The following is a 260,217-nucleotide window of genomic DNA, read 5'->3' as shown; positions in this document are numbered from 1 at the left end:
CACACACAACGCCCCCAGAGGACTAAAGTCCCAGAAATTGGGTCTGGGAAAGAAGTGAGGGGGAGTCAGTCCGAAGACTTCATCCCCAGGACCGCTGTGGGCAAGGGGGAGGAAACTTGGCCCCCCTACTTCCTAAAGGGGGGCGGGTGCACGCCCGCAGGGACCAAAGGTCACACTCCCGCAGCGTGAGATGGGGTGGCGGAGGGGAGAAGGCAGTCCTGGTGGCTTCAGCAACACTTCAAAGACGTCGGGGCCGAGAACGCTTCCTGCGGGGGAGGGGCAGACGGAGAGGAGAGGGGGAAATCGGCAGGAGGACTGAGGGTGGAGGAGGCTGCCCCCGGTTCAGCGCAGGCCCCCCTGGCCGACTCTTCCGCCGGGACCGCCTCCTTTTCACCAGCACCTGTTCAACCGGAACATCAAGGGGCCGGGGCCCGCCATCACCCCTCCCTTCGCGTCTATTTAGTACTTTTCATCCGAGAAGGGGGGTGAATCCTCGCCCAGGAGTGGGGAGTAGGGCGGGGGAGAACTTGTCCTTGACCTGGTCTGTGGCGTCAGGGATTTAGTCCCTTAATCCCGACGAGGCTGGAGTTTGGGGAGGTCGGGGAAGCTGAGTTCTAGGCTGCAGTCCCCACCTCCCCTTGCTCCTGCAGGGACATAGGAATCCGGAGGGCTGCCAGGACGCAGAGGCTCTGTCTAAATGGGCGGGGAGGGGGGTTGGGGGAGGCCTGTCTCTGCCGCTTCCGTGTCTGGGGGAGGGGGCTAAGAATCAGGGTATTGTTGGGGACCGGTCCGAGGGTCGGGATCCCCGCGAGGACTGCTATGCGCCGATATCTTCATCTGCCTTGTGAACTTCGCTCATACGAAAAGTTAAGACACAGACAAGAAGTCTCACTTAGGAGTTTCTGACGAATTGCCTTTTCTGACAAGAGTAAAACATCAAGGAAATTAAAAGCAAAAATATCAGCCCAAGCCATGCGCCAGTTTTTGGAATATTTGAGTAATTGCTTTCGGAACCGATTTTGGCCGAGGTGGCCAAAACCGAGGTGGCCGACCGTAGTTTCGGGTTTCGCTGGACGAGGGTCACTAGAAGAACCGTCGGTCCCTGCGTCTAGGGATGGTCGACTTGGGGACTGGGGGACAAGCAACCTTTCTTTGTTCGGGTCCTCACCGCTTGCGGGTGCACCGCCCGAAGCTTGTGGGATGGACGGGTTGTACGTTTAGTTTAGAGTACTAGGAACATGGTTTCGTTTAAGTCACTCACAACCCTTTGGGGTGTTAATACTCTCCATTTTATTGATGGAGTAACTGAGGTTCGTCACAAATGAAGTGACTTGCCCAAAGTCACACTGTCTGAAAGCGGCAGAGCGGGGATTTGAACCCAGTCTGTTCTCTGCTAGAGCTGGGGCTCCACCACCGTGTGTTCCCCGAATGCCAGTGTCGAACTGGGATGCCCGCCCATCATAAATGTTCCCGTCTGAGGTCTGGGGAAACCCGGTGCCCCGCGGGCTGGGCGGGATTCGCAGGGGGTAATCCCAGGGCTGAGCTGTCAAGCTCCTGCTCCATCTTCCAACATCTTCAAGAGCACCTACTATGTGCCGATTCACGGAAAAATGAGCAAGAACAGTACTCGGCCAACAAGTGGTTCAAGTTCATTGCGCTCTCCTTGGCGTCACGGAGCACTGATCTGGGATGTCAGGCTAATCCTGGCTGTGCAGTTTTTGGCGTGTGACTTCACCTTTCAGAGGCTCAACTTATCCCTCTCAAAAGGGGCGTTAACCCCCTCTGGCAAGGATTGCAGTGAAGATCTAACGAAAATCCTTTTGTAAAGCGCTAGGGCACACAGTAGGCGATCAATCCTTGCTCTTCCCCCTCTCCACCCCTCTAAGGGTTCCAGGGCAGCGCGTTCCCGCTCTGGCTTCCCGCCTCCGGCACGCTCGCCCGCCTAGCGCGTCCCGCGGCTAAGGGACTGGGGCAGAGAGGACCAAACAGAAAATTATTTCCGCCCGCTCGGCCCGCCCCGCCCCGCCCCGCCCCGCCCGTCCCCGGAGCCAGAAGGGGATTGTGGGGCCGCCGCGGCCGCTGCCTGAGCGGAGCGGGGCGGAAGCGCGCATCGCGCTGCTGATCGGGCCCGACCGCGCCGGCCCCCGCACCTCCCGGCCCGGGACTGCGGGCTGTGGTCGGGGTGGTCCTGGGATCCGAGGCGGCTGCCGCCGACCGCATTTCCACGAAGCCTTGTTCGCTCGTTCCCGGAACCTAGCGGGGGAGGCTGAAGAGTGTTGAGGTTTCGCTTCTCCAAGCTGGCCGGGCGCTTGGTTTCGCCGGTCCCGGGGGCGCGCCCTCCCCACTAGAAAGCCCCGGGCTCCGGGAAGGGATTGCGCTGGCGCCCGCGGGTTTGCATTTTATTTGCGTCCCGTTTGCATATCATTTTATCCCCCGAAAGCAAAGCTTCTGACCTTGGGGGCGTTCAGAGAGGTTAGGTTACTTTTCCGAGATAACCCAGACAATAAGAGGCTTCAGGTGGTTTTCCTGCGGTCTGGGAGAGCCTGGCCTGGCCAAATAGAAAGATAGGACCCTAGAGTCGGAAAGACCTTGGTTTGGTACCCAGCTTAGTCGTTTACTGACTTTGACCATAGATTAGTCTGGGACCCTCAATTTCCCCATCTCAGAATGGGGACACAGTACCTCAGGGTTGATGTGAGCAGTGACAATATCAAGTGCCTGGCATAGGGAAGGGTGATTTCCCCGTCAAGGGTTATGACTGCCGCGGTCTCTACAGCAAGCTTGGTTGGGGTGCGAGGGTGGGTGAACAGGTTCTTTCCTAAGTTAGACATCCTGTGCAAGAGGAATAGAGGCTCGATTTAAAGAGGAACTGGTGGGAGTGAGGGGATTCCCCCAAGCATTAGGCGGCCAGTCGTCATGATTATTGTAATAAATAGTGACTCTACCCTGGTGGAATTTTTGGCTTTTCAGATCTTTCTACGGGAAGAACACAGTGCTTAGTGTCAAAGCCTACCTCTGCCATTAACTAGCAGTGTAACACAGATTCTCACTGCCTCTATCTGCCAATCTGGAAAATGGGGATAATTGGATCCTCTCCTCCAAAGTGCAGGGCTTTGACAACTCCAGCCAGCCAAGGTCTCCGCAGGTGTTTTAAGAGCTTTGAGCCCAGGAAGCTCCTTTGGTCACTTAAGGCACAGGGGACTTCCTTTAGGGAGTTAAAATGGGTAGGAAGGGAAGAGGTTCATGGAATAAGGTAGCCATCTGCCCAGACTTCCCAGAGGTACTTGGAACCTAGTCCAGCCCTGCCCCTAACCAGCTAGGTGACCTTGGGCAGAGCAGTTGCCCTCTCTATCATTTGATTGGGTGACTGGATCTTGAAAATCCCCTTGGAATTAACATTCTGTGGTTGATGAGTTTGCTCTTGGGGAAATTTCCAGGCTGAGGGGTGACAAATGAATAGCACATTTGCCCTCCTGTGTTCTTTTTCACCAGTTCCTCCTGAAATCTAATCATTCTTCCTGTTATAGTTGCCATCAGGACAGAAGTGGAAAAAGTTGTATTATTCTGTCTTTCGGCAAATTCTTCATTGAATCATCATGGGCAGGCCATAGGAGATACACAGTACCTGGGATGGTGGGAATGACAGATATAGACAAACAACTTCAGTTCAAGATGATAATGGCTGTGATAGTGCTAGAAACAGTGCTAACACCGGCAGGAAGGAAGGAACTGTATTTATGGGGTTAGGGAAAGCCTGAGCTAGGACTAAGTGAGTGAGGGAGGGTTTGCAGGCGGATAAGGGACAGAAGAACTTTCCAGGCAGGAGGGGAACAGCATGTTTAAAAGCACAGAGGTGGGAACCAGTACATTGGAGTTGTACATTGTGGATACCCCATGGTGGTATGTGCAGTAGAACAGGTGGGAGGGTTAGCGAGATGGCCAAAAACCAGATTAAGGGGACCTAGGTTATTTTGCTAAGGAGTTTGGACTTAATCCTGAGAGCAGTGGGGAGCCAGTAAGGGCTTTTAAGTAGAAGATGCTTAGCCTTGTTTGCACGCTGGTTGTCAAGTCTGGGATTGGTTAGGGTTGTGGGGAGGTTAGATGGATTAGGACAGCAATTCTCAACCTTGAGTTCACATGATTCCCCTGGGGGTCTTGTTAAAATGCAGAGTATGACTCAGTAGGTCTGAGGTGGGGGTTGAGACCCAATATTTTTAGCAAACTCCCAGGTGGTGCTACTCCAGAGAGCACAGTTGAATAGCACCTGGTAGGAGACTTCAAAGGATCCAGTTGAGAGATGAGGGTTTGACTCCGGCAGAAGCAGAGGGGATGAGCAAAGGGCAGCAGATGAGGATGTAAAGAAGTAGAATGTTAAGACTGTGACAGGAACTGTTTGGCAAGGCAAGACCAGGAGGATGACTCCCAGAGGTGCAATGTAGAGGACTTGCTGGTTGGAGCTCTCTGCACTCACTGTAGAATTCAGGAGTGGGGGTGGGGTGGTGGAGCTGACAAGGAACTGCTCTGGGCCTGCTGACATCAGGTGTCTGTGACACGTGGGGTGGTGATGCTTAGCAGGCAGTCGATTGTTTGGGTTTGGATCTGCAGTCTGGGTTGCAGAGACCCAGAGTGAGAGGCACAGAAGGCTATCCTGAGGGGCAGGGAGCTCACGTCATGGAAGTCAGAGAGGAACTTTAAGAAAGAGGAAGTGATGCCAAGTCACATGCCACTGAGAGGTCAAGGGAGGAAAGGCTTCTTTGTGGAGGAGAGGAGGGGGTGCCTCCTTGATGACTTCCGCCTGGAAAGTTCCAGGCACTAGCGGGGGTGGAGGCTGACCACAGTGGGTCAAACATAGATTGAAGGGTGAGAAGGAGGAAATAGTGGATAACAGTGCTAGGGGGAGGGACGGGTCAGGAGGCAGGAGTGGACAGCTGTGGTATAGTGATGGTGATGACGACATCACCGTGATAACAGCAGCAGCTCACTTTTGACAAGAGCCAATGTGCCAGGCACTGTGCTAAGCATCTAACAATCTTCTTGCAACGACACTGAGATAGATTTGATTCCTGTTCTCATTTTATAGGGAAGGAAACAAGCTCAGAGTGCACAGCCAGGAGGTGCAGAAGCAGGATTTGGACACTGCCTTTAACCATGTGGTCGGTCCAAATTATCAATAAGGGGGCTGCTCTGGGGACTAGCTAGCCCCTTCTCCCCAAGCCTCTCCCTGTCTGTCACCTCCTACTAAATCACTGTCATTTCTTTAATCCACTACCATTTGTTGACCCATACTATGTGCCAGGTAATGGACCAAGCAGTGGTGATGCAGAAAGGATCAAGGCAGGTTGCAGCCCTGAAGGTGCCCGGGCTGGAGGGGAAAGGCTGGCTGGTGGGTAGGCAAACATCACCGTGCAGTTCGATATGTGTTATGATGGGGAATGGACCTTTTATAGAGGGAGCCCAGGAGAAGAACTTCCAGTTTCTGTCTGGGGAGGTCAGGCAAAGCTCCTTGGAGGAGGCGGGCTGGGCTATGACTTGAAGGTAACCAGAAGTTTTCTGGATAGCCAGGGGAGGGAGAACATCACAGGCCAAGGATGAGCGGATGTACATACCCAGGTGCGTCCAAGGGGTACAAGTGTTTCATGAAAGGGGGGTGGGAGGGAAGGGGTCAAGACACTTTACCTGTGGCTCAGATTTGACCCCAGGAACATGAGGTCCCGTGGAAGATGCTGAGCAGATGTACATGTTGCAAAGTTCAGTAGCCACAACACAGTTGGTGGTCAGAGGGGTAAAGGTGGAAAACAGAGTGACTTCTGAAATTAATGCAAGTTCTAGAATGTAAGTTCCACAGTGCAGTGATTTTCTTCTATTCAAGTAAGTTGATTTCCAACATTGTGTTAGTTTCAGGTACACAGCAAAGTGATAAATATTCTTTTCATATTATTTTGTCCCTTATTACAAGTAATGAATATACTTACCTGTGTTATACAGTAAAGCCCTGTTGATTACATATTTTATGTATAGTAGTTTGTATCTGTTAATCCCATGCTCCTAATTTATCCTTCCCCACTCCTTTCCCATTTGGTAATTATAAGTTTGTTTTCTATGTCTGTGAGTCTGTGTCTGTTTTGTCAATAAGTTCATATGTGTCATATTTTATACTCCACTTATAAGTGATATCATAATATTTGTCTTCCCAGGTGGCGCTAGTGGTAAGGAACCCACCTGCCAATGCAGGAGATGTAAGAGATACGGGTTCAATCCCTGGGTTGGGAAGATTCCCCTGGAGGAGGACATGGCAACACACTCCAGTATTCTTGCCTGGAGAATCCCGTGGACAGAATCCACACCCTCTCCAGCATTTATTATTTGTAGACTTTTTGATGATAGTCTTCTGACTGGTGTGAGATGATACCTCATTGTGGTCTTTATTTTTTTAATAATTAAAAAATTATCTTTTGTTTATTTTTGGCTGTTTTTATTTATTATTTCATTGCTGCGTGGGTTTTTCTCTAGTTGTAGCACGCAGGGGCTACTCTTTGTTGTTGTACAGGAGCTTATCATTGCCGTGGCTTCTCTTGTTGTGGATCACGGGCTCCAGGCACATGGGCTTCAGTAGTTCTGGCTCCTGGGCTCTAGAACACAGGCTTAATAGGTATGGTGCACAGGCTTGGTTGCTCCATGGAATGTGGGATCTTCTCAGATCAGGGATTGAACTTGCACTGGCAAATTCTTACATTGGCAGGCAAGTTCTTTACCCCTGAGCCCCCAGAGAAGCCCCTCATTGTGGTTTTGATTTGCATTTCTCTAACAATTAGCGATGCTGAGCACTTGGTCACATGCCTGTTGGCACATCTGTATGTCTTCTTTGGAGAAATGTCTACTTGGGTCTATAGGGCAATGATTTTTACCTGTTGTGTTTACTGATGTGATCGAAACACCTGGATCAGTGTTGGGCACATAGTGGGTGCTCAGTTAATACTTGATGAATGAATGAATGGGTAAATGGATGAGTGCTGAAATATTTCTGGGAGTGAGGAAGAGGTCCTGGACTGGAGTGTTGGTGGGGATGGAGAGAGGGAATGTGTAGGGGGTGAAAATGAGAGAAGCTGGTTGTTGACAGTTGGCAGTCATGGAGTGGGAGGGTGACTCCCAGGTTTCTGCCTCAAACTACTGGACTCCTGAAGAAAGGAGGAGGAACAGAATTGGGAGAGAGTGATGGATTCAGGTTGGGCTTGCTGCATTTGAGGTTTAGTGGACCATCCCAAAAGAGGATTGGATTTGTGTATCACTTTAAAAATTATAAAATGCTTTTGAAGCATATGTAATATTTTGCCTACCTCTTCTGCCATATCCTTGATACTCTGAAAAGTATTCAGAGATATCTTTGAGCATTGTCAGCAGTAGATAGTAACTGAAGTCCTGGTGAGCGTAAGGTCAAGCTGGAAAGCTGTGCAGGTGCAGAGAGCAGAAAGCCAAGGCCAGAGGCTCAGGGAATGCTGGCATTTAAAGGGTGGGGGAGGAACCTCAAGGAGCATGAGAAGGAAACTCCAGAGATGGGGAGGGACCTCCAGAAAAAGTGGTGTCATGGAAACCAGGTAGGAGAGAAGGGGGAGGGAGTGGCCCACAGGGGTCTCAGAGAGGGGGCAACTGATCCAGCGTGGTGGGAGAGATGTCAGCAGATTGGGTGAGAAAGGAGAGAGAGTGTGAGGGGAGACATCCTTCCTAGGGGCTGGGATGGGAGAGATAGGAAGAGAGGACCGCAGGGGAGGAGGACGCAAGGTCAGGGAGGTATGGGGTGCCGTCTCCTGGACAGTCTCTAGTACAAGGGCTCAGGTGGACCAGAGGGGGCATGTTGCTTCTCCCAGGGAAGGTAGGACATGAAGGATGGGGACAGATGAGTGTGTGTCTGTGTTTGTGTGTGTGTAGGCTTTTTCTGCTTGATCAGCTCAGTTCAGTCGCTCAGTCATGTCCGACTCTTTGCGACCCCATGAACTGCAGCATGCCAGGCCTCCCTGTCCATCACCAACTCCCGGAGTCCACCCAAACCCATGTCCATCGATTCGATGATGCCATCCAACCATCTCATCCTCTGTCATCCCCTTCTCCTCCTGCCCTCAATCTTTCCCAGCATCAGGGTCTTTTCCAATGAGTCAGCTCTTCGCATCAGGTGGCCAAAGTATTGGAGTTTTAGCTTCAACATCAGTCCTTCCAATGAACACCCAGGACTGATCTCCTTTAGGATGGTCTGGTTGGATCTCCTTGCAGTCCAAGGGACTCTCAAGAGTCTTCTCCAAAAAAAAAAAAAGTCTTCTCCAACACCACAGTTCAAAAGCATCAATTCTTTGGCACTCAGCTTCCTTTATCATCCAACTCTCACATCCATACATGACCACTGGAAAAACCATAGCCTTGACTAGATGGACCTTTGTTGGAAAAGTAACGTCTCTGCTTTTTAATATACTGTCTAGGTTGGTCATAACTTTCCTTCCAAGGAGTAAGCGTCTTTTAATTTCATTGCTGCAATCACCATCTGCAGTGATTTTGGAGCCCAGAAAAATAAAGTCAGCCACTGTTTCCACTATTTCCCCATTTATCTGCCATGAAGTGATGGGACTGGATGCCATGATCTTAGTTTTCTGAATGTTCTGCTTGATAGCATGTATTTTTTCCTGAAAAAAATTTTTTTAGTTCTCTATTTTTTAATCAATGTTTTATGGTATAATTTACATATAGTAAAATGCACACATTTTATGTGTATAAGTGATGACCTTTGGCAAATGTACAGAGCCATGTAACCATTACCCCCATAAAAATATAGAACATTTCCATCTCCCCAGAAAGTTCCTTCATATCCCACAGCAGTCTTCCCCCCAGCTCCAGGCAACATGAATCCAGTTTCTATCACTAATAGATCTTGGTAGATTCAATTTGCTGGCTCTTCGTGCATGCGTGCTCAGTGTGCTGGCTGACTCTTTGAGACCCCATGGACTGTACCCTGCCAGGCTCCTCTGTCCATGGAATTTTCCAGGCAAGAATACTGGAGTGGGTTGCCATTTCCTATTCCAGGGGATCTTCCCGACCCAGGGATCGAACCCATGTCTTCTGTGTCTTCTGCATTGGTAGGCGGATTCTTTACCACTGAGCCACCTGGGAAGCCCTTGCTGGCTCTAGAACTTCATTAAAGTGGAATCTTAGATTCTTCTGTGTTCAGCTTCTCTCAGTCAACTCTGTATTTTCTTTCTGAAATAGGAAACAAAGCCATTGCTGAGCAGGGGGCTCAGGTGGAGAGCAGAAGAGGAGCCCCTTGGGGCAGGGGGATGGAAGGGTTGGGGGACAGCAAGTGGGCAGTGTCCCCCAGTTGTGGCAGAATCCGAGAAAGCAGCCACATGGATTTGGGTTCAGATATGAGGCTATGCTCAGGGTGCTAGGATTCTGGGGTGCAGCAGACCTTGGTCATAGCTGGGGTAGGGTGAGGCCTGGGGACTGGGGTAGGGTGAAGATGAATCCTGTCTCCTGGACTTGAGATAGGATGGTAGGAGTTGAGATTCAAAATCCCGGAGTCATACCTATCATTGCCTCACCGGCTGTTGGCCGACCACCTCTTCAGTGGAACTGTTTCCTGACCCTGGTCCAGGCCCTTAGCCCCTTGAGGTTGACCCTCTGCTCGTCCTCTTTTTTTAAAAAAAATTTGTCCATGTATTTATTTGACTGCTCTGGGTCTCAGTTGTATCACACTGGGTCCTCGCAGTATGAAGTAGATCACACTGGGATCTACTTCCATGAGCAGGGATCAAACCCTGGCCTCCTGCACTGGGAGAATGGAGTCTTAGCCACTGGACCACCAGGGAAATCTCTTTGCTTGCCCTTTTGTGGAGATTCTTTATCCCTACTTACAAGCTCTCCTTCACCTGCCTATTTCCCCTCAGCCTCCAAATGAGCTCAGGCCACCTCCAATCCAAAAGGCCACCCCCTTCGCCTTGTCTGTCAGCCCCCTCTGTCTTCCATCCCTACTCTGCGTGGTTAATCAGAAGCTGGACCAAGAACTTCATCTCCATGCACATGACTTACAGTGACTCTTTGGCTCCCCATATCCCTGCCAAAATTGCTCTGCCAAAGGTCACCAGTCACCACCAGTCTTGGATATTTTCTGGAGGTTATGGCTGCCCAGTGTCCCCCTGTTGATTTCAGGGGACGACCCTAGATCTCTCCGTATACCCCACCTAGGCCAACTGCTTTACTGCCAGCCTTCTCCATCTCAATTGATGACCACTCAACCTTTACAGTTCTTCAAGCCCACACTCTGGGATCAGTGCTGGTTCCTCTCCCACATCCACTGTCTCAGCAGATATTGCTGCTCTGCTTTCACAATATACACGGAATTCAATGACTTCCCACCCTGCTCACCGTTATTCTCTCCCCGGGATTATCCTGGTAGCTTCCTAACCAGTCTCCCTGCCTCCATCCTTGCCCCTACCATCTATTCCCTACACAGTGGCCAGAGTGATCCCCTTAAACTGTGTACTGGGTCACTCCTGGGTTCCAAGTTCTCCAGGAGTTCCCACTGTGCTTGGAGGGAGGGCCAAGTCCTTAAAGGGCTGACAGTGTTCTAAACGGTCTGCTGCCCCCGTCCCTCTGGCCTCATCTCCACTCTTTCCTTCCTTCTCGTGCCATGGCCACATCACTTCCTTGTTGTCCTGTGCACACCAGGTACATCCTGCCTCCTCAGTTTGACTCTCCATGCCCACCTTATTTAAACTGCAATCTGTACCCTCCCCAGCCTCTCCCAATCTTCCTTACCCATTTTTTTTTTTTTTTTTTTGTCCTTAATCTCTTATGCTTCCCTGGTGGCTCAGTCAGTAAAGCATGTGCCTTTAATGCAGGAGACCCAGGTTCGATCCCTGGGTGGGGAGGATCCCCTGGAGAAGGGAATGGCAACCCACTCCAGTATTCTTGCCTGGAGAATCCCATGCATGGAGGAGCCTGGTGGGCTCACATATTTATATCCGTTGTTTGTTGTCAGTCTTTCTTCTCTGATCTCCATGCCATGAAGACAAGGATCTTTGTGGATTTTGCTGCTGTTTCCAGGGGCCTAGAGCTGTGTCTGGCACAATGTTTACAGCAGGAACTGAAGGAAGGGATGCTGAGCCTCTGTCTTGGTGCCCTGGACACTGAGATGCAAGCACGTTATCCAGCCCTGCCAGTCTGAGGCCTTCATGCTCCACTCTGAGGAGCGAGTGACCAGGACAAAGGCTGCTGGGGGGCCAGGGGTGGTCCCCTCTTGATGGCTTTGCTCCTGGTGCCCAGTGGGTGACATGGCCTGTGTCCATTCCCATGGAGTGACAGCTCTGCTTTTTGCTTCTCAGGCTCCACCTCCAGGTGATCCCTTCCACTTCTCTGTTTTTGCTAAGAAGCTGAAATCAGTTTCGCAGACCCCTGATTGATTCATCTCAAAGTCACAAAGGCCAGTAGCTCTTCCCTTACTGCCCTATGAAACCTCTCCATGACATTTGCTCCCCATGACTGCCCTGCATGTCTCACTCTCTTGAGATTCTCAGCCACCTTTGCAGGGGTCCTTTCCCCTTCCCGTCCTGAGGCGGGGTTGGGGGGTCCTCTTCTGGATCCACAGGACCCTCCCTGGAAATGCTCACTCCTGCCAGGAGTTTCTCCCTTGGCCCATGGGCCTGTGACTTAGTCCTGACAGCCCTCCAGCCCCCGCTGGCCTTTTTCAGGTCTCCTTAGACCATACCCACTTAGATTTGGCTCTTGGTTCAGACCCAAACTGAACTTGACCTCTCCCCATCCCTTGACCCACCCTTCCTCTTGTAGGTCCCCTCTTAGTCAATAGCCTTGACCTTCTCTCCTGAGACAAAACCCCAAAGGTCCTTCTCAACTGTTTCTCTTCCTTTTTCTCTGAGTCAGCCCCAAGTCCCATAAAATCTACCTTGTCTACACCTCTTAAGTTGAAAAGTTTCCCTGTTTCCCCTCAACACAGCCCTTTTTCAGACCAGAGCCTTCCTGTAGCCAACCTTGGCAGCTGCCTCCACACTGGCCTCTCAGACCATCTTCCTCATCACTGTACCCTGCCCGTGGTTCCTGGAAGCTGCCTGGGGACCACGCTCCTGCTCTGCAGGTCCCAGGACCCCACCCTCAGGCAGCTACCCATCCGAGGCGGAATCCACACCACCAGGCTCCGGAGACAGACAGACTCTAGCCGAGAGAGCAGACAGCCCACACACCCTTGACATCGGTCTCTGACCCATTTGGGCTGAGCAAAAGAGACAGCTCAGCTCTGTGTTCACACTCACCCTGGAACACTCAGGGAAAACAGGCCTCAGCAGAAGGAATGTAAGAGTGTCCTTGCTTTGAATGAAACACCAGTGAGGGATAAGTTAAGCTAATCATCGAGTCGTGCCAGAAGCCAAATTACAGACATTGTCACGTTATAAACACCATTTCTCAAGAGAGCGGCTTGGAGACATCTGGGCAGCTGGAGCCTGGGCTCCTCATCTTCCCCTCCAACCTGCTCCATCCCCTCCTGCATTCCAGCTTAGAGCTGGGGCTCCCAGCTGCTCTCTTCCCCACAGCCAACTGGTTACCAGTGCTGCTGATTCTCTTTCAATACCTGTCCATGCTCATGGTTACTGCCTTCCTATTGGTGTTTACTAGCTCTTACTGTGACCTTGGGTGAGTGACTAAATGAGTCCTCTATTTTTTTCATCTGTAAAATAGACTTTTTCTTTTAAACACAGGGCAGGTTTCACTTATGGGCTTCCCTGGTGGCTCAGATGGTAAAGAATCTGACTACAGTGCTGGAGATACAGGTTCCATCTCTGCCTCGGGAAGATCTCCTGGAGGAGGTCATGGCAACCCACTCCAGTATTCTTGCCTGGAGAATCCCATGCACAGAGGAGCCTGGCAGGCTATAGTCCATAGGGTCACAGAGAGTCAGACATGACTAAATGACTCAGCACACACAAAAGGTTTCACATAGATCAAGTATGCACCTAGCATAGGGTCAGTTCAAGCTGAGCATTCAGGAAATACTAGTTCCCTGTTCCCTTCATGCCTCCCCATCCCTCCTGCTGATCGTGTGATTTCCTTTCCTTGAAAGTGGTCCACAATTCCCCATCCTACAGGATAAAGTCCAAATTTCTTATCAAGGCCTTCAGCTGTTTGAATTCTGGTTCCTGTTCTCACCTCTGTTAAGCCACACTGATCTACTGCATTTATTAAAAGCACAATCATTCTAAAGTGTTAACCCACAGATTACTTGCTGGCTTTAAAGGAAGAAAATGCAACTTCTCCCAGAGAGATGGGCTGTCCCCAGTGTGTCCTACCCATCAGCAGCGTCCTATCACTAAGAGCAGAGCTCAGGCACCGAGGACACTGCAATGTGTGCTCATGGCCCAGGAAGTGTTTTTGCCGGCGTAGTCAACCTGAATCTAATGGAGCCTGTAAATCTAATTTCCAGTTTACAGGAAATACAGGGTAAACACCACCACAAGGAAGCAATCAGAGAAATCTAGACGGTGGGACATGATGTCTGTAATTTACCTGAAATGCTTTAGCAATTCAACAACTCGATGGCATAAGGGGAAAAAAGATTATTCTAGATTTATGAGATGGAAGAGACATAACCAAATGCATTTGGTTATGTAGGCCTTTTTCAGATCCTAGCTGGGACAAACCAGAAAGCATTTTGGGGGGACAATTAAAGAAAACTGAATATGGGCTGGGTATTAGATGATACATGGAATTATTATTAATTTTGTAAGGGGTGATTATCATATTGTGCTAAGAAAACTTCCTAAAGTATTTAGGGGTAAACTATCATGCAAACTTGAAAGCACTTTAAAATATTTTGGAAAATACAATAAATATGTTAATAATTATAGCAGCCAGCCACTATTGGGAACAGCGAAAGTAGAGTTATCATATGATTCTGCAATTCCACTCTTAGGCATCTGTCTGGAGAAAACTCCAATTTGCAAAGATACATGCACCCCTATGTACACAGCAGCACTATTTACAATAGCCAGGGCATGGAAGCAACCTAAGTGTCCATCGACAGATGAATGGACAAAGAAGATGTAGTATAGATATTACTCAGCCAACAAAAAAAGAACACAATGATGCTACTTGCAGCAATATGGATGGATCTAGAGATTATCATGCTAGGGTTAAGGTTAGTGAGGTAAGTTAGATAGAGAAAGATAAATACCATATGGTGGCTCAGATGGTAAAGAATCCACCTGCAATGCAGGAGATCTGGGTTCGATCCCTGGGTTGGGAAGATCCCCTGGAGGAGGGCATGACAACCCACTCTACTATTCTTGCCTGGAGAATCCCCATGGGCAGAGGAGCCTGGTGGGCTACAGTCCATGGGGTTGCAAAGAGTCAGACATGACTGAGCGACTGAGCACATCACTTACATGTGGAATCTAAAAAAATGATACAAATGAACTTATTTACAAAGCAGAAATAGACTCACAGACAGAAAACGAACTTGTAGATACCAAAGGGGATAGTGGGAGGAAGGGGAGAGAGAAATTAGGAGTTTGGGATTAACATATACACAATGTTCTGTGCTGGGCTTCATTGCTCCGTCGTGTCCGACTCTTTGTGACCCCATGGACTGTAGCCCACCAGGCTCCTCTGTCCATGGGGATTCTCCAGGCCAGAATACTGGAGTGGGCTGCCATGCCCTCCTCCAGGGGATCTTCCCAACCCAGAGACTGAACCCAGGTCTCCTCCATTGTGGATGGATTCTTTACTGCCTGAATCACCAGGGAAGCCCAAAAACACTGAAGTGGGTAGCCTGTCCCTTCCCCAGGGGATCTTCCCAACCCAGGAATTGGACCAGGATCTCCTGCATTGCAGATAGATTCTTTACCAGCTGAGCTACCAGGGAAGCCCAGATACACACTGCTATATATAAAATAGGTAGATCACAAAGACCTACTGTATTGCATAGGGAACTATACTCAATATCTTGTAATAGCCTATAATAGAAAAGAATAATAACCAGAAAAGAATCTGGAAGAGGAATATATGTTATATATATTACATATATATTATAGATATATGTAACTGAATCACTTTGCTATACACTTAAAACTAACACAACATTGTAAATTAACCATACTTCAACTAAAAAAATTAATTACTAACATAAGTAGTCATTTAGGTAATGGGTAGATGGGAGTTCATTTTACTATTCTCTACTTCTCTTTAGGTTGAAATATGCATAATTAAGATTTTTAAAAATATATTTGAGTGCCAGTTATGTGGTAGTCATTGAGCTAAGGCAAAATCTAATGTGGCTCTTGAAACAGAGTGTGACACATTTCAAGGGAGAGGAGAATAGTATTAATAAATGAATAGATGACAAGCTTTGAAGGAAAGGTATACAGGTCTTGAGTGGGAAATGGTGATGAAAATTGACCTGGTCACGGTCTGGAGTGGTGGGGAGCAGCTTCCTCCCAGGAAGGGGTGAATGAATCAGTGGAGCTCTGACTAGAAGCAGGTGTGGGCCAGGCACAGGAGAAAAAAGGAGAGTAAAGCGTATGGTCAGAGGGAATCGTATGTGCTAAGAGAGCGGAGGGAGCTGGTTACTTGGGTGCTAAAGGGAGAGGGGTCTGAGTGGCTGAAAGGAGAGTGGACAGCACAGGGGAGCTAGAAGGTGAGGGAACCCGTCCCCCTGCCCCCTGCCCCCCAGGAGGCCCTGTGGGAGGGTTGTCAGGTTACTGCTGTACCCTACCTGTGAGCCAAGTTAATGGTTTCATTCTTCATCCCAAAAGCAATGGGAAGCCATCAGCGGGTTTTGAGCAGGGGGGTAGCACAATCCAGCTGGGTGGCTATGTACAGGATACGGCAGGGTGTGGGGGTGCTGCCAGGGTATGCCAGAATGGAGGTGGGGGTAAGCAGACCTGGGGTGTAGTGATCACCTGACGCCAGGGTGCCAGGCTGACACCCGGGTTTCTGACTGTGGAAGGGGGTGGAGGGAGGAGCCGTACATTGAAACAGGTGTGCCGGAAAGCGGAACATGTGGCAGATGGTTCGGGACAGGTTGGGTCTATGGAGCTTTTGAAATGCCAGAGGTGGAGGCCAAGCGGGCATGGCGTTTCTTGGTCAGTGCAGAAAGGCTGGATGGTACCTGCGCAGCGGACACAGAGAGAGAAGAGGGAAGTACTGGACAAGCTTTAAGGATCCCTGATGTTTGCTTGGGCCAAGGAGGGGAGAGGGAGCCTGGGCTGAAGACTGAGTGAGAGGGAGCAGCTAGTGAGGCAGGAAGACGCCAGGCAAGTGCCCAGAGGTGAGGGACTAGAAAATTCCTGGAAAGAGGAAGTGGCCAATCATGTGGGAGGTCAAGACGGGAGGGCTGAGGAGAGCCTGCCAGTTTTGATGAGATGGAGGCCACTGGAACCTCAGCAAGAGCTATTTTGGTGGCTGGTGGGAATGGAAGCAGATGGAAGCAGGTTGCGAAGGAAGTGGGAAGTGCAAAAAGGAAGACAGTGTGTAGACAGCTCTTGGGGGAAGTTTGACTGTGAGGGGGTGGAGAGATGGATGGGGTAGGGACTGTGGGGTCAAGGGGGAGATTTAGCTCCCTAATGGGAGAGACATGCTGATGGAGTTGGTAAGAAAAATAATACGGGGTGCCTCTCAGAGGGCATTTGGCACTGGACCAATGCCAGCCCTCCTTCAACTTAGCAGGAGGGACCATGTTGATGGCTGGTACTTGGCAGCACTCGGGCAGGCACTTGCTTGCCTCTGGTCCTTGCCCTCACTGCTTCCTCAGCTGGGATTCTCCCATGCCTCCTTTGAGTACTTTTGTTCATTCTTTAAGAGCCTAAGTGGAAGATTACTATCTTCTGTAAAAAGACTTCCCTCTTTTACCATCACCCTGCCTCTATCAGTCCAAGGACCATGGTTGTCCTTTGATTACTATTTCCCAGATTAGCCTAGAATGTCCATCTCTCCTTCCAGACCCTGTCTTTATTGCCTCTGTGTTCCTAGGATCTAGTACGGGGTTTGCTACAAGGGAGGTCCTCAAGGAATGTGGAGGTGAATAGATAAATGAACTAAGTACAGACATGCAGAGGAAGTCTAACAGGGGGAGGGCAAGCCCAGAGTAATGAGGTGGAGGGGGAAGGATGTGGAGCAGGGATGGAAAAGGGAAGAAACAGGAGAGGGGACAAGGCTAAGCTACTGCCAAGAGCCCTTGCATTTATCACTAAATATATGGGTTTCTCTTTTAATCCTCACAATAGCCCCAGAAGGAATGTTGTCTGGGGCATGTTACCTGACTCCTCCTAGTTAACTAGAATATATCCTCAAGGTGGAGTGGAGTCTGTCTTGCTCACGACTGTGCCTCCAACATAGGCACATAGATAAGGTGTCAGATGAAACATAGGATATCCAGTTAAACTGGAATTACAGAGAAATAGCGCTTGCTTCAGTAGCACATATACTAAAATTGAATTACAGAGAAATAATTTTGTTAATATGTGTTTTGTATTTTTGTGTGTGTGCTAAACTTGGCAATCCTGTACATAGTAGATGCTAGTAGATGCTTAATAAATATTGCTGAATAAACATTGCTTGATTAAATGACACCATGGGAATGCAATCAGTAAATTCCAGATGGTGGGAAATCTAGATGGCAGTAGGATATCTTCACTGAATGGGTAAGTTTCAGGGAGAATATAAAAAGAGAGAAAGGAGGAATTTATAGATTAAAAGAGAATTAAGAGACATATCAACCACGTGAAACCCTTCCTTGGATCCTAGTTCAAATAAACTAAATAAATTGTAGAGAAAAATATTTCAAGATATTAATAATTAGAAATTTAAACACTGGCTATTTGATGAAGTTAAAGGATGACTTAATTCTTTTTAGGTTTGATAATAGCATTGGGGTTTTTATTTTCAAGAGTCCTCATCTTGTAATAATATGTACTGAAATATTTTGGGATGAAATCATATGATATCTGGAATTTGCATCAAGATAATATAGAATTATATTCTCTATCTTACTTGTGGTGCTTATGGGTATATTCATTTGTGAAAAGTATTCATTCAAACTATACACCTAAAATGTGCATTTTATTATATGTAAACTGTAGCTCAGTGAAGAAGGAAATGGATGAGGATAAGGATGAAACAAGACTGACCATCAGTTGATTAGTTTTGAAGTTGAGTGTTGAGTACATGGAGGTTCACTGTATTCCTCTGTAACTTTTGTATGGGTTTGAAAGTTTCCATAATAAGTCATTTTTTAAATTGCATAAAGGAAGAGGCTACTTTGGGCTTCCCTTGTGGCTCAGTGGTAAAGAATCTGCCTGCAATGCTGGAGCCTCAGGAGATGGGGGTTCAATCCCTAGGTCAGGAAGATCCCCTGAGGGATGGCAACCCACTCCGGTATTCTTTCCTGGAGAATCCCATAGACAGAGGAGCCTGGCAGGCTACAGTCTATAGCGTTGCAAAGAGTTGGACTCAGCTGAAGCAAATTAGCACACATGCATTTCTATTTTATATACAAGGAACTAAAGCAGAAGCTGAGACTTCCCTGGTGGTCCAGTGGCTAAGACGCCACACTTTTAGTGCAGGGGGCTCAGGTTTGACCCCTGGTCAGGGAACTAGTTCCCACGTGCCACAACTAAGACCTGGTGCAGACAAATAAATAAATAAATAAAATACAAACAGAGGCTAAGTAACTTTCCCCCAATCACACCACTGGTAAAATGAGGAGTCTGGAATATGAAGAGACCCATTTGACTGCAGAACTTTAGCTATTAACCTCAGCAAGTTTCCAGAGCGAAGTGTAGATGTTGTCTAAGGGATGGTACAACCCTCTTAATTGGCACAGTCTGACTTAGGGAATTCTAGAAGCAAGATGGACAACAATGGCGGTGGCTGTTAAGTAATGGGATGAGAAACGGCTTCCCCCTTACATTCATCACCTTGAGGCAGATGAACCGTTATCAGCATCCACTTGGGACAAAGCTGACTCTGACATTAGTCAGCTGCATGAACTCGGCCAAGTCACTTAGAACCTCTGTCCCTCATTAATAGACATTTTGACAATTTCTTTAAAAGTTAAACATAAATTTACCCTAGGATGTTGCAAGCCCACTCTTTATTATCTACTCAAGAGACATGAAAACATGTCTGCACAAAGACGTGTACACCAGAGCCTTCCATACTCCCAATGCAGGGGGCCTGGGTTTGATCGCTGGTCAAGCAACTAGATCACATGCCACAACAGAGAGTCGGCATGCCGCAGCTAAGATCTGGCGCAGACAAATAAGTAATAAATATTTTTTAAAAAGACTTGTAAAAAAAAAAAAAAGACTTGTATGCCAAAATTCATAAAATTACTTATAATAATAAAAAGTAGAAACAAGCCAAATGTGTTTGGATCAACGAAATGGGGTATATCCATACTTCAGCAATAAAAAGGATACTTCAGCAATAAATAGGAACAGACTACTAAGACATGCTACAACACTGATAAACCTCAAAATGGTATCTTTTTGTAAAAGAAGTCAGATGCAAAAGACCACTTAGGACCACATTTCTCTGAAATGTCCAGAAAATGCATATCTATAGAGACAGAAAGTAGTTCCCTGGGGTGGGAACAGGGAGGTACTGCAAGAGGGGATGAGGGATCTCTTAGGAAATGTAAATTTTTTTATAAGGGAAAAGAAAAAAATATAAAATCATAGTGAGACATTAACATTTTTCTGAGAAAATTTTATCAAGTGCAGAAAAAAAGAATAGGAGCATCTTGAATGATATCATTAATAATTTAAATATAATAGATTTATATTTGTATTAATTTGTATTAATCATATTTAAAACCTTGCATCTCATACATTGTTATTAGATTTCCATAGGACATTTAGAAAAGCTGGAAAAAGATAAATATTACTAAATTTCAAAAAAGTAGAATTCTTTCTTTTTTGTGATTCAGTTATACATATTCACATATATTATTTTTGAAATTAGGGAATGTAAAACTGAATTGTTGTTATGGTTGTATAACTGTAAATTTACTGAAAATCATTGACTTAGACATTTAAAGTGGGTTCCGGATAGTATGTAAATTTTTTAAAATTAAAACTATCTACCTTATGTGTACGATCTCACACCAATCAGAATGGCCATCATTAAAAAGTCTACAAGTAACAAAAGCTGGAAAGGGTGTGGAGCAAAGGGAACCCTCTTACACTACTGGTGAGAATGTAAATTGGTACAGTCACTATGGAAAAAAGTAGGGAGATTCCTTAAAAACTAAAAATAGCATTGCCATATGGTTCAGCAATCCCATTCCTGGGCATATATCCAGAGAAAACTATAATTTGGAAAGATACTTGCACTCCAGTGTTCATAGCAGCACTATTTACAATAGCCAGAACATGGAAGCAACTTAAAAGTCCATCAGCAGATGAATGGATAAAGAAAGATGTGGTATATATACACAATGGAATACTACTCAGCCATAAAAAAGAACGAAATAATGCCATTTGCAGCAACATGGATGGACCTAGAAATCATCAAAGTGAAGCATGTCAGAAAGAGAAAGACAAATACCATATGATATCACGTATATGTGGAATCTAAAATATGTCACAAATGAACTTATTTACAAAACAGAAACAGATTTTAGACATAGAAAACAAACTTGTGGTTACCAAAGGGGAAAGGAGGTGGGGAGGGATGAATTAGGAGTATGGGATTAGCAGATACAAACTACTATATGAGAAGTAGATAAACAACAAGGTCCTACAGTATAGCACAGGGAACTATATTCAATATCCTATAACAAACCATCATGAAAAAGAGTCTGTACATGTATGTATAACTGAATCACTTTGCTATACACTAGAAACTAACACAACATTGTACATCAACTATTATTCAATGAAAAAAAGTTGTTCAGTCGATAAGTCATGTCCGACTCTTTCCGACCCTATAAACTGCAGCACGCCAGGCTTCCCTGTCCTTCACTATCTCCCGGAGTTTGCTCAAACTCATGTCCATTGAGTCCGTGATGCCATCCAACCATCTCATCCTCTGTTGCATCCATCTCCTCCTGCCCTCAATCTTTCCCAGCATCAGGGTCTTTTCCAATGAGTCAACTCTTCACATCAGGTGGCCAAAGTATTGTAACTACAGTACCTCATAGAATTATTACCGGGATTAACATAAAGTTCATAAAATTAACATAAAATTCTTAGGACAGAGATTGGAATGACATCAGTACTATAGAAATTACTATTCCCCACTGTACTTTCCTCTGGTGAAAGTGGACAGGTCCCTCGCTCCCAAATCCTTGAACACAGGCCTTTGGATGAGACTCAGATGAGCCACAGAAAGGGAAGCCTGGCATCCAGGTCTTGAGGGGCCCTTCCTATCCCTTATTCCTAAGGAGTCAAATGGGGTCCTGTATCCAGCCTCTGGGAAGGAGGACAGGTTTCTGAAGAAACCGGTCTTCTCACCCAGGCTGGGGACGGGGTCGAGTGTCCTCTACCGTAGGCAACAGGAATTGCAACAGCTGGGTCAGCCCACACATCATTTCCACCCTCCTGATAAGGTTTGTGAGGAAGTTACTGTTGTGTCTTTTCACTGATAGGGACACGTTGAGACAGAGTGCCCAGGTAACCCGCCCAGGGTCACACAGCTGGCACCCCTGGGCCAAGCCTTCTGACAATGGAGGTTCCACGACTCCAGGTTCTTTTAGCTGGAGAGTTACTCACTACCTCTGCTGTTTCACTGCTGGGCTGTATTCTGGGGTGTCTGATTCAAGGAAGGGGAAGAAGGGAAAGTGGAGGTGGAGGGAATTCCCCCTCCAGGGATGGCCTCAATGATCCCTAATAAAGTAATGATCCCAAATAAAGCTCCTAAATGCAGATTTGTGGGACTGGTGACTTTCAGAGTGGGAGAAAGGAGCCCACTGATCTATTGCGATATAAGATTTATTCATTTATTTATACTAAAATTTTTGTGTGTGTTCTCTCCTGTCAACACTGTACTAGGCACGATGATGCAAATATAAGTGAGGCTCTAGGCCATAAAAAGAGTTTCTCAGAGGTGGGAAACTCAAGCCCACTGGTGGGACCCAAGCCCACTCCCCTGGCATCTTAGCTTCAGAGTATAGAATAGGGTCAGATTGAAGCACATGCCCCCTCATCCATAAACAAAAGAAATCTGGTATTGCAGTCTCCAGGGTAAAAGTTTTCAGCACTGTCCACCAAAAGAGATAACTGTGAAGATCATCATCCTTCCAGAACTTTCCTCCAAACCTGGCAGGATCCCAGGATCCTCCCTCATGGCAACTTCCCTGCAGACTTCTGCAGAAGATGCTAAGCGGTGAGTGCTTTGAGCAAGTGAACATCACGGCTCCTTGTTCCTCAAATACTAGCCTTACCTTGGGGTCTTCACTTCCAGCTTCTGCAAAAGGGTTGTAAGGGAGGCAGAGCTTCCTGATCCCTTTCTGCCCAAATGTTACAGGATGACATGTCAGGGAAACAGTACTTCTGTTGTCATCACCAGAAGGACCAGGATACAAGCTGCCTTATTTGTTTCCTTACAGAAACCCTCTTACCCCTGCCGGGGAATAAGATATTTCTTTCTCTGACCACCCTTCAGTTCAGTTCAGTTCAGTCACTCAGTCGTGTACGACTCTTTGCGACCCCATGAACCGCAGCACGCCAGGCCTCCCTATCCATCACCAACTGCAGGAGTCTACCCAAACCCATGTCCATTGAGTCGGTGATGCCATCCAACCATCTCATCCTCTGTCATCCCCTTCTCCACCCCTACACAAACATACCCTTATTCCATGTCATTGTATCAGTCTCTCTGTATTTCTGGGGATGGGTAGCAGTCCAATGACCCTATTTTTATCAAGAGAGGAATATTTCAGGGATTCTTTCATTCACTTACAAATATTTATTGAGCACCTATTAAGTCTGGGCACTGTTCAAAGCACTGAGGTTGCAGAAGTGATCAAGACAAACTTCTCATCAGCTCACTTCCAGACTAATGGGAGAGACAGACAATAAAGAGAAATACATTCATAGATTTTCATATAATAGTGAGCTCTACGGAAACTAAACAAGGGTAGGAGGATGGGAATGTGCTGCGGGTACATGGTCCTCCCTTATCAGGGTTTTTAATGGAATTCACTTTTTCTTTGCTTTACTCTCCCTAGGGGAGATAAGAGTGAGGGTCTATGTATCTCCTCCTCTGGTCTCCTAAACCCATTTTGGCAGTTCAAGCCTCACAAAGCATAATCTTGGGATTTGAGGGGGTACGGCAGAGCCAGCCCCTCAGAATGTGCTCAAGGGGCCGGCCACAAGTTAAGTGAGAAATGGAAACAGGTACTGAGAAAGTCTATTTATCGTTTTTCATGGGTGTAATGATACTCCTCCTTTCCAAATTTAATTCTTCCTTTTTTCATCTTGCACACACACTCATTGAATTCCTAACTATTCATTCAACGTTTTTTGAGCCCACTTTGTACCAGGCACTGTTCTGGGCGACCGAAACAGAGAGGTAGGGAACATTCTCGGCCCGCAGGAGTCCTTGCTGTGCAAAGCCGCTAAACAACCTCTTTTCATCTTTTCTTTCAACTTCGCTTTGAGATTCACCTCTGTTTGACTCACGCAGCCCCAAGGGGGTAGATGTGAACGTTCCCATTTTACGGATGCGAAAACCATGACTGATGAGGGAAAAAATGACGGGCTTTGCGGCCACTAAACACTGGGACGCCACTGCGCCACGTGCAGCGGCGCATTTAGCCCGTCGGTATCCCACCCGCGCACGCACCCTCCTTTCCTCCCTCCCAGCCGCCGCAGCGCCGGGTCCACGTGTGTGTGTCTGTGTGCGGAATGGGGATGGGGGCGGTGCCGCGGGAGGGGTGGGGTCCCGGCTAACGTCACAAGCAGTGCCGCCCAATCAGCGGCGGGCTCGCGGCCCCGGCGCTGGTATTGGGGCAGCGAGGGGGCAGTTCTCTATAACGCGGTCTCCGGGAGCCAGCGGGGAAGAAAGAAGCCGAGCGGGCGGAAGGCGCCCTCCCCGCCGCCTGGGCCCCGGCACCGGGTGCCGGGCCCGGGGTCCTTCCCGCCTCCTGCGGCCGCCGGCCGCTTTGTTTCCCCAGCCTCTGCGCTCCGGGCAACTCAAGAGGGGCTCCCGCCGAGGCTGCACAGGGCTCGCGGCGGCAGGAAGGGCGGCCGACCGCGCCGGGACTCACGGGGACCCAGGAGTCCGGCCGCCGAGAGGGCCGCGTGACGAGATCGAAGAGGGACCCGGAGCTCCGTGGCCCACGGGTGCGGGCCGGGGGCGCTCGCGAGCAGAGACCTCCCCGTCGAGGGGGGGCGATGTTCCCCTCGCCCGTGGGCTCTTCGGGCACTCAGGGCATCCCGCCGCTGGGACCAGGGCCCCCTCAGTGGACACCCTCCCGGAAAGTTCCATGGAGACTCTGTGCCCCGCTCCCCGCCTCGCAGTGCCGGGGTCCCCGCGAGGGTCACCCTGCTCCCCCACACCCCGGAAGCCGCGTCGGGGGACCCAGGAGTTCTCTCCTCTGTGCCTGCGTGCCCTTGCCTTCTGCGCCCTTGCCAAACCCCGGGCGTCCTCTCTGGGCCTGGGGCCTGGGGAGCTGGCGCCGCGGGCTCCGGTGCTGCTGGGCCCTTGCGCCCCGCTGTGCACGGGCGGCAGGGCCCCGGATGGCCTGAAGCACCTCGCGGGACAGGCCGGGCGGTCCAGCGATCCCAACTCCCCGGCCCGCCAGGATGCCGACGCCGCAGTGTGCCGGGGCCGCGGCGAGGAGGAAGAGGGCGGAGGCAGTTTCCCGCACTTCAGCGCTCGCTTCGGCGTACCTCCCGGCCACTGCCCGGCGCCCCGGCGCCCTCGGGAATCTCCGACCAGCTCCGTCTCGGCTCCGCCTAGGCCAGCCCTGGCTCTCGACTCTCAGCCTGGCCCCGCCGCTAGCCCGCATCAGGAGCCAGGTTCTTGGTCTCCGCCGCCACCTGCGGGCCTCTCCTCTGAGCCCATGGGGCCTGGGGCCGCGCCGGAACCGCCCCCGCCGAACCAGACGGCCGCAGTCGATGGAAACCCTCCGAAGGTCGCCCCCGAGGCACCGGCCTCCAGCCCCTCGACGGCCAGCGAAGCTCCGGCCGCGCCCGGCGATCTCCGCCAGGAACATTTCAATCGTCTGATCCGCCGCTCGAAACTGTGGTGTTACGCGAAGGGTTTCGCCCTCGACACTCCGAGTTTGCGCCGGGGGCCCGAGCGGCCCCCAGCCAAAGGGCCCGCCCGAGGAGCCGCCAAGAAACGCCGGCGGCCGGCGCCCCCCCAACGCAGCGCGCAGCCCCGCCGACCTACCCCGACGCTCCCCACCACGAGCACCTTCAGTCTCCTCGACTGCTTCCCCTGCCCCCCGGCCCTGGTGGTGGGGGAGGACGGAGACTTAGGGCCGGCATCCTCGCTTCGCCTCCAGGGAGACGCTAAGCCCCCGCCTGCCCACCCGCTGTGGAGGTGGCAGATAGGGGGTCCCGCTGTCCCTGAGCCCCCCGGCCTCAAATTCTGGGGAATCAACTTGGAGCAGCCCTGAGCGTGAGACCTCTTCTGCCAAGGGGGGAAGAGTGGGGGCCACAGCCAGACTGCGGGCTCGAGAATAGAACGTCATTTCTCACCTTGCCTGTCCTCTTTAGGTTTTATGGGCTGTGGTCAGAAGGACCTCAAATGACAGTGATCTTCAAGCACCTAACTGGTTGCAGTGACACCCCCTCCCCCTCATCCTTTGGAGAAGAACCAAGGACTGGAGTCGGGAGAAGGCTTAACCGAAAAAGGCTTAAAGACGTAGATTCCAATCCCTCCCCTCTTCCATCTCGGATCTCTGGGGGCAGGGCCTTCACCCCAGGGGGAGTCGAGGAGGCTACAACTCAAAGAGGAGGAAAAAAAATAGAGGGAGAGAGACCTTGGTGATGGACAAACCGGTTGTTTCTGTGGGCGAGCCTGGGGATGGGGTGGGGGCTGTGGTGGGGGTGGGGAGGTGATTGGCAGCTCCCTGGGGGCATCCTCTACCCCCCACCAACCAGGCCTTTAACCCTTCACTCCCCTCAGGCCTTCCCTAGCCTCCAAGCACCACTGTAGCCTTCATGGGGACCGAAGCAGCTTAGGTAAGGGTAAGATCACCCTCTCCCGGTTCTTTTCCTAGGGTCCCCCAAGTCAAGTGACCCCTAGTTACTGAGGTCTTCATTCTCAGCCACCAGTCTTTCCCCTTTGTCCAGTTTGGGAGTTTCCGTCAGTATTCCATTTGCTTTCAGGTTATAAGATCTGATGGGTAAAAGAGGACACCCCCACAACCCCCACCCCACCCCCCACCCACCCCCACCCCTGCCATGAGTCTGCCACCTCCTCTAGTTTAATCCTGGTATTAGGAGGGGCAAGGCTGAGGAAACTCCTGCCCTTCAGAAGTACAAACTGCCAGGGGAAGGAGCCAGAGACCATCCCAGGGAAAGTAATGGAAGGTGGAAGAAATCAATAAAATCAGACCAAACAAGTTGCCCTTCCTTCCAGGTCCTCTCCACCGTTTAAGGATGGAGGGCGTGGAGGTAGAGGGCACGCCTAGGGCCATTCTTTGGACACCCAAACTCAGCCTCCTTCAAGGCTAGAAACAAGACAAGCTGCTCTTTGTGGAGGGGGTAGATGAAAGGGCTCTTGGCCTAACCACAAGGTCCAGTGGGGTGTTTGCAGGGACTCAGTTTGAGTCTGGATGGGAACTGGGTTGAGAAACCTTTAGCATTCTCCCCCCACCCAACTTCAGGCATTTCGGGAGTTGTCAGGGACCTGATGGATCCGAAAGAGGCAGGGCCGGGGATTAGTTTTGAGGTCAGAAGTTCTGTTTTCCTGGGGGAGGGGAGCGAGTCAGAGGGGAGTGGACTTACTTTCTCCACCCAGGTGAGGTCTGGGGAGTTTAGCTCTTAGGGAAATTCCAAGTTTAGGTTTGAGGGGAACCTGGGGGTTGCCGATCTGTCCAGTAGTGAGGGACCCGGTGACCCTTCTGTCCACACTAGTGAATATTGTTTTTTTCCCCTTTTCCCCCAAGAAGGGAGGAGGGAGGAACAATTCCCATATATGATACTGGGGAAGGACTTGTCTCCTTTTCTGTGAAAATGCTTTGTAAAAAGTTGTTAATGTTTGCATAGAGCAGATTCTTGGGGAAAAAAAAAAAACTGTTTTGGACCACAAAAGTTTTGTTTGTTTTAAAAGCTGTCTCTTTTAATTTTTCTTTTGCTGGGGGTGGGAGTGGGGGTGGGGTGGGTGGGTGTGGGTTGGGCAGTGCTCTTTCTCCTCAACATCTGGCCTTTATGAACCCTGCTGACCTCCCCTCCCCCTCCAGCTGTGTTGTGGGGAGGAGGGAGGAGGGTGGGGGAGTGCCTTCCATGCCTGTGCTTCAGGGGTATCCATCTTATCTTGCCCCCCAAGAATGGGGAAGACCGAGGAAGAAGGCAGATGTGAGGGGTGGGGAGAGAGTCGCTGTGAAGTGGGGGTGGGGGGGGCACGCACAAGGTTTGCAAGGAGAGATTGAGAAAGGCAGACTCCAGTTTTTAAAGAGCTCCTTGCTTTTCGTTGGGTCAGTTTGGGCCCTTTCGAGCAGCCTGGGTGGGATGCGTGAGCTCTGGGTGAAGGAGAGGAGCATTGGGTCATGAAATACTCTTTGGGGACATTTCCTTCTTCTCTGAGGAGTGGGCGAGGATGCTGTTCCTTTGGTTTTCCTCCTCCTCCAAGTCAAAATATTAATCTTCACCCTGGAAAAGGGCTGGGCAGTGAGTTAAAAAACACAACTTTGTCCAGACCTGGAACTCCTCTCCTTGCAGAATGGAGACTCTCAGAAGCACCCCTAGAATCTTTCTAGACAGTTTAGAGAGTAGGGCTTTTCCTTGGCTGCTGCAACAAACTGCCAAAACCTTGGGGGGCTTGAGACAACAGAATTGTATTCTCTCACAGTTTTGGAGGCCACAAGTCCAAAATCAAGGCGACTGCAGGCTGTGCTCCCCTCGGAGGCTCTAGGGGAGAACCCTTGGCCTCCTCCCGCTTTGGGTGGCTCCAGCCTCCAGGCATTCCTTGGCTTGTGGCTGCCTTCCTCCAATCTCCGCTTCCGTCTTCACACGGCCTTCCCCCTTCCCCTCTTCTGTTTCTTGTAAGAACACTTGTCGTTGGATTTAGGGCCCGCCTGGATAATCCAGATGATCTCTTCTTGACAACCTTAATTTAATTACCTCTGCACGGACCCTTTCTCCAAATAAGGTCACACTCACAGATTCTGGGGGCAGTGGGGTTCCGTCGGGGACTTAACTTTTCCAGTGCCACCATTCAGCCCACTACCAAAATTTAAGTCCCAGGATGGAGAAACTTGCTCAGACTTCCCGGGTAAAGGAAGCGTGTGCTGGGTTGGTGTGGGGCACAGCCCCGCTAGAGCTGGGGCCACGAGCCTCCCTGAACTGGAGCAGCCTGAGGAAAGGTAGAACTGGAGCCCTTGCTTTCCTCGGGTTGAACCAAGGATGCTGGGACTCTCCCTTCTCCTAACAGAGGCGGGGTGGGCGGAATCTCCCCAGGAAGGCCCCAGGGAAGCCTTCCCCCCTTCCCTGACTTCCTCCACTCTCACTGCCTGTCTCTGTCTCCAGCCCCTGCTCCCTCCCCTCTTTCCGTCCCTCCCCTGCCCCAGCTCTACCGCCAGCCACCCTTGTTTTTGCCTGGATGTGGAGGTTGAAGGGTCTTGACTTCTGCCTGGGTCTCTAAGTTCCCTTCCTGGGTTATCTCAGGTCCTTTAGTCCTAGAGGGTCTCTACCTCTCAACAGCTCTGGGACCCGGTGTCTGCCCCTGGGCCACCAGCATGACACTGAGAGGGGGTGCTTCTTTCAATTTTCTTTCCAAGGCACCTTGCCTGCCTTTAATACAGCTCTGCTCATCATCACCTCCCTCCTCCTGAGAGCCTCCCGCTGCCCCACACTCTCTGCCTCTTGCCTCTTAAATCTTTGCGGCTTGATTCCTGCCCCCGAAACTGCTCTTTCCAGGGTCACCCATGACAACCCCCAATCACACATCCAGTGGTTGCCTCTCAGCCGCCCTGGCCCCTGAATCACTCCGTGACCTGTGACGCTGCTGGACATGTGCCAGGGTCTCCTGACTTTCTCTCTCCAAAGTCCCTTCTGTCTTCCCGGCCGCCTCATCTTCCTCTGTCCCCAGGAAGCTTTAATACGAGGCAGACCTTTGACATGAGGTGACATCTGCCCTCTGTCCCCATGTCTCCCCACATGACTTTTTTTTGTCTTCTCCCAAGTCTTCCGCTGGCACAGGCATAAGTCAGTGACTCCCAGATGACTGTACCTGCCCCCTCCCTCCAGTCCAGCTGGAGGGCTCCAATTCTACCTTTCCTCAGGCTGCTCCAGTTCAGGGAGGCTCGTGGCCCCAGCTCTAGCGGGGCTGTGCCCCACACCAACCCAGCACTCCTCTCCTGAACTTTGGTGCCACGTCTCCGCATGGACGCTGGCAACTCCCACTCATGGAGCTCATTGTCTCCACTCCTGGCTCACATCAGTCCCCTGGGCAAGTCCACCATCTGGTTACAGCTCTCCTTATCATCTCAGCACCGTGACTTCTTCCCTGACTTCTCCCATTTGACCCACTTTTATAATTCCCAAGCCTCCCCCTGCTTCTAGCCTCGCCACAGAGCCTATCAAAAGGAGCTTTTAGTTGCACGGGAAAAGCAGGACACATAGTCCCCTCCTTAGGATGTGTATCTCTTATTGTCTCCCTCATGGTGCCGCTCCCACGAGTCTGGTCTGGACTCTTGCCTACCTAACTAGTTTCTGAATCTCTGGTTCTTCACTGATACCCTCGCATCATGTTACCTTCTTACTCAGTGGGTCCCCTGATTTTATTAAATGCAGCCTCCTTGGCCTGTCTATTCTGTCTGATTTGGCTCTAACTCTCCTGTCCAGCCCATCCCTGTTACTTCACTTTATCCACCATGTGGTCCATCACACCAGAATGCCCTTCCTTCCCCAACCACCCACTCTGTCTCTATTTTCATTTCCCATATAGGATGCCATCTCCTCCATGCAGTCTTCCTTGATTCCTCTAGTTGGATGTGATCTGGGCCACCGCTAGACCTTCTTCATTCTTTTATGTCTGGGGAGAGGTAGTGAAGTGTGGTGGAAGAATATGGGCTTCAGAGCCAAACACTCCTGCTTTTCCTCTCCGCGGAGAGCCGGAAGCTAGTCGGGCTACCCTAAGGGAATCACCTTTCCTTTCATTGCTTTGACCTTCACTGAGAGTCATTGACATGAAATGGCGGCCACTTGGAAACCACTCCTGCGAGTAAAAACTTCCCAAGAAGACACTGTTCAGTATGCCAAATCCCCCTACGAATTTTAAGATAGAAAATTAGGGTATTGATAAGGTTCTAATTGTGATTTTTCTTGCACCCTCTACAGTTATCCTGTGTATCTCGCTTCATTTTATTTAGGTCCTGTACACGGCAGCACCTAACGCATACTTGTCCAATGCAAAGTGCATATTACAAAAGGGTTATCAAACGGACTGCACCCAGCTTGGCCAGTGGAAGTTGGGGAGCCTGCAGTTCCAGAAATATCCACTAGATGCTGCTGTCTGCTAGCGTGAGAAGGAGGAGGGACGCAGGAGAAGGCTGGGTGGGGAAGGGCTCATTCTTCCAAGCAATTGAACGCCTCCCGGTGCTGGGGCTTGGGGAGAGAGATGTTGAAGACTTGGCCTCTGCACACAGGAACTTAGCCAGGGGATTTGCAGGCATTATTTTGCTTTTATAACAATAGGTAGATATTATTATCTCTGATTAATAGACAAGGAAATGGAGGCTCAGGAAGATTAATCAACTTGCCTGAGGTGGCGCAGCGAGTGCAGCAGCAGAGTTTCACTCTGAACTGTCTGCCTGGGTTTTTCTGCACGGAGGTTATCACAGCAAACACGTACATGGCTTGAGCCAGGTACTGTTCTAAGGGTTTTATACTTAGTCACTCATCTAATCCTCAGAACACGATGGGGTAGGTACCATTATATCCCCATTTTGCAGATGAAGAAACTGAGGTACAGAGGGATTAAGCCCACACAGCTACAGAATTGTGCCCTTAGACTTTGTGCTCTTTTAAAAATTTATTTATTTATTTGGCTGTGCCGGGTCTTAGCTGTAGCACATGGGATCTTCAGTCTTCCTTGAGGCATGCGAGATCTTGAGAATGTGAAATCTTTTTAGTTGTGGCATGTGAACTCTTTAGTTGCAACATGTGAGATCTAGTTCCCTGACCAGGGATCGAACCTGGGCCCCCTGCATTGGGAGAAGGGTGTCTTAGCCACTGGACCACCAGGGAAGTCCCTAGAGTTGGTGCTCTTAATGACCACCCTGCTGCCATGTTTCAACACCCCAGTAGCAACCGGTTACAGACTCGGGGTAGTTCCCCCACCATTTGGAGACTGTTGAGCTCTGTTCCAGAAACACAAAGGCACCCCATGGAGCTTTTAGTTGCATGGGAAAAACAGGACACATAGTCCCCTCTTTAGGATGTGGGCTCTCCACAGACGTGCTGGGCGACTCTACCTGAGTGGATTACACTCTCTGGGCTTCAATTAGAATCAGAAGAAACTGTAGCAGGAAGTGACTGTCAGACACAGGAGGGCTGTTTTTCATAATTTTTTTGCAAAATGATAGTACTTAAAAAATAGAGGTAAAGTTATCTACTTTTTAAATTTTTAAAAATTTTCTGGCTGTGCTGGGTCTTCATTGCTGCTGGGTCTTCATTGCTACTCTCTAGTTGCTCAGGTTTCTCATTGTAGTGGCTCTAGAGCGTGTGGACTTCCGTAGTTGTGGCACATGGGTTGCACATGTGGGATCTTCCTGAACCAGGGATTGAACCCATTTCCCCTGCACCGGCAAGCGGATTCTCAACCACTGCCCCACCAGGGAAGTCCCCAAGGTATCTACTTCAAAGTGCATAAAAAGTCCAGCTTGATTGATATTTACACATGGATATACCTGTATGATCACCACCCAGGTGTAGGTGAGTAACATTTTCCAGCCCTCTAGGAAGCTCTGCCAGTCAATAATCACCGGAGATAATCACCATGCTGCTTCTATTAACCAGAGACTTATTTTGCCTGTTTTTGATCTCCATAGAAATGGAAGGTACTTTCTGGGTCTGGCTTCTTTTGTTCAACCTTATGCATGTGAGCTTCATCATGCTGTTGTGTGTGGCAGTGGTTTATTCTTTTCATTGCCGTACAGCAGGGTTTCATTGTATGAATATTCTACAATTGATGTATTCTGTTGATAGATGTTTGGGTCATTTCCAGTTTTTAGCTTCATGCATCAAGCTGTGCAGTGCAGTTTTAAATGAATTGGGAGAGACAGTGAAGAGAGCTAACATTTACTCAGGCATTAACTGTCCTGGACAATGGGCTATGAACTAGAGATAAGAAATGACAAAATGCCCATATTTTTCTCCCCAAAGCTCACAGCTTAGGAAGGGAGAGAGAAGAGTGCGCAAACAGTCATAGGATAGCGTGACCAGCATGGAGATGGAGACCCATGTGGCTGAGGGGACAATGGAGCGAGTCAGGGAGGACTTGCCGGAGGAGGAGGTTATGTGAGTGAAGGCATGAAGGGTAGGGAGGAATTCATAGCTTGAGTGAGATCTCTTGAACAGATCCTATTGCCTGGAACACAGGGCTTATATGACAAGCGATGAGGGCAGTGGTGAGCAGAATGGTAGGATCCTGACCTATTAGTGTGTGTGTGTGTGTGTGTGTGTGTGTGTAAAAGAGACCAATCATCAATAATCATGCAGCTGAGACAAGTGTGAAGGGGATTAGTATAAGAGGCTGTGCCAGGAGGGCTTGCCCTGGTCAGGGAGACAGAAGAGGCTTCTCTGGGGGAAATGAAGCTTGAGATGAGCTTGGAATGATGGCTAGAAGTTAACAACAAGGAGAAGGAAGGAAGAGTGCTCCAGGAAGAGGGAACAGAATGGATAATTGTCCTGAGGCTGGAGCAGGGAGCAAGGCACATCAAAGAGCCAAGTATAGCCAGGGCCGAGGCAGGGGAGAGGCTGGGCAGAGGCAGGTATGGTCTTGGAGGCCAAGGTAAGGATCCTGGCCTGTTCCACCAACACCAAGAAGATAGAGATGAGTTTTAAGTAGGGCTGTGGCAATCAGATTTATGGTGTTTGGAGAGGATCACTGTGGCATTGGTGTGGACAAGGGGGACAAAAGCAGGTGTAGGAAGGCTGGTGAGGAGGCCACTGTCAGAGTCCAGGCAAGAGATAATGGTGGCCAGCCTTGGGAGGACGGATGTGGGGGGATGTAGATGTGGAGCGAAGTGGATGCAGGTACAACTGACTGGATGTAGTGAGGGTTAGACCCAGGGGATGAGGGAGAGGGAGGTGACGAGAGCAAGTCCTGAGACTGTGGCTTTAGACGCTGGGTTGGCAAGGAGACAGGAAACACTGTGCTGGGTGTGAGCAGAGGGAAGCCTCCTGAGCTCAGGTTTGGGCACGTAGAGTCCAAGTGGCTAGGTGGGTCTGACGGTCAGAGAAGCGGGCAGGGCCAGAGATGCACTCATGTGAGTCACTTGGGTGTCCTTGGGAATGGAGGTTGGGAGGCTGGATGGGGGCTCCGGGAAAGACTAATAAGTGGGGAGAGAAGAGGGCTCAGGGCTGGGAGCCTCACGTGGCACTGGAGAATGGTGTGAAGTGGGCAGAGGCAGGGAGATGAGTTTGGAGCCTGTGAGAGAAAACGAGGGAGTTTGTGGGGAGAAGGAGAGGAGAGGCGTTTATAAAGCAGAATTGTAGGCCTTGGTGATGGGTGAAGCGTGGGGTGAAGGCAGGAGGAGTCTAGCTTGAATCTCAACTTTTGGCCCTGGTGCCCAGGTGGGTCTGCTGTTCAAGAGAGAGGTTTGGGCTGGGGAAAGAAGTGGTTGGAGTCATCAGTGTATGGTGCTGTACAAGAATGATCAGGGAATGTGTGTCTCCTAGGAAAAATCCAAGAATAGAACCCCGAGGGACATTAACTCAGATGACAGAAAGGATGGGGAGGGGCGCCACGGAAGCTTTGGCGACCCCTGCTGGTCTTCCACCTAAGTCTGCACCCGGAGGCTGCTCAGGTGGACTTGCTTCCCAGTTCCCCCCTGCCAAGCCTGGCTGTGGGATTTCACCCCACCAGTGGGAGGCCAAGGGAGGCGGTGTGAGCCCTTCCCTGCCTGGGCTGTAAGCCTCTAGGTATATCCTCCCTACATTCCCTTTCTCCTTCCTGAGGCTGGAGCCCCACAGGGCGGTCACCCAGCTTTGGTCTTGAGTCACTGATAAGCCCTAGGGGGCAGTGTAGCAACACCACAGACAGAACTTGGGTCTCTAAATGACTATGTGAGGAAAGTTCCTCACTGACCTGGAATATTCACTCAGAATATGAGCGAGCCTAACAATTTTTATTAGGCTAACTAGTTACATTAGCTGGGTTAGGCTAAATTGTATTAGCCTATTTAAGTTGTATTAGTTAGGTTAAAGAGACCTAATAATAATATAATAAAGAGACCCTATAATAAAGAGACCCAAAAAAGACAGCAGCTCAAAGAATATAAGGTTTCTTTCTTTCTCTGGTGGCTCAGCCAGTAAAGAATCCGCCTGCCAATGCAGGAGACTCCGGTCCGATCCCGAGGACAGGAATGTCCCCTGGAGAAGAGAATGGCTACCCACTCCAGTATTCTTGCCTGGAGAATTCCATGGACAGAGGAGCCCGATGGGCTACAGTCCACGGAGTTGCAAAGAGTCAGACACTGAGTGACTAAAGTTTTCACCTTTTCTTTTCTCACTTTTCAACCTAACTAGTACAATAGAAAAATAGAAAGCCAAACGAATACAATATAGCTTATCCTATCTAATAAGAGAACCAAGAGGAAAGTGCATCAAGAAAGAGAATGTGGGAAACCATGTTGAATGCTGCATATGCGTGTGCGTGCTCAGTTGTTTCAGTCATGTCCAACTCTGCCTCTACCACTTTGTGACCAGCCTACTAAGTTCCTCTGTCCATGCTTCTCCAGACAAGAATACTGGAGTGGGTTGCCATGTCCTCCTCCAGGGGATCTTCTTGACCCAGGGATTGAACTTGCATCTCCTGTGGCTCCTGCATTGCAGGCAGATTCTTTAGTGCTGACCCACAGGGGAAGCCACGCAAGGATTAGCTCAAATAAGGGATGAAGAACATCCACCAGCTTTGGCAACCAGGAAGTGACTGATGACTCTAGTGGCCCCTTCCAGGGCACCACTGGGGGGCAGGCTGGGGGATGGATGGATGAAACAGGCAGTAAAGAAGTAGATTCAGCAAGTTTAGACATCTCTTTGGAGGAAGCTGGATGTGAAGGAAAGAGATGGGGAAGGATCTAAAAGGGGACTCAGGATCAAGCATGATTACAATGGAGCTGGGGGAGAGGGTAGGGTTAAAGATGCTGGAAAAATGATGAGTGAGGGAGTGGGGCCTCTGCTGATGAGGAGGAGCTGGGACCCAGAACTTGGTGACAGGGCAGGAAATGTGTCTTCTCAAACACGTGTGTGTGTGTGTGTGTGTGTGTGTGTGTGTGTGTACATGCACATACATGTGTACATTCAAGGCACGTTGGCAGCTGTGGGAGAGGGAGGGAGTACTTTCTGGAGAGTTTCCATTTTCTCTGAGAAGCGGGACTAAGTTAAAGAGTAGAGTGTGGGGCGGGGAAGAGCTGGGTGGAGGATTGAGGGGATCAGGAAAGGTAAAGTTGAGAGACAGGATCTGCTAACAATACAGAGACAGTTGGAAACTGGGAATTGGTGGAGATACCAAACTTCTCAGATGTGGGTGCTTTTTCTCCAGCTGAGCTTGGGCTCTGGGGCTGGGGTCCAGGATTGCAGCTGGCAGGTGGGTGGGCCCAGCGCAGAGGAAGTGCAGGACCAGAACAATGCCTTCAGGGGATGGATGGGACAAGGTTGAAGGCCAAGTAGGGGCAAGATCTCAGTAGAAGTGTGAGAGGGTGAGGGTGCCCAGAGAGCACAGGGCAGCTATGGAGGGAGCAGGGCGTGAGGGCTGGAAGGAGGGGAGGGTGGCCAGAGGAGGCTGCCTACTTTGGGGTTCTCAGGGCTGCCCAGGAAGACAGCAAGACTTGAATTGGAGAGGCATTCTGGGAGTTAAGAGCCAGAGTCTTTGAAATTTGAGGGATATGGGCAAGGTGGCTGATGGCCTGAGCCTTCCCTTGGCCCACCACACAGACATTACATCAGCAGGCAGAGTAAACAGTGACTTCTTGCATTTGTGTCATGGAGCCTAACCATTTACGGAGGCTTTCATTTTCCTACCTGTGTGATTTGGCATTTAACAGAGGAACAGCTGAGAGGGATTAAGATTCTAAAGGCCCCACAGTGCGGCTGCCTTACCCACTTCCTGTGATCGCCACAGACCCAGGTCACAGGACCATGTCTATTGCCATGAAAACAGATAGGAAGTGTTCGCCACCTTTGGTTCTTTCCATGGAGGTACAGGGTCTTGTGGGAAAATAAGGTATTACTGCCTACAGTTCTAAAAGGTGGACTCCCTGGAGAAAGGAGGGGAGACTGGAGAGAGGAGGATAAATTCCCAGGTTGGGAGTGATCTGGATCTCATGGCCTGAGAAGCCATGAGCCTCCTTTGGTGTTATTTTGTCTAAGAGGGTGGGGACTCAGAAGCAGGAGCTGGAGGCAGTGGGGCTGTGGGGAGGCCCCTTGGTGCCCCTGTGGGGAATTGTCTGCAGTTTATGGGGACCTGTATGCCTGTCTGCAGGTCTGTTAGTCCTGTGTGTGTCCGTGAGCGGGTCCCTCGCAAGTTCCTGAGTTGTGGAGGTGTCTCTGGACGTGCGTGTGGGTACGCATTGAATCTCAGCATGTTTGAAGGAACAAGTAAATTCCTGCGTCAGGCTATCCTGAATGCATGGAGCATGCATTTCTCGGCCAAGCACAGCTCTATGTGTAAGGATGTGTCCCTTCTGCACTGAGGCAGAAACTAGGTCAGCGTGCGGCGAAGTGGAGCTGGGAATCGATTCTCCAGTAGTAACAGGCTAAGTGGGGAACGGAGGCAGGGTGGAGGAAGGGGAGAGGGCAGAGAAAGGTACCTTTGGAATCTGGGAGCCTCCTAGCCTCTTTGGAATACCTGCCCTTGGGGGAGGGCACCAAAGAAGGGAGTGTGAGCTGTGGAGGACCCAACCACTCAGGGACCAGGACTGGGGGTTGGGAGGCAGGCCCAGAGGCAGAGATGTTGAGGGTCTCTTGGCCTGGGGCTGGTGGGATTGGGGGGTGCAGATATTGCATGGAATAGCCAGCTGTCTGGGGGCTTGGTTAAGAAAAATGTCTTTTTCCCTGGTGTTCCTCCTGCCTGTCACCACCAGGTCTGCTGTAGCAAGAACCCATAGCAACACACCTCCCTCCATCCCTTCCTCCTCTGCCTCCCCTGGGCATAAAGGGAAGCTGCAGGTGGACCTGGAATAGCCCCTCACCTGGGTGGGGAAGAGGGCTGAGGGTCGTCTGATCAGTGGGAGAGTGAGGGTTAGATTTGGTTAAGAAAAAGATGGTCAGCATCTGCCTCCAGATATTATTGGGGGGCCTTGGGGGACCTGGGGAGGTGGAAGTTCCATTTTTCCCCTGGGGAAGGGCACAACAGTGTAGGGCACCCTGCCCGGGGCCTGGTTGCATGGGAAGGGTCTCTTACCCCAGGGAGAGAGCATCTTTACTCCTCTGGGACCTGAGTCCCCACCAACCAAAGGAGATGCTCTTTTGTTGGCTCCCCTAGTGCTAGACACCCCTTGATCTGGGATCCCTAAGCCCATGACTCCCCACATCCTTGTGTATAATGGGATCAGGGAGTGTGAATACCAGGGCCCTGGAGAGGTCAGTGGGCCCTTTGAATGCCAGGCCTTTCTAGGGAGGATGTGCTCGCCCGTGTCAGGGCCCCGTGCCTACCCTGCCTCCAGCTTCCCACTTCCTCCTCTGTCTGAGCTGTTGCAGCTCAGCAGCAGCACCTTCTCTCTCAACACCTTCCAACCCGGGGCCCAGCCAAGTACCACCCAGCCCACGGCAAGCAGGCACACAGCAGCCCCAGAGCTGGCACGCTCCTTGGCTCCTGCCCCTCCCCTCTGCAGGCTCTTCCATCCCCTCCCTTCCTCCTTTCTGCCTCTTGGAGCGGCTGTGAAGAGCCCCCTGCTCTGTCAGGGCCCCACTTCAGGTCTCTTTCGAGCTGGGGCTTTGTTTCCAGGGCCATGCCAGCCCTTGTGAGCTCCATGTCAATCTGGGCACCAGTGTGGCATCACCTTCATCCTTTATGGTCCCAAGTCAGTGCAGACCCCTGTGACTACTGTGGCTCCATCTCACTCTGGGCCAAAGCAGGCTCCACTTGGATCTACTTCCTTGTGGGCTCCATGATATTCTGAAACAACATAGGCCCTGTATTAGTTTGTTCAAGACCACCCCCCCATCAATGCACACCCCCCCCCAGCTCCATATCACTCCAGGTCCCGTGGGTGCCTTAGGGTGGACTGCTGTGGGCCCCTTGACATTCTGGACTAGGAGTTCAATGTTAGCTTGGGCCCAGGCAGGTGCCATATTGTTCTAATTCCTTGATCCACTGGCCACCATGGATAAGCACTATCTTTATCAGCACCCTGGGCCTCTCAGGACTACTGTGGGTTGTTTGTCCGTTGAGCCAAAGTGAGCTCCGTGTCCTTCCTTGCAGATCATGGTTGCTCAGTTTGACTAGTAGCACTGGCATCACCTAAGACTTGCTGCAAATGCAGACTCTCAGGCCCCCACCCAGACCATCTGAATCAGAACCTGCATTGTTAACAAGACCTTTGATGCATGTGCACATTAAAATTTGAGCAGCACAGTTGTCAAGTTCACGTCAATCTGGATCAAAGTGGAATCACACTGACCCAATGCTATGTGAGCTCCATGACCCCCCAGGCCAATGTGGGCGCCATATTAAAGAGCCCCCAGTGCCACATGGGAGTTAAGGTGTTCTCCTTGTGGTTCCCCAGGCCTCTGCTTCCTCCGTCTCTCACCTTTCTTTACTTCCTCCTTGAGACCTCATCTCTAACCAACATCCTTCTTCAAAACCAAATGCTCGTTCCTCTGTCCTGAGTCTCTGGCCCCCTCCGCACAGAACCCAAGCACAGAAGGCTTTTGTCATCCTCCTCTCTGAGCTGGGCTTTGGGGATCCTCCTGATCCTCCCTCCCCACCAGCCTCCAGCCGACCTCAGGCCACCCGAGCTGGAGGCTCCTACTGTAGTTTTCCATCCCTGCTGTTCTCTGCCTTATACACACGTTGCACGGATAGATCCAAAGTCTATATCTATATATACTTCTCACCCCCCCACCCCCGGACGGCGTGCGTCTCCTTTGCCAGGCTGTGGTCGTGCAGTCTGTCGCTCGTTAAGGCACTGTCTCAGATTTGCATCTTTAATATTTTATCCAGGAAGCGCTCCTGGCTGGGGCCCTGGGAGCTGGTGTGAAGCCGACAGAATGTCAGGCCCCGGAATGGTTGCTCACGGGTGGCGGCGGTGGGACGAGCGTCTGGGGGACAGGAGAATGGTGACGCCAGTTCTTGGCTGCCGCTCTAGACGTCAGCATTAAGGTGGGGGTGGGGAGAACACATCAGGGATAAGCAGCTCCAGCCTGCACAGAGAGCCCCCTTCCTGGGGCAGAGCCATCGACCTCTGATGTGAACTTGCTGTTTAGGTTCAGTGACTCCTCCAGGTCTTGGTCAATTTCAGCGTCTGGGGATTTTCCAGAGGGGAGAAGCCCTTACTCCATGGGAAGCCACAAAAAACTCATCCTCTTCTCTGGCTTCCCCCAGACCCAGGGTAAACCACGGAGGGCAGAGGATGACAGAGTGGGAGGGAGGAGCCGGGCAGGAGAATAGCAGGTCTGGCTGGTGCTGTGTGACCTTGAGGTGTCATTGAGCTGGCTGGTTTCTGTGAGTGACAGGGAACAATCATCGGCATCTTCCTCCCCTCCCTGGCATGTTGGAGATCTGAGTTAGTAGCAAGCAGTGCAGAATATTGACAGCGATCCCTTCTGTTCCCAGATATTTGTAAAGAATTTAGCTGGCAGGAAGGGGAGAGGAGGAAGAAAGATGAGGCTCTGGCCCTAGGGCAGATGGAAAAATCTGAAGATGGAAGAGGGGGAGGGGAGAGCAGACAGACACAGGCCTTTCATTCTGACCCTTACAAGGCATGAAATGCCTGATTGTGCCTGTGTCCTGAGGGTTCAGGGGGGCCTGGAGGTCGGGAGGTGGGGGGCAGGGGAAGGAGAGCCTGCTCCATCCCCTAAGCCTCTGGGGAACAAGATCCCCACTCTTTCTGCTGCAGTCTGGCAAGGCTACGCTAGACAGGGCTTCTCAGAGAAGGAGGATGGGGCGTGGTCCCAGGCCCTGCCCCCCCACCTCTTGCCAAGTCTCCAGGCCTGGAGGTTTGTCTGTGTGGGACTCAGCCCTGGTTGGGGGCAGGGGCCAGTGTGTGTGAGAAGGTGTGTGTGATTATCCCTCAGCCTGCAGCTGGGACACCCCTCTGCCCCAGAGCTGGCTGCTCCACCCCCAGGGGCTGCATGGGAAAGTTCTTCCTGGTGTCTTGCCTCAGTTCTTTGTGCTGCCACGTCAGAACAATTACTCTCTATTTTGCTCTCTGGGGGGATTAGAGCCCTCAATTCCTGAGGTTTATTCTGCCTCCTCTACCCAGGGAGAGGCATCATGATCTAATAGGGAAGCCTGAAGGCCTGGTCTGCTTCTCTGGTCCATACCTACATACCTAGAGGGCTTGACCTCTCTGTAAAGTGATATCCTCCAGTGAGCATCCCCAGCATCCATTCACTAATAAGGAGCTGGGAGGGAAGCTTAAATGGCCTCAAACACCCACGAAGGACAGCACCAAGCTGCACACCAGAGCACAGACATTTTACACGTTAGGGAGCCCTCCACTTTCACAGTGCCCCCTATCTCCATCAACAGTTTGCAAACGCCTTTTACCTTGGGATTTTCGGTCCAAAGGATATCACATAAAAGCAGAGAGAAACTAAACCGAGAAAAGTACAGCTGCTATGGTAGAAGTCAGGGGTGGTGGGCCAGGGAGACCTGCCTGCCCTGCTCCTTGGAAACATTTCCAACCACTCCCACCATCCCCTAGGGGCTCCTGAGAGGCCCTGCAGGACTCCCAGCGCTTGGCAGAGTACAGTTAGAAAAACACTGATCTGCAAATCTAGTTTCTTAACTCTTGGAAGCTGCCAATCAAAGGGAATGGGGGCCAGCAGAGATAGGAGTGTATGTGACAGTCCCACAGGTGACAACTGGATGACAAAGGAAAAAGAGGTAGAATGATGCTAAAAAGCAGACATGCAAAGCCTGAAGGGCTCAAGGCTGGGGCCATTTAGTTTTGGGGCAATCTTGATTGCTCCCCAAGAATCTCCGGGGCCTGGACTCATGCTCAAGAGTAGGGGCCTGGTACATCTGGGAGTCTGCATGCTTGGTGGAAAGGAATTAGATGAGAAATTTGAGAAATTGCTCTCCACAATGGTTAAAATATAAAAATATGGAACAATGTGGATCCTTGAAGGTGAGCCCTGAGCTCATTGAGTATGTTGACTCATTCAAAGAGCTCACGACAGTGGTTCTCAGCTGGGGTGATTTGGGTCCCCCACCCCAGCCCAGGAGACATTTGGCACTGTCTGCAGACAGTTTTGGGTTTTCACAACTGGGACGAGGGTGCTACTGGCATCTCAGGGATAGAGAGAAACCAGGGATGCTGCTAAACAGCCCATAATGCACAGGACAGTCCCCTCAATAAAGAATTGCCCAGGACATCAATAGTGCTGAGGGTGAGAAACCTTGGTCTAGACTCAAGATGATACCAGAGTCTTTACTGTATCTATTTATCCCCCCACCAGAGTATGTTCCCAGAAGCTGGAAATAATGCCTTCTCTTTGTCTAGTGCATCGGCCTCTGGACTTTATGCAGAGTAGGTGTGCTGTGCTGTGCTCAGTTGCCCAGTCGTGTCTGACTCTTTGCGACCCCATGGACTGCAGCCCACCAGGCTCCTCTGTCCATGGGGATTCTCCCGGCAAGAATACTGGAGTGGGTTGCCATGCCCTCCTCCGGGGGATCTTCCCAACTCAGGGATCGAACCCAGCTCTCCCGCACTGCAGGTGGATTCTTTACCGTCTAAGCCACCAAGGAAGCCCAAGAATACTGGAGTGGGTAGCCTATCCTTTCTTTAGGGGATCTTCCTGACCCAGGAATCGAACCGGGGTCTCATGTATTGCAGGCGGATTCTTTACCAGCTGAGCTACCAGGGAAGCCCCAGGCATAGTAGGTGCTTTACAAGTATTTATTAGGTGAATGTGCGAATAAATGACCTACATGGTGAGCAGTCCTCTTCTTCCAATCCAGAGCCCAGTTTGCCTTGGAGAAGACATATGCTACTTCTTCAGTTTAGTTGATAGATCTTGCAGGGGATCTTGACCCTGGGCAACCCGGGGAGAAAGCTGGGGAGGGCTCACCCAAAAGTGCCTGAGCTGTTGACTCAAAAAGAACAGATGCTCATTCGCAATGCAATTTACATATCATTTGCATGTTGCTTTGAATATAATTTACATGCTGCTCCTTTAAAGTCAAAAGGCACAGATCTGGCCTGGGCCTTCCTTTTCCACCTCTGTCCCTCCACTCTTTTTTGCTCACTCTCTGGGGAAACATTCACCTGTTGGGCCCATATTTGCTTAGATTCCCCAGGGCCTGACACAAAATACTTAGGAAACCCATTCATGGTGATATGCAAAAAAAAGAAAAAAACCAGCAGACCCCTTGCATTTTGCCCATTTCTTGTGGTCCAGATTCTGGCCTTTGGTGTCCCACATGTTTGAGTTTCAACTCAGCCTGTGCTGCTCCACATACTGCATGATTTTGAGCAAATTACTTAACCTCGGCCCCTCAATTCCCTCACCTGTGAAATGGGAATAATGATGGAGTTAATGGGATGATTCAACGAGAGAATCTATTAAAGTACCAAGCATCTGGTAGGCACACAAGAAATTGTGACTGTTATACTCACTATTAAGCCTGAGTTCTTTGAAGCAGCTGTCGCCAGGAGAAGCTGCTTTTCTGAACTTCTTGCTCTGCTGCTGGTCCCTTAGCTGATCTCTTTTTCCTTTTTGAAACTCTCCCTGCTCTTGGCTTTGTATTCTGGATTTCCTTCCACCTTGTTGGCCACTCTTATTCTGAGTCCTTCTTCCCTGTCTACCTCTAAGGTTTGGAGGGTCCTACGGCCCCTCACCTTTTCTCCTTGGGCGTCCCTGGCTTCAACCACTGGCCCCATGGCAGGAACTCTCAATTATTTTTCCAGCCTGGAGACTTATAATCCACACCTACATGGCATCTCCACTTGATGTCTGAAAGGCATCTTAAAATCAACATTGTGATTTCTAATCCTTTTCCTTTCGCAGGCATCTCTACTTTGGAAAATGATACTGTCATCTCCCCAGTTGCTCAAGCCCAGAAGCCCAGAATAAGTCTTTGATTCCTCTCTCCCTCATCCCCTGTTTTAGTTATCTCTTGCTATGGAACACATTATTCCCAAATTCAGTGTCTTAAAGTAATAAGCATTTACTATCTCAAATAATACATGCTTCTTTGAGTCAGGGATCCAGAAATAACTTAGCTGGGTTCAAGGTCTCTCATGAGGTTGCACTCAAGGTGTTAAGTGAAGGGGACTTCTCTGGTGGTCCAGTGGTTGAGAGTCTGCCTGCCAATGCAAGGCACATGGATTTAGCTCAGCTGGTAAAGAATCCGCCTGCAATACAGGAGACCCCAGTTCACTTCCTGGGTCGGGAAGATCTGCTGGAGAAGTCGTAGGCTACCCACTTCAGTATTCTTGGGCTTCCCTTGTGACTCAGCTGGTAAAGAATTCACCTGCAGTTCGGAAGACCTGGGCTTGATCCCTGGGTTGGGAAGATCCCCTGGAGAAGGGAATGGCTACCCACTACAGAATTCTGGCCTGGAGAATTCGCAAAAAGTTGGACCCAGCTGAGCGACTTTCATTTCACTTCACTTCTGAGAAGATTTCACATGCTGTGGAGCAACTAAGCCTGTGCACCGCAACGACTGAAGCCCGTGTGCTCTGGAGCCCGTGCTCTGCAATAAGAGAAGCTCCCACAGTGAGAAACTGGCACGCCGCAACTCGAGAAAGCCCTCACACGGCAACGAAGACCCAGTGCAAAGAAAAGCAAATAAATAACAAATAAAATTTTTAAAAGATGTCATTGAGGATGCAGTCATTCAAAGGCTTGCCTGGGCTGGAGGATCTGCTTCCAAGGGGACTCACTCACATTTCTGTTAAGTTGATGCTAATGGTTGGCAGGAAGCCTACCTTCCTTGCCATGCGGACATCACAGAGCTGCTTGAGTGTCCTCATACCATGCTGGCTGGCTTTCTCAGGACGAGTGATCTAGGAGAGAGCAGAGAGCAAGACGCAGTCCCTTCTCTGATCTTACCTTGAAAGCCTCACACTGTTACTTCTGTCATGTTCCATTCATTAGGTTTGAATCACTAAGTCCAGCTCGCATTCAAGTGGAGGAGAATTAAGTTCTGTTTCTTGAAGGGAGGCATGTCAAAGAATTCATGGGTGTATTTTAAAATGCTACCTAAGTATATCCTGAATTATCTACTTCTCTTCATCTCTTCTGCCACCATTCCAGTCCTAATCACCCTCATCACTCACCTCTGCTATGGCAGTGGCCTCTGGACTGACTTTTTTTGGAAAAAAATTTTAAAACTTTTAATTTTATATTGGAGTACAGCCGATGAACAATGTTTTGATAGTTTCAGGTGCATAGCAGACCGACTCAGCCATACACATACATGTATCTATTCTCCCCCAAACTCCCCTCTCACTCAGGCTGCCACATAACATTGAGCAGAGTGCCTAGTGATAGACAGGAAGTCGTTGGTGGTTATCCATTTTAAATACAGCAGGGTGGCTATGCTGATTGACTTTCTTGCTACTACTCATGCCCCTCTACAATCCATTCTCCACAAAGCAGCAGGATGACTGTGCGACAGTTTCACTCCCATGTGGGGGTTCTAGTTAATGATGATGAACTGCATCTCCTTTCCCTTTTAAGATCCCACTAAGATGGTAGTAAAGAAAGAAGGAAGGTATAAATCCATAAGGAGAGAGAAAACGATATCTCAGCAGATAAAGGATTTCAGCAACGTTTTGGAAGATTAGAAGTGGATTGAGGAATAGTCCTAGATTTAGTGATGAGGACAGAGGAAGACAGATGATAATAAGGGATAAGGGGATTCAGAAGTATCAGTGTAGGCAGAGGTGCAGAGGTGAGTCATGGGGTGGATGAACAGTTGACCTTCTGCACAACTGCTCTGCACAGAAAGGCAGAAGATCAGAATTTTCTCACCTGGAGAAACTGAAAGGCTCTGAAGAAAAATTCCATAGAGGACTATTTGGAGCGTTTCCAGCAAAACAGTTGGCTCTTTGCCCAATCACTAAAAAGCAAAATCCACCAGTAAAAAAAACCCTTACCCCTGCCTGTGGCATTTCCAGTCTGCTTTTTAAAGCTTTTCATTAAATAGAAATAGTTGAGCAAAGATCACCTGACTAATAAAGAAAACTCTTGTGTCCTAGGAAAGACATAAAGTGGAGTCAGAAGTGCATGAAATTTATTGTGGGTAATGCTGGTGGAAAAATCTTCAGACTGTGATGTAGGTCTGACATGTGAGAAAGAAGTGGCAGAAGGAGAGAAGGCTGGGGAGGGTGAGTTTCAGTCTGTGGTGGGACACACGGTCTCAGCCAGAGCTTCAGAGTGACAGTTGCCCACTAGGGGAGACCCTGCTGGGCCGAGATGTCCCAGTGGTAAAACCCCCCGCTGTGCTGGGTAATTGGTTGGAGTTGCCTGAGGAAAGTGTGTCCTCAGTTCAAACACTGCAGTTGATTCAGAAATTGTGGAAGCTGAAGTTTGTCAGCTGACAGCCCTCGTCAAGGAGGGCTTTCTTGAAGTGAGATCTGAGTGGTACATTTCCATGGCTGCTACAATCCCAGCATGAAAGAGAAAGACAAAGAAGGAAGAAAAGCTGAGGAAATAGGGAAAAAACCCAAACCAACTTAAACACACCCCTCCCGATAATTAGTATCCTCTAATAATTATTTTAAAAAGAATACAATGCAGTGAAAAAGAGCTATAAAGAACAAGGGAGAGAGTTCGTTCTTTATTAAATAGACAACAGAATGGTTGGGAAGTAAAACAAATAAAAATCACTTGGAGAGTAGCAGAACAAAAAGACAAAGAAATGAAATTCATTGAGCCCCACTATGTTCTAGTCTCCAATGATAAGCAGCAGACAGAATCCAAAGTGCATGCACTTGAGAGACTCCCAAGAAAAGAAACAGGTGGGGAAGACGATACAGAAGACTTGGGTGGACCAGTCCTGGAGGTTCAATGTTTGCCTGATAGGGGTTTCAGAAAAAGAAGGCAGAAATGAAGAGGGAAGGAAATAGACAAAAAGTTAATACAAGAAAATTTCACAGACTTGAGGGACATGAATGTCTGAAATGAATGATCTGAGCTTCTGCGTTGGCCTAAGATGGGGTAACAGGGAATAGGTTTACTCTCCTATCTGTAACACCTGAAAAGCCAGACAAAACATATGAAACAATAAAGTTCAGATGTTAGAAATCAGGACAATGATCCCTGAGAGAAGAGAAAGCTATAAGCTCTACAGTTGGCCCAGCCTACTGCCTGGAGTGTTTCTAGGCCACAGGACAGGGAAGGGTAACTCAAGTAGAGCCTGGTGGTTTACTTGAGTTTTAGTAAATTTATACAGTTGTGTACCTGAGATGGTAGGTTTAAACTCAACCATTTCAATAACTGCAATCAACATACAAGGTCTAGGGCTTCCCTGGTGGTTCAGTGGTCAAGAATCCGCCTGCCAGTACAGGAGACTTGGGTTCTATCCCTGGTTTGGGAAGATCCCCTGGAGAAGGAAATGGCAACCCATGACAGTATTCTTGCCTGGGAAATCCCATGGACAGAGGAGCCTGGCTGGTTAAGGCCCTGGAGTTGCAAAAGAGCAGGACACAATTTAGTGGCTAAACAATAGCAACAATACATCGTCTAGATAACCTAATTAAAAGGCAGATAAAAGGAAAGACCCAACTATATGCTGTCTATAGGAAGCCCACTTAAAGTCACAAGTAGATAAAAAGTAAGAAGATATACCATGCTAACACTAATCAAAAGAATGCTGAAATGGCTGTATTAATATAGGATATGTCATGCTAATACTAATCAAAATATCTGATAAAATAAATTTCAGAACAAAGATCATCACAAAGGACTAAGAGGGCCATTTCATAATGATAATAGGGTCATTTCAATGAGAGGACGTGTGTTAGTTCTCAGTTGTGTCCGACTCTGTGCAACCCCATGGATTGTAGCCCACCAGGCTCCTCTCTCCATGAGATCCTCCAGGCAAGAATACTGGAGTAGGTTGCCATTTTCTTCTCCAGAGGATCTTCCAGACCCAGGAATTGAAGCCAAGTTTCCTGCATCGTAAGCAGATAATTTTTTAATTTAACTATAGTTGATTTACAATATTATGTTAGTTTCAGATGTTCAACTTCAGGTTCTTTTTCATTATAGGTTTTTACAAGATATTAAATATTGTTTCATGTGCTATACAGTAAATCCGTACTGTTTATTTTATATATAGTGGTGTATATCTATTAATCCCATGTTCCTAATTTATCTCTCTGCCTCCTCTTTGCCCTGGTAACCATAAGTTCGTTTTCTATATCTGTGAGTTTGTTTCTGTTTTGTAATTAAGGTGATTTGTATTATTTTTTCAGATTCTACGTATCAGTGATATCACACAATATCTGTCTTTCTCTGTTTGACCTGTTTTACTTAGTATGATAATCTCAAGGTCTGTTCAGTTGCTAGAAATGGCAATGTTTCATTCTCTTTCATGGCTGGGCAATATTCCATTGTATATGTATTCACTACATCTTCTTTATCAGTTCACCTGTGTATGGACATTTAGATTGTTTCCATGTCTTGGCTGTTGTAAGTAGTGCTGCTATGAACATTGGGGTATATGTATCTTTTAAAAAAATATTTATTTATTTATTTTTGACTGCGCTGGGTCTTAATCGCAGTACATGGAATCTTCATTGAGGCGTGTGGACTTCTGTCTAGCTGTGATGCACAGGCTCCAGAGTGCGTGGCCTCTGTGGTTGGCAGCATGCAGGTTTAGTTGTCCCATGGCATGTGGGATCTTAGTTCCCCAGCCAGGGATGGAACCTGAGTCCCTTGCATTGGGAGGTGGATTCTGAACCACTGAACCATGGGGGATATCCCTGAGGTATATGTATCTTTTTAAATTAAAGTTTTCATCTTTTCTGGATAAGCCCAGGATTGGGGTTGCTGGATCATATGGTAACTCTATTTTTAGTTTTATAAGGAACCTCCATACTGCTTTCCATAATGGCTATACCAATTTACATTCCCACAAGTAGTTTAGGAGGGTTCCCTTTTCTTCACACTCTCTCCAGAATTTATTATTTGTAGACTTTTTGATGATGATTCTGACTGGTGTGAGGTGATACCTCATTGTATTTATGATTTGCATTTCTCTAATAATTAGTGATGTGGAGCGTATTTTCATGTGCCTGTTAGCCATCTGTATGTCTTCTTTGGAGAAATGTCTATTTAGGTCTTCTGAAGAGGACATGATTCTAAAGGTTTATTTGCAAAGCTTCAAAATACATAAAACAAATACTGATAGAAATGGACATTTATAAGTACAGTCAGAGATTTTAACATTCCTCTCAACAAGTGATAAAACAAGAGAAAATCAGTAAGAATATAAAAGGTTTGACCAGTACTATTAACTAATTTGACACATATACATAATACATATTTATATAATGCTTGGACTTCCTTGATGGCTCAGTCAGGAAAGAATTTTTCTGCAATGCAGGAGACCTGGGTTCAGTCCTTAAATTGGGAAGATCCCCTAGAGAAGGAAATGACAACCCACTCCAGTATTCTTGCCTAGAGAATTCCATGGACAGAGAAGCCTGGCTGGCTATAGACCATGTGGTCACAAAGAGTTGGACACAGCTAAGTGACTACCACTGTCTTCATATTCATATTATATAGTTTTCTATGTGTGTATTAAAAGACGTTCACTCCTTGGAAGAAAAGCTATGACAAACTAGACAGCATATTAAAAAGCAGAGACATCACTTTGCCAACAAAGGTCTGTCTAGTCAAAGCTATGGTTTTTCCAGTAGTCATGTATGCATGTGAGAGTTGGACCATAAAGAAAGCTGAGTGCCGAAGAATTGATGCTTTTGAACTGTGGTGTTGGAGAAGACTCTTGAGAGTCCTTTAGACTGCAAGGAGATCAAACCAATCCATCCTAAAGGAAATCAATCCTGAATATTCATTGGAAGGACTGATGCTGAAGCTGAAGCTCCAGTACTTTGGCCACCTGACGTGAAGAGCCAGCTCATTAGAAAAGACCCTGATGCTGGGAAAGATTGAAGGCAGGAGGGGAAAGGGATGACAGAGGACAAGATGGTTAGATGGGATCACTGACTCAATGGACATGAATTTGGGCAAACTCCAGGAGATGGTGAAGGACAGGGAGACATGGTGTGCTGCAGTCCATGGGGTCACAAAGAGTTGGGCATGACTGAGCAACTGAAAAACAACAGCATGTGCACTGTTATATTATCTGTGAAAATGATTATTTCTTCCATTTTAATCATTATACCTGTTATATAATTTTCTTGTGTTATTGCATCGACTAGAATTTCCAGTGCAATGTTAAGTAGCGGTGATAGAGACATTCTTGTCTTGTTTCCTATCTCAGAGGAAGGCTTTTGATAGTTTGGCATTTATCAGATTAAGGATATTTTCTTCTCTTCCTACTTTGCTAAGAGTTTTTTTTAAAGATCATGAATTGGTGTAGAATTTTTTCAAGTTCTTCTGCATCTACTGAGATAATCATATGGGTTTTGTACTTTATTTTGATAAGGACCTAAGTAACTATTTGATTTTCTAATGTTAAATAGTCTTGTACTCCTGGAATAAACCCAATTTGGTAGGTATGTACTATTCTTTTATATATTATTATATTGGCTATGCTAATATTTGGTTTAAATTTCTTTCCATTTCTGTTCAACAGAGAGACTGACTTGTATTTTTCTTTCCTTTGTAATATCTCTATCATGTTTCAATATCAAGTTTATAATAGCCTCATATAATGGATTGGGAACTGCTTCTTTTCTTTCTCATTTTGGAAGGGTTTCTTGAATAAGTTTTATATCTCTCCTTTAAATATTTGGAAGAATTTACTAGTGAAGCCATCTGGGCCTGGGGTTTTCTTTGTGACTAGGCTTTCAATTACTGATTCAATTTCCTTCATGGATATGGAACTAGGCAGATTTTTAAATTTATTCTTGTTTCAGTTTAGGTAAGTTGTGCTTTTTAAAGAATTTTCTGATTTTTTCCAAATTTACAAATTTAGTCATAGTAATTAATAACATCCTCATTATCTTTTTAAAACTTTTTAGTGGAGGCACAACATGCTAAGTGCACACATCTTACAGCTTGATGAATTTTTCTCTTGGTGTATGGTGTAACCACTCTCAGATCAAAATGTAGAATTTTTAAATTTATTTGTTTTTTGGCCACATGCTGCACAGTGTCTGAGATTTTAGTTCCCTGACCAGGGATTGAACCTGGGCCCTCTGCAGTGACAGCATGATGTCCTAATCACTGGATAACCTGGGAATTCCCTTCTTTTTTGTTATATCCACTAGTTCATTTTATTAGTTCAGTTCAGTTCAGTTCAGTCGCTCAGTCGTGATCAAGTCTTTGTGATCCCATGGACTGCAGCACGCCAGGCTTCCCTGTCCATCACCAACCCCTGGAGCCTACTCAAACTCACATCCATCATGTTGGTGATGCTGTCCAACCATCTCATCCTCTGTCATCCCTTTCTCCTCCTGCCTTCAATCTTTCCCGGCATCAGGGTCTTTTCCAATGAGTTGGTTCTTTGCATCAGCTGGCCAAAGTATTGGAGTTTCAGCTTTAGCATCAGTCCTTCCAACGAATACTCAGGACTGATTTTCTTTAGGATGAATTGGTTGGATCTTCTTGCAGTCCAAGGGATTCTCAAGAGTCTTCTCCAATACCGCAGTTCAAAAGCATCCGTTATTGTGTGCTCAGCTTTCTTTATAGTCCAACTCTCACATCCATAAATGACTACTGGAAAAGCCATAGCTTTGACCAGACGGACCTTTGTTGGTAAAGTAATATCTCTGCTTTTTAATATGCTGTCTAGGTTGGTCATAGCTTTTCTTCCAAGGAGCAAGTGTCTTTTAATTTCATGGCTGCAATCACCATCTGGAGTGATTTTGGAGCACTCCAAAATAAAGTCTCTCACAGTTTCCATTGTTTCCCCATCTATTTGCCATGAAGTGATGGGCCCGGACGCCATGACCTTATTTTTTTGAATGTTGAGTTTTAAGCCAACTTTTTCACTCTTCAGTTTCATCAAGAGGCTCTTTAGCTCTTCTTCAATTTCCGCCATAAGAGTGGTATCATCTGCATATCTGAGATTATTGATATTTTCCTGGCAATCTTGATTCCAGCTTGGGATTCATCCAGCCCAGCATTTCTCATGATGTACTCTGCATATAACTTAAATAAGCAGGGTGACCAATATACAGCCTTGACATACTCCTTTCCCGATTTGGAACCAGTCTGTTGTTCCATGTCTAGTTCTAACTGTTGCTTCTTGACCTGCATACAGATTTCTCAGAAGGCAGGTCAGGTGGTTTGATATTCCCATCTTTTCAAGAATCTTCAACAGTTTGTTGTGATCCACACAGTCAAAGGTTTTGGCATAGTCAATAAAGCAAAAGCAGATGTCTGAAACTCTCTCGCTTTTTCAATGATCCAGCGGATGTTGGCAATTTGATCTCTGGTTCCTCTGCCTTTTCTAAATCCAGCTTGAACATCTGGACGTTCATGGTTCATGTAGTGTTGAAGTCTGGCTTGGAGAATTTTGAGCATTACTTTACTAGCGTGTGATATGAATGCAATTGTGCAGTAGTTTGAATATTCTTTGGCATTGCCTTTCTTTGGGATTGGAATGAAAAGTGACCTTTTCAGTCCTGTGGCCACTGCTGAGTTTTCCAGATTTGCTGGCATATTGAATGCAGCAATTTCACAGCATCATCGTTTAAGAGTTGAAATAGCTCAGTTGGAATTCCGTCACCTCCATGAGCTTTGTTTGTAGTGATGCTTCCTAAGGCCCACTTGACTTTGCATTCCAGGATGTCTGTCTCTAAGTGAGTGATCAAACCATCATGGTTATCTGGGTCATGAAGATCTTTTTTGCATAGTTCTTCTGTGTATTCTTGCCACCTCTTCTTAATATCTTCTGCTTCTGTTAGGTCCATACCATTTCTGTCCTTTATTGTGCTCATCTTTGGATGAAATTTTCCCTTGGTATCTCTAATTTTCTTGAAGAGATCTCTAGTTTTTCCCATTTTATTGTTTTCCTCTATTTCTTTGCAGTGATTACTGAGGAAGGCTTTCTTAACTCTCCTTGCTATTCTTTGGAACTCTTCATTCACATGGGTATATCTTTCCTTTTCTCCTTTGCCTTTAGCTTCTCTTCTTTTCTCAACTCTTTGTAAGGTCTTGTCAGACAACCATTTTGCCTTTTTGCATTTCTTTTTCTTGGGGATGGTCTTGATCTCTGCCTCCTGTACAATGTCACGAACCCCTGTCCATAGTTTTTCAGGCACTTTGTCTATCAGATCTAATCCCTTGAATCTATTTCTCACTTCCACTGTATAATTGTAAGGGATTTGATTGAGGTCATATCTGAATGGTCTAGTGGTTTTCCCTACTTTCTTCAATTTAAGTCTGAATTTGGCAATAAGGAGTTCATGATCTGAGCCACAGTCAGCTCCCAGTCTTGTTTTTGCTGACTGTATAGAGCTTCTCCATCTTTGGCTGCAAAGAATATGATCAATCTGATTTTGGTATTGACCATCTGGTGATGTCCAGGTGTAGAGTCTTCTCTTGTGTTGTTGGAAAAGGGTGTTTGCTATGACCAGTGCATTTATTATTTAGATTCCACATATCAATGATACCATACAGTATTTGTTTTTCTTTGTCTGACATTTCATTTAACATAACACCCTCGAAGGCCATCCATGTTGCTGCAAATGGCAAAATTTTGTTCTTTTTTATGGCTGAGTATTAATCCATTGTATATATATTCCACAACTTTTTATTTATTCTTCTGTTGATGGACACTTACATAGCTTCCATATCTTGACAATTGTAAACAATGGTGCTATGAACATTGAAGTATGTATATATTTTCAAATTAGTGTTTTTGTATTTTCTGGAAATATGTGCCGGACTGAAATTGCTGAGTCATATATTAGTTCTGTTTTTAGTTTTTTTGAGAAACCTCCATTTTGTTTCCCATAGTGTTTGCACCAATTTACATTCTCACCAATAGTATATGAGGGTTTGTCCATATTCTTTTGAATCTGGTTTCTTTCATTTAACATTATGTTTGTGAGATTCACCCATTTTATTACATGCAGCAAAATTTCATTCATTTTAATTATTGTATAAAATTTCATTGCATGAGTGTTGTACAATTTATCCATTCTACTGTTGATGGGCACTTGTCTTTTTTTTTTCCCAGTTTTTGGCTCTACATTTTTTTTACTAGAAATATACATTCATATTTCTCATGTATCTAGGAGTAGAGTTGCTATATCATAGGGTAAGCTATGTTTATCTTTCATGAAAGCTGTCAAGTGATTTCCAGAGTGATTATGTCAATTCACACTCCCATCATAAATTCTAAGTTTAAAAAATTTTATCCATACTTGCAGATGTGCATTGGTATTTCACTGTGGTTGTAATTTGCATTTTCCTGATGCCTAGTGATTTGAGCACTTTTCCATATGTATCTGTTGATATTTGAATATTCTCTTTTGTAAAGTGTATTCAAGTGTTTTTTTTTAAATTGGATTGCTTGATTTTTAAAAGTATTTAGTAAGAATTGTTCATGTGTTCTGTGGTTTGCATTTTCAACTTTCTTTATGGGGTCTTTTTTTATTTTTCAAATTTATTTGTTTATTTATGACTGTGCTGGGTCTTCATAGCTGCTTGAGGGCTTTCTCTAATTGCAGTGAGTGGGGGCTACTCTCTAGTTGAGGTGCACAGGCTTCTTATTAAGATGACTTCTTTCGTTGTGGAGCATGGGCTCTAGGCACACAGGCTTCAGTTGTTGTGGGTCATGGGCTCCAGAGTGCTGGCTCAGTAGTTGTAGTTCACGGATTTAGTTGCTCTGCGGCATGTGGGATCTTCCTGGACCAGGGATCGAACCTGTGTCCTCTACATTAGCAGGTGGATTCTTAACCACTGGACCACCAGGGAAATCCTATGGTATCTTTTGATGTACAGAGTTTTAAAATTTTTTTTATTAACTTTCTTTTGGCTGCACCATGCAGCATGTAGGATCCTAAGGTCCTTGACTAAGGATTGAACCTGCATGCCCTGCACTGGAAGTGTGGTATCTTAACCACTGGACCACTGGAGAATTCCCAAGGTTTTTAATTTTAATGAAGTCAAACATATCAATGTTTTATTTTATCTCTAGTGTTTATTGTGCCTGGTTTAAGAAATGTTTGCCTTCCCCAAAGCCATGTAGATTCCTTTCTTCCCCCCCCCCCGCCAATTATTTTCATTAGTTGGAGGCTAATCACTTTACAATATTGTAGCGGTTTTTGCCATACATTGACATGAATCAGCCATGGATTTACATATGTTCCCCATCCTGAACCCCCCTCCCTAAGATTTTTTTTTTCAGAAGCTTTATTTGTTTTCTCTTCCACATGTATATCTATGATCCATCACAAGTAAAATTTTGGATATGTTAGAGGTAGGAGCCAAAGTTTCATTTTTCCTATGTGGATATTCTATTATACTAGCACAATTCATTGAAAAGTACCATCTTTTCCCCACTGAATTGCAGTTGTGCCTTTGCTGTATATTAGCTAATGGTATCGGAGAAGGCAATGACACCCCACTCCAGTACTCTTGCCTGAAAAATCCCATGGACGGAGGAGCCTGGTAGGCTGCAGTCCGTGGGATCGTGAAGAGTCGGACACGACTGAGCGACTGCACTTTCACATTTCACTTTCCTGCATTGGAGAAGGCAATGGCAACCCACTCCAGTGTTCTTGCCTGGAAAATCCCAGGGACGGTGGAGCCTGGTGGGCTGCCGTCTATGGGGTCGCACAGAGTCGGACACGACTGAAGCGACTTAGCAGCAGCAGCAGTAAATAATGATATATGTGCTGGTCTGTTTCTGGGCTATATTCTGTACCAATGGTCTATTTGCCTACCCTTGTGCTAGTATATTACTGTAGATTTATCTATCATCTATCTCTTTTTTTTAAATTAATTAATTTTTGGTTGTGCTGGGTCTTCGTTGCTGTGCACAGGTTTTCTCTGGTTTTGGTGAGTGGGCTACTCTTCGCTGGGGTGCACAGGCCTCTCATTGCAGTGGCTTCTCTTGTTGCAGAGTCTGGGGGCTCCTGGCACTTGGGCTTCAGTAGTTGTGGCTCTCCGGCTCTAGAGTACAGGCTCAGTAGTTGTGGCACACCAGTTTCAGTTGCCCACAACATGTGAAATCTTTCCAGACCAGGGATGGAACCTGTGTCCCCTGCTATGGCCAGCGGATTCTTATGCAGTGAACCACCAGGGAAGTCTTATTTATCGCTTATAATAAGTCCTGCTATCTGATCCTGTAAGTCTTTCAACTTTGCACTTCAAGATTTCCTTGGTTAATCTAGTGCCTTTGCATTTCCACGTAAATTTTAGAATTAATTTGTCAATCTACAAAAAGAAGTCCTTTCAGGATTTTGATTGGTATTTCATTCAATTTATTAAAAATTAAGAGAATAATTGACATCTTTATAATATTGAATCTCCTGATTGCTAACATGATATTTCTAGTTAGGTCTTCTTCCATTTCTCAAGACCAGTTTCTACTTTTCATTAGTATTTTGCACATCTTTTGTTATGTTTATTCCTACGTATTTGATTTTTTTATGTTTTTGTATGTTGTACTTTCTGTTAAACTCTATTTTCTAATTATTTATTGTCAGTATATAGAAAATTAATTGATTGGATATTGATCTTGTATCTAGAGACCTTGCTAATTTTACTTGTCAATTCTAGTAGTTTATCTACAGGTTCGGTTAGATTTTCTACATATAAACTTATATCATCTATTAATTACAGTTTTGCTTTTTTCATTCTAATATCATATCCTTTCCCTGCCTAATTGCACTGGCTAAAATCCAATGTCATGTGGAATAAATGCCTTGTTCTTAAATTAAGAGAAGAGCTTTCAATATTTTTCATTAAGTATGAAGCTAACTAATTTTTTTAACCTTGGTTTTAAGCTCCTTGAGTGAGTGGAAGTTGCTCAGTCGTGTCCAATTCTTTATGACCCCGTCGACTATTCAGTCCATGGAATTCTCCAGGCCAGAATACTGGAGTGAGTAGCCTTTTCCTTCTCCAGGGGATCTTCCCAACCCAGGGATCAAACCCAGGTCTTCCACATTGCAGGCAGATTCTTTACCAGCTGAGCCACAAAGGAAACTGAATACTACAGTGGGTAGCCTATCCCTTCTCCACCTATCCCTTCCTAACCCAGTAATTGAACCAGGGTCTCCTGCATTGCAGGTGGATTCTTTACCAACTGAGCTATCATATCCTAAAGCAATTTGTATATAATTGACATGCTACTTATATATATATGATTAAATTTTCATTGAAGCCTAATTTGCAATAAAATGCACAGATTTTCAAGTATATAGTTTTGACAAAAGTATATATATATCTCCGAGCCCTTGTCTCATGCATCCAACCTGGACTGGTGATCTGTTTCACAGTTGATAATATACATGTTTCGATGCTGTTCTCTCAGATCATCCCACCCTCACCTTCTCCCATAGAGTCTGGGATGACCCAAAGGGATGGGATGGGGAGGGAGGTGGGAGGGGGGTTCAGGATGGGGAACACATGTAAATCCATGGCTGATTCATGTCAATGTACGGCAAAAACTACTACAATATTGTAAAGTAATTAGCCTCCAACTAATAAAAATAAATGGGAAAATAAATAAATAGATAAAATCAATGAAAAAAAAAGTATATATATCTCATATGTATACCACTACCTCCAATTGAAAAGTAGAACAGTTCCATTACCCCAGTAAGTTCCCTCATGCCCCTTTTCAGTTAATCTCCAGAGGAGGACTTTCCTGGTGATCCAGTGGTTAAGAATCTACCTTGTAATACAGGGGACAGCAGTTCAATCCCTGGTCAGGAAAGTTCCCACATGCTGTGGGGCAAGTAGGGGGCCAGTGTGCTACAACTACTGAAGCCTGTGTGCCCTAGACCCTGCCCTCTGCAACAAAAGAAATCTGCAAACTATGGCTAGAGAGTAGTCCCTGCTCACTGCAACTAGAGAGCCTGCATGCAGCAACAAAGACCCCAAAATAAATAAGTAAATAAAATAAAACAGTAAAAATAACTAAAGAGTATTCAGAAGAAACTACTGTTCTTATCCTTCTCCCCACAGATTGAAATTTGCCTATTTTAGAACCTTGTATAAATGGAATCATTCAATATGTACTGTGTCTAGCCTTTTTACTAATCATAATATTTAAAAATTTATCATATTCTTGCATGCATCAGTAATTAATTCCTTTTTATTGATGACTACTTTTCCATCTTATGAATTTCTCACAGTTTATTTATTCACTTACCTGTTGAACCTTGAGTTGATTCCAGTTTGGGGCTATTATGAATACAGGTGCTATGAACATTCTTGTACAAGTCTTTGTGTGGACATATGTTTTTAGTCCTCTTGAATAAGACCTAGGCATGCTGGGTTATAGAGTTGACATATGTTTATTTGCCCAACTATTTTCCAAAGTGGCTATACTATTTTACATGTAGGAGAGTTCTAATCACCTGCATCTTCTCAATATGTAGTATTTTCAGACTTTAATTTTAGTTATTTTGATATGCATACTGTTGTGCTTTTAGTTTGAATTTCACTGGTGACCGAGGACCTTGAACATTTTTTCATTTGCTTATTAGCCATTCCAGTATCTTTCATGAAGTGCCTCTTCCAAGTCTTTTGCCTATTTGAAAAATGGATTGTTTCTATTACTGAGTTACGCAACTTATTTTCTTATTCTGTATATAAATTCTAGATCAGATATATGTTATGGTTATTTTCATAATCAAATCATCACTCAGTGGCTTAGTTTTTATTTGGATGATATCCTCATTTGGTGAACAGAAATTAAAATTTTTAAAGAATATTGTTTGACCACCCGGAAACTAATCCCATCACCATAAAACCCAAGACTGCAAGCCATGAGGGAGAGCAGTTCTCCTGGGTTCCTTACCTACTGCTCTCCACCCCGGGTGCCCTTTCCCAATAAAATCTCTTGCTTTGTCAAAAATAAATAAATAAATAAATAATATTGTTTAATTTGGCCGTGCCAGGTCTTAGTGGTGGCACACAGAATCTTCAATCTTGGTTGTGGAATGCGGGATCTTTAGTTGTGGTAGGCGAACTTTTAGTTGCGGCATGTGGGATCCAGTTCCCTGACCAGGGATGGAACCCAGGCTCAATGCATTGGGAGCGTGTAGTCTTAGCCACTGGACCACCAAGGAAGTCCCAGAAATTTTAATGAAATCCATTTTATCATTTTTTTTCTCTTTTATGGTTAGAACTTTTTGTCCTAAGAAAATTTTTCCTACCCTGAGGCTGCAAAATATTCTTCTATGTCTTCTTGTAGAAGTTTTATAGTTTTAGCTTTTGATTTTTAGGTTTATGACCTATTTTGAATTAATCTTCCCATGCATGGTGTGAGATGAGGGCTGGGGCTTGTTTCATTGTTTCAGCATCAGAACTTTCATTTTCCCATTGAATTGCCTTTATGGCTTGTCAAAAACTGATTTTCATTATATGTCTATGAACATGCTGTTCCATTGATCTGTTTGTCTATCCTATACTACTACTACACTATCTTAATTGTTATATCTTTGTAGTAAGTCTTGAAATCTGATAGTGTAAGTTTTCTAAGTTTGTTCTTCAAAATTGTTTTGGTTATTTTAGGTCCTTTGTATTTCCCTACACATGATAGAATCAGTTAGTCAATTTCTATTTTTAAAAATCTGCCAAGATTTTGTTTATGATAGCACTGAATCTATCGATCAACATGGGAATCATGACACCTTGACAATGTATCTTCCAATCTATGAACATGAGGTGTCTCTTTATTTGTCTTTTATTTCTTTAAGTAATATTTGTAATTTTGGTGTAGAAGTCTCACACATTTTCCATGAAATTTGTTTATTAATATTTTATGTTTTTTTTTATATTGTCAGTGGTATTTTTAAATTTTAATTTTCCTGCTGTCAGCTTATAGAAAGACAATTGATTTTTGTATGTTGATAATGTTGTTGCTAAGTTCACTCATTAGCTCTAATAGTTTTGTAGATGACTTAGGATTTTGTTTGTATGCAATCATGTTGTATAGAAGTCCAGATTTAATTCCTACCCAATCATTTCTTCAAGTTGTTTTCTTTCTTTATTGAGCTAGCTAGGATAATGTCGAGATAGAAGAAATAAGAGTAGATATCTTCATTTCTTCCAAATATTAGGGAAAAAGCACTTAATATTGCACTATTTAATATGATGTCAACTATAGGGGTTTTTCTGACACAATGGTTATCAAATTGAGGAAATTTCCTTTTATTTCAGTTATCTAAGAGTTTCAGAGTTCATGAATGGGTATGAAATTTTGTCAAGTGCTTTTTCTGAGTCTATTGAAAATGGTCAGGTAGTTTTTCCCCTTTATTTTGTTAATATGATGAGTTACATAGGTTGATTTTGGAATAACAAACCAACTTTCATTGCTGGACAAAACTGCATTTGGTTATTACTATGAATAATAATAATAAATATGAATTTGATTTGGTATTTTTGTGTAGGATTTTTGTGTCTCTGTTTATTAGAGATATTGGCCATAACCTGCCTGTCTTATAAGAAGCTTATCAGGTTTTGGTACCAAGCTTATTCAAGTCTCAGAAAATGAGATGAGAAATGTTCCTTTTTTCTCTATTTTCTGAGTTTGTGTAAGGTGGTATATGTCTTGCTTAAATGCTTGGAAGAATTCTCCAGAAAAGCCATCTGGGCCTGGAGTTATCTCTGTGGGAAGAGTTTAAATGAAGAATTCAGTTTCTTTACTAGATGTAGGCCTCCTGTAACCTCAAAATTCAGAGTATTCTTTTGATATTTTTGGATATTCCTGTGACAGTTTTGGTAAGTTGTGGCTTTTTCTTTTGGAGGAATTTTCCCATGTTAGTAAAATGTTCAAATGTTGACATGAAGTTGTTTTTAATATCCTTGTATTATTTTTTAACATCTGTAGGGTCCATAGTAATGTTTTAATTTTTATTCCTAATATTACTTATTTGTGCTACCCCCCACCCCAGTTAGTTTTCTTGCTAGGTTTTTTTTTTTAATCAATTTTAGTGGTCTTTTCAAAGAACCAAATTTTTGGCCTTTGTTGACTGTTTTTTAATTGCATTTTTTTCTATTTTGTTGATTTCTACTCTTGTCTTTACCATTTCCTTTCTTCTGCTTTTTTTTGGAAGGGTGGTTAATTGCTGTTTTTTGTCTAAAGATTCTTTAAATGGAAGCTAGTCATTGATTTTTATCTTTTATGCTTTTCTAATATATAAATTTAAGTCTATACATTTCTATTTAAGCATGGTTTTAGCTGTATCCCATTATGATTCAGTTAAAAATATTTTGTAATTTCCATTGTGGTTTCTTCTTTGGTTCCACTGGTTATTTAGATGCTTATTAATTAATTTCTAAACTTTGATGGAAGGAGGTTTCTAATTATCTTTTAGTTACTGATTTAAACTTCACTGAGTTCAAAAAATATACTATGCATGATTTTAATAACTTGAAATTTGTTAAGATTTGTTTTATGGCCCAGCATATGGGCAATTTTGTTAAGTGTGAAAATTGATATTTGAGAAGAATGTGCCTTCTGTAGTTGTTAGCTCCCTCTTTTTTTAATAGTAGTCTATAAATGTCAGGGAAGTTCATTAATTATGTTGTTCAAATCATCTATTTCTCTACCAATTTTTAAAATCTACTTGTTCTATCAGTTGCTGAGAGAAAGATGCTAAAAATATAAGCTACAATTGAAGGTTTATCTATTTCTCCATTAATTCTGTCAGATTTTGCTTTATGTATTTTGAAATTATATTATTAGGTGCATTTAACTTTAGAACTGTCATGTATTTCTGTTGGATTAACCCTTTTATCATCATAAAATGTGCCTGTTTGTTTTTAGTAGTACTACTAGTCATAACATTTACTTTGTCTGACATATAAAAATATCTTAATCAAAATAAACACCAACTTTATTTTGGTTGGTGCTTGCATTGTATCTTTTTTCATCCTTTAACCTTTCTGTATTTTTATATTTAAGATATGTCTCTTGTAAATAGCATATAATTGGATTATTTGTTATAGTTTCACGTCTGTCTCTTTTAACTGGAGTATTTAGCCCACTTACATTTCACATAAATACTAATGTGTGTGTGTGATTCCATGGTCTGTAGCCTGCCAGGCTCCTCTCTCCATGGAATTTCCCAGGCAAGAATACTGGAGGGGGTTGCCATTTCCTACTGCAGGGGATTTTCCCAACCCAGGGATCAAACTCGAGTCTCTAGTGTCTCCTGCATTGGCAGATGGATTCTGCACCACCTGGGAAACCCAAGTATTAATATAGTGAGGTTAAATCTATCATAATCTATTTGTCTCCTACTTGGTCCTATATTCCCACTGGCAAAGGTCACAGATTGAAATGTGAGGATTTGATTGGAGAAACACTTGAACAGAAACAGAAATACCAGTTAAGAGATTGTAGCAGTTGTTTGGGTGAATAAAAAGGGCAGCTTGGATTAGATTCATGGCAATAAGGTTAGAAGAGTTGCAGACAAATTAGTTTTTACAGGTAGGAAATACAGAACTTAGTGACTGGATTTAGGTGTGGGGTGAAAGGTAATGAAGAATCAAAGAAGACTCTTAGATTTCTGGTATAAGTAGCTTGGCAGATGATAGCTACCATTCAGTTTAAAGATTCAGGAGGAGAAAGAGGATTAAGGGAAAAGATGATGAGATTGGTTTTAAGAGAGGCCTGGTATGCGATTGAATATGGGCTTCCCTGGTAGCTTAGGCGATAAAGAATCTACCTGCATTGAAGGAGACCTGGGTTCAATCCCTGGATTGGAAAGATCCCCTGGAGAAGGGAATGGCAACCCACTCTAGTATTCTTGCCTGGAGAATTCCATGGACAGAGGGGCCTGGTGGGTACAGTCCATGGAGTTGCAAAGAGTCAGGCATGACTGAGCGACTAACATTTTCACTTTCATGAAGGACTGGAGGTAACATCTGAGCTGGAGATATTTTTTAAATATTTACTTATTTATTTGGCTGCACAGGGTCTTAGTTGTGGCATGTGGGTGTTTTAGCTGCAGAATCTGGGATCTAGTTCTCAGACAGCTTCAGTAGTTTCAAGGCATGTGGAATCATCCTGGACCAGGGATCAAACTCGTGTCCCCTGCCAATGCAGGGGATTTCTATCCACTGTGCCACCAGGGAAGTCCCTGAGTAAATATTTTAAAGGATATTTTAAAGGGACTTGGGCCCCCTTCATTGGGAATGTGGAGTCTTAACCAATGGACCACCAGGGAAGTCCCAGAGCTGGAGATATTAAATTGGGAACTACTAGAATATGTAGTAATTAAAGCCACAGAATGTTAGGGAATGAGGATAGAAGCAGGAACTTGGAACAAAAACTTGAGGAACATCTAATATTTGAGATGAGCCAAGGAAAGTAAGAAAAAGTGGTCAAAGAGATAATAAAAGGAGAACCAAGAAAGTATCGTGTACAGGAGGCTGGGATGAGAGTATGTTTTAAGAAGAGTGCAGTAGGGACTTCCATGGCAATCCTGTGGTTGCGACTTCGCCTTCCAGTGCAGGGGGCACCGTTTGATCTCTGGTCAGGGAACTAAGATCCCACAGGCCTCAGGGCGAAGCCATAAGGTAAAAATAGAAGTGGGCAATAGGTAATTGGTGTATACTGCTGAGAGTTCAAATTAGACAGGAACTAGAACAACGGGGAATTCCCTGGTGGTCCAGTAGTTAGGACTCGAAATTCCAGTGCCGGGAGCACTTAGGGGAACTAAGATCCTGTATACTGCAGGGCACAGTCAAAAAAAAAAAAGGACTAAAACAGGTATTCTACAGCATTAAAAAGAGTAGTTTGATTGGAGTCAAGGGGAAGGGGAGGTGTGGCACAAGGTTGGAGTAAGTGGTGGAGGGGAAGGTGAGGAAAGAAGATATATTGAGATCACTACACCAGTCAGAACAGTCAGAATAGGCTAGGTTTTACTATGGCAATAAACAACCCGCAAATTGCAGTAGGTGCTTTTGAACTGTGGTGTTGGAGAAGACTCTTGAGAGTCCCTTGGACTGCAAGGAGATCCGACCAGTCCATCCTAAAGGAGATCAGTCCTGGGTGTTCATTGGAAGGACTGATGCTGAAGCTGAAACTCCAGTACTTTGGCCACCTCATGCGAAGAGTTGACTCATTGGAAAAGACCCTGATGCTGGGAGGGATTGGGGGCAGGAGGAGAAGGGCACGACAGAGGATGAGATGGCTGGATGACATTACTGACTTGATGGACATGAGTTTGAGTAAACTCCGGGAGTTGGTGATGGACAGGGAGGCCTGGCGTGCTGCGATTCATGGGGTCGCAAAGAGTCAGACACGACTGAGTGACTGAACTGAACTGAACTGAAAGCAGAAACTGGCAACTTTTCCTGCCAAGGGTCACCTAGTAAATATTTTAGGATCTGTAAACTGCAACTACTATCACAGGCTACAGAGATTATAATCTCTGTCACAACTACTCAACTTGGCCATTGTAATGTAAGAGTAGCCAAAGTGTAAGCAAAAGGGTGTGGCTATGTTCCAACCAAACTATATTTAGGAAAAAAGGCAGCAGGGTGTACTTGGCCTGTGGGCTGTAGTTTGCTGACCCCTGGGTTAAAGAACTCTGAGGATCATGAAAAGTGCTGCTCAGATTTCCTTCAGGTAAACCTACCATGTGGAACATGGTTGATGGACAGTCCCAGCTGCCACCCCTATGAATCCTTCTTTGCATTTATATTGAGACGTGTTTCCCCTCTGCCTCTCAGTCACTGGAGTACTAGTGCTGGCCCATTCGTGTGAGGTTTGGAACTCTTCTAATGGGTAATCCCTCCATCAGATTTCTAAAAGCTTCTCTTTCTGCCTAATCCTTCTCGCCTCTCGAGGTATCAGAATTTCCTTGTGGTCTGATGACTCTCCACACCTACTGTGGCTCGTAACCCTTTCTCCTTCACAGGCATTTGCCCCAATAAATGTCTTACACATCTAACCCTATCAAGAATTCTGCTTTTTAGAGAAACTATCACAGCATCATGGCTTGTGTCTTGCTTGGGCTTTGTGGCCATCATGGGTTGACATGAGGCTCTGATTCACAGCATTCTCACATCAACCCCAGTTGGATGGAGCCTCCATCAGCTAGATTACTGATGGTCACTCTGGCAGGGGGAATGAAACATGGCAAATTGTGCATTAGTTCTTAAAAGCATCCACATGCAAAGTGTTAGTTGCTCAGTTGTGTCCACTCTGCGACCCATGGACTGGAGCCCGCCAATCTCCTCTGTCCATGGAATTCTCCAGGCAAGAATGCTGGAGTAGGTAGTCATTCTCTTCTCTAGGGGATCTTCCCAACTCAGGGATCAAACCCAGGTTTCCTGAATTTCAGACAGATTCTTTACCACTGAGCCACCAGGGAAGCCCAAAGAACCCACCTGGAAGTAACACATGTAACTTCCATCCACCTTTCATTGGCCAAAGCAGGTGACATGGCCATCCCTAACTTCAAAGACTGGTGCAGTGGAATCTTACCATGTGCCAGGAAAAAAGAGACACAGAATAACAATCAACTGTCCTTGTGACAACCGCAATCAGTCTTCTAGAAGTATAAGGAGAAGTGGCAGACATTGAAAGTGCTTTAGAGATCAAGAGACCATCAAACATAGGAAGATTGTCAAACCATGTTCAGGCTCCATGTAACATCAAGAACCATCCTTTTCTTTGGTCCCTGCCTTTTTGGCTGTGTGTTTTTGTCTAGTAATACTCAGCTGCTTAGATGCAGGCATAGTGAAAGCAGAGTTGGATTCATTCATTTTTTTCGACACTTTTTTTAAAAAATGATGCCTCCACCTACTGTGAAAGGGGTTTTGTTTGTTTTGTTTAATTCTATGCCCCAAGCCTAGAACAATGATTGGTCAGTAAAGGTACTTAAGGATTAAAAGTGGATTCCCTCTCATTGCCACTTTCTTAGGGATTACAGATTGTGTGGTGTATGTGTCCTTCCAAACTTTTTTATATGCATAGACATGTATTTTAAATATAGTCTTCTGAAACCCCTCCTTCCAAGAAAACTGAGTAAACATATTTTTTGTTGTTTATATGCATGCACTGCTTTATTTACTTATTTTATTTATTTGGCTGCACTGGGTCTTTGTTGCTGCACGTGGGCTTTCTCTAGTTGCAGCGAGCAGGGGCTACTCTCTAGTTGCGGTGCACAGGCTTCTCATTGCGGTCGCACGGACTTCAGTAGTTGCAGTACAGTGGCTCATTAGTTGTGGCTCGCAGACCCTAGAGTATGCAGGCTTCAGTAACTGCGACTTGAGGGCTCTAGAGCATGGCTTCAGTAGTTTCAAGGCATGTGGAATCATCCTGGACCAGGGATCGAACTCGTGTCCCCTGCCAATGAAGGGGATTTCTATCCACTGTGCCACCAGGGAAGTCCCTGAGTAAATATTTTAAAGGATAGATTCAATATTAGAATCGTTTTGGTTTGCAAGGGACAGAAATGTCATTTAAATTGGCTTCAGCAGAAAAAAAACATGGGCGAAAAGGCTTTATTTATTCACATACTAAATTCCTACGGATAGCTGACTTGAGGCCCAATTGGGTCCAGCTGCCCAAACTTTGTCTTCATGAATTTTTCACCAGTTCATGGCTTTGATTTCCTTTGCTTGGCTTCTTGGATCAACTGTTCTATGTGAAGTCAAGATGGCCATTGAAGTTCCAGATGCACTCCCCTGGCTCTTCTTTCTGGAAGACTGGAAAAGTCACAAGGTATTCTCTAATTTGATCCTCATTCAGATCATATGCCCTCCCCTAAACCATTCAATTTGCTTGAAGGAGGATGACCACACTGATTGATCAAGCTGAAGTTATGTGCCTGGGACTGGAAGGTGGGGCCGGCCCCACCTAATAAGGGGTCTGTGAATAGGAGAGGAGGGGTTCTCCAGAGAATGTTGGATGGATAGGGGCTGTTTCTAGCAGGAAGGGAAACAAGTGCCAGAAAGCTGAAACCACAGATTTCCCTTAAAAGTGGAGTTGTTTTTCTCAAAGGATTTATTTAACATTTTTGATGAGTACTAATAAATACCCTCCAAAAGTGTTATACCAGTTCATAATCCCACCAACAACAATGTATGTATTCTTTTCTTATCCTTACTCATGTGAAAACTGAATGTTATCAGTTGCATTAATTTTTTGCCAATTTAATGGACAAAAATGATAGTTCATTATTGTTTTAATTTGCATTTCCCTGAGCCTAGTGAATGTGAGCAACTTTTCTTATGTTTATTAACCTTTTGTATTTAGTCTATAAATTGTCTTATTACTTTTGCCCTTCTTTTCAATTGGGTTTTCTAACTTTTTCTTGCTGACTTACAGGAGCTTGTTGTATATTAAGGGTAGTAATTAACCTTATCTATGTCTTAAATGTTGCCAATACTCCCAGCTTAGCATTCAGTTTTTAACTTTGTGGGGCTTCTCACTGTAATCAAATCTGTTGATATTTTCCCTTATGGTTTATGAATTTTACGTCTTGTAGAAGTCCTTCCCATCCCCAAATTACAAAAAAAAAAAATCCTTCTATATTTCTTTCTGGTGCTTTTATAGTTTGACTCTTCATACTTGGATATTTAATCCATCTGGAATTCATTTTTATGTATGGATTTCACTTTTTTTTCCATAGATAGATAGCCACTTGTTCTAGCACAGTCTCCTTTCCTTGCTGGTTTGAAATGCTGTTTTTATCCTGTGCTAAATTCCCATGTGGTGGGAGGGGGAAACAGAGACTACTCAGAAGATAAACTGAATGGGAGTGAGGGGGAGAAAGGGATTCAGGGTGACCACAGGGCGATGGTGTAGAACTGTGAAACAGGGAGAGGAAGATGAATAGGGAAAGGGAGTAAGGTGCTTAGGTCAGTTTGGGGCATGTTACCGTGAAGTGCTCGTGGACATGAAGGACATTTTTAATAGAAAAACATAATAAAGCTTTATCTTATTATATAATATTCACCATACACAGACTGCTTCTGGATCTTTCTGTTGACCTATTTGCCTATTCAGGTACTTGGTCATTCTGAGACAGGCTGGGACCTGGGACCTGAGACCTTTTGCTGCAGTGCTACAGTGCTTGTGCCTGGGCAAACGTCTCCTTGAGCAACAAAATAAAAAGAAATTATAAGGAACTAAAAATAACTGCATACATGCACAGATGGGGCAAATTCTGGATAACAAGATACAAAAAGATAAAAAAAAAAAACAAAACCCAACCACCACTTCTGAAGAGCTAGGAACAAAAGCAGAGTACTGTGAATGCCCCTTGCTCTCAACATCACCTAAGGGGTGGGCAAACCACCTAAGTAACCCCTCTGCACCAACCCCTAGACACATCCCAACCCCCTCCCTATATAAGGAACCAGCCTGCCCCCCTCCTCGGGGAGTGAGCAAGGGAAACTCTCACTTGTTTTCACTCCCCGCTGCTAGAGCAGGGGCCCCAATAAAGCCTTGCTTGAATTTCTTGTCTGGCCTCTAATAAATTTCTATTGATTGAGGAAGGCCAAGACCCCTGGTCGGTGTCAATTCTACAAATGTTTGGGAAGGATCTACTATGGATGAAGATAAATCTTGTCTTACGGCAATAGCAACTGCTTGATGGTACATTTTGGTTAGTGGTGATGCAAGCAATCTGCACCCAGCCCATTATCCACATTTTTAAAAAACATTTTTTCCTCTTGGTACTCATTTATTCTTCCAGATGAATTTTAGAGTTATCTTTCTAGTTTTCATCAAAGGAATCGGAATTTTAACCTGAAGTGCATTGGATTTATAGAGTAATTTGGAGAGAATTGACAGCTTTACCAAAGTTTTCTCCCATTGTAAGAAAGTGGCATACATCTCTCCATTTATTCGGGTCTTCTTGTAAGTCCTCGGTAAAATTTATTCCTCTGTATTTCAGGTTTAATTGCTGTTATGAATAAAATCATTTTTCTAACGTTTTAAAATTGGTTTTTGTTGGTAAAAAAGAAAGCTATTGATGTTTCTATATTTTTCTCTTAACTGGCCACTTTACTGAACTTGCTGATAAGCTCTACAAGGCTTCAGTTGAATCATTGACTTTTCCAAGTAGATGATAATATAATCTGCTTGTAGTGATGATTTTACTCTTTTTCCAATACCTATATCTCATTTCTTTTTTCAGATTAACTCTTTTTTTTTATTTGATTATTACTTCTTTTTATTGACCTTTGTATAGCTTTATTGATGAATAATTGATAATACAAAGAACTACTTGTATTTAAAATGTACACTTTGATAAGTTTTCATATATACTTGTGAAGGGGCTTTTCTGATGGCTTAGTGGTAAAGAATCCACCTGCCAATGCAGAAGTCTTGGGTTCGATCCCTGGGTCTGGAAGATTCCCTGGAGAAGGAAATAGCAATCCACTCCAGTATTCTTGCCTGGGAAATCCCTAGGACTGAGGAGACTGGCTGGCTACTGTCCATGGGGGTCACAAAGAGTCAGATATAACTGAGAGACTAAACAGCAACACCTGTGAAGCTATCACCAAGTCAAGATAATAAGTATATCCATTGCCCAAGAAGATTCTTTGTTTCCCCTTTTAATCTCTTGCTCTTACTGTCCTCCATCTTTTCCTCCCATCTGTTCAGTTCAGTTCAGTTGCTCAGTCGTGTCCAACTCTTTGAGACCCCATTAACCGCAGCACGCCAGGCCTCCCTATCCATCACCAACTGCCAGAGTCTACCCAAACCAATGTCCATTGAGTCGATGATGCCATCCAACCATCTCATCCTCTGTTGTCCCCTTCTCCTCCTGCCCCCAATCTCTCCCAGCAACAGGGTCTTTTCAAATGAGTCAGCTCTTCACATCAAGTGGCCAAAGCATTGGAGTTTCAGCTTCGACATCAGTCCTTCCAATGAACACCCAGGACATGATCTCCTTTAGGATGGACTGGTTGGATCTCCTTGCAGTCCAAGGGACTCTCAAAAGTCTTGTCCAGCACCACAGTTCAAAAGCATCAATTCTTTGGCACTCAGCTTTCTTTATAGTCCAACTCTCACATCCATACATGACCACTGGAAAAACCATAGCCTTGACTAGACGGACCTTTGTTGACAAAGTAATATCTCTGCTTTTTAATATGCTGTCTAGGTTGCTCATAACTTTTCTTCCAAGGAGCAAGGGTCTTTTAATTTCATGGCTGGAATCACCATTGGCAGTGATTTTGGAGCCCAAGAAAATAAAGTCTGTCACTTTTTCCATTGTTTCCCCATCTATTTGCCATGAAGTGATGGGACCGAATGCCTCGCATTTGTAGGCAACCACAGACAGTGTTATCTGTGTTATCTGTCGCTATAGATTAGTTTGTGTCTTCCAGATATTATTAATTCATGGAATCATACTGGGCATACTCTTTGTTGTCTGGCTTCTTTCACGTAGCATAATCATTTTGAGATTTATCTATGTTGTTGTGTGTATCAATAGTCCATTCCTTTTTGTTGCTGAGTAGTATTCCACTGGTGTTGGAGAAGACTCTTGGGAGTCCCTTAGACTGCAGGGAGATCCAACCAGTCCATCCTAAAGGAGATCAGTCCTGGGTGTTCTTTGGAAGGACTGATGCTGAAGCTGAAACTCCACTACTTTGGCCACCTCATGCGAAGAGTTGACTCATTGGAAAAGACCCTGATGCTGGGAGGGATTGGGGGCAGGAGGAGAAGGGGACAACAGAAGATGAGATGGCTGGATGGCATCACCGACTCGATGGGCATGGGTTTGGGTAAACTCTGGGAGTTGGTGATGGATAGGTAGACCTGGCATGCTGCGATTCATGGGGTTGCAAAGAGTTGGACATGACTGAGCGACTGATCTGAACCGAACTGAGTATTCCATTGTATGGATATTATAATTTGTTTATTCATTCACTTGTTGATGGGCATTTGGGTTTCCAGTTGTTGGTTATTACAAACAAAGTTGCTGTGAATGTTTCCATAGAAGTCTTTGTGTGGTTATATGCTTTCATTTCTCTTGGGTTGATAACTTGTGAGTGGAATTGCTGGTCATAGGGTAGGTATCTGTTTAACATTTTAAGACACTGGCAAACTGGTTTCCACAGTGGTTGTACCACTTTACATTTTTGCCAGCAGTGTATAAGAGTTCCATTTGCTCCACATTCTAGCCAACATTTGGTACTGCCATTAAAAATTTTTTAAAGCTATTCCAGTATTGATATATCACTGTGGTTTTCATGTGCATTTCCCTAATGACTGATAATGAACATCCTTCCATATGCTTATTTGCCATCTGTATATCTTCATGGTCAAAGTGTTTGCTCAAATCTTCTGCCCTTTTAAAAAAATTAAGTTGTTTGTTTTCTTATGACATTTTAGAGTTCTTTATATATTCTGAATGAAACTCCTTTATCACATACATGCTTTGAAAATACTCTCTCCTAGTCTGAGACTTGTCTTTTTATTCCTATAACAGTGTCTTTCAGATAGCAGACAGCTTTAATTTTTATAAAGTCCAATTTTTCAATTTTTCCTTTTAAAGTGTTTTTTCTGAGAAATCTTTGCCTAACCAAAGGTGGCAAAGATTTTTTCCTATGTTTTCTAGAAATTTTACACTTTTGGGCTTATGTTTAGGTCTTAGATCAACTTTGAATTAATTTTTATATATGGTGTGAGGTATTTTATTTTGAATATGGATATCCACATCTCCCAGAACCATTTGTTGAAAAGATTATCCTTCTTCCCCTTAGACTGCCTTTGCATCTTTGTTAAAAATCAATCATATGTGTGTGGGTCTGCTTATAGACTTTCTACTCTCTTATTTTGGTCTATTTGTCTATCTTGATGCCAACATGCAATAGCTTCCTGATAACCTTGAGTTTACGTAGTGTAAGTGTTTCAACTTGTTTTCTTTTTTATTTATTTATTTGGCTGCATTGGGTCTTGGTTTCAGCTCCAGTTGAGGTACGTGGCCTCAGTAGCCCTGCAGCATGTGGGATCTCGGTTTCTTTGTAGGGAATCAAGCCTGTGTCCCTTGCACCAAAAGGCAGATTCTTAACCACTGGACTACCAGGGAAGTCCCAACTTGTTTTCTTTTTAAATGAGGCAATTTATTAACCCAGCATTTGTTCTGGAAATGTTTCTTAAATTTTATTTATTTATTTATTTTTGGCTGTGCTGGGTCTTCGCTGCTTCTCGGGCTTTGCTCTAGTTGCAGTGAGTTGGGGGTACTTTCTAGTTACGATGTGCAGGCTTCTCACTTTCTCACTGCAGTGGCTTCTCTTGTGAAGCAAGGGCTCTATGGCCCACTGGGCTTCAGCAGTTGTGGCTCCCAGGCTCTACAGGACGGGATCAATAGTTACGGCCCATGGGCTTGGTTGCTCTGAGGCATGTGGGATCTTCCCTGATCAGGGATGGAACCCCTGTCTCCTGCATTGGCAGGTGGATTCTCTACCACCGAGCCACCAGGGAAGCCCCCAAGCATTTGTTCTAATGCTTCTCATTGGCAGCTGCCCTGTCTGGCATTCTATCCATATCTCTCTATCTCTGAGGTGCCAGCTTGTGACCCCCATTTGCTCCTTGTCCACCATTTTCAGCCCTTCCAGGGCTTGGAGGAATTGGCAGGCCACACTCTTGGAGCCCCAGTGAAGTTGCTAGATGTAATATGGCTTCTCTGATGTCCCCATAGGTCTTGGTCATGGAACCTATCTAGTACATCTCCAGAGATAGAGGTGCAGCACTGTGGAAGCCATTCCACAGCTCTCACTGGAGTTAGTAAGGTCTTTATGCTTGGCTATCTTGATGGTGTCTGCCCATCCAGGGACTTTCAGCTTCCCGGAAAAAGGCTGCCAAAGCCCTGATGGACTCCTGCCGGTTCAACTATTTTACAGCAACTCCAGGCACTGTGGTTTCCTTACTGCCAGTCATGGGGAAGGGCTCTCCAATGTTCCCCTTCTCCTTCCTTTTTGAGGTTGTTTTGTCTATTCTAAGTCCCTTGTGTTTCCCTAAGAATTTTAGAATCAGCTTTTCAGTTTCTAAAACAGTCCTGCTGGGAATTTGACTGGGGTTGTACTGAATTTATAGACCAACTGGGGGAGAATTGATATTTTAACAATATCAAGTCTTCTGATCCATGAGCATGGTATATCTCCACCTTTATTGAGTCTCTTTTGATTTTTCTAAGCAGTGTTTTGTAGTTTTCAGTGTACAGGTCTTACGTATCCTTTGTCAAACTTATCTCTAAGTAGTTCATATTTTTTGATGCTACTGTACATATTTTTAAATTTAAAAATTTTTATTATTATTATTTTTTGGTGGGATCACATGGCATTCAGGATGTTAGTTCCCCCACCAGGGACTGAACCCACACCCCCTGCAGTGAAAGCATGAAGTCTTAACTACTGAACCGCCAGGGAAGTCCTGGTATTTTTTTTTTTAATCGCAATTTCCACATGTTCATTGCTAGAATATAGCATTGCTAGACTATTGATTTTGTAGATTGGTCTTACATCTCATGTGCATGAGTGCTAAGTCGCTTGAGTTGTGTCCAATTCTCTGTGACCTTATGAACTGTAGCCCCCAAAGCTCCTCTGTCCATGGGGATTCTCCAGGCAAGAATACTGGAGTGGGTTGCCATGCCCTCCTCCAGGGGCTCTTCCTGGCCCAGGGATAGAACCCAAGTCTCTTATGTCCCCTGCATTGGCAGGTGGGTTCTATACCACTAGTGCCACCTGGGAAGCCCCATCTCACAGTCTTGCTAAACTCATCTATTAGTTCTAGTATCTATTTTTTTAGGTTCCATCAGATTTTGTACATGGACATTCACACTGTCTTCACATAAAGACAGTTTTAAGTCTTCCTTTCAATTCTAGATGCTTTTTCCCCCTTGCCTTAGCACACTGGCTAGAACCTCCGGAACACTGAATTGTGATGATGGGAGTAATATCTTTGCTTTGTTCTTGATGTCAGCAGGAAATCTGAGGTCCTGTTAGGAAAATTCACACTTTGAGTAGCTCCCTCTGTGGGGTGGATTCCTCTTCTCTGTTGAGTCTTCTGATTAGTACAATGCAATGTGCTTTAAAACTCCAGTATATTTTTTCTCTGTCATTTTCAAACAGATTTTTAAAGATGGTGTGGTAAACATACGTAGCCTTCCTGAATCAGAAATCCAGGGCTTTATCAGGCAAATGTAAACACAAAAGACTGAAGGCAGAGAGTTAGATGATCTTATAAAACAGAGACTATGGGCTGAAAAAGGAAGAAAACGAAGACAGAAGGGAGCTGATGGATGGGGAAAACATCTCTGGGTCAGTTGTCAGGGGGCTGAAGAACAGTTGTCCAAAGAATAAGTGAACAAAGGGAGCGGAAATGAGGTCAGAGAGGAAAATGTGAGCACATACAGGTTGGTGAAAATGTCTAAGCTGTGAACAAGGGTGTAGGCAAAGGAGAAAGTGATTAGACATGTGAAGGTTGTAGAATGCAGAGGCTGGGACTTTAGAGTTACCCAGGGTGCACTAGGAGGTGGGATGCCAAAAGACTTCAATAAACTGAAAAAGGCAAGGTCAGTAAACAACACCAGTGAAGAGGGTAGAGGGTGGCACAGGGCTTTTACAGAAAGTGACAGAGTGATGGAAGCAGCAATGGGGAGCTAGAAGGACCTGACTTCACCTTCCAACCCTGGCCCTACTTCCTGGCCCTGAGGTTGGGGATGAGATTGAGTGGGTGGCTGCCCCAAGAAGGGGTGACAGGACCAGCAATACCCTGGGAGGTGCAAGACTTTTTCCCCACTTCTTGGGTCCCAGCTGCCCTGCCTTTGTTTAGACCTGAAGATTGGAGTCCAGCCCTGACTCAGAGCCCAGGGACAGCAGAGCTGAGCTCAGCTGGCTGGCAGCTAAAAGCAGAGAGGAACAGGGTCTTTTGTTTCCCTCAGGGGCTCACTTCACTTTTCTGAGCCTCAGTTTTGTCAACTCTAAAATGGAAAGGTTTTAGGGAACTCCTTGGCAGTCCAGCGGTTAGGACTCCACCCTTCCATTGCAGCGGGCAGGGTTCAATCCCTGGGTGGGGAATTAAGATCCCACGAGCCATGTGCTATAGCCAAAAAAAATTTTTTTTAATTGTTTTTAATAAATAAAATAGGATTTTATACACACAGAGGATTAAACAAAATAAAATAGTGTCCTAAGTGCCTAAGAATGGCCCCAACTATGATTATGTTATATTCCTCAGGTTAGACTCTAATTTCCCCTTTTCCCTACAAAGAGCGCCCTGATTTTGACCAGAAGTCCATCCACACCTGACTCAGGCTGAATCCACCTCACCTCTTGACAGTAAAAAGCTGGGGCCCGTTTCTCAGGGCTGCTTTCGAGCCTTGAGGGTCATCCCTGAACCACCAGCTGTCACAGCCTCTAAGATACTAGCATCAGATTTTGGGCTGGACTCAGATGGAGTCCACCACAGGACCAGGAGCAGGGGCTGCACGTCCTGTGAGGAGAGGGACCAGGAAGCAAAGTGCCCATCCAAGCCACAGGGGCAGTCTAGGCCGGCGTGTCCGGGGAGGAAGGAGCTTTGCTGGTCTCACAGCCGGTGGGGGAGGGCTGCTCACCTAGGGGACTGGCAGTGACAGAGTACATGGCTGGTTACTCCGTGTGAAGCGTCTCCGCTCTGGGATCCTCCTGTTTTCTAGATCCACAAGCAGAGAAGTCCAGAGAGAACTGCCCAAGAACTTAGTGGGAGCAATTATGGAGTCTGGTCTCTGTGTCCATGGCTCACTCCCCTCTCAGTCCTTGCCTTCGTATCCACCTTGAGATAGCAGATGCTGGCTTCTTTTCCTCTTACCTCCCAATGTCTAGAAGAGGGTCCTGCTTCTCGTAGATGCTCAGAAAACATTTCTTGGTCATTGAAGGACTGTTGGGCACTGTACCAAGTGTCTTATATCTGCATGCCCTCTCTCTAATCTCCCCTCATTTTACAGATGAGGAAACTGGGCAACAAAGACGCTAAGTGCTTAGAAAGGTGAGTAGGTGTGAGAAGAGATCTGGGTTTAAATCCTGTCTCTGCCACTAATTAGCTTTGTGTCCTTGGGCAAGTCACTTCACTTCTCTGAGCCTTGGTTTTCTCATCTGAAAGTAGCTCATCCCATGGGATTGGTGTGGGGCCCTAGAGTCCTGGCCCAGGGTGGAGATAGTGAGAGAGGGCTGAAGATTAGGGCTTGAGTCATTTCTCTGGGAGGGAGCCTTGCTTCTTTCCTGGGAGGTGGTGAAAGGTAAAGGAGACGGGTTTGGTGAATGGACAGACCTGAATTCTTATCCTATGCACACGTTGTGGGACCTTAAGGAAGGAACTTATACTTCTTTCTACTTTTCTATTGAAATTTAAATTCAGTTTCCACATCAGTAACAAGGGGGAAAGCCTCTTGGGTTTATTGTGAGGATTAAATGAGGCCATCTTGCGAATGCCCATAGTAGGTGATTAATAAACATAGTGACCAGGTGTCCCCTCTACCAACCTTCCAGAAGAATCTTTCCAATGCAGTCTCTGTCCTGACCTTGTCTCCTTTAAACTGAAAAGTCTCTAACAGCTCTATAAAGAGTTCATTTCTCGTTTTGGTCTCCCCTTCCCCAATCTTGTTTGCTCCCCCAACCAGCCAACGGGAAGAGGACATGGTCTAGGTGGCTGGCAGTTTGAAGAGAATGCTCGCTCACTCACTCCCAGCTCCCCAGCGCCCCCTTGGGTGACTTCTCCCTGACAACTGCTATGGGTTCTTTCTGAATCATGGCACTTAAAGGCCTCATGGGCATATGCAGGGTGCACCCCAAGCTTCTTATCTGGGCATTCACCATTAACAGCTCCTTCCCCAATGTTAGGAGAAGGCAATGGCACCCGACTCCAGTACTCTTGCCTGGAAGATCCCATAGACAGAGGAGCCTGGTGGGCTGCAGTCCATGGGGTTGCAAAGAGTCAGACATGACTGAGCAACTTCACTTTCACATTTCACTTTCCTGCATTGGAGAAGGAAATGGCAACCCATTCCAGTGTTCTCGCCTGGAGAATCCCAGGGACGGCGGAGCCTGGTGGGCTGCCGTCTATGGGGTCACACAGAGTCGGACACAACTGAAGCGACTTGGCAGCAGCAGCAGCTCCAATGTTAACCTACCCCCATCCAGTCTCTCTTGCTGCCATTCCTGCTCAGCCTTCTATACCCCCCATCTCCTACCTCAAGCATGCCCCTCGGCTGAGAACACGCTCCTCCATCTTTTCCACCCAGTCAAGTCCTGCTCTCCTTTCAAGGCCCACCTCAAATATCAATGATCTCTCTAATAAAGCTTCTCAGACCCATTTCCCTGTAGGAAATTGCTCAGCCTCCGGGCTGGCCATACACACTGTTTACAGGGGCAGCGGGATGGTGTCCACGGGTGACAGCTTTCAGCTCCTGCTTCTCTGGGAGGAGGGCAGATATGACTGGCCCCCTGTCCATTCCCCTTCGCCCCTACCCCTGTCCAGGCAGCTGAACACTTGCCCAGAGCCCTGCATGGCCTCCTGGGCTTGTCCCCACCCCCATGTGGGCTCCGAGCCCCAGAGGTAGCAGGTGTACCTTTCATCCGGCAGGCAGGCTCCGACTCCACCCCACTTGGCTGGGTGCGAAGCTGTGTAGTACAGATGGGGATGTTGAAAATATCCGTGACATATTCCAAACTGGCCTACTTTCCTATCACGAGAGTCTGAGACTGAGACGGGCGAGGATGAGTGAGATGGGAGCTTGGGACCTGTTCCCACCTCCTTCTTCCTCTCTCGGCTCAGTTGTTAGACAGGAGAGGGGTTTGCAACCTCTTCCAGCCATCTCAGCCCGGTTCTGGGGCCGTGTAGTTGGGGTGTTGGTGGGGAGCCGCTATTGGAGGAGTGAGGCTGCAGTGGGCCTGGGGAGGTGGGTGGAGGAACCAAGGCCTGGGTCCTATCTTGGGAAGCTTCCAGCCTTGGAGGCAGGACAGTGGAGGCCATCTCATTGGACTTGGGGTCTGAAGGCTTGGCTTCTAGTCCTGGTTCACCTGTGAAGACTCAGGCAAGCTTCTTAACCCCTCTGGGCTTCGCTTTTCTCATCAGCAAAATGAGCTACTCAAACCTTGCTTTCCCTCCTTGAACCCTTGAGTATGGGGTTGCTTTGAAGACTGTTAAGGGCCCTGCCTTAATTAATCCACTTCTCCGCCTTTCCACCTTGGCTAGGCTGTGCCCCAACATAGTGGTTTAAGGGGTCACCAGTTCCAGCCTTCTACCTCCCAGCAGGCCTGGCAAGGTCTCCACCCTTAATCCTGGCTTAATGATCCCTGAGTAGGGAGTTACCCACTGTCCCTGCCTAGAGCCAGGACTGTGCCTTGGACAGGAAGTTCACAATGGGAGCTAACTTCAGTCTCCCTTGCTGACATGGAACACTTTGGGTGTCCTCTGGCTTGTCTCCTTCATATATGAGGTGATCATTATTTTAGTTTTTCTCTTTTGGGGCTAGAAAGTGAAAGTGAAAGTAAAGCTGCTCAGTCGTGTCCAACTCTTTGCGACCCAATGGACTGTAGCCTGCCAGGCTCCTCCATCCATGGTATTTTCCAGGCAAGAATACTGGAGTGGGTTGCCATTTTCTTACATCCCCTCTTTCCCTGTTTCTCAAGATGGGCAGGATCCTTGGGGCAATTTTCTGAGTCTGGGAAACTGAATGTCTTCCTGCTTACAGATCCCTTGCCCAGGATCTGGGATTTGAATTCTCCCAGGAGCGGGGTAGGGAGGTTGTTTGCGTCTCTGCCTCAGTTTTTCCAAGTCGCACGCCACAAGAGAAATAAGTGGCCAAATTGGGAAAAACTGGTTGCTATGGTGCCATTAGTCAGAGCAAAACCAGAAGTAATGGTTCATATTTAAAACAGTTATTATGCACGTACCCTTTATCCAGCTATTCTGCTTCTAGGAATTTATTGTACATATAAACTCACATTTTGTAAAATAAAGTAACTGGCAGGGTATCTCTTGCACCACATCTGTCAACAGGGCACCTTCATATGTGCTTGCGCGGAACAGTCTCTAGTTTATGTTGTTGAGTGTGTATTGTCTGCTGCCATTTGGATAAAACAACACAAAAGAAATGCTTGTGAACATATAGGCAAGCCCTGAAAGACCAAAGAAGCTGGGAATGATGTTTGTTTCTGGGTGTGGAGCTGGGTGACTGGGAACAGAGGCAGTGACAGGGAAGTTGACTTTTCTTTTTGCACCTTTTGAATTTTGCATCACATACAAATAGAATTTCCTATTAAACAACAAATCAAGGACTTCCATGGTGGTATACTGGATAAGAATATGTCTGCCAATGCAGGGGACACAGGTTCCATCCCTGGTCTGGGAAGATTCCATGTGCTGTGGGGCAACTAAGCCTGTGCCTCGCGACTACTGAGCCCGTGTGCCTAGAGCCTGTGCTCTCAAATAAGAGAAGCCACCGCAGTGAGAAGCCCGTGCACAGCAATGAAGACCCAGGGCAACCAAAACCCATACAAAACAAAACAAAAAAGAAAACCAGTCAGATTAAGTTTTCCAGCCCTTAAAGTCTTGTATGTATTAATATTTGGCCCCAGTCATACACCAGTGGTTTTTACTGAGAAAGTCTGACCTCTAATAAGGAGAGTGAAGCCAGGGATGGATGGCGCAGGGAGTGGTATACGGGCCTGGATCCTATCTTGGGAAGATGCCCGAAGCTCCCCCAGCATGGAAGCGGGGCATATGGAGGCCCAGCCACAGGAGGACCCCAGAGATTCAGGACAGCAGGTTGCCCTGAATCCGTAAGCACAGATGCCCTGGAGGGTGGAGAAGACAGAGGGGACCAAGAGGACGAAAGATCTGCCCCCAGAGAAGCAAACCAGATGGTCACAAATAAAGCTAAGTGAGTGTTAAGAAAACCCAGGGGAGAGGGACTGTCAGCTAGAATGTGTTTGTATCCATGTGCCTGTGTCTGAGGAGGGCAGGGCTGGAATTGGGAAGGCTTTATTGAGGACATGGAATTTGAGCTGGGCCTGGAAGTGGGTGTCAGGTGTCCACAGGTGCAGAGGAAGGAAAGGACAGCCCCAATGTGGGGAACAGTATGGACAAGGACATGGAGTGTGAAGGGAACACACAGGACGTGTGTGTATGTGAGTGTTATTGCTGGAGGTAGCCAGAGATGAGGCTGCAAAGAATGGGGCTAGCTAGAGCAAAACATTTCCAGCTGTGAACTCAGGTTGTTTTTTATAAAACACCGCAAAAATGATCATGCACTAGGATATGTGGCAATGTCAAATCATGATAAAGTTTCCTCAAAGATGATTCTTCATTTCTGTACTCATCTTGTGGACCACACTTTGAGAAGCCCTGCCCTAGGGGTTCTAGGATGGGCTGCAGAAGTCAGGGAGGCCCACAGATTTCTTGCAGCTGGTCGTGTATATTTATTTGTTTAGGGAAGGGGACAAAGCTTTTGTCAGGACCTCAAAAGGTTCAAATCTCCAAAGGACACAACCCTCTGCTCTAGGGAGTGGTCACTGAAGGTCTTTGAGCAGAACGATCTAGTGAGGCTTTAGAGCTGAGGGGAGCAGAAAATGTGCCTGATTCAGCCTGAGACCCCTCCTTTCCCTGCCCATACCCAGAGAGGCTAGCCCAGGGCCAAGCTCAAGGGAAAAGGATTTGGGGGGGAGTGAGAGATGCCAGAGAACAAGGGGCCCATTTAGGGGGTAATTAAAATAATCTGTGGGAAAGAAAACTGGAGGACTTTTTCAAGCTATGTTTGGAGCAAGATGATCAGGGAGGGGTGGGCCAGCCTCGAGGGCAGATGGCTCGACGTTAGCTGAAGATGGGAAGCTGAGCTCCTCAACACTTGATCAGGCGTCTGCTGCCTGCCTGGGAAGCAGGAACCTGAAAGGGAGGCTCCCTTGGGATGGGAGCCAAGCAGAGCAGGAGGCTGTCAAGATGCAGTCTGGGTCCAAAAGAACTGCATCCCGGGGTCCTGTGAGCGTCTTCCAAGTGTTCAGAGTGGATGCCTGGTGCCCCAAACCCTGGGGAGTGGCTGTAACTCACGTGGGCACAAACTTCTGTTTCCAAAAAAAGTAGACTCTGAAATCTGCAGATGGGTCTACTTAATGAACTCCCTGGAAAATGCCTACTACATTTTTTTTTTTGGAGGTGAAATTCACATAACATGAAATTCACCATTATAAAATGAACAACTCAGTGGCATTTAGTGCATTCACCATGTTGAGCAACCACCACCACTGTCTAGTTCCAAAACATTTTCCCAAAAGGAAACCCCATATTCATTAGGCAATTGCACCCCATTTCTTCCTTCCCCAGACAAATCTCCATGGATTTACCTATTCTGAATATTTCCTATAAATGGAATCATACAATACCTGACTTTTTGCATCTGGCTTCTTTCACTTAGCACAATGTTGAGGTTTATCATGTTAATCGTGTATTAATACTTTATTCCTTTTTATGAAAGAATAATATTCCATTGTATGGATATATCACAAATTGTTTATTAATCCATTGAAGGACATTCGGGCTGTTGGGTCATATAGTAATTATATGTTTATCTTTTTCAGGATTGCCAAACAGTTTCCTATAGCTACTGAACCATTTTATACTCCCACCAGCAATAGAGGAGTTTCATTATCAGATAGGTAATTCTGTGACCCTGGAAGGTGGAGAGGGTTTCCAGGTGCTACCATGGGTAAAGTAAGTGAGGATGATCCAGTGCCCACCATAGGCTTATAAGACTGGTTGGCAAGTCTGGGAAGGATGCTGGATAGAGTTGGAAGGCTGTCTTTCCTTTCTTTCCCAAAGCAAGTAGATCAGGTGGTGAAGTCTAGAGCCTAAAAGCCAGCTGGGTACAGTCCTCCAGGAGTTGGGCTTGTGGTCCACCTGGGCCCCAGTGGCTCACAATATGGAGAGATGCAGAGTGCCTTCTTTCTTCCTGCTCTAGTCTCGTCTTCTCATCTTTCTTCTCTCTTTGCTTCCTGTGTCTAGGCAACTGAGTAGGAAGGAAGGAGGTGGGATGCTACATGCACGTTTGTGGACTCCATCCACAAGCCCTTCTCTCTACTTAGGCCCCAGGAGGTCATCCCAAAGTGAGGTGGGGTGCTGGGACCCCTCTCCCTCACCTTTATTCCCTCCTCCTCCCACAAGAGGGGACCCACTGGCTTCTGCAGCACCAGCATGGCACATGCAGCTGGGCCATGAGATCCAGCTCTGGCCATCTCCAGCCCTCAAAGGTCAAGGTCGGGGGAGGAAGGAGTCACCAGGGGCATTTACGGTGGCCGGGATTGGCTTTGGTGCTGGTTTAAGGAAAGGAGGAGGAGGTACATTCACCTGTGTTACAGAGTTCTCCTGGACACTCCTGTGTCCACAGGAGTCCACACTCCTGGACCACAGGCCCTGTGGTGGCTTGCCAGTTGAGCTCCACTAGCAGGCAAAGCCTGAAACTGGGCAAGCAAGAAAGTGGTCTCGACCCCACTGGTTCTCAAAGCGTGGTTCCCCTGCATCAGCAGTAGCCAGTCTTGAGAGCTTTGTCAAAATGCAAATTCTCAGGCCCCTCCTCAGACTTACTGAATCAGGAACTTTGGGGGGTGGGACCTCCCCCGATTTTCACAAGTCCTCCAGGTGATTCTAATTCTTGCTTTGGTTTAAGAACTGCTGCCCTGCCCTGAGGGAGAGTCCTAGTAACAGAGAGGGACTCAGTGCTCCCAGTCTGATGGGAGAGACAGGACCCTCGCTGGCCATCTGACAGGGAAGACAGAATCTTGTGCTCAGAAAATTCTCAATCAGAGGGGGACATCTAGGTTTCTCAGTGCAAGTCCCTCTAGTGGGGTCCCTCCCTGCTGGAAGCACCATCATGAGTTTCTTTGGAGGGAGCTGGCTACAGTTAGGACCCCAGAGAAACCCCCTCTCTTCCACTTTTTCTCTCCTTTCCTCAGAAAGTGGGTTTGATGTGCTAATGAGGACATCAATTATTGAGCTTCATTAGCATTCATTACAATAACAAGCAAGGGAGAGGGGACCGCATGGAACAGAGGAGGGTCTTTTAAAACTTACAGCCATTTACTCCTCTTCTTGGGGTGGGAGGGGGGATGGGAGAGTGAGACACTGGAGGAGAGGCTTGAGGTTCCTGGAGACTGGGCTGTGGTTAGAAGGAAGCAACCTCCATCTCCTCGGCTCCCCAAACCAAACCAGCCCCAGAGGCCAGCTCGCTGCCCTGGTCACTCTTTCCTGGGAAGAGGGCTCTTCACAGCCCCCTCACTGCCTTTGGGCCACCCTGGTTGAGTCTGGATGGTCCAAATGGGGCTTATGATGTGCCCTAGACAGACAGTCACCTTCCTGGCAGGGTGCTTTCTCAGGGATCTGGGTTGGGGCCCTCCAAGGTGGCTGAGCGAGCAGTTTGGGGTGTCCCACTATCATTTTCACATCACCTTTTCCCTCGTGGCTTTCCCTAGAGGCCTCTGTGCCCCTCGGCCCATAACCAGGCCCCTTCTCCCTCTTCCTGCCCAGATGTTTGTCCAGGTGCAACCCTGGCTCTGAACCCCCTTGGGGAAGGAGGAGTGACGCTGAGAATTCTCACTTCTAGGGTGCTCCCTCATGACTTTGCTCCCTTGGTCTCCCGGGAAGAGGTGAGCAGGCTGGGTGGAGTGAGAAGGGCCAAGTGGGTGGTTACGATCTGCTGCTGATCTGCTGATCTGCTGTTCCAACATCTCAGACAAGCCAGCAGCCCCCTCCCAACCAAGATGCAGCCAGTAATGCAGGGGAGGAAGGCCAGAGAGAAGTTACCTGTTGAGGAATGAGGGTGGGGGTGGGGTGGCACCTGAGGCATCTCAGGTGGAGGCAGCTGGCACATTTCTTGTGCCTGGGCACCACGCCAGCTTCCAGGAGCAATTCTGGCCTCTCAGCTGGAGAAATAATACCTGTGTTTCTCTCGCTCTGATCAGAGGTGATGGCTTCCTCCATACTTCTCCCTAGGAGAAGGAGCTTTGGCTTTTGAGATTGGATAAGAAGGGGAGCAGGCACCTAGCTTCCCTGGGGGGTGGGGGCAGAGGATTTGTTGCTGCTATTGTTCGGTTGTTAAGTCCTGTCTGACTCTGTGACCCCTTGGACTGCAGCACACCAGGCTTCCCTGTCCTTCACCATCTCCCAGGAGTTCGCTCAAATGCCTGTCCAGTGAGTCGGTGATACTAGAGGACGGGGCAGGGTCAATGAGGGTGGCTGGTGTCAGGCCATCTGCCCTCAGGCTCAACTCAGGCCTCAAGGATCTTTGTTTCCATTCACAAGCTGTATTCCTTCTCACCTCTCCACAGGACCCATGGAGTCCTGGATTAAGTGGAGGAAATCCTGGATTGAGGGGAGGGGGGGTTCAAATGAGCTCACAGCTATGAAGATGATCAGTAATGTTTAGGATCTGTCTCTAACAAGTGAGCCACACAAAAAACGCTACCTGAATCTGATTTAAGCCCCTCACTATGGAGTGGCCTTCGTGATGTGGGAGGTCACCCTAGGGTAGTGACTGATGGATGCACTGTCCTGCTGACACGTTTGAAAGTATTCCCAATCTCTGGGGGCTAGTTCCCAGAGTCCCCCTCCCCAAGCCCCCAAGCCCGTGGCTTATTAGAATCTAGTGTAAAGGCCAGAAAAACCTCCACGTGACAGGACAAGCATCTTTCCAGTCTTCATCCAGGGGATTATGCCCAGTTCCTCAACTCTGACATAAATAACTAGTCTTAAGCTTCAGTCACGTTCCTGCGCTCAGTTCTCTTCCTTTCCTTTAAGGTCATGAGAGTGTGTCAGATGTTAGGCCTTACCTTCAGGCAGCCCACCGGGTTAGGAGATGGTGGTGGTGATATAAAAGGAGGCTGGGAGCTTTGGAGTCAGGCATGTCTGGATTTGAATTTCACCTTTGCTACTCTTAGATTAGGCAAGTGGTTATGCCTTTCTCTATGGGCTTCCCTTGTGGCTCAGCTGGTAAAGAATCCACTTGCAATGCAGGAGACCTGGGTTTGATCCCTGGGTTGGGAAGATCCCCTGGAGAAGGGAAAGGCTACCCACTCCAGTATCCTGGCCTGGAGAATTCCATGAAATGTATAGTCCATGGGGTTGCAAAGAGTCGAACATGACTAAGCGACTTTCACTTATGCCTCTCTGAGCCTCAACTCTTTTCTCTCTGAAATGGGGCTGAAAACAGCCATTTTTGTAGGGTTGTTGAGATGCTTAAATTAGAGAATATGAATAAAGCATATTAGGTGTGTGTGGGGGGCTTCCCCAGTGGCTCAGCAGGTAAAGAATGCCCCTGCAATGCAGGAGCCACAGAAGATGCAGGTTTGATCCTTGGGTCAGGAAGATGTCCTGGATTAGAGTATGGCAACCCACTCTAGTATTCTTGCCTGGAGTATCCCATGGACATAGGAACCTGACAGGCTACAGTCCATGGAGTTGCAAAGAGTCGGACACGACTGAATTGACTGAGCATGCACGCATATTAGGTGGGCACAATATGGAGAAGAGAGGAGACCTTGTCTCGTGGAGGGGGTAACCTGAGGGGGAAGGGAGGGGCAGCACCCTGTGTGGTTGAGTTGGGGGCCTGGATGGAGGAGGAGCAGCAGCAGCATCAGTCCCTAGCCTCTGGGCTCTGAGAGGCTTGGGAGGTGGCGTCCACGCAGCTGAAGGGAAGCCATCCCTCCCCTTGCCGACCCTGCCTCTACACAGGGCTTGCTGCTTCCCATACCCATCCTGGGCAGGCAGCCAAGCCGGGAGCTGGATGAGGGCCCACAGCACGCTCAAAGGCCAAAAGATGGGCACCGTCCAGTTGGCAGAGGGAGAGGCAGCTGGCCCAGGAGGGGAGAAGTCAGGGAGCCGACTGCTGGGGTCGTGTGCCCAGACGGTGTGTCCAGGACGCGCTTGGCTGCCCTCCTGAGCTGTCTGACTGGAGTCCCTCCTCTTCCTACCCTGGCTGGGCCACCTAAGTTACTGTAGCTGGAGAGAAATTTCTAAGGGCATCAGGCAGTGTGCTTGGCTCAGGGCAGGCCTGGGGGCGGGAAGGAAAGTGGAAGAGAGAGTCTTGGATTAAGGCTGCAACTGGGTAGACCAGGAAGTGGGGAAACCGGTTTGCCATTTGGGCCACTTGGGGGTGGGGTCTCCTTTCCTGCCTCTCTGCCCGCCTGCCACTCTGCCTGGTGGCCTGCAGCAAAGAGAGGTACTGTGTCCCTTCCTTGCTCATCTAAGCTGGCTTTGGGAATGCCAGGAGAAAGCAAAAGGGACAGGGGTCTTGGCCCACTTTCCCCTCCCCAAGAGAAGTTTGGGAGAGAGGGGACAGGACAGAGAACCGGAAGGAGAGAGGGAGCAAACAACCAGGACAGGAGGAGGGGACAGAGTCACCTGGAGAAGTCTGTGGAGCCAACAGGTAGGCTAAGGTGGGACAGGGAGGGGGTGGGAGTAAGGCAGGGGTGAGGTAGAGCTGAAGCTTTGCAGGCTTCTTGGAGGTGACCACGGTGTCGTCAAGTGAGGTGTGAGAAGGGGCAGGAGCTGGAGCGCCCTCTTTTGGGGTCCTACTTGACCGATGGGCAGAGACTCCCCTCACTCACAGCGCCGGCCCCTGCAGTTTCAGCAGACGCCTGCAGGAGGGGCCGCAACCGGAGCGGGTGGGGGGCGGGGGGCGGGGAGGAGACAGCCCAGCAGGGGGCGCCGGGGGACTGGGTCCCCTTGGCCCAGCCAGGTCTAAGGAGCGGGCGAGGGGAGCGTCCCGGCAGAGGAGGGTCCAGACTCTCTCTGCATAGGGAGCTGTGGCTTTCGGAGGTCACCTTGGCTGAAGAGTAACCCCTGGTCCCTCCCTGCCCGTACCTCCCCCAATGTTTCTTCATCCCGCGGCGCGCCAGGGCTTGGAGAACAAGTTCCCACACCCTCGAGATGCAGCCCCCTCCTTCGGATTTAGGCAATTGTCTCTATCATGGCTTGAGCATTGCTCAAGGTCTGAGAAGCAGGTGCAGCGGGGCGGCAGGCCTGAGCGCGCCCGGCATCCGCCGCCCGGCCGCGAGCCGCAGGATCCAGCCGTGCAACTGGAGGGCGGGAGGCGCCGGCCCCCTCCCCTCCCAGCTCCCCGCCACCCCAGAGGCCCTTTGTACGTTCCAGCCACACGCGCGTGCCCGCGCCGCGCGCGCTCCCGCCCGCAGTGACACACCCGCACCGGCCCCCGCGCGCGCGCACACACACACACATACACACTCGCTCTCGCACACTCGGTGACACGCCCGCGCGCGCGCGCGTACCCACACGCCAGGCCGCCGGCGCCCTCCCAGCTGGTCCACCCCGGCGGGGCCCGCGCCCCCGGCCCGCCCGCCTGGCACCGCGCCCCGGGGCTGGGGCCCAGCGAGGAGCCCGCGAGGCGGCGAGAGGGCAAGCGCCAGGCAGGCCGGCCCGGGGCCCCCGCCCCCCGCGCCCCCGCCCGATGGGGAACGCTCCGTCCCAAGGCATGTCCCTGTCTCTCTCCTTCCTAATGTGCCTCCATGCTTAAGTGGAAGGTATTTCTGTTTTCTTTGTGTGTTTTCCCCTCGGCCGGGGGCGGGGGCGGCGACCGGACCGGGGAGGCGGCGGCCGGCGGGGCAAGGGGTGCTCGGGTCGCAGGTGTGTGGGGGGCAGGGGACCGCGGCGCGCCGGGCTCGGGAGAAGGACCGGGCGAGAAGAGTGCTGGGTTCAGAGAAGGGGTCCGGCATTGGCGAGGCTGGAGACCGGGTGGGGAGGGCTTCGTGAGGCCCGGGGAAGGGAGCCCCGGAGAGGTGGGCTTCAATTTTAAAGAGGTTTGTGCGGGGCAGGGAAGGAAGGAGAGAAGAGAAAGGGGGGTGGATGGTGAAGGGAGTGGGGGAGGGAGTGGTCCATCCGAGGTGGATGAAGAGGAGGATGCAGAGAGGCGAAGGGGATGGAGAGGTGGTGGGAGCATCAAGGGCCTCTCTTACCCCCCAGGTCCCAGAATGGGGTGCACGCCCTTGGATGGTGGTGGTAGGCGCTTTGCGCCAGCCCCCCAGGGAAGGAAGGGGATGAATGTATTCTGGGATTGGCTGTGTTGCCAGGATACCAGCCTGTGTTCCCGCCCCCTTCCCCTTTCCTTCCCACCCCCCACCCCCCCCCCCCCCCCCCCCCCGCCTCCTGTCACCTCGAGGCCCTAGCCCTGGAGACCTGGGAGCCTAGGTAGCAAGGTAGCAGTTGCAGAAACTGGGGACCCGCTCCCCTCTCGACTGGCGGGTTGGGAGGGGTCACAAGAGGGAAGGACTGGGGGAGGGGCCATGTGATCGTAAGCCCTCCGGGTGAAGAGGCCAGAGGGCGGGAGAGGGCGCCCCCAGCTGGGGAGAGCGTCTAGGGTGAGTGAGGAGGTAGGGACTGAGGGAAGCTGAGCGGCAGAGGGCGGGGCTGGGGAGGGGCCCCGCTAAGCCCCCCCTCCCCTCCCACGCACCCCCATGCTACGTCAGAAGCTCCTGGGCCAGCTCCGAGTCTTGTCGGTGGGGGCAGCAGGATGCTGGTGGAAGCGGAGGGGGCCGGCCGGGTGCCTCCGGAGCTCGGCTGGCAGGGCCCGGCGGGGCGTGTGCGGCTGCTGGTGCAAGCCCCCCCGCCCCACCCCTCCTCATGCAGCCCTGGCAGTGCCTCCGGCGCTTTGCCCTGGCCTGGTGGGAGAGGACAGCGGAGGGCAGAGCCCGATCTCCCAGGGAGGAGGCCGGACCAAGGGACCCCGGGGGCCGAGGGGAGCCAGGTGAGCAAGAACAGGGAATGTGCGAAGAGATCCCGGACTGGCAGTCCCTCTTCTCCAATACTAGGGAACCAGCAGGTCTTGTAGCCCCCAACTTGAAGGGAAGTGGTTTCCTGGCAGGAGCCTTGCAGAAGATGTTTGAACTCCTGTTGTTTTGGGAAGGGAAAAACAGATGAGGGCTGGGAGAGGGGATAGGTAACCAGACTTCCAGGCTTGTGAGTCTGAATATTCATCGGTGTTGAGTTGGAGCATTTGGGGGCGGGGATAGGATGCCTTCTTTCCAACTCTGAATATCTTGGTCTGGGTGACCTTGAGCCAACTGCTTTGCTGTCTAACTCCGTGCCTCAGTTTCTCATATTCCCTTCCCTATCCCTCTTGCTGTCTTAAAAAACTGATGAGGCATTTGATGGAGACTGTCACTGTGAAAATGTGGGGCTCCGTCATCACTGGTGGCAGCTGTGGTAGTGGTTTCTGGCATGGTTGTGCGTGTGTACGAATGTGGGGGGCAGTTTATGGTTTATGTGTGAGGTCTGCTGGTTGGGGCCACTGTGGGCAAGTGTCAGGGTCTGGCATTCATACAGGAAGGAAAGCTCCGGGCAAGCTGGGAGTTGTTGAGGCAGAGACTTAACTGGTGGCCTAGTGTAGAAGCAAGGGATAGGGCATAAGGGGAGGGGGTTCCAAGAATAAAATTCCCCCTCCATCCAGACTGCCTGGCACCCAAGCACCGTTGGCAGCGAGTGCAAAGGCTTTGCCCTGGCTTCCTGCCACCGTGCCTTGGGGACAAGAGGGTCTTTGTCCGGTGCCCCCCCACCCCAGCCCTGCTCCTTCTGTCCTTACTATGATGGCCAGTTCTCTGTGATGACCCTCAGGGCTGGGATGGAGATGCAAGTGTGCTCTGGAGATCTGTATGAAGCAGCTGTGGTCTTCAGGCAGTGCTGAGTGGAGACCAGAAGCCCTCCTAGGGGAAGGTCCCTGGGAATTGGGAGGCTTGCCCCCCGCCCCTTGCTCTCTGCTTGCCTCCTTGTCTCCTTGCCTAATGAGGAGGGGATGGTGTCTGGGGTCTTCACGGCCTGATTCCTGCTGGGAATCCAGGGTTCCAGGTCTCTTAAATTTGTACAGGGTACAGAGTTGGGTGCTGTGATGCAAAGCCTCAGGTGATCTCTCTTTCTCTCTCTCTGGCCAGGGACCCACCCTGGAAAAAAGGTTTAATTAGAACCATTGATTCCTTCTTTGGCTGTGGGCATCGATCTCACCGGTGCGGTCAGAGCTGGGGCTGATGGTGGAACGGCTGCCCAGTCCGAACAGGGAAGGGGCTGGGCTCTTGGAAGTATCACATCTGTTTTAGTCCCGTCTCCACTCCAGGTTAGGACTTGGGGAAGGAAAGGAGATGGGCTTGAGGTTTTGGCCTGAGGGAGCTGTGTTTGGAGTCCCAGGATCATCCCGAGTAGTGGGCCAGGCTCGGGAAGGGAGGGGCTGCTCTGTTGGAAGAGAGACAGTGGGCCCTTGAGGGGGCAGGCAGAGAGTTCAGGGACGGATCTGGAGCTTGCCATGAAAGCTTTGCTTTCGAGGAATCCCAAGCACTTATCTCCTCCAACCCCTGGCAAGGAGATCTGATTTCTTCCTTCGTTTGTGTCTTCGAGGCCCAGAGAGGGACAGAGACTGCCTCCGAAGCCCAGTGGGCCTGCGTCTGGCCTCTGAGCCTGGCAGTCTGACCGAGCAGCCCCTGACTAGGCACAGGGGGCTGAGAGTGAGGCTTCGCCCACTGGTGTCTGGGTTTGGTGGGAGGTGGCGGACAGGTTGTGCCCCCTAGGCCCTGGCTGCCTGTCGTGGGTGGGCTGGTGCAGGTGCAGGCTTCAATGAGCCACTCAGATGCTCTTTGAAGAATCCCTTGCTGGCTTCCTAGGGCCCATTTGAGCAAAGATAATAAAAATCTGGCCGTCAGCGGGTTTGAGGGCTGCATTTGCTTCCCCTTCTTTCATTCCCAGCTCTGAAAAGCGGAGATGAAGGCTTTGGATTTGGCTGGGAAGCTGTGCTTGCCTGCCCCGAGGGAGGGAGGGGAGGAGAGCGGAGGGAGGCAGCGAAGGGAAGACCGATTTCCTGGCAGCCGGGGGATTTGCTGGGGAGGTGGGCAGAGGGGCAGGGACATGGTCCCGGACTTCCTCCGGCCTCGATGGGGCTCCCATGCCCCTCAGCCGGGCTCCAGCCTTATCCTTCAGGTCTGGAGACTGGGACCCCCCCTCAGCTCCACTGTTCCTACATTCACCCATTCACCGCTATGCTCCTCAGACTCCCCACTTTCTTCCCCAGTCCCCTCCACCCCTCCATCCCTCCCGCTCTGCCCTTCCAGCGCTCTCTCCTCTTTGTCTCCCTCACTCGACTCCTGAGTCTCCCCTTTTCTCCCCATCTGCCCCCTCCAATCTGTCTGTCCGTCTTCTTTCCATAGCATCTGTCCTGCTTTCTAGGACCGACTGGAAGGCTGAGAAGCCAAGTTGGTTGGGGGGCTGGGGAGGAAGGGGAGCTGCAGCCACAGAAGGGATGGGCTTGAATGGACTATTATGGTCTGTCAGGTGTCATAGTTACCAGAGGCCAGGCGGAAGGGGGCTGCTGAGCACTTAGAGATGTGTGTGTGGTGAGGGCGCTGTCCCCCTCCCCGCACACAGCGGGCACCTTGCCCTGACATTGGGCTTTAGACACTCAAGTTCTCCTGCCACCTTCTGCTGTTTGGCTGCCGGGAATCCAGTGCCTCGGCCTCTGGCCCCATCACCCCTCTGATCACCCACTGCCCCAGGCATCATTGCCGCCCTGAGCCAGGGTTCCCCCACACCCCCTACTCAGGCTCAGATGGGGAAGGGAGGTGGCCAAGGGAACCCCGTACAGACCCTGGGACCCCTTCACCATCATGTAAGCGCCCCATATGGAAAACAAGACTGTCATGGAAAGAGCACTGGGCTGAGTAAAGAGACCTTCTTAGGATCCTTCGTTAGCGCCCAAATGTCCGAGTGACCTTGAACAAGTCCCTTCCTGGCAAGGGCCTCTTTCCTCACCTGTGAAATAAGGGGGCGGGCTGGCTCCTCTCCAAGGTCTCTTCTGTCACTCCACCGATGTTGTGTCTCTCTTCTGGGTTATTTGCATATGCTTTGCATACATTAATGGTGCCTGCTTGAAGGGGGAGGGTGCCGCCCACAGGGACCAGAGTCCAACCCACCACTCAAGACTCCCCTTGCCCATTGGCCCAGGCTGTCACTGCAGGAATCTCCCAGAGGGATGGAAGCCAGGGTGGGTGGGGGTGGGGGGGTGGGGGTGGGGGGGGTCTGAGAATTCCCTAGGGAGGTGGCTCCTGTGTTCGAACCCTGCTAGAGGCAGAATAGGGGGTAGCCCTAGTGGAGGGGACCCCTACCCTTGTCAGTCCTGCTCCAGAAAGTCCAAACAAGAAAGCCAAGTGGGTGTGAATTCCCTGCAGTTGCTTGTGGCTACCACTGGTTGTGTGAAACCCCAGTGAGACGGGCAGAGGGGCTTGGGGGTCTCCGTCCTCTGTTCTCAGGGCCTAAGTACCCTCTACATGCCAGGAGCTTAGCTAGGTGTAAGAGTCCCTCCCTCTGGTTTCAGCTGCCTCCCACAGCCCAGGACAGGTCCTGCCATCTTATGCCCCTACTCACTTCTACTCAGGCACCTGGGCTCTAGCTATATGTGGGTAGGAATTTGGACCTGAGAGATGGTCACTGAGACCAGGATCATTGCATGTCTGGGCGCTGCCCGGTCAGCACACTGCCTGGCCTCACGGGCCTCCTCCCCTGCCACCTGCTAGGTGCTGTGTTTGGTACAGGCCAGTGTCCTGCATCTCAACCCTCCACCTGCCTCAGTTTCTTTCACCCATCCCCTCATAATGCCCATCACATGGGGCAATACTGGGGTAAAGGTTGGCAGCTTGGGCAAGATAAGGTGGGCCACTGAGTAAGATGGGGGTTTCTGAAGACAGGAGCAAAAATCACCTCTCCACCACCACGGAGGATGGACCAGAGGACGTGCAGCAAGAGGGATCCAGGTTAGATTTAGTCTCAGGGAGGAACTGACCCAGCATGCAAATTAGTTTCTGACTACAGAATTGTTGTGACGCTTAAGTGAAACAACGGATGAAAATGTCCAGCACAGTGCCTGTCACATAAGAAATAATAAATGGTATGGGGAGGGGATAGCTGTCTCTGAACACAGTGGAGACCCTCCCCTAACCCGAGATGCAGGAGTTTGCAGGGAATGAGAAGCTGGAAGGATGATTCCAAGAAGAGCTGTTTCTCCCACGTTCAAGCTGCCCCCGCAGCCCTCCTGCCCCTCGCTCAGCGCACTGGGCCCAGCCACCCTGGGACACTCTGCCCTCATTCTCTCTGCCGTAGGTGGGCAGACAGAGGGTTCGGAGGCTGGGAATCCTGTTCTTCTCCCCCTCCCCCTGTCTTTGCTCAGGACAGCTTGAGAGGAAACAGGCCCACGCTGCAGCAGGAGGAATCGAGGTTAGATGGGAAGGAAATCTCGCGGTGCATGAAGGGTGGCTGCTCTGAGATGCTGTTTGTGCATCTTTTCCCTCAATGATAGGTGTATATGAGTGCAAGTAGGCTAGTGTTGTACCTAGGTGCAGGGGGCTGGTTAATATGACCTTTGAGATGACCTTTGGGCTATTGTCAGGAGCTTGGTAGGTCCAGTTTAATCTCGTGTGGCTGTGGTGGTTGGCAGAGTGCAGGAGGCCATGATGGAGAGGGGTTCAGAGCTGCTGGGGAGGAGAAGGGACAGGGAAGTCAGTCTGATCCCCCAGGGCAGAGAGGTCAAGTGCAGGGTAAAGAGCAAGCATTGGATGGTGCCAGGTTGCCTGCCTACTGCTGTGTGACATTGGGCAAGTTAGTTGCCTCCTCTGGTCTTCAGCGTCCCTGGTGTGAGCAAGAGGATGGAACTAGAGAATCTAAGGTCCTTCAAGCTGTCACAGGTTCTACCCATCTCCTCTCTCCTGAGACAATACAGGCCTTGCCATACAGAGAGTGGGAATAATACTTCCCAGCTCCAGATAAACCAGGAAAAATGGAGATTTGGCCCAAGAGAATACTGGTGCTTTCGTGTGTCTGCACATGCCTTACAAACAGTCCCTCCTGCTCCAAAGGCACACCTTGTCTAAATCTGTCCGATAGACCCAGAGGATGGATAAGGGATAGGCTATAGGATTCAGCTACATCCATTTTCCTCCCACCCCAGAAAGGCTTTGCCGCACTCCATTCCAACCAGGGACTATAATCCAGTCCATATTTTCTTCTGCGGAGGCACTTCCAGCTGGTGGCTCATCTCCCCCACAACCTTTTCCTGGTTCCTGGTAGCCTCAACCACCTGGCCCAGTTGCTTGCACATCCCGGAGTGGAGTAGTGTTAAGACTGGGAAGGAGCTGGGTTTTTCACATGCCTGCCCGCCACACCTTGGCAAACATCATCATCCCAGCACCCTGGCCTCTTTTCCACTCCAGCCACAGAGCGTGCTGGAGACCTCAGGCCCAGGGGCCCACATCGGCTGTGGGGGAGCCCAGAGCCAGAGACCCCCATGTAGTGGCCCTTCCTGGAGATGTTTGTGCAAAGCCTAGGAGGCAGAGGGGGTGTATGTCCTGCCTTCTCCTTCCACCCCGGGTGACTGATAATTGCAGACACAGCAGGCATCTGTGGCGTCACCCCAGGCCCAGCATCTGCCTCATTGGGGAAGAATTAACGATCCCAGTTCATTGGGAAGGCATGCCACGGCTCATTGAAGTCCTTGCAGATACATCCGGGCCTCTCTGCCTTCTCTCCTGGGCTGTCCCCATGCCAGTCCAGCCCCTCCCTGTGGTCAGGCTGGCCTGATGAGTCCCCATTCTTGCCTCAGCCTCCTTCTGAGTTGAAAACTGGAACTCTGGGGAAAAGCCAGGGCTGCTAGGACTGACAGTGACTCTCGCTTTGCTGCCCCTGACTTTTTAGACTCTCCCTAGTCTGGGTGCTCAGGAGGACTTCTGGGTGTTAAAATGAGAAGAGACCTTTGAGGGGCTTCCTGGAGCTTCTTCCATCATGGTGACTGGAGAGTAGAAAAAGGCTCCTGGAGAGCCAGAAGTCATTTAATGATGAAGCTTGGGAGATCCTGAACCCACTTCTGAACCCAACAGCTCATCCCCTTCCCCTGATTCCTGGTCCATCTGCAGCTGAAGGTTAGAGTTATCTGCCTCCCACTCCTAGGACGAGGCAGAAAGGGACGGAAGCAAAGCCTTCTCTTCCCCTACTGTCCATGAAAGATAGTTTATCCTGGAGCCTGGGATGGAAGGAAGTTAGACTTCAGGCAGAACTTCCCAGATGGCCCTGAATGGGAGAGAGACTAATCCTGGGGGAGGATGGATGGGAAGCAGTTCAGATCTAGAGTCAAGAGCTCAGGCTCTGGATTTGGACAGATCTGGGCTGGCTGGCATTCCAGCCCTGACACTCACTGTGTGTCTTGGGGCAAGTCACTTCACTTCTCTGAAGTTCAGTTTCCTCATCTGTAAATTGGGGCTGATCACAGTGGTTTCCTCACAGGGTGGGTACCAGGATTAAATGAGGTAATTTAGGCGTAGTTCCTGGCACATTGTGAACTTTCAGTAAATAGTAATCTTTGTCCTCATCCTCCTTACTGTCCAACTGAGAGTGAATAATGGGTGGCCGTTCCCCCAGGAAGAAGGGGCATATATGAAAAAGTCTCTTTAGTCTTACTTAAAACCCAGATTCTCACCTCAGCCTGTTTGGGGCTGGGCCCCTGGAGCTGCCACTTAAGGACAGTGGTGAGACGGGAGCTCGGGCTCTTGAGGCCCCCAACTTGTGCCCCTCTGTCCAGCTGCCCCTTCTGGGCCCCACCCCTAACCCCACTGCCTTGTCCAGGAAGCCCTCTGGGGTTAGATATGTTAGTGAACATTTTCGATTTCTTCACCCAGTCAAGGTCCCAACATCTGGGTACAACATTTGCTTCTCCCCAGGGTGCCTGCGTCTTGGGTAATCAGTGGGAAAATTGGAACCATGAGATTGGCAGGGGGCTCTGAGGATGCTTGCAGCCAGACATGATGTGGGTGTGGATGGGTCTGAACCAGCCCAGTGAGAGCTGGGCCCAAGAGGACGCCCAGGCCACAGTGCCCGCATGCAGGCAGGTCCTGGTGCTGCGTACCCCAGGATGAAAGGCAGAAGACGGGCAGCATGGCCCTGGGGGAGGCAGCACAGTTAGAAGGACTTCCTGCGAGTGAGAGGGAGGCAGCGGGATGGACAGCTGAGAGGGGCTCTGCTCTGGCAGGTTGAGGATTGGGTGAGCATGGGAGCAGGAGCTGGGCACAGGGCTTGGGTGGTATGGGCGGTATGGGCAGGGGTGCCATTTTCCGGCATGGTCCCCATCACAGCGAGCGTGCGTGCGTGCTTGTTGGGTATGAAGTACCCCTGCTTCCTCTGTTGCAGACAGAGGAGGGGGCCTTCCTCAAAGTTAAGGGGTGAGTGGAGCCGATGGGGGTCTCTTGGCCTGGGAGGGGGTTTCAGCAGAGCAGTGAAGGGAGGCCCTCAGACTCTGAACCCACCAACCTTCCCAAATGGGGTGGCCTTGGCTGGGGGAGGCAGATGGGCCCTCCAAGGTGCTCTCATCTGGGGTCTTGTGTGGGCCCCCAGTAAAGAGGCTGTCCCCATTTCTGGGAGGAGAACCAGGCCTGGCTTGTTGGCTGTCTGTCCTGGGGACCCCACTCTGAGGAACCCCATGTTTTTTTGTGTTGTCCTGCTGTCTGTCCTCCTGTCTGTCTCCCACCAATGTCTCTGTCCCTTCAGCCCCAGCTCTTGACCCAGCACCCCATCTCTGTCCTGCCTGCCCCCCAGCCCTCAGGGACCATCCCGATTTGGGAGCCCTGCCCCCGCCCCATCCATTCTCCAGCTCCTCTCCTCCGGCTCTGGCCTTCATTCACACTTTCCTCCTTTCCTGTCCCTCACCCAGGGCTCCAGCGTGCAGCGGGAGGGAAGGCTCCAGGACTCTGTTCCCTCTGTTTAAAGTCTCCAGGTTGGTAAGCCAGGAGGGGGGTCTCTCCCTACCATCCTGCCTCCCACCGCTCCCTGGTGCAATGGGGGAGGGGGCTATCCCTGGTGGGCCCAGGCCTTTGCTCGGGGAGAGGGCAGCAGAGACTTGACTCTGGGGAGGGCACCTTGCCTGGCAGAGAATGTGTCCGTGTGTGCACGTGTGTGCATGTGAGTTAGTATGTGCAAGCAAACACGTGTGCATGTATATGTGTGTGCTGGCTGCAAAGCTCCGTGTAGTGGGGGCTGGGCAGGGGGAGGAGGAGGCAACCCTCTGTCGAGGGACCTGGAGACCTGGGGAGATGGGTCAGGAGCAAGGGGCCTTTCTTATGGGGGACAGCCCATGTTCCAGCATCAGCTAGTGGAGGGGGATGGGAGAAGATGGGACCATGTCGACTTCAGCACAGCTTTGTTGAGTTTATAGGTGCTTGTAAATCTGTGATCTCATTTCATTTGTTTAATGGTTTATTTGTTTATCCATGCATTCCTTCATTCAATATGGACTTACTGAACACCTTCCCTGTGCCAGGCACTGGGCTAGGCTTAGAGGCCAACAGTGACGAAGACAGTGAAGGTTCTTCTGTTGGTTAAGTGGTGTGGGGATAGAGGTTAAGGGGTTGGCAGAGTTCACTGGCTATGGGGCCTGAGGCTGTGGCCTGGCCAGCTGACTCGGAAGGGCAGTGACCCTCTGTCCACTGATGCTCATCCGCCCCTGCTCCCCCTGCTGGCGGCTCATCCTCACTGCAGGTCTCTGTCGAGCATCCCAATGGCACTCCTCTTATAGTGTGGTCCCGCCAAGCAGGCAGTGACTGGACGTTCCAATCCATGCAACCTGGGGACTGTGAGCAGCATTGTTGGGCCAGAGCTGAGGCCACTTCAGAGGGCCTCTGGGAGCCCACCTCCCACTTCTGTGCCCGGGACCAGCAGCCTAGAGCACTGGACTTGAGAATCAGCCTGATCTGGGTTCAAATGCTCACTTAAGCCTTGTCCGAGCTGCTGGCCTTGGAAAAGCCACTTTTCCCTCTCTGAGCCTCAATGTCTTTGCTTATAAAATGGCAGGGTGGTTGAAAAGAATATAGGAAAAGCAGCAGCCGGACCAGAGCCTGGCCCACAGCAGAGGCTGCCCCATTGCAGTTCCCTGTCTGCGCCTCCCCCAGCCCCTCCCTGGGGTGGGGCAGCTCCAGCCGGGTACTGTCTGAGTGCTGCCCCTGTCTCACCTTGAAGAGGGGTTGCATAGTCCTTGTCTTGGCTGTTTGCAGGCTCCATGTCCCCCAGCCCTTCTCCACTCTCTGAAGGATGCTTCGGCTCTAGTCCGGGTGGGCAGATGGGGCAGGCAGCCCTCCTTGCCACTGTGGCTGCTGCCGCCTTGATGGCTTTTTAATAACTTTGCTCGGAGACAATCTGCAGAGCGCTCGTTTGTCTGCCGTTTAATTAAAATTACCGTTTTCCTAAAAGAGCAACGACGCTGCTCCCTTCCCTCCCCTATCAGTGGCTGCTGCCAGGAGAAGGCAGGAGTGACTTGAAATTGCTGCCTTTCCCCTCAGCCCCTGTCCTGGTCACACAAGCCACCCCCCGCCCCTCGCCACTTCTCCACACAAACAGATGGGCCAAGGCTGAGGGTCAGGAACTAGGAAAAGAGGATAGAGTGAATGTCTTCTTTTTTCACTTACCCTCTTCCGAAATACTCCCAGAAACAGGGAGTTTGGTCCCTCCCAAGACTTACTTTCTACATCTGTAAAGAACCAGAGCAACCCCTGTCCAGCTTTACCACCCAGAGTGGAATAACATGTGGGGAGGGGGGTTGAAAATGTGCTGTGAAGGGCTATTAGATTGTTTGTGGTGGGGCAGGCATCATCCGGGGCCAGAGGCCTCCATGGATGTGGGCCCTGTGGAGTCAGCTCCTCTCTGCTGACTCTGGTTAGAAGATACCTCCACGCTCCCTCCGTGGCTCAGAGAGAGCAAGGGAGTGCAGGGCTGGAAAGGTATGGGGGGTTCATTTGGTCATTACTGAGTTTGGGGGGGGGAAGTATTCCTGGTAATAATAAAAGTACAGATGACCAATATTTACTGAACATTTGCTGAAAACTGTATGAGCCATATGCTGGATCAAGCCCTGAATCTGTGCTCCCTCATTTCATCCTCATAGCTGTCGCGTGAGCTCGATGCTGTAGTCTCTATTTTACAAAGGTGGTGACAGACCAGAGAGGTTAAGTGACATGCCCAGGGTCACACAGATGACCCACCGTGGTAACTGCAGCCCTACTCCCCCTGCTGCCGTTGTGCCTTCCACCGGAAGTCCTCCTGAAGTCTCGCCCCTGTCCCTCATGCTGCAGGAAGAGAGCTGTGCCTTTGCCTCACTCTCTGCACCCCCGCAAGCATGGTTCCCTGTGATCCAAGTCACTGGGAATCCACTTCCCTCCCCCTACCGCATTCCTGGGTCCACCCCCGGGGGAGTCTCAGGGGCTTCCTGACCCTGAAGTCAGGGGTCAGAAGTGGGTTGGAGGTTAGACAATTCTCAAGTGCATACCTCCTTTCGGTTCTAGCCAGAGTCCTTTTCCACTCTGGTGGGGGTGGGCTGCGTTCCTCTCCGTGGGGCCAGGGAAGAGACCCAGTGATAGGCTGGGGCAGCAGATGCTGCTCGTGAGGCGAGGGGACATGGTTATACATCATAGTTCCACCAGCAGGACCCGCCTGGGAAACATTCTGGAGGAGCAGAGGCGCTGTAGCCGGAAATCCAGCACTGGGAAGGACCCCTCGAGAGGCCTCTGTCTCCATCAGCGCCCCGTGGGCCCCTCCTTTCCCTCTGTGACCCTCTGCTCCTGCGCCTTCTCTTCCAGGAAGGCCCTCCCTTTGTCACCTCCCACCTCTGCTCCTCCCTGAAGTGTCCCTCCCTGACCACCTCCAGGCTTGCCCCTCTGAGCACCACAGATGTCTGGTGCCTTAAATATAACGAGCTTTCTGTTTCTGGAGGTATCCAAGTCCCAGCTGGGTGGCGTTCCTGGAATAGGGAGGACTTGCAGTTCGGTGTCGCCCCTCTGAGTTCACATTCGCTCCTGGGGCAGCAAACCCAGTGCTTTCAGGGGCCAGAAGTCAGTGAAGCAGTGGATGAGGACCGTAGGGAAGCGTGCTTATGTTCCTTAAAGGCATTAAAAATCAAAGAAACAAAACACTACCAGCCAAACAAAATGCCTACCCCCAGCGTGGCCTGGACCCATGCCTAGACCCAGTATGGTCTTTGCTAAACTGCGATTCACTTACCTTGGCATCTTCATATTGCCCAGCGCACAGTAGGTGTGCACGCAGTGTTTGTTGAGTGAATACATGATCATATGTGTGTCAGCCACTGTGCTAGATACTCTATATATTTATTTCTTCCCCTCTGCTCAAGGTGGGCACTATTTCCCCCATTAGAGAAATTGATCTCCAGTGAAGTAAAATAACTTGTTCAAATGTCACACTTACGGGAAGGGGCATTTTTTTATTTGAACCTTGGCGTGCTGTGTCCTTCCTTGATGCACCTCTATGTGACCCGGAGCACGTGCATTCCGTACCTGGCCTGCTAACAGGGAGCTCTGGTGTGGCGAGTGGGCACCTGGTTGACATGCATTGCACCCCTGTGGGGAGGTAGGGTTGAAGGCAGTGAGGACTGCGGAGGCGAGGAGGGAGTGATGCCCCTCACCCTGGTGAACCCTTCCTCCCTCCGCTTCCGGTCCCAGCCCAGCAGCCTGGGGATGGTGGCGTGGTGACAGGTGCCGAGCTGCAGAGATGACAGTGCTGCTGATTCCCCCATAATTACTGTCTGATGAGATGCCAGAATTAGCCACCGTGCGAGCATGGCATGCAGATACGGGGCAGAGTGCTGGGAAGCAGCGGGGGGTGAGGGAGCCTCTCCTTCCAATCCAGGGCCCTCTGGCAGTAGGGCAGGGTCTGGTGAGGAGGAAGTAGGTTAACAAGGAGGAAGCACTGTGTGGTTAACATGCTTCAGATGTTATCGTGTGGGCTGTGGTTTTCCAGTCCTTAGAGTGGCCAGACACACCCCTGCAATGCCTGGCTGTTGGACAGGGTATCAAGGGCCTCAGGCCACTAACCAGAGAATTATGGGCAGAGCACGCTGCCCACTCAAACTCCTGGGCAAAGGCTTTGGTGTTTGGAGCTGGGATATGCCTGGCTGGGGCTGACAGGGCCATAGTTGCTAGGAAGGGGCTAAGACCCCGAGCAGACTCCTGGAATCACATTAGTGAGGCAGAGGGAAGGCAGAGGGAAGTGCCTCGAAGGAGCCGGCAGGTTGAACTCACCTTGCCAGGAATCATCCATCCCTGGCAGGAAGAGTCAAGTTGGCCCTGAGGCCCGAGGTCAGGGGAGGCCTGAAAGTTAGGAGCAGGGGATAAGGAAGGTCCATTGTGGTCCCAGAGCAGGGCTGTGTCTGCCCTGGCATTGATTTCTCCTGGCACATGTGCTGGGGGCAGGAGGAGGGCTGGTGAATGCAGACGCAGAGGGCTCACCTGGGCTGCTCAGACCTCGTCTGAACAATCGGAGCAGTTCTGAAGGCCGCCAGTTAACAGGAGTGCTTCCAGCATGCGGCTGACCCAGCAGAGGGCAGTGCGGGGAGCCCGGGGCTGAAGCCAGGCCACAGACGAAGGGACTTGAGGTGTTGGGTTGGGAGAGAAGATTTGGGTTCAGGAGCCTTCATTCTGGCCCCAAGGGAGAAGTCATGACTTACCCCGGGTCCCTCTGAGGGCCGTGGGCACAGACTCTGGCTCACTTTAAGGAAGGAGGGGCCCCACAAGGTGTCTGGTACCTTGGACATAATGAGCTCTCTGTTTCTGGAGGCATCCAAGTCCCAGCTGGATGGCATTCCTGAAATATGGAGGACTTGCAGTTCGGTGTTGGCACAGCCTGTGGCAGGGGCTGGCGGGGGGCAGTTCTCCACCAAATTGAGATGCGGGGGAGGGCTGTGGAAAGGCGGGACCCCCTTCCCATCCTGGACTTCGGGGGCCCTGGGGCTGCCTTGCTCCCTGCCCCTCGTCCTCTGTCAGCCTTGACCCGGGGAAGGGTCCCTGCTCTTCTGGTGTGCGGTCTCCCCAGAAAGGATGGTGTTGAGGGTCTCTGTGCTTCACTAGGGAGGGGGCTATTCGAGTCCTCCTTCTTAGGAAGCTAGACAGACTGAGGGGATATAAGGAGCTCTGGCCCAGAGGCTGAGACAAAAACTCAGGGATGAATCAGCAGGGCATAGAGGAGGGAAGGGGGATCCTGGCTGAGAACCCCACAGTTGAGAGGCCTTCTCCACTTACCAGCTCTGGCCGTGGGCAAGTCACCCCTTCCTGAGTCTCTGCTTTCTCATCTGTAAAATGGGAGAGAGCAACCTCACAAGGTGTGTCTGAGAACTGAATGAATAGCAGCTATCAGAGCCCCTTGGGAACCGTCCTGAGTGTATGCCTGGTGGGAGGGTGGGTATCAGGAATGCTGTCTTTCACGGTTGGTCCGCTTCCCCCAGAGCACCCAGCAAGCCTGGTGCTGAGTTCACATCTCGTCACTCCACATGGATGGGTGGATTTAACTGAGATGGGAGGTTGGAGTCTTGGAGACTTTTGCAGATGGAAGGAGAAACTGTGCATTTCTCCCCTGCTTTCCAGCTCATGCGTCACCTTCCCAGATGCTGCTCTGGTGGGACAGTTCAGGCTAGATGCCAGGGAGAACCGAAAGATGCCCCTGGAATCCAAGGAGGCTTCCAGCTCAGGGTGGACCCAGCAGTCAGGCAGGAAACCCTGAGTCTCCTTCTGCCTTCTCAGGCTCCGCCTCTTCCATCCTCCAGAGTCTCTCCCAGTACTAACCTCAGCATCCCTAGGGAGGGAAACTAGAGGGATGCACATTTGCTGTTTGTTCTCACTCTCTTGCGGGACTGTAGAGTAGTTGACCTGTGAGGTGAGGGCGGAAACTCGCAGCCCTGTCCTTCACCCTCCAGCAGCAGGTGGAAGTGGGTCCAAGACCCGCCAGCTCCTTGCAGGAGGCTGAGCACCTGTAGGGGGAGACAGGGCTGGGTGTGCCAGGTCTGGAAGCGGCCTCTCGGTCCCTGGCATCGCCTGGCTGGGTAAACATTGGTGAGAGTGGAGTGGCCTTTATGTCAGGACGAAATGTAAACACTTTCAGAGACCCTGAACTTGGCAAAGCAGGACAGGGGCCATGGAAATCGCGTCTCTGAGAAGGGGTGGCTGGATTCAGGATGGCAGATGGGGTCCCCAGTGTGTCTCACTCCAAACTGGAGGTGCCTCAGACTAACACTCGAGGGAGCTCCCACGTGCACGGAATCTGTCAGGGGACGGTAAATGTACACGATGCATGTGCGGGCACCATGCCCTGCCTGTCCGCATGGCATCAAAGATGGCAGAGTGGTGGGTCAGGGTGGCGGCTCTGTGGTCACCCAGTCCCAGCTGGGCCCAGGTGTGCCTTTCTGTGTGTGGATGCCTGTGGTGGGTGCAGGGGTGCCCCTCGTGACTGGGCACGTGTCCGTGAGCCTGGGCTGGGCATGTGGGCCTGCGCCACGGGGCATAGACATTGACAAGCGGAAGCGTGGCCTGTGGTGGAATACTGCAGGCACCAGGACCCCATCATCCTGGTGGCTGAGGGAGCTGTCTGGGTGCTGGGGTGTGGGGCTGGAAAAAGCCTCCCAGAGGGAACCTGACCCCATGAAGGGCGGTGTCTCAGAGGAGGATGTGGAGGAATCCAGCCGGGCTGAGGCTCCTGTCCAACAGTTGTGAGACCCTCGAGGAAGCCTGGGTGTTGATGACACTTCCCTGTGGGGAGCTGGGGTGCATGGTGGGGCTTCCACTCCCTCGCCTCCAACAGATTGGGGTCCCTCTTCTTGGGAACAGGATGCCTCCCTCTGGGCTTGCTTTCAGCCCGAGGCAGCTTCAGGGGTTTGGTAAAGGTCCCCTTGCCCACACCCGCTGGCGAGGCCTTAGCACCCCGAGGCTCGAGCTCCCCCCCAGGGGATGGAAGGTGCTCTGGCAGCCTCCCCGGAGCAGTGGCAGAGCTGGAGCACAGGCTTCTGCTTTCCCGCCTCCCCCCACCTCCCTCCGTTCCTCCCTGCCTGTGTTCCTCTCCGCTGCCTCTCCAAGGAGATGTGGGGCTGACAGGACACCTTCCCCGGGGCGCGTGATGGTGGTGGAGACGCCAGGCAGGAGTCAGCTTGTTAGCGCGGGCTGTGTGGGCACATGCCAGGGCTGTTCCCAGCTTCTCCGGCGAGGGCTTCAGACTAGGGGTGACATGCTCCCCTTTGCATCCCCGCCCGCGCCCTTCCTGGGGAAACAAATTAGCCAGATCTTCATCAGTCGCTAAAATGCAACCCCCTACCATCCTGGTTGTGATAAAAGCCTGACCGTGGAGTGAAAGGAAATCAAGGGATTGGGCAGGTCAGGAAGGGACTGTCCCCCACCCACGCCCCTGGCCGGTGCCTTTGTGCAGTGTACAACCTGCACACCCGTCTGAGTGTTAATAGTTTTTCAAAAAAACAAAAACAAATGAAATGACTGAGGCTCCAAGAGGCTGCTAGCATTCTCAAGGTTACACAGCCAGACAGTGGCAGAGCTGGGTTTGAACAGAGCTCTTTCTCCCCCCAAGTTGAGTGATTTTTGGTCATGCCATAGCTTCACCTGCATATCTGAAATTCTGAGCAGGAGGCTGGCTTGTCAGCTCTTTCGCCAGGAGTGGGGTCTTGTCTGAGGAATATGATTCAGGTGCCACTTGGGGGCCCTGGTTTCTGTGCGGTGAGCAGCTGCTGGGCCGGGATGGGCACCTGAGGGGGTGGCTGGACTGTGACCCATGGCCCTTCTCCCTCTGGGGCCCGGGGTGCCATGGCGTTTTCCTCCTCACTGCTGATTTCTCCTAAGGAGCTTGTTAGTCTTGCCCTCCTGGGGTCTGGGGCCTGGAGAAGGGATCCCCTGGTAATTGCTTTCTGGGAAGTGTCAGAGAGGGGTGGGAATGTCCTTGTCCCTGGGGGCCAGGATGCTCAGGTTCCATTCCTGGCTCTGCTTCCAGCTCCTGTGTGACTCAGGTTCACTCTCTGGGCCTCGGTTTCCTTCCCCGTGAGAGGCATTTGGCTGGAGTGAAAGCAGACGCAGGCAGGGCTTAGCTGAACAGTCTCGAGACATCACTCTGCTTTGCTAAGAGAGAAGAGCCATCACCTTGCCAGGAAGAGGGCTGTCCTATGGTTGTGGGGAGTCACGGAGAGAGGGCAGCAGGTCGAAGGGGACAAGGACTCCACAGCCATGCAGAGCCAGGGCACTGAGGCCAAGCCTGGCATCTTTGACTGTCCCCAGGCCCCACCCCACTCCTGAGGTGGCCTATGAGTCTCTTCATCCCACCTAATTCTGTCCTGCAAGACCACCCAGTCTGGGCGGGGGAGGGGGTACCTCTGCCTTCAAGGAGGCCCCAGTCTAAGGGGGGCTTGCCCTGAAGGAGCTTCTAATACAAAGAGGTAAATGGGGGCCCTATCTAGTGCCCCAAAAGAGGAGGCCCAGGTCCTGGCCAGTCTAAGGGGAGATAAGGCTCTGTCCTAGGCGAGCCCCTAGTCTGATGGGGGAGACAGGGGCCCTGCTCTGGGGTGTCCCCAGCCTAAGGGGGGAACACAAAGGCTCTAGTCTGAGAGAGGAGGCATGGGCCCTGCCCTGAGAGGTGCCCAGTTGGAGGGAAGAAGCCCTGCCCTGCGGCGCTCCCGGCCTGAGCAAGTGGACAGAGTCACAGGACAGAGTCAGCCTGTGGAAGGGTGGGAGGGAAGAGGTGGGGCAGGGACCCTCTGGCTGGGGCAGTGCCCACCCCACCCCCAGGGAGCCCGACACCCTCCCTCTCTCAGATGCCCTCTCCCTGGGGAAAGCTCCAGAACCCAGGCAGGTAAGCTCTCCCTCCCCGAGGCCTGACAGGTCCTTTAATTAGATTCCGACTCGTTTACCAACTAAGTGGCCTTCGGTGGGTTTTAAATCTGTGCAAATTGGTTTGTGTTTTTCTGCCTGCATGAAGCTGTGACTGGCAGTGCCCTACACCCTCCCCTGCCTCCCAGCTCCCTCCCGGGCGGACTCTGTGGTCCCCACCCTACTCCCCCCACTAGAGTCTAGATGCCCAGCTTCCCTGGGGCTGGGGGGGGGGTGGGGAGCAGGGTTCCCTGAGCAAGGGGTTAGAAGAGTCCAGGGGGGTCACAGTCCTCTTCCTCCTCTCCCCCCAGCCAGGGAAGGGAGTCCGCACAGTTAACTCACTCAGCCTCCCCCGTTCTCGGTTTCCCTGCTGTACTGCCAGGAGAATCGACCCAACCCAGGCCCTTCTCCACTGTGGCTCTGTAGATTAGTGCTGGGGGGTGGCGAGGGGGCATCTGTGTCACCAGCCAAGGACCATCCTCCCTCTGATACCCTCTCGCCTTGCACCCATCCCCCAGCACTGCCCTGCCTTGGGGAACTGGTCCATCATGGGGATGGTCTCCACCTGGCCTCTTCCCACGTCTATGCCTTCCTTCCCAACACCTCAGGAACAAGGGAAATGCCTTCCCTGGGGGCCCAGTGATGACAGCTTGCCTGGCCTTGCCCCTGTGCTCCCAGGTTCCAGGGAGTCACCTTTATTGTCTGACCATCGCCCGCATGCTTTCAAGTCCTCTCCCTTTCCTCCCAGGCCTCCTTGCCATGAGATCGCCTCCCCCCTTCTTCTTTGTCATCCCTCCTGGCCCAGGCAGAGTATCCTGAGGAGGCCTGGCCTTCACGGGAGTGGGGCTGGGTTGGTGGGGGATGGGGGAACACGGCGGGGGCAGGTGTGGGGGTTCATGCCAGGAGCTGGACATGAAGCCCCATCCTTAATCCTCTCCCCCTGATGCCTGTTCCTCCCTCTGCCCACCCCCACCTCCGAGGCTCTGGTTGGAGGGACAGGGAGACTCAACAGGGTGCTGGGCATTAGCAATTTGGGGGGATATTACACAGGAATGTTTACAGAAAGGCAATTGCCCGGAAAATGACTTTGGTTGCTGTGGTATGGGGCGGAAAAGATGGTTTTAGAAAACAGACACAGATGGGCTTCTGCTCCAAGGACCCACAGACAGACAGCTGAGTGAGGGCCGTGGGCACACAGGGAGCTAGAGCCAGGGGCGCCTGGAGACTGAGGGGTCAGCCTCTTCACTGAGGGAGGGGTGGGAAGGGATGATCCCTTCACCTCATCCAGGCTCTTGAAGCCGCTGCCAAGCTTGACCTTTGTCCTCTGGCCTCTGACCTCCCAGCACAGTGCGGTTCCTGACTGTGCAGCCAGCCGCCCAGCAGGATGAAATTGTCAGGCACAATCGATGGTGGCAGTCGCCTCAGGGCTCCTCCTGGGTGACTTGGGCTCCTCTTGCTTTGGCTGAAGATGGTGGGACTTGTGCTGCATGTATTCAAGTGTGTGTGTGTACGCGGACAGGGCATTTTGGGGTCTGAGCCAGGCCCTCCACCTTTCTGGCAATCTCCACGCACACCCCCCACTTCCCCACCTGCCTGCTGACCTCACTGGGATCTAGCCCCAGGCCCTCTGGACTCCTTGAGCTGGTGCCCAGGCCACGGTTGGGGTCACACCTGTGAGACCTCAGGTCCCCATGGGAGGGGCCTTGTCCAGCCCTCCTGATCTCTGGGGAGAGGGACCCAGAGACCTGAACTCTGGTCCTCCCAGCAGGGGCCCCAGTGAGACCCTTCTCTTTTCTGTGGCTCATGGCTTTGTTCTTCCCTCTATTTCCTCCCCTTCCTCTTTCTTCTTCCCTCTCCCTCCCCCCTCCCCTTCTCCACACCCTCCTCCTCTGAAGATGATGTCATGTGTAAATGTTGCCCAGTGGCAGCCAGAGGACAGAGTGATGGTGACATCTGGGGTAAAGATGCAAGGTGGGGAGGGGCTGGATGGCTTATGAGACAGTGTCACTGAAACCTTGGGATCTTAATTCTCATCATGAGTTACAGTGATCTCATGTGAAAGAATGCAGTGAGGATAAAAATAAATTGGGCTCATAAATAAACGTGGAATTTGGAATTGGTGGAGCAAATAACAATGTCGCTCTCTTCCCAAGCACCTGCGCCTTTATCCTCAGCTGGCCACTGGGGGGCGCCCACTGCTCCCTGGTCATCCCAGCGTCCAGGCAGATTCACTTCCCCATCGCTCAGGTGGGGAAGGCAGAGCTGAGGAAGGCGACAGCACCCCCCCACTTCCCCACTTTCCCTTTCCCCTCATTCTGAGCTGGATTCCACTAGTCCTGGGCATCTCTCCTGTAGCTTTAATCTCTGACTCAAAAATTATAGCTGGCCTTACACACAGGATTCTTGGAGAGATGGCAAGACCTCCAGCTTACCTCTCTGACTCCCCCAACCCCCATGCCTCAGGGGCTGTCTGTCCCAAGGCCCCTTCCAGCAGTGTACCCCAGCTCTGCTTCCCCATCCAGGGTCTCCCACTTTTCCCCTGCATCCCCTGTCTCTCACCCTGCCCCAGTAGAATCCAGTCTGCTTACCGCCTTCAGGCCTCCTTGTCCCATCTGCCTCCCCAGGTCCCCCCACCCACAAGACCCCTGCCAGATAGATCCCTCAGCAGCCTCTGCTGAACAGAAGCATCGATCTGCTCAGGGCCACTGCTACCCAGAGCCACTGCTGGCTAGATTGGAATCGATCTCCTTGGCTTTTCACCAGGCTGCTCTGTCTGGGGAGGGTCAGGGCCACTTGAGGCCTTGGTGGTGGCTGAAGCAGGTCTGGGGCAATGGGAAGGCTGTCCTGCTGTCCCGACAGCCCACATGCCAGGAATGTCTTTAATTCAAAACAATGCGCTCTCTCCTCATTGTCTTGCCAGCTTCTCACCCACTGCCCAGGAGGGGGATTTAGAGATGTTGTCCCCATTTTACAGATTAGTACCCTCAGGCTCTGAGAGAGAAGAGGCTTTTAGAATGGAGAACTAAAAGAACGGCTAACCTGGGACCCCTCTAAACCAAGGAGGTCTCTGGTCTGGGCTTTTGTTCTCCCAGTGTTCTGACCTCGGGCGCCCCGGGGCTGGCTCAGATAAATTCTTGCCTGAGCCCTCTGAGCCCCCAAGGGCCTCTTTATCCCCAGGCAACAGGATGGCGCCCCAACCAAGAATCCCAGGCCAGTTGTCTCAGTCTACTGGGGCCCCACAGAGAGGAGAGAACTCTGCACAGAGCAGGGAGCTAGGACTCCTGGGTCAGGCAGCTACCTCACCTCTTTCCCTGAGTTTCTTTGTTAAGCCAAGGATCTCAAAGGTTCTTAGTTTTCAGAAGAGTCTAAAGATTTCAAATCGAAGCCCCACCTCCCCTCAGAGACAGCCCATTGTCTCTCCTACTTCTTCCTCTCCCCCACCAACCCCAGAATCCAGGTCCTGCCTCACCCATGACCCTGCACGCACCTGCCAGTGTCCGGGCACCTGAGGCTGAGCCCTGTCGTGGAGGAGGCAGGGAGGAGCTGGTCCTTGCTCTGCTGTCTCTGGGCCTGCTCAGCGGCCTCCTCCCTATCCCCAGTGCCATCCACTCCTGTGAGGTTTACGGGGCTGTAGTCATCAATAAGGCTGTGGGCACACGTTCACTGTCTGGAGCCTCAGCCTCCCCGCTGCCTGCTCTGACAGCCCGGACCCATACCTGCCAGCCCCACCTCGGCCCCTTTAATTGACCTGGGAGAGCCTGGGTGACCCTGGACCTCCCCACCATCCCTGCTTCTCTCAGGCTGGCATACTGCCTGCCCCACCCGTGTGCACTGAGACCCCGCCCCCAGGAGCCAGGGAAGGACGCTGGCACAGCTCCCCAGGAGCTGGCACAGAGGGTGCAGGTGGGCATGAGGAGCTCTTCTGAGTCCAGGGACGTGGAAGGGCAGGAGGGCAGATGAGAACTGACCTTTCCAGTGCACCTAGGTATCCAGAGCCCTAGGTGGCATGGCGAGCCTGGCTGGCTGGCGCAGGCGGGTGGGGGGCGCCCTCTGGCTCAGGCAGGGCTCAAGCTGGGCTTGAAAGCTGGGCTTCCAGCAGTGAGGCTATAGGCAGAATCCACCCCACACTGGGCAAAGGAAGATAACAAAGTAAGTATCCAGGGCGCTCCGCCATGGAGGGTCTCTTCCAGCTCAGCGCTGTCCCATGAGGTAGCAGTCCTCCTGTTGGTGGTGAGAGTGAGTGGAAGACAGAGTTTAAGGGTCATGGGAGGCAATCCCCTGACTCTGGTTGGGGCTATTTTTCCAGCACCCAGAGCACCAACCCCCCATCCTGGCCCTCCTTCTTCTGGATGATTTTCAGGTCACTTCTTTCCAGCCATATTCACTGGCCACCATGGGGTACCACTAGCGCCTCAAGAGCAAGGGCTGGGTCCCCATCAAGATGGCCCTGGGGCTCCCAGCCTTAGTCAGGTGCCAGCCTCAGGAATTTTCTCGCAAACCTTCATACTGTATTAATGCAAACTCAATTTGTTCTTTGTTAACTCACTTTGAATTTAATGCATTCACTTAAAAGGAAACCTTAGCTCACTGCCATCCCAAGGAATGATACCCATGAAATCAGAAGTTGGGCCTTCTTGTTTTTTTTTTTTTAAATCCTTGAAAATAAAAATAGAACTATTAATCTCTGAAGCAGCATTCCTCCCATAGTCATCTCTTGAGTGTCTGGACCTCACTTTGGGGAGCACAACCAAGGGACAGATATCTGGGGGAGGGAGGGACCCCAGACCCAGCGCCAGGGTGGGGAGACAGCAGATAAACAAGGAGTGCCAGTGGTATCATTGTTCCAGCAGCAAACAGTTGTCGTCTGGTCAGAAGGCATGGTGAGAAGGGGTGAGGTGAATCTAGTAAATATTGGAGTCAAGTCTGGCCTCTACCACTTACTGCAGCTTTGGGCATGTCACTGCACTTCACTGACCTCAACAGTCCCATCTCTGAAATGGGATTACAGTAATACCCCCACAGCAGTGCAGCGAGGTTTGAAGGCCATGATAACTGATCAGTCAGACAGACCCTTGGAAACTTCAGAGCTCTGGGTCTCTGGGAGCCATTCTTCCCTTGGTTTTGGTGGGAGGTGCTGGGTCGACTGGGTGTCTGTCCCGGAGATCTACACGCCTCGGCCACATCCAGGGAGGAGTGTATGTGTGTGTTGGGCAAAGGGTGGCTTTCCCTGGAACGTGGCTGAATGTCCTCTTGCCTCCTGTGGTGGACAGGAGGGGCCTGAGGAACAGTGGATGTGTGGAGGGAGGGGGCCAAGAGAGGTTGCACTGGAGGGAACCTGGCCAGGTGCCAGAATCCTCAGCGCCCCTCCTTTGCCCCCATCGGCCCCTGCATTGGGCTGCCTGTGTCTGCTACAGTGCTGGATGCTTTCAAACCAAGGCACCCTGAGGGTTTCACCTTTGAGACTAGTGAATTGTGAGGCTGGGGTTATGCTGGGAAAACTGTGTTTGTCTGCTAAGTGGATGATTTCTGGAAATGAGGGAGGGCAAATTCGTGTTATGACCAGGAATATGGCTCAAGTAAGCCCCAGCAGTTCCTCCCATTCCTGGTGTGGGTGACACCTTGGAACCGCCGTCCCTGCTGGGCTATGGGAAGGTCAGCATGGAGGCTGGAGGATGGGAGACCGCAGAACTGGGCCTGGGGAGGCCAGGGGAGGGCTCAGGGCTGGTGGGCAAGTGGGGACGGGCTTCAGAGTTCTGCACGGAGACCTCAACCCCCGGCCTTCTCTTTTTTTCACTTCTGTACTGTCCTTTGTCCCCTGTGCGTCCCTTATAGGTCTTGAACTTGTGTGTGTTGGGAGGGAGACTGAAGGAAGGGAGGGGGTGGGGAGGGTCCCAGCGGGGAAAGCTTGAGCTGTTCTGTCTGCTTTCTTTGAGTTTGTCCCCAATCCATCTCTCACTGTCTTCTCTGTGCCCAGCCTCTCCTGTCTGTCTGTCTGTCTGTCTTGGGGATGGGGAGGGAAAAGGGGGTCCCAAGCCCCAGACCCTGGACCTGCATCTTCTTGGAAGTGTGATTTTTGCCCTCACTCCCCACCCCCCCATTGTTTCCTAGTCCTGGCCCTTTTCCAAGCCGACCCCCAGCCTAAAGACAAGTATGTCCTAGACATGCTAGTCTGAGGGAGGAGGTTAGCCTCCACCCCACTCCCAAGAGGATGCTCTTGAAAGAAAGACAGTGCAGGTTCTTTTCCACAGTTTGCAGAAAGCATCTAAAAGGAACTCCTCTTCCCTCCCCTGTTCACCCCAGCTTAAGGAAGGAGGAAGGGGATGTGCAGCTGGAGAGGTGCCCAGGACCCCTACTCCCAGCCCCTTCTTGGCTCCTAAGGCCAGCACCTAACCCGCATCATTATCCTCCAAACCCTGCAGAAGAGCAGAAAGCTGGACACTGCCTTTGCCCCCCAGCCTTCTTGCTTGCCCCCGTTCTGCCTCTTCTGTTCCTAGTGCCTGTCGGGCAGTCCCTGCCTCACCCCCAGGGGCCTCTTGCCGCCCTCCTTAGGTCAGCCCCTCCTCGCAGTGACCCCAGTGGGGGATGGGCAGTCCCAGGCCGAGCACGCACCGTGACCCCGCCGAACCCCCTCTCCCCCTCGCAGATCCGGAGCGGAGCAGCCCCCCCATGCTGTCTGCAGACGATGCCGAGTACCCGCGGGAGTACCGGACCCTGGGGGGCGGGGGCGGCGGGGGCAGCGGGGGCCGGCGCTTCTCCAACGTGGGGCTGGTGCACACGTCCGAGCGGCGGCACACGGTGATCGCCGCCCAGAGCCTGGAGGCGCTCAGCGGGCTCCAGAAGGCGGATGCCGACCGCAAGCGCGATGCCTTCATGGACCACCTGAAGAGCAAGTACCCGCAGCATGCCCTAGCCCTGCGGGGTCAGCAAGACAGGATGCGGGAGCAGGTGAGTGGGGCCGGCCGCGGGCTGGGGAGGGGGTCTGCCTTGTGCGCCCCGGACGCCAGGCTCATCCTGATTCTGAGACGCCTCTGGGGCAGAGTGGGAGATGCAGAAGTCTGCCGGTTGGCTCTGGGGAGCCTGGGGAGGAAGGGGGTGGGGGCTCAGCGCCCAGACCTCTGCCTGCAGTCTTGGAATTTGGAGCATGGGACTGGTCAGAGAAAGCCCAGCCTCCACCTGGGGCTGGTGGGCTGAGAAGGAAGGCTGTCTGGGAGCTCAAGAGAGTGGTGGGGAGGAAGAAAGGATTGCCTCCAGGGCTGACTGTTCTGGGTCTGAGAGTCCATCCGGTGCTGGAGTACCTTGGGGTGGGCACCTCTGTGATATGGCCCCTAAGGGAAGGTCAGGCCTTGGGAGCTTCAGAAGGCTGGGTCTGCTGTGCCCCGAAAGAGCCCAGAATTCCTGGCGCCTTTCCCTCCTCCCCCATTCTTCACCTGTTCCTTCCCCCAAGACTTGCTGGGTGAGTTTGAACTAGAGGACTCCCCACTCTGCCTTGTTCCTCTCCTGTCATCAGTAAGCCTTAGAGGCGAGTCGGGACTCCAGCTCCCCTGGTCCAGGACTCGTCTCCTTCTACATGAGGTGTGATGTTTCCTTTGTAAAGCTCTCCCAGATCCTTGGTTCCTGGATGCATGTCTGCATCCGAGTAAGGCCTTCTTGTCTGCAAGGAAGTTCTTTCTTGGGACTGGACAGTCCCACATTGGTGCGGGGCCTTGACAGCTGCTGCATGTTGGTTGTTGATACTCAGGCATTATCTACTCTGGGAAAAAGAGTGGAGGGGAGGAGAGTTGTTCCCATCAGCACGCCAGCATCCTTTCAGTCAAGCCTTGGGGTGTCAGTCCCTGCTCCCACAGATGTCTGGCTCTGTCTCCCTTTCCAAGTACTGCTGGGCGTGGCTAGGTAGGGGGAAGACTGTGCCCACCTCCATCTTCACTGCAGGGAACAAAGATACATTGGAGCATATCTCGTACCTTATCTGCCTCTCATACCACCTCCAGTTCTGTCCAACCTTTACCTTTTCCCATCTCCAGAGCGCTCCCGGGAGCAGAGTTCCAACTGGGATAAGGGAGAGTTGCAGATGAAGGCGATCAGGCCTTCCCTTTCAGGGGTCCCTCTCGGTGGATTCCTTCTGCTGCTCTGACTTAGGAGGAGGGGGCAAGGCCCTTTGTGATCTAGATGGGGTGAAACTTAAGTATAAGGAGCACAGTCAGTCGGAAGAGGGTTTGGAGGAAGGGAGATCAGGTGGACAGCCCTGATCAGGGAAGGCTTCATGGAGGAAGAGGTACTTAAACTAAGCTTAGAAGGATGAAAAGGGTCTGAATGGTCACAGAGGAGGAGAACAGTTTTAGGAGGTAGGAAGATGGGAGGTGAGTATAGATCTGAGTTGCTTTGGGGACTGGCATAGAGGTCCAACAGGCTGATGAAGAAAGCTCAGGGTGGGAGGCCGTGGGAGGTGTGGGGGCCAGATGGTGGAAACTAGGAGGGCCATGGTTGTTTTTAGATGGTGAATAGGAGGGGGCAGGGGGAGTGTCTGGAGGCAGGGGCAGGAAAGCAGGAAGAGAGTGTGTTAGGAAGGATGAAGGGAAAGGGATGGGGTGGAGGTGGGGTGGAAGGAAGATGAGCAAGGCTTGTTTGCTGTCTGGATCCAGAAGGCAAAGACAGAAAAACCTGGGTGATAGGGAGATGGTGGTGGTGCTTAGGGGGAAATAAAATGGTTGGGAGGGAAATATTTGAGAGGGTGAGGGACTGGAAGAGGGGAGATGAGTTAGAGGGGGCATAGGAGTGTTTCACCAGGATGTCTGTTTAGGCACTGAATATACAACTCAAGACTCTAGAAAGGGGGTTGAGCATGAGGTGGGCAGAAATGGAAGTGGGACTTGGGATAAGTGTAGTCACCAAGGCAGAATGGAGTCTGAGAAGAGAGAGGGCTCAGGATGGATGGGAAGAGGGGAGGGACCAGGAATGTCCTATATCCCCAAGGAAGGGGAGGAAGGCCCAGCAGGAGGGCCCCCTGCACTTCTGAAGTCTGGAAACAGCCCTTGGGACCAGCCAGGATCTGTGGATCCACAGGGTATAGAGAGCTCCTTTCTTGAGCTATGATGATGTAACGGCCAGTGTCAGGGGTTGGAGGTGGCGAGGGAACAGGACTCCTGGGCTGCAGACCTGTCTGGGGAGGTCTGGCCAGAAAAAAATCATGAAGACAGACTGGATGGCAGCCTCAAGGGGCAGCAGGCCTGGGAGAGAGGATGTGGGCATGTTTGAGGGCCTCCTATGTGTCTGACACGTTCACTGGCACAGAGCAGGCGCTCAGTAAATACTTAGTAGATGAATCAAAGCACAGCCACTCACAAATGCATTCCTTTATTCCTTCACTCTTTCATTCCCTGCCATGCGTATAAGTGGGTAGGATCTACAGACATTTCACTTACATCTAGTGCTCAGTGCCTAAGCCTAGCTGGGGCTCAGTACATGTTTGTGGGGTGACCGAATGAGAGACGGACGACTTTGAGGATGCTGAGGGGGAAGAGGGCCTGGAGGAACCAGGAAGGGATGGGTTTCCAGTCTCAGGTGTGGTGTAGGAGAAGAAAGCGGCCTCCCTGAGATGGGGGGCAGGAAGGCGGTGCTGCAGGGCAGGGGTACGCTGGGGTGAGGCCCCCTCCTTCCCACGTCTGTGGGGTAGGAGGTGACAGCTTCAGCCAGGAGGGAGTGAAGAGCTGGAAGAGGGGAGAGGTGAGGGGCAGCTCCCTTGCAGAATGTCCAGAGAGGCAGTGAAGAATTGATGAACAGGACTTCAGGAGTATCTGTTGGGGAAGGCTTTGCCCTGGGCTCAGAGAGCCTCCAACCGGGGGCTTTCTGGAGAGAAAGACCCGGAAACAGCTGGAGGGCCCTAGTTAGAGGCATAGACTTGGTAAGGGACTAGCCAGTGTTGCAGGGTCCCTCTGCAGTGTGAGCTCAGCGCCAAACTGGCCCCCAGAACTCCCCGCCCCGTCCCGTCCCAGTGCCCCAGCGGCTCCTGCCCGCTCCCCCTAATGGGGTGTCCCCCGCTTCGCACACACAGGTTGGCGGCTGGACCGTGGACCCCGTGTGCCTTCTCAGCTCCCTCTGCTCCCACCTCCACGGCGACTCCGCCCCCTCCGGGGCTGGCCAGCCGGCCCAGGTGAGTCACCCGCCTCCTCCCACCCCCCAAACCCATGGCAGACTTGGGCTTTGGGGAGGATATTTTTTGGGAAAGGGGAGATCCAGGATTTTAATTTTGCACCCCTTGCTCTTATATGGAGCCGGCATTTTCAGAAGACTCCTATGCCCTGTACTCTCCCCCGATAGTCTAATTCCTACTGTTCCCGCCCCAGAGGGAAAGGGAAAGTGTTAGTCACTCAGTCGTGTCTGATTCTTTGCGACCCCATGGACTGTAGCCCACCAGGCTCCTCTGTCCATGGAATTTTCCAGGCAAGAATACTGGAGTGGGTTGCCATTTCCTTCTCCAATTACCTCCCCAAACCTGTGCCAAAGCTTGGCTCTGGGGAAGGAATTTTTTTGAGGGGTATTTCCTCAAATTAAAAAAAAAAAAGTTTTTTTTAAAAATTCTTCCCTCTTTTAAACTGGAGTATGTCTCTCCTACCCTCCCCTACTGGTTTTCAGGAATCTCTCGTGCCCAATTCCCACACCCACTGCAGACCATCTCATTTCTCTATCCCCACCCGCCCTCCATCTCTGAGCAGACCCAGCCTTTCCCTGATGTCTCATCAGCAGGAAGTCCTTCATGATGTCTTTCTCTCACCCCTCTCGCTACGTCCGATGCTTAATTTCAAAATTTGAAGACAACCTTGGCATCTAGCCACTTGTTCTGAACTGATTGCCTGGTTCTTCATCATGCCTCAGTTTCCCTGATGGGAAGATGGACAGGGACACCCAGAGACAGTATCTTAAGGGCTCAGCCTCCCAGCTCAGGCCTAGACATTTCCGTGGGAGAAAAACAGGCATCTGAAGCCCCAGAGGGGAGGAGGGACCAGAGAGTCAGAGTTGCAACAGGCCAGGGGCAGCCCTAAGGAGGCCTTGACTTGAGGGTGGCAGAGGAGGCACTGTGGCAGAGAATCTAAGAGGGAACCGTTTCTCTCCCTTGTGCATCCTGCTTCCTTCCCCTGGAGAAGGGCAGGAAGTCTTGAGTTTTTCAACGAGAATGAGGAGAAGGAAAAACGTGACAGCCTAGGAAATGGCTCCAGAGCAGGGACTCTTAGCTGTGTATAACTCAAGTCTAGCATGAGATTGGCGTGCTTGGCATCACTCACAGGGCACCCAGCCCACTGCCCTTCCCGGGTCTTGGCCCAGTATTGACCAAACTTAGAGACCAGAGATGTGTCTGCCCCCGAGGCTAGACAGCAAGTGGAATGGACTCATCTAGAGTGGTCACATGTGCGATAGAGGTCAGACTGGGACAGGAATGGGGATGAGGTGTGAGCCCCAAATGGAGCAGATGGAATGTCTTGAGTTGGAGTGGTGGAGGGAAGTGAGGCTGGATTTGGTGAACTTGGTGTCCCAGGTTATGGGGCCCCAGGCCTGTCCACATCTGGAATCTACTCTGTTGGAGGGAAGGGGAGAGCTTGAAGGGGTCTTCACCCCCAGGGCTTTGAAGTACAGAGAACAGTGGCCGTGCACAGGATCTTGTCATCACTTTATACCTAGTCCTTATTGAACTTCTCTTTCCGGATGACTGTGTCTGAGGCCCCTTTTTGTGAAGTGCGGGACCAGAGACGTTCAGCAAATGCCAGAGTCACACAGTCGAGCAGGATCAGACGTCACCGAGGACATTTAGGCATCCTAGGTCGCCCAGGCTTGGCTCGGAATTGAATCACTGGAGAGCTAGAAGGCTCACGGTGCACCGCAGAGACCCTGGTGGGGAGAGGCTGTAAGCTCAGAGGGTGGCGGGTCCGGAGACCGGCCACTCTCCTCCCCACCACCCTAGGCCGGATCGTTAGGGGTGGAGGCCTGAAGAAGACCCTGGGAGGGGACCGAAGGCCAGACTCCAAGTCGCAGCCCCTCCCCCGCTTCCACTAAGCTGTCTAACCTCCCTCTCTCCTGCTGCAACCCGAGTCCCGGGCGGCGGGCCGGCGTATCGGGTGACCGCGGCGACGCAGCCACCAGCCTCCGCCGTTCCTCGGCGGGGCTGCGCCGGCGGGGCCGCGCCGGGGAGGGGGCCGGGGAGAGGATGTGCTCGGCGGCGCGCCGTGCCGCGCCAGGTGGAGTCGCGGTTACCGGGGCGACCGGGGCCCGGGCCGGCTCGGCGGCGGCGGCTCTCGCATTGCAGCAAAGGGCACCGGCGGCGGCGGCTGCGGAGGCGGCCGGGGGAGGGGAGAGCCCGGGTGGGTGGGAGTAGGGGGCCGCCCTCCCTCCCCTTGCCCGACGCGCGACCTGGGGCTGGGGGACCCCCGCGCATACACCTGTGGCCGCAGGTAAGGGGGAGCGGCTGCGGGGGCCGGGGTCGCCGCCTCGGGTTCCGCGGGGCGGGGGCGCGGAGACGGGAGGCCCTCCCACCCGGCTCGGAGGGGCGGTCTGGGGCTGGGGGCGCGCAGGCCGCTGAGGTTCCCGATCCCTGAGAAACGCCCCCTCCCCTCCCCCATCGCGTTCGCAGCTTTCCGCAGGGGACCGGCCCCTACCCCGACGTGCGGCTGGCGCCCCCTCCCCCAGCCTCAGAAAGTCATGACCTTTCCGGGGTGCGCCCTCGCCTCCGGTTCAGCGCCGGTCCTGCAGCACCACCACCCCCGCCCCCCACCCACACTCTGCTTGGGGAAGGGGTACGAGGCGGCCGTGTTCGCGGGGGAGTCAGGCACGTGCGTCGCGGTGAGAGGCTGGAGCCCTGGCGGGGGGTGGGGGGGGGGCGTTAAGAAGCCCCAGCCTGGGCGGGGTGGGGGGCGAGTGTTTACGTGGACGCGTGTTCACTGGAGTTAGAGGTGGGTGTGTGCGCCGGTGCACGCGGAGCCAGGGAACTGGAGCTAGGGTCCGACCCATAGGGTGCCCTCCCTCTCCCGAGGCTGCGCGGTCGTTGGGGCTGGAGGTCAGGGAGGGGTCATGCACTCACCTAGCCTGCAGGGGACATCTGCCCAGGGGAGGGGAAAGACCTCAGCTGGCGGGGCTGAAGCTCCCAGGGGACAGGGCCCCGCCCTCCCAGGGAAGGAGTTGGGGAGAAAGGACCAGCTGCAGGGGGAGGGAAGAACCCCCCCACCCCCACCAAGGGTGCCTAGGGTGGAGGAGGCAGGATGTTAACTCCTAACCCCCCGGAGGGAAGAAGTTGGTTCCTCTTCTCACCTGGGAGTTTGAGGACCCACTGGCACTGCTTCCTTGGGTCTCCAGGAATCTCCTTGCCCGTATTACTGAAAGCCTGGTCCCTACAGAATGGATGGTTGACTTCCATATTATCCTCTTAGAACCCTCTCATTTTTCCCCTGCTCCCCTAAGACTCTTCCCTACATGTGATGACCCTCAAGTGGCTTTCCTGTGCAATCCTTCCTTTTTTCTACAGTCTCACTGTCCTCTGGAAAGGTGAGACACCCCCTTTCTGAGTCTGGGGGAGGGAGACAGCTTTACCCTTGGGTTGGGGAGCCAGATCTCTCTGGGCCCTTCCTGCCCCCTGTCCTCCTTCCAGGGGTTTCTGGTGCTGGGCAATTCCCAGGGAAAAGACCTAGAAGGCTGAGCAGTGCAGGGTGCCAGGAGATGGAGAGTGGTGCCAGGGAAGAGCATGCAGAGGTACACCGCCCCACCCCCCTGCCCATGGCTGGTCCAGAGTTCTTGGCAATGATTTGTGGCCAAATATTTGTTGAGAGGGCCTCTAACACCAGGCACCGTGTGGGGCAGGGCGGGAGGAGCTGACACCAGGAAGAGGGTGAGGAGGAAAGGGTGCTGGCGACTGCACGAGGGGAGTCCTACCTTCACAAACAGGAGGAGCCTCTGCTCCTCTCAGTCACCCAAGGCTGTCCCAGGGGGTTAATACCCTGGAAAGAGACAGACAGGGATGCACGACATCCCCAAGGCCCCCTCGCTACTACGGTTTTCCCCTCCAAGGACACTGAGTTGCCAGGAGACTGTCTCACCCTAGTGAGGACACCCTGAGAGGACCATCCTTCCCACTTTCCAGGAGGGACGGAGGGGCAGCATTCTGCGTGCCCTACCAGCCAGCGCCCTGAGTCCCGGGACTCCGGTCCCAGCCTCACTCCAAGTTCACCAACACAAAGACAGCTACTCTTCCCTCTGCCCGCTAGTGGGGCTTGGCTGGCCCGTCCTGTGGCCCTGGTGCCACCCAGGCCTCTCCCCTGGGCCCAGCTGGTGATCTCTCCAGGTCTGAGTGCCCCAGGGATGTGCCTAGTGTTGCCTGAGGCGGGCCCATGTTGGGGGCCCACCTAGCATGGCTGCAGCCGGGACCCATCCCTCTTCCGCTCCCAGAGATGTGAGGTGGGCACCAGTCACATACTGAGCCTGGTGTGTTGACTTTTGGGGCTGGGTGGGGGAGGGGCATTTCCTGCTTCTTTTGAATCAGGACACATGATTGTCCTACCTGACACATGACGTCTGGGACATCACAGGCCTGGTACAGTGGCTGAGGTGGCCAGAGGCACCATGACCCGGCTAGTGGGGGGAGGGAGGCATGCGACTCTCTCTTTGTGTGTGCATAGTATGTGTGTGTGTGTGGCTTTGTGTGTCTCTGCAGTTGTTGTGTATGTGTATGCATATGTGTGAGTGGGCATCCCTGTCTCTATGTGTTTCCGTGACTCCCTAGGGGCTAGGGCTGGGGTGGGGGGGTTCCTCTGTGATTCTGCTTGTAGAAGTGTGTGTGAGCAGATCAGTGTCTGGTGCGGGGTGGGGGTGGGAATAGGCTGTGCATGTTTGTATGGTTGGGGTTGGTCCACCTACGGATATCTCCGTCTGAGTTTCTGTGTTTCAGACTGTGGCCGGCTCTTCTCCGAGTGTTTCTTGTCCCTTTGTGGGTGTGTCTGTTGCTCTGGGTGTGTTTGTGGTGAGGTTCTCATGGGAGGTTGTCTGAGAGTCTGTACACAGCTCTGTGGGTGGTCTGTGTGCACACCAGGGCCGTGCAGCTGAATGAGGGACGGCGGCCTTCTCTGCAGAGCCGTCCATCACCACTGGGGCTGCAGACATGACTCTCATCATAAACCTTCCCCTGCCCTCTGCCTGGCTCTGCCTCCCCGCCCCAACCTCGATCACATGTCCACTCCCTCTGCTCCCCCTTCCCTTCCCCAGGCCATGGGCAGCTGTGGCTAGAGCCTGCTATTCCAGCCCCTTGCCCACCACTCCACTCAGCACCCATGGGTGAAATGTGTCCATAGATGGTTCTAGTTACTGGCGAGGGCACAGACTTCCTTGTCCCCTTCCTCTGCCAGTCATGTGATTATTTTTTTGCATCTCTTGGAGGCAATGCTAGGGGGAGGAGTAGGGCTGTGACCCAAATGGGATGGTCCTGGTGAGTAACCCTCTTCATCCCAGCCCTAGTGGCATCATCCCCACCCTAAAGGTCTGAAGCCTCCTCCCAGCAGAATCCCTCTCCAGCTCCTCCCTGCCATGAAGTGTTCAGATCCACAGGACACCCCACTGAGGTGCCCTCTGCCATCAGGGAGCCTTGGTGTCTCTCTCCTCTGCCAGCGGCTCTGAGGCCTAGGGAATCTCATCTGCTGGTGCCAGGCACCCCAGGGTCAGGCCATCTGCTGCCTCTGTCTCCCTGCTGAGGCTGGCACCGGTCAGCAGGGTGCCCTCAGCTTTGCCAAGAACCAGCCTAGCCTCCGGGCCATTCCTCCCTGTCCTTAGCCATCTGGAGGGGCCTTCTGGTCTCCGGAGAAGGCAGGGTGACTCTAGGTTATTGTGAATGAGGAGAAGCCTAACACGCCCATTTTGGGGGAGCAAGGAGCCCTACTCTCTCATCTGTCCACCCACAGGACATCGCCAACGATCCCTTGCTGCCTGTGGCTTCCCATCCATTGCCCAGGGCTGTGGGGTGATGGGCATCTGTCCACTTTCCCTGAAACCTGGGTCCATCATGTCACACAGGCCTGCTTGCCCTGGCCTTGGCTCCCTGCCTCCCTCTTCCACTCCCTGCCCCGTCAACCTTCCTGTGGTCCACTTCCCATCCCACCTGGTTTCACTCAAATGCTTTCTGCTTGTCCACCTCGTTTAGTTAAGTCTAAATTTTTTCGCTCAGCATTTAAGGGTGCTGCTCTAGCCCCAGTCCCTTCGCAGCTTAATATGCTACTTTCCCAGGCTCTGCCCCAACCAACTGGACTGTCCCCTCAACACACCCAGCACATGCCTGCCCCAGGCCCTCTGCCCATGCTCTTCCTCCCAACCTCCAGCTGCTCATTTGTTTATGCCCAGCTCCAATGCCACCTCTTTCGGGAAGTTTCCCTCAGCTGACACAACCAGATGCCATTTCTCTCACCCCGCAGCTCTGATTCATCTCTGCCAGCATCTCACGTGTTCTCATATCATGGTCATCTGCGTCTTTTCCTGCCTGTAACTCTCTGAGGACTGTTACCGTGACTAGATTGCGTGACTTAGAAACATCTGGAACGGCTCTCCCCTCCCCTGCTAGCAGGCCTGGAGCCTGCTCAGGGCCATCCCCGGTCTCCAGAGAGAGTGGGATGTACCAGGCATGGCTTCCTTCCCATTCCTGGGAGGGTGGAGGGCCCAGGGCTGAATGCTGAGTGCCAAGGGTCTCTAACCTACCCCTGGCCCTAGTCTCCCCTCCCAGCCCCCACATAACCATCTCTTCTCTTGTTTCCATCAGCAGCCAAACTACTGGAGTTTCAAGGTCAGTGGTGGTGCTTCTGCTTCTGTGACAACTGCATGTGCTGTCCCGCCCTCACCCCTCCCTGCACATGCTTTGCACAGGGGTGTGCGTCTGCAGGGGACCATCTGGTGTGGGCGGTGGGCCTTGGGGCTGCAGGCTGGGGCTGCTGCTTTGAGAGAGCCTGGGTTCGCCTGCCAGGAGATTGTGGAGCCAGTGTGGCAGTTTGGGCCACCCCTACTGGGAATCTGGGTGGGGGATGCTCAGGCTTACCCTGAGACACAAGGGCATTTGGGAATGAGAGAGGCATTTCCCCCTGCTTGGAAAGACAGCTGGCTCAGAGGGAGGGACTTGGATCCCACGATCTTATTGAGGGCCTTGTTCTCTGAACTCAGACTTCATTTTCTAAATCTGGAGGAGGAAGGCCTCTCCAGACAGGAGGCCCCGTGACTACAATAGGTCCCTCATCCTTTTCTTACTTTCCACTATGGAAAGAGCTGGTCATGCCAGGCAAGAGACTCACAGCCCTGCACCCCCCAAACCTGTTGCCCAAGTGGAGGGCTGAGCTCAAGGATGGTGCTCTCCTGCCTCCTCTGGAGAGTTCGGACCATCCACAGCTGGAGATCCGTCTGTGCCCTCCAAGGACATCCTTCTGACCCCTGGGGGAGCACACTCTGGGACCTCCCCATCTTCTTTGGCACCAGAGTTAGAACTAAACCACGTTAGCCTGCTGCTTGCATCCTGGAGTCCCCGGTTCCTCAAATCCTGGGCATCATGACAGGGGGTGGGAGGCATACATTCCAGACTCCCCCAGTGCCATCTTGCTCCAAACATCTTGTTTGCATGCATCCTCCCAAAGAGAAGTTCTTGAATCAGAGAACCACAGAATTGTAGATTCGTGGTGTCAGGCATTATAGGCTTTTTGTAGGAAGCAGTAGCGCATAGTGGTTCAATGCATGTGGCTGAGGGCCTAACTGCTGGGTGGTGAATTCCAGTCTGCTACTAACTAGCTGAGTGACCTGGGCAAGTTATATAAATTCCCCGAGCCTTGGTTTCTCTTCCATAAAATGGAGCAGTATCTATATCATAGAGTTGATGTAAAGTGAAGGGACAAGAGACTGCATGTCCTAAATACAAAGCCTGGCCCATGGGGAGCCTTACCTCGTTAGCTGTTAGCATCATGGATGCTGACATGATTCTCCACTCAGAATCACCTTGGGAACCTGTCAAAAACCTTGAACCCCAGGCTCTCACCTCCAGAGATTCAGATTCAGTGAATGTGAGCCCTGGAGAGAGTGTTTTTAAAAGCTCCAAGTGATTCTGCCCCCATCTGTGGACAGCCTTTGGGAACCTCAGGCCCTAGTCTGACCACCCCTACTCAAAGTTCCCTCTGTCTGATGTCTGACTAGGAGTCATCAGTTCCTCCCTGGAGCATCTGCGGGGACCAGTGCTCACTGCTTCCCATCTTTGGGAAGCCCTTTCCTATCTTTGCGGAGCTCTGTTTGAATTACTATTTTGTTCTCTTCCCATCTCCCTTGTAGTCAGGAAATCCTTCTGGATGTCTCACTTTTTCTCTGCTCTATTGTCCCAGCTCAGGGCTGGAGAGAAGCGCTATTGCGCTTTCTCTCTTCTCAAGAGGGTTTTCTACAAAGGCTGTGAGAATGGAATAAGAACCCAGAAGACCAGGATGGAGACTGGAACTGGTGGGGCAGGGAATGTGGTGTGTCTTCTCCCAGGGTTCCCTGGGCAAGGGGCTGCCTTCTCAGTCCCTAGGATCCCTAGTCCCCTTCATTCTGGCTCCTGTTCCATCTTCTTATCAGCAACTCATTTGTGTCCCCCCGAGGTGATGTGGCCACCCCCTACTCTTCATCCCCGCTAGCTGCCTCATCTTGCCTGAATTCTGTAGCCCCTCATCCACACTAGCCTGGCAACCACTGACCTTCCAGTTGCCTGGCAACCTCATGACCACCAGGCCAGCCTGGTTCCCCACACTGTGAGGAAAGAGAGGGGCACAGGCTGGCCCTGGTGATCAGCCTAGAACTGAACTGCAGGCTCCAAAGTCTGGGCCCAGGCATCCCCCAAGTGGGCCCAGTTCCTATGCAGCCTCCCTCCTCCCCAGACCCACGCCCACCCACTGATCAAAGCATTATGCTCAAAGCTGGATGCCCACCGATGTCCTTAAATCTGATCTGCAGCATCCTGAAGCTCTGAAGCCACTTTGGGGACAGCTGGGCACATTGCTCATCAGAAGAAGATGCTTTCTCTTTTGAGAGTGCTAATCCGATTGGAACATTAAATTGAGTTAATAGGAAGATGGAGATTAATTAGGGGTTAATCAGGATTTAGGGAAGGAGGGAGCTGAGGAGAATAATTCCTTTTTAGAGATACTTTTACTGTTTGTTTGTTTTTTTAATTATAAAAATGAGGACTTCCCTGGTACTTCAGTGGTTGAGAATCCACCTTCCATTGCAGGGGACGCAGGTCTGACCCCTGGTTGGGGAACTAAGATCCCACCTGCTGCAGGGCAAGCAAGCGGGCTGCTGCAGGGCAAGTAAGCGGGCGTGCCACAACTACTGAGCCCAAGAGCTGTAACTAGAGAGCTCCAAGCGCTGCAATGAGAGATCCCCGATGCTGCAAAGACCCAACTCAGTCAAATAAATACATAAATATTTTTAAAAGACACTAGCATTATAAAAAACAAAAAATATAAAAATTATATATTCTGATTGTATAAAGTTCAAACAGCCAGGCAATGTATAAAGTAAAGAGAAAGGTGTGTTTCAGCCCCAAGATAACCAATGTTTATGGTTTTGAATGATTTGTGGTTATTAAACTAGGTAATTTATTTTATAAAAAAAATACAACTGGGCAACATGATCTTTTTCTTGATAACATGTATATGTGATACATCTCATATATATATAATGTTGCATAACAGAATGATGTAGATCTGATTCATTATCTTTCACCCTTAAATAAATGAGTTTCTGACAGCAACCAGGTTTGAGGGGAGGAGCTGGGGCAGACTGGAAGGAGCTGTGGCTGAATGAGAGCTCCAGCCCTTCCGCCAAAAGTAGGTTCTTGAAGTGCAGTTGAAATCAGGGTGTCCCCTCTCCTAGAGAGAGGGTAATCAAACTGTCCCTGGGGCAGAGGATGGTCATTGGGTGACACCCTTCCCTAGCCCCAGGCAGATATCACCCTCGGCTGTAGCTTCAGGACAAGGGCTGCTGTGATGAGCTGGAGGAGGCCATTCTGGGCCGCTAGCCAGGCACGTTGGCCATGTGGCAGCATGTGCCATGCAGGAAGGGGCTAAGGCCTGGCACTTAGGCCATGTGCTTGTGTGGTCTGAGCATGTGCACTGCATGTACTAGGCAGGTAGTCTGTTTGAAACTGGCATCCAACTGGTTTGGGGGGTTTTGGGGTGGTTCTTCCAGTCACCCTAGGTCCAGGACATTGTGCCCAGTTCTGTGAGGGGCCATGCCTCCAAGAACTGGGATCCCGGGGTCCCTAGCTCTCTGTTTTCTTCCTGGACCCTGTTTCCCACCCCCACCCCAACCCTCTGAACTCCACGAAGGATAAATTCATCACTCACAAAACCGCCGCTTAATTAATGTCTGGAACTAATGCCCCAATTTGCTCAACGATTCTGCTGCTCACCTCGGTGACAAATTTGTGTTGTTGTTGTTCTTTGGAAGCTTAAAATAGCAGGCGTGCCCATGGCTCCCCGCTCAGATGGTTTCTTGTCTGGCTTCCCAGGGTGCCTGAGTCCTCTGCCCAGTCGTTACCTGCTGGGTGTCCTGGGGAGACCAAGGCCCCAAGAGGTTGGGGAACTCTCCTGCAGCCACACAACAAGTCTGAAATCCAGGAGACCCTCGTGTGTGTGTGTGTGTGTGTGTGTGTGTGTGTGTGTCTCGCTGGCTGGCTGGGGCTCCCCAGGCCTGGATGGGGGCAGGGGGCAGAGCAAAGGGGCTGATGCCTGGTTCCTCTCGCCCCCCCCCGCCCCATCCCTGCAGACCCGCAGCTCACGCCACACTCAGGGAGCCCAGCCTGGGCTGGCAGACCAGGCGGCCAAGCTGTCGTACGCCTCGGCCGAGTCACTGGAGACCATGTCAGAGGCCGAGCTCCCCCTAGGCTTCAGTAGGATGAACCGCTTCCGACAGAGCCTACCCCTCTCCCGCTCAGCCAGCCAGACCAAGCTGCGCTCACCAGGTACTGCCTGTCCATCTTCCCTCCTGGCCACTGGCTCCTCCCTCTGGTCTGCTCGTCCCGGCATCCTCTCCCTCCCCTTGACCGCTTCATCTCTCCTCACGCACCTTTCTAGGAAGACTCTGGCTCCCCTCCCCCATCCCATCTTCCCGCCCACCCCTCCGCCTCCAATCTCCTCCCCTCAGGGCCTCTCCCTCCTCATAGCTCTCTTACCAGGCTTCTCCACTTCTCTTCCCTCACTTCTGTCTCCCTCCGCACCCCCTTCCCTGTCCCTCTCTCCCTTTCTAAGCCTCCCCTCTCCCACCCCCTTCATCAGCCCCCCTTTCCTTCATTCCCCGCTTCCCTCATCTCTCCCGCTCACTCTCAGTTTTTGCCCCAACTGCTCCGGCCCGCAATTCCATTTCCTCATCCGGACTCCAACCTGCCTGGGGTCGGGGAGGTGCCTTGAGAGGCCGGCAGCATGAGGAGTGCCTGGGTGCACCTGCACTCCGGGGCGGCGTCCGGCCTCAGACCCTGCCTCTGCGGGACCGGCGCGACTCCCGAAGGCTCCCCGAGCCGCCGGCGTGGTGGCGGTGGCGGCCCCGACACCAAGGGTGGCGTCTCCTTTGCAGGGGTGCTGTTCCTGCAGTTCGGGGAGGAGACTCGGCGCGTGCACATCACGCACGAGGTTAGCAGCCTGGACACGCTGCACGCACTCATCGCGCACATGTTCCCGCAGAAGCTCACCATGGGCATGCTGAAGTCGCCCAACACAGCCATCCTTATCAAAGATGAGGCTCGCAACGTCTTCTACGAGCTGGAGGACGTCCGGTGGGCGTGGCCCCGGGGGGAATGGGGTGGGCTCCCCGATACTCCTCCTCCGAGGGGGGCTCGAAGCCACAGGTCATTCCCCAGCCTCCTCCTCACCTAGCCTCAGCCCTTTCCCCCTCTCCTCCCGGAGCCTTACCGCCCCGCCCCCTTCTTCGGTCTTCTCGGCCCCACCGCCTCCCCTTTAATTCATCCGATACCCCTGCTGATTGGCCTTGGCTTGAGCCAAACTGAAAATAGTTCGTGAGGCCGAGGTAAACGGGTAGAAGATGCTGGTTGTGTGTTGGTGGCAGGCAGCCTGAGATTCACTAAGCAAGGAGTTAAGGGGTTGGACCTCGCGGCCCTTCTTGCCACCCCTCTCCCCTTTGCCTGGAGGTGCCCCCTCTCATCGCAGGGCTGGGGGATGGTGACCCTCTGCACCCCTTCCTCCCCCCAGGGACATCCAGGATCGCAGTATCATCAAGATCTATAGGAAGGAGCCACTCTACGCCGCTTTCCCTGGCTCACACCTCACCAACGGGGACCTTCGGGTATGGCTGGGGAGGCCCAGGGCATGGGGGAGGTTGGGCAGATGGGTCCAGGAGCAGAGTCTAGCCACTTGTCACCAGGGACCAGGGCCAGCTTTGGAGAAGGGAACGTGGAGGCTGAAGCAGAGGATGGCCTTCGTTAATGTGGATCCTGGAGGTGTCCCTCCCCTCATCTGCTACTTTCCCCTCTGGTCAGATCAGGATTTCTCAAACCTGCCTCTAAATATCCTAGGAGACCGCTCTCAGGAACCGCCCCTTCCTTCTTGGCTTTCCATCCCCCACCATGGGGTGGGCTGGAGGTTTCTCCCCTCTCTGGTGCCTGGCCCTCTGCCACTTCTTCCTCCGTCCTGGGAGCCCTGACGGGAAAGGGGTCGAAGATGCAGCAGGAGGGTGGGGAGGCAGAGAACAGAAGGGACTTCCTCAGCGTCACGGGGTCGGGGGAGCTGCTGGCTCCTTAAGCAGGAGGCAAGGGATCCCCTTTGTGACCGGCTTGTGGGGTTCCGGGATTGTCTTCTGCACAGAGAGAGATGGTGTATGCGTCGCGGGAGTCGTCGCCCACGCGGCGCCTCAACAACCTGTCGCCAGCGCCACACCTGGCCTCAGGCTCTCCGCCGCCGGGGCTACCATCGGGGCTGCCGTCGGGCTCGCCGTCGCGCTCTCGCCTCTCATACGCCGGGGGGCGCCCGCCCTCCTACGCCGGCAGCCCGGTGCACCACGCGGCTGAGCGGCTGGGAGGCGCCCCCGCCGCCCCGGGCGTTAGCCCGAGCCCCAGCGCCATCCTGGAGCGGCGCGATGTGAAGCCGGACGAGGACCTGGCGGGCAAGGCGGGCGGCATGGTGCTGGTGAAGGGCGAGGGCCTCTACGCCGACCCCTACGGGCTGCTCCACGAGGGCCGCCTGAGCCTGGCGGCGGCCGCCGGCGACCCGTTCGCCTACCCGGGCGCCGGTGGCCTGTACAAGCGCGGCTCGGTGCGCTCGCTCAGCACCTACTCGGCCGCCGCGCTGCAGTCCGACCTGGAGGACTCGCTGTACAAGGCGGCGGGCGGCGGCCCGCTCTACGGCGACGGCTACGGCTTCCGCCTGCCGCCCTCGTCGCCGCAGAAGCTGGCCGACGTGACCGCGCCCCCGGGCGGGCCCCCGCCGCCGCACAGCCCCTACTCGGGGCCGCCCAGCCGCGGCTCGCCGGTGCGCCAGTCCTTCCGCAAAGACTCGGGCTCCTCGTCGGTCTTCGCCGAGAGCCCCGGAGGCAAGACCCGCAGCACCGGGGGCTCCTCGACGGCCGGAGCGCCCCCTTCCGAGCTCTTCCCCGGGCCTGGGGAGCGCCCGCTCGTTGGATTCGGGCCGCCTGTGCCAGCCAAGGACACGGAAACCAGGTGAGGGAGCTGGCGAGGCTCGGTGATGCGCGGGTGCGGTGGGTTAGAGGGGACGCGGCAGAGTCCGTGGCAGGCTGTCCCCTGGACTCTGAGACCCGGGAGTCCTTCTAGACCCGGAGTATCCTTGAGGGGTCACCAGGGTTATCTTGGCCGCGCCAGGGCAGGCACTGGACAGACATTTCATCTGCAAGCCCCAAGGGATGGATGAGAGGGCCCCAAACAAGGGGCCTGGAGACCTGGGTTTGCATCTGGTCCCTGAGCCTTAGTTTCCTCAACTAGAGTTGAGGCTGAGACAGAACTCTATTTAATGCCTTTCCTCCTCCGGCACAAAACGTGCCGCCCTGAGAGCTGTCCAGCACAAGGCCGGCTGAAATCCACTGGGGAGGGGGTGATTGTAAGAAGTGGGGATGAAAGAGGTACATTTCTTTAAGTAGCCTCCGAGTTGGGGAACTCGTGCCTATCACCCAGCTCCTTGCTAAGGGTGCAAGGCTGGAGGAGGTAATCATGGCACCTGCCCTCAAGCAGCACTGATGAGAGGTGAGGAGAAATGATTCATTCACATAGCTTTCTTGTGGCCTGTGTGCCAGGCACTGCAATGGGCACTGTTTATGCCAAGTTGGGCAAACCCAGCTCCTGCCCTGTCAAGTGGGGGAGACATAGTTAAAAACAAACAAACAAATTTGTTCTTCCCTTGGGAGGGTGTATTCCTCAAGGCAGTTGGGGACTCTGGGATGGTGTCAGAAAAGAGGTAGGGAGAAGGGTGTGCCTAACAGGGGGAATATATGTGCAGAGGTCTAGAGGGGGCCTGGGTGAGACCCATTAGGGAGCTAGTGATGAGAGATGAGTCTGGAGAGGGAGGGGGTGACTGTCAAATGCTGCTGCTCCTGCTAAGTCGCTTCAGTCGTGTCCGACTCTGTGTGACCCCATAGATGGCAGCCCACCCGACTCCTCCGTCCCTGGGATTCTCCAAGCAAGAACATTAGAGTGGGTTGCCATTTCCTTCTCCAGACTGTCAAATGGGGAAGGGCATTTCCAGTGTTAGGTGTGTGGGAGGGCTGTGGACTTGATCCTTAGGTGTTGAGGCCCTTTGAATGGTCTGTGTGCTGGTGGCTGAGGAGGAAATGGTTTTCCTCTAATTATCAATCTTAGGAGAGGGGGGCTGGGCAGGAGGGACCCCATGACCAGAGATGGAGTTGATCAAGGCCACTGTCTTCCCTAGGGAGCGCATGGAGGCCATGGAGAAGCAAATTGCCAGCCTCACAGGCCTGGTGCAGAGTGCCCTACTGAGAGGTTCGGAGCCTGAGACCCCCAGGTGAGGTTCTTTTCCCAACACCACTGCCAAAGGCCTGTGGTTGGGGCAAGAGGAAGGGAAAGTAAGCAGCAAGAGCCCTGGGCTCAGCTCTGCCCATGTCTCATCATGGTGCCCTGGGTGAATCCCTTCCCTTCTCGGGGACTCCATCCTGAGACCAGGGGACTGGAAGAGTTTACGTTAAAGTCTCACCCAGCTTTGACAGTCTGGGGCCAGCCTGGACCCCGTGATGGCTATCTTTTCCCTGTACCACAGTGAGAAGATTGAAGGCTCCAATGGAGCAGCCACCCCCTCAGCACGTGAGTGACCCTTTCTTCCTCCCCCAGAGGTCCTTGCCCTGTCTTAGCCTCTCTGGTCTTTTCCTAGTCTGTAAAGGGGCTACATCACCAGGCTTCCATGGGTAAATGAGTAGTCACCTTAGAAAGGCTGACCACTGACCCCTCAGAAAGGCTGACCACTGGTTGGGGCAGGGAGCCAGAGCTACGCTTCTCCCTGGCTACTGTGTGGGGCCACGAGTGGGGAAGATCTTACCCCGATCTCTCCCAGCTCACGATTCATTCCCTTTCTCCCATCTTTGTGGTCCCTGTCTGCAGCCTGTGGGTCAGGCAGCCGGAGCAGCGGGGCCACCCCAGTGTCCGGCCCTCCCCCGCCTCCGGCCAGCAGCACCCCTGCGGGGCAGCCCACTGCCATCAACCGTTTGCAGGTGCAGCTGCACCTGCGTGGCCTGCAAAACAGCACGAACGACCTGCGCAGCCAGCTTCAGCAACTGCGAAAGCTCCAGGTAACCACCACCCCTCCGGGGCCCCGCCCCCCCAAACCCCGCCCTACCAGAACCCACCTACTTGCTGAAACTCCTTCCCAAGAGTCTGCCCCATCCCGAGTCCCTCGCCGTTTACTGGGCTGCTCTCCGAAACCCTCCTCGAACTCCCGTCACCTCGCTGAATCTCTATTCCCTCACCAAGCCACCACCCCTGGCCCGTGTCCCCCTGTGGGCCCTCTTTCCCTTTCCCTGAATCCTTCCCGCCTTCCTGGAGCCCCAGCCTACCCCACTGAGCCCCCTCCTCCTGTCAGTATCCCTCAGGGCAGTCCCAGTCCCTTCCCTTCCCTCATCCCCTCCCTTGGGCTGAAGCCTTTCCCCCAGATCCCCTCAGCGTTACCTTCCTGAGCCCACACAGCCTTCCCCAGCCTGCCCTGCTTGGCAGATGGTCCTACCAGTCAGGAGCCTGGCATCCCTGTGCCCGCTCCTCGAGAGTGCCCCGGGGCCCATCAGGTGAGAATAATGAGTAGAGACAGGCTGGTGAGGGGGCAGAGAGTTGCCATCTGGGCAATGGGTAAGATCTCGGCTCCCCCCACCATTGCCTCCACTCGGCCTTAGAACTAGGTTCAAGTGTTAGTTATGTTCCGGTCCCAGCCAAGGAAACTGTCAAACCACAGTGCTTGAGTCCTTCATCGAAGCCACAGCCATGCAGCCCCAAGGTGGGCAGGGCCCTGGTAGGGTCATCTCTTGCCCCCAAATATCCCCTACCCCGTTCTCCAGCCTCTAAGATATTTCCCCAGAAAGAAACTTTGTCCTCCTCCCCCGACCCCTTCGCTGCAACTAACTGCCACAGCCAAGCAGCCGCACCTTCCGCACGGCCCAACTTGGCAGTCCTGCCTCCCTCCACCATCCCCAAGCCATCCTCCTCTTGCTTCTATGCTTCCCCAGAAAGTAACCCTCGGCCTGTGCCCCCCCCCCTTCCGCTGCTGCTCACGGCCACAGCCAAGCAGCAGTATCGTCCGTGGAGTTCGCCCCGCGGTCGGGCTGTCCTCTGCCCGCCTCCTCCCAGTCCTCTCCCCGCAGCGCGCCTCCATTCCCTCCCACCCCCGTCCACCGGCCCATCTGCGTCCCGCAGCTACAGAACCTGGAGTCGCTGCGCGCGCTGCTGAAGGGCACGGAGGCGGAGCTGAGCATGCGCGTGTCGGAGGCGGCGCGGCGGCAGGAGGACCCGCTGCAGCGGCAGCGCACCCTAGTGGAGGAGGAGCGGCTGCGCTACCTCAACGACGAGGAGCTCATTACCCAGCAGCTCAAGTGAGGCTGGGCGCAGCGCCTGCGGGGAGGGCTGGGAGTGCGGCCTCGGTGGCCCGCAACCTGGTATTACGGGGAGGCGCAGCTCCCTTCTTTCTGACTCCCAGGTGACGTGGGTCTGTTCCGAAGCCTGATTTTTGTCTCCTCTGTGGTCTGATGTCTCTGTGACCCACAAACCTTTGACACTCTGGCGGGAGTCCTATTTTCTTTTGTTGTGGCTTGATGCCTGCTTTTGCTGTGGTCTCACTCCCTAATGGTCCAAGGTCCGGCTTCCCCGTGGCCTGCAGCCTTACTCTCATGTTTCCAGATGGCCGGTTTCATTTCTGTCCTCTGCCTGCTTTCGTTCTGGCCTGTGATCCTTGCATACTGATCCTCGAGTAGAGTTCCGGTGGGCCAGCTTGGTCACTGTTGCCACCCTCACCACCATCTCTTAGAGCAGATATAGCCAAGGAGAACCCTCCTCCCATCCTACTGCCGCTGAAACAGGGCTCCAGGAATAGAGAACACCCCGCCCCCAAAGACTTAGACATGGAAGGGTTAACAGAAGACAGTTCTCTGATCCAAATTTAGTAAATAGCTGTCTGGCCAAGATTCGATTGTCTGGCACCATTGCAAGGAGAGGCTGCCTTCCGCTGTCCGTCCACTGAGTGAGCAGCCCCAGCCGCCTGCAGCTTTCCCTGGTCAGTCCCTGGGTCTGAGACAGAGACCCTGCTCCTCCGCCTGGTCTCCCTCTTGGCACAGGGCAGAGGGGCCGGAGCTCCAGCTCCAGCTCTGAGCAGCTGGGCGATCAGAGCAGTTTCTGCCCATCTCTGTGCTTCAGCTTCGACACCTGTGCCCAAGGTTAAGCTTTTCACAGTTCTTTCCAGAAGGGGCTTTGGCTTCTACAGGTCAACTACTCAGAACTAAGGAAGACTGCTCAGAGGAGCCCGGCTTCCTCACCAAAGTCATAATTGGCTGTATCACTTGCAAGGGGCTCCTTAAGAAGGACCCCTGCTCCTCAGCCTCGGGCCCACACAGCCTGGAGATCCATGTGCATTTCAGTGACGCACAGGGCAAGATTCCCATGACCCCTTGTGGTTGAGATGAAGTAAGGGGCCATCCCACTTGGATGGCGTGGCAGTCAACTGCATCACCCCTGGTGTGAAAGCTGAGTGACAGCTCCCGTCAGATCTCCAAGTAGACGGATGGCTACCATCCCCCCTCACCCAGGAAATTCCATTTACCTAACTTTCCTGTCCTCTTTTCCCCCTTTTTTATTCAGCACAGAGGAACTGGATTGGAATTTTCAAAGGGAACTTTACTGAGACATTAAAGGAAAATAAAAGGAAATATAAAAGTACAGAGGAGGCAGGAAGGATGAAAGAACGTATTTATGCTCCTGTCATATGAGTGTCTGGTCCTCTGCTTCCTGGGGCCTCAGTTCTCCAGGAATACAGTCTCCCTATGCGTTGCCCTGCTATCAAACCCATTGCTCTGACTGCTCACTCTAGAGAGCTTGGGGGCTGATACATTGCTTCTGGCAGGGTTCTCCATCTACTTCGAAGGTGACTTTTTGGGTGGAATCTGGACTGGGCTGCACATCAATGCTGCAGTGGCTTTGGTCTGACCAGGAGGGGCCTCTCTGCCTAGTTTCCATAGCCTCCCCAGGACTGGATGGCCCTGCTGGCCCATCCATACCCCTGCTCTAGCTTACCAGCCTCTGTCCACTTCCTTGGCTTCACTCTACCCCTTCCTTTTGCCCTGGCACCTTGCTGGAAGTTACAGCTGATTCTGTGCTTCACTCAGCTTGGCTTACTCACCTGTAGCTCTAGCCAAGCACATTGTTTAGATGTTGCCCTTAGAGGCAGCCTCCGCTGACTGAGACCTTTGACCTCTGGAGTGTAACATAGCCCAGCCCAGCACCAACTGTATAGGCATGTGACCTGTTGTTCACACAGGGCCTCATGCTTGTGAGGGACCGTACTTGGTTCAATGCTCTGCTGTCATTATCTTGAAATTCTTAATTTTTATACTAGGGGCAAAATCTTTATTTTGCTTTGGGCCACCTCACATTTTGTGGTTCTGCCCTGATCCTCACCTCTCAACTGTTTCAGAACTAAACCTGGGTCTGGAAAACCCCACCACTTTCTGATCCCAATGTCTAGACTTGTGCTGGTTTGGACTTTCTTGCAGAGCCTGCTCAGGTTATCGGCCCCCAAACTTTGGCAGATTGTATGATCAGAAGACTGAGGTGCTAATTGAGCCTAAGGGGGGTGCCTAGTGGCTTTCCTGCATGCAGTCATTCAGGGACCCAGGGTAATGGAAATAAGTGTCTTCCAATAAGGCACGTCTTCAATATGTGCCTTCCAAGATTACCCTCAGGGTCACTGTCTTTCAGCCAACAGGAAGGGGAAATGAGCGTGGAGGAGCTTACATAGGATGACTTTAGAGAGCCAGACCTGGAAACAGCATGTACCACTACCACTCATATTCCATTGGCTAGACCTTATTTGAATGGCACTTCTACATGCAGAGGAGGCTAGGGAATGTAGTTTAGTATCCGAGCTACTTGTTGTTTAGTTGCTAAGTTGTGTCTGATTCTTTGTGACCCCATATGCAGCACATCAGGTTTCTCTGTCTTTCACTGTCTCCCGGAGTTTGCTCAAACTCATGTCCATTGAGTTGGTGATGCCATCCAACCATCTCATCCTCTGTTGTCCCCTTCTCCTCCTGCTCTCAATCTTTCCCAGCATCAGGACCTCCTCCATTGAGTAGGCTCTTTGCATCAGGTGGCTAAAGGATTGGAGCTTCAGCTTCAGCATCAGTCCTTCCAATGAATATTCAGGATTGATTTCCTTTAGGGTTGACTGGTTTGATCTCCTTGCAGTCTGAAGGACTCTCAAGAGTCTTCTCCAACACCACAGTTCAAAAGCATCAATTCTTCCATGCTCAGCCTTCTTTATGGTCCAACTCTCACATCCATATGTGACTACTGGAAAAACCATAGCTTTGACTATACGGACCTTTGTTGGCAAAGTAATATCTCTGTTTTTAAATATGCTGTCTAGTTTTGTCATAGCTTTTCTTCCAAGGAGCAAGCATCTTTTAATTTTGTGGCTGCAGTCACCATCCGCAGTGATTTTGGAGCCAAGAAAATAAAGTCTGTCACTGTTTCCACTTTTTCTCCATCTATTTGCCATGAAGTGATGGGACCAGGTGCCATGATCTTAGTTTTTTGAATGTTGAGTTTTAAGCCAGCTTTTTCATTCTCTATCTAGGGATTCCCTGATAGCTCAGCTGGTAAAGAATTCGCCTTCAATGTGGAAAACCTGGATTTGGTCCCTGGGTTGGGAAGATACTCTGGAGAAAGGAAAGGCTACCCACTCCAGTATTCTGCCCTGAAGAATTCTATGGAATGCATAGTCCATGGGGTTGCAGAGAGTCTAACATGACTGAGTGACTTTCACTTTTCACTGTCGTCTTTTACCCTCATCAAGAGGCTCTTCGCTTTCTGCCATTAGTGTGGTATCATCTGCATATCTGAGGTTGTTGTTATTTCTCTCAGAAATCTTGATTCCAGCTTGTGATTCACCCAGCCCAGCATTTTACATGATATATACTCTGTAAGTTAAATAAGTGGGATGACAATATACAGCCTTGACATACTCCTTTCCCAATTTTGAACCAGCCCATTGTTCCATGTCTAGTTCTAACTGTTGCTTTTTGGCCTGCATACATGTTTCTCAGGAGACAGGTAAGGTAGTCTGGTATTCCCATCTCTTTAAGAATTTTCTTCAGTTTGTTGTGATCCACACAATCAAAGGCTTTAGTGTAGTTAATGAAGCAGAAGTAGATTTTTTTTTTTAATTCCCTTGCTTTTTCTATGATGCAGTGGATGTTGGCAGTTTGCTCTCTGGTTCCTCTACCTTTTATCTGGAAGTTCTCGGTTCATGTACTGTTGAAGTCTAGCATGAAGGATTTTGAGCATAAATTTGCTAGCATGTGAAATGAGCTTAATCATACAGCAGTTTGAACATTCTTTGGCATTGTCTTTCTCTGGAATTAGAATGAAAACTGACCTTTCCCAGTCCTGTGGCCATTGCTGAGTTTTCCAAATTTGCTGGCATATTGAGTGCAGCACTTTAACAGCATCATCTTTTAGAATTTGAAATAGCTCAGCTGGAGCTATTTGTTCCACTAGCTTTGTTCATAGTAATGCTTCCTAAGACCCACTTGACTTTGCACTCCAGGGCATCTGGCTCTAGGTGAGTGACCACACCATCATGGTTATCTGGGTCATTAAACCTTTTATGTATAATTCTTCTGTGTATTCTTGCCACCTCTTGTTAATCTCTTTTACTTCTGTTAGGTCTTTGCTGTATCTGTCTTTTATTGTGTCCATCTTTGCATGATTCCATTGGTATTTCCTTTGGTATCTCCAGTTTTCTTGAAGAGATCTCTAGTCTTCCCCATTCTATTGTTTTCCTCTATTTCTTACTCTGAGCTACTATTTGTATGTAAACTGGAGATAATAATGGTTCCCACTCCCAGGATTTGTGGTGAGGATAAAGTGAGGGGCTGAATGTGCACCTGGCACGCTGTAGGCACTTAGTACAAGATACCTCTTTAACTGGTAGTGCTGACTCACAGAATTTTGGCCTTGGCTCCAGTGTGGTCTGTTTTTTCACCCACTAGTTGGATGAAGATATATAAAGCATGCTGATAAGTTTTGCTGATGACACAGAGCTTTGAGGGGGAGCAAATCTGTTGGATGGTAGAACTGAGATTCAAAAGTTGTTCCTCCCTGGATTGTTGAGCTGAAATCCAACAGATGGGATTTGACAGGAATATATGTGACGTCCAGCATGTGGGTCAGGGATATCAGTGACTCAGGTGCAGAACTGGGATGACCTACCTGGGCAGTAGTTCCTTCTTTCACTTATTCATTCCTTCCATAATTACTTACCAGACCTCTGTTCTGCTCCAGGCACCATGCCAGGTGCTGGGAATCAGAGATGAATCAGAAAGACAAGGTATCTTATTTTCTACCTAGAGCTGCTCAGCCCAGCAAACAGGAGCTCCAGGCAGGAAGCAGACCCCGAACACCAAGTGTAAGGGGAGAGTTTCCCACTGGGACCTGGGGATGAGTGGGAGTTAGTCACACATGTGCATGGGGGGTGGGGAGGTGGTGGTAATGGAATGTTCTGGGCAGAGGAAATGGCATTATAGAAGCCCAGGGAGAAGGACTTTCCTGGTTGTCCAGTGGATAAGGTCCATGCTCCCAATGCAGGGGGCCTGGGTTTGATCCTTGGTCAAGGCAACTAAGCCTGCGTGCCGCAGTGGAGACCTAGTGTGGCAAACAAGAACAACCAACAGGGAGAGCAGCACATACAATGACCTCAGAGAAATTCTGGATGGTTTGAAACAGAAGCAAACCAGATGGAGAGGAAGTGGATGTAGCTAGAGAGGAACTAAGGGCAGCCCCCAGGGACTGACCCCATGCATTAGCTCATTTAATTGCTTTTCAGCTCATTTAATCCTCATAGTGGCCCCAGGAGGGAGGAACTCTTACCATCCCCATTTTCTGGGGATAAGAAAACTGAGATCTGGAGACAGTTGGTAACTTCTCCAAGATCTCTTCTGGGTCAGGCAGAGTGCGGGTTGGAATGTGAATCTGTCTGACTCCAGACCCAAGTTTTCAGCTACTATCCCCATGCCTTTTGTGGCTGCACTTGAAGAGTTTGGATTTTAGCCTCAGAATGTCGGGATCCATTTCGGGTTCAACACAGGTGGTGGTGACTTGGTCTGATTTACATTTCAGAAAGATGTAGGGTGTTAAAATGACACAAGCTCAGCATAAGCCATCTGAAAATAGGAAGCAGCTTTGTCATTGAGGAAAGAGGCTGAGTGTCTGGATCATTTGAGAAAAGGTGGATGCTTCCCCGAAAAAAGAAGAGGCTCTTAGGGGCACACACACCTGCCTCCAGTTCTTTGAAAAGCTGCCAATTTCTCTGCTGTGTCCTTGGCTAATGAGAATCAGAAGGTGTGAGTCCTAGGGAGGGAGATTCTGGCTGATGCTGCTAAAGATGAGAACTTCAACACGGGGACCTGGGGCACCTGTTATGGAGTGCTTCTGAAGTCTCATCTCTGAGGTCTGGCTTTCTGATTTCACTTGGGCTTGTGGCCTGGTGGATGGCTTTTAATTTTGATCTGACCAGTGGCCTGATTTGTTCCCAGCTGTTCAGTTTCAGGGGGCTGGGCTGGGGCCAGAGGGGCTGAAAGGGTCTTTCTGTGACTGCAGTGACCTGGAGAAGTCGGTGGAGAAGATCCAGAGGGATGTGTCCCACAACCACCGACTGGTGCCCGGGCCTGAGCTGGAAGAGAAGGCGCTGGTGCTGAAGCAGCTCGGGGAGACACTGACCGAACTCAAGGGTGAGCCTCGGGGCACCCCTCAGCCCCACCCAAGGCATTGCACCCCCACCCCACTGCCTGTCCTCCCCGCTGTCCAGAGCTGCTCCCTCCTCCCGCTCACTCCTTCCCTTCGCCTCAGCTCACTTCCCAGGCCTGCAGAGCAAGATGCGGGTAGTGCTGCGTGTGGAGGTGGAGGCAGTGAAGTTCCTGAAGGAGGAGCCCCAGCGCCTGGATGGGCTACTCAAGCGGTGCCGGGGGGTCACGGACACCCTGGCCCAGATCCGAAGGTCATTCTATCCCTGACCTCCTATCTCTGACCTGCGATTTCCCATGGGGTCACACACCGGGCCCAGATCCCTTATTCTGACTCCCTGCAGAGGTCAGCGGTGTGCTGACTGGCTGTGACCCAGCACTTTGACCTGTGACCCCTTGCATGTTGCAGGCTTGGCGCTCCCATTTCCCAGATGCAGTCACCCCTCCCCAGGCCCTTCCATCTGTCCTGCAAGATCCCAGAGCCCCCCTCACACCCCGCCTCCCCCAAGCCAGGCTTCCCTCCCAGGGAGCCACGACTCTGCTGACCTCACAGCTGCCCCCAACTCTCCCACCCCAGGCAAGTGGACGAGGGTGTGTGGCCACCCCCCAGCAACCTCCTGAGTCAGTCCCCCAAGAAGATGACGGCCGAGACGGACTTCAACAAGAGCTTAGACTTCGAAATGCCACCCCCTAGCCCTCCACTGAACCTCCACGAGCTGAGTGGGCCAACCGAGGGGGCCCCTCCAGCCCCCAAGGCCGGCAACCCCACCAAAGGCCTGGACACTCCTGGCAAGAGAAGCGTGGACAAGGCTGTGTCTGTTGAGGTGCTGGGCCCGGGATGGGGGGGCCGGAGCTAGGCTCACACATTCTTACCACCAACCTATGTTGGCCAGTGCCGACACGTGGGGACTTGTTCCTGGGGGACAAGGGAATCTGAGAAGCATACTGAGGGGTGACATCAGTCCTGCTAGGCAGGAAAGCATATCATAAACCTATGATAATCAAGGCAGTGCGGGGTTAGCACAAGAAAAGATTATGTGCTCAATGAAATAGAATAGAATGTCTAAAAGCAGGTCTAAATTTCTCCTGAGAGTACTTGGTTATGAAGGTGGCATTCCAGGCTCACAGCAAAGGCATGTAATACTCGAGAAGCCCGAGGCGCGGATCAAATGGGAGGCTTCCTTTGCATTCCTTGCATGTGTGGCTGAGGCCCCAGAAGTCCAGGAGTAGGGCAGCTGCTTCAGTGCTGACTGTTGGCCCTCCTCTCAAGGCTGCCGAGCGGGACTGGGAGGAGAAGCGGGCAGCCCTGACCCAGTACAGCGCCAAGGACATCAACCGGCTGCTGGAGGAGACACAGGCGGAGCTGCTGAAGGCCATCCCTGACCTAGACTGTGCGAGCAAGGCCCACGCGGGCCCAGCCCCAACCCCGGACCACAAGCCCCCCAAGACCCCCCACGGCCAGAAGGCAGCCCCCCGAACGGAGCCCAGTGGGAGGAGAGGTTCAGGTATGGGGCAGGTAGGGGGTTGCAAAGAGCCCAGAGGAGGGGAGCCCCAGCCTCAGGAGCTCTCAGGTTGATGAGGGAGGTGCTTGGGAGTGAAAATCTTTGTGGGTGGGCTATTAGAGAAGGGGGGGTGCTGGCCTGACCCTTGGCCACTCAGGGGAGACCGAGACGGATGGGATAGTCCTGGACTGCATCCAGAGATTTTCCCATGGCTGCTGAGAGGACCACACTGGGAGGATGAGAAAGCTCAGGCAGAGGGTCGTCCTCCTGCATGTTTTGTCCAAGCATGTGTCCCAGGAGCCAGGCTGTGCTGAGATGGGGTGCAGCACTGAGTGATGCAGACGTGGGTCCTGTGCCCCCAAGCCTGTGAGCTCACAGAGGAAGCAGAAACCCGAATAGGAAAACGGCAGTTGTCACTCATTCATTTATTCATTCTTGCCACCTGTATATTTGTTAAGTGCCCACTATGTGCTAGGGCTTTCCAGGTGGCGCTAGTGGTAAAGAACCCGCCTTCCAATGCGGAAGACATAAGAGATGCAGGTTCAACCCCCGGGTCGAGAAGATCCCTTGGAGAAGGGCATGGCCACCTACTCCAGTATTCTTACCTGGAGAATCCCGTGACTAGAGGAGCTTGGCGGGCTACAGTCCATAGGGTTGCGAAGAGTCAGACACGATTGAAGTGACTTAGTATGCATGCACACGAGTGCTAGGTGCTGGGGATAAGGATATGACTACTTTCAAGGAGCTTAAAGTGTAGTAGGAGAATAATACTAACATCTGTGTTTATCAGGCACTTACTGTGCAGCAAAAAACAACCCCAAATGCTTTCTGTATATTAATTCATATAATTTTGCAACAAGTCCAGGAGGTGGATACAGTAATTATTCCCATTTTACAGGTGAGGACACTAAGGCTCTATGTGGTTAAGTAATCTGTCCCAGGCCTTACCCAGTGTGTAAACCAGAAATAGGAGGCAGGTGCTAAATGCTGTTCTACAGGAGACCCTGAGAGGGCAGGAAGTCCTTCCCATGGGAGGGGACTTTTCGCTGGAGTCTTGAATTTCCCTGGCCAGTGAGAGAGGGCATTCCAGGGAGAAACATCATGTACCAATGCCTGGAGATATGTGTTTGGTGTTGCCCAGCTGGGTCCAGGCCCAAGAGTAGCAAGCAGAGCTGAAGCTGAAAGGTTGGCAGGCATGGAGGTTTGGGGTTGTGGGGACTCAGTGAGGGATCAAAGGGCGAGGAATGTCAGGCTTGAGTGACTTTTCTGCAGGTTGCCCAGGAAATAGCCCCCACCCCAAGGAAGAACCGGGGGCAGGGAGAGCCGGGTGGGCAGGGTCAGACTCTTGCAATAGTACTAACTACTCTCTCTTGATGGAGGAAGGATGAAGATCTGTGCCAGGGCAGAGCTGAGGGGTGGGCGGGAAAGTGGTGGATTAGAGTAGCGATTCTCAGACTTGAATGTGCATGTGAAATCACCCAGGATCTGCTGGCATGTGGATTCTGACTCAGCAGCGCGGGGTAGGGCCTGAGCTTCTGCATTTCCAATAAGCTCCCAGGTGCTGCCAGTGCCGTTGCTCCCCAGACCAGGCTTTGAGTAGAAGGGATGAGAGTGCTGTAAGCGAAGGAGTGACAGGGCTTGGGGCTGGATTGCATGGGGGGGAGGAGAGGAGGAGGAGGGGGCCTGTGTCCTTTCCTCGAGATTTCCCCTCTCCTCCTCCCTGGAGGAGGAAGCCAGGTTTACCCTAACCTTGGAGTCAGATGTGGCGCACAGACTCCAGGGTTATGGGTCCTCTGACCCCCAGCCCCTTGGCTGCCCACAGATGAGCTGACAGTGCCCCGATACCGCACCGAGAAGCCCTCCAAGTCACCCCCGCCACCCCCTCCCCGCCGGAGCTTCCCCTCCTCCCATGGCCTGACCACCACGCGCACCGGAGAGGTCGTGGTCACCAGCAAGAAGGACTCGGCCTTCATCAAGGTACCACCCCCCACCTTGGGTAGGGGACAGGTACGTGGGGTTGAGTGGGAGGGATGCCTGAGAGGACCTCTGGAGACCCTCTGGAGTGATCCCCTAGCTCAGAGGAAGTGGAAGGAAAGAAAGGAGGCTGGCCAGTGGTGACTCTGCTTCTGTCTCGTGCTTCCTCCATGGGAAGGGGCCTGGCAGATGCAGAGCTAGGTGGGCAGGTGGGAGATAGTCTGGAAGGGATAGGACCTAAGAGGTGAGCTGGCTGGAGGCAGACAGAGCCTGGTCTAATGAGGCCCGGGCCTTGCAGAAGGCCGAGTCCGAGGAGCTGGAGGTGCAGAAGCCCCAGGTGAAGCTGCGCCGGACTGTGTCCGAGGTGGCCCGCCCAGCCTCCACACCCCCAATCATGGCCTCTGCCATCAAGGATGAGGACGATGAGGACCGCATCATCGCAGAGCTGGAGGTGGGTCAGGGGTCCCCAGGTCATCAGCCAGGCGCCCCCCTTCCCCCACCATGTGGATCTCAGGGTGGGGTGCCCAGGCTAGGATGAGGGGCTGGATTCCTGGCTCTCCTCTGAGGCTGGTTCGGATTCTGTCCTTTTTGCCCCAGTTTCTTCTCCATTGTACAATGGGGGAGGGAGTGTAAGTCCCTCCCTGCATGTTTGAGTTTTTTGTTGCAATCTCTGAGACCCCTACTGCCCTGACACCTCCTCTGCTCTGCGACCCCACCCCCTAGTATTCTGAGAACGAAGCTCTAACAACCTCCATCCGTGTGCCTTGAGCCCCTCCCAGTGCTGTAAGTCCCCCAGACTCGAGTGTTCTCAGCGCCCCTCCCCGAGAGGCTGGAGACCTGCACCACCAGGGCCTCTGGGAAGAGACAAATCGCAGGGCAGAGTGACCGGTGGCCACAATGAGGGGCCAAGGAGTGAGGCTACGGTCCCCGTGCCCCCTCCTCCAAACCTGCCCCCACCTTCTGCTCCCCAGGTGTTTGAGAGAAGCTCAGTGTCTCCCCCCCCCCCCACGCCCCGCCGCCAGCCGATCCCCACCTTGCTGTCCCCCCCGGACCTGGGGCCCCCCAGGGGCTCAGCCCCGGGCCCCACATGGAAGGTAACGGGCTGCCCCTCTCCTCTCACAGCGCTCTCTCTGCCTGTGCCTCCACGCTTCCTCTCCTCACTTCTCACGCTAACCCGCCAGAACGTGTCACGTGCCCGAGTCCCACCACTGCCACAACCTCACCCCGTGGACCACCCCTCCCCGCTCCAAGGACAGGAGCATCACCCTTCCTTCCCTCTCGAGACTCCAGCAGCCTGGCATCTGGTGGCCCCTTGGGTCTGCATTTCCTTACAGGCTTTGATTCCGCACCTGGCCCCTGGTGGCTTGGGTATTTTATTCTGATCTAGAGCCAGAGTTTTAGGTCTGGCTCGAAGCCCAGGTTCTGTCTGGGTCCAAGATTGGAGTTTGGATCTTGCTTGCTACATGACTTTAGGCCCAGCTCAAAACCTGACTTTGTCTTGAAGCCTTGCCTAGTCCCTGCCCCCATCTCCCCACTCGGCTGCCTGTGCCAGGCGGGGGCTCTGTTTCTCTGCCTAGAATCTATGCCTTGTGCTGGGGGCCAGGACACCCAAGGAGGAAGGCTCCTTTACAGCCTCTCTCCCCAACCCATGGCCCCACCTGGTCAGAGAGCTTGGGATGGAAGAAGTCCATGCGCTTCCTTGGCTGCTGGTTCCGTCTTTCAGCATTGGGAAGTTCTCCCTTCACTCTAACTTCAGTCCTTGCTGCTGTCCTGCTGCACTTATTTCCTTTTTATTCTTTTTTGGGAATTTGCGGGTGACCTGCTGTCTGCACCCCAGGGGACTGTGCTTGGGGAGGGGGAGTCGGGGGGCAATGGTCTGAGCATCTCTCCTTCTGCCCAGTCAGGTTGGAGCAGGAGGGCCTCTGGTCTGGGGAGGCACACACGTGGTCAGCTGTCTTGTCTGGCTCTCTGGGCCCACACTGCTGGCTGCCACCTGATCTCTAGCCTGGCTTGAGGCCTGGTGGTGCTTTGGCTCCCTGGCGGGGGGAGCAGATGGGCAGTGAACAGGTAGACAGGCTGTCTGCTGGGCAGAGGATGGGCACAGAGCAGTCCAAGGAGCCGTCTGGGGGTGAGTGGTGTGGCAGCGCTGCGCTGGGCCGGCTGTGCCCTCAGCACCTGGGCACGCTGCACCCAACCACTACTCCTTTCTGGCCCTGGAAGCTCCTGAAGGGGTCCGGCGGGCAGAGCCCCTCCACTGGCCCTTTGGGCTGGCTGCCCCCCTGCATCCTGAGGCGCCATCAGGCAGTGGAGCCGGGTGGGCGTGGGTCGCCCTCACTGACTTCCCAGTCTGCACCTCCTACATCCAGGTAAGCAGGTGGCAGAGCTGGGTGGGTTCCCTTGGGAGGGGGGCTGGGGGTCCCTGCTGCCCCCCACGTGTCTCCCCATGGCTCATTTTAGTGGCAAGAGCACTGGACTTGGAGTCAGACTTCTTGGGTTCAAGTCCTGGTTCTGCCACTAGCTAGCTGTGGGTAAGTGACCTTGAGTAAATTACAGGACACCCCCTCACACACCTGCTTCCTAATCTGTAAAGCGATAAGAATAGTAGCTGTTTCATGGGGAACAGAAAGGATTAAAGATGAAGGCGTATGTGGCAGTTCCTGGTATAAGACTGCTCAGAATTAGACCAGAGTTTACTCAACTGGGGTAGGGGTGATTGGGGGCCTCTCTCTGTGCCCCCATAAAAGCCAGAGCCAGGGGTGCTCACCCAGAGGTGGGTGCTCCAGCTCTGCCCAAGCTGGTGCAGCAGAGGACTTGGCCGAGCCCTGCCCACTGTGGCTGTGAAGCCCTCAGAGAAAGCTCAGAAGTAGGGGGTGGGCACGAGGAATCTGGCCTAAGATGAGGATGTCAGACCCATGCTCTGAGGCCAGAGGCCAACACCTGGTCTCCACCCCCATGGGGCTGCGGGTCTCGGACATTCAGTTCTATGTTACGAATAGCTAACATCTTATCAAACACTTACACCGTGCCAGGCACTGTTCCAAGCACATGCCGACGTGAGCTCACCTCATCCTCCACCAGCCTTGTGTTATTGTTACCCCATCGCACAGACAGGCAAACTCCTGGCAGTAACCATGAGACCTGCTCCCAGAATTTAACTTGGCTGCTGAGAAGTAAACATGTATAGCGGGACTTCCCAGGTGGTCCTAGTGGTAAAGAACCCACCTACCAATGCAGGAAACGTCAGAAGCTCGGGGTCAATCTCTGGGTCGGGAAGATCCCCTGGAGGACGGCATGGCAACCCACTCCAGTATTCTTGCCTGGAGAATCCTCATGGACAAAGGAGCCTAGCAGGCTCCCAGTCCATAGGGTCACAAAGAGTCGGACACAACTGAAGTGACTTAGCACGCACGCATCTGTGCTTCTAAGTAAATTGGCATCTTTGCCGGGAGGTGGAGATGATAGAGTGTGGTGAAAAGAGGCCTGAGTTCTAGTCCAGCGTTGCCTCTAACTTGCTGGGTGAACTCAGTCGGGACCGTCCCCTGCCTCAGTTTCCCCATTGCGACAGGAAGGGACTGGGCTCACCCACATGCACCCCCCCTCCCAGCTCGGGGGTGTTTGGTTACAGGGATCACACCCTCCCTCATCTCTCTTTTCCCTTCAGGCTGCCGCAGGCCCGAGGCCCTTCTCTGTCCCCCGGATCATCTTGACGGAATGTGCCCCCCACCCTCCCTCCCCACCAGAGACCAGGCTTGAGGAACCCGGTCTTGGAACAACCCCCACCCCACGACCCCGGACCCTGGCCAGCGGCCTCCTGGGCCGGGATAATCCACCAGCCCCGCCAGGGGTGGTGGCTGCGGCTTCCCAGGCCTGGAACAGCCCGACGCTAGAGAAGGAAGGGGCGGCCCTGAAGACACTGGTGACAGGGGACTGCAGCCCAGAAAGGGGAGGAGCTGGGATCCCCAGTCCTTGGGGACCTGCCCCAGAGCAGACCCAAGAACCCTCCACTGCGGAGACCTCCCCAGAGGAGACCCACAAAGACTCTGGACACCACACCCCACCCTGCAGTGGGGAGCACAAGGCTCAGCGTGCTGCCATCACCCAGCGGATGGACAGCCTGGAGGAGACACTCCGGGAGCTGGAAGCCACTCTGAGCCAGATGGGCATGGCCTCTGCCGCGGGGCCCCCTGGCAGCCCCCCACCTCTGCCCCCTGGCCCCCAGGTGGCTGCCTGCCACTCCATCCTCTCCACTTGTCTTCCTGCTCCAGTCTGTCTGTCTTCAGAGCTGGAGGGAGTCGGGGTCTGCAGGAGCACCACGCCAGCTCCCCTCCGCCTACTGGCCTCTCTCAGCCCCGCCACCCTCCTGGGAGCCTGATGCCAGGCTGGGTTTGCAGGCAAAGCCCCTGGCAGGCTGGGAAGCTGGCCTGCCCAGGGATCAGCCTAACCAGCCCTGGCGGGAACCAGGGCCTCTCCGCTTCGTTCTGTATCTGTAAACCAACAAATAAAGTTCTTTCCCCCCTTTCCATCCCCACACTCCCCTTCTCCTCTCCTGTCTGACTTTCTCTGTCTCTGTGGTTTCTCTGCCTGCGCTTCTGGATCCCCAAAGCCCTTCTGGGCAGGCCTGGTCCCTGGAGTTGTTCAAGGGGGCTGGACTTGTCCGTCTCTAGGGAAACTTTGCCCCTATCCTCCCATTCAAAGGAAAGTGTGGGCCTGGGGCTGCCAATCCTACTTTGTTGGCAATTATAAAGACCGCTGGGCTTCCCTGATAGTGCAGTTGGTAAAGAATCCGCCTGCAACGCAGGAGACCCGGGTTCGATTCCTTGGTCAGGAAGATCCACTGGCAAAGGGTTAAGCTACCCACTCCTGTGTTCTTGGGCTTCCCTTGTGGCTCAGCTGGTAAAGAATCTGCCTGCAATGCAGGAAACCTGGGTTCAATCCCTGGATTGGGAAGATCCCCTGGAGATGGGAAAGGCTACCCACTCCAGTATTCTGGCCTGGGGAATGCCATGGACAGTATAGTTCTTGGGGGTCCCAAAGAGTTGGACAAAACTGAGCAACTTTCACTTTCATAAAGACCCCTCTCCCAAATCTCGGGTGTGTTCTCCAGGGCGCAGGATGGAGCCCTTGCCAGGAGTGAGGATGATGCCAGGGACCCTCCCTTTAAAAACGGTCCCCCAGAAGGGCACCAGCTGCCCCTGGGCCACCCAAGGAAACCACCAAAGAGCTCTCACTTGGGAGTTTCTGGGAATCTGGCTGGGGTTCTGTCCCCTCCCCTGTGGGGAAGCCTTAACCCTGGCCTCAGAGAGTGGGCCTGAGTCCTGGATGGGGGTATGAAGCTCTGGGGAGGGCTCTCCAGGTCTCAGAGGGCCTACTGTACCTAGGGCGCCTGTGTGATCCCATCTCCAACTCTGACTCTGTTCCTCTTTGTGCAGAGCGGCGGTGGCAGCGTGCCTCCCATGAAGGTGGTGACTCCAGGGGCCTCTCGGCTGAAGGCGGTCCAGGGCCAGGCAGGCAGCCCCGACAAAGGCAAACATGGCAAGCAGAGGGCCGAGTACATGAGGATCCAGGCCCAGCAGCAGGTAAGCCTAGGCAAGGGGCGGCGGGGGGCGGGGGGGGTGCGCAGGGCCGCCCCCCACACAGACCCCACCCCCCACCTCACCTCCAGCCCCCAGCAGTGCTGTACACTCCAGCTGGGTGCTGGCTGTCTCCTGCCAGTATTCCTGTGACCACCCTCCTGCGGCTGTCCCGGGAGGTCCTCCCGGCTAGGACTACCCCACCGGTCCCTCAAACCATTTTTTGCTTCCTCTCTCCAGTACCGGTGCTCAGGATCTGGTTGAGAACATAGCCAGATCACTGATCACTCCTCTCGCAGAAGGCCCCTCACTCAGGGCCAGAGAGGGCCATCTCCCCTGCTGCTCCTGGACAAGGTGGAGTGAGCAGACCCCAATGCCTGGGCCCTTCTGAGGCTGGTGCCCTGGGGTGTGGGAAGGGCCTTTATTCCTGGTCTTCCGGCCACTCTTCCCCCTCCTCTGCTTCCTGCCCTCCGCCCTCAGGTCCCACCTGCTCCTTGGCCCTCTTCTCTCAACTCAGCCTCCCTCCTGGCTCTTTAGGCCACCTCCCAACTGAGGGAAAAACCAGTCTTGCATCTCCTTTTCAGTCTTGTGTTTGGGTTGTAGCGGGATGCATAGAAGTGGTGAAGGTGCTGTACCCTCTTTGAGATTAAAGGATGGTATGTAGAGGTGACAGCCTCACCCATGGCCCACCTGTGGCCTGATCAGAAGATGCAGGGTGGTCTAGATGTCAGGAAAGACCTTTAGTTCACTCATGTGGTTCAGAATTTCCAAGCAGCTCCTGTATTCTAAGTGCTAGGGGGGATTGGGGGAAGGAAATGTCCAGATGCTATGACTTGGAAAAGGATCTAGGCTCAGAGGCAGGAGGTTAGAGATGGGTAAATCTAGTCACCTCCTTGACAGAGCAGGGGACAGCTCAAAAAAGGAAGGGAACTTCCCAAGGGCTCACAGCAAGGTGGCATCAGAGCCAGGACTGGGACCCCAAAATCTCAAAGCTCTTCCCACCGCACGGCTCTGCTCCTCCTTGGGCACACAGGCCTGCTGGTTCTCTCAGAGTCCAGTGGAGACAGGTCAGCCAGGCCTCCACTAGCTCCCTGCTGGCCTGCTGCCTTCCTCACAGGTCCCCAGACACACCCAGCTTTTTTATGTCACCACCGTGTATGAGTTCCCTTGTCCTGTGCAGGCTGGTCTCTCCCTCGGGGTCTAGAATGGCAGCTGACATTCTGTCAGACACACATTAACCCACTGCACACTCCCCACTCTGAGGAAGGGCCTTATTATCCCCATTTGACAGATGAGGAAACTGAGGCTTTACCGAAGGTCGTACGGCTGACAAGTGGTGGAGGGGGTTTCAAATCCAGACTGTCTGACACCTCTGTCTCTCACCCTCCACCCCTGCCACCCCTCTACCCTGGCACACATTTGCCTCATCTCTTCAGTGGGCGTCTCCTTCCTCTGTAATCAGGTTCCCCATCTCTCCCCCTGGCTCCCAACTCCCCTGGCACCCAGCTCCTCTGCCTGCTGCCCTCTCTCCTTCCCCTCCAGTCACGTCCATCGCCTCTCCTCCATTCATTCCCCGGCCCAGGCCACTCCGAGCTTCACGCCTGGGCTCGGCTAGGTCTCCAGTGGCCTCTTTACCGCCCTGCAGTCTGCTCACCTCTCTGCAACGTGTTGGGCATACAGTCTGCCCCCACACACTGGGGGCCATGGGACCCTCCTCTCCTTGGCATCCCCCCCTCCCTTGCCAGCCCTCACCCACCTCCTGGCTCCTTTCTGGGAGACTCTCCTATGCCCACCTCTTCGCTCCTCTGTGCCCAACTTCCTCCTCAGCTTCTCACACCACACACTCCTCTCCTTGGGCACCAGCTGCCATCTCTTCTGGCCCAGGTCTCTGTTCTGAGCTCAAGCCTGCCCCCTTGCTCTCCGCTCAGGAAAGTCACCTGCCCCAGGCATCCACCCAAGCCCCATGGGGGCTCTCCTGAGCTACCCCCTCCCTCAGGGATGCGGTGGTTCTCTCCTCCCACATGACTGGTCTGGCTTTATCTCTCTCCCTTTCACTTCTCTAGTAAATGCTTTTTCTTTTTTTTTTTTTTTTAAAGGCATCTTCTCTCTAATGAAGTATTACATGTTTCTTGTAGAGATGTTTTAGCAAAGAGACATCATAAAGAGGCAGGGAAACAAATCACCCAATGTGGCAGTACCCCAGTGCAAGCCTTCCTGAGGTTTCCCTGTGAATTCTGTGACCTCTCACCTATCCTCCTAGACCCGCGGGGTGGGGAGGGCTATTTTAAAATGCAGATTGGGTTGTCACTGCCCCCAGCTCACCACCTGTGCCCTGCAGCCCCAGCTGGATTTTAAAAAAAATCAAAACTCCCTCACTGGCTGCCCTGACGCTTCACCTCCATTCGTTCCAGCTGCCCTGCATCACCTGGCCTTCCGTCCTCCAGCTGGGGCACCGCTTCTCCCAGCTCTGTTTGTGACCCTGGTCAAAGTCCTCTGCCTTCTGCAGGCTCTTTCCTCATCTGTACAATGGGGACAAGAACCCAGGGGCAGGTTTCTGAGCTCCTGTAATACTGGGTGTGGAAAATAGCTTCGAAAGCCACAGCATGCTCTCCAAAGAGGAGTCACCTCTGTGCTCGACTGCACTGTCCCTTTGGCAGGGCCAGGGGCTGGGCAGAGGCCTCTCCCTCACTTCTTGGTTCTAACACTAGGAGCTCCAAGCTGCCTTGGCAGTGATGAAAGGGAGAGGAATAGAAGCGCCAGGACCAGACACAGAAATTGGGAGAAAGGGGTACAACTGTGCCTGGTATTACAGAGAAATCAGGGGAAATGATTGAGGAAAAGCGCTTGGATGTGGTGCTCAAGGAGTGGGATGGACTTTCCTCATGGTCCAGTGGTTAAGAATCTGCCTGCCGATGCAGGGGACGTAGGTTTGATCCCTGGTCCAGGAAGATTCCACATGCCTCAGGGCGACTGAGCCCATGCTCCACAACTGCTGAGCTTGTACTCTAGAGCCTGTGTTCCACAACAAGAGAGACCACTTCAATGAGAAATCCTAGCACCGCAACTAGAGAGTAGCCCTAACTCGCTGCAACTGGAGAAAGCTAGTGTGCTGCAACAAAGACCCAGTGCTGTCTAAAATAAATAAATAACTACATTAAAAAAAAAAAAAGATTCAGGGGTGGGATAAGAACTAGATTCCCAGGGGACAAGGATCAAGGGCTTGGTGCGAGCATGAAAACTGAACACACCCTCTTCTACTTGGGTTAAGCAATCTGCTGAATACTTAGTGTATCTCCTTGGATGACTCCAGTGACAAGGCTGTAATGAAGTGAACAACAGGAGATGTTCAGGCATTCAGGGACCCGTGAGAGCTGGAAGCTGGACCTCCTTGGGGAGAGGGACCTGGGAGCTTAGGGAGTCCTGGGAGAGCTAAACGGTAGGCGCTATCGTTACAGAGGGCGCAGCATGCCTGCAACATACACCGAGTCAGGAGGGAGTAGAGAAGAAACTTTACCCCCTCTCTCCCCCCGCCCCATCCTAACCCCCGTTGGCCAAACTCAACAAGAAGCCAGTCAGCCAAGGGATGGCAGGGTCAACCAACCTGGCCGCAGAGCAGAAATCAGATTTGGGGAATGCGAGGAAAAATAGAAAACAGCGCTCCTTTTCTGTACCAATTTTAAGCATATATATCTTATTTAATGTTCAGAACAACTTTATATCTTCATACGTGCATTAAGCACTCTGTCACTGCTACAGGCCTACAGCACCTAGAACAGTTCTCGGCACATGCAGGTACTCAGTAAATATTTGTTGGCTAGGTGAATGAGTGGTTGGATGAATGAATGAATTTGCCAGTGATCAGGCCCAATCCAAATGGAAATATACAATGCAGACTTGAAATATTAATATACTAATGATATGATAATAACAGCTACCATTTATCGCCTGCGTCCTGAGAGCAGGCACTGGGTCTTGGGCTCTGTGTACAGTATCTCAACCTGATTCCAGTGCTGTAGGGTCTGTTATCCTTGCTTAGCGGGTGAGAACATGAAGATCCAGAGAGATACCTGCCAAAGGTGGCACAGTTAGGAAGTGGCAGAGCCGGGGGCTTGAAGCCAGATTTGCCAGGTACAAATGCTGCTGTCCTAATGCTGCATTCTGCTGCTTTGGCGGGAAGCATAACTTTGTGGCTGCCACCAAGCCTTCGGGAGCTGCTACTCATGATGGGGATGCTGTTGATGAGAACATCAAGGGAGCAATTTTGGCCTCACTTGGGGCAGTTTGAGTGGTTTTAGCCACAAATAATAGAAACTCCAGTTCAAAACAGCTTAAACAGCAAGGAAAAGTTTTATCAGAACAAGTAGCAGGGAGGCTCCAGGGTTGGGGAATTCATATACTCAAGGACTTCAGGACCTGGGCGCCTTCCATATTTTGGTTCTATTGGCACATCCTCCCACCCACACCCCAGCACGGCTGCCTTCATTTCAGGGCTGTAAGTATACGGATCATTTCTTTTTTAAAGCTTGATTTAAAAAAATTTATTTAATTTTTTTTGACTGCTGGGTCTTGGTTGCTGCAAGGGCTTTCTCTAGTTGTAGCGAGTCAGGGCTACTCTCTGATCGCACTCTGCGGGCTTCTCATTGTGGTGGCTTCTCTTGTTGCGGAGCACAGGCTCTAGGCACGTAGGCTTCAGGAGTTGTGGCTCACGGGTTTAACTGCCCTGTGTCTTGTGGGATCTTCCCAGACCAGGGATTGAACCAGTGTCCCCTGCATTACAAGGCAGATTCTCAACCATCAGACCACCAGGAAGGCCCCCAAAGATCATTTTAGAAACAGGAGAACCTTCCCCAGAGACTCCCAGCTGATCTCCCCTCTCTTCTGATTACCCGTCCCTAGGTCATCATTGGCTAGAAGGGAACAGCCTGAACTGCCATTGGTTCTATTCCCACCTTGGGCTAGAGGAAGTCCTGCCTCTTCTGGCAGCCCAGTACCTGATTCAGGCAAATAATAAGGAAGAAGGGCATGTGGGCAGGGGACAGTGGCACCAGGAATGACCCTGGAGGAGGCACCAACCCGGCTGGCAACATCAAGATGATCTGTTATCATGTGGGTGACGGTGCTCAGTCGTGTCTGACTCTTTGCCCCCATGGACTGTAGCCTATCAGGCTCCTCTGTCCATGGGATTTTCCAGGCAAGAATACTGGAGTTGGTCGCCATATCCCACTCCAGGGGATCTTCCCAACCCAGGGATTGAACCTGAGTCTATTGCATCTCCTGCATTGGCAGGCAGAGTTTTTACTCTTCAGCTACCTGGGAAGCCCCAAGATGACCTATACTTGTGTGAGAATCTGTGTCTCACAGCCTGGAGTGACAGGTCAGCATGCTCAGGGTGCCTGGAGAGGGCTAGACTCTGGCCCACAGGAAGAGGAGGGGTGTGGGGTTCAGCCCTTTGAGTGGGTCTGGCTAATGGTTCCTGTTTCCCCCCACTAAAAGCTGACCATCTGGGTATGAGGTTTCTGCCTGTCACAAAGGTGGCAAAGCTCTTTCTCTGGACATAATTAAGAGCAATGGGGGACATAATTAAGAGCTGGTGACAGGGAAGCAATGAAAACCTTCAGAGGCAGCAGCTGTATCAGCCGGGAACTCTGAGCAGCATAGGGCAGGGCCACTGGGGACAGTTGGACACATTCCCTCAGCTTCAGAGGAGTGGTGGGCACTCTCCTGGAAGGGAAGATGGCCTGAGAGGATGTTACAAAACAGATGCTCACAGAGCAAGCAGAAGAGGTGTCCATGAAAGGCAGGGGCTTCCACGTAAGCTGGTGACTGCTGCTGCTCCATGAAGCTTAAAGGCCTTGCACCAGCTATAGGAGAAGAGGAGGGGGCATCTTCCCAATGAGGACACCTCGCCTGAGTGAACGCAGGGTCACAAGGGAATGTGAAGAGACTTGGGAGAAAGTGGACAGGTCCCCTTGCCCCCCTGGGTTTGGGAGAAAAAACTCTAAATGGGAAATGGTAGGAGGGGAGGGGTGGGACTGGAGCCCACAGTAAATGATGAGGGAGTAAGAGAGCTCCTGGTTGTCTTTAAATGAGTCCGTCTCCAGGCCGGGGTACCAGGACCCCTGCAACACAGGCCATGCCAGGCACATGGGTTCCACAAAGGGCTGAGCAATTCAAAGTATGTGGGGGCTGCGGGCCTGGAAGCCCTCTGAGAAAGGAGTGAGCAGCCACAGCCAGGATGAAAGGGGTTAGAAGACCCAAACAGTGAACTCATGCCTGGATTTTCATAAAGGGGAAAATGTAGACCGCAGACCACAGTGTGGTGAGCAAAACCCAGAGATAGTTCGCTGTGCACATGTGGATGAAGAAATGTGATCAGCAACCTCAAGGGCAGGTTCACTGTCAGCCAGTCAGGTGCCTGTGGTCACTTCCCTTCCCGGTGGTGGAGGGCATCTTGCTTTCCACTCCCCCACCCCCCCTGCAAGGCATCTGATAGAGGCTGCCAAGCAGCCAGATAATTATGTAGGTCGAGGAGAAGCGGCGTGGCCATGCCCGGGCGGGACCTGCAGGACGTCTCTGGCAGTGTGCCAAGCACTCTGCTTCCAGTCCACGTCCCTCTTTTCTTTAATCAGGGCAGTTTGGTTATCACATGAGTAGTGGCTAAGCAAGGCTGGGAGGGACAGTGGATACAACTACAAGGAGAAAACCTGGTCTACCCTAACCCAGTGATCTCAGAGTTAACTGTGTGGCAGGATCACGTGGGGTGCTGGCCTAAAACACAGATTCCTGAGCTTACAGGACAGATGGATCCTGGGGCAGGGTCCAGGAATCTGCATTTGTCAGAGGTCATCCCCTCTAGGAGATGCAGATGGGTCTAGAACCCTCTCACATCTCCAGGACCAGTGTAGGTGCCAGGGGTCTGCTGGAGGTGGGGAGGGGGCACGGCTGTTTCTAACGATCAGAGGTGACCAGTGAGTGCCAGACACGTCTTGAGAGGGTGGCTCCCCATTACCCACGAGGCACAGCTCAAAGCTGGAGGAACACTTGTAGGGCAGGAGGTGGGGGTGGGTGTGGGGGTCCTGAGGGTTCCAGGAGGACAAGTGCACTCTTCAGCTGCCACCGGAAGACCTCCTGCTGAAGTTGGAAGGGGCCCTGGTTGGGCTGCTTCTCCCCTCCTGCCTCCGTTTGGGCAGCTAATGTTTCATTTCTTCCTTCCCTTCCTTGCCCTCTCCCCCTCCCCCACCTGGTCTGGTTCTGCTCCCTCTCCTGCTCCCCATTCTGGTCCTGGGCTGGCCTTCCTTGTGCTTCTCCGGTCTCTCTTCCACCTTCTGTCTTTCCTGTCAGTAACTGTGGACTTAACCGCCCACCCCAGGCCCTTTGTTCCAACCTCGTGTTCCCCTTTCTACCCCTGCTCTGACACCTTCCTGCCCTGTCTCAGGGGACCACTCTCTCCAGATGTTCCTCTGGTTTCTGGTTTTTGAAGTTAATTTTCTCTTGGATTTGTGGAGATTTTTCATTTTTTAAAACTGTAGGGTGGGATAAATTGGGAGATTGGGATTGACATATAAACACTACTATGTATTAAAGATTGGGATTCCCTGGTGGATCAGATGGTACAGCGTCTGCCCGCAATGCGGGAGACCTGGGTTCGATCCCTGGGTCGGGAAGATCCCCTGGAGAAGGCAATGGCAACCCACTCCAGTACTCTTGCCTAGAAAATTCCATGGATGGAGGAGCCTGGTGGGCTACAGTCCATGGGGTCGCAAAGAGTCGGACACCACTGAGCAACTTCACTTTCTTTCACTTTCTATGTATAAAACAGATAACTGAGAACCTAAAAAAACTAACTGGGGGCCAGTACAAAGGCTCCCCTTCTCTCTGACCCCAACCTCTGTTTTTGTTCTAGGCTACTAAACCATCTAAAGAGATGAGTGGTTCGAATGAGACCTCAAGCCCAGTCTCAGAAAAGCCTTCGGCTTCCAGAACCTCCATCCCCGTATTGACTTCCTTTGGAGCGAGGAATTCTTCCATCTCCTTCTAGAAGCTTCCTTATAACCCCACCCCAGCCTGCCCTCCTCCCTCTTCCCTGCCATATCTCTCTTTCCTCTGCTTCCCTTCATTTCCACCTCATTGTCCAGAATCTCTGAAGAGTTTGCCATGGATGTGGCCCTCTCAGCTCTCTCTGCCCATCCCCTGTTGGTGTTTTTGGTTTTTTGAATGATTCATTTTTGTCTTTTTTTTTTAAGGGGGAAAAAAAAAAAGCAAACCAGTAAAACTAAAGACCAAAACACACCACCTTCCCTTGATTTCTTATTCCAAAATGGCGCACTTCCTGTCACCGTCCTTCCCTTTTCTCTTTCCCCATGCTCCCTCCCAAGTCCATCCTGAAGTTCCTGCACCCCTGCCCTCCCTTCTCACTCCCCCACCCCATGCTTCCCAAGAGCACTCCAAACAAACTCTGAGCCACGGAGACTTGGAGGGGCAAGACACCCCCTTTTCCCCTTCTTCAGAAACCTTCCTGGAGGAAAACCTGGACATTGGACCAACCCCAAATTCAGGCTAGAAAATTGGACGTAAGGAGACTTTGGCCCGGGAGGTGCCGCACCTGCCCACCCTCAGGACATGACTGAATTCTGCTGCTTCTCTGCTCCCATCCACTCATGCCCGGGTGGGCCTGGAGTCAAGACAGGTGGGCTGGAGAGGGAGGCCAGAGTCAGAGGGGCCTCAGGGTGGTGTGACGCCACTGAATCTGTGTGTCCCTGGAGAGGAGCTGGCTTCCCGGGACCACCTCCCTGCGGTGAGGAGCTGCCTGGCCCGTGCCAGTGGGAGGAACGGGGCACCTTTGGACTGCTGGCTGTGGACGGTGGGTTGAGCAGACAGCCTGATGCCGGGGACACTGTCTTGGGAGAGGGCAGACCCGAGGAGGGGTATCTGATATTTTAGTTTCCTAATTTAGCACTTTAAATGACATTAACTTATTTAATGGGGTGGGATGGATAAGAATGAAGGGCCTAACAAATTAGACTTGGAGGCCTGGAGGGTGGGAAGGGTCTTGTTGTGAGGGAAGTGGGGGCAATAGAGAGGGGGTTGATGGGGGGCAGTGAGGACAGCTCTGACCCCACAGGTGGCCTGACTTGACCTTTAACCATCCTTTCTGAGATTTGAGGGTTTTCAGGGAAGGTGTTAGAGATGGTTTTTAAAATGGGGAGCTGGTGACCCTGGTGAGATTCTCAAGGGTCCTTGAGGCCTGACCAGCCAGCCAGTGCCCCCAACCTCCGGCCCGTGGGCACCCGCCTTGCAGAGGCCGTGGGCAGTGAGGCTTTTGGTGGGGGTCCTGAAAAGGGGAGGCAGAGATCAGTTTTGGCTCTCAGCAACCACCCCCCCCCCACCCTCAGGGCACAGTGAGGGGCCAGCAGGGAGATTCTGTGGGTGGGGGAGGAGGAGGATGGAGAGGGGTCCCCAGGGAGCAGGATTCTGTTTGGAGCACAAAGTGGAGTAAGCACAGGGGAGGAGGGGGTTGGGATTAGTCACCAACCCCCCCCAGAAAGCACAGAAAGAAGGAGCCATTGAAGGAGCAGAACCTTCTGGGGCCTGGCGCCTGAGGAGAGCCAGGGAGAGCTGTTGAGGGTTGGGGAGGGAGGGGACACTGGGTTGTGTTACTTCATTTTCTTTTTTTGTTGTTGTTTTTGTTGGTTCATCCTTGTTTTCTAGCTTTGGATCATTTTTGTACAAAGGCAAGCAAGCCTTTTTGAAAAATAACAAAAGAAGAGGAAAAAAAAAAAATCCCTCCCAAAAAAAAAAAAAAAAACCCCTGGAAAATAGAAAAAAAAAAAAAAAGGACCTCATAAATGATGCAATTACTTTTAATTGCAGGCAACTCTTTACATTTAAGTGAAGTGTCTTAACATTTTATATTGTTTTAAAAATATATTTACATATTATATATATATAATATACGTAATATAAATATATATAAATATTTAAAAAAGAAAAAAAAAAAAGAAAACCACAGCACTCTCCCTGGCCGCTGTTTTGGCGGGGGAGGGGGCTGGAGGGTGGGCGCATTGGCCTGGTTTCTGTGGTCCAGTGAAATGGTTTGGTTTGATTCGGCTGTACAGAGACCCCTGACTTGGGAGGGGAGGGGGGAGTGGTGCCCCCTCCTCCCTCCACTCCATTACTCTTTGCTTGCTACTTTTCCCTTGCCCCACCTCCCACCCTCAGCCCTGTGCCCTGAATGTTTGCCTCACCGTCATTGTCCTGAGCTGAATGTCCCTTTGTGAGGGAGGGGAAGGGGGCGTGTCCATCCATGCGGGGGCAAATGGAGGGAGTCGTGTGCCCCACCCCACCCGCTGCTAATGTGGAGCCCAGTGGAATTTGTACCTTTCACTTTGGTGCCAGTACATTTATAGGAGTTGTGCACAACTTGTGTGTGTGTGTGTGTGTGTGTGTGTGTGTGTGTGTGTGTGTGTGTGTCCACGGGCACTAGTCCATTTATTGGTGTGCAGAGGAGAGGGGGCATGAGCATGCACAGACATGGCCTCCCGCCCATGTGTGCAGGGAGGCACGCCCACAGCGGTGCATGTAACCAGCCTGGGCGTTGGCACGCGCGCACCGGCACCTTGGCGTGGAGAAGCTTGGTGTGTAAGAACGTGTGTAATATGTGTGTGCAGACGCAGCAGCTGTGAGACCTGTATGTGTACATGGAGGGGTGTACATGGAGGTGCGTGCGTGCGTGCACACGTGTGTAGACCCCAAGTGTAGAAGCGCCTGAGTGTGTGTTCCCTCATCCCTGCACCACTGGTTCTGGCACTCCTCTCAAGCCCCCAGCCCCTGGGCCCTCTCAAAGTCCCCAGCACGTCAAAGCCCCCCCCAGCTGCATGCGCCTCACTGCTCCGTCCATCAATGTGTGCTTGACCAAGAGAAAACCAAGACATCTGGGGGGACCCCTGTACCTGGTCCCCCCAGCCCCTGCCCACTGTGCACTGTGTTACTCGCATGGGGGGTTTCTCTCCCACCCCTTCCACAATATGCTGTTTCCCCAGGAGCCTCAGGCCTGAGGCTCTGCAAGGGGTCCCACCTGGGACCCCCCAGGGCGAGCCTGGCTCACACCCCACCCTGTCCCCCGTAGGGCCCATGTTGGTGTAGCAGTGATGGCTTCTGTGGGTATTCTGTGACCTCTGTCAGTGTAACTTGACAATTTCTAAATGGAAAAGGGTTGCTGTGTTTTCTCTGTCTCTTTTTTAATGTCCCTTTTCTTCCCCCACTTTCCTGCTCTCTTTCCTTTTTGGTTTTTCTAGCTGAGTGTTTGGGGCTTAAATAAAATTTGTTTCTTTTTCCTCTCCTGGATCTCCTTCCTAGAGGCTGCTGTCTCATTATTTCTCATCTTCACCCTGGAAGGTGCTGGGGCTGGTCGGGGGAGGGGGAATTCCTGGCAGCCAACTGCCTTACGACTTAGGGGGCAGAAGACTTAGTGGGCAGAAGACTTATCAGGCAGAGCACGAAGTGAGAGAGGTGGAATCAGGGCCTGGGGTGGCTGTTGCTGCCCACAAGAGCCCTTAAGAGCCAACATCATCTGGATGCTGGAGAGGAACCCCACGAACTCATGGGGTGCCAGCTCTCCACCACCAGCGAGGATGCTGCTGGCATCACTGACACCTGCAAGTGACAAAGCCAGGCGTGTTAGGTGTCTTAGCGACCATCACACAGCTAGTTAGATGCACAGTCAGCATTGGAGTCCAGCTCTGCCCGACTCCAAAACCAATGCCTACCCCCCAAAAACTGAATCCAGTCTGCTTACCTCCAGCTGTTCCCTGGATCGGGCCTCAGCCTCCTGCCATTTGGGTGAGCTGACCCTTTAATGGTCTCCATCCATCCTATCAAGAACATCAGCTTTCAGATTGTTTTTTTTCCAGCTGTATCTCAGTAAGAAATTCATTTTACATCTCAGTGATTTAGACGTGTCCACACACACACAAACACCCACATATTTAGTGAAATAGTACCTACTGTATACTATGCCCTCCACTATTTTCTGTTATATTTTATTTTATTTTTTTATTTTCTGTTAAATTTTAAACATTTGGTCACAGCCCACTCTGGATTTCATAACCCTTGAAAGGGTCAAAACCCACAGTTTGCAAAATACTAGTCTGAAGATTTAGCCCCAGTCACATAGCATTTCTGCTTTGTCCTCCTCAAAGGCCTTCTGGTTCCTCTTACACCATGCTCGCCTCTGAAATTGGAAGACCCCTGACAGGAGATTTACCCTAGATGCTGGTTGGGTGGAGCCCTGGACCCTGACCCTATAGCCAGCAAGCTGCCTGAACCCTTCCAGGCTACCACGTCAGAGTCTAGCCTGCCCTGCCATCAAGTGGGCCAGCTGACCTGCTTTGGTTTTTCAGGTTTCCCTGGAATTCTGAAGGCTGTGCCACTATCCCAGTGTGTTCTAATCGTCCTTGAGGCTGCCCTTCTAGGCACTGCCCAGCGTGGCTGAGACCTGGGATATTATTCGATCTCCTCTACCTCCTCCTGTAAAACCATCCCTTCCATCCCATGAGATAATGACAGTGGCCTAGAACCACCGTTTTCCAGGCCTTGTTGGAACCCAGTCGCACTTAGGTTGAGGATGTGCTCGCTGTCTGCAGGGAATGCCCCCTCCCTGGGTCACCCACCTGCCAAGTAGCCCTTGAGGTCTGACTGAAAGTCAGACCCCACCCCTCTTGTCCTTTTTAAAAGGCAGCAGATCTTGCCTTCTCTCTCCCATCCTATTTCCAGAAAGCTGGGCAAGTAGCCAAAACCCCTTCATCTTCCAGAATCACCCCATTCACCAACAGTTCAAGATCAAGTCATAAATGGGACCATCAGTGCATGACAGGAGTTACGCCAGGCACTTCATTCGTCCTTCAAATACCTCCCAGCTGTCTACTCCTGGCTGGGCACTGCTTACTGATTCACTGGGACTATGGCTCAGTGCCTAGGAGGAGACCCAGCCAAAACAGAAGTTCCTGAGCAAAATCATGACAGACAGTGAGCCGTGCCCCAGGAAGGCAAGCAGGCCTGCAAAGGCGGTGGCTGTGAGTAATGAAGACCCCCTCAGAGAGTGTGACCAGAGGCCCTGAGGTCACATTTGAGGGAAGGTCTTCAGTATCCACAAGGGGACTGTCTGGGAGCTGGTGGCTGGGTGTCCCACACAGAAGGCCCTGAGGTAGGAAGTCATCTGTGGGTTCTAGAAAATGAATGAAACCCAAGTAGATTGAGAATTGGCAAGGGGGCACAGCGTCACAGGAAGTCTTGGTCTTGGACAAATGTAGCAAGGAAGGTGGATTTCTTCTCAGAGCCATTGAACCAATAGGAGGGTCAAGTCAGAAGGTGACATGATCTGACGCTGTTTTTCAGAGTTTACTTATGGCTGTGGTGTGATGAGGTGGCGTGAGGGTGGGGTGCAGATGATGGCTGCCTGAACTCATTCACAGTGAACAATTTGATGGCTGAGGTAGGGGAAACTGAGTCTTAGAGACTTTGTAGCTACAAAGTGATGGAGCTGAGACTCAAACCCATGACTCATCTCTCCTGTTAGCCATGCTTTCTTGGTGCTTTTAATACTCATCATTACACATATTAAGGACTTCCCAGGTGGCTCAGTGGGTAAAGAATCCATCTGCAATGCAGGAGATGCAGGAGACACAGGTTCGATCCCTGGCTCGGGAAGATTCCCTGGAGACAGGCATGGCAACCCACTCCAGTACATGTGCCTGGAGAATCCTATGGACAGAAGAGCCTGGCAGGCTACAGTCCATGGTTTCAAAGGGTCGGACACGATTAAAGCAACTGAGCACACAAACACACATAGTAAGTGTTCATTTAATCCTTACCATATGTGCTATTACCTCCTGTCTACTGATGGGGAGAGTGACTGAGCAAAGGATTTGACTGACCTCAGGTTGGTCTCAGAACCAGATTCTAATTGATAGTAGAAAGGGGGCTTCTTTACCAATAAGAACCTGGGAAGTCCACATATTTTCTCCCTCACCATCTGTACATCTCTGAGGCCCCTGGGAGTGTTCTTCCTCTTTGATCTGAGTGGCTTACGTGATCCTAAACTCACAGGGCAGCAAAGCATCCTTTACAGTGCCAGGACCTTGGGCCCAAGGCCATCATACCCATTAGCTGACATAGGCTCCCTCAACATTCCCTAATGCCGACTGGTTGACAGCCCTCTTAATGCCATCTGGCAGGAAACTCCACCCCATACTCCTGGCCACCTGCCGGGAATTTCACTCAAATCCACAGACTCTCTGCTTCAGCTCAGGCCCACTAATGTAGTCCTTCCACTGGCCCATGTCAGAGAAAAATCCTTATTCCTTTAATTCAACCCAAACAGATTTGGAGTTTTCCTATGAAGTCTATGTCTATCCTCATGCCAGTACCACAGTGTCTTGATTGGTGGTAAGTTTTGAAACTGGGAACTTTCAACTTGGTTTTCTTTTTCAAGATTGTTTTGGTTGTTCTAGGTCCCTCACATTTCCATAGGAATTTTAGGATCAGTTTGTCAATTTCTGCCGAAAAAGACAAAAAAATGGGGATTTTAATAGGGATTATATTCAATCTGCCATCTTAACAACATAAAATCTTCTGAAACATGGAATATTCTGCCGAAAAAGACAAAAAAATGGGGATTTTAATAGGGATTGTATTCAATCTGCCATCTTAACAACATAAGATCTTCTGAAACATGGAATATCCATTTATTGAGATCTTTTAAAATTTCTTTCAATGATATTTTAATTTTCTTGGTACAAGTTTTGCACTTCTTTTATTAAATCTATTCCTAGGCATTTTATTATTTTTGATGCTATTATAAATAGAATTGTTTTCTTAATTTCATTTTTAGATTGTTCATTGCTAATAGAAATAAAGTGGGAGGAGTGATAAAGACTTCTCTATTGAGATACAGTTGACATACAACATTGAATCAGTTTCAGGTATACAACATAATGATGGAATATTTGTGTATATTGTAAAATGATCACCATGATGAGTCTAGTTAACATCTCTCACCATCCATAGTTAGAGAAAATTTTATTCTTGTGATGAGAGTTCTTAAGATTTTCTCTCTTAGTAAAGATTTACTCTTTTGCACTCAACTATGCAATACAACAGTATAATTAACTATAGTTGCCAAACTGTACATTACATCCCCAGGACTGACTTTAAATATAACTGAGAGCTTATACCTTTTGACTCCCTTCTCCCATTTCCCCCCATTCCAACCCCCACTTCTGTCAACCACTATTTGTTCTCTGTAAGATTTTTTTATTCCATATGTAATGAGCGCATATGATACTTGTCCTTTCTACCTGACTTGTCTCATGTAGCATAATGTCCTCAAGATCTATCCATGTTGTCGCAAATGGCAAGATTTCTTTCTTTCTATGGCTGAATATTTCATTTTATGTATATACAATGATTTGTTTATCTATTTATGGTATTTGGGCTATTTCTACCTTTTGGTTATGATGAACAATACTGCTATAAACATTCAGGTACAAGTTTCTGTTGGGACATATATTTTCATTTCTATTGGGTATAAAGCTGGATGTGGAATTGCTGGATCATATGGTAAGTTTATTTTTAATTTTTTAAGGAACCACCAAACTATTTTTCATAGTAGCTGTACTGTTTTGCACTGCCTCCGGCAATGTTCCAGGGTTCCTATTTCTCCATATCTTCAGCAACACTTGTTATTTTCTATTTTCTTGATTTAATCTATCCTGGTGAGTGTGAAATGGTATCTCACTGTGGTTGAGATTTGTATTTTTTAAATGACAAATGAAAATAGAAAAAAAAGAGAAAATTAATTAATTAAAAATTATAAAACTAAAAGTTAGTTATTGGAAAAGATTGACAAAACTGATAAATACCTAGTTAGACTGACCAAGAAAAAAAACTAAATATTTGTCAGTACACAACTGACCTTCTCCAAGAACCAACTTTTAGTTTTATCAATTTTCTCTATTTTTTTATATTTTCTGTTTCATTTATTTCCATTCTTTATTATTTCCATCCTTTGGCTTGTTTTGGCTTTAGTTTGTTTTTCTTTTTCTAGTTTCTTAAGATGCAAGGTTACGGTGTTGATTTGAAATCTCTCTTTGCCAATATGATATTTACAGCTATAAAGTTCCCTCAGAGAGCTAATTTAGCTGCATCCCATAAGCTTTGACATACTGTGCTTTTGCTTTCATTCATCTTAAAGTATTTCTAATTTTCCCTGTGATTTCTTCTTTGACTCATTAGATATTTAGGAGTGTGCTTTTATATTGCCACATGTTTGTGAACTTCCCAAAATCTTCTGTTGCTAACTTCTAGCTTAATTCCCTTGTGTTTGGAGAACAAACTTTGTGTGATTTCAATCCTTTTAAACTTATTAAAATTTAAATTGTAATTTAAATGTTCTGGGCATGTTTTATGGCCTAGCTTTTGGTCTATCCTGAAGAATGTTCCATGCACACTTGAGGAAAATGTATATTATATTGTTGGGTGGAAGCTTCTTTGGAGATTGTTAGATCTAGTTGGTTCATAGTATTGTTTACATTTTCTACTTCCTTATTGATCTTCTGTCCAGTGGTTCTAGTCATTATTGAAAGTGGCAATGTCTGACTATTGTTTTGATTTTTGTTTGCTTGTCGGTCACGCCACACAACTTGAGGGGTCAAGGATTGAACCTGTGCCCTGGGCAGTGAAAGCATGGAGCTCTAACCACTGGAATTTTCTCCAACTATTGCTTCGGATTGTCTACTTCCCTTTCAATTCTGTTAGTTTCTGCTTCAGGTTTTGTTGTTAGAAGCATATATTGTTGTTGTTCAGTCATGCAGTCATGTCCCAGTCTTTGCAACCCCATGGACTGCAGCATGCCAGGCTTCCCTGTCCTTCACCATCTCCCAGAGCTTGCTCAAACTCATATCCATTGAGTCGGTGATGCCATCCAACTATCTCACCCTCTGTTGTCCCCTTCTCCTCCCACCTTCAATCTTTTCCAGCATTAGGGTCTTTTCTAATGAGTCAGCTCTTTGCTTCAGGTGGCCAAAGTATTGGAGCTTCAGCTTCAGTATTAGTCCTTTCAATGAATATTCAGGATTGATTTCCTTTAGGATTGACTGGTTTGATCTCCTTGCAGTCCAAGGGACTCTCAAGAGTCTTCTCCAACACCACAGTTCAAAAGCATCAATTCTTTAGCATTCAGGTTTCTTCATAGTCCAACTCTCACATCCATACATGCTACTGGGAAAACCATAGATTGACTATACAGAACTTTGTTGGCAAAGTAATGTCTCTGCTTTTTAATACGCTGTCTAGGTTTGTCATAGCTTTTCTTCCAAGGAGCATGCATCTTATAATTTCATGGCTGCAGTCACCATCTGCAGTGATGTGAGAACCCAAGAAAATAAAGTCTATCATTGTTCCCATTGTTATCACATCTATTTGTCATGAAATGATGGGACCAGATGCCATGATCTTCATTTTTTGAAGATCGTTTTTTGAAGCATATGTATTTATAATCATTTTATCTTCTTGGTAGACTGACCCTTTTATTCTTATAAAACATCCTTCTTGTCTCTAGTAATGATTTTTTTTTTAAATCTTTAAAGCCTATTTTATCTCATACCTGTATAACCACTCTGGCTCTCTTTCATAACTCTTTTCATCATTTCATATCTTTTTCCATTCTTTCACTTTCAACTATTTTGTGTCTTTGAGTCTAAAGTAAAGGTTTTGTGAGCAGCATGTAGTTGGAGCATGTTTTTTAATCTATTCTGCCAATCTCTGTCTTTTGATTAGGGTGTTCATTCCACTTATATTCAACATAATTACTGATAAGGTAGGATGTATGCCCACCATTTTGCTGTTTTTCATATGTCTTATGTTTTTGTTGTTCTTGTAGTCCTTGGTTCCTTCCCTTTTTTTGTGTGAAATAGATATTTTCTAGTGTGCCTTTTTAATTCGCTGTTTTTTTTTTCATTTATAATATTTTGAGAGAGTTATTTTCTTAGTGGTTGCCCTGGGGGTTACAATTAGTATCTTAATTTGACAGTTTAGTTTAGATTAATACTAACTTAATTTTCATAACATACAAAAGCTTTGCTTCATTATAACTCCATTTCCTCCTGACTCCTTTATGCTATTATTGTCATAAAAATTTGATCTTTAGGGATTTCCCTGGTGGCCCAGTGGCAAAGACGCCATGCTCTCAGTTCAGGAGTCCTGGGTTTGATCCCTGGTCAGGGAACTAGTTCCCACATGCTGCAGTTAAGACCCGGCAGAGCCAAATAAATAAATAAATGTTTAAAAAAAAAAATTTGATCTTTATACATTATAAGCCTGTCAACACAGTTTTGTAATTATCATCATATGCAACTACCTTAAAAAAACAGAGAGTTAAGGACAAAAAATAGAAGAATTACAAATAAAGATGTTTATGGGAATTCCCTGGCAGTCCAGTGGTTAGGACTCCCTGCTTCCATTGTAGAGGGCATAAATTCGATCCCTAGTTGGGGAACTAAAATGCCACAAGCCATGTGACATGGCCAAAAAACAAATAAATAAATAAATAAAAATGTTTATACTGTCTTTCACAATGCCTACATGTTCCCCTTAATAGTGTCCTTTATGTTTTTGTATGGATTCAAGTTACCATCTAGTGTATTTCATTTCAGCTCACCGGACTCCATTATTTCTCATAGGGCAGACCTGCTAATGACAAATTGCCTGCTTTTCTTTAGTGGAGACATCTTCATTTCTCTTTGGTTTTGAAGGAAAGCACAGGGTTTTGATCTGTCGTTATTGTTTAGTTGCTAAGTCATGTCCGACTCTTTTGTGACCCCATGGACTATAGCCTGCCAGGCTCTTCTGCTCGTGGGATTTTCCAGGCAAGAAGGCTGGAGTGGGTTGCCATTTCCTTCTCCAGGGGATCCTCCCGGCCCAGTGACCAAACCTGTCTTCTGCATTGGCAGGCAGATTCTTTACCACTGAACCACTAGAGAAACCTGGTTTTTTATCTATTCTCACGCAAAGCCTCCTATAGCCTGAAGGAAGCCCAGTGGGCAGTAACCCTGTCCTTACGTCTTTCTGGGCTTAGATTTATCCTGCCTTTACCGCTTGTTAGCTGTGTGACCCTGGACAAGTATGTCATCTCTCTGTGCCTAAGAATTCCTCACATATAAAAATGGAGACAACAATGTTGTGGCCATAGCTCCAAAGAGTTTTGGAGGATTAATTAAGGACATATAAAGCCCTTGGGGGCTGGTGTGAGCCCAGGATGACACTAGCTCTTAGCTCATGTGCCAATCAAAAACAACCTCCGGGACAGAGGTGGAAGAAGGAAGCAGATTTCAGTGAGTCACTAAGCTCTTCCCAGTTCCAGGGCTCCTCCCTAGGTTCTCTTTGATGACTGTCATCTGTTTTTCCTACAGATGGCTACTAGTGTCATCAGAGACAGCCTGAAGCTGGCCGGAGCAACTATAGAGACATGACATGGAAGAAAGCCCATCCCAGGTTGTAAGCTTCAGTTCAATTCAGTCACTCAGTCGTGTCTGACTCTTTGCGACCCCATGAATCGCAGCATGCCAGGCCTCCCTGTCCGTCACCAACTCCCGGAATTTACCCAAACTCATGTCCATTGAGTCGGTGATACCACCCAGCCATCTCATCCTCTGTCGTCCCCTTCTCCTCCTGCCCCCAAACCCTCCCAGCCTCAGGGTCTTTTCCAATGAGTCAACTCTTCGCATGAGGTGGCCAAAGTATTGGAGTTTCAGCTTCAGCATCAGTCCTTCCAATGAACACCCAGGACTGATCTCCTTTAGGATGGTCTGGTTGGATCTCCTTGCAGTCCAAGGGACTCTCAAGAGTCTTCTCCAGCACCACAGTTCAAAAGCATCAGTTCTTCGATGTTCAGCTTTCTTCACAGTCCAACTCTCACATCCATACATGACCACTGGAAAAACTATAGCCTTGACTAGATGGACCTTTGTTGACAAAGTAATTTCTCTGCTTTTTAATATGCTGTCTAGGTTAGTCATAACTTTCCTTCCAAGGAGTAGGCGTCTTTTAATTTCATGGCTGCAATCACCATCTGCAGTGATTCTGGAGCCTAAAAAAATACAGTCAGCCACTGTTTCCACTGTTTCCCCATCTATTTGCCATGAAGTGATGGGACCAGATGCCATGATCTTAGTTTTCTCAATGTTCAGCTTTAAGCCAACTTTTTCACTCTCCTCTTTCACTTCCATCAAGAGGCTTTTTAGTTCTTCTTCACTTTCTGCCATAAGGGTGGTGTCATCTGCATATCTGAGTTTATTGATATTTCTCCCGGCAATCTTGATTCCAGCTTGTGCTTCTCCCAGCCCAGCGTTTCTCATGATGTATTCTGCATATAAGTTAGATAAGCAGAGTGACAATATACAGCCTTGACATACTCCTTTTCCTATTTGGAACCATATGTGAATAAGACAAAGGGCAAAATCCACACTGTCCTCTTTATTGTCTGGATCCGGAGTGCCCATGATGACAGCTGGCCAGGAGGGACGCTGGGCTTTCCCAAAGCCTCCTCTCTGCTGACCAGCACCTCTGGACCTTTCTGAAGGTCCAGACAGACCTGAGAAGGAAGGTGCCTGTGCCCTTCCTGGACTCTGCAGGAAAAGAGAGCAGGTGCATGAAAATCTGCAGCGATGAGGGTCAGCACCCTTCCATCTTATCTTCTGTGCCCAAGTCATTGCTCCAGCCAGTCTCCCAGGACACCTCCAAGCTACCAGGAAGCAGAGGTGTGTCTCCACTGTCACCACCTGGCCCATCCCCACTGCCCCCGCTCCGTGGGCCAGGTACCTCACTTTTAACCCCTCCCAGCCCCACTCTGTCCCTCTCCTCCCTCCCAAACAAGTGAGACAGCTGACTCGTGCCTCAAGGAAGGCCATTTATTTCCAAGATATAGACTATACTGTTCAGACAGGACTTTTCAGAAGCAGGAAATCTTAGTTGTCGCCTAGAGAGGTGTGTCAAGGACACAGTGAAAGGAGACATGCGGACGTCGGGCAGAGGCTTATCCAACACTGTTACAACACTTTTTTAAATGAGCAAAACATCTTTAAAAATCCTTATAAATTCTTTATAATATGTTACACATTTAGAGACAATATTTACAATAAAGGATGAGGGAGGGAGGATCAAGAAATCTACTTTACAGCAAATCTTTGCATAAAACAAGAGGACCGATAGACGTGGCAGTGGGTTCACAACCCCCTGGGCTTCCCTGGGATGAGTGAGGACATGGGTGGAGAGGCCTGTGATCTGAGATCTATTTACAACTGTGGGGGGAAAAGGGCGCTGGGTCCTGCCCTTCCTGAAGGAGCAGCCCAGCACAGATCCCATCCATCTGTCTGTGTGTGTGTGAGAGAGAGAGAGTGAGCGAGTGAGAAAGAGTGTGAGAGACAGACACTCAGACACCAGGGATGTTGTCTACCCTCCCTCTTAAAGGGAAGAAGGTGGGGCCCGTGTGCCTGAGCTGTGGAAGGAGCAGGCACAGCTGGAAGGACAAAAAGAGGGGCAAGAGGTTTAGCAGGGGGGACTCTGGACCCTCCCCAGATGGTCTGGGGCATGGGCAGCTCCCCATGGTCGTAAGGTAAAGATTGGAAAAAGATTGGTGTGGGGAGTAACCCTGGTAAGTGTCAGTCCTGCCTCTGTGGAGGGGCCCCAACCCCCTTCTCTGGCTCTGACCAGCAGCCGGGGAGCAGGATCCCTGTGCAGGGAAGACGGGGAGCCCTGATGGGGCGGGGGAGGAAGGGGCGGGAGTGGCGGGAGTTGCTACTGGAAACACTTGGACAGTGAGGACACACACTCGCACACACCACCCCCCTCCCCCCACGGACACTATCACCCTACCTCCTCTCCCCCAACATACATACACACACACCCCCACCTTAGCTGGCAGCTAGGAGCTAATGCGGGCAGGGAGGACAGAGGAAAGGCGTGAGGAGCCAGCATCACCCAGTGTCTTCTCCTTAGTCTGAGCCTTAGGGGCTCCCTATCCACACCCCATGGGCCGATAAGGGTCCCTAAGTGCAGACACAAGGCCCAGAAGGGCACACTTATCCAGGGGCCAGAGACGTTCACAGCCCTGCACGGAGCCGCAGTAGCCTAACCCTTCTGGGTCTCCTCAGCCTCGGAGCCCCTGCCCGCCGCTCACGCTCCGTGTCCAGCCCCGGCTTCTCCGCTGGCCACGCCCGACCAAATCCAGCGCACAAACCAGAGACGCAACCTCAGCGCCCCCCACTTGCACCCGGATGCTCCCATGGGCGACCAGAGAAGGGGTGCAGGCAAAGACGACTCCTGGGAAACCAAGGGGCTCCGGGGGGTTGGCCGGCGCGGGCGGTGTCACAGACACTGATGGAGGCGGGAGGCGGCCGAGCGGCGCGGGGGCTGGCTCTGCGGGGCTCCCGGGTCCCCGGGCGCGGGCGGCAGAGAGGCGGCTGTCGACGGGGCCCGCGCCTTGGTGGACTCCAGGCTGCTGAGGCCCGAGTCCTTGTTGTCGCTGTGCGCCCGCGGGCCCGCGGCCTCCGGGGGACCCCCGCCTCCCAGCTCCTTCCACTCGTTGAAGTTGAGGTCGGTCAGCGGGCTCTGCACCACCACTGTGTGGCGGCGCCAGCTGCTCCGGCGCCTCCGCGTCTCGGGGGACAGCGGCCGCCGCAGCCGCACGGCCAGCATGTCGTCGGCGGTGCCGCGGAGGCGCAGCCGCAGCGCCTCGAGGCGCGAGGGCCGGGAGCCCAGCGCCGCCGCCGCCGCCGCCACGGCCGCCGAGGGGCGCAGCGACTCCTGGCTGCTAGACGAGGCCGAGCCCGGCAGCCCGGCGGCCGCGCCCGCGCCCTCGCCGTCCGCGCGGCTCCGGGCCAGGCGGCGCCGCGCCAAGGTGTCGCCGGGCATCAGGTGGTGCGAGCTGAACGAGGGCCGGCGCGCCGGGCGCCCCCCCGGGCCCCGCGCCGCCCTCCGTGTCCGTCTCCACGTGGCTCAGCTCGCTGCGCTCGTCGTCCGCCTCGTCCCCCGCGCCCGCCCGCCGGTCCCCGGCGCCCGAGCACACGCTGCGGTCCATGGTGGACAGGGTGGAGTAGCCCGAGACGATCGAGCGCGTGTCCGCGGCCGGCCGCTCCTCCGGCGCCGCCTGGGGGCTGAGGCGTCCGGGGGCCTCGGGGGCCGCGGCTCCCGGCCGCTGCCCCTCCGGCCGGTCCTGGGCCCCCGGCGCCGGCGCCCCCGCCTCAGGCTTGTGCGCTTCCTGCTCCGAGTCGTCGTCTGTGCTGCTGCCCAGTCCCCGCGCCTCCCGCCGCTTCTTCCGCTTGCGGTTGACCGCCGAGATGAAGGAGATCGCCAGCATCTCCCGGGTGTACGGCTCCTTCTTGGGGGCCCATGAGCCCTGTGCGGGAGACAGGTCATTGTGCCGGAGGCGCCCTCCAAGCTCCAGCCCCTACACCCCCCACACCACAGCACCTAATCTCCACAGGGCCAAGCCAAGCCCAGCACCCCCACCGGCACCGTCCGCTGTTCCCTCCGGGACGGCTGTCCCGACCAGATCCGCCCTAGAGCCTACCACCCCCGCCCCCTCAATTCTGAAGCCTCCTTGGCGCCTCCTCTGGTCTTAATCCAGACTCGGAGCTTTTTCCTGCGAGCTGGGGGCTGGTTTCTCACCTCGCCCCAACTTTCATTCCATTCTCCACATCCAGTGTCGCATAAATCGTTTTAGACTCCAGCTCTACTAATAACAGACTCTAAACAGCGAAATGACACTTGACAGTTTGAACCCATTTCACGTGTACTATCCTGGGTTATGATACCAGAGCCTGCACCTTTCTCTGACAGCAACTGTTCCCTCCCTTCCTCTCCACTCAGTCTCACCAGGAAACCTGCCTTTTCACCTACTCAGTGGGAACAGCCTCTCTATGGCAACCTGCCCAAGTTCATGTCCCTTCCCACCGCACCCTAAGCATCTCTGTGGTCCCACCAGCACCCTGCTGGTGGCTCAGATGATAAAGAATCTGCCTGCGATGCAGAAGACCCGGGTTGGATCCCTGGGTCAGGAAGATCCCCTGGAGAAGGGAATGGCACCCACTCCAGTATTCTTGCCTGGAGAATTCCATGGACAGAGGGCTACAGTCCATGGGGTTGCAAAGAGTCGGACAGGACTGAGTGACTAACATTTTCACTTTTTTTTTTTTTTCCACCAGCTCTCCACCTCCACAATCCCCAACTCCAGATCAGTCCAACCACCAGTTCTGCTGCCAAAAGTGGCTTAAGAATCTTGCACAATCCAATGGTTTGGATTGAAGCCACTCCCAAATTGTGGTTTACAGCTGCAACGTGGGCAGCTTTCTGCCACTGTTCTCACTGCTGAGCCCGTGGGTGTTTTTTGGTCCTGGCCTTCCATGATCCCCTAGCAGAGCCCAAGCTGCCCATCACTGCCTCCTCCACCTGGTTTTTAATCCTGCCTTTCTGGCCTGTCCTCTGTCTCCTGGGAGGCTTGTTTTCTTCTTCTTACCCCTTAAGAAGCCATGTTCTCAGGGCTCTGTTCTCAGCCCCCTTTTTCTTCTCTCTCCCTGGGAATATCCTGCCCCCGAGGTCTCCCTCTCCAACACCAAATTCTTTATTTCTCGAGCTCCATCCAGAACTCCTCTTCCAACTGCAAATCTGTCTCTACCAAGGGGTCTGCCAGCACCTGAAACTCACCTACCTGGAAACACATTACATTCCCTACCCCTGCCTTAGACTGCCAACATTCACGTCCTCACCTCACGTGACTCTGACTCCTCCCTCTCCCCTCCTCCCTCTAGATTCTCCAGGAATGATTCCCAAAGTGGTTCATCCCCATTATCCTGTGTTCAGACCCTCACCCTGCCTTTTCTAGACCTTTGTGCCCTCTCCAAACAGGACTCCCTGCCTCCACCCTTACGTCATCCCAGCCCCTCCCCCTTAAGAGCAGTCAGTCCTTCTAAGGCAAGGCAAGAATCTGACTGCCTCCAGCCTCTGCAGGACGAGACCCCCATGAGGATAAAGCACAGACACAGGGCCCTCAAAACCTGCCTGGGGTCCCTCTGCCCTGTCCCCAAATGAACACAGCCGTCACTCAGGCGATGAAGACCCTTCCCTTGATAGGGCCGCACTTTAACACTGGCAGCTCTTAGTTGCCCCCCCACACTCTGTTTATGGGATGAACTCTTACTCCGCCTACTAGGTACAGCGCAAATACAGCATCCTCTGTACGGCAGCCTCCCACCCAGCTCCTTTAGGCTGAGCTGGGAAATCCCTTCTCTACCTGTTCCATAGACCTTTGAAAATACACATATAGCAGCTCTTTCTCACATCAGAATAGCTTTGTTTCCACATCATCTGTATCAAACCCTGGGTCCTCTGAGAGCAAGGTCGCGTGGCTCGTGTTTGCATCATGACTCCTAGCATAGTGCCTGTCACAGAACAGGCACTTGAGAAATGTTAAGTGATTAAACAAGTAGGTGAACCAACGTAGGAAGCTCAGTAGAAGCAGATGCTGGGACTGGTCCCCTGCTGGGCTGGAATGAATGACCTGCCCTGCCACCCCTTCTCATCGGCCACCTCCTGTTGCAGCCACAGTGTAACAGGCACACCTCAGAGATACTGTTGGCTCAGTTCCAGACTACAGCAATAAGGCACATACTGCAATGAAGTGAGTCACATGAATTTTTCGGTTTCCCAAAGCATATGAAAGTTATGTTCACACAGCAGTCTATTAAGTGTGCACTAGCACTAACGTCTAAAAAAGTGGACATACCTTAATTTAAAAATACTTCATTGCTGAAAAACACTAAACATTACCTGTGCCTGCAGGGAGTCATAATCTTTTTGGAAAAGTAACATCAAAGATCACTGATCACAGAATACCATAATGAATATAATTATCATGAAAAAGTTTGAAACAGCACAGGAATTATCCAAGTGTGAACACAGACACAATGTGAGCAAATATTGTTGGAAAAATGGTGCCAATAGATGTGCTCAACATAGTGTTGCCACAAACGTTCAATTTGTTTTAAAAAAAAATGCAGTAGCCGTAAAGCACAAAGGAAAGTGTAAGAAAACGAGGTCTGCCTGCAGGGGACGGAGACACAGCGCTGCCTCCCATGACCGCCGCCCTCTCTCATATCAGTTAGCTCTGAGAAAACCGGAGTCTGTCAGGGATTCAGGATTCACAGGCCTGTGGCTCCTGGGCCATGGCTGCCCACATGGTGTAACTCTAGAAAGCAAGACCTGAAGCTGTGTGAGGTGCAGCACTGCTACAACCAGCCTGAGGCACATGGTGGCCTCTTCCCTGGCCTTCTTTCCTGGCCTGTGCTCTCTGGGAGACCTGAGAGACCTCTGGGCTCATCTGATCAAATTACACTCTCATCCTGGTGAGTTACAGAAGCAATGAAGTCAGAAATGGTCACTTCTAGGGAATACAGAGGTCAGCAGGTTCACATAAAGGTAGAGGGGTCAGTCCAAAAGAGGCTACAGGAAACCAGGGGTCTGGCATGAGCAAGGGGTGGAAGTGACAAGGAACTAGATTCAGGTCACTATAATTAATTTGCTCCCTGCCATGGCAGTCTTGTGATGGAGTGAGCTCCCTATCACCAGAGGTGTGCAAGCAGAGGCTCTATGAAGAGGTTACAGTGGACTTCTGCACCAGACTGGAGCAGCCTTCCTTCCTTCTGGGCTTTCATCTGACATGTAATGAACTAACAAACATGTATTATAAATAATGAATATATAATATATGTATGTATATGTTAATATATAATGAATATGACTGGATAACATAATGTGCTTGGTGTCAGGCACACTGATTTTGCTGAGACTCAGCCAGGGCTTAGAGATCCAGAAAGAAATGAGCCCAGTTTGACCAGCCAACATTTAGTTGATTTCACCCACTACTATGGACAGAGCTGTTCCCCCAACAAAATTCATGTGTTGAAGCCCTAAGCCCCCAGTGTGATGGTACTTGGGGTATTTGGGAGGTAATTAGGTTTATATGAGGTCATGAGGGTGGGGCCCTTATGGCTGCATTAGTGCCCTTATAAGCAGAGAAACCAGAGAGCTTGCTCTTTGTCTACACACACACCTGTTCCCTTTCTCTCTGCCACATGAGCACATGGTGAGAAGGCAGCCATCTACAAGCCAGGAAGACAGTTCTCACCAAAAACTGACCATGCTAACACCTTGACCTTGGACTTCTAGTCTCCAGAACTGTGAGAAAATAAATTTCTGTTTTTAAGCCACCCAGTAGGTGGTATTTTGTTATGGCAGCCAGAGTTGATTAAGACACACCCCTGGCCTTCAAGCTCTAACCTAACAGTCGGGCAGGGCTCATCTGAGGCAGGCATCCTTGCCTTACTGGCAGGCTCTGGAACAGGCAACTAGCTGCCTATGAGACCTGGTTCAGAGAACCAGCTTAGGCTTCATTGTTTTCAATTTCATTGATTTCAGTTCTTATCTTTATTATTTCCCTTCATTTGCTTTGGGCTCTGCAAAGACCTTAAAAACAATCATTATATCACTCATAGTTGTTGTTAACCCCATTTATGAGGAGAAATATTATCCTCATATTTATGAGGAGAAATATTATCCTCATAAATAGTATGAGGAAACTGAGGATCTTAAAGAAGTTAAATAACTTGCCTAATGTCCCAAAGCTACTAAGTGGTGGAGCCAGGACGCGGGCCCACAACTGTCTGTGCTCCTAACCAGTAGGCAACACTGCCTCGGGCCACCAAACTCCCAAGCCAGAGCTTCTACTTCATCAGTTATCTCCCCAAGCACTGCTAAGGTGAGCAACCTCAGCTTACCTTGGTCACTCAGGTGTTTCCCACCTTCCTTCCCAGTGACTAACAATCTTCTTCAAGGCTCCAATCACAACTCTCCCAATTGTTGTGACCAAAAAGGAAATGGGCTGGCTTGTACAGGGATATAACTTTCAGAATCACTGTGGCACTTACCTTAGACTTGGCTGAACTACAGGTGGTGGAATCTGTTGGTAAGAAACCAAAGAACAATGAAAGTTGGATTGGGCAAGAGAAGGCTGATTCTTGTGAACACAATTCCCTCTCCTCAAAGGCTTCAGAAACCAGGGAGTTCAGAAACCTGAGCTCTCCCCAGGTCCTGGGAGTGTGGTGGACTTCTGATGTCATTTCCTGGGGGATAAGGATGGAGCAGAGAAGGAAGTCAATCACCACTTCCTTTTGAGGCAGGAAGTGACATCAGGCCACTGGACCTGCATTTGCCCAGGGTTAAGGGCAAGGCGGACTTTCCTTTGGCCTCTCCCCTGCCCTCCTGTCCCTGTTACTCTGAAGCACTAGAGAGAAAATGCCAAACATCAGATGCAGTTCACAGAAACCACAACACAAAACACAGCAAATCACAGATGCTCTGGGGAAATGGAGAGCACACGGTGCAGAGAGGTGGGTGCTCCATACCTCCCCTCACCCCCAACTTCAGGGACGTGAGAGGGCAGAGGGACATGTGAATGATGGGGTACAGGGCAGATAGGAGATGAGCGGGGCAGGAGGTAGAAAGGGCTGGTGATTGCAGCCTGGATAGGGTCTACCTCCAGACCAGAGGTCAGGCTGTCCTCAGGGGCAAAGCCCCTGTTTACTATCAGAGTTATGAAGGAGTGCGGGATCCACCCCCTTATTAACACTGGGGTGGGAAGGGACCCAGAAATAAGTCTTGCAGTGCTGTCCCCAGGACTGGGGAGGGAGCAGGCCCACCCAAGGATCTCTGGGGGTCTGAAGGGGGGCAGGTGCAGTTAATCCACACTCTCCAGCAAGCAAGTTAGACGCCTCCTCCCCAGCCCTCCCCTGCACACAGTGAGAAGAGCAGATGGGCTGACCACACAGCGACACACACGGGCAGGAGAGTGGCAGCAGGTGATTAGAAGAGACCGGGGGCTCCTCTCTGCCATCCCCACCCCCATGTCCTCTGGCCCCCTCCCCAGCCTGCCTCTTGCAACTAGGGGTGCTGTGGTATGCCTCTGTCAGAGACATAAGGGGGGTCACCCACAGAGTGGGAGGAGTTAGTGGCTAGAGCCAGAAGGCTACCCTCTTGTCTCTGGACTCCTCTGCTATGACAGCCAGAGGCCTGGGAGCAGGACTTAAGGACTGAGTGACCAGGGGCTCCGATTTCAGGAGCAGGAAGAGCCAGCCCTCAGAAGCAGCTGAGGCAGAGCTATAGATGTATGTACAGAGGCTTCTGGGGTGGCATCCCTGAAGTCTGGAGATGCTAGGTCCCACTACCAGCCAAGCCTCCTCCACCCAGATAATCAGAAGTGGCCGAGCTCAGCGCAGAGAGAAAGCCATAGAGTTGGGGGGGGGGGGTGCTGTCGGGGGGCAGCCATGTGGTGCCCAGGCTTCCTGGCAAGGGGACCCGACTTGGCTCTAGCAAGTGCCTCCTTCGTCCTGAGAAAGGGCTTTCAGATGGGAGGCCGGTACGCTGTTAACAAGCATGGGGAGCTGGACTGTCAGGGAGAGGTCCTCACCGCCCCAGACAGCTCTGCCTGCCCCCTGCCCCATGCCTGCCCAGCCTTCTTATAATCACCCGCCACTGTTAGTGACCGAGGTCGCGATGCCACACTGTACCCTTTAAATCTCCAACAGGTCCGCTGGAGGAGGGAAGGGAGGAGAAGAGAAGAGCAGGGTCCAGGGGACGGGGGGAGAGCACAGGGAGAAGAGAGAGGAGGGGTGCAAGGAGAAAAGGAAGAAAAATTAAAAAGAGGCATGTGCCCAGGACATAGCCCTCGAGAAATAAAAAGCTCAGGAAAGAAACCAGTGGAAATAAAGCTCCTACCCAGCCCAGGGCAGCCGAGGAGGCGGAAGCCCCTGCCACAGCCCAGCCCTGTGGTGGGGACGGGGAGGGGCCCCGTGGGGCAGGAGCAGGGCAGCCTGGCGCCTGGCCAGGCATCCGGGACCCTCAGGAATGCAGATCCCACGGCCTCTCCACCCCTTCCTGGGCCCATGCTCTTACCTGAGCCCGGCTCTCCAGGCGGCACGGTCCTGCCAATGTTAGGCAGGAGGTACTCGATGTTTGGCACTGACTGAGGCTCCTTGTCATCCACAGGGGTCTGCAAACGGGAGGAGGGTCAGGCCCCACAGCCTCAGATGGGTGACTGCAGACCCCTCGGAACAGGGAACCCTGAAGACAGGGCGCAGGTCTCCTCCATCAGACTGGGGCTCTCCAGGGCAGGTCCTACATGTCCCCGCCTTCCCCAGCACCTCGGCTGAACCCTAAAGGCCGAGCTGCTCCCTCCGCTGAGGGTAGGATCTGTGTCTCCTCCATCAGACTGGACCTTCCTAAGCCCTCTATCCTCATAAGACTGGAGGGCATGGTCTGCCTTTGCTACTGGACTCAGATTCCTTAGGGCACGGCCTCTATCTCCCCCTCAGACTTGGGGTTCATAAAAGCCAGGACTATATCTCCCATCAGACTGGAGGTTCCTGAGGAGAAGGCCTATGTTTCCTCCATCAGACTGGGATGTCCCAAGGGCAGGAACCTTCTCCTGCTTCAGACTTGCTGCCCACCCCAGCCACCTGGGATGAGGGCCCAGCACCAACCTGACCCCACCCCACGGCCCCCCTGCGTCACTCACTCTCTCTCCCTTGTCCTCGCTGTCGCTGAAGAACCAGTCTGACTGCAGAGGAGACAAAAGGAAGTGATGGAATCAGCGTGGGAAGGGGCTGAGGGAAGACCGCGAGGCGAGACAAGGGCTCCCAAACTGCTCGGTTCAGAGGACCCACTCAGGCACTCGATGGAAAAGCTGGGACCCAGTGTGGAAAGGAAACACAGCCTGGAGTGGGAGAGGGTCCGGGTACAGAGAGATGCCCGGCTCAGGACATCACTACATCACCACGGCCGCTCCCTATTGCAAACCAGAAGCGAGGGGCGCAGCAGCGCCATCTAGTGCCAGCGAGTTCCGCTGCAGGGAGACGGCCAGCCCCTGCGGCCGCACCTGCGCGTATCCCACCCCAGCCTGGGCTCCACACGAACAACAGGGCTGGTGCCCCCAACCCCAGAAAAGGCAAGTGCCTAAGGTGAAGTGTCAGGAGGGTCCCTGAGGGTCAGGCAGGCACGGGTTTTCTCATACATGCCAAACAGAATAGAAAATAAAAATCCCACTCAAATATGTTTTGTGAAATTTGAGAATCTTGATGATAACACCCTAAAAGCTTTCTGAAAAACAAAAACGTTGCTTACACGTGAACAGGTATCAGCTTTAACTAGAACTTTTGGCAGCAAAGGATACAAGAAGACATGAAATACTTGATGTGTTTCTGAACTAAAATTTAAGGGATTTTGAATCTAGAATTTTATATCTTGCTAAACTCTCATTTGAGTGTGAAATAAAGCTATTCTAACACATCAGAAAGTTTGCTACATGAAGAGTCTCTTAATTGAGTACATGAGCAAGTAAAGAAATGAATCCAGGACAGAACAGGAAGTTCTAAGAAGTAAGGATGCATAATAGCGTAGAAAAGTCAATTGTTATCAAACTAAGCAATGATGCACACATACATACACAGACACCAAGTATACCCATGACAATATGGACTTCAAATTCATAGGGAGGAACCAGTGACAGGTTGAAAATATACTAAGGTACTTGACTCTTAGATGTGGTGGAAGGAAGACAGGGATACCAATAAACTTTAGAAATTGATAATAAAAATTAAACATGACTACAGGCTTTTTGCAATTGCATCATTCAACATAAGTATAGGTTTTATAAATTGTGTAAGTTTTATATCAGGAAAATAAAACCAACCCATACAAAGGTAGGAAAGACCCAAAAAAGCAAATAAAATGAAAATGCAGTAGACATTTAAGATGGCAGAAACAAGTCCTAACAGCACAGAAATTACAAAAAGTAAATGAGCTAAGCTCACTAACTCAAAGTTAAAACACACGGAATATTATTTATATTTATGGATATCTTTATACTTAAAATCAGCATGTAGAAGGCGGACTGAAAAGACACAGGTTAACCTATTAGAATGGTAATTATTGGGGGCCAGGCAGGGTGGGCTTTGGAATGAAGGGAGGAAGAAACAAGGAGACTTGCAAAGTTGATTATGATCTTGGGCCATGAACTTCAGTTATTATTCATCATAATCAGGCATGATTAACTCAAATAAGCAGCACAGAACAGAAACAAGGAAGAGACACAAGAAAAAGAGTGAGCAGTGATGAGGGAGAAATGCAAGGTCTGGAGTCCGTCACTTCAGGCTCCAGTTCACCTCAGGCAAATTACCTCTCTGAGTCTACTTACTTATCTTTAAAATGGGCATGATACACCAGTGTCTACTTTGAGAACTGTGCTGAGGATTAAAATAAAATACTATGTGGCCATTATCAAAACGACAAAAATAACAAGTGTTGGCGAGGATGTGGCAAAAACAGAACCCTTGTACGGTGTTGGTGGGAATGTAGACTGGTGCAGCCTCTATGGAAAACAGCATGGAGGCTGCTCAAAAAATTAAAAATAGAATTACCGTATGATCCATAAAATTCACTTCTGGGTATTTATCTGATGGAAATGAAAACATATATGCACCTCCCTGTTTGCTGCAGCCTTATTTACCATAGCTAAGACATGGAAGCAACCTAAGTGTCCATCAATGGGTGAACGGATAAAGAAAATGTAGCATATATACACAGTGGAATATTATTCAACAATAAAAAAGAAGGAAACCTTCCCATTTGAAACAACATGGATGGACCCTGAGGGCACTATGTTAAGTGATATAAATCAGGCAGAGAAAGACAAATACTGTATGATCGCACTTACATCTGGAATCAGGAAAAAAATAATCTAGACTCATAGATACAGACAACAGATTGTTGGCTGCCAGAGGAAAAGGGATGGGGAGGTGACTGAAATGGGCAAAGATGGTGAAAAGGTATAAACTTCCAATTGTAAAATGAATAAATAAGTCATAGAGATGTACATCGTGGTGACTATAGCTAATAATACTCTATTGCATATTTCAAAGATGCTAAGAGAGTAGATCTCAAAAGGCTTCATCATAGAAAAAGTTTTCTATGTATGGTGTTGGACGTTAACTAGACTTATCGTGCTGATCATTTCACAATCTATACAAATATTGAATCATCATTTTGTATACTTGAAACTAATAGGTCAATACATCTCAATTTTTAAAAAAGCAAAAAAGAAATACTGTATGTAGAGCATTTAGCACAACACATTAGTGTATAATAAATGTTAGCTATTATGAAAATGTGCAGTCCCTGAAGACAGACTGACCAGAAGGAGCCCTAAAAAGCCAGCCTCTAACTCAGGTTTGAGAATACCTGAAAGTGCTCTGAGAGCCCAGAAGGCTACAGGAAGCTTCCGGATGGCCCGCGGTTCTCTGGAAGAATTCACACTAGCTCAGGCCACCCTGCTTTTGCACATGCTGTTCCCTCTGCCTGGAATGCTCATTCTCCCTTCTCTGCCTGGCTAAATTCCTAGTGTCTTTCAGGAGCTCCCTGACTCTGGTCCCAGCCCTGCACCCAGGGCTGGGCTGGGTCCTTCCATGTGGCCTCCCTGGACACAGCCCAGAGCATGGAAAAGTGATGCCCTCCCTGGGCAGCATTCCTTCAGAGCAGGGGCTGAGTTCCATTCATCTCTGTGTTGCCAGCACCTGCATTTGTATCTGGTATGGAATAATGACAATGATGCTGATGATGACGATAATGGTGATGACTAACCCTCATACAACACTTACTACCTGCCAGGCACCATTTTAAGTGCCTCACAGATAATAACTCATGCAACCCTCACAATAACACTGGGAGACAAACAGGAGAGGAAACAGAGGCACAAAAAGGGTAAGTAACTTGTCCAAGGCCTCACAGCATATAAGGGACAGAACCAGGGTTCAACCTCAGGCAGGCTGGCCCAGGGGCAGTGTCCTGAACCCTTGCATCAGTACTTCTCAACTGGGGTGACTGTGCCCCTCCAAGAGGGCATTTGGTGACGTCTGGAAACATTTTCAATTGTCACAAGTGGAGGGAGGCTCCTGGCATCTGGCCAAGAGATGCTACAAAACATACTATCAGCCACAGGACAGCCCCCAACAAACAATGATCTGGCCCCAATGGTCACTAGTGCCAGGTTGAGAAGTTCCAGTGCACACACAGTAGGAATCACCACGTTTACTGAGTGAATAAATGAACAAATGCCTTGGTATGGTCTTCAGTTTGGTTTCAGTTGGCTTAGTAATCATGGGTATGAGCTGGCTGGTGACTTGCTGCTGGGTGGCTGAACACTTAGGTTTGCTCATAACTCGGCCATATCTTGCTGTGGGACCCTGCGCAAGTCACCGTTCCTCTTCAAGCCTCGGTTTTCACTCTCCGTACAATGCAAGGTCAGGTCTCATACCTTAAGGCCCCTTCCAGCCCTGCTGCCCAAAAGTTCCTTGGAACGCAGGAGCCCCAGGCAGGGAGGCAGGGGTGGTTACAGCTGAAACTCCCAGTGGAACGGGAGGTCATGTCACCCATGAACTCCAACCACCCGCTCACTGGCCAGGGGCTCAGAGCCAGAGCAACTGCTGCCACAAGTTCTGCCCTGCCTGGGCTCGGGACTCCACTGGGACTACCCTGGCTCAAGAGTCTCTGTGCTTGACAGATCCTGGCCAACTTGGGTGGGTGGGCTCAGTGGGCTCAATGTGAATGAGCAGGCAGCTCACTCTCTTGACAACTGACAATCATCCAGGGCTGATTACTTTAACGCCAAGGGGGCAGAAAATGGAAAGGTGCACGTTTGGTCATTCCCCAGGAATGATTCCCTCGGTAGGAATGCCCAGACTGGCATAACCTCAACAGCAATTCATTTATTTATTATTTCATTCATTCATTCAACCAACACTAAGGGTTCACTCTATGCCAGGCACAGGTTCAGTGCTGGGGTTACACCTATGAAGGAGACCAATGTGCTCCACCTCCCCTACCCTACCCAGAAAAGATGCTGTCACTGACTGGGGATGTCCCCCCTGAGACCCTAGAGTAGGGGACGTAGACACACTTATGGCCTCCCATGTCCCTGAAGGTCCTGACACTCCAGCTGACCAAGGCTTTGGGCTTCTTTGGACTTCACTAGGAGTCAGGGGGCCAGTCTCCCTCTCTTCCTCACTGCCTTCCCCACCAAGCATACACTCATGGGGACTGCATGGGTTCTTCGTTTGGGGAGCTGAACTTTTCCAAGGGAGGAAAGAGGCCCAGACCAAGGCCTCATCAGGATCCCTGATACTGCCCAGCAGCCTTGGCCTCCCCAGCAGCTCTGGAGTGGGCCTCCGGGCTGGTGGTCCCAATGTTAGAGTGAGAACAGGCCTCGACATACCCTCCTATGGCTCAGAGCTCTGACATGCAGTGAAGGAAGAAAAGAAGCAGGCAAGGCCAGCCAGCATGACCAAAGTCTACCCATGGCCTCACTCGGCTAACTCTGACCACCTCACTCACTCAGAAGCCAGCTCTAGGATGGACCCAGGAGTCGGCCCTCCCGTTTGGTGGGGCGTAAAGCAGAGGAGTTGGTCAGACAGACCTGCCTTCAAATCCTGAGGCTGCTACTTAATAACTGTGTGATCTTGAAGAAATCACTTTTCCTCTCTGAGCCCCAGTTTCCTCCTCTGTAAAATAGGAGTAACATGACCTGGCTTCTTCCCTTCCCTAAAGTGTCTACGAGGTGGGGGCAGCTGACGTTCCTTTCCCTTTGTTGTTGTTGTTTGTTATGTATATGTGCTCAGTTATGTGCGACTCTTTGCAACCCTATGGACTGTAGCCTTCCACGCTCCTCTGTCCATCGGATTTTCCAGGCAAGAATACTGGAGTGGGTTGCCATTTCCTACTGCAGGGGATCTTCCTAACCCAGGAATGGAAACCACATCTCCTGCATTGGCAGGTGGATTCTTTAGTACTGAGCCACCAGAGAAGCAAACCCTTTTTTTTGACCAGTTGCCCATCTTATTTCTCCTGGCAGGAGGGTTCTGATTCCATTCTTTGTGGGTTAAACCACAGGTCCCACAAAGATTTGGAAATGGAAAAATCAATGATTCATAAAAACATCTCTGAGTGCCCCCAGAAGGGGGCAGTGCTGCCCTGGGTTTGGCGCTTAAAAAAAAGGGAAAAAAAAGGCCTCCTGCGCCCTCTGCTGGCCATTCTGGGTTCTCATCCTGTGGTGGATAATAATAAGACTCCTTAGAAACCACAGGCTCTTGTGGGGCCTCCAGGCAGCCTTAAGGAGGAAGGTGAGCAGCCCAAGACACAGTGACCACGCAACCAGGATCCTGCCCCAGCCCATCATCCACCCTGCCCCATCCGCCTCCCTCTCCCCCAGGGAATTACCATTTTTCCCCTGAAGTCTCAGTGGGCCTGCAGGGACAGTGCCGTCCCCCCTGTCTGCCCGGTTCTGCTTGGACACCTCTCCCGCGGTCACCTTCTGAAGGCACCCGTTCTTCCACCTCTTCTGCCCTCCAACCCAGCAGCACCTCTCCCTGACCCTCCTCCTCCCTCTGACCCGCACATGCATCCTGGAAGCTCAGCGGCCTCCTGGTTCTCCTGCTGGGGACAGGCATTCAGGATTCATACCCGCCTGGCCTTAAAATGCAGCCTACTGCTTCTGAAGGGCCTCCTGCGCCCCTGGAGCATTTTCCACATCCTTCCCTGAGCACCCCCACCCCGGCGAGCAGGAGCCAGGTGCCCAGGGAGGTGCTTACGTGCTGGATCAGCGTCTCTACAATCTTGTAGCGATCAGGCATGTGGGTCACCATGTCCGCCATGTTGTCCTCAGACGTCCTCACCAGCGTCGGCCCGAAGACCAGGGCTAAGTTCCGGGGCTCCATCTGGGCAGGGGAGGGAAGCGGGTCAGTGTTAATTAATCCCTGTGAGCTTTGACCTAAAGTCCCCTGGGCCTCCCCTACTCTGGGCCCCTCTGGCCCCCAGCCCAACCACATCCTGAGCTGGCCCTGGCCTGGGGCCATGTGCCTCCTTGCTGGGCATGGAGGTGCTTGGTAAGTAGAGAATAGGTTGGATTTCAGCCCCACTCAACCCCAGGCCCAGCTCTCACGGGCAGTTCCCCACCTGCACACCCGTACTGTCTAGCAGTGGGAGAGGCCAGAGTGAAGACCCACTGGACATCCCAAGGGTGTTTTGGACTGGCAGGAATACTGTATGTCCCCTCTTTCTCCCCCCCCTGCAGAACTAGAAGATATAGTGGTTTGCTTAGGAAAATGCAACACAAGGGATCCGAGCTCAGTCAGGGGGTAGATTCCACCAGATACGGAGTCTGAGGCTCTCCGCCTCTCTAGACCCTCAGAAATTCAGGAGCCAACTCAGGAAGAAGTACTGGCCAGTATATGGGGGCAGGGGGACCAGAAGGACCCGCTAGGTAGGATGGCGGGGCCAATGAAGCTTGAGGTTACCTGACCTGGAGGAGCTTATTGAATAGAATATGCTGAGGAGACCCCGCTAGGCTTCCCTCCACCACACTTCAAACTGGAGCTTGACCCACCTTGTTTTTCTCCGAGTGGTCGGCAATGGTCTTCAGATGACTCACAAGGAATTTGAGTGTTTCATAGTAGTGTCCTGGGAGATCCCGGATCTGAGTGGGAGAAAGAAGGGTGTGATGGCTTCTGCCTCCCCACCACACCCCAAAGGGGCTCTGCTGGCATATCTCAGGGATTCTGGAACCCACTCTCTAACTGCCCCCCGTGGACAGATGGAGAAATAGAGGCCCTGAGTGGAGAAGGGGCTTGCCAAGGTCACAGGGGCAGCTGGCGGCCCTGGGCTTGGGCTCCTGGGGCTTGCCTGTCCAGCCTGCCCTTGGCCCAGCAGCAGCCCCTGTCCTTACCAGCTTCCGCAGCGTCTTCAAGCGCTCCCTCGAGTCTTCAATGCGATTGGCCTCGATGAAGTCGTTGTATTTGTCTAGAACAGTGAGGATTCTTTAGAGAGGGGGGCTTCCAGGCTGAGGAGGCCCTGCGGGGAGGTCATGTTTGTGCTGAGGTTGTTTCAGTTGGTGGGAGGGGGGCTCCAGGGCCCCGTGTTCATGTGACCAAACCCACCGGAGCTGCCCTCAGGCGTGCACCTGACCCGGAGAAGCCCAGGTGTGCTCATTTGGGCAGAAATAAGACCTCAGCTGCCTGTTGACCCTGGAGAAGGGGTCCCTGCCCCAGGCTCCAGGACAAGGACACCACGAAGTTAGAAAAGAGGGTATCTAGAAAGAGGGAGGGCCCTTTCAGCCTCCAAACACCCCTCCCCATCTGTATCAGGGTTCCCCCAACTCCCCTCAGAAGAAGTCCACAGGAAACTTTAAAAAAGGGAACGTGGTAAGTTTATCCTGAAATACACCTGGATGAGAGAATGTGCAAAGACAGCCAAGAATATTCTCCAAGGGAAGAATGATGAGGGAGGATTTGCGCTGTGAGATACTGAAAAGTACTAAAAAGACAGTACAGCTCAGGCAACGTGACACTGACCGGGAAAGGGGATGAAGGGTCAGGAGTGAAAGGAGGGAGACAGGCCCTGTGGATCTACATGAAAAAGAGTCAGTCGGTAAGTCGTGTCCGACCCTTTGTGACCCTCTGGACTGTAGTCAGCCAGGCTCCTCTGTCCAAGGGATTCTCCTGGCAAGAACACTGGAGTGGGTTGCCATTCCCTCCTCCAGGGGATCTTCCCAATAGCACTTCAAGTCAGCAGGGAAGGATGGTGGTATCGATAATGTCCCGGGGACTATTAGCTATCTTGTTGGGAAAATAAATCCATTTCTAGCTCACGTAATACACAAACATATTTAATTGCATTACAGAGTCAAAAATAATACTTATTCAAGTATTGGGAAAAATAAGAAAATGTTTTTATAATCATAAGGTATTCCTAAACACTCATGTTTATGTATGTATCTCAGTATAGAATCCATTAAAGGTTAATCTCCTAGTAATGACAGAAATGAAAATGAAAACAATAGTGAGATGCCATTTCCCCTCTCTGATCAGCAAAACTTTAAAATATTAATAACATCATCCAGTGTGATGGGAATGTGGGAAAGCAAAATATCTTACACTGCTAGTGGGAATGTGAACTTGGGTCAGCTCCCCAGCATGCAACTTGAGTTTAGCTTTCAAAAATGTTTTTCAGGACTCTGACCCAGCCAGTCCACGTCTAGGAATCTACCTCTAGGACTCTGGTCCAGGCATGCAGGGACACAGTCAAGGAAAGTCATTGTTAACATGTATTGAAATAGCAAAAATGTGAAGACAATCTAAATATCCATCAGTAGGAGAGTGATTGAGCTTCCCAGGTGGCTCAGTGGTAAAGAATCTGCCTGCCAAGCAGGAGACACAGGTTCGATCCCTGGGTTGGGAAGATCCCCTGGAGAAGGAAATAGCAACCCACTGCAGTATTCTTGGCTGGGAAATCCCATGGACAGAGGAGCTTGGTGGGCTATAGTCCATGGGGTACCAAACAGTGAGACACGACTCAGCAACTAAACAACAACAAGGGGAGTGATTAGACAACATATTGTCTATTCAGGCTGGGAAACACTACGTGGTTTGATTTAAATGGAAAACAAGGTCGAGCTCTTTGTACTGACATGAACAAATCTCAAAATTAATGAGCCTCCTTCTGTTGAGAATCACTCAAGCAGTGGAGCCACTCGCTCACAGGACTCCTGACAACTGGTTGTGTCTGTCTTGTCCCAGCTCATGTCGGCGACAGCAGATTGGGATCCTGAAGCCAGCCACGGCGGGAGTATCTATACTCTAGAAACTGGAAAGTGCTATCATCACAGTTTTATTCCTTTCAGAGCCAGATGAAACAGCTACCAGCACGCCACTCAACTCACCCAACTGCAAGCCCTATGTAGGCACATGTGTCTTTGTCACGCATGAGAGAGGGAAAAGGAAAGTGAAAGTTGCTCAGTCATGCCCAACTCTTTGCGACCCAGGCCAGAATACTGGAGTGGGTAGCCTTTCCCTTCACCAGGAGATCTCCCAACCCAGGGATCGAACCCAGGTCTCCCACATTGCAGGAGGATTCTTTATCAGCTGAGTCACAAGAGAAGCCACGTGTAAGAGGGTCTGGAAGCAAACACAGCACACTGTTAGCAAGGAGCTCAGCAAACGGCCAAGAGCTGGGCTCTGGGGACAGATGCTTGGGGTCGAATTCTGGCTCTCACACTTACAACCTCTGTGACCTCGGGCAAGTCACTTAACCTCTCTGTGCAGCAGCTCCCTCATCTATGGGGTGGAAATAATAGTACCTACTCATGGATTTGTAGGGAGTAGTGCCTGACACACAGTAAATGCCCAGAAAGTGTTAGGATACCCTCTGTGGACAGGAAATGGGAAGATGACAGAGACCTCTGTGTTCACTTTATTTATATCAGTACTGAAGTTTTTTACAAGCATGTGTTTCTTTTGTATTTTATCACCCAAAGTAAAACCACACACTCAATTTAAAAAGCAGTCAGGATGCAGCATAGACAGGTATTCCCTTCCCCTTCCATCCTCTACGTCCGCCCCCAACTCACCATCGGTGAAAAGAGGCTCAGGTAGCTTTCGGAAAAAGGACTTGAGCAGGCTGCTGATCACGTTGAGGTCTTGCCAGCGCTGGGGAGGGGGCAAAGACATAAGGCTGCAGTCAGGCCCTGCCCTGGTGCCCACGCCTCCATGCTGGTCCAGCCCTAGAGCCCAGCCCAGCCTGGTTCTGGCCTTCTCTGGGATCTACTGATACCATACCCAGCTCTGCCCAGACCAGGGGTCACTGGGCTAAGAATACCCATTACAGCAGAACAGAGTCCCCAGCTAGGTCCAAGCCCCTTGAGCCCCTAGCCCCAGCGCCCCCTGCTCCAGCCAGCCCAGTGGGCTTGGACATTTGTCCCTCCACAGAAAGGAGAACACACCTTCCCTGGTGCAGGCACTGTGGGGGACAGAAGTGAGCAAAACCCACCCCCACATGAGCCTGCCCGTTGGACCTGCTGGTGCCAACTCCTGCTGGTCTAAATCACGAATTCTCAAGCAGGCACGTTGGAACTGTTTGGTTTTCACAACTGGGGCACGCCACTGGCATCGAGTGGACGGAAGCCTGGGATGCTGCTAAACTTCCTCCAGCGCATAAGACAACCTCCCACAAAAAAAGTTATTCTGCCCAAAGTGTCAAGGTTGAGAAACTGGGCTAAACAAATGGTTGTTGTGAACACAAGAATGAACAGCCGGGTCAGTGTCCCTTCTGTGCACCAGGGGGCGCCATCACCCAATGCAAAGTCCTCCCTGGATAGGAACTGCTCAGAAAAACGCATGTTCAGAAAGCAACAGAATCCTCCCGCAAAGACACACAACTCAGCAATATAGTACTCATTACAATGGGTCCATAGCTCAACGCTTTTTCCTTCTTAACTGATAGTTAATTGAATTTTCATCGACAAGCCCAAGTGCAACGGGTTGCTACATGACACATCCTCTTGCCCATCCTACACCCCAGGTCTGCCAGGGACAGATGCCACCAGTCTGCAGCTCAAACTTTTGGCTCCTTTCCTACCCCTCCTTCTTCCCTCTCATGCAGCCGAGCCCTAGAGCTGCTCCTATCCTCCTTATCCCCCTGGGACCACGGAGTCCTCCTGACCACCCCCCCCCCCCCCCCCCCCCCCCCGCCACACACACAAAATGGGTAATTTCTTCCCTAGGCATCCTGCTCTGGACTTCCTTAGTTTGCATCCATTGAAGTGAAGTGAAAGGTGCTTAGTTGTGTCCAACTCTTTGCGACCCCATGGATATACAGCCCATGGAATTCTCCAGGTCAGAATACTGGAGTGGGTAGCCCCTCTCTTCTCCAGGGGATCTTCCCAACCCAGGGATCGAACCGGGATCTCCCACATTGCAGGTGGATTCTTTACCAGCTAAGCCACCAGGGAAGCCCGCATACCCATTAGGCATACGCTAAAGCCCGACTTCTCCAACCCGACTCTCATCTATGCCTCCCCAACTGAAGAAACATCTAGGGCTCCCCACTGTCCATTAGCTCAAGGTCAAAGGCTTTAGTGAAGCCACCAAAAGCCCTCTATCCTCAGCCCTGGGCCTCATCCTCTCCACTGCCAAGTCCAAGAGGTGGGTCCACTCTCCGTCCTGACACTCAGATCCCTCTCTGGGACACACAATCTGGTCCCTGATGAGAACCAGCCTTTTCTCTTGTCCACTATTTCACATGTGCTCATCTTGTCTGCCGAGCTCCTTCCCAGGGGCAGGAAGACTGTCTTATGTCTTTGCATACAGCTTCAGAGTACGTGACTCATAGGACTTTACTGCCCAAATTCATGGTTTTCTGAAACATCTTTTCCAGCAGAGTCTCTTTTGTCCAGTAAAATGATCCAAGAAAATCCAATATGAAAAAAATCAACATTATGAAAAGCAGACAGAAGGACTTCCTGGTAGTCCAGTGGTAAAGAGTCTGCCTGCCCACGCAGGGGAGAGTAGGTTTGATCCCTGGTCCAGAAGGATTCCACATGACGCGGGGCAATTAAGCCTGCGTGCCGTGGCTGCTGAGCCCACGTGCTGCATCTACTAAAGCCAGTGCTGCTACAGCCTTGAGCTCCCGAGAGTCCCTGCTCCAAACAAGAGAAGCCACTGCAATGAGAAGCCGGCGCACCACAAGGAAGAGTAGCCCCTGTTGGCGGCAACTAGAGAAAGCTCACCCAAAGCAACAAAGACCCAGCACAGCCAAAAATACAATAAATAAAAAGCAGACAGAGCAAAGCAGGTTACTCTAGTTCAGGCAGGGATGCGGGTCCTGGCCTGCCCTCAGCCTCCCACAGCACCTCTGGGGAACCTTAGGATTCTGGGAAACACTGGCCCTACTGCAAACTCTTTTTTTAAGTGAAAATGTTTATTTGGATATTTCCCCCAGTTTTATTGTGATATAATTGACATTTAACCTGCTGCAAACTCTTTTTTTTTTTTTTTTTTTTGGCTTAAACAACAGAACTTTCTTTTCTCACAACTCTGGAGGCTGAGAAATCTAAGATCCAGGTGCAGGCCCATTCAGTTTTTGGTGAGGGCTCTCTTCCTGGTTTTCAGGCAGTCAACTTCTTGCTGTGTCCTCACGAGGTGGAGAGGGTGAAGACAGGAGCTCTTCGGTGTCTCCTTCCACAAGGACACTCACCCTGTCATACCGCAGCCCTGATTTCATTTCACCATAATTACCTCCCAATAGGCCCTGTCCCCAAATACAGTCACGTTGGCAGTTCGGGCTTTGATGGATGAATTTTGGGAGGACATGATTCAGCTGACAGCACAAGAGAAAGGGGAGATGATAGAGTAGAAATCTGGAGGAAATACCAAAACAGGATTGTGAACACTGGTTAGAGACATGAACATTTCTCTCTATATCTGAAGAGGACAAGTTGTAATGAAAGCACAGAAACATTTTTAGATAGGACAGACATTTTGGGAGTTTGCATTAGATGGCCTTGACCTCTGGAAGGCTGCACTCTTCCTCCCCAGTCTGCTACCCATCTTTCAGAGTTATTTGACATTTACTTTATACACTCTGTCCAGGATTTTTAGATGTAATCACTAGGAAAAATTGGTCAGAGTGTGCTTTCTCTATCTTAACTGGAAGCAGAGTCCTTCTATGTAATTTTTTACCTGCTTAAACATGTCTTTTCGTGAAAATTGAGATCTAATTGACGTTCAGTATTATATAAGTTTCAGGTGTATAGCATGTGTGAGCCAAGTCACTTCAGTCATGCCCAATTCTTCGTGACCCCATGAACTGTAGCCCACCTGGCTCTTCTGTCCATGGGATTCTCCAGGCAAGAATACTGGAGTGGGTTGCCATGCCCTCCTCCAGGGGATCTTCCCGACCCAGGGATCAAACTTGTGTCTCATGTCTCCTGCATTGGCAGGTGGGTTCTTTACCCCTAGTGCCACCTGGGAAGCCCCCAGGTGTATAGCAAAGTGATTCACAATTTTTAAAGGTTATCAGTTAAGTTCAGTTGCTCAGTCATATCTGACTCTTTGTGACCCCATGAACCACAGCACATCAGACCTCCTTGTCCATCACCAACTCCCAGAGTTTACCCAAACTCATGTCCATTGAGTCGGTGATGCCATCCAACCATCTCATCCTCTGTCGTCCCCTTCTCCTCCTGCCCTCAATCTTTCCCAGCATCAGAGTCTTTTCAAATGAGTCAGCTCTTCGCATGAGGTGGCCAAAGTACTGGAGTTTCAGCTTCAGCATCAGTCCTTCCAATGAACACCCAGGACTGATCTCCTTTAGGATGGACGGGTTGGATCTCTTTGCAATCCAAGGGACTCTCAAGAGTATTCTCCAACACCACAGTTCAAAAACATCAATTCTTCAGCACTCTAGCTTTCTTTATAGTCCAACTCTCACATCCATACATGACCACTGGAAAAACCATAGCCTTGACTAGATGGACCTTTGTTGACAAAGTAATGTCTCTGCTTTTTAATATGCTGTCTAGGTTAGTCATAACTTTCCTTCCAAGGAGTAGGCGTCTTTTAATTTCATGGCTGCAATCACCATCTGCAGTGATTTTGGAGCCCAAAAAATACAGTCAGCCACTGTTTCCACTGTTCCCCATCTATTTGCCATGAAGTGATGGGACCAGATGCCGTGATCTTAGTTTTCTCAATGTTGAGTTTTAAACCAACGTTTTCACTCTCATCTTTCACTTTCATCAAGAGGCTCTTTAGTTATTCTTCATTTTCTGCCATAAGGGTGGTGTCACCTGCATATCAGGTTATTGACATTTCTCCCAGCAATCTTGATTCCAGCTTGTGCTTCCTCCAGCCCAGCGTTTCTCATGATATATTCTGCATACAAGTTAAATAAGCAGGGTGACAATATACAGCCTTGACGTACTCCTTTTCCTACTTGGAACCAGTCTGTTGTTCCATGTCCAGTTCTAATTGTTGCTTCCTGACCTGCATGCAGATTTCTCAAGAGGCAGGTCAGGTGATCTGGTATTCCCATCTCTCAGAATTTTCTACAGTTTATTGTGATCCACACAGTCAAAATAGATGTTTTTCTGGAACTCTCTTGCATTTTCGAAGATCCAGCAATTTGATCTCTTGTTCCTCTGCCTTTTCTAAAACCAGCTTGAATATCTGGAAGTTCACAGTTCACGTATTCCTGAAGCCTGGCTTGGAGAACTTTGAGCATTACTTTACTAGCGTGTGAGCTGAGTGCAACTGTGTCGTAGTTTGAGCATTCTTTGGCATTGCCTTTTTTGGGATTAGTTATATCCCATTGTTATTATAACCTGCTTCAAACTCTTAAGTGTGGTTGTCAGATCCCTTCACAAACTAGTCTTGTCTCATCTGATCAGCCACCCATATTGCTGGCCACTCCAGCAAACACCATACACTCCCTTTCTTTTAACCAGGGGTCTGCAAACCATGGCCCATAGGTCAAATCCAGCCAATGACCTGTTTTTGTGTGGCCCTTGAGGTAAGAATGGGTTTTGCATTTTTAAATGTTGTGAAGAAGGGCTTCCCTGGTGGCTCAGTGGTAAAGAATCCACCTGCCAATGCAGGAGACATGGGTTCAACCCCTGATCCGGGATGATCCCACATGCTGTGGTGCAAATAAACCTGTGTGCCACAACTATTGAGCCTATGCTCTAGAGCCCAGGAGCTGCAACTACTGAGCCCACGAGTCCTAGAGCCCGTGCAATGCAACAGGAGAAGTCACGGCACTACGAAGCCCACACACCACAACTAGAAAGTAGCCCCCACTTGCTGCAACTAGAGAAGAGCCTGGGCAGCAACGAAGACCCAACATAGCCAAAAATAAGCAAATAAATAAACAAATAAACATTGTGAAGATGAAGAAGGAAGAGAACAAGGAGGAGGAGGGTGCACAACAGACCACATAACCAAAGCCTGGAATACTTGCCACCTGGACCTTTACAGAGAAGGCACAGTGACTGCCAGCAAGCCTTCAGAGCCACGCTTCCCCCAGGCCATTTCCCTGCCTGGACTGCCCTTTTCTGGCTTTCCCTGGCTTTCATGAACTCTACTCATCCTCCAGGCCCAAAAACCAGTCACCCGCCAGCCTCTGCCTCGGGGCTCCCAGGCCCTGACTGCATCCACCTGTTGGGCCACAGCCGGGTGAGGCCCATCCCTGCGGCTGGTCTGCAAAGGCAAGTCCCATCGTGCCCATCTTGGTGCCCTGGCCCAGTGCCGGGCACATCACAGGGTACAATGAACACACCACACTGGCCCCCTTCCATGGACCAACGCCCAACGCCCAAGTCAGACTCACCTCATCCTGCAGGTTGATGTCCCCGGGGCCACGGTTGAGCTGTTCCTGAAGGCTGGACACCACTGCATTGTTGCCTGGGACTCGGTAAATGCCCGTGGACTCCAGCCCCCGTGCCTCCACGATTCGACAGCATGCGGCCACGATCAAGGGGACACGCTGGAGACACAGGCAGGGCAGGGGTGTTAGGGAGGGTAGGAACAGCATTCTCCAGCAAAGGATACTTGCAAATGATACGACTGATCAATGAGGGATATGAGCCAACATACATAAAGAGCTCATACAACTCAACATCAAAAATACAAACAACCATACATAAAGAGCTCATACAACTCCACATCAAAAATACAAACAACATGAGAATTCCCTAGCAGTACAGTAGTTAGGACTCCGTGTATACTTCTGGGGACCCAGGTTTGATCCCTGGTTGGGGAACTAAGATCCTGCAAGCCACAGGTCAAGGCCAAACCAATACAAATGACCCAATTAAAAAATGGGCAGAAGAATTGAACAGATATTTTTCTAAAGAGGAAACGCAAATGGCCAACAGGCACATGAAAAGATGCTCAACACCGCCAGTCATCAGGGAAATGCAAGTCAAAACCACAGTGAGACATCACCTCAGACCTGTCAGAATGGTTGTCATCAAAAAGACCACAAATAACAAAAGCTGGTGAGGATGAGGAGAAAAGGAAACCCTTGTATTCTCTTGGTGGGAGTGTAAATTGATGCAGCCATTGTGGTAAACAGCATGGAGATTTCTCAAAAAACTAAAAATAGAGTTACTATATGACCCAGTGCTGAAGAATTGATGCTTTTGAACTGTGGTGTTGGAGAAGACTCTTGAGAGTCCCTTGGACAGCAAGGGGATCCAACCAGTCCATCCTAAAGGAAATCAGTCCTGAATATTCATTGGAAGGGCTGATGCTGAAGCTGAAACTCCAATACTTTGGCCACATGATGCGAAGAACTGACTCATTTGAAAAGACCCTGATGCTGATAAAGATTGAAGGCGGGAGGAGAAGGGCACGACAGAGGATGAGATGGTTGGATGGCATCACCAACTCAATGGGCATGAGTTTGAGTAAACTCTGGGAGTTGGTGATGAACAGGGAGGCCTGGCATGCTGAAGTCCATGGGGTTGCAAAGAGTCGGACACGACGGAGCGACTGAGCTGAACTGAACTGACTGATGACCCAGCAATTCCTCTCCTGGATATATATCCAGAAAAAAAAAAGAAAACACTAATTTGAAAAGACACATGCACCCCAATGTTCATAGCAGCATTATTTAAAACTGTCAAGATATGGAAGCCACCTAAATGTCCATCAATAGATGAATGGATAAAGAAGATGTGGTACATGTATACAATGTAATACTACACAGTCATAAAAAAGAACAAAATTTTGCCATTTGCAGAAACATGGACGGACTTGGGAAGCATTATGCTCTGTGAAATAAGTCAGACAGAGAAAGGCAAATACTGTATATCACTTATATGTGGAATCTAAAAAATAAAATAGTGAGTATAACAACAACAACAAAAGGCAGACTCAGAGATGTAGAGAACAAAGTAGTGGTTATCAGTAGGGAGAGGGAAGAGGGCAGGGGCAAGGCAGCGGTAGGGGATTCGAGGTACAAATTACTGGGTATAAAATAAGCTACAAGGATATATTGTACAACACAGGGAGTATAGCCAGTACCCCATAATAATAATAAATGGAGTGTAACCTTCAAAAATTGTGAATCACTACACTGTACACCTATAACTTGCATAATATTGTACAACAACTATACTTCAATGAAATACAATTTAAAAAAGAACAGTATTCTCCACCAGTGGGCCAGAGGTGGGGAGGACAAGATGGGAGCAGAGAAAAGCCAGAATCCCATGGAGGGTAGTTACTAAAGGCTCTCACTGCCTCCCCAGTCTGGAAGCCAGAAATCACACCAAAGCCTTGCCATGGTCTGGCAAGGAGCACCAGCTGGGAATCAGGGACTCTGCCTCAGCTCTCTGCTCCCTCCCTGGGCGGCTTCCCCAGCTGTGCCATAAGCTGAGGTGGAGAGCTGGTTCCAAGGCCCCGGCAGCTCTGATCCTCTGTGCCTCAGTCGCCCCCTCCCCTGCTGGCCCTGGAGTTCGGCAGGAACCCACCTGGTTCTCCGTGGCTGGCTGGCACTCCTCCAGCCGGACCCCAAATGCCCTGGGGGCTGCCTTCTTGTTCTTCTTGATGATGTTGATGCCCCAGGGGGTTTTGGAGGTGGAGACACTGTCATCTGGGGTTGGAGGAGGCAGAGAGAGCAAGGGTGAGCTAGGGGCCCAGGGAGGGGCAGCAACCACACTTGGTCACAAACACTGGTACATCACATTCACACACTAGACGTAAGGGGACTCCTTCAGAAAGGCAACCAGGATGCTGCGGGCTGATGGGAAATTATACTATCCCAACAGAGAAGGCCAAAGTCATGAGGGTGTTGACCCTGGGGAAGAGAGGCCTCAGAGTAATAAGGGGACTTTTGTATGGGCTCAGGGACTGACAACAAGGTGGGCGCCATAGATTCTGGTACAACCAAAGAAAGAACTTTCTAATGGTCAAAAGTGTATGAAGATGGAAAAGGCTGCCTCCTGCTCCTGAAAGGACACAAGCAGAGACTGGAGGACCACCCAGCTGGGATGTCCTGGAGGGAAATCAGGTTCCAGGCCTTTCCACCTCTGAGACCCTCAGAGCCCCCAGACCCTCACAGGCATACACATATGGGCAGATACATGAGGATAACCACGGCACACACCCACATGCATACCACCCCCTTAGCAGCCACCTTCCTACCCTTGCTCCCTGCAGGCTGGTCCTGTGTTCTGAAGCCACGTGCCGTACTCTGTTTGAGGAACTCAGACTTGAGTCCCCCCAGGCCACGAGAGCCTTTGGGGGAAGAATCAGCTTTGGGCCCAGAGCTATGGCTGTGTAGGAAGAGGGGAGAGGTCTTCACTGGGGTGGCCCAGCATGCCACCTGCCCTGGCCTCCCATCTCTTCAGACCTCTCCTCCATCCCTAAGCCCATTCCCCCCATGCCCTTCTGGGGACTGGAGACCCCAGTGCCCCTCTGCCCTCCCTGCCCTCAAGTGAGGGCGATTTAGAGGCTGCCCTCAGGTCTGGAGGTGGGCCAGGAGGGTGACCTCTGCCCTGGGGGTCCCCCACCCTGTGGCCAGGACAAGGACTGGGCCTTACCTCACTTTGCGATAATCATTAAGCTTCTTGCTGATCAGAGCTTGGTTGGCACAGCCGGGGTCCTGGAGGAGGGGAAGAGAAAGCAGACCCCATCAGTGCCCATGGCCAACCCACCAGGACTTCTCCCTGGCCCATGCCTCAGCTTCGCCTCCCCTGTCCTCCATCTGCCAGCTGGAGGGGACAGACCCCGGAGCAAGAAAGGCCAGGGCCGGACTCCCAAGCACCCCCTCACCAGCCGTGTGACTTTGGGTAATCCACTTAACCTCTCTGAGCCTCAGTCTCCTCCTTGGAGAGCTAATATGGCAACCTCAGGGTTGGTGTACAGAATTATGCATGCGGCATTCATCACAGCTCTGGCAAGGCACAGCCCAGCTGCCGCAAGAGGGGGAGCTGTTGCCATAATGCAGGTGACTTGGGACCCTCAGCTCATGCCCTGTTGGGGACAGCCCAGCCAGTTCCCACAGAGAAGGGCCCCAAATTTCAGGTGCTTTTCTCCCTGCAGCGAGGACAGACAATATCCTGGGGCAGCAGAGCCTGGATCAGTGAGATGGTGTGTCCTCAGTGGACACTAGGACCCCCTCCTGTGGTCAGAGCAGATGAACGTCTGGACCAGGGCCCATACCCACCATCCTCTTGGCAGAGACCAGCCCCCAGCCCAGGACCCCCACATAACTACAGGGGTGCAGAGGCACCTTTGTGCAGCCACCTAGCGGCTGGAGTGAGCGGAGGCAGACACTCCAGCATCGGCCCCTGGCGTGCAGCAGCAGCGTGGAGGGGGCGCCATTTAAAACTTCTCCTGGATTCCCTGCCAAAGCCCTTGGCTCAGCCCCTGCTGCCTGCTGCCAAAGGCCAATCCCCTTGGCCTCCTCCCAAGGTCAATGTGTTTTTGCCCCTGCAGAAAGGCCAGCCCTGGCAGGGGGGTCCCCCACAGCTCTGGCCCAGGGGGACCTCTTTCTGTAATACATTTCACAGGAGACCCCCTGCCTCCAGAATCTCCACAGAGAGGCTGGGGTTTGGCCTGGACCTGACCTCTCTGCGCCAGAGCCTGCCCAAGGCAGTCATAACAACGATGATAATAATAATAATTACTGTCACTCTGACAGCTATTATTGTTACTGCCAGTCGTGGAACACTAAGGACGCCAGGCCCTCGGTGAGCCGCTGTCCCATGCATCGTCTCTTCACACCAAACCCTGGGCGGGCAGAGTCGCCAGGTATACTCCTGTTGGCCCATTTTATGCAAGGGGGGACTGAGGCTCTGAGCGGCGAAGGGAGGAGCCCGGCCGGTGAGAGGGGCCCGGGGCCTGCCCTGCCCTCCCTGGTCCGCCTGGGGCCGGGCCGGGCCCTCACCTCGCCCTCGGCCCTGCTGTTCTCTCGGATCGCTCTGATCCAGCCCAGCATGTCATCCCGGTCCTCAGCCTGAAAGAGATATTCACAGAAGTCAGCGGTGGTCAGCCGGAACACGTGCCTCCTCTTGGTCTCGCTGTAGGAGATGTCCACCAGGCAGGAGCCGATGCAGACGGGCGCCGCCTCGTCCTCACCTGCGACGGCCGCCGCCGCCCCCGCCGCCGCCGGCCCGGGCTCCCGCCGCTCCTTGCTCAGCGAGAGCGAGCGCGCCCGCAGCGCGGCGTACACCCGCTTCCACTGGCGCAGGCCGCCGCCCGCTTTCTGCAGGGAGACACGGGGAGGGGGAGAGAGGGGAGGGGGCCGGGGTGAGAGGCTGCGCCTGCCCTCCCCGCCCCCGGAGCCCGAGGGGGCCCTAGGAGCTGCAGTGGACAGCGGTGGGCACTCCACCCCACTGCCCGCCGGGAGCCCCTGCTCTGCGCCACTCCCGCTGGCACCTGGGGCGGCCTCCTGCCCGCAGTCCCCCGCAGCGGCGTGGACACCCCTACCCATGATTCTCAGAGCCCCCAGAGGGTCCCCAACCTTCTCTGCAAGCGCTAGCATCCAGGCTCCTGCGGCATCGGCAATGCCCCCAGAGAACCGGCAGGGGGCTCCAGAGGGCAATCAGGCCCCCCACCAAGCAGGACCCACCGTCCACACAATCCTCCTAAAGCCATTCAATCCTCCTAAAGCCATTCGGGGTCCACATTCTGCTCCCCTTTGCCGGCAAAGCTAGTCAGAAGCTGTCAACCACGCTTGCTGTCCCTGCTTCTCTGCCTCTCATTCAAGACTCTGCTCCATCTCCACTTCTGCCCACCAGGCCACCTGGGCCCGGTGTCGCCAAAGCTTGTGGCAGCGTCCAGGCCCTTCTCAGCCCTTTGCTTGGCCTCTTAGTGGTGGAGGACCCAGCCAGCAGTCACTCCTTCCCTCCCCAAACTCCCTCTTGGCATCCAGGATCCTATGGTTTCTGGTTTTCCTCCTAATTTCACTGACTGCTTTTCTACCCCTCCACCCTGCCCCCCACCAACCAACATCCTCTACACCAGCAGTTCTCAACCAGGAGATGTTTGTCTGGAGACATGTTCAGTTGTCACACCTGGGGAAGTGCCATGGCACCTAGTGGGCAGAGGCAGGCCGAGAATGCTGCTAAACATGCTGATGCCAGGCCAGCCCCACAGCAAAAAGTCATCTGGCCCAAAATGCCAACAATGCTGAGCTGCGAGTCCCTGCCCTAAAGGAGGGGCAGCTCCAGGACCTTGGCCTAGGCCCCCACCCCCTGCACAGCTCCCCCATGACACCATCCACGCCCGTTTTTTAAAATCTTGTCTGTCTGCTGATGCTGATGCCCAGACGTAGCCCTGGCCCAGCATCTCCCCAGAGCCACACTCCGTACCTCCCACTGTCAGCTCAGTATGTCCACCTGCATATGTCCCACAGGCACTGCAGATGCTGCTTGCTCACTACGGGGCACTTGATTTTCACGGTTCCTCTTCCATCCATCTTTTCCAGCTCAGTAAATCCACCCAGTTGTCTGTCCAGAAACCTGGGAATTGCTCTTGATTCCTCCTTGTTCCTCAACCTTGACTCCAACGCATCAGGAAATCACAACTGTTCTGCTTCCAAAATATCACCTCTCTCCACCTTTCCTGCCACCACATCAACACCTCTTGCCTGGACCACTGCACGAACCTTCCCAGTCTCCACTCTCCCTCCTGCAACCCACTCTGCAAGCAGCAGCTGCAGCCATCATTTGAAAATGTAGCTGAGGTCCTGGCTGCCCCGCTTGGTTCCCTCTCCTGGCTTCCCATCACAGCTGGAATCAAATCTAAGGTCTTTTGTGATCAGGTCCCTGTTTCTCCTAACCCATCCCTCTTTTTTTCTCATGATGCTGAACCACAGGGGCCTTTTCTAGTGAACAAGCCAAGCCTTTCCTTTCTCCGGATCTTTGCACATGCTCTTCCTTCTGTCCAGAGCCCCTGGTCTTTCTTCTTCATGTGGTTGCCTCCTTCTAACCCTTATGGTCTAAGCTCAAGTGCTACCAACATCACCTCCTTAGCGAAACCACCTCTAAGCACTTCTCCCCTAATGGCAGCTCCTCCTTCCTCCCCACTTAAAGGCAATCACATCGCCCTGTTCATTTCCTCTGAGTGCCCACTGCAGCCTCAGATTACCGGCTATGGGTAGCTTTCTCCATATCGGGAAAGCTCAGAAAAGCTCCTGAGCCAGGGAGCTCATCTGCCCTCTTGCCTCCACACTCCAGAGCCTACAGCCATGCTGGCACAGGGGAAGTGCTCATCGATATTTACTGAATAAATGAATTAGTCGTTCTCGGAACGACACCCTGCGGGCTGGGGCTCCATCTCCCCCATTAGGTCGAGGGCACCTTTCCTCTGGCTCACAGCCTACCCACGACTCTCCAGCCAGCATGAGCCTCTGTCCTCAGAACAAACCAGATGAGGAGACTTCATGGCTAGCAGGTGAACACAGCCACGTCTGGCCATGAACCCTGCCCATCATCCCATACCTACTGGACCCAGGCAGGGATGTTCACAGCAGGAAACAGCAGGGCCCTCCAAGAGAAGTTTAGTGTCAGAGTGAGATGGTGACAAGGAGCCCCACTGGGACTAAACTAGCTAGGTGACCTTGGACAAGTCAGGCCCCCTGCCCCTAGCATCAGTATGCTGTATTGGAAAAATAAGAGGTGACCCAGCTGGTCTCCAAGGTCACATCCAGCTCCAATGATGGGTCTGGCTGCAGGGATATGTCACACCCACCCATCCCATCCTCTGACCGATAGTCATTGGCCTCCGAAAGAGCTGGGGGCCGGGGGCAGGTTGGACTTGTCTGGAGCAGATAACATCTGGCTGGCAATCCGGATCCTGGACAGACCAAAGGGCCCGGGAGGGGCCAGGTCCTTTCCTTGCCCAGGAGATCCTGCGGCTGGGCTGCCAGACGCCTCCCAGAGTGGGGGGCAGCCTACTGGCAGGCAGGAGTCAGCAGCTATCACCTCAAGCCTTGGGCTGGACCGTTTGTCCACACCTGCCTACTCCTCCTTGGTCTCCATCCTCCACTTCCTCCCAAGGCCCAGCCATCTCTTGCTTTCTCCCTCAGTGTTCCTGCTCCTGTGTCTGCAGACGCTCGTGTTCTCTCTGATGGACAAGCACCCTCTTCAGGGGGACCTCCCTCCTGATGCCACACCCTCAGAGCCTCTGTCACCAGGACATCTCCACCAGGGGATGCCCCAGGGCCCTCGGATACCATAGGCCCCCAAAGAACCTCTTGGCTTCCTCTCCCCAGACCTGCCCCTCCGGCTGGGGGAAGGGTTCCACCAGTCACTGACCCTCCAGCCCATGCTGGGACCCCAGGAACCAACACTGCCTCCTCCACCCTCCCTCACCTCCCAGCCTGCAGCCCGCCCAGCTTTCCTTCCCCCTCACATCTCTCTAAATTGTCCCCTCTCCTCCACCCCACTTCCCTCGCTCACCTGGACAACAGCAATGGCCTTGTCTCCGCCTGTCACAGATGCAACACTTACCTCCTGGGCTCACACCTCCACCCCACTCCCTTATCTGCAAAGGCTTACCCCAAGGGATGGACCTCCGAGCCGGTGGGCACTCAACTCCATACCTGGCTTCCATCTCTCATCCTGGCTCCCAGTTGCCCTGTCTCATCCTGGCACCCCCTGCCACCTTTCCCCTAGACTGCCCAGGAGGGCATCTGCCCTGTCAGATCACACCCTTCCTGCTTCATGGATCCCCAGACACCCTTCACAGCTTTCCAGACACCCCCTCCCATCCCGCTGAGATCAGGGTCACAGGTTACGACACATTTGCTCCCCTGAGCTCCCCCATCACAGCAGTCAAACACTGTGCTTTCTCTACCCAGCATGAACCCCAGCAGGGCAGGACTGGCCTGGCTCCTTCACCCCTGAATCTGTAGAACCTCAGCAGAGAACTGGAGCCGAGCAGGCAGCCCAGCATCATGAACAGGCTGGACAAGGGCGCAGAGGAGTGCCGGCCCTGCCTCAGCTACACTCTCAATTCACTTTCACACGGGCCCTTGGAGTAGAATAACACTGTCCCCACCTCACAGGTCAGAAAAGTGAGACTCGGACATTTAGGGGGTTACCAGCTGCCTTGTGCCTGATAAGTGGCTGGGCAGGAATTCCAAGTGTGTTTGACTTTGAAGCTTAAGTTCCCGCCAGGTACAAGACACCCTAGAAGGCAGGATAGAAAATTCAAACAATAGCAATAAGCAGAAGAGCAGCTCCCGAGGGCCAGGCACCCGGGTAAACTCTTGCTTAGATCATCTCATTTAATCCTCAGGAAAGATGCGTGATCTGGGGATTAGCATTCGCTCCATTTACAGACGAGGAAACTGGGTCATAGGTCAGCAAGCAGCCTGAGCTTCACCAGCAACTCCTAGCACAGTTAAGAGCCAAGCCCAGGTTCTCACTAACCGCTCTGCTGGGCTCTGCCTGTGCTGCTGGGGGCATAGCAGTGGGGTGTCTCCTCCTCCTGCTTCTGTGGCCCATGGTGCTGCCTGGAGCCAGGGTTCATACTCCATAGATCCAGGGGCCCCGCCTTCACCCCTTGGGGTCCTGCTTGTTCCCCCACCCAGGCCCAAGCCCCCTTCATCTCTCACCTGAATCTCCATAGCCGCCCTTACCTGGCCTTCTTGCCTCCCTTTCACCCTGTCTAATTCACTCCCCCCAGAAGCCCAGTGGAAGGGGCCCCAGGGGCTTTTGGTTGCCACTTGTTGTTGTTCAGTCGCTAAGTCATGTCTGATTCTTTGAGACCCCATGAACTACAGCTCTTAGTATAAAGACTTCCCTGGAGGCTCAGATGGTAAAGAGCCCGCCTGCAATGCAGGAGACCTGGGTTTGATCCCTAGGTAGGGAAGATCCCCTGGAGAAGGGAATGGCAACCCACTCTAGCATTCTTGCTGGGAGAATCCCATGGATAAACGAGCCTGGCAGGCTACAGTCCATGGGATCTCAAAGAGTCAGACACAGCTGAGCAACTAATACTTCTCAGGATAAAGACTAAAACCTCTGATGGCCTTGAAAAGGCTGAACTCTTAAAAAAAAAAAAAAGAAAGAAAGAAAAGGCTGAACTCTGCTTTCTTCTGGGGCTTCAGCTCCCCTAAAAGAATCACCCTGGCCTTGCTCTGTCATTTTCCATGAGCCCCAGTGGCCATTCTGGGTGTGATCTGCCAACCAAGGATCAACCATAGGATAGTATGGTCAGAATTCCAAGCACAACTTGATCAGATCCACCCACAGCAAAGACCATCTCTCTGATTAACTTTTTTTCATGAGTTCTTTAGGATCCCTGGGAAGTTCTTCCTGGCATCTAACCTCTACCCCTCATGCGGCAGTCTTAGCTGGCTCTCTTTAGCTCCAGAGGCAGTGGGGTGGGTGTAGGAAAAACTGGAGAGTTCTGCTGGAGCCAGCTTCCATCCACCTCCAGCTCATTCCTCCAGCCATCTTACCTTCCCTTTCTTGGTGAGGACCTGCTTATAATACAACCAGCCTTCTCTCCTGATGTCGCTGAAGGTCGCATCCGAGAGGTCAGAGGTTGAGTGTCGCTTGGAAGGAGCGTCAGCCTCTTCGGAAGTGCCCCAGCTATCCAAGGACTGCAGAGAGACAACAGAAAGCGATTTAGGGTGGCTCCCACAGAACCAGCATCTCAGAAACCCCATGGCCACTTGCAGCCCCACGGGCCTGGTGCGTGCTACACTCCTCTGTGCTGTGTGGTCTCAGAGGCCTTGCTTGCCCTCTCTGATCCATCTGTGTTGATGTCATGAGACGTATGTGCTGGAGAAGCCAGAAAGGACGAAAGGCTATGTGACCTGCAGGCCACCTGCCTCAGCACATTTAACTTTATAGACTTGAAGGAATTAAGGAAACAGGGGAAGTGATTGTGTCCGCATGGAGTTACATAAACAGGGGAAGTAGGAACATCAACAAAGACTGAGTTAGTGGGGCAGGTGGTCATGCCCACAAGGAGTTAACAGAGGAAGCGACAGTGTCAGCAGGACTCCAGCAATAGCAGTGACAGGTTAAGGGAGGGTTAAGTAAGCAGAGGAAGTGATAAGGAGGAAGCCAGGTGACAGAATCATCAAGGTGTTAATGAGATCAAGATGCCAGGAATTCCCTGGCGGTTCAGTGGTTAGGACTACTCGCTTTCATTGCTGAGCGTGCAGGTTCAACTAAGATCCTACTAAGCCGCAGGGTGTGGCCAAGAAGAAGAAAACAGAAATCAAGATGCCTTTTCCAGCCCATCTATAATAAAAAAGATTTAAGCCTGGACTTCCTTAGTGGTCCAGTGGTTAAGAATCTGCCTGCCCTGTATAACACAGGGAGCCCAGCCCAGTGCTCTGACAACCTAGAGGGGTGGGATGGGGGTGGTGGGTGGGAGAGAGGCTCAAGAGGAAGGGGATATATGTACATATATATAGTTAGAACTGATTTGTGTTGTTATACGGCAGAAACCAACACAATGTTGTAAATTAAATTAAAAATTTTAAAAAAAGAATCTGCCTGCCAATGCAGGGGACATGGGTTCAATCCCTGGTCCGGGAAGATTCCACGTGCCAAGGGGCAATTAAACCTGTGTGCCACAACTACTGAAGCCCGAGTTCCCTATAGCCCAAGCTCCACAACAACAGAAGCCACTGCAATGAGAAGCCCGCACACCACAATGAAGAGAAGCCCCTGCCCACCACAACTAGAGAAAGCCTTCACACAGCAACAAAAGACCCAGAGCTGCCAAAAATAATTTCAAAAACTTTAAGACAAATAAAATACTAAAACAAAAAAGACCACTTCAGAACTGATCCTGTGTCTCCCAAGGTCCTGAGGCTAGAAACTTTGGCCTCTCCATCACTCTCAACCCCATGTTCCTGCCCCCCTTTCCAGGGTGTTCGCTGTCCCCTGAAGACACCACACAAATACTGACCCAGTGCCTCCCACTGTGGGCACTGTGTTAGATACCCAGTAGGGTCAAACAGTGAATAAGACAAATGAAACCCCTGCCCTCATGGAGCTTACATTCTAGCTGGGGAGACAGGCAAGAAAGGAGATGAGTGCATAAAGTGCTTAACAGGAGAAGTGCTCAGAGGAAAGCACAGTGGTGGAGGGAGGCATGAAAGTCAGGGCTAGGCTGAAATCTGACAGAAGGCCTAAAAAAAATCTAGAGGGGGAAAAAGTAAATCTAGAGAAAGTGGAAAAGTGAGTCCTGTAGCTATGGTGGTGAGCATGGACAGGACCTTCTAGATGAGAGGTGGGGGGTTGGCAGGACAGTGCAAAGGCCTCGGGAGCGGGTGCTCACAGTGTCTTTAGGGGATGACAGAGCCCCCAGAGAGGGTGGGTCTCGTGGCTGGCACAAAGTGAGTGTAGGGAGAGCCAAGGAAGGAAGGAGACAGGAACCCGGGTGACCCATTTGGGATCGCAGGAGTCCCAGGCCAGGCCCTGCTGCCAAGGCCAGGCTCCAGAGATGAAGGGTGGGACACCCCAGCCCTCCGACACCCTCATCAGCACACACGTGCCACTCACCCCATCAGTGAAGAAGCTTCGAAGCATCCGCAGGCTGGGCACGCGGTTCGGCAGACGCCTAGGGGTTGAGGATCAAGGATGAGGCGTATGAGAGGCACCACTTGGACCTCCCACAAGCCCCAAGGCTCAGAGGTCCTGCAGGGGGAAGCCTGCTACCCCCCGTGTATAGAAGACCCCAGGGCCAAGAGCCCTGCCACACCCAGTCCTCACCGCAGAGCCCGGCCCTCATCCCGAAAGGTGTTGAGCCCGTCGTCGCAGGACTTGGAGCGCTCGGTAGTGATGGCCAACAAGTAGGAAGAACGGCGGCCGGCCTTGATGCTGCCTGCAAAGCCGCCCAGAGGGGCCCTGGATCAGCGGGGCAGCGGAGCGGGCTTCCCCGGAGCCCTCCCATCCGGCAGGGCCCGGGGGCCTGGTCCCCAGGGGACCCCAGGAGGAGCAGAAGCCAGTCGGGGGAGGCCAGCCATCAGGCAGCGGGCCCAACAGGGACCAGTGGGACCAGGCGGCAGGGGAGCGGCTGGGGCGGGGGTTGCGGGAAGCACTCACTGCAGTCCTGGGAGTAATGGCGGCCCAGGGCAAAGGTGAAGGTTGGGGAGGATGGGCTGGTGCCCAGGACAGGGGCGGAGTTCATGGCGCTGGAGACCACAGCAGAAGCAGGGACGTGCTTGGCTTGGAGGTCAATGCTGGGGCTGGTGGGCTCGTCTGCGAGAGCGGAGGGGGCGGTGGGTGAAGGCCCCAGAAGCCTGAACCTACCTGCCACCCCGCGCCCTAGTCTCACATCCAGGCTGGGACCATATCCCCAGACTCCAAAAGCCCTCCAGGGCCCTCCTGGCAACACCCCCAACTGCCAAGGGAACTCACCCACCACTGTGGTCACGCAAGCTCAGCTTCTGTCTCCTCCATCACACGGAGGGCACTCAGGAGGGGGGGCAAGTCACCCCTCTTAGACCTGGCTCCTAGAGGCAGGAACTGTGTCTGCCCCACCAGACTGACGGCTCTCTGAGGCCATGGAGTGTGTCTCCCCCATCAGACTGGGAGCTTCTTGAGGATAAGGACCATCTATCTCCCCCATCAACTGGGGGCTCCTTGAAGTGGGTGCCACGTCTCCCCCTCAGACTGGACGTACCACCTAACCTCAGATCGGGAGCTTACTGAGACGACAGGCTGCGTCTGCCCTGTTAGACAAGGCTGGCTCAGCGGACTCGGGGGCTGGGGTGCGGGGGGCAGGTCGTGCCTCCTCTCCTGGCCCGGAGCTCTCCCCGGGGTCACTCCCATGACTGCCCTTGGGTGAGCTCACCACGCTCAGGTCCGGTTACCACCTCTGGGCTCCAGTTCCATGAACTTGCAGCCCAGTCTTCCCAAGCCCCCAGACCCAGCCCAGCTCATCCTGCTCCCTCATGAGCACCTCTTATTTGGCAAACCCAAAACCTTTTCCCGTCTCGCTCCTTTTCTTTACTGATACAGAGGTGAGGCTCTACCCTCCAACAAGGCCAGAAACCTGGGAATCACAAACCCTTCCACTGTCCCGTCTCTCCTTTATGCATCTATTCCTAATGAGTTTGCAGTATTCCCTCTGCTCTCAGAGTAAAGTCCGAACTCCTCATCAACTAACGAGGCCCCTCCCGACTCATGTGGTGACCTGGAAGGACATCCTAACTCACACTTCGGGGTCTTTGCATATTCTCGTCTCCCTCCCTGAACTTTCTTCCCCTAACTTGTTTGTCTTAGCCAAAAGCTCCTTTCTCTCCTTGGCCACCGTGCCCTAGCCCAGCCCTCCTCTGTCTCTCAGCGTTCCCTCTACTATCACACACCCATTCAACTGGATCATTCTTGTCTGATCACATATTCCCATGGACCATGCACTCCAGGAGAACACAGAGCCTAGCACAGTGCCTGACACAATAATGTGCTGGATGCATAGAAGGATGGAGGATGGATGGAAAGAACAAAGGGTGAAAGGAACAAAGGAAAGATAGAAAAAGAATGGAAGGAAGGGTGAAAAGAAAGAAGAATGGAAGAACAGAACAAAGGAGGGAGGAGAAGGAGGGAGGGAAAGAAAGAAGGGTGGAAGGGAAGGAGGGAGAGGGGAAGTAAAGGTGGATGGGAAAGAAGACTGGACACATCAACGAATGGAGGGAGGATGACAGGATGATGGGAGAGAGATGGATGGACGAATGGATAGATGGATGGACAGACAGATGGATGGCCACAGAAATGAGCTGATCCCATCAGCACCCACCCCAGAGTTTTGCCCGGATGGCAGGTAGGTGGAGTACAACAGGGGCACAGAAAAGCAATCTCCCAAAAATAAAGAAAGAAAAGCAATCTCCCAAGACAAGCCACCTGCACCATCACTCACCAATGAAGGGAATGGAAGCCAGAGAGTCTTCAGTAGTGGCCAAAGGGGCCACCTTCCTGGCCAGGCGTTCCCCTCGCCCACTGGCCTCTGGCTCTGGGGACTCATCACCAAACCCAAGGTTCATCTGTCTTGTGGGGGGCAGCTGGACCTTGCGGCCCGTGGGGGGCTTCTGCCTCAGGATTACTTCATCACGGCGATCCTCGGCAGGAGGCTCTGAGGCCCGGGTGCTGGGTTCTGGTCTGACAACTCTTGGTGGTTCAGAGGCCTCCGGTGGGAACGGTGCGGGGGACTGGGCCAAGTTGATGGTGGGCAGCCCCCCAAAGGGGGAGTCCCGGAAGGAGAGCGCCTGCAGGAGGCCAGTCCGGCGCTGGAATGATGGGCTGTAGCTCCGGTACCCAATGTACCCGAGGTCGTCCAGGCCTTGCAGGCCAGGCGGGGCTGGCGCCTGGGGCCCGGGCAGGTCCCTGGGTGCGCAGGCAGGGGTGCGGGCAGACGGACGCTGGGAAGCCCAGCCGCAGCGCTCGAAGCGGGGTGACACCAGCGCTCCTGGCCCCAGTGCCTCGGCAGAGCGGGTGGCCCGGCTCAGGTAGTCGTCTGAGCGTGCTCGGTGCCAGCCCTCCTGGCCCAGCTGGCTCAAGGCACCCTGGGAGGTGGAGCAGGGCCAAGGGCGATGGGCAGTCACCTCCTCCAGTCGGTCCTGGGAGGCACTGCGGGCCCGGGGAGGCATGGCGGGGCACCGTCTCTCCCCCGCCCTGCGGGGTACCTGGTTCGACAACCAGTGTGACAAGGCCTGCTGGCACTCCAGTCTGCTGGGGGGCGCCCGGCTGCCAGGCTCCGGGAAGGCACGAGGCGTCCGGGGCTCTGGGGGGAGGCGGGGGAAGGCACCAGGGCTGGGGCGGGGCTGGCTCATCCCCAAGGAAGGGTGGTCCGGATGGGAGCGGGCGGTAGACGGGATGCGGGGCCCCGGGTCACTCCAGGCAGCAGGACTCCGGGGGTCACCGGGCAGTGCTGAGAGCGGCTCAGGAACCATAGTGGCCCAGGTGGAGACCCGGGCTGGCGGGGCGTAGGTCTTTCGGGGGTAGCAGATCGGGGGCGGCTCGGGGATGCTCCGGGCCTCTCCAGAATATGGCTCGTTCCCCTTCAGGTAGGCGTCCTGGGAGTAGGCCTGCCCGGAGACACAGAAGCAGGTGAGCAGGGCTGAACGGGCCCCACAGGGCATGGTTACGGCAGACCCTGGAGGTCAAAGCCCCCCAGAAAGGGGCCTGAAGGAAGGGGACCAAGCTGTGGGGGGCGGCCCTGAGAGGGCGGGGGTGAGAAGGCATGCTCCAAAGACAGTCAAGGGGAGGACAAAGAAATAAGAGGCCTTTGAGTCTTACACATACACACATACACACACACACATACACACACACACATTCACTCGAAAAAGAGCCAGGATTTTTCTAAGGCTTATGACAAGGACTGCCTTTAGCCACAAACATTCCAACATCTGTTTTCTGGGGTCCTCCCGTCGTACTGGCCTCAGCCGCCTCCCTGCTTCCTTGTGTCCCACGATGCCCACAGACCCTCGGGCGGAGCTGGGCAGCCCCACCAGAGACCAGTCAAGGAGGCAGATGACAGGGGAGGGAGCCGCCTAAGGGGTGTGTACAGGGTGGGGTGGGCGGGGGCTGGGAGAGCCCAGCTGTCCCTCCATCCCCCTGGACGGGAAGCTGAGGGCCTGGCTCCTGGGCCACTGGGGGGTGGGGGAGGGACTTGCTCACCCCCTGCTTCTCTGGACCAGGCTCAAGGGAGAGGCCAGACTGGTTGAGGGACCTTGCGCCACCTTCTACCACCCTGGGCCTGGAATTTGGCGCTGGGAGCTGAGGCTGACGCTGCATTGCTGAGGAGTGGCAGGGCCAGCGCCCAGGCCCGGCCAAAAAAGGAGGCAGCCCCCAGGGACAGCGGCCTTGTGGCCCTGGCCTTGCCTGGCCCCTGAGGGGCTACCCAGGGGCCTAACTCAGGGTGAAGTATCAAAGAGGGAGGGTGAAACCAAATACACACACACACACACACACACACACACACACACACATCACAAGGAGACACAGGAAAATACACACCCAGAGACACTCACACACACACAGAGAAGCACAATGAGACATACACAAACACACACCCAGACACAAATAACTACAGCTCCAGTCCCGGGCACACACATCACGTGACGAGGGTGAGTAAACCACACCCCGTACTCAGCCCCCTGAGGACCCACACACAGCCAGGACACTCACGTACCTCTCCCTCCTGCCATCCTGCCGGCTCCCCGGACTGCCCGCATCACAGCTCACAGCGGCTGCCTCGGCATCCCGGCCCGTCTCCACCCTCCCCGCCCCCGCCAGCCCCCACTGACCACTGTGCCGGCCCTGGCCTCGGGGGCCCCCCAGCCTGCCCTCCCGGCGGCTGCCCTCGGCCCCCACCGACTCTCTCTCTCAGGCGGGAGGAGGAGGGAGGGGAGGATGGGTGTGGAGGGGCCTCGCCGCGTCGGCGGTGTCGTCAGCAGCTGCCGCGGCCCCATTGGCCTCCAGCCTTGGCTCCCAACCACAGGAATGCCTGGGCCCCACCCTCTGGCTAGCCAGGGAGAGGGGGGGCCGGCGGAGGCCCCCAGATGCTGACAGCTGGGGCTGCTTGCCCACCCGAGCTGGGGCAGCAGAGCTCAAAGCTGTTGCCCCACCCTGCCCAGAGGGGAGAGCAACGCCCTAGGTCCCGCCTGGTCACACACAGTCCCCCACCCCACCACAGCATGCCTCCGTCTGTCTGGAAAAGGTGCACGGGCAGCGCCTTTGAGACTTGGGAAGAGCCGTCCACCTACCTCTCTGGGCCCCCATCCATCCCTGCCTCCCCCTTCCCAGGAAGGGCGAGGGGACAATCGAGGTCATGGGGTGGAGGTTCCCAGAGGGGCATGGTGCCAAGCATGGCACTGAGATTACAGTGATTATGAGCGCACATCCAGGGTAGAAGCCGGCACGGCGGCTCCCAAGGCCTCCAGGCTTGACCCGCAGCCCTCTCCTGGGGGGCAGTGACCTTGGGGGCAAGCAAGCTGGCTTCTGGCTGGCACCCATGAGACCAGGGAGCTGGGCACTGGGCAGAGAGGACTGCTCTGGGCTCTGGGTCAGAGCTGGGAGGGAACAGAGAGGCAGCGTGTGTGTTTGTGTGTGTGCACATGTCATGCATGGAGTGTGTGGTATAAACGGGTACACACGTGAGTGCAGGGTACACTGCGTGCCCCGTCTGTGGTGCCTGCTCTGTGAGCAGTGGGGTGAAGGAAGGGGCGTCTGCACTGCGTATCATGATTGTGGAAGTTCATGTGGCTGTTGCCCTGCTGAGCACACACGCTGGTGCTGGGATGGAGCAGGCTGGGATGTCTGTGGACACATGTGTCGTGACAGCAGCAAGCATTCGTGATGTTCTAAATATTCATGCTGCAGTGGTGAGAAGCCCGAGCCTGTGCTGTGACACCCTGGTGGTGTGTGGTGGGGATCCGAGATGCTGAGGAATGTGTGGTATGCTGTGATGCCTGTGGTCGTGAGTGTGGGGCAGTGGGTGCCTGCATACTGAGGGGTTGTGTGTGTGGTGTGTTGTGTCTGGGGTGCGTTATCACATAGGACAGGCTAGATGGAAGGTGGGCTGCAGGCTGTGTGGCGTGGCTGTGTACCGAGTGTGTCTGCTTGAGTATGGGGTGGTCCGTGGTATGCCGTGTGAATGGGAGCACACAACAGTATTTTGTGTGTGTGTGTGTATCTACAGGAGACGTGCTCACACGAGGCCGGGCGGGGAGGGGGTGGGGAACAGACATCTTACAGGAGCCACAGGAACATGCCAGTCAGGCAGGGCCTGCTGGGTCACCTTCCTCCCAGATACCCTGGCAGGAATCCCGCCAGTCAAAGCCAGTGCCCTCCTCTCCCAACACAGCACAGCCCTGAATGAAGCAGCCAGCAGCCCCAGCCCGGGGACGGGCCTGGCATCCCCAGGGGGGCATTGCCGGGCTGGTGGTGCCCCCACACTCTCTCCTCTGCCTCCTAGAGGGGCCAACACGGGAGAGAGGCCAAGGAGAAGGGCTGTATCCCGCCCCACACCCAGGGTCCTCCACCTCAGACAGCGGGGAGGACTCACCAGCTGGAGGATGTCCTCGTCCTTGGGCATGATGGAGAGTTCCAGAGTGTCATCGCTACGGAGACAGGGCAGGGGGTCAGGCCAGGCTGAGGCAACAGGGTCTGGGAGAACAGGGATCCTGGTCGCCAGGGCACCACCAGGGCCGAGGGGGAGGGTGTGGAGGGACTTGGGGAGTGGGCTGGGGGCTCTGATGGGAGAAGGGAAGCAGGGGCGCTCACCTATTCTGGATCAGAGCTATGACCTGGGAGTAGGTCTTCCCAATGACGCTTTCCCCATTCACCTTCACCAGCCGGTCTCCTGGGGACCAGGGGCAGGGCCACAGGTGAGCAGGTCAAAAGGTGTCAGTAGCCCCACCTGAGACCCCCTGCATCACATATGGATGACAATGTGGGGCAGGAGCCTCCCCAATGGCTGGATCCCAGGATGGCTGGATCCATCCTAACCAGGGGCGGGAGGAGAAATTCCAGAGAGGTGCAATGAGCCAGGTAACTGGGACAGCTCACCTGTGCGAAGGCCCGCCCTATGGGCCGGGCCATCACCCTTCACATGCTTGACAAAGATGGTGTCCATGGGCTCCAGGCGGTGCCGGGGGGAGGGTCCTGCTGAGCATCAGTCAGGTTAGCTGGGGGTGGCTACTGAAGGTCACACCCATGCACAGCTACACACACGGGCGACACACACTCAGATAATGAGCACACTCACACGGACACAAAACAGAGCCACACATCCACAGGATCAGACAAAACACACTGCTGGGAGGATGAAAAGTTACACGGACACATGGAGTCGCTCCTTAAATGGCTCCGGTGACCTAGCACCAAGCTAGAAAGTAGACCTCAGAGGAAGGACAGACGTGGCCGCTGCCCTTCCCGAGCTCATTGTCTAGTGGGGCAGACAGATGGGCATGCACACACACACACACACACACACACACACACACACACCACAAGACAAAAGAAGGGTGCCATAATAGTCCAGCAGGGAGAGACACCTGCACGCTCAGAGAGTGTCCACATCCAGACCCAGGGAGAGCTGAGCAAAGCCCTGAGGCTCACAGACACCCTGACCTCCCACCCTACTCCCTTCCCCAGGGTCAGGGCTGCGGAGGCCTGCGATCCCAGGACTGGCTCTCGCTCCTTCATGACATCACGCTACATCCCAGCATGACTCCTCTGCTGCTAAGTGCTGCCTCCATCAGAGAAACAGGCCTGCACTAGGTCGGCTGGCTCCTCCCCCATCACAGGCCTCTGCGGTGGGGATTCAGAAAGACAGTCCCCATGCGCGCCCAGTAGAAGCCTCAGCGGCAGAGAGGGAAGCCTGCCTGTTCAAGGAGTTCTGCCTTGACTACCCTGGGGAGCCATTTGGGAGAGCAAGGGTGACAGCCAGGGGAGTTAGTCTCACATCTGGAAACAGAAGGACTTCAGGGCCGCCCTTATACCCGGAGAACCCTAGCGTCTCTGCCCCCCAGGACAGCCCTCAATCAGCCTTCCCACCCCCAGGGCCCTGCAGGTCCCGCCTGAGCCTCCATCTAGGCTGGGAGTAACTCTAGGGCAGGGGCCAGGGCTTAGAAACCCATCTGCTCCCCAGAACACCACCCCCAGTGTGAAATGGACAGGTCCAAGGAAGACAAATGTGGAGAAAAGAGGAGCAGAGAGTAAGCATATGTGCAAGTGAATACACAGGAAAGAGCAGACAGGGGCCGCAGTCAAGGGCGAGGGTGCAGCAGAATCCACGCTGACCTCAGGAGAGGGCCAGACACAGAGCGGGACCCCAGCCCAGCCCAGCCCAGCCTGCTCCTTACCTCCTCCTCGGCCTCCATCCTCTTCTTCCTGCAGGGGACAGAGGCGGGTGTGGGCCCTCAGCAGCACAGGGGGAGGCCCAGCTTCGCCGGGGTGGGCCCCTTCAAGCTCCCCCACCCATCAGCCTCCCCTCTTATCATCCTTTAACTAGCCCAGAAGAAAGAGGGGGAGGGAAGGGTGTCCACAGGGAGGTCACGTCCCGGGCAATGTCCCCCAGTCACAGGAGCCCTCTCTCATGCCTGCTCAGCATCTCAGCCATCTGAAAGCCCCCAACCCAATGGGGGACTCAGGACCCCTTCCCTTGGAGAGCTCGAAGCCCAGTGGAGGAGGGGCCAAACCCACTGACACACAGACAGGACCCGGGCGGACACAGATAAGCAGGTATGACAAGTGCAAACAGTGGCTATCAGCTCTCAGAGAATGGGCAGGGGAGGCCTGATTAGTCCCTCTGGGAGGGGGCGGTTTAAGGCAAGTTTCAGGCCGGCTGAAAGGAGGCACTGGGGTGCGGTGAGCAGAGTAGGCAGGCACTCGATGGCAGAAGTAGGACTGGGTCAGCTGAGCCGAAGCAGAAAGTCAACACCAGCAAGTGACAAGAGTCAGACTCAAGCTTTCAGGTCCAAAAGGAAAGAATGAGAGAGCCAGTGGAGTTCTTGAGTGGGAGAGAGTAGATAGGAAAATGTTTCCAGCATCTAGGTGCAGGGCTAAGAAATGGCCACAAAAAGACCCACGAGGGAGATCTCTGGGCTCATCCTCGTGAGTAAGCGGGGAAGGGCACTGCATTTGAGGAGAAATCAGGGAAAAGGCAAGAAGTCAGAAAGACAGTCCAGGCCAGTGGGGTGCAGCATTCTCCAGCTGGATAGGACCTTTGGGGTCATCTTGTCTAATCCACTCCACAGATCATCCACTTTACAGACAACAGGGTGTGATTTGTCCAGGGCCACTCAGAGACAACAGAGCAGCCAGTGCTGGACCCCAAGAGTCTGGGGCACCTCAGCCAGGACAGGAAGCCGTGGGGCTCTGCTGGAGAGCAGTCCCTTGGCGCCCGCCTTCCTGAGCCGGGCGCGTGCCCGCTGATATGAGCTGACAGCACCGTGAGCGGGAGGCAGCAGCAGATGGATGCATCTAGACGGGTGAGCGCCCTGCAGGCTCCCAGCCCTGGGCATGTTCTGGAAAGGGACAGAGCCCATCCCTGGCTTGCTCTGCCCTGGGGTCTTCCACGTGAGCGAGGTCTCTCTGAGACACGGGCTGACCACCCAGCCTAGACCACTCGAACTGCATCTGCAGGGCCACCCTCCGGAGGTCCCCTGAGAGAAGGAAGAAGGTCCAGGAAGGGGGGACTTTCTGGGGAAGGAAGGACCCGAGGTTCCTGGGAACTGGGAGGCTGGTGTCCTCAGGCATAAGGGGTGAGGCGGTGCCCCTACCACACACCATCAGCCCTCTTACAGCCAATGAGAAGATTTGACTCACACCCAGACTCAGACACGGGTGTGAGAGCTATGCAGCAACATGTACACATGAAGTGTACATATAGACACATGTCTAGATATACACACATGCGTGTACATGACTAGCATACTATGCACGCATGTGTGCATACAAAGAAACATGAGCAGGCACATGGACCCAGGCAGAGAAATCCAATGCCTTGGTTCTCTGGCAGGTGGGACTAAGCTCCCTGTCCCTCAACAGCTGTGCAGGCTGGTCCCAGCCCTGGGGGAGGGGAGAAACAGGTTCATGGGCCCCAAAATAAATCGTTCTCCCCTCCTGCTGGGAGAAAGGAGGGGAAGGGAACTGGGCCCTCCTGGGGCTGCTGTCTAGGCCCCCCTCAAGCCTTCCTGTCAGGGACCACACCCCGGCCCCCAGCCCATACTGTGGCTCGGTTTGAGTAACCCCTGTTCCTGGACTCAGAGAACCTGGTATTTATATTAGGGCTGGAAGGGTTCCTAGGGGTCAAATAGATAAATGCTGTCAGGTGACAGAAGCCGGCATGGGGCCCAGAGAGGGTGAGACTCCCCGAGATCCGCCGTCAGGTAGGAGTTGTACCAGCACTGGGGCCCAGGTCTCCAGCCCAGCGCAGGGCTCTTTCTAGGCCCAGAGCTGAGGCCAGTAAGGGCCTGGGGCGCTCTGGGAGGGGTCCCAGAGGTGTGTGAGGTCAACTGCTCTAAAGCTCAGGCTGGGGAGGCTCAACTAACCCAGCTCAGAAGTGGCCAGTAGACAAAGGGTCCTTGGAAGCCCATCTCCTGAGAAGTTGTTCACCTTCCAGAGGCCGAGAGTCCCGGGGTTGGGGGAGCATCCTGACTCCCCCACCTCTAGCTCCTTGCCCCAAGCCAACCACCCCGTTCTCCTTACAAGACTGAGCCCAGAGCGGATAGGGGGCTTGTCATAGCCCACAGATGACCCAGCCAGTGCTGCCCCTGCCTCTCGGTGACCCTCTTCCCCAGGCACAGAAGCACCCGGAGGAGAGCACAAAGGAGTGAAAGCTGAAAGCTCCCTCAGAGCAGCCCGGGGCGCGGGCCTACCTTCAGGCTGCAGTGCACCGCGGACTCGGGCGGGTACACGATGAAGTGGCGCAGGGTGAAGCCGAAGCCATCCTGGAGGCTTTTGTGCAGAAGCAGTGTCCGTGGGCCCTGCCAAGGGAGGGGGCGCGCGGGAGAGCACCCATCTCTTGGGCCCAGGGGCAGCTGTGGGAGCAGAGCGAGGAAGGGTGAGATGCCAGTCCTCACACAGCCTCCTGCAGCCTGGAGGACCTGGGGGGACGGCCGGGGCCCACCGACCCAGCTGTGCCCAGACCCCTGCTCCCCTCTCCCTTCCTCTCCCACACTCATCAGCCCAACAGCTGCCTCTTCTCTTTTCCCTCAGTCCCCTCAAGACACCTATGCATCCAGGGAAATAACAGTGCAGCAAGTCAGGTGTCCGTTCTGCTCAGTTCAGCCAAAGTTCACTGACTCTAGACACACAGCCTTCCTGCCTTCCACGGGGAAGTGCCCCGCTGCACAATCTTACACACACACACGTGCATGCGGACACGGGCACAGACACACCCACATGCACTCACGCAGACAGGACACACCACAAACACCCAGACAAGACACTCGTGTGCAAAGGTGCGCAGACATACCGATGCTGTGCATACATATGTGCACAGACACACACACACATGCTCACCGAGACACAGACATGCGCACACAACATACACAGGCACAGACAGACTGACACACACATGCATCCTTCAAGAGCAGCAGCAAGAAGACGGGAGGGACCATGAGTCACAGGGGAGCAGACTGGACAGCAGACAGTCCGCTGGAGGGACCGAGCCCATGTGTCTGGCTGGCTCACCAGAAATGAGTGGAGAACCGGGCTGGGGAGACACTCCGCTACCCTTTGGCCACCCCACCTAAGTGCTTGGGATTCCCCAAGATGGCAGGGCAGAGGGTGTCTGAAGACAAAGGTTTGGGGGCACATGGGTCTGTTCCTGGGACAAGAAGGAGAGAAGGAGGTTAGTGCCCGAGAGGAGGTTCCCTTCAGGTGCCCTGCTCAGACACAGGGAAAGTGGGTGACAGGAGGGCGGTTCACTAACCCCTGATCTCGGGCAGCCTAACCTACCTGGTGCCCCTAATCCAAACCCCTCGGAGGGCAAGAAGCCCCTCCCCTCCCTCAACAGTCCTCATCCCCTTGCTCTTCCTTGGCACCAGGCAGGAGGAGCCTTCAGCTGCAGGAAGAAAGGTGCAGCTGGGTGCAGAGGGAAGAAGATTCGGGGGTGAGGAGCTCCCACTTCATTACGAAATCCCCCTCACTCCCCACCTCGAAACTGCAACTCTAATGTACTCATAGGAAGAAGTCCTTGCCTGCATCCAGCCACCCTCCAATTTACACATCTGGTAGGAGTGGATCCTGTGCCCAGCCCTAAGCTATGGATTTCTGCATGGGGTGGGGGCTGGGCTTCATGGGGCAGGAGGTTTGGGGAGGGGATATCCTCAAATCTCAGATTAAAGTGCCACAGAAGTAACAGGCTTGCTTCATACAGTTCCAGAAGACACAGCCAGGAGGAAGATTTGAGAAGGCCAAGCGAAGCTCCTAGCCAGGGAGATCATTCTAATCATATACATCTGGAAAGTGACCCAGATGGGGCTGTGAACTCTCTGTCCTCACAAGGGCCCAAGTGAAAGCTGGATGACCCCCATCAGGGAGGCTGTAGGATGCCTCAGCTGCTTTTCTGGCATCAGGCGGAAGGTCCAATGATGCCCCCTCAGCTCCTTCCACTTGTGGTTATAGCCTGGACACTCCCACTGAGCCCCACACCCCCACGGGGGTCTGAGGAGCCCAGAAGAGAAAATTCTCTGGGAATTCTGCTGAGATCTGAAATCCCCTGGATTTCCTATCTCTGCTGATCTGGCAAGGAACAGATGAGGAAGAGAAGAGGGCCTCTGGGGACCCTCCCCTGCCCCCTCCTACCAACACCCCTGCTCCTGCCCAGCGTGGAGTGCGTCTGCTGCACGTCCTCCACCCGGGCTCTGAGCTGAGGCTGTGTGCACGGCCTATTGTTTTGCTGGTGTCCTGGATTAAGGTTTAAGCCACCAGCTGCCCCAGTGATGAGAAGTGGCTGGGACAGGTCCCCGCACGCCCCCCGCCCCTCCCCCAGCACACATCCTGCCTGGAGCTGCCAGCTGCCTGGGGGTGCCACTCCCCGGGGAGGAGGGGCCTGTCATCAAGGGCAGTAGGCATGCCTTTCTCTCTATGGTCCTCTCCTCACCCAGGCACCACTGGCGCTCCCTCCCTTATCTCTGCCTCTCCCTTTCCTCTTTTCCTTCCTTCCAAGGCCCCTTCCCCCATCCCTGCCAACTAGGCGCCTGAGAATGTCAGTGTGGTAATCCCCCTGCCACAGTAACCACAGCCCTGCCTGAAGAGGAGACACTGCAGCCCCCATCAATGACCAGATTTGGCGGCCCTCCTGTGGGAAGTTCTTCCTTAGCTTTAACCTCAGTCCTTCATGCTATTACACATGCATGTTTCCTCTGCTCTCCTCCCATCCGGGACAGTGCTGGGTCTTGCTCTCATCTTGAGGGGGAGGGAGGTGACAGATGAAGAAACAGAGAAGGGATCAGCAGTGGAAAGTGATTAGACTGAGGCACAGCTCACACACACATCCCCAGCTGTGCTATCTGAGGTAGGTACAGAGACGAGAGGAAGGGGAGAGGGAGGCTCGGGGGACACAGAGACATCACCAAGTAATGCCCCTAGCCCAGATCCACTTCCAAACGCTCCCACCCTGAGGTCAGGAGAGACATCCAGAAATTCCCACTGATGGTGGGAGAAGGGCAGGTGGCCCCAGGGCCGCAAATCAGACAGACCTGGACATGTGATGGGCTGGCAACCCCAGGAGCTAGAACCCAGGAGTCCGGCTCCTCCCCTCCCCCAGGAGCATAAAGAGGTCATTGCGGGGAGCACAGCGTTCATGCTGGGCACGGCGCCCACTGTGACTCACACCCTGCCAGCCTGGTGGATCTCGGACCTCAGAAACACTGTCCCCACCCCCCACCCCCCAGCCGTATCAGTCCTCACCCTGAGGTCACTCATTACCTCCTTGGCCTGTTTGAAAACCCTGGGTGTCTCTGTGCCCAGGTCCCCTGCCAGGGAGAGGACAGAGTTCTGACTCAGGATCACTGTCAGCCCGAACTCTCCAGAATTCCATAACCTGGCATCTCTTCAAACAACCCCGGTCCCTTCCATCTTTCTGCCACCTGTAAACCAAGAGGCTTGAGCCCACTGCAGGCCACCACCAGACTGGGGGTTGTCATCCGGCACCCCCAGAAAAGGTCTCAGCCACCACTCTGCCGCCCTCACCTGCATCTCTCCAGCTCCTCACTCCCTCCCTACTCCGGGGCATGGGTCCCGGAAGACTGGGCGGCGCACACAGCTCAAGGATCGCAGGGAGTTGTTGGTGACCCGGTCCCATCCACCCTGCCCCGCTTCAGCCCCCGGCCCCGCTGGCCCGCGCGGCGCTCACCCTGGCCAGACGCGCCCCCGGCGCGCGGCGGTCGCTGTGGCTGAGGCAGGGCAGCCAGAGGCAGCGCGGCTCCGGGGCGCTGCAGTCCACGCCGACGGCGCGCTCCCAGCGCCAGCCCCCGGCCCCCGCGCGCTCCACGCGCCACACCGCGCTGCCCACGAGAGCCGCGGCTGGCGGGGGCCCCCGGGGCCGGCCGCCGCCCCGGCCCCAGCGCACCGCGGGCCCGTCTTCCGGAGCCCGGCGCGCCGCGCGGGGGCCGGCGGCCGCTCCTCGGCGCCCGGCGGGCGGCGTCCTCGGTCCCCTCGGCGGCGGCGGGCGGGCCCCGGGGGTCCCCGCCCGCCCCCCGGAGCCGCGGGCCCGGGGCCCTGGGGCCCCGAGGGGACGGACGGCCCGCGCGGACGGAGGCAGGACGGCTGTAGCGGCTCCGCACCTCCCACGCCTCTCCGCCGAGGGCGCCTGAACCCGGACACACCGGCGAGTCGCCCAGGGCAGACGCCTCCCCCTCCGGGGCGGCCCCTGTCCGCGGCCGCCCCATCCCACACACACACCCACACAGGAGAGGCCCTGCGCAGTGCCCCCGCAGTCACACACTGCACACCCCGTGCAGGCGCGCGTGCATGCACACACACACTCACGCACACACCCCACTCGCAGGAAAACTCTCCGTACCCGCCCGCACACGCTCTACTCCTTCCAGTACAAAGCTCACGCATCTTGCTGCGCCCCAGAGAAATATACACTCGCATGGGTACACATGTAAACACACACCCAACCCACCTCACCACACACACATCCCGGCATCCCACACCCTCCCCCCACAGGTGCACTCCTTCTCCCTATGTCCACATACCCCACAGAATCACACACACAAACACACTACACCCCGCATACACATGGTGTGCATGGACACCCTTCTTTATGCACACATGCTTTGGACACCCTCCCATGGGTATAATGGCCCCCACCCCCCACTGAGACACATTTGCAAGCATATCCACTGTGCCCTTAAAAGCACACCAGGCCCCCTCCTACCCACCCATACCTACCCACACACACAACCCCCACAGGGAGACCCACAAAACCCACAACAGCACACACCTATAGGACTTGTACACACTACTCAGCACAGACACTCAATGCATTGCTGCTGTGCCCCCTCAGGTCTCTCTTTCTCCCTCTCTCTCTCTCTCTCTCTCTCTCTGTGTCTCTCTCTCTCTCTCACACACACACTGCCCTGCACAGAAAGCAGCTCTCTCTCATACCACCCCATTTCACAGTCATGTTGTACACTTCCCACCACCAGCCATGGGAACACGTAACCGCCCCTCTTCCCCAGGACCCCCTGCCCATTAGCTCGACCCAGAGGGGACACCACAAGCCAACAATGGGCTCCAAGCTGGCCCCCACTTCACCCCCAGCACGTGAGTCAGACAGGAAGCCGGAGTCATGGCAGACCCTGTCCTCCGCCCCTTCCTGCTCTCTCTCTTCCCAGGCCCCTTCCCGGGTGGGGCCGGCAGAGGCCTTGGCTGGTAGGTGTGTTGTCGCCACCACCAATTCTATACACTTGACTGTTCACCGTGTGTTTGCCCCACACAGCGGCCCACTGGGGCCTGGGGCCACTGCCCTGACCCAGTTTTCAGAGAAGGAAACAGCAGAAACCCAAGAGCACCCAGTCTGTGAGGATGGCACTGAGACTCCAAGTCCGGAGCCCTTCATTCCGACTTTGATCTTACACCTAAACTCTAGCCAACACCAGGGAAGGAGGGCTGAGGGCAGCGGGGAACAGATCCAGCCAAACTCTTCTCTCAAATCTAGGAGTCAGGGAGGAAGAGTCATAGGGTTGGGCCCTTGCGGGGGAAGCCACCAGATGGGAGAACCAGGCAGAAGAACCAGCATCCCTTCCCTCCCTTATCCCCATCACCTGCTGTCCCAGGAAAGGACAGGCCAGGATGGATGATCATGTGGGAGGTAGAGGAGAGAGACAGAGGGGCACAGAGAGGAGGCGAAACCAAGGGGCAGAGGGAGGAGAAATAAAGGACGGTGAGGGTGGGCAGGAGCGAGGGAGGGAGGAGGAAGGGTGAGGGTGAGGCGTGTGGGGCCGGGAGCGGTTTTGTTCTCCTGTTTCCTGTTTGCTGCTAGCTGGGCCCCCAGTGCAGGAGCCAGACCCCCACCCCCTCCCTGGCGGAAGCCAGACGGGAAGAGGGAGGCTGCCATCAGCGCTGAGTCAGGAGGGCTTGGGGCAGAGCTGGAAAGGACCATCCATGGTCAGGGGGAGCAGGACTCCTGGCATCTCCATCAGCAAGCTCCCCATCATTAGAAAAGCAAGGCTTCTGGGTCAGGACCACTCATGCCTTTGTCATGCCCTCCAAAAGCCAGGGCCTCAGACCACCTGGAAGCACTGCCCAGATGTCCTCAGGCTCTGCCACCCCAAATGAAGGGCTGTGACCATAGGGATGTCCTGACTCAAAGCCTGACCTGCTTCCCCAGAAGGCCGCCAGTCAGTCCCTCCAGCTGCCTGGTTTCCTTTCCTCTTGCTGCAAGTCTGGTCGCTGGTTCTCAGAAAATGGACTCACTCTCCCCTCTCGTACCCCATGGAGTCCCTCATGGCCAACAGGTGCTGATGTGTCTGTGTGTCCAGATAAGAACCCACCTCCCTCCCTGGAAACTGGTGAGGCTTCTGAGGGCTGCGGGGAGCAGCGAGGTGGATAAGCAGCACCAGGCTTCTGTGTGCAGGGCTGCAGAGACCTGGGAAATATAGGCCATCTGTGACACCCATCTCCTGGCAGGGGCAACAAGGCCCCCAAAAGCAGGTAACAGCCTCCTCCAACACAAACTGACACCTTCCCCACCCCACCCTCTCCACCTCAGCTTCCTCTGTAGGGATGGCAGGTGCAGGGTACATACAGCAGGGCCTAGAAACCTATACACAGTTTGAATAAATGATCCTCCAGGCCTGGGGAGCCTCTCAGCCACCTCCCCCATTTCCTTTGGGAAAGGAATGTGGGGTGGGCCCCAGAGTGCAGTCAGGGAGGGGGCCAAGGGCTGGGAAATACCAGGCGTAGCTGAGATTCTATTCCAAGCCTTCCTGCCTGGTGTGAGTCCTCCCCTACACCCTCCCGGCTTCCTCCCCCCAAATCAGGAATTACCCCGCTGAGCAGTCTCTCCCATCATCCTCTAGTTTGACCAGCTTGCAAAATCCATTCAACCTTATCTTCCTGAAGGTCCCTGGGGAGGGCTTGGGGACTACACTCCCAAAGTGAGGGCATCCAGTCTTCCTCTCGCCAGATGAGCTCATCCTTTACTGTTTACAAGTACTTTCACTTTATCTCATTTGATCCTTACCCTAAGAACTGGATATGTGAAATTATTTTTATACCCATTTTTCAGATGCAGGAACTGAGGCTCAAAGAGGACAAATGACTGATTCAAGGCTCACTTTTACTAAGCTGGGACCATCCCAGGATTCTAACTGACTCAAATCTCTTTCCATTTTCCCCTTATTTATCTATTGAGGAACTTGAGTGCCTGCTGAGGGCCAGGTGCTATTCTGGGGGCTGGGACACCTTAGGAAGATAAGACAAATGCATACCTCACCCTCAGGGCACTTACAGTGCTATAAGCTCCTGAAATCTTCAGGGGTCTCCAGCTCTAGATTCAGGCCCAAGCCAGCTGCCTTCACCCCCACCAACAGAGACACCCCACACACACACCAAAGGAGCCCCTGTGTCAGGGATTCAGGGCCTCTTCTCTCTAGAAGGGGACAGCTTGTTTGAGGGTGGCATTCGGGGCCTCCCAGGTTAGCCTTTGAACCAGAGGGTGGACGGGGCTGGTGGAGCGGAAGGCTGCAGGGGCCAGCCTGACAACTGGGAGCTGGGGAGAGGAGAGCGTCCTGGGGCCCAAGGGTCAGGTGAGAGGAGAAGGAGGGAACGGATACTGCTGAAAGGCCTGTGGTTCAGGAAGTGAGAGGGAGGGTCTCTGGGTCAGTTCACCGGCTTTTTCTTCCTCTGGCTTGCTTACTGCCTCCTCCCAGAACACAGGTTCCAAACCATGAGACAAGCAATGCAACCACCCCAAGAGAGTCATGCGGAATTTCCAAAGGTCTTACTGGTTCCACACGCCCACTGCACATGACCAAACTGGGACCCATTGACACAGGCTGGGACCTGGGACCCTTTGCTGCAGTGCTCACCCCTGGACAAAACTCTCCTCCAGCAACAAAATGCAAAGAAACTATATGGGACTAAAAATAACTGTACACATTCACAGTTGGGGCAAAATTATGGACTAAAGATACAAAGAGACCAAAAAACCCAACTGCCACTTTTGAAGAGCCCAGAAGAAAAGCAGGAGTTGGGGAGAAAAATAAGGGTATTGCGAATGTTCTCGATACTCAACACCACCAGAGGGGTAGGCAAAATACCTAAGACACCCCTCCAGCCTGACTCCTCCCCCCATATAAGGAACAAGCCTGCCCCTTCCTCGGGTCGCAGCAAGCAAGGGAACTTGTTTGTTCTCTCTAGACCCTGCTGCAGCAGGGGCCCCAATAAGGCCTTGCCTGAATTTCTTGTCTGGCTTCTAGTCAATTTTTATTGATTGGGGAAGGCCAAGAACCTGGTCGGTATCACCATAACCACCCCACAACCTCACATACAGACAGAGCAAATCCTCTGCCAGCCGGTCCATCCCAGGCATGCAGGCAATGTGATACCAAGGCATGCCCGCCCGCCCACGCCTGGGCCTCTGACCCCTGCCCCAGTCTCCTCGCTCAAGGGCGGCCGCCCCCTCCCTCCTCCTCCACCCTTCTGCCCCACTCGGATGCCTGCTTCTCAGCACCGCTTGTGTGCAGCCTGACGTGCCCCAACAGGCGAAGCTGATGAGCCGGCCAGGCAGGCCGGGTCTCCCCAACATTCCTCAATGTGCAGATAACCCCGCGTCACTGGGAACCTGAGGACCCCATACTCGGGTCTAGCCTGCAGGCAGTTGCAGGGGTGGCTCAGAGGGTCTCTCCCTATCCAGGGTCAGTCTTGCCCTGAGTAGGGGTGTGGTGACACTCCTCTCCTACTCTGAAACTGGGCCCGAGGGTGGCTGGGGGAAGGGAAGGTGAGAGAAAAGGGAGGAGGAAGCACTTGTGATGCCAGAAATCCAGGAGAGACTGACAGTCTCAAGCAGCACCGAATCCCCTAGTTCTTCCAGTGGCAGTGTGGCTTGGGCTTAGCACGTGGACTCCAGGTTCCTCTGGAGTCCAGAACTTCTGGGCCTGTGTCCTGTCTCTACTACTTCCTGGCTGTGAGACCTTGGGCAAATTACTTAATCTCTTTGAGCCTCAGCTCCTCACCAATAAAAAGGGAATGACACTTAAGTTCCACCTCATAGGTTGTTGGGAGAATTAAGTCAATTAAAGGAAGTCCTGAGTAGGAATTCAATAAATGCAAGCTTTTGTTTGTTGCTTTTTCTTTTAAAAGGTTTTTTTATTGAGGTATAACTGACGTGTAACATTATATTAGTTTCAGGTGTATAGCATGATTGGATGGCTATTCACATACTGGATATTCACATATATTTTGAAGTGATCACTACAAGTCTAGTTAAACATGTTACCACACTTTGCAGATTTTTTTTTCCTGTGATGAGAACTTTTCAGATCCACTCTCTTAGCAACTTGCAAGCATGTAATACTCTATTATTAACTATGGTCACCATGCTATACATGACATTCCCAGGACTTTACTTTTTGACTCCTTCCACCCATTTCACCCACCCCCCACTTCTGGCAACCATCAGTCTGTGAACCTGGTTTGGTTTTTTCTTTTTGTTTGGGGGGAGGGTTCTTTTTAGATTCCACATATAAGTGAAATCATACTTACAGTATCTGTCTTTCTCTGATTTGTTTCACTTGCCCTCAAGGTCAGTGCAAGATGTTTTCAGCATCTTTTGGATATTCACACTCTCACACACCCAACCACACTCACATTCAGACAAACAGCTCAGCCCCACATACACAAAAACACAGTGACATGTACAGATGCTCAAGGAGATCTGTACAGACCCACGTGAACCTAGTCACGTGGGCATCACCATCATCTCCACTGCCAGCCCCCTTCGTGCCCCACCTCCCCCTTATAAGCAGGGAGGAATCATCAGGAGCCCCCCACTTTTGTAGCAGAACTTCCTCAGGCCCTGAGCCTTGTCTGTAGGCCCTTTGGGAATGAGGAAGGGGCGGCCAACACGAGACCCCAGCAGTGAGCCTGCTCCCAGCAGACAAGGAGCATGGTGAAGATGCCAGGCTGGCAGGGCCTCCTCCCAGCAGGACAGTCAGTTCCCTCCTTAGGGACACCAGAGGGAGGGGTCTTTCCTCATGGTGGGAAATGAGCACTTACAGAGCAGGGTGAGTCTGGAGCCAGCCACAAAGTAAACAGCAGGGCCATCGCCCAGGCAACCGTGGCCCCAGCGTGGGCCACGGCGCCCCACGGGCCCTCTCAACCCCTGATTTACTTCACTCAGCAGCCCCTCGACTGTCTCAGGGCATGCCCTTTCGGTAGCCATTCTGGTCTCAGGGTCTGTCTGGAGACTCGTCAGAAGGAAGAAGCCATGCTTTCTCCATCAGATTGGGCTCCTTGAGAGCAGGCTTGTTGTTGTTCTGCCCCATGTTAGTCCAGAGTCTCTTCTCAGCAGTCAAGCCCTGCGTCCTTCCCTCAGATTGGACAGTGTTCCAGGGCCTGGCCTGAGTCTCTCTCACAAGATTGAGAGTTTCCTAAGGAAACTACGTTTTCAGAAATGTATTTGTATGGCTAGAGTGCTTTGTCTGTAGTAGGCTCTGAAAAAGTATTTGCCGATGGTGAGAATGTGGAGAAATTCAAACTCTTGTGGTGGGATTCCTTTTGCTGGATTCCACCAGCAAATTCCCTTTGCTGGTAGGAATGCAAAATGGTTTATTTGCATTTGCAGAGCCCGGACTTGTGGACATAGAAGGTGAAGTAGAGGAGGGGGATGAATTGAGAGGGTGGCATTGACACTACCGTGTGTCAAACAGATAGCTAGCAGGAAGCTGCTGTAAAACACAGGCAGCCCAGGTCCAGTGCTCTGTGATGACCCAGAGGCATGGGATGGGGGCGGTGGGAGGGAGGCTCAAGAGGAAGGGGCTGTATGTATATCTATGCCTGACTTCCGTTATTGTTCATCAAAGATCGACACATTGTAAAGCAATTATATTCCAATTTTTAAAATAGTAGAAAACAATATGGTGGTTACTAAAAAAAATTAAACATAGAATTACGATATGACCCAACAATTCCACATCTGGCCGTGTACCCAAAAGAAGTGAAAGCAGGGACTCAAAATTTGTACAATGATGTTCACAGCAGCATATTTCATAAAGATTCCCTTTATGGAAAGGTGGAAACAACCCATTATAGATGAACTGGATAAACAAAATGTGATATATATATATGTATATATATATATATATATAGATACACACAATGGAATTTTATTGTCTTAAATTCTGACATATGCCACAATATGGATGATCTGTGAAGACATTGTGAATTGAAAGTGAAAGTCACTCAATCGTGTCTGTGACCCCATGGACTGTAGTCCACCAGGCTTCTCTGTCAATGGAATTCTCCAGGCAAGAACACTGGAGTAAGTTGCCACTTTCTTCTCCAGGGGGTCTTCCCCACCCCGGATGGAACCAGGGTCTCCTACTTTGTATGCAGATTCTTTACCGTCTGAGCTACAATAACCCGGTCTGTGAAGACATTATGCTAAGTGAAATAAGCCAGATCAAAAAGACCAGTATTGGAGCTTCCCTGGTGATCCAGCGGTTAGGGCTCCACGCTTTCACTGCAAGGGGCACGGATGTGATCCCTGCTCTGGGAACTAAGATCCCACATGCCATGTGGTATGGTCAAAAAGTAAAAAAAAAAAAAAAAAAAAAGTGAGAGAGAGACAACACTGCTTTAAAAAAGAAAGACAAATATTGTATGATTCTGCTTATATGAGATACCTAGATTCACAGAGGCAGGAAATAGAATGGTGACTACCAAGGGCTGGGGGAAAGGGGACTGTAAGTTATCATTTAGTGGGTACAGAGTTTCAGTTTGGGAAGATGAAAAGGTTCTGGAGGTTTGTGGTGGTGACGGTTGCACAACGATGTGGATGGATTTAATGCCACTGAACCGTACACTTAAAAATGATCAATTTTGAGCTGCCTATATTTTAGCACACACCAAGAAAATGGCAAAGTCAGAATTCAAATTAAATATATATATATTGTTGAAAGAAAATAGAACAAATGAACGGGTCCTCCAGTGGGGCCCAGGAGCAGGCCCTGCCCACAGTGGATGCCTAGGACAGCTGGGCACCTCTTGCGGGGAGAACCTTTCCCTCCCATCCCTTTCCATTGTGTCCTCTCAGAACCCCCATTGTCATCTCTGGGGCCCTAGTAGTCCCCGTGCAGGGGGAGTTCTCAGGCCCAGGGGAGTCTGAACCTCGCACACAATAGATCCTTGGCGTTGATGAGGACCTACCATATATCAGGCCTCACTGGTGGCTCAGACGGTAAAGAATCTACCTGCAATACGGGGGAGCCAGGTTCGATCCCTGGGTTGGGAAGATCCATTGGAGAAGGAAATCGCAACCCACTCCAGTATTCTTGCCTGGAGAATTCCATGGACAGAGGAGCCTGGCGGGCTATAGTCCACAGTGTCACAAAGAATTGTACACAACTAAGCAACTAACGCTTTCACTTACCATCGATCGGAGGCCAGACATACGGATGCGATGTCTTGAAATGCCACATTCCAAGGTGCCAGGACCTTGGAACAGCTTTTCTAGCAAAGTCAGGCTGAGTATGGGGCTCCTGATCCCCTGAGGTCCGACCCTCCCGTCAACACACACGTCTTTCCCAAACCTACATACATATGGTTACACACTTGTAACATGTACACACACACCAGGGTGTGCACAGAGAGGCAAATCCCTGTTCTCCCATGCTCTCTCAGGCACACACTCCAAGAAAACCACGCCTGCACGCTGAAGGATGCAGACTTGGCAGAGACGCAGGCAGGTCCCGCATGCGGCAGAGCCCCCTGCTGGCCCAGGTCTGGCACACTTATCTCCTTTCGCAGCCCAGAGTGGGCAGGGTGCGCTCACTCCCCACACTCCCCTTGCCCGTTGCATTGTCCAGGCCCCTAACCAGGCCCCAGGGTCAGACTCCCCAGGGTCAGACAGAGAAGCAGAAGGACAGAGAGACTGTGGACCCTTAGGAAGGGTCTCGCTTTGGTTGGCCAAGGAGGCCTGGAGAGAGGCCAGAGCCCTTTCTCAGACCAGATCGTGTTAGGGGCAGCCATTCCTGAAGGCCAGAGGATGCCTGCAATGACTCTTCCCCAAAGTCATCATATCCGTTCTATGACTCCACACTGAAAAGCTCATTTCAGAGGAGACTGGGAGAGAACCCTGGGCGTGGCTCTTCCTGTGGTCCCCCACACCTCTCTCCAGAAGTTCTTCCCATTGTCTGACCACCTGGGCAGACAACAGGTGCACCCACTGGTTTCTTTCAGGGGAGCACTCAGTCCAAGTCAAGCTGAGACCACATCCCCTCCCAGGGCAGGTCTCAGCAGATTCTGAAAGTCTCCCCAAGGGCACATGGGGCTCCCTACAGGGAGAGGTTCTCAGCTCCACCCCTGAAACCACCCACCCCCTCAGCCCAGGTCCTGCTCAACCAGGTCATCCTACGCCCAGCGCCCAGCATAAGAGCTGAACCTCTCCCTAATCCAGCCCATGCTGCCCCCGAGGCAGCTGGAAGGGTGGAGGGGACGGTGGCTCTGCAGGGACAAACAACCTCCCCTGGCTTCTGCCCAGGAGGGAGCCGCGATGGTTTCTGGGCTGGGCTCTGTGGTCTGGAAGGGACAGACGGCATTGCTTTCAGCCCCAGATCCTCCCCCTCATCAGGTGCTGGGCTCTGCACTTGGGGACACTGTGACAGCCGCAGCAGTAATTAATATTTGTTGAGCCCTTGCTATAAGACAGGCACACTTCACATGCATTACCTCATTTAACAGCAGAGCAGCTTCTTAGGATAAGTGAGATACACACCCACACACCACCTTGGCCTCTTGGGCCCCCCACCCAGTCTGGTGCTGAGCTAAACCATAGGGCACCTAAGGGCGTGGGACAGAAGGCTTGCGAGGAGACTTGAGAAAGCTGACCTGGAGAAAGGGTCACACTGGCCAACGGTTTTGACTCTAGTCCTTTTCTGGCTGTGTCCTCGAGTTCACACAGGTTTTCTTGTTTCTTCAGTTACAAAACAAAGGTAGGTATAGCAGTCTGACAAAGTTGCTGGGAAGCATCCTGGGAACCGATAAGTGGGAGGGGTTATAGCCCCGGCCCTACATCCCACCATCCGAGAGTGGACTCTGTTTCCCAAACGTCTCCTGAGTCCACCCACTTCACCATGTCCACCACTCTACTCAAGTCTCCATCACTCCTCTGGCCCCTGACAGTCCGCATGCATTGTTTTAATAGGAGGACCACCAGGCCCTGTGCAATGAGCCTCTGGGTTCCAAGCCCAGCACACCCCCTTCCTCTGTGCTCTGGTTACCCTGGCCTCCCTCCAGTTCCTTTGAAGACTAGGCACCCTTCCAGCCTCAGGCCCTTTGCACATGCTGTTTCTGGAATGCTGTTCCCTCTTCCCCAGCTCCCTCCCTGCCTCATCAACCCACACCCTAATTAGTTCCAACCCACTCTGCAGTTCTCAGCAAAAGAGTCACTCCCCAGAGACACCTCCTCTGGCCCCCGGACCAGGTCAGATCTCACAGTACTCTCGAGATGGTGCCTATATATTTATGAGGTTATTTTGACCAACATCTCCCCCCTGGGGCTGCAGGTTCTAGAAGGCTGGGACCGTGTCAGCTTCTGGCCCAACGTGGATGCTCAGCACACTTGTTTCTGAATGTTCAGGAATGAGTGAGCCTCTCCTCAGAGAGGGTGGATGGTTGGCAAACTCCCATTCCCAGGAAAGGTCTGTCTGGGGCAGAGGCTGCTTCAGATCTTTGTCCATCTTCTTGTACACCCCACCCCAACTCCTTCCTCAGTAGGAACCAGATCCAGAAAGTGGGGGTGCTGGACGAAAAGAGTCAGGGGTAGGGAGAAAATGGAAGCTGCTTCGTCTCTTTTACAGGGTCCACTGACCCCTTACCCCAGCTGGCCAAGCCCTTGTCCACTCAGTGCTGGCCCACCACACCCACAGCTCTCGCTCCCTGGAATTTAACATTTGTCTTTCCCTCCCCCACCTTCCTTTAACTTCTCCCTTACCCTCCAGGTCTCAGCTTGACTGTTTCTGAAAAGCTTCCCGGACTGCAAGCTACGGGACTTGCCAGGGAACCACGGCTAGCAGCAGCTCAGATTCAAGCCCAGGTCTGTCTGCCGGCAGAGTCCAGGCTCTCAGCCACCTCATCACAGGCCTCATTACTACGTTTCTCCCTTGAGGCCCGGCTGAGAGACACGCCCCCTCTCTGGGCCTCAGTTTCCTCCCGAGGGTTCGGCTACCCCCAGACTTCAGGAAAACAGAGATGGAAAGTGGCGGAGGAGACACAGGGAGAAGTTCGAGGAGAGGAAAGAAGAGTGGTGGGAAGGAGGAGCGCAGAGGGTGGCAACCTCGGACCAGCCAGACGTGAGTAACGCCAAGTATGCGAACTACGCCAGCCCCTGAGCTATGAATAGGGCGGTCACGCTGGCCTCCCAGGTCGGCCCTTCACGCCCGCATCCCCCGAGCCCAGCCCTGCATAAGGTCCCGAAATGGGGCGGAGGCCAAGGAGTCACGCTTGGGGGCGGAGGCTGAGTGGCAGGATCGAAGAGGTGTGGTCACGCAGATGAAATGCAAATAGAGAGCAGTTGGCTTATCTGATTGGTGGGTCTCTGCCCTTCCGGAAGGGTGCTCCGAATGGGCTCTAGCATCGCGCTGGGCCCCTGCTCACACTTGTTTTTGCCCCGGCCGTCGCGGTTCCCCAGTGGCACTTCGGGTCACCCCTTGGATGAGTCGCAGTGATATGTGCAACCTCTCAACCAGTTCAGGGCTTCCCTGGTAGCTCAGACGGTAAAGCGTCTGCCTACAATGTGGGAGACCTGGGTTCGATCCCTGGGTCGGGAATTCCCGATGCCCTGGAGAAGGAAATGGCAACCCACTCCTGTATTCATGCCTGAAAATCCCATGGACCGAGGAGCCTGGTGGGCTACAGTCCATGGGATGGCAAAGAGTCGGACACGCCTGAGTGACTTCATTTCAACCAGTTCTGTCAAGGCCTTGGTAAGGTGCTGCGGTTGAGATACCATTCCCTGCTCACCCCAGGGCCAGGTCAGCCTCTCCTCCTTGGAGCTCATATGTCTGACAGCTGGGCTTTTGGAAAATTACAAGAGCCCACCCTGGCCTCCCCTTTTCTCATCAATGACCAAAGTGGGGAGCACACTGGGCCAGGAGCAGGAGACTCAGTCCCCCACCCAGAGCAACCCCTTGTGTGCCCCCAAAAGATTCAGTCAACCTCAGAGCCTGGCTCCTCTTTCTTTCATTCTGGCATGATTGACTAGGTGTCCCCAAGGGCGAGGAGTCCAAGAGACCTAAGATCAGGTCCTAGCTGTGTGACCCCAGTCAAGTCTCTTCCCTCTCCAAGCCTCAGCTGTGAATGAGGTCCCTGAGAGGGCTCAGTGTGGAATGCCTAGCACATAGGAGTTTTTTGATAAATCTTAGTTCAGTAGTCCACAAAGGATTTTTTTTTCATTAATAAAACAGCTCCTGATTTTATGAAGAGACAGACATGAGAGAAAATTTAAAGGCCGCAGAGCATAGTGTTTAAACATTCCTAAACAAGATTCAGAAGAATCTGGCTTTGAATCCCAACTTGGTCACACTTCCTAGCTGTGTATCCTTGGACTAGTTACTAACCTCTCTGAGCTTCTGTCTGCATTTATAAAATAGAGATACTCTATTCCTATTGTACACATTATAAAACAGAGATACTCTATTTATTGTTGTACACATTAAAGAGATAAATGTGTATAAAGTGCTCAGTACAGCAGTGCCTGACACTGAAATGTTCAATAAAAGTCAGTTGCAACCAGTACTCCTATTGTTATTATTATGTAGTTTTTACCAGGCAGTGTGAAGTACTATGGTAACTTTCAGTTCATCAGTCAACAATATTCATTCAATTTGGCCAGGTCTAGAAGCTGAAGATAAGAGTAGTGAACAAGACAAAGTCCCTACCCTCGTGGGGCTTAAAGTCTAGTGCCCAGAGGAGGAAATCCCTGTATATTTGAGGAATTGGTGGCTGATACGTGTGTGTGTGTGTGTGTGTGTGTGTGTGTGTTTGTGTGGCAGATTTACAGAGAAGGATATTTGAACTGGACATTGAGGATAAACAGGAGTTTGTGAAATGAAGAAGGCAAGGAAGTTCTATCAGTCAAGGGGAAGAGATGGTATGGCATGTTCCTGGGAAGGGGAGGAGGGTGACACACCCCACTTGCATCCTGTCCTCTCCGTCTCCAGTTCCACATTCAGCCCTCATCAACTCTCACCTGGTCTGCTGCCTCCACTTCCTGACACCTCTCCATGGCTCCACAGTATCTATGGGAGCAAGTCAAGTTCCATAGCACGGCATGAAGGATCCTCCATGAGATGGAGAAGAGGGCCAGGATCTGGCCCTCATTGGCCTTGACAGCCTCAATCTCTCTTTGCTCTCAGTCTTGCACTCACTGGCCCCGTAAGAGGCCAGACTGTTTGATACCTCCTTGTCTTTGCTCACGCTGGGTCCTTCTGGCTAGAATGCCCTTCTCTCCCTTCTTCACTACCCCACTTGTCCCAGCAGGCATCTTTCAAGCCTTGGCAAGCCTCACCTCCTTGGGGAAGACTTCATCCCTTCAGAGCTGGAGCATCTTTAGCAGGGCAGGGACTCAGCCCACGTTTATTGACAGAGCCCTGGGGTCCTCCATACCACTCACGAGCAATCTCAGAGACAGGGGGATCCCCTGTGCATGCAGGGTCACAGAGAAGCAGGACATAATCGTGCCGCCTGCATCCACCAACTTTCCTTCATTATGCCAGCCCCTACCTGGACTTCAAGGCTCAGCAAGGAGAAGTGTCCACCTTTCCAGGATGGGGACTATGCTCCCAGACTCTTTCTTGTCAGGGAAAGTAGCCATGACACACAATAGCCTTAGAATTCAGAAAGACCCAGATTTAAATTTGGATGCCAGATGACCTTTGGTGGAGTAATTTAGCCTCTCAGGGTCTTGGTTCTTGTTATTTGTAAATGTACAACCACTTCATGACAGTCCTTGAAAATTGATCAAAAGAGGCTTCATCAAAGAATTCTCAACAATAGATTTGGAAAGAGGAGATGAGAGAAAGGAGATTAATCACATCACCAACTGGTTTTTTTTTTGTTTTTTTTTTTTTCACCAACTGGTTTTTAACCAATCCCTATAGCAATTCTACCCAGTGGCATTGTTTCCATCTTTCAACTCCCGTCACCACTTTTGTGACCACATTTACACCGAAATGATGTCGTAGTGAAGACATCATTTGTATCTACCATAGGTCTGTCTCTCTGGTTAGATCAGGCCAGTTTTCATGGTAATATTTTTTTGGGGTGGCAAGGGGTGTCTGCTCTGGTGGATAGTATACATGCACATCTCAGAACCCCTTATAAAACCTTAGTGGAGCTTTTGGCTGATGGGGAAGCAGACAAGGAACCCCTTGAGGGCAGGGCTATTTCATATTCATCCACAGAGAGAGCCTGGAACACAGACAGTGCACAGGCAACGGCCACCAAATGAACAAAGTCCGGTCTGGTCTGCATTAAGATCTCGCCACTGCCTGGTTTTCCCAGGCACTGAGCCTCCAGTTCTTGGCATCAGGTCCTTCTCCTGCCCCAGGCTGAAATTAGGGAGAGGGACACTCTCAGGCAAGCCAGGCCTGGGAATGTCCTCAGCACCCTGGGCCACACCCAGTCTCAGAGAATGCTTTCCCTAGCACTGTGGGGATCTAAGCACCTGGAAGCCACTGGAGGAGGAAAAGGTCCCAGTGGGACAGGGAGGGGGACCCATTTCTCATCCCACCAGCAATCCTGGCCTTGCTGTGTGACCCCCGTTGCCTGACTCCCACTCTCCCCTCTTGGAGACATGCCATCCCCTCCTGGGCTGTGGGTCCAACCTCAGCTGCCCCCTTATCCCCTCACCCCCACCAGGTGCTGCAGGGCAGAGGGGGGCACAGAGCCAAGGCTTCATTAGAGCTCATGACGGCTCAGCCCTTCAGATGCCAGTGCAAGATACAGGAAAGTACCAGAGCCACCCGCAGCTGCCCCCAACCCCCCATCACGGCCTGGTGCTCAGCTCCCTCCTCCCCTTCTCTTGGGGAGGAACCAGGGGCCACACCCTCAGAAGAGGAAAGGGAGCTTGAGAAGTGTCTTCCCAAGTACAGAGTGCCGCGTGATGCCAGGGGAAGATGGGGAGGAGGGGCCTGAACCAGAAAACAGCCTCAGGGTCGGGGAGGGGTCTCACCTGGGCTCCGAAGGCTCCGCGGTCCACTGCTCAGCAACCCACCAACAGACACTCCCCCCTTCCTTTCCTCCCTTTCACGGAACACAGCAGGTCAGAGCTGGGGAGACCATGGGCTCTTGTCCACTCCCCTCGGGTCAGGACTGAGCAAGCAGCCTGAAGCTGCTTCTCACCTGGCGTCCAGCCTCCCTCTTCCTCCCACTGTTGCCTGTCCCCTCCCCTCTGCTTCTAGACCCTCGGCCTTGGACTTTCTCTAGGCCCAGAGGTGGGGGCGGCCTTTAATATCCATCCAGCTAAAACTTACAAAGATGTTCCCTCTCTGGGGGGTTGTCTCTCCCTGGCCCCTCACTCTCTTTCAGAGAATGATGGAAACTGAGGTGGAGGGCAGGGGTCTGCACTGCAGCCTCCCCTTCCAGCCTTTCGGGGGCTCTTAGACACACCCTCTAAGTCCTGCATCTACACCCAACTCTTTCCAAGGAGCTCTCACACACTTTGAGGAAATGAAAAAGGAAGAAGCTGCAGATTTAGGAGCCCAGAGTCAGATAGAAATCAAGCTAGGGACTGTCGGAAACCAGGACAAAATGAACTCTGTCCTTCCCTAATTAACCCCTACTTGGCGGCCAAGACCCTGGAGCGGCTGTCCTTCCACATGGCTCCCACATGTCCCCCCAGCCTGGCCACATTCCTCCGGCCCACACACCTCCCACCAGCCTGCCGGCCCGAAGGGGCCAGCGCCGGGTCTGTTTCCATCCTTGGCTGTGGGTCTGTCATCCCTGTGCTCCGCCCCAGTTCTCTCCTCCCAGGGATTCAGGCTGAGCTTTGAAAGGGTCACTTCAAAGAGGACCTGCCTGCCGAGGGCCCAGCCAGACCCAGGGCTGGCTGCTGGGCCAGATTCCCGGTGGCCGGGGACAAAGGCCCCACTGTTCCCCCGACCCCCGGACGCCCCCAAATGCACTGGCATGAGAAGTCTTTCTTTCCCCAGTTCTGCTCCTTACAGGCCCCAGCTCTTTGCCACAGGGAGTCCTGATCCCTCGTCCAGCTAAGTCTCGAGGGTGGGGAGGTCAGGGAACTACCTGTTTTCCACCCCCACCATACACCCAATACCTTTGGGCAGCCAGGATGTGGAGGCAGCTTTGGGCTGACTGCAGAGTCCGCGGTCCAGACACCTCACTGCCCCTCAGTCACCAAGCCCTGCCCAGGCCGCTTCTCACACCCATCAGAACCATACATCCTCCCAGGCCTCCTCCAGGCAGCCTTTCAGGATTCCCTTTCATCAGAGGTGCCTCACAGCCCAAACCACAGCAGCCAACCTCTCACTCTTCTCCCCAGTTCCTGACAGTGGGGACCACATCTCACCTGCTCCTCTAATTTCATACCATGCAGTGCTGATCCCAAAGCAGGGTCCTTAGGTTTTTCTGTGTCGACTCCTCACCCAATGCCTGAATTCTCTCTAGTCCAACCTGTGCTTGCTTACCTCCACTGATGGGGGCCTCATTACCTCCAAGGACAGCTCTTCCGATTACTCCAACCATAAAGGGTTCTCTTTATGGAGCCCAAGGTGTATCATTCTCATTTCTAGCCACTGATTATTGTTTGTTTAATAACAGTTTCAGCTAATAGTTGCAATTATCAAATGTCAGCCACTTGGTAAAGTATTACCTCATTTAATCCTTTCAACAATTTTGAGGGATTATTTCAGGGATAAGAAAGCGAAAATAAAAAAAAAAAGAAAATGGAAACTAAAAACAACTAAGTGAGTTGGCCAAGGTCATACAGTTAATAAGGGGTAAAGCTGAAATTTTAACCCACTCAGGCTAAAGGCAAGGCCAGACACCCAAGGTGCCTCCCAGTGCACCAGAGGCCATGCCAGACCTGGGGCTCTCATCTCCCGTGTGGCCTGTCTATATTAGAAGGCAGATCACACTCCCCACGCTTCTTTTTTCCTAGTTAGCTCCCACCAGCCTTTGTCAGCAGATGAAGTGTGGCCTGCAGATAGTGACAGTTTGATGCTAATTCAAAGCAGTCCCTGGGGAACAGAGGGAGTCAAAGGGGAAGAAGTCAGCTGACTAGGGGTACACAGGCTGGAGGAAGCCGGAGGAGGTGGCCTTGGGCTTCAGGTTTACAACTTGAGGTGACTGGAAACCCAACACCCCTTCCCATGAGAGATGGAGAATTGGTAGTTGTGACAGCCCCTGTCCCAAACCTGCTACTCCATCCACCCTCCAACTTGAAAGGAAAGGAATCCTCCACCAAGATGGTACATTGGGCTGAACATCTCAGGGCCAGAGAGATGAAAAGGGAACAGATATCTTTAATCCAACCTGTAGTCTTTTTCCCACCTGCCCATTGCTTAGCACCACTCCCTTAGAACTCTGGGGGAGGAAGGGAGGGAATGAGAGCAAGAGAGAAGTCAGAAAGCTGGGGGCCCCCAATGGCCTTGGAGAGCAGATGTGATAGGGTGTGGGTGAGCTTTGTTTTTTTTGGCCATGCCACACGACTTGCAGGATCTTAGCTCCCGTCCAGGGTCGGGAGTGCAGGATCCTAACCACTGGACTTCCAGGTAAGTCCCCAGGGTGAGCTTTCCTTTCCTCTCTAGCTTTGGCTCAGGCAGTCCTGAAGCAGAGAATAAGATGATGCACCTCTAGGCTACCTTCCCAAGACTCTAACCCAGTTACTTCCAAAGGATTAGACTACAGGATTCCATGGTTTTTTCCACACAGTCGTCAGTCAGTCAGTCAACAAACATTCTCAGAGCTCTGGCCGTGTACCAGGCTCTGTGGACACTAAGATAAACACAGCACCTCTGGGGCTCCTGGAATAAGCATGGTAAACTCCCTAGCTCTGCCGCTTACTAGCTGGGTGACCTCAGGAGGCCATATAATTCTTTGTGTCAGTGTCTTCATCCGTCACATGGGATGGGGACAGTGCACCCCCGTGGAAGTGGTGGCCATGATTATTTTTCTTGCCCTCAAATAACTCCAGTCTGGCAGGGAGACTGATGTGTAGACCAAGCATCCCGATGCTGGGCAGAGCTGGCCCAGAGCACCCTAGAGGTCCAGGGGAGGGGCTGCTCCCCGGCCTGCATTTCACAAACATTTATGGAGGGCTGGCCGCTCTGTGCCAGGCACTGTGCTGGCCACTGGGGACACAGAGATGAACAGGACACATTGTCCACTCGTCCATGCTCCTCCCTGCCCTCCCTTTTCCCTCCCAGTGTTGGAACCCTGCACTGGAATGGGGTGCCCAGGACAGAACTGTGTGGGGAAAGGCACAGCCCGGGAGCCTGGGAGTCAGAACGCCCTGGGTTCACGTCCACCACTCTCGGGTTGTCTGGCCCTGGCCACTCTCTGGCCTCAGGCTCCCCACTGCTGGACAAGATGGGCCCTCTGGTCCTGACCCACTCTGACAGGTGACAAGCTCCACCCCGACAGAGATTTCAACTGGCCCCAGAGTCCACCCCAGACTGCTGTCCCACTGAGGCAGTGAGGAGGAGATGCCAGCCTGGTACTGACTGGCACTGCCCTGCTGACAAGCTGGCACAATTTCACATGAAAGAGGGGGGCCTGGATCTAAAGGCGGGTGTTTGAAGCGGGTGGAGGGTGCTAGGGGAAAGGCAGAGCCAGCTCCCACAGGCCCTATTCATGGCTCTCTCTGGGGAGGGAGAGAGAGCAGGATAATTAAAACCAGGCTTTGTCCAAACCCCTGACCAAGCCAATATCTCACCTTTGAACCCCTGCAAGACAGAGCACAGCTGACGCCCCTTTGGAAGGAAAACACCAATGAACCAAGCCACGGACCAAGTGCGGTGGGTTGGCATGGGGTGGGATGGGGGGCTAGAGGAGTAAATGAGCCAATTCTCCACCCACCAAACACAGATGGACACCTGAGGCTTGGCCGTCCTGAGGCATCTTTGTCCCCATTTCTGTCTCAGCTGAAAGACAAGCCATCAAGCTCCAATCCAGCAAGAGATTGACCTTGATCTTGGCCTGTATCCAAGACAGACCCAGATTCAGGGTGGGAGTAACAGCAGACAAGTCAGGTCATGAGACGTAGGGTAGTGGAGTGAGATCATGAACTTAAGCCAGACTGCTGGGTTCCTATCCTGGCTCTGCCACTGGTTAGTAATGTGATTTTGGCCAAACTATTGGTTCTCTATGCCTCAGTGTCTTCAACTGAGAACTGAGGATAATAAAATAATAGTACCCACATCACTGTGGTTTTGTGAGGACTGAAAGAGGTAACATATAAATCCTGGCCCAGAGAAATTGCTATCTATGTCTTAGCTATCAGCTCTACTATTAAAGCAACTCGGCATCCTAACAACACATTTTTTTTCAGGCACTAATGTATATGCTCATTTGAGTATATTTGCATCTCCCATGAATCTGTCCAGATTTTTACACTGGAATCCAACATCATAGGAATCTACCTAGCCCACTACACCAGAGGAAATTTCCCTGCATGATGCTCCAGGATAGACTGGGATGCTACAGCTTATAAACTTCTCCCTAGAAGTTCTCCCAAAGAGCTAACTGCAGTCCTTCATTTGGTAACTTATTCCATTCTCCTTTGTAGACTCTCTTTTAATCTGATACATCATGAAGTCCTTAAGTATCCCTGCAATACACGATGAAGCAATAAATGCCTCTGCCCACTCCTGCACTCTCTGTTCTCCAGCACCCTCCCTCATCCCCCGCTCTAGGTCAAAATGCTGCACCCATGGAGGGCCAGTCAGGCCTCCTGCTTGCCTGGCCCATGAGCTCAGAGCTGGCCTGAGGCAGGGGCACAGAGGTCCCCATGCAGGCTGCCTAAACACAGGGCCTCTTCCCAGGGTCCAGTCCCTTTCTGCTTGAGCTGAGATCCTCAAAAGCCTGCCCCATTCTTCATGGTGTCCCAAAGCCACCTTCCTAATACTACCCCCTCCTCAGAGTTTCATCTTGTGCCGTGACTCCCATCAGAAGATTCAGCACCATTGTTGTATAGTCTCAGCCGCTAATATCCACCCTACCTGCTCCCAGGGCTTGGCTTCTGAGGCCTTCATATCCAGCACTGAAGGATTTATGCATTGAAACCTAGGGTGGACCCAAACACTTTCTGAGCAAGTAGAAGAGTCTGGGGCTGGGAGCCTTTGGCCTGTGTTTGGAGGTGAGATGACTGGTTATGTAACTGAGATTCAAACTGCATGCCAATGAGTGCATCCCAGTGAGAGCGGCCACTCTGAGGAATGGGGTTGTTGCCCTGGCAGAGGGGGAGAACCCCAGGGGATCAAATGCCGTCCACCCCCAGCAGAGCCACAGGGTGGGGCTGGGGGTGGAGATAGTAGGGGGGGTGGGGATGAAGTAGGTGGTGGAGTGTGTGTGGAGGGGGCGATCCAAGGAACTCAAGGATAATGACCTCCACTTCCATCCCCTGTCCATCCTGAAATTCAAGTTTGTAATTAGGAAACACTTTTAGCTGAAAGGTAGAGGGGGAGTCTGGGATAGAGATGCAGATTAAGGGAGAACTGTGCACACATCCAGCTCCTGAGGAACACACCAGGCTTAGAGATTCCAAAGCACCAGACCCCTGCTCAACACTGAGCGGATGGTTGGGAAGGAATAGCCCTAAATCTTCCAGCCTGGATAAAAGAGCAAGAGACCTCGGCCCAGGCCTTGATCCCAACCTGGACCCCCCAGAGAACTTTTTCCCCAGCTCCAACAGTATTCAACTCTTCAGCTTGGAAAGAGGGGAATTGTGTTTTGGGGTGGTGCTCCAGCAGAACTGGGCAGTCAGGCTCAGAGGTAGGGAGAGGGATGGCCCCAATGGAGCCCCGAAGGCCCCTGCTGGCCCCTCCCCAGCCTCAGCAGCTGGCAGATGAAAGAACCCAAGCAAAGCAGTCCAGCGCTGAGTAATGCCCCTGGCACCCCGTGCCCAGACCCACCCACAGCCAGCCTGAGAGGGCAGAAGGGAGGGCAGTTGCGCCTGAAGGACCGGGGGTCCCGGCCCTGTTTCTCTTCCCCAGGACCCAGTGGGGCGGAGGACCTGCGCCAGGCAGCTTGTCGGGTGGTCCGGCCCGGCAGGAGGGGAGTGTGGCCCACGGAGGGGGTGTCCAGCCACAGTGGCCAAGGACATCCCGCTCTGGGAACCCCCTCCCCCACTCCCTCTCCCTCCAGCTGTGCCGGGGCCTCGCCAACGGAAAACGAAAACTTGGGCAGAGGAAACGGCGGCAGGCGCCCCGCCTGAAAAACCCGGACAAAAGGCGCGGGCCTCCCGCCCTCGCTGCCCGGCCGCCGGGGGCCTGGCACCGCTGCCCGGGTCGGTGCCCCTGGCCCCGGCAGCCCGGAGCGCGTCCCGACCCCCTGACTACCTTCCTCCTTCCCGTCCTTTGCCCAGGGCAGCTCCCGCTCCAGCCCCCTTCCCGACCACCAGCGGATGTCCCCTGCGGCCGTGCCTCGCGGTGCCCGCGCCGTGTGCCCCAGGCTGTGCCCACGGAGCGGGGACGCCGCGACCCCGGCCCTGCTGCTACCTCCCCGGCAGCGCCTGGATCCGCCCCCTTTCCTGGATCAGCGCCCTCACCTTGGGGGGCCGGGGCTCCGGGCGAGGCGGGATCCCGACCAGGCAGAAGGCGACTCCATTCATCGGGCTGCAGGGGCGGCTCTGTGGCCAGGGCACTGCTGGGGGCGCAGGCAGGGACCCGGGAGGGGCGGGGCCGAGGGGCGGGGTCGAACGCGGAGGGTGGGGCGTCTCTTCGCTCCGCCCCCTGCGCTCCGGACAGGGCGCACCCTCTGCCTCTTGCTGGGTTACAGATGCGTACGGGAGGGCTGAGGTTGGGGTTGGCGCTGACAGCCAGCGGGAGAGAGACGGTCTCAGGGAGACAGTTTGGGCTGGCCCAGCCCAGAAAAGACGATGATCCAGGCTGGCCAAGCAAAGAGGATACGGGCACAGAACACAAGATTAGCACCTAGAGAGGGAGGGAGGGAGGGAGAAGAAACGGAAAGGGAAGCAGAGAGAAACAAAGCCAGACAGAGATGATCAGAAACAGAGACGGAGAGACTCAGAAAGCAGGAGAGAGGCTGAGACAAGATAGAGACAGAGAGAGGCAGAGAAAATGAGAGACAAAGATGAAGAGACTCAGGTTGGAAGAGAGGGAGAGACAGAAAAAAGACTTAGGGAGCCTTCCATTCAGAGACTCATGGCAGTTGAGACAAGGGCAGAGATGGGGGATGGGGGAGGGTAACAGGGGAGCTTTCAGGAGTTTTTATGCTCCTCAATCTAGGACTCCCTTCCCAGTCTCAGCTCATGCAGTCAGGGGAGAGGAAGCTGTGAGAGAGAAGCAGACCTTCAGACCCCCACCCAGCCAGTGTGTGGCTCACGCCTTTAGACAGCTCACAGACCCACTCTGCAGTGGGTGACAATAAAAGCAGAGACCCTCCAGGCTTCCCAGTCACAAGCTCCCACAGCCTCCTTTCCCAGCCTCATTCTGAGCTGGGCCCAAGGAACAAACCAGGGTCCTGAGTCCATTTCTCATTTCCCTGCCCCCAAGCAGCCCATCCCCTGATGACCCTGGAAGGGAGAGTCTCTCAGGCTTTAGTTTCTGTTAGAAAGTTCTTTCTGCTGTCTAACAACATCCTTCCTACCTCCTTTTTTTAACATTCTATGCTTACCTCTTTTCCTTGCCTTCTTGTAGTTCTAAAGGACTCCTGTATTCCTTCAAATTGTGAAGAAAGGAAGGCAGAGGTCACAGATAAATAGGAATATGATTTGGATGAAGAAGGCAATGAAAGCAGGAAAGCCAACTCTGCCTGCTGAAGTGGCCCACTCCCTCTGGGGCAACGAGCCTCATAAAACCTATTTGCTTTACCACCACTACCCTGACTCCTGAGAGCTAATCAGTCTCAAGTCCTAGACCCTCAGGATCAAGAACTCAGACCCTATAGGGGACAGTGTTGTCCAGACACCATCTAGACCATCCCTACTCCTATAAGCCTGAGGAAGGAGATGTTGACTTGTTAAGTCTTTATGTTTTATTTATTATTATCAAATTCTCTGGAAGTCAGTAGAAAAGGATGCTTTTGTAATGATGGAGGGTCAGTTAATGACTCCTCTTCCTTCCTCACCTCTCTTCATCAAGGTCATATGCAGCCGGAATTATGCCCCACTTCTGAGAAGTCTTTCCTGCTATCTAACTGTAACCCATCACACCGCCTGTATTTTCTTGCTTAGTCTTCAACCAGGTCCCTCTGTCTGACTTTCTGCCCTGAAGCTCCAACGGTCCAAGGCTGGCTCAGGGGTTCTTTCCTCTCAAAACAAATCTGTTGTCTGTGTACGGGGGGGAAGCAGTGACATCTGAGATCCAGACTGGACTGAGGGTGTGGGGAAGCGGGGAGGGTGGCCCCTGGGGTGCCCCTGGCTCACTTTTTCCAGAGCCTCATGCCCTCAGACACTGCAGGAGGCGGTGAGAGGAAATGAGCTCACACTGGCCGGCAGGCAATTCCTCCCTCCACAATGCACTGCGCTCACCTCCCCCACCCTCTCCCACTTCCCAGAAAGTGCACTCTTCCCCCACCCTGCTGCCCTTCCCACCTCTTCCTGCACCTTGACCTGCACCCCCATCCTGTCCTGCCCTCCCCCATCCATCTTCTCTAGCATCTCTCTCATCTTTCCTTTTCACCTCGGTTCCCCATCCCCTCTGACATCTGTATCCCATTACCTGCATCCCACCATCCACCCCGGAATCCACTCTATTCCTGGCACACTCTCTGGGGAAAAGGGCAATAAAGTCCAACATGGGATGGAGGGTGCCCCTCACTGAGGACCCTCTTTATATTCTTCCCTTTCTAAATTCCACTCTAAGCCCACTCAGCTTCTTTCCTTCACAAATGTTTATTGGGAGTCCTAATATACCCTGGGGTAGGAGAGTGGAGGTGGCCCCTAGGGATAAGAGATAAGGCTTAGCTCCTTCCCTTTAGGAGTCCTGGTCTTACCAATCCTGACTCTAGTGTGAGATCCCAGGAGAGGAACCATGGAAGGCTGCAGAAGCAGAGGAAGGCTTCCAGAAGCAAGCGGCCATGATCTTTGGAGGGTGTCATGGATGGGACAGGGTGGGGTGGGCCATGGGAAGAAAGAAGATCATGGACAAAAGCAGGGAGGCAGGAGAAAGCAGACTCCAGCAGTGTGGCTGGAGCCAAGTGGAAGTATCATGGGCAGGAAGCACGGAGGGATGAGGAAGGAAATGTGGGTGGGGATGTCACCGTGGAGTGACTGGGCCTGAGGCATTTAGATTCCAGCCTAGCTTGCGGCAGGGATGTGCCAGGGCCACTGTAGTATGATGTGGGAAAGAACAGAGGTGGGGGAGGGCAGTAAGGAGCCAGGGGTGAGGGATCAGATGGGAGGGTCCTGCACCTGGGCGGGGGCACCAATCATCAGAGGCCCCCAGATCTTGTTAACCAACTAGGTATTATGGAAAGGAAATGGAAGAGTCTAGAACAACTCCCAATGGGCTCCCCTTGTGGCTCAGCTGGTAAAGAATCCACCTGCAATGCAGGAGACCTGGGTTCGATCCCTGGGTCAGGAAGATCCCCTGGAGAAGGGAACGGCTACCCACTCCAGTATTCTCACCTGGAGAATTCCATGGACTGTAAAGTCCATGAGGTCCCAAAGAGTCGGACATGACTGAGAGACCTTCATTACACTCAGAACAACTCCAAGTTTTATGGTTCAGAATATGAGATATTAGTTGTCCAGAATGTTCTCAGGGAGAGGGGACATGCCAGGCAGTGGGCTAAGTAATCCTTTGTATATATTATTCCAATTCAGCCTTATAAAGGGTCTATGAAATAGGTATTATAATCTTCATTTACAGATAAGGAAGCTGAGGCCCAGAGAGCTTCAGCATCTTACCTGAGGCCACCCAGGATTTGAACCCAGGCATTTGGGCTCCCCACTCCAATATTCTTGCCTGGAGAATTCCATGGACAGAGGAGCCTGGTAGGCTACAGTCCATGGTGTCACAAGAGCCAGACACAACTGGGTGATAACACACACCATTTGGGCTCAAGTCCACACACTTAACATACAGGCTGTGCTGCAGGTGGGGTAGTGATTGGCAGCTTGAACCCTGGATTCTTCTCCCTGAAGAGAGGCCTGAGCTAGAGACGTGGCTTTGGAAGTTATTCGTGGATCAGGAGTGGGGTTCGGATTCTCCAGGGACACTGCAGAGAGAAGATGAGATGTGGGATGGGACCCGAGGAGCACCCACCTTTCAGGGCAGGCAAGAAGGAAGAGGCAGCAAGGAGGACTGAGGAGAGAGAGCTGGAGGAAGTGACACTGTGTCGTCGAGCAGGGGACAGGCGGGGCGGAGGCCAGACTGTGCAGTGAGGAAGAGCATCAAGTGTGAAGAAATGGAATTGGGCCACTGAGAGAGTTAGCAGGAAGGGATGGGGGACAGCACAGCTGAGTGGGGTTGAGGCACAGCTCCAATTCCGGGGCGGGGGGGGACACTTGAGCAGACTTTTTGGTTGGGGAGCAGGAGCCAAGGGAGAGACAGCCTGAGGCTGTGATAAGTGGAACAGAGGAAAAGGAACCCAGCGTCCTGCCAGTGGAAGAACCTGCCTTCCCCAGACCCAGGTAGGGCTAGGAGAGGAGTGTGGGGGGAAGTCAGGGAAGCCCCAGACCAGAGCATTCCAGGGCCAGAATCAGGCCGGCCTAGGAGCCATTGAGGGGTTTTATGGTGTCATCAAGGAGCCCCAAACCAAGAGCACATTCAAGTTCCCATCCTGCCCACATAGTAGCTGAATGTCTTTGAGGAAAAGTACATACTCTGAGCCTTAGTTTCACCCTCTGTAGACGAAAACAATAGGACTTCTCCACCAGTCTCCAATGGAGAGCTCACATTTGATAAAGAATCGAAGCAATGAGTGGAAGACTATAGGGGTGATGACCATAGGGGCTATGGTCACAGGGGTTATAGGGGTGATGACCAAGCATACACCTGGCTACAGCTTCCGGCCTTTCCACGGAAGGGGAGAGAGCACCCCCTGGTGGAGAAGGGCAGGAGGGCAGGACTGGAGGGACGGGCTGAAGAGAGACCTGACCTGTTCCTCTGGCTTTCAGCCCCCAGGTTTTCTCCAAAGAAGAATTTTAATCTCCAAAGAAGGTGGTGGCCCATAGGACTTCCCTGGTGGTCCAGTGGCTAAGACTCTGAGCTCCCAATGCAAGGGGTCCAGGTTCAATCACTGATGGGGGAACTATTAATAGATCCCTCATGCCACAAATTAAAAGTCTGCATACCACAACTAAAGATCCTGCATGCCGCAATGAAGATCCTGGCACAGCCAAATAAATAAAAACATTAATTAAAAAAAAGAAGGCGGTGGCCCAGTCCGGTCAAGTTCAAAGACATTTATTGAGCTTTGACTACATGCAAACTGCTGTGTGGGGAATGAACCAGGTGATGTGTTTGTCCTCAAAGAGCTCATTTTCCAGGCAGAGCAACAAGCACAGCAAAGGTGACTGGGATGGTGCTGGGATGGTGCTACAAACAGAGCACTGGACAAAAAAAGAGGGAGGCTTCCATAACGAGGGGAGAAGGCAGGGGCCTTGGGAGGGAGTGTTTGCCTTAGACCTCGAAGGCTGGTAACAGACAGGTGGCAGGAAAAGGAGGCCTGAAGGCTGAGGCTGGGGAAGGGTGGGGGGCCCAGCTCTGGCAGAGCCCCAGGCATCCCGGAGAGGGGACCTCAGACCTCATCAAGCCCCTTGAACAGGGTAGGGTAGGGCCTCAGTCCACTCGAGACCATGCCAGTCCTCACCCTCATCCCTGCTGCCAGGGCCCTGAGGAATCCTGGACCAGAGGGATCCCATTATCTGAAACTCCCTGAGGAGAGAGGTACAGCCCTCTGGCCAGGCGAGGGCTGAGAGGCATTGGCAACCTGCCAAACAGCTAGGGCCCCAGTCCAGCAATTTCTGGACCTCTGACCCTGGTGGAGAGAGAGGTGGCTGCTTCCCTGGGCCAGCAGTAGGTCAAGCAAGCCACACTCCGTGAACCCTAGTGTCAGGTCATCAGGTCGGGGGTGGACAAAAGACGCCCACACCTGCCACTCTCAACTGGCAGCACCTCACCGGGGAATCTTGTTGGAAAACTTATGTCATAGTTTGGCCCTGGGCTGGGGTCTCGGCCCCACAGGCTCTCCACTGTGTGAGAACTATGTGTGTGTGAGTGTGTGTGCAAGGCTAAGTGACAACTGATGAAGACTGTGACATCGCCTAGCAGGGGCCTGAAAACACCAAGATGGAGAGGAATGGAGTTAAAGTATGTTGAGCACCTACTATGTGCAAAGCTCTTTGCAAATATTATTTCTTTACTAACATGACTCCCCATGACAACACTATAAGGTAGGTATTATTAGTTTCACTCTATAATGAAGAAACGGGCTCAGAGAGGATAAATAATTTGCTGAAGTCTGACACTGAACCCTTACTCTTTCTACCAAGTGCGATACCTCTGGGAGGAGCTAGGCCAGGTTGTCCCTTTTAGCTCCAGGATGCTAAATTCATGGTTCTAGGTGAGGGCTTTTAACTGCTGCCAGCAACTGGCCTGCATCACTTCTGCCACAGGCCACCTGGACCCTGCCTCACACTACCTGGCCCATGCACACCCCTGCATGGAGCAGGATTTGCTCCATCTCCTCCCAGTCTCTCTGCCCTTCTGGGAGGATGAGGGGTGGTGAGAAGAGGAGAGAGGAGGGGAATGTAGGAGCAGGGAAGAGATGGCGGGAGGAGAGGAACAGAGGGGAGCGAAAGGAGGTGGGGGGGGGGTGGCTCCCACCTCCCCCTGGAAGCTCTGGAAATCCCCGGCAGCTGCTCCCCTCTCCTCTGTCTGGCGCCGAGCCAGCCCAGGGAGGGAGTGAGGGGAATTAAATGGAGAAAAAAAGCGGGGCAGGGCACGGACCACAGGGGGCAAACCCCTCTGTCCTGGCACTCACTCCACCCGGCCATTCCAACCCCTGTGAGAGATTCCAGGCATGCTCCCCTTTAAGGAAACCCTCCATGCCAAAATCCACACATACCAAACAGACACATCAGGGCGGTCCTTGCACTATAAAAGGATTCTTTGCTTTACAAGAGGGCTCCGCACATGGGAAACTTAAAATAGGAGCTTCCCCTGGGGTGGTGAAAGAAGCTCTGATTTCAGAAGCACCCCATACACCCCATGCTTCTGACACATTCAGGAAGCTGGCGACACCCACAGGGCTGGCAGGGCCGCGGCTGCCTCCAGGCGCTGACATCAGCGTGGGCACCTCCACGGCTGTGTTGATCGGCAGAGTCCCCTTGTGGGCTGTGGGGAGGAGGGCGTGTCACCATCTAGGGGACAGGCTGCCTGCTGTGCTTCTCAACAGGGCTGTTTTAGGACACCTAGAAAGGACTCAAAAGCCACCGTTCAGCACAGCTGGTAGGGATTTCATGGCAGCCCGGAGAGGACAGATGTCCAAGGGCTCCCAGTGCCCCTTTGATGTCCTGACTCTCCTCCGTGTTCTGTCCTCCCTTCCACAATGCCAGGGCACAGGAGAGCCAGGCTCTGCCTCTGGGAACGGAAAGCACCTGACCCCCAGAAGAAGTACAAAAGGCAAATGGAGGAGCAGCTCAGACTGAGCTACAGGCCCACTGAGATGTGTTTAGGGTCCACCAGGCAGAAAGCAGTGGTGTTCCCTAGTCCTACCTCTCCTTTCTTTAAAAAAAAAAAGAAATGGAGATGAAATTCACATAACATAAATTTAACTGTTTTAACGTGAGCAATGCAGGGGCACTTAGTCCTGTCCCCCCACCCCTGCTTTTTTCTGCTCAGAGTGGAGTTGAAGGTAGAGTCAGTAACGACAACAGCAGAGAATGACGAATGGACCCCTGCCAGGCCTGGTGCTCCAGGGAGCTGCCAAGGGCCATTTAAATTAACAGCCAAGATACCCAGCAGGCCTGGAGACTAGACCTGCCCCCAGCCCTCTCCACACATAACACCCAGCCCAGGGAAGATGCCGAGAGCCCTTCATGACTCCTCAGAGCCTCCCTCCAGCCCCCAGAACTGAGGATCACCCCATCCCCTGACTCCTCACCCTCCACCCCTCCAAGCCCCTTCTCACCACCGTCACAGGCAACCCAAGAGCCCCTCTGCCACACAGGGGAGGGGTCTCAGAGCCCAGGCCCCGGATACAGCTTTAAGCTGAGCCTGCGAGTGTGGACATGGAAAGGCACATGCAGGAACAGAAAACCTTTCCACTCCAGACCCTACCCCAAGACCTCTCACTGAGTTGTGACCAGGAAGGGAGCAAGGCAGCCCCCTCCCTCCAGCCCACCTCAGGATGCTGCCCCTCTTAGAATTGGGGGCAGCAAGTCAGGATAGAGGGCCCCCTCCCACTCACTTAAGGGGACCAGCCCCTCTTGTTCAGGATTTACTGAGCTCTGTGGAGGGAGTGAGGTGCTCTGACCTAAGGGGGCCATCACCAGGACCCTTCTGATGGAGACTGGGTGAAAGGAAGCCACCCAGGGCCTGGCTGGGGTGGCTTGTCTGTATCTGGGGGGCATGCGGACAAGCTGCCCAGCCCACCCCATCTTTTCACTGCCATGAAATGGTGGCAGCAGCTGCTGCAGCTGCTGTAACTGGGACTGGAGGGGGAGCCTGGCAGGGAGAAGCCCCTTGATGTGCAAGGGGGGAGGGGATGGTTGTATCGCGAGGTCCCACTGTGGGGAGGGGACAAGGTCGGGAGGGTCAGCGGTAGTTACATGCCCTGGGAGAGCCACCCCCTTCTCTGCCACTCCTTATTATGCAGAGCTTGCTAGGATCCTGGAAGGGGGCACCGGAACCTTATCGAGTGGGAGGGGAGATTCTAAATGTTCTCCTTCTGGAGAAGGATGGGGAGCGAGGGAGCGTGTGAGCCCTCGGTGAGCGCCTCCCTCTGTGTCAGTGGTGGGAGAGTACTTGCGTGTGCGTGTGTGTGTGTGTGCGCGCGCGCGCCAGCTCTATGTCACACCAGCCCTATCCCCTCCCCAGAGCTCTGGCCCCGCCCGGAGCTCCAGAGCCCCAAACCCCTCCCGCCGTGGCGGGCCCCGCTCCTTCTCGGCGCGCCCACCCTCGCACCCGAGCCCCGGGCCCCGCACCCGCTGACCTGCTCCATGCTGCCGCCAGCTATGCGGTCCTCGCCGCGCTAGCCCGGTGGGGCGCAGTGGGCGGCGGCCCCTCCATGCGCCCAGTCGGTGTTGCCGCACCCGCACCCGGCCACCGCCGCGCGCGAGGAGCGCCCGGAGTCCGCCACTCAGGCCCCGCCCGCAGGCCCCGCCCCCGCCCCGCCCCGCCCGCCCCTCCGTCCACACCCCACCCGCGGGTAGGGGTACCGCGCGCGCGCGCACACACACACCTTACACACCACACACGCACACACTCCTCACACATCCAGGGGCGCATCCCTGCCAGCTCCTCCTGTTCTGCCTGTCCTGGGGGCACTTAGTCCAGAGAAGATCGCCTCCAAAGGAAGCCCCTCTCCTCATTTCTGAGGTTACTAGAGTCGGACGGGCCCCACCCCTTATTTTACAGAGCCCTCAGAGGGGCTGGCCCAAGGTCACAAAGCAGCTTAGTGACAGAGCTGACTCCCTGGCCCAGACCACTGTGATTGCCCTAGAGTGGGCCAGAGAGATAGAGCCTGGACCACAGGGAGACCCCACCCTGATGAGCAGGAGGTCAGGAGCTGATGGAGAGAGGCCCCTCCCTGTTGCCTCTCTTAACATGTGTTCTGAGGCCCTTGGGTGGGTGTGGGGAACAGGAATGGAAATTCCTGTCGCCTACCGTGTTCCCTGCCCCAGGCATGTGCCAAGCAGGAGGAGGAGCTGAACTGTTTGTCTGCTGCCAAAGAAGGGTCCTCTGAAGCTCCAGATGCCAGTTGGGGACCTGCGTTATGGACAGTGGAGCCACCAACTCTGGTGAAAGCCAAGGAGGTGGCAAAAAGACGGCCTCCCACACTGAGACCCCCCTACCCCATCAGGGGTGGCTCATGACTGCCTGCTGCCCCTCTGTCCTGCCCCTGTGAGAGCAGGGCCACACCAAGGGGCTATCACATGTGCAGGCGTGTGAAAGGCAGGCATGCTGCCCAGTACAGGAATGTGGAGTCCTGGGTGGACAGGGGTGGGAATTAACCTGCCCTGAGGTGGGCAATGGAGCTGGGGCATCGGTGTCCAGAGGCTGGCGGCCCAACACCCCTGGGCCAGTGCCGGGAGGCATGAAAAGGGATTGCACGCTTCCCACTGCACCCTGGCCTCTTTGTTAGCACCAGGGGGTGAGGGAGCGGAGGGCTGGAAGCTGAGATGGGGAGAGTTAAGATCCTCAGTGGACCCAGACAAAGGGGGCTTTATAGGCTGGGTGTAGGGGGCATGCTAGGGGGAGGAATTCAGGAATGCAGGCTGGGGAGGCCCTGAGACCCCCGGGCAGCCCAGTTTGGGGCTGGGGTTGTACTCCCCCTGCCCTCCCATGCTTTGGCCCTGCAGAGCATTTGCTGCTTTGCTCCTGGGACTGCAGCCAGGAGTCCCCGCAGACCTTCATCCCCGGCCGCCCCTCCTCTTGGGGATCTGGGGGGCACTACCCACACACTCCCAGTCTGCTCCACCCAGCTGGCAGCAGACTCTCTTGGCTTCCCAGCCATGCCCTCTCAGCGGCCTCGTGGCCCTGTCTGCTACCAGAGTGAGTGCCCTGCCGGCTGCCAGGGGAAGGGAGGGACAGACTTGGTGAGGTCACAAGGCTATGGGGTCAATGGGGCCCTTTGTCCCTTCAAATGGAGTCTGTCTTGGGCTAAAGAGATGGGAGACAGAGAAGCATATCATCCAGACCCTGACCTGGCCTCTCCCAGGCTGTGGTGGAGCTGGGCTCTAGGCTGTGGAAGGCAGGCTCCATTCTTCCCAGAGCTCTCTAGTTCTCTTTCAGGGCTGAAGTAGCCACTGGAAGTAAAAACTAAGAGGCGGAGGAGATGGCCCAGTGGCAGCAGCCGCCCATGCTGGCCTCTGAAACAACTGTTGCTTGGCCAGGCCTAAGTTCTGGGCTTGGGCTTTGCAAGGTTGAGAACTGTCTGTCCCCAAAGATGCTGATCTGGCCCTAAAGAGTGGACTCCTACTGGCCAAAGTCCTGGTGTCTAGATTGTTAGACAGCAAAGCTATTTTATCATTGCAACCTGAGCACTACAGGAAACCTCGCAAACAGAGAATCCCAGTGCACCGAAGGGAAGGGATGATACCGCCCACTGTCTCTGCCCCAGCCTTCAGGATCCACATGTGCAGCCTCCCTCTTATCTGGCAGGCTGGATCTCTGACAAGCTCCTACTCGATTCCTGATTCTACACTGGCCATGGTTCAGAACCTTCAACAACAGCAGTACCTCAAGGCAGGGTGGGGGGCGGGGGCTGGGGCCCAGCTCAGGTTGTCTTATTTTATCTGCTTCATAAGATTAAAAAGAGGACTGTCTTATCTCTTGAAGAGTGTCTCGGGCAAAAACCTCCTTTTAGGGGGTGAAAAAAAAAAATGTCCAAGTCTGGTCAGCATCCTCCTTTCCATCTCATTGAGAAGTCAGCCTGGGGGGAAGCAGACTGAGATTGCAGTCCTGGGTCTGCTCTTCAGTAGCCCTATGGTCTCTGGCAGGTAAGCTCGCCTCTCTGAGCTCCAGCTTCCACACCATGGGGTCAATGAAAGATTACATGAGATGGGAGTATAAAATGCTCGGTCCCCTGAAGGCCCCATAAATGATCAATGAAAGTTAAGTACCGTCTACAAAGAGCTGAATGAATTCATTTCATGTCGATTATTAGTAGCCTTAGTTCAGCCGGTGACAATTTTTGACCTTGTTCCCAAGTTCTGGGAGGCCAAATGCTGTCTACAACCAGGTGGTCCTTTGGAAGGTGGCACCTGTCTTCAGCTGGGTGGAGGAACAGAAATGAAGGGCGGTTTCCAGCCTGGTGCTGATCCCTGGCCCCCAGCCTCCTTCTCTTTGCCTCAGCAGCCTCCGGGGCTCCTTGGGGAGCAGGAGTGGAAAGGGAGCTAAGAGTCACCAGGTAAGGCAGACAGTCCCCGGGTGCCAGGGGCCTGAGAAGAGAGGAAGGAGGAGGAATACCCAGGAGAGAGCAGGAGATGAGAGGGAAGGGGGGCCGTGGGCGTTGGAGGGGGGGCCACTTCTCCACCTGCTGCTCTGCAAACAAAGCCAAGAATGATGCAATCCTGGCCTGGTGCAGCTGAGGCTACAAGGCCCTGAGAGGGAAAAGTGGGCTTTGAGGGGCAGGGAGATCAGGAGCAGCAGGGCAGATGCAAGGGCCCTATGGATGCTGGACTCTGGTTCCCTGCCCGACATGTGACTGTGGCTCCTGGCTGCCTCCTGAAGCCCCACACCCAGGGTCAGACTCCGCCCCAAAGAGTCACAGCAGCCTTCAATGCAGAAGGCAGACATGATGCAATGAGGACATCATTCCACAAGGGGCAGGAGATGACAAGAGACCCAGACGCCAGGTGACTCGGAAGCCCCCATTGGGCCCTTCACTAGCAGGCCTGGGGCTGCAAGTCTCAGTGTCCCCTTCCTCCCTGGAGACAAAGGGCAGAATCCTCCAGAGATGCGGGATGGGAAGGCCCAGGAGAATCTCACCCAGGCCCTGCACAAAGTAGTACATTTTTATAGAATTAAAGAAAAACCCAAGGCAGACAGTGATCCAGGTCTGGGTCCCCAATGCCAGGAGACCCTGGCATCCCCCTGGGGCAGGTGTACCATTAGCAACCATCAAGCCAGTGGGGGTGGGGGTGAGGGTGGGGTGGGAGGGTACCCCTCCCAACCTCGCTGGGTGTCTGCCTCAGTTTCCCAGTCTGTCTGGGAGCCAAGAGAACCAAGGCTTCCCTCTCTTCCACCTGGAGAAAAGGGGCTTGTCCCATCCTCCAGGGCCATGGGGAGGATGGGTCACTGGCCCGGGTCCCCAAGGGGACAGTGCATATTAAATGGGGGCAGCAGAAGAGGATTGCTGAAACTGTGTTCAGGATACCTTAGCCCAATCTCCCCCCACCATCACCCAGACCCGAGGGGACAGCTGGGTGGCCTAGCCCTGAGCAGCCACTAGGTGGCAGGAGAAGCCCAGCAACTCAGCCAGCTCCACCTGCTCCCACCACCTGCTCCCACCACCATCCCCAGTCCTACCCACCCACAACCTCCCCTCTCCTCCCTCCTCCCTCCAGCCCATCCCTCACTGCCTCCAGCCTCCCATGATGGGGCCCCTGAAGTCTTTTCATTCTTCCTCTTTGCCTTTGGGAAGGGAAAATGCCACTAATAGCAATGATAATAATTAGTGCCCGTGATTGTGATTGTTTGAGTGCTGAAGGGGTCCCAGGCATTTCACATGCATTATCTCATCTACTCACACATGAGGTAAGTAAAGAAAACCTCTCTCTCTTTTCAAGAGGAGATAGAGAAAGCATAAATAGATTGCTCTCAAACCCAGGGTCCTGACTCGAGAGTGTTATCTAGTGGGTGTAGGCGTGGGGAGGAGGGGAAGGACCCCTCAGATGCATCTGAGCTGTGTCCCTACCTCTCCCCTCCCCCACCTCTCGAGATTCTAGGAGGATGCCTTAGACTTGGGGTGAGTGTGAGGTTTGAAAATGTTACACAAGTTATTCAGGCTCACAAAACGCCCTCCCTGGCTGAGAACCACTGCACCTTCACCCCCTGCCTCTCCTCCAGGCTCCACAAGGCATTCTGGGCTCTCCCCTTGCCTGCCTTGCTTCCGGTGCACGTTTGCCTTGCAGTGCGCCTGCCCCGCACTCAGGCCCAGAGGTAATCCCGGCCCAGAGGGCCTTCCCCCACTGCTGCTTCCACTTCAGCCTGGCTGTCTTTGACCTGCTCCAGGGTTTTCAACAAACATTCATGGGGGCATCTCTCTGTATGCTGGCATACCACTAGGTTGTGGGGGTGGAGGACGAAGTGAAGATGAACAAGACACAAAATACTCCTTCCATGTGCAACAATTGTTTCATTTGTCTAAAGCTGGTCCTACCATCACTTCTATGTATGGTGTCCCTTTCAAAAACTAGCCTGATATCCAAAAGAAAAGGATATCCAGGGAGGGGGGATCGGGATGGGGAATACATGTAACTCCATGGCTGATTCATGTCAATGTATGACAAAACCCACTGCAATGTTGTGAAGTAATTAGCCTCCAACTAATAAAAATAAATGAAAAAAAATAAAAATAAAAGTCTGAAAAAAAAAAAAGGATATCCATCTCTACTGCTGTTTTCATCACAACATTAGGACATTGGAAAAGGTGGCAGCTACAGGGAAGGGGCACAAGAAGGTGACACCCAACCACAGTGAAACTTCTTGAAATCTTTAACTCTGCCAATCTCTCAAACAAGATAGCTGCTGCCTGATGCCCCTGCCCCATTCCATATCTTCCAAACTCCCTCAGGCTCAACTGTTAACCTTCTCATACTTACTTTTCTCTCTCAGGATAAATCTAACTAGCCTCTCCTATTTTCCTGCTCATCCCATCACCCCTCATGATTGGCAGAATAAAGGCCCAGAAACAAAGCCATATCTCTCAGAAGTGGGAAGGGGGAAAGCCAGGGATGAGATGAGAAGCCCGTGTGAAGGGCACCTGAGGTGGTCCAGTGGTTAAGAATCCACCTCCCAATGCAGAGGACACAGGTTTGATCCCTTACAGGGGAACTTTTATATGAAAAGGCAAAAAGTTATGACACTGAAAAATGAACTTGTCAGGTTGGTAGGTGCCCAATTTGCTACCAGAGAAGAGTGCAGAAATAGTTCTGGAAAGAATGAAGAGGCTGAGTCAAAGCTAAAACAATGCCCAGTTGTGGATATGACTGGTGACAGAAGTAAAGTCTGATGCTATCAAGAACAATATTGTGTAGGAATCTGGAATGTTAGGTCCATGAATCAAGGTAAATTGGAAGTGGTCAAACAGGAGATGGCTAGAGTGAATATTGACATTTTAGGAATCAGTGAACTAAAATGGACCAGAATGGGCAAATTTAATTCAGATGACCATTATATCTACTACTGTGGACAAGAATGCTGTAGAAGAAACAGTAGCCCTCATAGTCAACAAAAGAGTCTGAAAAGAAGTACTTGGGTGCAATCTCAAAAATGACAGAATGATCTCTGCTCATTTCCAAGGCAAACCATTCAATATCACAGTAATCCAAGTCTATGCCCCAACCACTAATGTCAAAGAAGCTGAAGCTGAACAGTTCTATGAAGACCTACAAGACCTTGTAGAACTAACACCGAAAAAAAAGATGTCCTTTCCATTATAGGGGACTGGAATGTAAAAGTAGGAAGGCAAGAGATACCTGGAGTAACAGGTAAGTTTGGCCTTGGAGTACAAAATGAAGCAGGGCAAAGGCTAACAGAGTTTTGCCAAGAGAATGCACTGGCTGTAGCAAACACCCTCTTCCAACAACACGAGACAACTCTTCACGTGGACATTACCAGATGGTCAATACTGAAATCAGATTGATTATATTCTTTGAAGCCAAAGAAGGAGAAGCTCTATACAGTCAACAAAAACAAGACCAGGAGCTGACTGTGGCTCAGATCATGAACTCCTTATTGCAAAATACAGGCACAAATTGAAGAGAGTAGGGAAAACCACTAGACCATTCAGGTATGACCTAAATCAAATCCCTTATGATTATACAGTGGAAATGACAAATAGATTCAAGGGATTAGATATGATAGAGTGCCTGAAGAACTATGGATGGAGGTTTGTAACATTGTACAGGAGGCAGTGATCAAAACCATCCCCAAGAAAAAGAAATGTAAAAGGACAAAATGGTTGTCTGAGGAAGCCTTACAAATAGCTGTGAAAAGAAGAGAAGTGAAAGGCAAAGAAGAAAAGGAAAGATGTGTGTGTGTGTGTATATCAGTCGCTCAGTCGTGTCCGACTCTGCGAACCCATGGGCTGTAGCCCAACAGGCTCCTCTGTCCTAGGAATTCTCCAGGCAAGATATACCCGTCTGAATACAGAATTCCAAAGAATAGCAGGGAGAGATAAGAAAGTCTTCCTAAGTGATCAATGCAAGGAAATAGAAGAAAACAATAGAATGGAAAAGACTAGAGATCTCTTCAAGAAAATTAGAGATACCAGGGGAAAATTTCATGCAAAGATGGGCACAATAAAGGACAGAAACAGTATGGACCTAACAGAAGCAGAAGATATTAAGAAGAGGTGGCAAGAACACACAGAAGTATACAGAAGAGATCTTAATGACCCAGATAACCATGATGGTGTGAGCACTCACCTAGAGCCAGACATCCTGAGTGCGAAGTCAAGTGGGCCTTAGGAAGCATCACTACGAACAAAGCTAGTGGAGGTGATGGGATTCCAGTTGAGCTTTTTCAAATCCTAAAAGATGATGCTGTTCAAGTGCTGCACTCAACATGCCAGCAAATTTGGAAAACTCAGCAGTGGCCACAGGACTGGAAAAGGTCAGTTTTCATTCCAGCCCCAAAGAAAGACAATGCCAAAGAATGTTCAAACTACCTCACAATTGCACTCATCTCACTAGCAAAGTAATGCTCAAAATTCTTCAATCTAGGCTTCAACAGTACATGAACCCAGAACTTCAGATGTTTGAGCTGGATTTAGAAAAGGCAGAGGAACCAGAGATCAAATTGCCTACATCCACTGGATCATATAAAAAGCAAGAGAATTCCAGAAAAACATCTGCTTCATTGACTACACAAAAGCCTTTGACTATGTGGATCACTACAAATTGGAAAATTTTTTAAAGAGATGGGAATACCAGACCACCACCTTACCTGCCTCCTGATAAATCTGTATGCAGATCAAGAAGCAATAGTTGGAACTGGACATGGAACAACAGACTGGTTCCAAATTGGGAAAGGAGTACGTCAAGGCTGTATGTTTTCACCCTGCTTATTTAACTTATATGCAGAGTACATCATGCGAAATGCCAGAATGGATGAAGCATGACCTGGAGTCAAGATTGCTGGGAGAAATATCCATAATCTCAGATATGCAGATGACACCACCCTTATGGCAGAAAGTGAAGAGGAACTAAAGAGCCTCTTGATGAAAGTGAAAGAGGAGAATGAAGAAGCTGGCTTAAAACTCAACATTCAGAAACCAAAGATCTTGGCATCACTTCACGGCAGATAGATGGGGAAACAATGGAAACAGTGACAGACCTTATTTTCTCAGCCTCCAAAATCACTTCAGATGGTAACTGCAGCCATGAAATTAAAAGATGCTTATTTCTTGGAAGAAAAGCTATGACCAACCTAGACAGCATATTAAAAAGCAGAGACATTACTTTACCAACAAAGGTACATATAGTCAAAGCTACGGTTTTTCCAGTAGTCATGTATGGATGTGAGAGTTGAACCATAAGAAAGCTGAGCACTGAAGAATTGATGCTTTTGAACTGTGGTGTTGCACAAGATTCTTGAGAGTCCCTTGGACAGCAAGGAGATCTAACCAGACCATCCTAAAGGAAACCAGTCCTGAATATTCATTGGAAGGATGCTGAAGTTGAAGCTCCAATACTTTGGCCACCAGATGCGAAGAACTGGCTCGTTGGAAAAGACCCTGATACTGGGAAAGATCAAAGGCAGGAGGAGAAGGGGATGACAGAGGATGAGATGGTTGGATGGCATCACCAACTCAATGGGCATGAGTCTGAGCAAGCTCCAGGAGTTGGTGATGGACAGGGAAGCTTGGTGTGTTGCAGTCAATGGGGTCTGAGCAAC

The 260,217-nt window shown here is 52.0% G+C and overlaps 3 protein-coding genes, 1 non-coding gene and 1 pseudogene across 6 annotated transcripts; 3 read left to right on the top strand and 2 right to left on the bottom strand.

Annotated features, from left to right (window-relative positions):
* Positions 1 to 24,018: 24,018 nt before the first annotated feature.
* Positions 24,019 to 27,257, top strand: LOC122694952 (elongin BC and polycomb repressive complex 2 associated protein). Its single transcript, XM_043904361.1, has one exon. The coding sequence runs from the start codon at positions 24,476 to 24,478 to the stop codon at positions 25,613 to 25,615; it is 1,140 nt and encodes a 379-aa protein (XP_043760296.1). The 5' UTR covers positions 24,019 to 24,475; the 3' UTR covers positions 25,616 to 27,257.
* Positions 27,258 to 72,309: 45,052 nt separating this feature from the next.
* Positions 72,310 to 72,747, bottom strand: LOC122693232 (annotated as a pseudogene).
* A 15,586-nt stretch (positions 72,748 to 88,333) lies between these two features.
* Positions 88,334 to 159,425, top strand: SRCIN1 (SRC kinase signaling inhibitor 1). 3 transcript variants are annotated; one of them, XM_043904358.1, is made up of 21 exons: positions 88,334 to 88,588; positions 96,566 to 96,628; positions 112,189 to 112,490; positions 115,594 to 115,692; positions 122,317 to 122,340; positions 126,330 to 126,525; positions 127,134 to 127,332; positions 127,766 to 127,859; positions 128,378 to 129,228; positions 130,448 to 130,540; positions 130,793 to 130,836; positions 131,131 to 131,318; positions 132,430 to 132,605; positions 138,883 to 139,013; positions 139,132 to 139,279; positions 139,603 to 139,849; positions 140,296 to 140,530; positions 142,350 to 142,504; positions 142,800 to 142,952; positions 147,931 to 148,077; positions 155,975 to 159,425. In XM_043904358.1, the coding sequence occupies exons 1-21, from the start codon at positions 88,465 to 88,467 to the stop codon at positions 156,107 to 156,109; spliced, it is 3,804 nt and encodes a 1,267-aa protein (XP_043760293.1). In that variant the 5' UTR covers positions 88,334 to 88,464; the 3' UTR covers positions 156,110 to 159,425. The 3 variants fall into 3 exon arrangements, with proteins under 3 accessions (XP_043760293.1, XP_043760294.1, XP_043760295.1); XM_043904359.1 differs by lacking the exon at positions 115,594 to 115,692 and having other exon boundaries at positions 122,320 to 122,340; XM_043904360.1 differs by lacking the exons at positions 96,566 to 96,628; positions 115,594 to 115,692.
* A 9,592-nt stretch (positions 159,426 to 169,017) lies between these two features.
* Positions 169,018 to 243,148, bottom strand: ARHGAP23 (Rho GTPase activating protein 23). Its single transcript, XM_043904357.1, is given in 25 exon segments — positions 169,018 to 171,085; positions 171,087 to 171,517; positions 176,103 to 176,134; positions 178,126 to 178,222; positions 178,748 to 178,789; positions 184,869 to 184,994; positions 185,663 to 185,752; positions 186,002 to 186,075; positions 188,681 to 188,759; positions 194,437 to 194,592; positions 196,586 to 196,707; positions 197,259 to 197,389; positions 197,657 to 197,718; positions 199,006 to 199,323; positions 204,532 to 204,675; positions 206,597 to 206,654; positions 206,807 to 206,918; positions 207,140 to 207,295; positions 208,953 to 210,117; positions 213,102 to 213,156; positions 213,320 to 213,398; positions 213,605 to 213,700; positions 214,903 to 214,930; positions 217,420 to 217,581; positions 243,009 to 243,148. Coding segments are annotated over 25 exon segments (4,476 nt in total). The 5' UTR covers positions 243,072 to 243,148; the 3' UTR covers positions 169,018 to 170,487.
* TRNAG-GCC lies at positions 187,442 to 187,512 on the top strand. The gene has a single exon. It is a non-coding gene; the product is annotated as a tRNA-Gly (tRNA).
* Positions 243,149 to 260,217: the final 17,069 nt, after the last annotated feature.

This window comes from Cervus elaphus, chromosome 5, assembly GCF_910594005.1.
Source record: "Cervus elaphus chromosome 5, mCerEla1.1, whole genome shotgun sequence".
NCBI classification, from domain to species: Eukaryota; Metazoa; Chordata; class Mammalia; order Artiodactyla; family Cervidae; genus Cervus; species Cervus elaphus.
The sequence above is the reverse complement of the archived record's forward strand: the minus strand, read 5'-3'. Positions and strand labels throughout refer to the sequence as shown.

What these genes read in the sequence shown, in the direction of transcription:
- LOC122694952 (XM_043904361.1), top strand. Translation starts at nt 24,476, where the DNA reads ATGGAGACTCTGTGCCCCGCTCCCCGCCTCGCAGTGCCGGGGTCCCCG.
- SRCIN1 (XM_043904358.1), top strand. Translation starts at nt 88,465, where the DNA reads ATGCAGCCCTGGCAGTGCCTCCGGCGCTTTGCCCTGGCCTGGTGGGAG. An exon ending in GGGCTGGCCAGCCGGCCCAG is followed by an intron (nt 115,693 to 122,316) that starts GTGAGTCACCCG and finishes TGTTTCCATCAG; the next exon opens with CAGCCAAACTACTGGAGTTT. An exon ending in TCGGAGCCTGAGACCCCCAG is followed by an intron (nt 130,541 to 130,792) that starts GTGAGGTTCTTT and finishes CCTGTACCACAG; the next exon opens with TGAGAAGATTGAAGGCTCCA.